The 219,964-nt window shown below is 44.4% G+C and overlaps 3 protein-coding genes across 9 annotated transcripts; 1 reads left to right on the top strand and 2 right to left on the bottom strand.

Moving 5' to 3' along the window:
- Positions 1 to 4,357: 4,357 nt before the first annotated feature.
- DCUN1D3 (defective in cullin neddylation 1 domain containing 3) lies at positions 4,358 to 20,565 on the bottom strand. 4 transcript variants are annotated; one of them, XM_075566017.1, is made up of 4 exons: positions 20,341 to 20,561; positions 15,514 to 15,589; positions 11,876 to 12,403; positions 4,358 to 10,791 (listed from the first exon to the last, which is right to left on the bottom strand). In XM_075566017.1, the coding sequence occupies exons 3-4, from the start codon at positions 12,301 to 12,303 to the stop codon at positions 10,305 to 10,307; spliced, it is 915 nt and encodes a 304-aa protein (XP_075422132.1). In that variant the 5' UTR covers positions 12,304 to 12,403; positions 15,514 to 15,589; positions 20,341 to 20,561; the 3' UTR covers positions 4,358 to 10,304. The 4 variants fall into 4 exon arrangements, with proteins under 4 accessions (XP_075422132.1, XP_075422131.1, XP_075422130.1 ...); XM_075566016.1 differs by having other exon boundaries at positions 20,387 to 20,561; XM_075566015.1 differs by lacking the exon at positions 15,514 to 15,589 and having other exon boundaries at positions 20,387 to 20,565.
- On the top strand, positions 19,577 to 27,927 carry LYRM1 (LYR motif containing 1). 4 transcript variants are annotated; one of them, XM_075566021.1, is made up of 5 exons: positions 20,621 to 20,773; positions 22,846 to 22,924; positions 23,332 to 23,490; positions 25,885 to 25,977; positions 27,113 to 27,927. In XM_075566021.1, exons 3-5 carry the CDS (start codon positions 23,332 to 23,334, stop codon positions 27,227 to 27,229), a joined length of 369 nt encoding a protein of 122 aa, XP_075422136.1. In that variant the 5' UTR covers positions 20,621 to 20,773; positions 22,846 to 22,924; the 3' UTR covers positions 27,230 to 27,927. The 4 variants fall into 4 exon arrangements, with proteins under 4 accessions (XP_075422134.1, XP_075422135.1, XP_075422136.1 ...); XM_075566019.1 differs by lacking the exons at positions 20,621 to 20,773; positions 22,846 to 22,924 and adding an exon at positions 19,577 to 19,597; XM_075566020.1 differs by lacking the exon at positions 22,846 to 22,924 and having other exon boundaries at positions 20,616 to 20,773.
- Positions 27,928 to 30,923: 2,996 nt separating this feature from the next.
- Positions 30,924 to 210,957, bottom strand: DNAH3 (dynein axonemal heavy chain 3). The gene is made up of 61 exons (XM_075565993.1): positions 210,351 to 210,957; positions 186,102 to 186,203; positions 182,411 to 182,633; positions 178,864 to 178,933; positions 178,219 to 178,402; positions 175,300 to 175,489; positions 172,947 to 173,142; positions 171,401 to 171,526; positions 166,144 to 166,339; positions 164,795 to 164,974; positions 163,861 to 163,997; positions 158,253 to 158,358; positions 157,958 to 158,136; positions 136,961 to 137,145; positions 136,471 to 136,594; positions 134,729 to 134,882; positions 132,096 to 132,240; positions 129,831 to 130,042; positions 128,865 to 128,956; positions 126,381 to 126,495; positions 121,068 to 121,184; positions 120,289 to 120,468; positions 119,445 to 119,581; positions 118,442 to 118,643; positions 115,384 to 115,476; positions 114,158 to 114,268; positions 113,567 to 113,681; positions 109,406 to 109,604; positions 108,749 to 108,857; positions 107,994 to 108,107; positions 105,033 to 105,209; positions 102,136 to 102,227; positions 95,499 to 95,718; positions 92,508 to 92,642; positions 90,492 to 90,603; positions 86,421 to 86,662; positions 85,058 to 85,158; positions 84,370 to 84,475; positions 78,793 to 78,922; positions 77,291 to 77,536; positions 76,695 to 76,798; positions 75,028 to 75,322; positions 74,089 to 74,268; positions 72,556 to 72,679; positions 71,299 to 71,455; positions 68,585 to 68,728; positions 66,405 to 67,071; positions 66,156 to 66,321; positions 62,678 to 62,894; positions 60,593 to 60,775; positions 56,962 to 57,160; positions 52,090 to 54,231; positions 50,298 to 50,523; positions 49,027 to 49,271; positions 45,240 to 45,356; positions 41,157 to 41,311; positions 40,651 to 40,818; positions 39,077 to 39,219; positions 36,085 to 36,289; positions 34,387 to 34,524; positions 30,924 to 31,774 (listed from the first exon to the last, which is right to left on the bottom strand). The coding sequence occupies exons 1-61, from the start codon at positions 210,420 to 210,422 to the stop codon at positions 31,421 to 31,423; spliced, it is 12,255 nt and encodes a 4,084-aa protein (XP_075422108.1). The 5' UTR covers positions 210,423 to 210,957; the 3' UTR covers positions 30,924 to 31,420.
- Positions 210,958 to 219,964: the final 9,007 nt, after the last annotated feature.

Here is a 219,964-nt window from a genome sequence, read left to right as displayed (position 1 = left end):
CTCAAAGGCTGCATTGGTCCTACCAAATGTGATTACAATTATTACATTGACGTTATCTACAGTATTTATGTAGTGATTCATTCAATTCCTTTTACCAGGAACAATGTTAGGGTGGATTTCCCAACCGGTTTTTTATTTTGTCTGCAATGGTTTTTGTAATTCCACACTCCAATGAAAACTCAGATTAGAAAAGCACCAAAATATTTAATATACATTTGGCACAAGTTCTACATTAACGCAGTAATGATGAACCAATACTATGCTAGTTGGAAGCAAGATGGGGGGGAACCAAAATGCATTATAAAAGTAATTCAGTTTCAAACACTACCCCCCTTGTGTGAATGTCCAATAATGTTATCATTTCGCTGTATGTGAAAACAAATGGGAACATTGTTTTATTCCCCTAACAGGCCGGGTTCTCTATGAAAGGGTCGATGAAAAAGCATATAAGCGAAGGATGTAATTTAAATAAGTCACAGCAAGTGCAAACATTGTTATCTTACAAGTACAACCAATAGATGTGCGTACCCATTCATTTAAATCAGGGTGGCCAACTCCAGTCCAAGCTGCCCCCCCCAAACAGGTCAGGTTTTACAGGTGGCTCAGAGGCTAAGTCGAAGACTGCCTCAGGCACCAGTCCTGGAGCTGGGGTATTGTAAAAACCTGACCTATTGGTGATCCTTGAGGACTGGATTTGGCCGCCCCTAATTTGCACCCACTGTAGCAGGCTTAGAATAAAGTCCTCTTACAATAATTGTCTCTTACTGGGTGAAACAAAATAGAGCGGCTGTGATTTCGCATTAAGGGTTCCTTTACAGTAAAGGCGAAATCCCTAAAACTTTTTGGAATGTCGCTGGCCCATTTAGGTTCATACTTTACTTTGGATAGTGTTATTGTGTAACAAATAAAACCAACAATTCTCCTAGCCTCTGACTTTCCTTACACTTTCATAAAAGGCTAATTGCCATTTGTTTGTTAGTCAAAAGTATAAATTGTACAAATTAAAGTGTGGATCAAAAGGAGAAACCCAAGGGATCCCAAAGAGTTTAGTTACACTCGGCAGTGTGGAAACTGGCCACTTACAAATAGCAAGGCCTTGTCTGTTAAGGCTGGGAATCGGCGAGCTCGGGTGTTCACTTGAACGGCAGTTAACACTGGAGCTCGATTCCCATCTCCCCTTAAAGGGTTTGTGGGAAGCGGTCCAAAAACCAAAGTCTTCACTTCTGTTTTATACAAATCAAGAAGCTGGGTCTTGAAATATACTAGCTAACCTTGTGGTCTGTAAAATGCCAAACTGCAGCTCCCAAACACAAGAATGGGAACGGTGCTGCTTGTGAGAATTCCATTAAGCTCCGTTGATACATTGGCTGTAAAATGCACCAGTGACTGTTCCATGCAGCACATGTTGCAGTGCAGTTGCTAAGCCCTCTGTACACTGTTGTGCATGGTGTATTCCTTCTCAGAAGCAGCACAAGAGAAGAAAGTGGTTGTTAAAGGATGGCAACAATTCAAGTAAAACATTCAACAGCACAAAGTAATTGGAGAGGAGGGCTAGAATTAGGGAAGGAGTATTACTTAGATGAAATGACTGCAATCCAATGAGTTGCAATGTATTCGAATGGGACTGAATGTAAGTTTGACAGACACCCTTGGTCCAGTGCAACAATATAACAAGGTTGAACCTTAATGCATTTGAAAAAAAAAAAAAAATACAAGGTGGATTATCAGTTTCAAAACAAATTACTAGCTCAATTGCAACAGATTTAAGGCAAGTTTGTTTTGCAGGGCTGCCGAAGGTTCAAACCCTATTGCCGATTTGCTTAACATAATCCTCTTTGTTTAATCTGTGCCCATACATATAGTGCAACGGGTAACCGTTCTCCCTCATTTAAAATATTTGTGATGATTCATTAAGACAGCAACGGCTCACTCAAATCTTACCAACTGTATCACATTTAACATCAACTGGAAATGCAACAAGTTAGACAACCATACAGTTTTGCATCAAGATTTCAACATTAAAGGGGAACTCTCATTGCCATAAATAGCTTCGTTTAATTTCCTTTGTGTGCGGAAGATGCTCCATTGTGTTTTTGGCGGTGGGGGAAGAGAAACAGCATTTTCACAAAATATCAGTTCCCCACTTTGCCTTGTTGGGGTTTCAAGAAATGAGAATACAGAATAAGATGACTGCAGTTCACTCCATTGTACATTACTTGCAAGAAAAAGATCACCCACACCTCAAACTTCTTTCAAATGTGTGACTTACATTGTGGATTCTTATGTTCTTCAGTTTTGGTTTGATCGTTGTATTCAATGTTGGAGAATCAATATTTGACAAGGGGGGGGGGGGTGACCTATGTTTTTATGAGTTTCCCTTTAATTTTCCAGAAACAAGTGTTGTGCAACAAATGTTTCCAGTTATAGAATAAAAGCCAATGGGGTTTCAGCGGCGGGGCGACTTATGTCAGAGGTTTGTTTTAAGGGGGGGGGAACGGGACTTTAAATAGGTACATGGAATTAATTGAACGGCCCTTTAAGTCATTTGAAAAACAGTATGACACAGCAATTCAGTGACAAACAGCAGGGGCGTTTATCAAGGTTATCTTAACCCTTAGGATAAAATTATTTGTATGGGTTATTTGTAAGTTAGCATCATTATGGTGAGGTACATACTGTAAATTCAAATTGCAGTTTTCCTAGGGAGATTGTTTGTTTAGTTAATGTGCCATTGGCCACATCGGTTTAATATACTGAATACAGTATAAATTCTAATTTAAAAAAGGTTAAGTCCGAGGCTTGGTTACTTTAGGACACATCGTGCCAGTAGCTGAGAGATTATATTTTTTAGACTTGATGCTTTTACTACCCCGATTATCAATGCTCAAGGCAATGGAAATGTATAACTGCATTTTACAGACAAAATCTGGATAACAGACCATTTTGTTCAGGTGTTCATCAGATCATGAAGCATTTATATTGCCAACACTATAACCGATTTACAATGGAGCCCAGATTGACTCAATTGTGCTAAAATAAAGAACCATGTTCCATGCAGGTGAAGGGGCCATTTGGTGCACAAATACTTATTACTATTTAGTAAATTTAGGCCTAAACACTTTATGTACTAAGTGGCCTCAATTAATTATCACCACTTCCTTATTTTGGCTTTCCTGGGAGAATGCTGTCAAAATAAAATAATGTTAAGATGTTGCAAAATAATGCGAATTCAATGCACCATTACTTAGCTCAAGAACTAAAAAAAAGTTATTTTGTCCAGTGTTAACATTTGTAGACACTGATTTAATGGATAAGAATTCAGTTTGCTTTCTCAGCAGCTGCAGCCCGGGCATCAGGACTTTCTGCCCCCTAATGTAAGTAACAGCTATTTAAGAATGGATTTGTTTTTTGTGCATCGCTTTAGAAAGGAAACCTGCATTATGGAACCAAAATTATTCTGTACTTCCAAACGGGTGGTTTCCTGACGCAGAATGGCTCAAATCCACCAGGAGCTCCCAGTTTAGGAAATAGTCTTGGCGCTCACAAATGGGGTCCAGCCATTGAATGTTAGATCAATGTTGGGTAATAGGAACAATGACCAACTGTGAAGGTTCAACATGAGGTTCCCCGGATAAGGTTTCAATGAAAAGCCTGTTGTCATAGAAGTTAAGTTTTTGCCCTCACCCTCAATAATAGACATTGCTGCCTTAGGGCTCAATTATACCAAGTGCTGCAGCGCTATTCTGTGACGTCACCCATCTTGATTATACCGGGGAGGGAGAGTAGTATTAGAGGCGTGGCCGTGAGCGTTTCACCCTCATTGGCTGAACCGCTCACGTGACGCAGCCGTCATGTCAAGAAAACAATTTGGCAAATCTCTTCAGGAGACTGCCGCCCTGCAGCTCCGCGCGGCGCACTGGTATGTAAAGCATCAGCGGATTTCGGCAGTTTGTTTTCCAGCTGCGCCGGCGACATTGGTATAATCACGGCCTTAAAAGCTAAATGCAAATCTAAAACCAGTCGCAGCACAGAGGAATTTCCAAAAATTAGAAATGAAAAAAAAAAAAGTAGTGTTGCGTTTAGTTATTAGGGACAATCTATGCAAAGCAAAAACCACAGTAATTCCCATTACCTTGGAAAAGAAGTGTCAAGTTGAAGAAAGTTGGCCGTTAATACCGTCTCATGCTACATGTAACATGTACCATTTTTCTTCATTGTAATCTCAGGTAATACAAAAACAGTTTTGCTATGTACTTGGGCTTCACTCATCACCTCTACACAGATACTGTAATAAGTCTGCAATGTCAATTCAACAGTATCAGACATCACCATTAGAAGGAATTAAAAGCATCATTAATAGGTTTTAGCACATCACATTTAATAAACCGTCATATCGAAGGTTGAGGAGTTTGCTTTCAGTAGCTGTGCTTTGAAGGGTGAAAAAAACAAGAAAAAAACAAAAACAAAAACCTTTGGTACAAAATGGAAATATGTTGCATATGTTTTAACGACAAGTATATTTAGCATTCACATACTTTAACAAGTAGGTCCGCAGTGCAAAAGTTTAATTGGAGTGAATTTCTCATCCTGGTAATTCACATTTATTGAGGTGAGAATAGGGCATTTTATTTTCATTCCATGCTGTGCTGTTCTCCCCCCTGTGAGTGAAATGTGTGCAAGTACTGCACACATCCAACAGAACTATGGAATTATCTCCAAGGTATAGGATAGATAGATATATATAATAAAAAAAAAATACACTAAAATACAATTTAAAAAGGGAATTTCGATAGCCACATTGGTCTCTTTAATAGTTGCTAATCCATGTCCAAGCTGCCTATACATAAATAAATAAATAGAAGCATTTGCAGTGATATCCTGGTTGTCACAGCAAAATAGCCAACTCAACTGTATTGTGAATTTAAACCAATAGTCCTATGAAGGGGTTAGTCTATACCAGCCCAAATTCCCCTCTGACTTCTATGGGGAATTTCAGCCCCAAACTGCCCAATCGGCTGTAGAATAAGTCTCTACGTGTAAATCTACAACATTAAAGTGAAAGCCCTCACAATTCACAAAACACCTTCTGTGCCGTTTGAGAACGTGTAACGTTATGGCGGTGCCTTGTTTCAGGGTAATAGCTTTATGCCAGGGAATGTGCAATTTTACACTGCTTTCTTTACAAGTGTAGGCAGAGACATCAACGGCAGGCGCAGCAATAAGGGTGGGGGTTAAATAAGGTCGAGTTCGGAGGAAACCCTTCAAGTACTGTACATTTGTGGCCCTCAGCGACATTTCACTTTGGGGAAGATTCATAGATAAATTCTATATAGTCAGAAACGGCTGTTTGACTGAAAATCCCTTTTGAAAGTTTATGGGGATTTTCTGCTTTGACCGATCTAGAACAGGGCGGCCAACGACAGTCCTCAAGGGCCACCAAAACGCCCGATATTAGGGATATCCCAGCTTCAGCACAGCAGGCTCAGTCTTCGACTGAGCCACCTGTGCTGAAGCTGTGATATCCTTAACTTGACCTGTTGGTGGCCCTTGAGGACTGGAGTTGGCCACTCCTGATTTAGAATTTACCCCAAGTGATTAAAGATTGGAAAATACAGGCAAGGCCAAACCAACTGTTTCATAGTTATTGCACTCACGGGTAGGTCTGTGCGAACCAAACACGTCACTTCCTATGAATGATCCTTCGGACCTACCTGTTTGGGAAACTCCATGTACTGATCACAGACTATGAAGATCAGTAAAATACACACAGGTAGAACTCAAACTAATGAAATCTCTTACTAATCCTAAATACAGGAGGACAGCTTCGCGTGTCACACTGCTAATGCAAAAAGAAGTAAACTTCTACACAACCAAGCCAAGATGTATAGTAACTAGAGGGCTTGTGAAGCTCATGGTGTATTTTCTTTCAAATCCTTAGTAACAACTAATGCTGTATGCAGCCGCCCCCATTAATGCACTCCGTTGGACAAATTCCAGCAAAGTCAAATGTTACATCTACAAATACACATGAATAGCCATAATATAATGAATTATTGCCCAACACAGCAGTTAGTCTTAATTCTTCACTGAAATACTGAAAACGATTAAAATGCTTTTAAAAGTGTTATCCCTCTGCTAGAGATGTCAGCAATGCATTGCAACCTATTCAAGCAATAGATGGATTCCAGCTCACTAAACGATTTAGACTCCATATTCATTTTCTAAACGGGGTAATAAATACATTAATTAAAAAAAAAAAAAAAAAAAAAATGCTTCTATTAGATCTGTGTGGGTACATGAATAACAAAGTGCCGTGTATCCACCAGTTAAGTTTAAATACAAAGAAAACCAACGCATTCTTACAGGGTCAAATGTGCAAACAGGAAAAGTTATGCAAAGAGCTTTTGTCAGGTTAGGTAAAAATCTGCATTTCTTAAAATTGGGAATGATCAAAAATAAAAACACATTTCTTGGTTAAATGAGCAAAAAATAAAAAAAAAACAAACAAAAAAAACCCTCCGTGAACTGAAGAAACATTTTTTTAAATCAAATCTAAAAAGGTAAAAATGAAATGGACACATCGCAGGAGCCCTTTTTGTAATGCATTGATCTGTGCTGTTTGAGCATTTTGAAACACCAGGTTGATAGAATGAGACTAGATGACGACTTGATTTGTGTGACCAATGCTCTTGCCAAGTCTTGCAGTGTACAGTAGCACATAAAAACGCAGATGAAATACATTTCTAAATAGTTCAGTACTAGCACTGAATCTTTCCAAGCAGAGTTAGGAAAGGGACGCCATCTGAGCAGCATGGGCCAGCAACACATGCAAAATAATTGCACTGCCACCAATTCAATATCAGGACTTCCAGCCACCACTCGATCTCTCAGGCCTGTCCTGACCACCTTACTGCAAGCACTTAGGCACAGTGCCACAGAAGGGTGCTAAGCTTTAGCACGCCTCATTCATATGAATGCTTAGCACCCTTTGGTGGATCTGGGCCGTTGAGTATGTGAAGCAAGAGAGGACTAACCCAGGTCTGGTCACTGCAAATGTTCTGTTCTCAAATGGTTCGTCATTGAGCGGAGTCTGCTGCATATTTTCTATTATAGAACTATGGTTGGAACTAGGAAGCAATGGTGTTGGCAGTGGGCCAGAGGTTTGAGGGAAGGAAACATCTTAATTTAGCCTCCTGCCTTTTGTAAAAATTGAACGTATATTTAAAATAAAATAAGTGTTTTTATATTAAATTAAAATCTAGTATGTTCAATTCTATGGGTAAAATTCCCCATACCCAAATTTAAAAAAAATTGGCAAAACATGGCATTGACCAACTGGGCCATTAACTAGCTGAAAACAGTCACATGTTCTTGTGCATTGGTAAATATGTTTTAATGTTTCATCTTTATGAAGGGCTTTTCCGTGCTGAGCTATAAAAAGCAAAGACTGGTGGGGAGCCGGGTTGGTCCTTTCTTCCACATAGTAACACAGGGGGGAGAGGGAGGAGGGGGGTATGATACCTTTTATTGGACCAACAAGTAGTTAATGTTACAAGCTTTCCCACCTCTCAGGGTCCTTCATCAGGTGGGAGGTTGGAAAGCTTGCAACATTAACTACTTGTTGGTCCAATAAAAAAGGTAACATACCCCCTCCTCCCTCTCCCTCCTGTGTTAATCTATAAACACTAATTCCTGACCCCGATCACGCATGCCTGAGAGTTCAATATGTTGGCTAATTTTGAGAATGTATTTTTAACTTCTTTGCCGGCCCCTCTGGCAGCAAAGGGTTACATTTAAATTAAAAGGGGGTGTGGGGGTTATTTTGTTGCTTAAAAAGAAACAGGCCACCCATGCTTACTGCAGAATTGAGTCTCCTTTTCAGGCCAACCCTAAAATTACATTTATTAAGCACTACCACCACCATCTAATTTAGAAGGTCTTTAAACCATTTGTGTGCGCCGAAGGCTGTTAGTTTTATTAGCGAGTGCTCAACAGGACACTTTATAAAACAAATGAGAAAACTGAACGCAACTTTATCACTAGCTACAAGGAGAGATTCAAATAAAAACGGTGACAGAAAAACTAATTTGATTGGGAGAGGGTTTAAGCCAGGTCTGGCCAACTCTAGTCCTTAAGGGCCACCAACAGGCCAGGTTTTTGTGATATCCCTACTTCAGCACCGGTGGCTGAGTCAATGACTGAGCAACTTGTGCTGAAGCAGGGAAATCCTGAAAACCTGAACTCATGGTGGCCCTTGGGGACTGGAGTTGGCCACCCCTAGTTTAAGCATTCCTTCAAAATCTGGGTGTGTATTTTAGGTGATTTTAAATCATTTAATATTTTTACGGAATACAAGCAAAGACAGGATTAGAAGCAGTGTCCGATGCCACAGTTTTAATGCGAGAGTCACTTTCATGCGAGTGTTTCCCAAGCCTAAGAAGGGATCCTTCCGATCTTCACTAGCCCTGAGAAGTCATTATTTGAAGGCCAGTCTCCTGGCCAATGGAAACAAGGAAAAGACATCTAGAAAAACCTGCATGTAGCAAAATGGAGGTATTGACGCTTTCTTTGTATTTGTTGCCGACGTGGTTTAAATAAATTGTTAAGACTGGTCACTAGTCTGGCAGATACAACAAGAGGGCAGCTGTTATATGACCGGTACCACACAGCGAGCTAAAACAATTACATAAACCAAAAATGAGGGCGTATTCATGCACTCTTAACCTGTAATACCAAATTCATATTTTTCTTTCCTGCTGGTACTTTAAAATTCATGTTTGTCCAATAATGGCATCATAGTTTGTATTACAAAAACCATATATTATTTTTGGAATGCCAATCACCTATATTTAACCATTTCAGGGGGCAATGCGTTGCTGGCCTCTACAGCACTAAAACAGGTCACACAAGTTCATTTTGCCCCTTAAACAGCATTTCAAGCAACTGTTGGGTAAGACTCCAATATTCCTGGCAAATTTCCTATTGGGGCCACTTACCTTTCATGCCAGGGGGGCAGCATGTGCATGTGGCAGAGCCCCTGGCAGGAAAGGGGCTACATTATGTGATCTAAGCAGCATTTGGGGGTCTGGCAGAATATGGCAGCTTCTTAGGCCCCCATTTAATAGGCCGTCAATACATATCCCCCATGCAGCTTAATCTGTTCCCCAGCAGGAGAAGACGGCTTCACAACGTATAGAATGGGGGCCCTGGTATTACTGTGTAGTGCGACATATAAATATTACAAAAGGGGGCAGATGAGATGCTGTGCTCCATCGGAACTGATGCTTTAATACCTGCACGAAAAAATAATACTTAAAATTAAAATAAGGTGATGTTCAGGGTAATCTTTTTCCACCATCAATCCACAATGGCAGTTATGTTCATGGAATATATATATTTAATACAAAAGCTGTTGCTTTTTTTCCTTCTATTAGCCTTCTAACAGGAATTAATGCACATGTGTTTAATGCTCTGATATAGCTTCTGAGAAAATGAATCCCCTTCCCCACCCAAACCGTTACAACTCGTAAAATCCAACAATGTAAACAACACTACACACAGTACGGGACTGCCCTGATAAAACGTAGTATGCACAACGCGGCCCTGACTCATTAGGAACGGTTTATTTAACCCGTTCGGAACCAGGGGGGCCTGCAACGTTGCCTCCCCCCCCTGGCACCTAAGGGGTTAACCCAGGGGTAGCCAACTCCAGTTGTCAATGGCTACCATCAGATCAGGTTGTAATGATATCCCTGCTTCAGCACTGGTGGAGCAGTTATTCTGACTAAGCCACCTGTGCTGAAGCAGGGATATCTTTCAAATCTGACCTGTTGGTGGTCCCTTGAGGACTGGAGTTGGCCGCCCCTGGGTAAACCAAATTTGATAGTGTGCAGGACATGGCAAAGAGCACAAATTCTCCCCACTCCCTGCCAGAGGCCCACAATACATTGCAATGGGGTTAAATTAAATAAATGTTCCCACGGGTCATTTCCCCCTGCCCCTTCGTCAAGTTAACTTCTTTAGTGCCAGGCAGACCTGTAAAAACAAACAAAAACGATGAATAATCACCTGGCACCACAAGTGGAAATTCATATTAACAAAACAGAACAAAAATGTTAGCAATAACCAATGGTCAGAAAGTGCCTGAAACATGATACCAGCATTTAGAGCCCTTTCAAATACAAGGCAGAGAAAGGTGTAAAGTAGAAAAAAACTGGATTCTTCGTTAAATTTCCAGAAAAAAGGTCCAAAGTTTACATTTAATGAAGGTCAACAGGATGCTTCGTTTTTCTTCTGCTTACATGCTAAGTCTGCTCGTCTATACCCCGATCGTCTGTGCCCAAAGATGGAATACATTTGGTTTCTTCTTCTTCCTTTCTCCTTCGTTCCATTTCCCATTCCACAAAGGTATCGAAGAGACTCGGCCAGGCCTCGTCCTCGCTGTAGTTGCTGAGCTCTGGTCCAATCGCCTGAGTAAAGTTTAGGAACATGTTCCACGTGTCGCGGGAGATTCCCTTTATTCCTGAGGGGTTCTCGATTAGAAAGTCTAACCAATGGTCCAAAATGAAGGGTTTGTTTTGGGTGAACACCAACCTCCACAGGGCGATGGCGATATCCCGGTGAAGTGACCGCTGTCCTTCTTCGGAGTCCAGGCCAAACTGAAAGGTGAAGCGGTAGAGATCCTTAAATTTATCCTCCTGTTTGGCTTCGTTTAACAGGCATGGGAATCTGTCGCAAATTCCTTCGATGCTGTCAGCGCTTATTGATTTGCAGCCGTCGAAAAATTCCCTCCTGTTATAGGAGACAAATAAAAGGAGAAAATGAAAAAACGTACGGAAATGGGAGCGGTTAACACACATCTGAGCATAATACATCATCATTCACAATCTTGCTAGAACAAGGGTGGCCGACACCAGTTTTCAAGGGTCACCAAGTATTGGGGTTATCCCGGCTTCAGCACAGGCAGCTCAGTCAGATTGGCCACCCTTGTGCTAGAACAATCTTATTTCGGTAAACTTATTTCGGTTGCTTGGCAATACTTCTCCAAACTAAACTGTACAAGCTATGAGAAGCAGTGCGCTAAATCTGGAGCGACACTCCTTTCGAGGGACCGGTGACAGCCATAGAATGAATTACTGTAGGGATAATATACAATACATCATGAAGCATGTCACATGTAACCTGAGCAAAATTACATTTAAAGTAACAAATATTCACCATCAGTAATATGAAGATCCCCAAAAAAACGTATGGGACAATTGTTTTGGCGCCTTAGGCCCCGGGATTAGGTTCTCTGGTGTAGGCCCAATAAGAAAAATACCTAAATCTCTTTACTTTTTGTTACTTTTATACATAACATATATAAATGTTATGAATAGTATGGCAAGTCTAAGGCTTCGGATATAGCGGTCACGCACGCGATGGAGTGCATGGTATCGCGCGGGCCTGTCACCTGAGCGATCTGTGAACCGAGATCGTTCGTGACGGGGGAGGCGTGGCCTGACGTCACAAGGCTGGTTCGCCCTCATTGGCTGAACTGCTCACGTGACCCGACCATCGCGTGACAAAATCAAATTTTTCTGTCGGCTCAAATTTCTGCTGCGTGGTCACTATGGCCGGCCCTATATTGCTGCTGCTCTTTCTTTGTGCCGCTCGCCCTATGGACGCAGGCTATGGGCGATGGAGTCAATGGTAACATTACTACCTGTGCTCCAGGAACCAAAATGAAGTTGCGTTACAGAGCCAGCTGTGCCTGAAACACACCGTGCAAAGCATATGACCAGCACTAGAAGACAAAATATATTGCATGGGTTTATGGGCAATGCCATAATTTCCCCCCAATTCAAGCCTTATGGATGCCAATGAGTAAACCGACCTTGTGAACTTGCACATAGTGGCAGCCTGAAATTTCCACGCCAAAACTAGCACTCTAAATTCTGTTGGATCCACACAGAGATCATTACAAAACCGTTCCATGCCTTCTTCCAATATCGCTTCCTCTCGTTCATCCTTATATCGCCTAAATAATTCCTCAATTCGCTGCAAAGAGGACACCTCGGCCCCCATGCCAGGTTCCTTTTTCTTTGTGTCACCAGAAGGTGCCTGAGGCAGACTTGGTTCTACCACGGCGTCTGCTTTCTTTGTTCCGTTGACCACTATGTCCCCAGAGGCCTTTCCGCAGACGGACGTGTGTTCCTCTTTGTGGCTTGAGCTTCTCTTATGCTGTTTGCTAGATTCCCGGTCACCATTTTTGCTTCCTAGTGTGGATGAAGGATTCTTGCACTTTGTGACACACTGGCCCATGTTGAGTCTGCCCAACTTTAGAGCAGTCCCCCTTGGATCAGACACCGTTTCAACCGATGTTCGATAGACGTCAACATGCCATCCACGGAAGTGACCTAACCTAAATAAACAGAAGGATAGCGAATACAAGGTTAATAATTGTATCAGCCCTCACCAATCATTATTAGCCCTCAATACTTACACACAATGGGCATTACTATTATGGGGTAATTAATTCCGTCAAAGATGGGCTGCTGCAACAAGTTATTTCTATGGAAGACTACGGTTCTTAAAAGAAATGATATATGTATATATATTTTGTTTAAAAAGCAACTACAGGTTGCCAATAATTTCTTCACCAGGTGATCCTCCAACAAATCAGGGGAGCTCGTCTCGTAGTTATGAAATAAAGAAACACTACATAGTGTAATACTGTTGTGAATACATTTGTGCAAACAAAGCTCAAAAATGAAGCTCAAAAGGATCACCTGGTGCAAGACGAGTGGAACAGTCTTTATCAAGGGTTGCAGTTTGTTTCTAAGTTTCTTAATTTTTTCTTTAGATCACTTGATTGTTATTATCACACTGCTTTATTATTTACACATATGTGGTTGAATTGTATATTGTCACATTTAGGGTGTGTTTAGAGCGCTATTGTTAGTTTTTTTCACTTAATAATTTCTTCAGTCAGACCAGTTCAAAACTGTTAAACATAAAAATTAGAAGCAAATCAGCATAAAAAGGCATCTATAAAAATATTATACCAACAAAAAGGTACATTTTAAAGCAGAGTAACGGGAGTAGCTGGTTTAAGATTTGAAGAAATAGAGCACCATTGTATATTGGAACGTGTAACAGTGCCTTATACAGAACTTGCTGCTTTACTGACTTTTCAGTTTCTTGAAGTATACTATGTCCCCTAATAAAGGAAATTCCTAAAATTCTTAATGTTTCACAGGTTACAAAGAAGCCGATTCATGGACCGAATTTGGCATGGATCACATCTCCCAAGTTTTTCTTAAAGCAGAAGTATTTTAAATCTATATATTTTATTCCTCACGCTGCCTGCATTTTCAGCATCTCCCTGTACATGCCAAGCAAAGTCTTTTTTAGAATTATTTTTCCATACAACAATGTGTTTTCTTCAACCTCTACAGAGAAGATTAAACGTTATTTTAAGTGCAAACCTAAATATGCATTCATTAGAAGAAAAAAACCAGCAGTTAAATAAACAGCATTTGACAATTTTGCTAAAGGCCAAGCACAGGAAACCGTTTAACGAAAAATAGACTCAAGTGGCTTCAAGCAAACCTGTCTTCACAATTTTAGAAAGTATTCCAAACAGATCTGCTTTAATTAAAAATAAAATGTTTAGCTCATTTTGGGGGGCGGCAGAGGTTCCATTACCTGTCCCGGGAGACAAGTTTCTCCACCTGGCAAGAATAGTTGCCCGGTGGACACTATGGAGATGGTGCCGGGACTCTCTCCGTGACTTCGGGGGCCACAAAAAACTACAAATATGTTGGGAAACTGAGGGACCCCGGATCAGGTACAGTAAAAAAAAAAAAAAAAAAATGGGGACTTCTGCTTTCATTGTAACTTCTAATTTGCTCCGATATTTATGAAATTATTGGGTGGGGAAAGATCCATGAAGCTCTGATAACCGGCAGTGATCTCAATGGCAGATTGAGCTCAGGTAACCACCACCTCCTCCCATGGAGTCTTAACGTTTAACCTGGAGTGCCAAGAGTGTCTGCAATGCGTTTGGGTTCATGAGCATCACACAAGCTAGAGTACTGCAGATGAGCTGTAAGTGCAGAGACAAGGGCCAACATCCGATTATCCAGACTACTTCCAAGTACTAGAGCAGGAGTGGCCAACTCCAGTCCTTAAAGTCATGTTAAGGATATCACTGCTTCAGCACAGGTAGCTCAATCGGTGACTCAGCTCATGGCTGCACCGCCTGTGCTGAAGCAGGTATATCCTTAACCCTTATAGTTGGCCACCCCTGTACTAGACGGTTTTTGTGTTTGAGTCAGACACTAAAGCCCTGATTATACAATCATTACCATATGAATAGATGGTTCATCCCTAATGCCTGTCTCTCACCATCACAATAAGACAATGGATTTTTGCAAGCTTGAGGAAACGCTGTGTGTTTGTATTGAATCATATGCAGAAAAAAAAAAAAGTGAGTTTCCGAGGGAAAGGGTGGAAGCAATGCACCATTTAATAAAAACTGCATATAAATAATTGCACACAACTATATTATTGATCAAAGTGGGGACAGGTGGCACTCTGTTAAAGGATACAATAATGCAGGGGTGCTAAACTCCAGGACTCAAGACCCCACCAAGAGTTAATGATATCCCTGCTGCGGCACAGGTGGCTCAATCAGTCCCTGCTTCAGCACAGATTACTCAATAAGAGGTACAGTCTTAGACTGAGCCTCCTGTGCTGAAGCTGGGATATCCTGAATACCTGACCTGTTTGGGAGGGGGAGGGGGGGGAACACGTTAATTCCATGTACACAGATAACATGTACCGAGTCGTAAAAAGTACCTTAAATTCCTCACTAAATAGGGGAATCTGTGAACAAGGAATTGACATGCACCGTGTTTACATTTGGAATGCAATCCCGCTGCTGTTTCTTACATTGATATTATTGTATGTATTATTGCTAGAAACAAATTACATTCAGTTTATTATGTACCTAATCAGTAATTGGAACCTGCCAATGTATCCCTAGGAAAAAAAAAACAACACAAACCGTTCTAAACTTTGGTTCTCCCAAATATAGTTACATAGATGAGGTTGAAAAAAAGACATACATCCATCAAGTGCAACCTATGCTAAATTTAGACGACAGATACTTTATCCTGTATCCGTAATTACAGTATATTGATCCAGAGGAAAGCAAACAAAAACCTCAGTGAAATATCATCTAATACTGTCTCAGAGAGGGAAAAATAAATTCCTTCCTGACTCCAAGAATTAGCAATCATATTACTCCCTGGATCAACATCCTTCCCATGTATACTTATTTGGTATATCCCTGTATACCTTATAGGTATACAGGGATATAGAATCAAATATATACCTGTATATATTTTACAGAAAAGCAATCTGCCACATTAGACATTATCTATATCAAAATTATTTAACTAGGTGTTTAACTGATGCAACAGTCCTTTTCAGCCATTAAATATTAAAGTCTGTAGAACGACTTACAAGTGTACACGTCAAAAATCTAGCAATACTTCTAACATTGCTGAATCCCGATGGGGCAGGTATTTCTCGTCAAGAGCTGCAAAACAAGAACACTTTTAACAAAAGAATACAATATTTATCAAAAGAAATATACGAGTGTCGTGACTAGTTAAGCACCAACTACAAAGATATACAGGGTGGTAATTCATTAAGGTGCGATACCACACTATAATACCCATCTATGTAACTGGTTTAAAAGGAATCAGGGGACGTACAATAAAATCAACAAGGTCTACCCAGTAAGGCAGGGGTAGTCAACGCCAGTCCTCAAGGGCCACCAACAGGTCAGGCTTTAAGGATATCCCTGCTTCAGCACAGGTGGCTCAGTCATTCAGACTGAGCCACCTGTGCTGAAGCAGGGATATCCCCAATACTTGGCCGGATAGTGGCCCTTGATAGAGTTGGCCACCGTTGCTGTACAGGAGTATCGTGGCAGGAATGCAAACATGTTGCTCGACACCACAATGTATTAACTACCCCTCACATTCAAAGACGATTACACTCTTTCAAACAGTTGTCACCTCTTAGAACAAGTCAAGATGCCGTATTGTATTCAATTGCAATATAAATAAACACAAGTAGTTATTTTAACAAAGCCCTCGTGTCCTTGGCTGATCTGAGCACAGCCGAGTTGCAAGCAGATTACCCCAGGTCACCAAGAACATGTGAAAATAAATTGCTTATATATTAACCTTAAAGTCCCAGGCATCGTGTATTCATACATTTATTTGGGGCTGTCAAGGTAGGTGGCTACTGTAGCTCTTTCCCCTCAGCAGCGACAGTGGAAATAAGTTACCACTGCTACACAAGGCATACACAGCCTACTAATGATTTGAGACAAGATAATAGAGACCTTCTTAAAGTGGCAATCCAAGCCATTTTTTCTTTTTTTAAATACAGGGTTAAAGCAGGGGAGTTCTGGAGCTGAACCCCATTAATTTAGCTCCTGGGACCCCCTGCATCTGAAGGTACTTACCTCGGAAAGGGGGCGACGGTAGCCATGCAAGGGTTCACTAAATTGCTGCCTTTCAAAGCTCCTTGGCTGTGGTCCAATAGGAAGCCGTGACGTCATCCAGTGCGGCTTCCCTATTGGCCCATGTGACCGGAGGGTTTAAACTGCAGGAGATACCCACCTCTGAAGGGGATGGGGGGTGTTGGTATCTCTGGAAGCAGGGGGTCCCGGAGCTGAAATTAAAGGGATTCAGCTCCTGAGAGACCCCCTGCTTTAAACCTGCATTAAAAAATGAAAAATATATATGGCTTGGATTGCCCCTTTAAAACTAGAGAAGCATACATACAATTCATTATTAGTGACAACTCTGCAATCACTGAAGAGATCAGTGACATTAAGTGATCCGTGACTTAGCAGTTATTAGGGTAGAGTTATAATGCGTATTTTAAAGACATGTTGCTACAGTTATTAGGGAAGAACTGGTAGGAAGATAAATAGTACTTCTGATGCTCCAAAATGAAACTGCAGCAAAATAGAATTTGTTTTCGATTTTTTTATATAAAAAGACAGTTTAAATACCAATTTTGGGGGCATAAACCAGTCCTAGTTATGGACACCCCATACTGAATGTGTGTTACATAAGGAAAGTACAACCACTAATTCTAACCTTTGGAAAAAGCACTTTACCAACAAGAAAGTGTCTCCGAACAATACGATCTCGACACCCACATTCAACCCAGAAAGGCACCGATTTGAAAGGACATGCAGTGTTCCTCAGGGGAGGACTTCTGTCCGGTTTGATGGATGTCACGGTAAGAATCAGTTACGTCTTGTAACAATCCCTAGCGAGGCGCATTGAACTGTAAAGCTTGTTATGGAAAATAGGAACGCTAAACTCTTAATAAGCGACAACTTCAGGAGTAACAATTGGTAAAGTTTACACACTTCTGTGATGCACGGCCATTGTCAGTTCCAGTGTTTGTGTGGCCTTTCATTTTACCTCCAAAAGGAACGAAGAAGAGAGCTATGAAAGTATTAATATAGGCGAGTACTTTAAGGAAAATTAAGTTAAAGTGATTTATCCAAGACCACAGTTCCTGATGATCGAATCAAAACCACAGGCCTCTGCATTCATGACTAACACCTTTCCCACTCCACCACATCTCCTTCCTATACACCGGGGACGATACCACGTGCTTAATCGTGTCAATGGAGTCACTGTGTGAAAATCAATGGAAGAGGGGTTTATTGTACCTTTTCATTTAGGAAATTAAAGTATTCGGTGTCAACCATTAGTAGTTACGAAGACATGCTGATTTCAAAGCATTTTAAAATCTTACTAGAGAGCAAAAACCTCAAACCCCTACTGCTTGCATCACTTTGGAAACCACAAACACTCATCTAGAAAACATTCGTTCACATCTTCGAGCCATAAAAAAAAAACACATGCACATTTCTAAAAAACAGCCTAGCAAAGCACGGAGATTTCAGAAATAAAAAGGGCAACTTTGTATAACTCCACTTCCCACATGAATGTGTTGTTTTCATAGTGGTAACATTCTTTATCTCATCAATCATTCACTTAACATTGTAAAAACTGAGGCTCCTTTCTGTTCAATTCACTGAGCTCAGTTGTACAAATAGAGATGGGAAATAACCATAGGAACCAACTGGTTGAGACCGACTTATGCCCAGAACTTTCTATTAAATTGCTGAACTCTTCACCGCCAGAAGGATCCTGCAACCAAACTTATAGCAATGGCGCTGAACATTCTAGCACTTAAGGGGTTAAAATGGAAACGTAATACAGCAAACCCAGAGTTATATTAACTGTAAACAAAATCCACAGGGGTGTAAACATTCCACGTCTATAGATTAAAATGTACAGCATATTTCAATAATCTAGCCACGCTGGTCTTCATGGAAACGGCCAGATCACAGTAGAAAGGAACAGTGATACGCTTAAACAATTCAGGTAATTTTATGTTGCTGGTGATAAAGTCTTTTGACGCAGGATAGACTCACTATACCAGTGAATGGATGTTATAAAGTTGATATGTATTGCCCTGTACAGTATTTCAACATCGTTTTTCAATTTCCGTAACTACAGTATGCCTCAAACTGGCAAAAGTTTTGTTCAGTCAGCAGCTGCAACATGCATTCGAGGTTCAATAAATTAGCCCCAACTGAAGAAACAGAGGGGGTTAATTAAATAAACAGTGATAATCGGGGGGGGGGGGGGGGGAGACTATCACACTGGAACAAAGGACACCACCTTAAAACATAATAGGGACATGCGTCTTCTTTTTAATCCTGATACTGTTACAGTGGGTCCTGCCAAGTGTGCTCATTTACACATTTTCAAACAAAGCATTTATAGTGAACAAACTGTTCTATTTTGCGTGCTCTTTTCCCTCATAATTGTATAGAGCTCCCTTCAATTGTACAGCTTTTGTTGTGTGTTTTAAAGGAAAAACATGTCTGGCATGAGGATCCATAAGAAATAAGAGCATCCGACAATCAAACTAACAGTACTGCCAGATATAAAACTAAAGCATGTCAGTATCCAAAGTTAAACTCCTAAAATGTCTAATCCAAACTATGACTGATTAAGGATGTAAGATTTGCATCTAACATAGACAGACAACTGTGTGAAAACGCACTCCCTTTGTAGCATTGGTTTGCAGACTTGTCTAAGGGAGATATTATACCCATGATGAGTCTGTGTGTTAAAAGGTAATAACAGAACTGTTAGGCTTGGAAACAAACTTTCCCCTAGCAACCAGCATGAACTGAGCTGCAATTAAGAAAAGGTGTATAACAAAAAGTGACTGGTCTGATCATCAAACAATGGAGTGAGCTGGTCACCTGATTATAGGCTACAACAAGAATGAACTCTTGGCAGAGTCAGATAATACTACCCAGCAGCCTGCAGTTGTGAATTCATCCAGGACAAAAGAGGTAATCGTTTAATCGCCTTTATTGAGATATCTGAAAGGCATTAGCGAGTCTGTCAGCATGTCTGGTTGGTCACAAACACCAACGATAATCAAACCCTTTGGGACTCTCAGATCATGGACCTCAAGTCTGCAGGTATATATTCACATAGATATCATTTAAAGCAGTGCTGGAGATTACCATATTTAGAGCAGAGAAGAAAAAAATGGCACTCATTATGTCCCCATAAGCAGATTGTAGAGTTATTCAGCCATCAGAGCTAATACTCACAACATAACGATCACAGATATGTTATGACCCCATAAGATCAGCCTATTGGGGCAGCTAAAATGCATCCAGAGTTGGAGCATAGTGGTGATTGTAATTAATGTAAGCCCTTTATAACCTAGTGGGGTCAGATTGGATAAACAGGATCATCCCATCACAAGCCTACATTAAGATTCAAAAGCAATCTCTCCATCACCTGTATATATGTTGGGATCAGGCCACCAGCAGTATATACAGTACGAGGTTCCCACAGCTACCAACTAATCTAGAAATGGCATTTGAGCCTCCTAAAGCGATCGTGTCCCCAGTACATGTCTTAATATTAAAGGATGAGCCTCTAAAGTGTCCCTGAAGAGGACTGCGAAATAGGGGCACAGCAGGACCACCCTTTAAATATTGTAGGGGTCCTGTAATGTAGGCAGCGCTGCAGGAGTTAGGATGAGCGGTGACATGTAACCCTTCACCCAGGATCCCCATCAACCCCAGGATCCCCCATCAACCCCAGGATCCCCCATCAACCCCAGGATCCCCACCAGGCACTCACCCCCAGGATCCCCCAACCCCTCACCCCAGGATCCCCCTCCGCCTCAGATACATAAAGGGGCTCCTACCGGCGGAGGTTGGGGGGGGTGTTGTCTCCGGGATGCCTCCACTCACCATGTCTGCCGTCCCCCCCGCATCACTTCCTGCTCTCGCACATTGTGTCAGAAGAACGGGGGGGGTGGGTGGTCCCAGTCAGCTGTCTGCGTGCGACGTCCGCACCTCTCCTCCTCCTCCCACCCCCGGCCGTTGTGACGACTCCGGAGCGACCCGCGCGTTTCTGCCGACGTCAGCGCGCGAGGAGGGGAGGGAGGTATGTGTGTGACATCACATTTGTCCCCTCCCATCCTTGGCCTCCGGTCACAGTGACGTCACTGCGCGCGGGCCGGCAGGGTCTGCGCATGCGCAACATGTAAAGGGGCGTGGTCGCTGTTTACCCACGTGGTGCAGTCAGTTGGAAGGGGACGCCTGATGCTGCTTCTGTGTTGACCAACAAGAGAGGGGGTAAGGTCACTGCCCAACAAGAGAGAGAGGGGTGGGGGTGTAAGATCACTGCCCAACAAGGGTCCAACAGCCCTCCTCTCTTGCTCAGGGTGAGCAATACTGGTTTACAAACGTTGCTGTGATTTTAACCCCTTGAGTGCCAAGGCGTAGTAGCTATGTCGCAGGGCACTCAAAGGGTTAACTTCAGTATTAGGTGGGTGATACCCTTATTTTTAATTTGGTCTAACATTTGATATGTTAGGACAAGATTGTGATATCAGTGTCGTGGTGTAGCCTATCAAACCATACAGTATTTCACAAGTGTAATATTAAATTGATGTTGATTTAATGTCACACAGCCCCTGTAAGCTCAGAACCCAAACCCAGCACCCCATACACACACACACACACACACACACACACACACACACACACACACACACACACACACACACACACACATATATCTGTGTCAAAAAGGAGTGCTGATGGCATTGTGATCTCATAATACAAGACAAAAAGCCCCACATGCTGCATCCTATATGACAAATGATATAGTAAATTACTTATCTGTTGGTTTCGTGTGCACATTTTGTTTGTGTTCTGAGCTTACAGGGGCTGTTTGACATGAAACCAACAGCAATTGAATATTAAACTTTTGAAATACTGTCTTTTATTCAACTACACCACAACACTGACATAGAAATCACAATCTAAAAATGTTCTTGTGCAAATGACATTTGCCCCTGTGGGTAACGGCTGTCCTTGTCAACGATAACATGCACTTTTTTTTTTTTTTTGTGGCCTCTAAAATTCAGGGGTGAAGTCTTGCTAATTGGGGTCTGTACTGACTAAACATTCTGTAAACCTAGACAGGTGGTATCCGTGTACTCGGGGGACAAAATGTAATAACATTTACGGGTAAATTAAATATACAGGCAGTCCTCGGTTATCCGACACAATGCGTTACTCAAAATGGCGTTGTAAAGCGAAACGTTGTAAAGTGAAACACGTTTTCCCATAGGAACACTGTTTAAATGAAAGGTTCCGTTCCTGAAGGCATTTTTAACACTAAAATACACCAAATATTTTATGCAGGCAATAAGATATGCAGCACACACATAAATTATATAGTGTATATACTGTATTATATATATAATATAACATAATAAATAATATATTATATAGTATAATATTATATAGTATAATATTATATATATATATATATATATATATATATATATATATATATATATATACGCTCTTACGACGCTTTGCAACGTTGTTTATGTGAATGTGTATATACACACATACACAACGTTGCAAAGCGTTGTAAGAGCGTTGCATAAGCCATTTTGGCGTTGTAAAAATGAACATAGGTACGCATTGCATAGCGTTGGATAAGCCATTCGTTGTAAAGCGTAGTGTTGTAAAACGAGGACTGCCTGTACTCTGAGGCTGCTGTACCATCAATGGGCATTTTCGTCCTAAACTGTCCCAAACCGCCGCTTCGGAATATATTGAATTTGACACCCCCCCCAGTATTCATTTTAATAAAAGGAATTCATTGGTTATCTGGGACAATAACAAGAAATATTTCCAAAAAAGGTGTTCGAGAGATGATCACCAAAAAAGATTCCCAGTTAAGTTGCACTCAGCCTATTGTTTATTTTTCCTTATAATTAAACAGTAGGTGTCTTAAGGTTACTTATATTTCAAAAAACCCCAAGGAGATAAGTACATAGGGAAATACTAACATTTAAAATCATTTTATTAAACTCATCTATCAAAAATAAACCCAAATAAACTATACTATATTAAAATAAGTAACCTTAAGACACCTACTGTTTAATTATAAGGAAAAATAAACAATAGGCTGAGTGCAACTTAACTGGGAATCTTTTTTGGTGATCATCTCTCGAACACCTTTTTTGGAAATATATCGGTTTCTTCCCATTGCACCGCCACTACAACTATTTAATGATGGATATTAAGGTTGAGCAGGAATGACCCCCCTTCCTACTTACAATAACAAGAAAGTAAGTCTTTTTTTAATTTATTTTTTATTATTATTATATATTTTTTTCCTTCAGATTTATGACATCAGATCTTGGTGAATTTAGAAAATGTTTTACCAGGAAGTAATACATTGAGTTACCTCTCATTTTCAAGGTATGCAATGGGTACCAATGGAAAGCTCCATTTGATTTGAACACAAGCATATCGTTTTCATAGATGCATAGTGTGTCACGGGAATCGTGGATAGACAAATGTAAAGCTACGTTTTGAAAACGTGCTTGGCCACGCCGGTGGCGTGCAGTCTACAGCAGGGGTAGCCAACTCCAGTCCTCAAGGGCCACCAACAGGTCATGTTGTCACTGCTTCAGCGCAGATGGCTCAGTCTTCGATTGAGCCCCCTGTGCTGGAGCAGGGATATCCTGAAAACCTGAACTTGCGGTGGCCCTTGAGGACTGGAGGTGGCCATCCCTGGTCTACAGTAAATTGCTAATATACTTGATTTTTTTTCCATATTAAAAACCCCCCAACATTCTTCTTTTTTTTTTTTTTTTTTCTTTCAGATGACATCAGCCACACGTCAGGAAGTTTTGAGCCTTTACCGCAAAATATTCAGGATAGCCAGAAAATGGCAGTCTGCGTCGGGACGTGCAGAAGAAGCCACCTTAGAAAAACAGTACATTGTTGAAGAAGCCAGAACATTATTCCAAAAAAATAAAAACGTAGGTTTGGCCCTTTACAAGGAATTAATGACAAGTATTCTTAACACTGTTCAGTTTTTAAATCAAATTGCAGATAAGCGTGTATTAAGGACAGGCCTCCCTTTTTCATTTTTTTATTTACTGCAGCAGTCCACGCGGACCGCCTTTTTTTTTGTTTTTACTCTGAGGTCTCCGTCCCTTTCTCAAGTAGTTTTTATTTTTTAAATGTGATACTTCGCTCAGAAGCGTTCAAAATATTAGCGTCCGGGAGGTTAAAATGAAGCTCTCCTCGGAGACGTCACGTGAGCTCACCCTCATTGGTTGAACCGCCCACGTGACCCGGCCGTCGCACTTCATCGGTCGCACGCTCTACGGCCTGCCTCATAGAGGTACGGCCATTTGCTGGCGTCGCACGGAGTATGGACGCGACCTTATGTATATTACAAAAACAAGCAGTTACCTGCAAGTGAGCACGCAGAAGTAATGAGGGCCCAGCTTGTGAGAGCTTCCACTCCAGAGGCTTCTGCAGGAGATTATTTCTGCATTAAAACAGCTGCAGAATCTATAGAGCAGGGGACTCAAAGTCAGTCCTCAAGGGCCACCAGCAGGCCAGCTTTTATGGATATCCCTGCTTCAGCACAGGTGGCTCAATTGATTGAGCTACCCTAGAGCAGGGTTGCGCAAACTTTTTGTCCTGAGCCCCCCTGCCTGCTCGTCCCCACTGCTCACGCCCCCCCCCCTCACCTTGTATCCAGCGTCAAATGACGATGCGGGGTCATGTGATGTCACGTGACCCGCGGCTTCAATGCCATGGCGACGCGTCACACAAGCCATCTAAATTAAGGTAAGGGAAGTTGCAGAGGCCTCACGCAATCCAGAGAACTTACAAAGAGTTCCTACAAATTGCACTCAAAGTACATATGGTAAATATAAGAAGGTGATTCAATAATCATGGAATCGCAATATTCCTTAAATGAGGAGTATTGATATACCTCACATATACCACTAACCGCGAATTGAACATATGAAAATGCGAAATCTCCCCCTTTATAAATTGAGAAAATAATAACGTTTTATTATAAAGATATCGACGCGAGGGACAATCTATTTACAGTGATGGTTACAAATCCCAATTGGTGTGGCCGCTGGCTACTACCAACCAGTAAGGCTTCGTCCCCGGTATTGGCGCGGCGCACGCCTGCAGCTCTATTCCCCGGTCTGTGCAGAGCTGCAGGGGGGAAGATGGGAGGTGCGTAGGTATAGATGCTGTACTGAATCTAAAATAAAATCTCAAACACCAAATCCAGAAGAGAGCAGGTTTGTGCTGTGTCAGGAGAAACAGAAGCCAGGCAGATTAGTGCTGCTTCTCTGTGCTCCCCAAACGCCTGATATGTGCCGTGTTCTACACCAAGTAACTTGTGAAGAACGCCCGCAAAAACACAGATTTCAACTCGGGGGGGGGGGGGGGGGGAGAGCGTATGCTACAAACCATGTTCATTGGTGCGAAAATGGCTGGTACTCGTAAGGATAAACATTTGGAAACGTATTGATACAGTTAACACTTTGGGGAACGTTTATCAATAATCCATTGAAATTGCATTAGTAATCAAAGATAACTGTATCTTGTGCAGGGTGTAGCCTACCATTACCCCAGGGGTGCTCAACTCCAGTCCCCAAGAGCCCCCAAAAGGTCAGGTTTTAAGGAAATCCCTGCTTCAGCACAGGTGGCTCAGTCCTAAAAAGCTGACCTGTTGGGGGTTATTGGGGACTGGAGTTGAGAACCCTGGCATTACCCTACCGCAGGGCTCTTCAACTCGCATGCCCGCAGGCTAAATGCGGCCTGCAAAAGGCTTTGCCGTGGCCTTTGGACGCTCTCCTCCTGCTCATTTCAGACTAGTTGCTTAAGCGGCAAAGTGCAGTTTTTATCACTGGAACTGAAAGTTACAGTAATATAAATATTGGATATTATGCTTGCAAAATGTTGAAATATAATCATTTTCAAGTCTTTTAAATGTATCTAAAGCGTATGTAATTTTACCACCCTGCATAAGTCCCCATTCACTTCAGTTGGCTAATAACAATATTAGACACCCACAGTGATTTATAGCTGGGGTGATCAACGCTAGTCCTCACGACTCCCCCCCGCCAGGTCAGCTTCAGCACAGATGGCTTAATCAGAGACTCGGTTGAAGACAGCCTCTGAGCCACCTGTGCTGAAACAGGGACTGCTTGAACCACCTCTGCTGAAGCTGGGCTATCCAAATGTCTTGGGGACTGGAGTTGAGCACCCGGGATATAAACTACAAACGCATTTCTGGATACGGACATATAGATTTGCACACTTTTAAAGCAGTCATGCGTTCAAACCTTTCTGTGTATGTGGTTCTTTTGCTACCTAATGATCTCTTTTGATAGGTAACGGACTTGCAAACCATTGCTCAGTGTATAGAGGAATGCAGGGCGAGAATTGGAATTGCATTACATTATGGGATCCCATACCCGAGACCTGTAAGTATTTGTGACATCTAAGAGAGTGCCTCAAAACGATGATAGATTGTATTTGCTGTTGAGTTCTGAAGCTTCAGGTTTATTTAGCGGTAGTAGATAAACACACCAAACACTCAAGTTCATCTCTCTCATTTTTCCCAAACATGTGCCAGTTTCCAAAACATCCAATGGCGCATAAATTGCATGTAACTGGTGATAGTGTTACCGTTCTGTGTTTTTACCAGCACTTTTCCATAAGATGTTATCCTGTTCCATTGTAGATTCTAGCCATGTCTCATGAAGTTAAGAGGCAGAAACCACAAATCCTTTTGAACGCCTAAGCTTGAGCCTGGTTGCTAGCTCTGAGCATAAAGCAGCATTACCTTTTTTTACATAGGTTTGAAGCAGGGGGTCTCTGGAGCTGAACCGCGTTTATTTCAGCTGCTGGGACCCCCTGCTTCCTCAGATACTTACATCCGTAGGGGGTGCTGGTATCTCTGCTCAGTTTAAATGTCTTGCGTCATGTGGGCCAATAGGAAGCTGCAAGGGATGACATCAGTGCTTCCTATTGGCCCGCAGGAGTCCAATAGGAAGTCGCCATTATCTTAACCCCAACTAGCCCAGCCACAGCTGCTACTGGCACCCCCTTCCTGAGGTAAATATCTAGGGAAGCAGGGGGTCCCCTGAGCTGAAATTAACGCGGTTCAGATCCGGTGACCCCCTTTTTCTAACCTATTTTAAAAAGTGTCACAAGGAGTGCTGCTTTAAACTAGAGTTATGCAAAATGGGGTAGTTTGTAAATGAATGAGATTGCCTGTTTAAAACGTCACAATTTGCTTTTAATTTGCTTTATACACCCTGATCACTTCTTTGTCAATTTGTGTGTTCCTCTATTACAGAGAAATATTGATTTTAAACCATTTTCTGCCTCCACTTTTAAATGATTGTCTGAGGACGTGGCACCTGGCCTTTTTTCTAAGCATATGACCGCAGTAGTTACTGCGTATTATATGATTTGGGATTGGGCATGTCACAGTTCTATTTTCAAGTCTACATTTTGAAAGCCGGTTTTCTTTTACCTTCGTGCAACTCCAATGGATTCTGCAAAGTGTGAGTGTGGTTAAAAGAGAATAACGGGTTATTGTTTTATTCTCAGATCCATCTACCCCCTATGGGGCTTGCCACATCGCACAGCAAAACGATGCGGACCCAGGAAAAGCTGAGGAAACAAGCCAAGCCTGTCTACTTAAAATCCTACGACGAAATCTCATAGTATCATTATTTCAGTAACATCAGTGCCTACTGTCTCATTATATATTTCTAATAGATTCAGTGGTCTGCTACATTTAGCCTTAATTAAACCAATTCTATATGGGCTCGAACTAGCCCTGTTGGAAATCCCTGATGGCCCTTCAAGGTTCACACTGGCCAAGATTTCAGAATGATCGGGTAGACTTGGGAGACTGGCTGGATCTACCATATCAGTCTGAGTGCGGCTAGAGTTGGTTTGCTCTGCATAGCTATATGCATGCATGAGTCTGTACATCTGAGTACAGCTAAATATATATGCGTGAGGATATATGAGCAAGCCTTAGTATAGCTTGGTTTGTCCTTTTTATAGCCTTCTAGTGGGTCCATGGTTCCCCAGTCGTATACTGATTATACTTCGGAAAGTTGTTTAACAAAGTAACACAGGTAGACAAAGTAACACAGGTAGACAAAGTAACACAGGTAGACAAAGTAACACAGGTAGACATTATCTAGTTATCCTGGTGTCCTAGCTAAACAACATCCTAAATCACACACTGTGTTATTCTAGTCTGTCATTTTCCACCTAATCCTTTTTTAAACCAACTCATCACTTTTATGCATGGTGATATTACTATATAACTGTAAAAAGATAAAGATTGGTTATATATATATGTATCTACTGTTGTATATGTTAATTACAATTATTGTTGATTAACTGAATATGTGCTCCTCCTGCTTTGTGATCAGGGGCCCCTGACAATTAGGACCGTTTGGTTGTTTACAAACTATAAAAGATTGGCATGTAAGGAGTGATGTCTTCATGTCATACGGCAGGGGGGCTCAACTCCAGTCACCAAGCCCCCACAACAGGTCAGGTTTTCAGCCTCAGCACAGGTGGCTCAATCAGTCCCTGCTTCAGCACAGGTGGCTCAATCAGTCTCTGTAGTGTGTGTATATGTATACATACATACAGTGGGTTTGTGTTTTTGAGTTTGCTAAGCCCATGTGTGTCTGTTATATGCAATACCATTTTTGTTACTGTTTTCATACCTACAAACAATGAATGTTGGGGAAGGAAGTTTCGGGCCTGGGGAGTGTGGACGGATTGAAAGCTGATCAACTTAATCAAGTGGGGATTCATTGAACAGAATGCAAACAAGTAACAATGATTAGGTCTGGCTGTCCGGGGGTACAGTCTTTAGGGTGTTTGAGGGTTGCTGAGACATCCCATGGTTTGGACTATTATCCTTCTCTATTGAAGGAAGACAAGGGCCCTCTCAAGTTCCCTTCTACTCACAATACTCCCTCTGTGTCCTGTTGTAGTGGTCTGCACTCTTGGCTGGTGACCTAGCTGACTGATAGGGGCGCAACCCTGGATGCTCCAGCTTGTTATCGTTCCTTATTTGTTATAGGACACTCTGTTATTTTATCATCTAAAACCATTCCCCCTCACTTCCCTCCCCCCCCCCCCCCCCCCCCCCCCAGTGAGGATTTTCTCAAAGCTCCAGGGTGAGACTATTCCCTAGAGCTATCTGAATGGTTGGTTACACATGAAAGGATTGTAAGTGTACAGAAACATGCCCAATTATAAACTCTTAGATCTCAGCTGTGTTGCAAATGTAATTTTTTCACCAAGCATTGCTGCTTTTAATCCTTCAGTGCTGAAAGGGGTTACATTTTAATGACCATTAGATAATTAGAAATATATATATTTCTAATTATATATCAGAGATGGTACTTCTGGATTCCAAATGATATCAAAAGACCAAGATGCAAAACGTAAATGGTAGGATGAAATCAGAAAATGTGTTGGAGCATTGGGGAGGCCTTCGTCCAGCAGGGGATCGACAAGGGCTAAAGATTATATATATATATATATATATAATTGAATTTTGTGAGGTTGGCGCTAGATGTGGTGAATCTGATTGGTCCTCAGCCTCTGGCCAATCAGATTGGTGGCTATACGACGTCACCCAACTGCCACTCTCTTCTCCTCACCCGCAGCTCACCTTCCCCCTCAGCCTCACCCAACTGATACACACACCTCTTCACCCGGTTCCCCCCCCCCATCACTCCCCCAGGGAATCCACCAGACTCACCGCCTCCAGCCACCTCTCCCCCACCACACCGTTTCTCAGCAGCGCCTCACCTCCCCACCCGACACAGCTCCACGCGGGGGAGGGGGAACCACCGCTGACGACGACACCCGCCTCTGCCCCACCACCCCCCACCCTCTCTCAGCAGCGCCTCACCTCCCCACCCACTGCCGACACAGATGCGGGGGGGGGGGGGAGGGGGAAGGACAACACCACTGCAGCTACCTCTGAGCCCACCACCCCCCCCCCCTCTCGGCAGCGCCTCACCTGTCCACTCGCCGCCGACACTAGCGTGCCACCGCCAGTCAGCAGGGGGAGGGGAGGAGTCAGGAAACGGGGGGTGGGGAGGGAGTCAGGAGAGAAGGGGGGGGGAAGCTCACACAAATACATACTGACTGACACACTGACTGACTGACACACACTGACTGACACTCACTGACTGACACTCACTGACTGACACTCACTGACTGACACACACTTCCCCCCTCAGTCAGCTCAGCTGCCAAACACACGGGGGGCACGGAGCTGTGAACGGGGGGGGGGGAACAAAGCATTGAATGGGGGGGGGGGAATCAGAGCTGTGAACAGTGGGGGGAGGGGGGCGCAGCTCTGAACAGCTGTGAAGAGGGTGGGAAGGGAGTTGAGAGGGAGGATGGGGGAGCCAGAACATTACATCACGGGCAACGCCGGGTATATCAGCTAGTGCTGATAGCACACACACACACACACTTACTTCTGGGCAGAATTAAAATTGCTCCAGCTTTTCTTAAAACGGCAGTTTATATTCAACCATGAACATTAAAACTAGTTAACCTTCAGATTTGTAATAACTGGTATAAACTGATCTGGGAATAGGCTGCTTTGTGTGAAACATTTTAATGCATTTGCAGTCTTGTTATTCCTATGTGATGCAGTTGTTTGTATAAGTTCTAGAACAAGGGTGATCAATTCCAGTTCTCAAGGCCACCAACAAATCAGATTTTACTGATATCCCTGCTTCAGGACATGAGGCTCAGTCAATGACTGAGCCACCTGTGCTGAAGCAGGGAAATCCTGACCTGTTGGTGGCCCTTGAGGATTGGAGTTGGCCACCCCTGTTCTAGAATAACATTTACTTGGGCATGTTATCCTCTTATCTGACACATTCCCAGTGGAAGCAAAAAGTGAGATGCTTGGGGTGGAAATTAATGGCTATTCACTTCAGTTTACGGTCTTCTGACAGTATTTACTGTATGACCCGAATTCAATAGACTGAAAAGTCTCCCCCACCTCCATGCTGTTTAGTACAGTTCAGCGACTTTCAAATAATGTGGACTACAATCTTCTCTAGCAGGAGGAAGGTGACTTCACAGATTCCTGAATTAGGGTTTATGAGTTCAGGGCATTTAATGATTAACAAAGAATGTTATTATAGCTCCCAGAATAATTACCGGGTCTTTGGACTCACTCCTGTTTCCCAGTATTTGATTCCCAGAAAAAGGTAGAAGTACAGTACTATTAACTAAACATTGTAGAGACCTTAAATGGTCTGTTCAAAGTAAGAAACAATAACACACAAATCCATAGCAAACCAAGCTTCATTGGTTCTTAACTGAGCTAGCTGTTTTGTGTAAGGAATAAACCCAGGGCCATATCAATATATATATATATTAGGCCATCTTTCTTTAATTTATCTCACTTAAGGGTAGTTCCGATTTTGTTTTACATCAGTGTTTCATAAAATAATTTTCTTGCCAGCTTTATACTCAGAAATGTATCTTGTATTTCTCGTAGCCTGTTTACATTCACATACAAAGAAAATTGCCTCTCTAGTTATATGAGTTGCAGGGTTTGGCGACTAATAACTTTTAGAGGTTCAGACAGTTGGGAGTTCTTAGCACACAGAGGTTTCACTGCAACCATTCATTTATCCAATGTATTATTTATTTGTATTTCTCCTTCTGAACAGAGGCATAGAAAGGTAAGGCCCATATTAAAAAAAAGATTGTTTGTATTAGTCCTGAAAAGGTCAAATGAGATGTGCATTGTAAATTAACAATTGATTAGATATTTTAAAGCATTGCAGGACCACACAATAAATACAGTGAGTGATATTTCATATGTAAGCATCCATCCATCTAATCATCCAGCTGGCACAATGCTGCGACCCCACGATTTACCCAGTGTTTCTGAGGCTTGTCCGATGGAAGTTCTATGGGCAGCACATAGTTGGTGGAATGTCCTGTTGTGGAGAGAGTTCCTCTTCTGGCGCTAGTTTTATAAACAGGGCAGAAGTACAAGTTCTCGTGAAGAAATGTGGAACTTTCCCCAGGTTTTAGCCAAATGATAGGGATAGAATCATAGAGTATTTTGGGAAGCGATTCCTCGATTAGCATGGTTTGTCTGTCCCACCGTGCTCCTTCCAAGAAGAGTCCTTTAATGTATGCACCATCTACTGGTGTCTCATCCATGTTGGTTTCCTGCCGGGTCACCTGGAATCAGAGGGTGTGTGTTAGTTCAGCTACAAATTTGAATTCAAAAGCATCCAGTCAAGCCGTACATGCAACTAGAGCCGGGGGCGAAAATGTAAAAAATCCGTTTCGCGGAATTTCCAGAGCTTTCCATTCAAAATCCGTTCCGCGGTGTAAAATCCGTTGACGGATTGCTCCAATTTCAATCCGTGCGGATGAATCCAAAAACGCCATTGGATACAATCCGCTGATGGATTTTAACAATCCAATCCGTGGATTCGCAATCCGCGCACGAATGTCTGAATCCGCGGATTGTATTGTTAAAATCCACCAACGGAATCCGTGGATTGGATTATCAGTGATAAAAATTGAAAATGCGTAAAAGACGAATCGACCTTGTTGAGACTGATTCGTGGAAATTCGCAGACCAAAGGAACTGGTAGATCCGCGGCGGAATAGTCCAACCGAAATAATACAACATGTAATAAAGCTGCGATCCCACTTATTTCTGCCAAACGTTTCCAAAGCATTCCATGTATGTAACAGTATTTAGCTGATAGCATCTGATCACCGTAACTAGTGATGCATGAAGGTGTTTCTCAGTCTCATTGTATTCAGCAGCGGATTTGAAGATCCGCCGCCCTTTGGAACTTTCATGTGGCGGCCAACTCCTTGCTGCCACCCTCCTCCCGAATCACAGCGTCAAATGATGCTACAGACGTCACATCATGACATAATTTGATGTCACGTTGCAACGAGACGCTATGTGACGTCACGCTGGTGAAGTCCAGAGTGTCATTTTCGCTGTGATTCGGAAGGAGAGCGGCCGCCACATGTAAGTGCCTTCCCATAAGGCCCGAGGGCGTGGCATCTGTATATGTGGGCGGACATTTTTGCCGCCCGGGCCTAATGGGACATCCGCCCCTGATTTGTATATTCTTGGCTGAAGGAGTGGTAAAGTGAGGAAAGACACTGACACCGAAAATACTGAGTTTGAATCGGGAATTTGTGATCTTGTGCAAGTCACTTGCATATGAGATTTAATACAGATAAATGTAAGGTTATGCATTTGGGATGCAAGAATAAAAAGGCAAATTACAAATAAAATGGGGATAAATTGGGGGAATCCTTGATGGAGAAGGATTTAGAAGTGCTTGTAGACAGCAGACTTAGCAATAGTGCCCAATGTCATGCAGTAGCTGCAAAGGCAAACAAGATCTTATCGTGCATGAAATGGGCAATGGATGGAAGGGAAGTAAACATAATTATGCCACTTTATAAAGCATTAGTAAGACCACGCCTTGAATATGGAGTACAATTTTGGGTGCCACTCCTTAGAAAATACTTTATGGGACTAGAAAGAGAGCAGAGAAGAGCAACCAAATTAATAAAGGGGATGGACAATCTAATTTATGAGGAGAGGCTAACTAAATTAGATTTATTTACATTAGAAAAGAGGTGTCTAATGGGATATGATAACTATATACAAATATATTTGGGGACAGTACAAGGAGTTTTCAAATGAACTATTCATTCCAAGGGCAGTACAAAGCGGGGGCATCCCTTTAGGTTGGAGGAAAGGAGATTTCACCAGCAACAAAGGAAAGGGTTCTTTACAGTAAGGGCAGTTAAAATTTGGAATTCATTACTCATGGAGACTGTGATGGCAGATACAATGGATTTGTTCAAAAACAGGTTGGACATCTTTTTAGAAGGGAAAGGTATACAGGGATATACCAAATAAGTATACATGGGAAGAATGTTGATCCAGGGAGTACTCTGATTGCCAATTCTTGGAGTCAGGAAGGAATTTATTTTTCCCCTTATGAGATATCATTGGATGATATAACACTGGGATTTTGTGTTTGCCTTCCTCTGGATCAATAAGTAAGTACGGATATAGGATAAAGTATCTGTTGTCTAAATTTAGCATAGTTTGAACTTGATGGACGTATGTCTTTTTTCAACCTTATCTACTATGTAACTTTATCTCCCTGTGCCTGCAAAAATTCTATGTACAGCAGTGGGTACACTGTCAGCAACATACAAGAAAATACATTATTATTTGTATTCAATACAGTTTTGCAGTGGTTCGAAAATGCCCAACAAATTGATCAATGTACATGGATTATATTCACCGAAGAATGAGACAATTTGATGACATATATTGACATTGATAGGTTTGGATGTAAACAGAAAGAGACGCACGAGAAGAGTAGCCTGTACATATTGTGGACGTGCTAGTGGAATGAAAACGGTGAAACAATATACAGGCATACCCCGGTTTAAGGACACTCACTTTAAGTACACTCTCGAGTAAGGACATATTTTCAGTAGCCCCATACCCCTGTGTCCATACACTCGATTAGCGAGTACGGACACTTATTCTGCCCTACAGACCGCCGTAGTAGTGACGCGCTGATTCCCCCCCGCCTATTTGGCAAACAGCAGCTCGCGCATGCGCCTGTCAGCACATCCTGAACAGCAATACCAGCTCCCTACCTGTACCGAAGCATCGATAAGTGGAAAAAAGGTAGTGCTTCACTTTAAGTACATTTTCGCTTTACATACATGCTCTGGACCCATTGCGTACGTTAATGCGGGGTATGCCTGTACAGTAATATAGCGCTTACCTCAAACTCAAATCCAATATGATCGATCGGGATGGTATATTTTCTAGCATAGTTTTGAGAGACACCGGTCAGGAAGGACTGAGTAAAATAGAATCCGGAAATCCAAAACACTGTGGGTGGTCCATAGTCTATCCAGTCCTGCAGGAAATGGAAAGAATGTGTCTAATTATAGAGAACTATAGTCCACTCACTCTCATATGTGTCAGATAGGTTGGAGTCCCTCAATCCCAGCTTCTTTTCTACAGGAGAGCCTGGAAAACCTTATTATTGATGATATAGTCACTGTCAAGAAGACGAGACCAATGTATTCAACGCGAATGCTAATCCAATAGCCCATAAATAAATTCTCATCAATAATTCATTGCATTTTTCTTTACAACACTTAGGGAGAGATTCACTAAGGTGTGTTGCGGGGTAACAGCTGGTCCGGCGTTAACTTCCATTGGCTTAGAACAGGAGTGGCCAACTCCAGTCCTCAAGGGCCACCAACAGGTCTTCAGGATATCCCTCCTTCGGCACAGGTGGCTCAATGACTGCCACTGACTGAGCCACCTGTGCTGAAACAGGGATATCCTGAAAACCTGACTTGTTGGTGGCTATTGAGGACAGGCGTTGGCCACCCCTGGCTTAGAGCATTACCCCGCAATGACCCTTGGTGAATCTCCCTCTTAGATTTTCATTAAAAAGTTGCTTCATTGCACCACAAGGAGGCGATACCAGCTTATACAGTTGTTTTGTTTTGTTAACCAGACCTAGTACTGCAGCCCTAACATAGATTTACACCTCTTACTCCCTTCCCTGCAAGAAATACCTTGGGCAGGGAAGGGGTTAACTCATCGTCTCTTTGATAAAGTCAATCTAGTTTTAACAAATATTGCTTGTAACTGTAATTTAACTGCAAAGTGAGTTGCCCCATTCTGGATGCACAGTAAATATTTTCTGGGTGAATTATCCAATATATGTGAGTATATAAGTAACTTGTTACCTGCCTCAGTTCACAGTGACCTGTCACTGACAATAGCTGCCGTTACCAGCTACCTTAAATGCTGAAATATATTGCAGTGCGGTTTTGGGATCAGAATTACTTTACTCTTTCCAAATCTGTCTCAGCGTCTCTCCTGCTGAAATCCCTCTATTGGCTTCCTATCAAATCCCGCATCTCACACTCAATTCTCATCCTCCATTTTAAGGCTTTACACTCTTCTCACTATACATCTGCCCGACTCTCGCGTTCTGCTCTAGGATGTCTTCTCTCTACCTCTTTTGTGTCTAAAGCCCTCTCCCGCCTTAAACCTTTCTCACTGATTACCCCACACCTCTGGAATGCCCTTCCCCTCAATACCCGACTAGCACCCTCTCTATCCACATTTAAGACCCACCTCAAAACCCACCTGCTTAAGGAGGCATATGGGTAGCTCCATGGCGGATACTATACACCTCATACATCGACCTTGGCCCCTTGCAGACGCACTTACCAGAACACCCACCTACTGTCTCTGTACGTTCTTCCTACTTACCAATTAGATTGTAAGCTCTTCGGGCTGGGGTGCCTTTTCCTAAATGTTACTTTAATGTCTGAAGTGCTTCTGCCCATTATGTGTTGTTTGTATTTGTTATTTATATGATTGTCGCGCTATTACTGCGGTGAAGTGCTATGTACATTAATGGCGCTATATAAATAAAGGTATACACACATACCTGTAGGAACTGCAGCCGGGAGAGCAGGTCAGACACATAGCTGCCCATGGGTTTTAGGGATGGGTAAGATTTAGATGCCCACATCGATGGCACTTTTCCCACCAGCATACTGTTAAACACGTTTTCCAGTTCTGTTGACATCAAAACTTGGCCTTTGATCGCCTTCCCTAAGTTTATCAGACTGCTGCGCACAACATCTGTAAGCCTGTAATTAGAGAATCGGAGCTATTTGGCTGGTAGCAGAACACACCCCAACCAGAAATATGTCAATCCAATTCTGTTATAGGTGATCTCTGTAAGGAGTCCCTGTGATATCTACCTTCTGCTGCATGTGATAGGGAAACCAAACAAACAGAGTATATGTCTTTACCCTCTTCATTTATTGTAAAATCAGCAAAGAGATGTATGTGAATGCAACATTATAAAGGGTTATTTTGCGTTAGTTTAGAGTCGGGGAAGCCAAATCCAGTCCTCAAGAGCTATCAACAGGTGACGTTTTCAGGCTATCCCTGCTTCAGCACAGGTGGCTCTGTCAAAGACTGAGCTACTGATGGAGCCACCTGTGCTGAAGCAGGGATAGCCTGAAAATCTGATCTGTTGGTACAGTAGATCATGGGGACTGGAGTTGCCAGCCCTGGTTTAGAGTGATAGCCATAAGAGCTGTTGATAGTGTTTTTGGTGCAGTACAAGAGTATTTTACACGTAGCAAAATAAAACATTTGTATTAATTAATCATAATACATTTGTCTAACGATCTCTATCTAATGATAAAGAACCAACTGTAGGTACTGTATTATTACTACAAACTATGTATGTTGCGTTATCAGTATATATGTTGATGAGTTTATAAATAGGAAGAATCCGTCTGAAGAGAAGGTAAGAAAAAGCACAGCTCCGTAGAACAAATGCAGGGTCCGAAAAATAATTGCTGGTTAAAAACAGATTTATTGATGGACAAAAAAGGAAAGCATTGCAGCCACGATGAACCAGCTACTTTAACGCGTTTCACGAACTTAAGCGTTTTGTCAAATACTCTTTGGCAAAGCGCCTTAGTGCGTGAACCGCGTTAGAGTAGCTGGTTCGTCGTGGCTGCAATGCTTTCCCTGGAGAAACGTGCCCACGGAGCTGTGACAGGAGGGGTGCCGTGAATAATAGCAGTTCCCTGAATTTTCAGGCATTATGATTTCAGGATACTGTTGCAACATTATAGACACCACCACCATATATATCTGTACATACAATCTATGAAGGCGAGCCATCTTCGGGAGGATTCACAAATGTGTTTCCAGGGGGTGTTTTTCTATCTGGGTCCCAGCTTGTGGGTACCCTAATACCCCCCCCCCCTTATCTCATTACTTGAACATTCGTCACTCTGTGTTATGCTTGGTGGTTCAACATACAGTTCCATTACATATACCAAGAGGAGGACTTGGATGCTTGGATTATTTTTTAAATATTTCCAACTAGCTTATATACCCGGCGTTGCCGGGATTGAATGGTCCCGCTCCCCCTCTCTGTCCACTCACCCCCTATCTCTGCTCCCCATTGCCCTCTCTCTGTGGGCGGGTGAGTTAGTGAGCGGGCGAGTGAGTGACTGGGTGGGTGAGTTAGTGGGTGGGTGAGTGAGTTATTGACTGGGTGGGTGAGTTATTGACTGGGTGGGTGGGTGAGTTAGTGACTGGGTGGGTGGGTGAGTTAGTGACTGGGTGGGTGGTGAGTTAGTGACTGGGTGGGTGAGTTAGTGACTGGGTGGGTGAGTTAGTGACTGGGTGGGTGGGTGAGTTAGTGGGTGGGTGGGTGGTTGAGTGAGTTACGGGGGGGGGAGGGTGGGAGGCACGGGGGGGGGGGTGCGGCCACTGCTCTGCTCCCCCCGCCGGCATGTTAAGGGCGCGGCGAGGGTGAAGTGCGCGCCGAGGTGTTTTTCAGGCGGTAAGGAGGCGGGAGAGGGTGGTGCGGCTGTGGCGCCCCTGAGGTCTGTGAGGTGAAGGGAACAGTGGCGGCGCCCAGTGGCAGGGAGGCAGCCACCGTGATCGGGCAGAAGGGGGACAAAACACCCACCCGCAGCGCAACTCCCTGGCAGAGAGAGACACACACACACACCTTACCTCTACTTCCGGGCGCCGCCATCTTAGGCACTTGGCGCCGCGAGGGAGGAAGGGGGTCCTTCCGGGCGCCGCCATCTTGGGCGCTCGGTGCTGCGAGGCAGCTGCAGCCTGCCTGTTCCCCCGCCGGGGAGGTGATGTGAGTGGAGCGCCGGAGAGTGAGGGATGTGAGTGGAGCGCCGGGGAGGGAGGGATGTGAGTGGAGCGCCGGGGAGGGGTGGAGGGAGGTGAGTTGAGAGGGAGGGAGGTGAGTTGGGAGGGAGGTGAGTTGGGAGGGAGGGAGGTGAGTTGGAGCTCCGGGGAGGGGAGGAGGTGAGTTTTAGCGCCGGGGAGGGGGTGAGTTGGAGTGCCGGGGAAGAGGTGAGTTGGAGTTGGAGCGCCGGGGAGTGAGGGAGGTGAGTTGGAGCGCCGGGGAGTGAGGGAGGTGAGTTGGAGCACCGGGGAGTGAGGGAGGTGAGTGGAGCGCCGGGGGGTGAGGGAGGTGAGTTGGAGTGCCGGGGAGTGAGGTAAGTGAGTTGGAGCGCCGGGGAGGGAGGTGAGTTGGATTGCCGGGGAGCGAGGTGAGTGTGATGGGGTGGGGGGACGACAGAGTGTGTGTGTGTGTGTGTGTGTGTTGCCGAGGGGGAAGACAGTGGCAGTTGGGTGATGTCAGACCCACAATCTGATTGGCCAGAGGCTGAGGACCAATCAGATTCACCGCAGATAGCACTAACCTTTCGATTTTATATATTAAGATAGATCAGCACTCCACTTGTGATACATCTTCTGTACATATGAATTTGATTATTTGTTTGCAGATATAGTCCACTAACTCTCCGGTTCATACTTTGTAGCACTGATGATGAACGGGGCTGTTATATCTTACAAATGTACTTTAGAAATAGTCCTACCTGTTAAATCGGATTAATTCTTGTCTGAGCACAGTATTCATTGATTCTTCATAGATCACGGGATATTTCTCCATTACCTTCTCCAAGTTAAAATCATTTGGTAACCTGCTCAGTACATCTCTTGCCAAATCCTTAACAATTTTCTGTGTGCAAAAAAGGTAACATTTCTTTTGTGGGTGTAGTCCCCTTTTATAAGCTTAATAATGCTATGTATTTGTGTTTACTAATTGCGGTAACAATGTATCCTCCTAATCGCATACGTTTATAGTACATTTGTATTTTTAGCGCAATATTACTATAATATAATGTTTGGAGACAGAAAAACTGCAGTTTTATTTTATTTTTGTATTAATAATAATAAAAATAATAACTTTATTTCATATAGCGCTTTTCTCCCAATGGGACTCGCGCGTCACAATTACAGTATAGCGCATGGGACGCAGCACATAGGAATGTTACAGGCACAGTCCTTGCCCAGAGGAGCTTACAATCTATGTTGTGGTGCCTGAGGCACAGGGCGTAAAGTGACTTGCCCAAAGTCACAAGGAGCAGACCCCGGTAATTGACCCAGACTCTGTCATTGTTCTCAGAGTCACAGTCTTTAGTCAGCCACTCCTTCAGCACAGTATTAGAATTTTTGGGACTTTGAGGTGGTTAGGCTTGCTAAGCGGCTTCTCCAAAAACCCTGGACACAATGGTGAAAGGTGTGAAACGCGCGAGAAACACACCTCCGCTACATGCCGCTTCCTCCACTCCGTGGCCCCACCCCCAGGCTCCCGACACCTCCTCCTGATTGGTTGCTGCTGGGTAATGCAGCAAATCAGGATGGTGGAAGCTGCCCAGCCCCCTAGCAGCAGCCCTGGTCGGGGATATCCCGCTGCCCCCCAAGCCAGTCAGGTCACTATGTCCAGCGAGGTAATACCGGTATACACATACACGCCCAGAGAAGTAATACCGGTATACACATACACGCCCAGAGAAGTAATACCGGTATACACATACATGTCCAGTATTACCTCTAATTCTTTACTGGACAGTGTCCAAATACAGGACAGTCTGGTTCAATACTGGACACCTGAGCTGTGAATGGTGTAGGGGTAATTTTTTTTTTTACAAGTGTATATATACTAGTTCTTTTAGACTGACTCTTTATTTAGACATGGGTGCTTGTCCTCACCAGACAGGGGCCCAGCTGTACTATTCACCCCATCACTATGTGCTGTGCACAAATAAACCAAAATCTACTTTGAGAAACCTTTGTGTCAGACGCACTTTCTTTCAGAACTTTATTATGGAACCACGTTTACCGTAAAATATCTTCAATGCATGTAAGAAAATACCAGTAACGATGAAACTAAAGGAAAATACATATTATGCTCCACAAACCCATCATTATTACTATTAGAAATACAGTATGAAGAATTGGGGCATCTTACTTCCCTGTGGTCAAAGCACTATTGGAATACATTGTTGGTGGGGGTGGGGGGGGAGTGTTTCACATTATTTTGGAATGTAACGAACCTGGAGTCATTTCATTATAATTAAAGGAAATGTTTAATAATACTTGTTTTTACCTGGGGGGACTTGCCACTTCCAGCGGTTTGCCTGGGCAATGTCAACAGAACGCCATTGAAGAGCTGATTGGTTTCTTGGTTATCTTTAGTGATGTCTGCGTTCTCGTGAAGCCCGAACACTTCAGGGTGAGTTATAAGTGGCAAACTTCTTATATAATCAACGCCGGCCTGAAAGGAAATTTTTTTTAGTGATTAAAAGATGATTGGAAGCAGGAATCTAGATATAGACATCTCACAGAGTATGATATGCAAAACACGACATGTTCACTTTTAAATACCAAGACCATGATACTTAGGTAAATTAGGGACGGCTAACTCCAGTCCACAAGAGAAACCAACAGGTCAGGATATCCCTGCTTCAGCACAGGTGGCTCAGTCTGTGCTTCAGCATAGGTGACTCAATCGGTTTGCTTCAGCACAGGTGCCTCAATCAGTGGCTAAGTCTTTGACTAAAGTGCCGTGGCCCCTCCCAGCATTCGAAGGGTTAAGTGTAATACTTTGCCTACCTGGTATGTGCCATATGGAGGAACAATGTAGGTGTTCCCTGAGGACAGTCTGTAGTTTCGCTGCTGTATGTCCTTACTATAGAATGTAGAAAGCAGTGACAAAAGGAGGCGTCTGTCTTTGTCATCTGTCACTCTCCCACCGTAGTTACATTCACCTGTGCGGAATAAGACAGAATTACCATTTGTACTGATCCCTCTACACCCCTCTGCTGTGCACCACTGATTTAAAGCAACACTGAGGGCAGTGTCTTAGATGTAAAATAAAAAAACAGATAACAATCTGGGTTAAACTCATGGAGTCTTTGTAAATTATTATCGCTGACCTAAGGTACAGAGCAGAGCTCTCAAAAAGCTTGTCTTAAAATATCAATTGTTAGTCCAAGTAAGAATGGTATCACTTAATACTGATGTACTCGTTTAGTCTGCACCATCACTACTAGGACTGCCAGGTGTCCAGTGTTGAACCGGACTGTCCTGTATTTGGACACTGTCCAGTAAAATCTTAAGAGGTAATACTGAACATGTATGTGTATACCGGTATTACCTCTTTGGGCGTGCATGTGTATACCGGTATTACCTCTCTGGATATGTATGTGTATACCGGTATTACCTCTCTGGGCGTGTATGTGTATACCGGTATTACCTCTCTGGGCTTGTTTGTGTATACCGGTATTACCTCTCTGGACGTGTATGTGTATACCTGTATTACCTCTCTGGGCGTGTATGTGTATACCGGTATTACCTCTCTGGGCGTGTATGTGTATACCGGTATTACCTCTCTGGGCGTGTATGTGTATACCGGTATTACCTCTCTGGGCGTGTATGTGTATACCGGTATTACCTATCTGGGCGTGTATGTGTATACCGGTAATACCTCTCTGGGCGTGTATGTGTATACCGGTATTACCTCTCTGGGCGTGTATGTGTATACCGGTATTACCTCTCTGGGCGTGTATGTGTATACCGGTATTACCTCTCTGGGCGTGTATGTGTATACCGGTATTACCTCTCTGGGCGTGTATGTGTATACCGGTATTACCTATCTGGGCGTGTATGTGTATACCGGTAATACCTCTCTGGGCGTGTATGTGTATACCGGTAATACCTCTCTGGGCGTGTATGTGTATACCGGTAATACCTCTCTGAACATAGTGACCTGACTGTCTTGGGGGGCCGCAGGATTTCCCCCAGCAGGGAGAGATCAGGGCTGTTGCTAGGGGGCTGGGCAGCTTCCTCCATCCTGATTGGCTACTGCTTGATAATGATGCCAATCAGGAGGTGGCGTCAGGAGCCTGGGGCAAAGGAGAGGAGGAAACAGCATGGAGTGGAGAGAGTCAAGAAGTGTGTGTGTGTATTCTGCGTGTCACACCTTTCACCATTGTGTCCAGTTTTTTTTTGGAGAAGCCACCTGGCAATCCTAAACACTACTGGACTAACATGGCTATTTCTACTTAATAATAGTAAATAAATAAAAACAGGAATCAAATTTTGCCTCCAGCTACATCTTCCATTTTTCTGCCCTTGGAAAAACGAGTCGAAGACGAGAGCCCCTACTTACAGATTACACTAGATGGCAGCAACGCCAACTACATTTTTACCAAGTGTAAGTAACGATGTGATATCTGTAAACTGCACCGCGATATTGCACAAATGAAGTTAAATCTGTTTATTTATTCAATCAGAGCACCCTATTAAAGACTTGTTCAAATATTGACTATCTTATCCCTGTGCTGTATCTCCTTGATGGAATAACAGATCACAGAGAAAATAACGAGAGGAAGAAGCCGCCAGAACTCGGAGGTAGAAATCCTAATTCATTTGATATTGTTCAGGTATCGATAGACACGTTTTGGAATAAGCTCCTTTCTACAGTAGGATGTAGTCAAAATACAGATTGTCGCGGACAGGGTTAGGGAAACACAGGTTTGAAATCAAAATACAAAATTCAAAGGGCATATATTTATTTTATATGGATGTGAATCGTATTGTAAAATGTCAGGATTGTGGAGCCTTTGTAAAATAACCCCCTTTTTTTTTTAAATGGCATATTTTTATACATTTATGCATCTCATTGGAGAGAGGTGGATTCACAGAAAAAAAATATTTTTGGGGGGAAGAAATACTTTTTTTCTTAACGGGATATATTCATAGATGATCAATTATTTTGAGAAATATCAGTTTTATGGAGAACATTTTGAGAAGAAAATCATTTTTTTTAAAGGGTTTATTTATACATATGTCTAAATCATTTTGCAAAATGCTGGCATATCAGGGCAAAATTTAAAAAAAAAGTCTTTTGTTTTTCGAAAAGAACAGAAATGTATATATTGGTAAAAGGTATTGCATGGCGGGGAGAAGGAGCGGCTCAGTGGGTACAGACACTGACTGGCGCTGAGTTTGAAGCAGGGGAACCTTATTCAATTACCGGTGCCATTTCCTTGTTACCTTGGGCAAGTCACTTTATCTCCCTGTGCCCCAGGCACCCCAAAAAAAAAACCATAGATTGTAAGCTCCACGGGGCAGGGACCTGTGCCTGCAAAATGTTTCTGGAAAGCGCTACGTAAAAGTAGCAGCGCTATACAAGAACATGCTATTATTATGGCTAGTCTATTTGCAAATGTTAGGAAGTAGCAGTATTTCCTTTTTATTTAAATTACACAATAATGCTGCCATTTTTTATAGCGTTCTAAATTTTGTGACACTAATTCAATTGGCTGAATATATTATCTACTGCGGCGGTTTTTTTTACCTTTTTTTGCTTAAGGAACCCCAAGTGAAATTCTAAAGAACCCCAACCCTCTCTAATAGCGCGTCTGAGATCAGATGCATTGTAAGGAACCCCAACCCCCTCTAATAACGTGTCTGAGATGAGATGCATTGTAAGGAACCCCAACCCTCTCTAATAGCGCGTCTGAGATCAGATGCATTGTAAGGAACCCCAACCCTCTCCAATAGTGTGTCTGAGATGAGATGCATTGTAAGGAACCCCAACCCTCTCTAATAGCGCGTCTGAGATCAGGTGCATTGTAAATTCTTCTGTATTAGATACAATTTTTAAATGACCAGAAAATGGCAGGGAACACTTTAGGGATGCCCGGGGAACCCAAGGGCTTCTATTTGGTTAAAAACCACTGCCCTACTGTGACTAAGTGTGTGTACAGAATAAGAGTATATGAGCTATATCTTGGGTTGAAGGAGCATTCAGTGAGTAAAGACCTTGACTCTGAGAACAAGGACACAGTGTTTGAAGCACTTTGTGACCTTGGACATGGGACCCATGCCTGCAAAAATACAATGTACAGCAGCAATGTGTATGTACACTGACAGCACAATACAAGAAAGAGACATTATTATCATATCACGTGCAATGCATTAATGATGTGGCCCACAGTTTAATAGGTTTGCTCCCTGATTCTGAAGCACCGTTTATCGGTAGTTCAGGACGCCGGTTTACTGGTAGTATGAGAAATGACAGCAAAGAATAGCAAGCAGTGGGGTGCACAGGCTTTATGTATCAAATGACAAATGTCGCAATCTGCGTTACATTAAACCTGCGACAGACAGCGCCTACGTATTCATCTTGCTTGCGCCGTTTCAGAGGACATCTGCGCCTGCCGGCGACAAGATGAGGGATTGATGGAGCGAGTGGGAGGAGTTAGGGCGGGGTACATTTGCATATTGGCGTCGGTCTGTGTGTTAAAGAAGGTGCGGCTTGCGTTACTTTTCTTGATGGTTTTCTGCGGTGGTTTTTTCCGTCACCTTTAAGGTGGCATGCGTCTTTTTTTAGCGCAGAATATTAGCACAGCGTGCGCCAAACTCGACAACAGCCGAAATACACTTAATAAATACATCGTGTTTAAGACAGAGAATTTTTTTTTTTAAATTTTATAAGCAAAGGCGTCGGCGCACACGCACCTCCTGACACCAGGCAAAGGTGGAGCAATTCTGGGGGGAAATAACTGCAGCAGATGTATCAAAGATAAATATTATAGTACGTATAAACTGCTTACACATCTTCATTGTGTTGGAAAGGCAGCCAGAGATAACACGGCAACATTATCAGTCAAGGGTTGTTTCTTTTACCTGTTAAATACGTCAGGGCTTCAAATGGCACCTCCTCATACTCATTCAAAAACATCTGGATCTGCCTCATACTGATTCTCAGGTCCGATTCATTGAATTCATATGGAATATTCCAACCTGTGCAATGCGAAACAGAAGCACTCTGCTTAGATTCCCTGCTGTGAAACGTGCAAAGAGCACATGGCGACTACTCAAAGTCATTTACAAGTCCAACTAACTAGATATTGCGATGTCGGAATGTATTACTTAAAAGATTGCAATGGTGGAAATTGTTAAATATAAAAAATGGTGGGGCTGGGGGGGGGGGGGGGAGGGGGAATTAGCCAAGAAGGAGAAAGAGGCCTGTTAAGTACATCATTGGGGCATTAGATTAGCACTTAATTTATGTTCCTCTGTGTGTTTCTTACCACAAGTTTAGGTAGAACCACAAATAACAACACTTCTGTTAAAGGAGCATATACTCCTCAAACAAATGTCCCGTCCCCGCCCCCCCCCTCTAGGTTGGAAGCAGGGGGTCTCCGGAGCTGAAGTTAATTTCAGCTGCGGGGACCCCCTGCTTCCCGAGATACTTACCTCTGTAGGGGGCGCCGGTGTCTCTCTGCAGTTTAACGGTCCCGGTCATGTGGGCTAATGGGAAGCTGCAAGGGATGATGTCATGGCTTCCTATTGGCCCGCGGGACGTTTAAAACCGCCATTTCGATAGGTCCACCAAGCCCAACCAGCACCCCCTTCCGAGGTAAGTATCTCAGGAAGCAGGGGGTCGCCGCAGCTGAAATGAACACGGTCCCACTCCGGGTACCCCCTGCTTCAAACACACATATATATATTTTTTTTTTAAATGTCACCATGTTCTGTGCTTTAAGTATGTGCAGTTCCATTACTGTAAGTTTGTTTTTAATTTGGTTTACGTGTGTGGTTTGGGAGTACATTGTGAGGCCGTTTTGGACCCTGTATATCTGTTACTGGATGATTGCTATTGTTGTACCGGGTCCTAAATTTTCTGTAAACCGGGTAACGCTTACCCGGGCAAAATGAATACTTTTACCTGGCCGGGTACCCGGTTACCCGGTTACCCGGACAGCACTTACCTGCAGGGTGAGGAAGACCAAGGCGACATCTGGGAGCAGCAGCATTGGAGGAGCCGGGGAGGAGCCAGCTGTCCAATAGGAACGCTCCTGCTCCGGTCACATTGTTCCCCGGCTCACACTGGTATCAGCTGTGTGCTGTGTTCCTGCTGCTCCCGCCGGCTGAACACAGACTTCTGTTGCTGCCAACGCCACCAGGACCTCTGCTGCTGCTCCCAGGTGTCGCCCCGGTCTTCCTCACCTTCCGTTGCCAGATGCAGGTAAGTGATGAAGTATTTTCAGCAACTCTGGACATTACCTGGCGCTGGTTCCAACCCGGTGCTGGGCCCAACCCCCTGCTGCAAGATCTGGGTAATGTCCGGGTAGCTGAAAAAGCGCCGGGTAAGCCGGGTACCGGGTAATTACCAGGTGCTCGGTACATCACTAATGATTACAAATAAGGTCAAGATTAATTGGTTAAATATTATATTATGAAGAATTGATGTGTAGATGTTGTACTTATAACCGCATCTAATTTTCAGACTCTGATAAGGGCTGCCAGGTGTCCAGTATTGAACCGGATTGTCCTGTATTTGGCACTCTCTCCAGTACAAAATGAGAGGTAATACTGGACATGTATGTGTATACCAGTATTACCTCTCTGGGTGTGTATGTGTATACCAATATTACCTCTCTGGGCGTGTATGTGTATACCGGTATTACCTCTCTGGGCGTGTATGTGTATACCGGTATTACCTCTCTGGGCGTGTATGTGTATACCGGTGTTACCTCTCTAGGCGTGTATGTGTATACCGGTATTACCTCTCTGGGCGTGTATGTGTATACCGGCATTACCTCTCTGGGTGTGTATGTGTATACCGGTATTACCTCTCTGGGCGTGTATGTGTATACCAGTATTACCTCTCTGGACGTGTATGTGTATACCGGTATTACCTCTCTGGACGTGTATGTGTATACCGGTATTACCTCTCTGGGCGTGTATGTGTATACCGGTATTACCTCTCTGGGCGTGTATGTGTCCGGTATTACCTCTCTGGGCGTGTATGTGTATACCGGTATTACCTCTCTGGGCGTGTATGTGTATACCGTATTACCTCTCTGGGTGTGTATGTGTATACCGGTATTACCTCTCTGGACGTGTACGTGTATACCGTATTACCTCTCTGGGTGTGTATGTGTATACCGGTATTACCTCTCTGGGCGTGTATGTGTATACCGGTATTACCTCTCTGGGCGTGTATGTGTATACCAGTATTACCTCTCTGGACGTGTATGTGTATACCGGTATTACCTCTCTGGGCGTGTATTTGTATACCGGTATTACCTCTCTGGACGTGTATGTGTATACCGTATTACCTCTCTGGGTGTGTATGTGTATACCGTATTACCTCTCTGGGTGTGTATGTGTATACGGGCATTACCTCTCTGGACGTGTATGTGTATACCAGTATTACCTCTCTGGACGTGTATGTGTATACCGGTATTACCTCTCTGGGCGTGTATGTGTATACCGGTATTACCTCTCTGGGCGTGTATGTGTATACCGGTATTACCTCTCTGGACGTGTATGTGTATACCGGTATTACCTCTCTGAGCGTGTATGTGTATACCGGTATTACCTCTCTGAGCGTGTATGTGTATACAGGTATTACCTCTCTGGGTGTGTATGTGTATACAGGTATTACCTCTCTGGGTGTGTATGTGTATACGGGCATTACCTCTCTGGACGTGTATGTGTATACCAGTATTACCTCTCTGGACATGTATGTGTATACCGGTATTACCTCTCTGGGCGTGTATGTGTATACTGGTATTACCTCTCTGGGCGTGTGTGTGTATACCGGTATTACCTCTCTGGGCGTGTATGTGTATACCGTATTACCTCTCTGGACATGTATGTGTATACCGGTATTACCTCTCTGGGCGTGTATGTGTATACTGGTATTACCTCTCTGGGCGTGTGTGTGTATACCGGTATTACCTCTCTGGGTGTGTATGTGTATACAGGTATTACCTCTCTGGGTGTGTATGTGTATAGCGGTATTACCTCTCTGGGTGTGTATGTGTATACCGGTATTATATCTCTGGGCGTGTATGTGTATACCGGTATTACCTCTCTGGGCGTGTATGTGTATACCGTATTACCTCTCTGGACATGTATGTGTATACCGGTATTACCTCTCTGGGCGTGTATGTGTATACCGGTATTACCTCTCTGGACATGTATGTGTATACCAGTATTACCTCTCTGGACATAGTGACTTGACCGGCTTGGGGAGCCGCGGGATTTCCCCGAGCAGGGAGAGAGCAGGGCTGCTGCTAGGGAGCTGGGCAGCTTCCTCCATCCTGATTGGCGGCTGCCGGGCAATATAGCCAATCAGGAGGAGATGTGAGGAGCCTGGGGGTGGGGCCAAGGAGAGGAGGAAACAGCATGGAGTGGAGGTGGGAGGGGTGTGTGTGTGTGTTTTTTTTTTTTTTTAAAGCCACCTGGCAACTCTAACTCTGCTATGTAACACTATAAAAGAATAACAAATACATTAGGGATATTTATCCCAAATGCTGCAAAATGAATGCAAAATAGGACCACAAACAGCATCAGATTATCGAGGATAAAACCCACGTCTGGAAATAATCTTTGCTAATTCTGGTGCTGTTGGAAATCCCACCAGAATAACTAACTGTGGAAATGAAACGCATCTCACCTAATGGGCCAAAGTTCCTTCGTTCTTGAACAAGCGCGTGGAAAAAACAGAGGCCAAATAATAGTTTCTGCCACATTTCGGGTTTCTGGCAGCTGTTAAAGAAAGCAGAGTCCGATATAGGGTCGTTCAGGTAGGACCGGAGCAGGTTTGCTCGGAGTCCCTTGGGAGGTTCATTGGTCATTTTGACACTGTTCTGAAGAATACTGACAGGAAACTTGTCTGAAGGATAGCTGGTCAGCCACAACCTAAGTAAACGAGACATCATATATTAATGTACTGTGTTATACTGTATATGGTTGGCTTATTACAGGGGTGCTCAACTCCAGTCCTCAAGCCCCTCCCCTCCCCCCAACAGGTCAGGTTTTCAGCATATGCCATCTTCAGCACAGGTGGCTCAATCAATCCCTGCTTCAGCACAGGTGGCTCAATCAGAGGCTCAGTCAAGCAGTGGCAGATTTAGCTTTTTGATTCCTGTAGGCTGGGGGGTGGCCATCCTTCACAGTGTACGACGTCATGATGCGCGTTGTCATGGCAACAGACGTCACGGTGGCATGGGACGCCGCGTTGTTATGGCAACGTGGCGTCATGTGACACAACGCTACAGGAGGGGGCCTGCTATGGTAAAGGGGAGACACACACAAATTGCCGCCCCAAAAAAATTGCTCTAGGCTACAGCCGTCTCAGCCAGGGTTGCCACCGCTATGGGATTGACCTGGAGATTACGGGTTTGGGATAGTTATTCCCGGGCTATGGGTTTTGATGTAAAATCTACCGGGCGAAGGGCGGCAGGCGAGTTGCACCATTGGTGGGAGCAAACTTGAAACAGGACGGCAGAGGAGGACGGCCTGGGAGGAGCGCACCCCCGCGGTCCGACCCGGAATTCTTCACTGACTTCTAGGGGCGGCATGTCCCCCATGCATGCTCCCGTCAAAATGGCTCCGCAAAGGCACATGGCGTCACGTTGCCATGACAATGTGATATCACATGATGTCACGGCGCCATGCCGCGTCACGTTGCCATGACAACAGGACGCCCTGTGGCGTCGTGTTGCCATAACGTGGTGTCCCATGGCGCCATGACGTCCCATTGTCATGGCAACGTGACGCCATTTGACCTCGCGGAGCCATTTTGACGGGAGCAGGCAGGGGGAAGTTGATGCCGCTTCCGGAGAAGGTAAGAAAGTTAAAGTCTCCGTGTTCAGCATAAGGAGTCAGCCCCTCAGCCCTATTGGAAATCCGCCCCTGAGCTCAAGCCATAATCACACACTGTACCTGAACTTCTCATTGGTATTCTCAGGTGCCAGCTCTTCTTCGCATATCTTCTCTAGAGACGGCATCCAGCTGGTTGCCAAGTGACAGTTCTGCAAGACGACCCAAGTTCCATCTTTAATAGCCTGAGTAATCATTTTTGCGGCTATTGGTCCCTGGCCCTGTCCAAGCGAGATGGTCTGGATGTTTTCTCCTCCCATGCCAAGGTCATCGGCAAACTTTAACAAGCCTGGGGTGGGAAAGAATAGATTGAATGCCAGGTCGAAACATGAATTATTGCAGACTTCAAGCCGACCCAAGTACTGCGTGTATGCCTAGAATTAAGTGAGTTGTTTAATATAGTTGATTGTGCCGTGTTGCTTCTCTGAAACACATGGGAACTTGAATTCTTGTTGAGTTATTTTACCCAACCAAACTGTGTAATATTGGTTAGAAAAGAGTGGCATTTTCTAGTCCAATGTTCTATTTATCATATACAATGACTAACTACAATTATTTGTGTCTATATAGTTCTACAACTTTAATTTGGAGAGGAGTGGCTCAGTGAGTAAAGACATTGACTCTGGCACTGAGTTTGGAGCAGGGGACCCTGGTTCAATTCCCTGTGTCAGCTCAAGCCACTTTATCTCCCTGTGCCTCAGGCACCAAAAACATAGTTTGTAAGCTCTATGGGGCAGGGACCTGTGCCTGCAAAATGTCTCTGTAAAGCGCTATGTAAAACTAGCAGCGCTATACAAGAACATGTTATTATTATTATTACTACTAGGTATAATGAAATCACGTCCTTCTATTAATTTTCAGTTCACCTGCCTCCCTGTTCCCAGAACTCATGCATACTACATATTACACTGAGGATGTTCTGTCAGTAGTAATCACATCTGCATGGCTATTTCATCATTAAGTGCAATTTTGAAACATTTAGTAATCTACAGCAGAATCTTGAATATCTAGTAGAATATCATCTATTCAAGAGCAAGGGAGTTTTCTACAGAAATATCATGCTCAATGAGCTGATCTGTACTGAATGTATTTTCAGTGGAAAGTTCTACTCATTATTTTGGTCCTGGAGAAGAATAGATGTGTACTGTTGTAATACCTTTTAATGGACCAACAAGATATTTCTTCATAGATTTAAATATAATGTACATGAAGATGAGAACTTTGATGGTTGGAAAGCTCTGTACTGTACATTGCAATTTCTTCTATTAAGAACTCTCGTGATCTTTCATTAAAAGGTATCACAACATGCCACAAATCTTCCTATACATGGTGCATACATTGAATACCAGAGTACTTTTCTGTATACTTCTGCAGAAAGCAGTGAACAATAATACAGCGACTGTCAGAAAATGAACAGCGTCCATTATTAATAATCCCGGTAAATATTATTGCGCATCAATGTCCTCAATAATAGTCAGGAGATTGCATGATAATATACAAAATCAGGAAGGGTAACAAGGGAAAATATATAAAAAAATTATATATATATATATATATATATCTCTACCGTAGCACTTTTGTGGTTAGTGACTTGGAACTGCTTATTTGTTTTATGTGTTAAATATTGAACATGTATTATTAGTTGTAATGTATATTTGTTGACGAAATAGACTTCTAGAGGTTGAAGTACTGCACAACTCACCAGTATATATATACATATACACACACACCTATATGTAGAGAGTAGGTGGGCAGGTAAGGGGGGGGGGCAGAGAAGTGCGTCTGGCATTTTCACCTGACTATAACCTAGATTTTAGAATATATATTGCCACAGCATTTGATGAATGAGTGTTACCTGCCATTGGGTCGGCACCAGGTGATAATACAAAAATTAATGGTGCACAACAGTTTGAATCATTGTAACTTCCAGCAAGGTCAAAAGTTGGCGGTTCAATATATGCTCTGCCCATATTTTCTGCAATGAATTCCTGAATTGCTGGGACCATTTTATCAGGCCTCAGACATCTGAGTATAACCATACGGTCCATTCCCGTTAGGGCTTGCCATTCATCTGGAAATGTCTCGCCTTCGGGTTTCACCGAGTCGTAAATCCGTTTCCATTGTGAAATATTGTCTTTCACGTGAGCCATAAAACTGTGAAGGGGTTTTAGGTTAGACGCACGAACAATCTCAGCCCAGGATTTATCCGACAACCACTCGGAGGCAGGGTTGGGATGTGGGTTGTGTAGCGCTATGCCGCCTGTCAAGAGGAAACGCCAAACCTCGTCATTGATTTTCTCTTCCCCTTTCATAATACCTACTGCCAGGAGAAGTGAAAACAGGAGCTTGTCTTTCTCAAACAGGGAACGGCAGACGTTGTTATAAATACTTTTGGTAAAATGTCCAATGATGTTTACAATTCTCGCATGAAGGTCTTCACTCTTTGTACTGTTTGCCAGTGATTGAACATACAGGTTAATGAACCATGTTAATGAATACTGGTACATAGGTTCAATGTTTGCCAGGTCAGAAATGCAGAAGAAGGCAATCGATGAATGCACTGCAACGGGTTTGTAGCCCATTCTTGTCGCATCGATTTGCTTCTCGGTGGCAGAGGCAATTTGTTGCTTTTCAGAAATTTCTTCCGAGAGCAGCTTTGATGAAGACAAAACTTTAATGGCGGTTTCGTCTTCTAAAATGTTTCCTTGCGAGGAGGAGAGAACTTCGAGGATTTTGTCTTCGATTTCTTTCAACTGTTTCTTGTTGGCTGCACTTTCAATGATAAGCTGGTTCTTTTTTTCCTCCAGCTCTGGCTTTTCCTTTGCCGCTACAATGCCAAGAAGTTGGTCTTGTAGACCCAAGGGTGTAATCATGAAGTTCAGGAGACACACCTTCACAGCCACTTCTGGAAGATAGTGGGGGTTTCTTAAACGAGTGGTCATATAAAGTCTAAATTCTTTTGAGTACTCCACAATGTTTTCACCTAGCCGGATATACTCTACACCTTGTTGCTTAAATGTCTGTTTTAACAACAGAGGCTCTAAAACAGCATCTATTTCTTCACCAAGATTTTCAAGTAAGACTGGTTTTCCAAACTGTATAGCATTTTCTAGGGTCCTTGTATAAGTTGCATCAGAGAGCTTGATAACAGAAAGTTGGTTTGCTTTCTCCATGTTCTTTATCCACTTGTTGGATTGCCCTTGAGGATCGATCATCAAAGCCCATCTTCTTGAATTGGACACAATAATACCATTGTCTATTGAGAAAGAGTCAACAGGCAAACCAGCAATCTGCCAAGCACGAATTTTAACTGGGTCTCCCAAAGTAGTACTTAAGCTGAAGTCGTTTGAACAAGGTATTTTCTTCTCTTTGCACAAAATTTGCCATTGGCTTTGACATTCTTGACGATAGTCTACTGTGAATGCTCCCAAATAAGCCACTGTGCCTGAAGCCAGTAGCACATCCCCAGTAAGATTGGTGTACTTTATCCCTAACAATCGTGCAGCTTCTGTCCATCTGTCCTTCTCTCCTCCCAGGCCACTAATCAGTTTCTCAGCACGGACCAACTTCTGAGAACAGATTTCAATGTTGTTTTCTAGTTCTCCTTTCCTGACATTCATAGCACTGAATTCATCGTTCAACGCTTGAAGATGATCCTCTACCGCCTTAAGTTCTGCTCGCTTGGTATTTAGCTGCTGCATTTGTATAAAAAGTTTGCCTTCAGCTTCTTTAAGACGTTCTCGTTTGGGGGCAACCACTTTAGCCACGCGATCATACTCCTCCATGGCTCTTACCCACTTGCATAGACCTTCACAAGCTGAAGAGACATTCTTGATCACAGAAGGCTGAAAATCGGCGTTGTCAATAAACTTCTCTCGGATTTTCTTCATAATTGCAGCCGGGATGTTATCCTTATCGAACACCTTTAAGCTCTCAAGAAACTTCAAGTCACTTAGGACCTTTTTCGATGGCCCCCAAAAGTCTTCCATCATTTTACCTGATAGGATTGAAAAACACATGCACGGGTCAGCAGTATTCTACAAAACAACAGTGTTTAGAAATTATAGGTAACGACATAAATACAAAAATCTATAACCCTCCACCCAGCCACCCCTTCCTTGACTCTGTGGCGTTAATTTCTGAACTCCGATACCCGCTAGCGAACATTGAGGCCATTCAACTGGATATTTAGTAAATAGACAGTAGCACTCAAAACAAAAATAGAAACATTACAATCTGTTGAACGCTGTAATAAGTTCCCTGAAGCAAAATCGGAAACATCCCTAATGTAAATGTTTGCATTTTTGGTTTGCTCTCAAAATTGTGAAAGATATATATTTTGTTTCTTTTCAAAAGGGACACCAAAAAAGGAACATGTCTCCTAATGTCAACTGCAACTCCCTCCCAGCCAGAGAGCCAAACAGGAAATGGGGAGGGGGTACTTTTTGGTGCAAGGTTTGCTCAAATAAAATAAACCTCAACCCTTAAACATGTTCCTGCCATTGGTTCATATTAATCCTGGTAGGAAGTGCACATTTTTTTTAACAACCAGTAATGGCTTACATTCAATCAATTAGTTTGTTTAAAAAAATAAAAAAACGTAGCAGCTTCAATAGATAGCAGATGGTAAAAGAGCATTAATAGAAAAGCGAGGAGAGAGAAATGAAATCTAAGAAAGGAAATACACTAGTGAATTTATAAATGTAGCATGTAGTTAAAAATCCCGCGTGTGAGCACATTCACCCGTCTCAGACAGGTCTGCACCCCTGCCTTTCCCCATTATCTCTTAGCATACAGCGCTTCCACTGCTGCCAGGTTGCAGTTAGGGTTGCCAGGGATCCAGTATTGAATCAGACTGTCCTGTGTTTGTCCAGTAGAAAATGAGAGGTAATACTGGACATGTATGTGTATACCGGTATTACCTCTCTGGGCGTGTGTGTGTATACCGGTATTACCTCTCTGGGCGTGTATGTGTATACCGGTATTACCTCTCTGGGCGTGTATGTGTATACCGGTATTACCTCTCTGGGCGTGTATGTGTTTACCGGTATCACCTCACTGGGCGTGTGTGTGTATACCGGTATTACCTCTCTGGGCGTGTATGTGTTTACCGGTATCACTTCTCTGGGCGTGTTTGTATACCGGTATTACCTCTCTGGGCGTGTGTGTGCATACCGGTATTACCTCTCTGGGCGTGTATGTGTATACCGGTATTACCTCTCTGGGCGTGTATGTGTTTACCGGTATCACCTCACTGGGCGTGTGTGTGTATACCGGTATTACCTCTCTGGGCGTGTATGTGTTTACCGGTATCACTTCTCTGGGCGTGTTTGTATACCGGTATTACCTCTCTGGGCGTGTGTGTGCATACCGGTATTACCTCTCTGGGCGTGTATGTGTATACCGGTATTACCTCTCTGGGCGTGTATGTGTATACAGGTATTACCTCTCTGGGCATGTATGTGTATACCGGTAATATCTCTCTGGGAGTGTATGTGTACACCGGTATTACCTCTCTGGGCGTGCATGTGTATACCGGTATTACCTCTCTGGGCGTGTATGTGTATACCGGTATTACCTCTCAGGGAGTGTATGTGTACACCGGTATTATTTCTCTGGGCGTGTATGTGTTTACCGGTATCACCTCTCTGGGCGTGTATGTGTATACTGGTATTACCTCTCTGGGCGTGTATGTGTATACCGGTATTACCTCTCTGGGAGTGTATGTGTATACCGGTATTATTTCTCTGGGCGTGTATGTGTTTACCGGTATCACCTCTCTGGGCGTGTATGTGTATACTGGTATTACCTCTCTGGACATGTATGTGTATACCGGTATTACCTCTCTGGACATGTATGTGCAGTGTTCGACAAACCTATACATTTGCTCGCCCCGGGCGAGTGGATTTAACCCCCGGGCGAGTAAATATTGGCCCAAGCATCACACGTTTGGTACTAGGAGGCGAGTAGATTTTTTTGTGTGGCGAGTAGATTTTTTGGTGATTTGTCAACCACTGTGTATGTGTATACCGGTATTACCTCTCTGGGCGTGTATGTGTATACCGGTATCACCTCTCTGGGCGTGTATGTGTATACCGGTATTACCTCTCTGGGCGTGTATGTGTATACCGGTATTACCTCTCTGGACATGTATGTGTATACCGGTATTACCTCTCTGGACATGTATGTGTATACCGGTATTCCCTCCCTGCGTGTGTATGTGTATACCGGTATTACCTCTCTGGACATGTATGTGTATACCGGTATTACCTCTCTGGACATGTATGTGTATACCGGTATTCCCTCTCTGCGTGTGTATGTGTATACCGGTATTACCTCTCTGGACATGTAAGTGTATACCGGTATTCCCTCTCTGCGTGTGTATGTGTATACCGATATTACCTCTCTGGGCGTGTATGTGTATGCCGGTATTACCTCTCTGGACATAGTAACCTGACCGGCTTGGGAGGCCGGGGGATTTCCCTGAGCAGGGAGAAAGCAGGGCTGCTGCTGGGGGCTCGGATGCTTCCTCCATCCGGATTGACTGCATTACCCAGCAGCAGCCACTCAGGAAGAGATGCCAGGAGAGGAGGAAACGCATGGAGTGGAGAGAGATGAAACGGCATGGAGCGGAGAGAGGTGTGTGTGTGTCTTGAGCGCATTGCACCTCTCACCATTGTGTCGAGTAATGTCATTTACAACATCGTCCTTGAATTTTTCTGCTTACCTGATCCACTTGGGTCAGGCTTCCTATCGGGCTTTATGCCTTTCATCACACAGATGCTCTCCATCACAAGTTTTACAGGGGCTGGTGGATTCTGCATGGATTTCACGAGTGAGATATCTGATGAATTTAGGGTGTCAAGAGCCGATAATGCAGATTCTAAAGCTGGCATGGCTTCAGCAAGATCTCCTTCACATTCGTCCTGTAATAACATGTAATTACACTTAAATCACTTGGACTGTGAAAAGAAATGATCGTTCTTTATAAAAACGGGCAAGTATTTAAAAAAGTCTTACCACATTTTATTTTTACTTCTATAGATTTTACAGTTAAAAACGCTGAATAAAAGATCTACAGTAGCTGAAGCTACATACATCCCTGGGTACCAGGATATCTCCAAAAACGACATGTAATTTAACCCTTGGAGAAGCTTCAGAATTAGTGCAACATGTTCCAAAGAGGGTGTTTGTATGAAACTCCGGACAGCTGAGCAGGATTTCCAATACAGTAAAAAAACGCTCCACATTCACCAACATTTATCCTACTGTTGATCCCATATTAAGCATGTTTTGCAGATAAGGCAAAGGCAACTTTTCTTGACAAAGGAGAATGCCCTGAAATGTTTGATGAACCGTATCTACAAGCTTTTCATATTATTGGTGTAGCAACATGCACCCAAGATATCACATGAAAAAGGCAACCTCATCGTTATCAAGGGCCATATGTATGTCAGCTGAGCCACAAGACATTTTCCAGTGCCTCACAGCATAGCAGCACTTAGTAAATATGGGCCCAAAAGTCTTAAAAAAACTGCTCTCTGCTTGATTGGAACCTGTTGTAATCTACACTGCCTTTTGGAAAATTAAAAAAAGATATTTGTTCCATGTAACTTCTTTTGACTTATTTTGCAGCTGTTTGCCTTTCTGCCAATAGTATTGCGGTCATGCGGGTGAAATCGCATGGTATCTCCACCCACTTCTCATGCGCAGCTGATACAAAGCAATGGCCGCTTCGTCTTCCGCTGGTGCGTTGTGTATGTATCGCTGTAACACACCGGGGACAGTAATAAAGGTTGGCTTCATCTCTGTACGGCCGCTGGTGTTAGCCTGCGCCCATCACACTAACTTCAATTCTCATAATCCAAGCGTAGCATTTAGCTATACTAAATCAATCTATCTGAGGGCACGGTCTTCTGATAAGTTTGTCAATTAACATCGTTATCATAGCAGCACGGCAAAATAAGGCAACAGAAAAAATATATAAGAAAGACAAAACCGACAAAAAGGAGATACGTAAATCGGTTTCTACAGTACAGTATGTAATTTAGATCAACTTTAGCAGAGAAGTAAGGTCTATTAAGAATTGTTCATTGTAACTGTAGCCAATTATTATCCCTTGTCTCTGGTGACAGTGACTTCTAAAAAACCCAGGGTAATGTTCTCTTACAATAAATCACAAAACAATGTATCACAGTTTGATGTATAAAAAGTATGTTGTTCCTTTAACTTCTTGCCTTCTGCAATGACATTCTGTTCATTTTGTTCCCAATATGGTTGGCTGGGGACTGACATTGAGGCTTATTAAAAGATCACTACCTAACCGCTGCAAAAAGACAGCTCTAGGCTATAAGGATGAGACCAAAAACCTTAATTTGCTGCCCAGAGCGGTTTTGGGCTATAACCACACAGTGATCTTATAATATGTCAGAATGAGTGTCACATCAATAAACTGACGCCATTCACAAGGTGCCATTCTTTGTTAAAGTACAATGCGTGATTTCTTCAAACTAGGGAACGACATGTTTCATTAAACCTAAACTGGAAAAACACTCTAAAACAGAAAACTTTATTCCTAACCCAGTTTTTACGTCATTAAAGGCCACTGGAAACATATGGGTTGGAATTATCACATTTATCCTATCTCATAGGCATTAGATTACTTACCTGATTCACCATATGGTTGGAAAATACTAATTTAGCTGTTTATAAAAAGAAATTCACTTTGATGAACAACTGCTGTTCTTCGAACAATGTACTCTTATTTTCTAAAATGGTCAAAGAATTATGAAGCGCTGTTTAGACTCAATAAGTGGAGACGTTTATATTTTGATAAGTGAAAGTGAATACTACTTACACTTATACACAATATAAATAATGAGTTGGGTAATGATTGTACAAGAAAAGGTTTTCTCTGTTTGGACAATTTAAACAGAAAAAGCACTCTTCAGTTAAACGGTGATGATTAAAAACGAAATCGCTTACTTAATAAATCAGAAAAGGTCTTGATTAACAAGTTCTGTACATCGGCTGTACTTGGTTTGTAAGCCGGTGATAACTAAGGATTTGCAAATATTCTTCTTCACGACCATTTTCCGTCATTTCGCAAATGATAAATAGAATGGAAAACATCTCAGGAAATAACAGTCAAAGTCTTGAGATCTCGGCGCTTCTGCAAAAGTTTCTCGAAACCATAACCCAATTCTCACAAAATACACCAGGAATCCACTTCATTGCCAAAAATCAGAAGCCAGGAATTTGCCAAAAGAAAATGACTATTTCTGACCTATGTTGAAAAACCAACCCCAAAAATTTGCCCCAAAAGATCACATATCTGTATTGCCAAGAGGATGAAGCGAGTGGACCAGTTGGAAGAATGTCTGCCTGTGTCTATACCAGTGTTTCCCAACCGGGGGTTCCGTGAGAGGATCAAAAAGGGCCACGGGATTTTCCCGGTCTCCCAAATCAGGGAGAAGAGCAGGGCTGTTGTTAGGGGGCTGGGCAGTTTACTCCACCCTGATTGGCTGCATTACCCAGCAGCAGCCAATCAGGAGGTGGTGTCAGAAACCTGGGGTTTTAGCCAAGCAGAGGAGGATCAGCATGGGCAGGAGAGAGGTGAGGCTGTGTGACTCTGTCCTGTGTGTGACTCTGTACGTCTCTGCCCCCTATGTCTCATGTGACTCTGTCTCTTCTGTGACTGACTGTCCAGTTGTAGGTGTGCCTCAGGAACTCAGCGCTGTGATTAGTGGTTGCCCAGAGAGAAAACCCCCGGTGTATACAGATCAAATGTAATAAGGATCAACGTCAAAAGGGATCAGCCTTTCGGTTGCTACCTCGGTCCTTCACTAAGATGACTTTTGAACTGTACAGAGAGTTTGCATGTAGTGCACAGATGGCTGTCTCTGCTTAAGCACAGATGGCTCAATCAGTCTGTGTTTCAGGACAGGTGGCTCACTCTGTGCTTCAACACAGGTGGCTCAGTCTCTGCTTCAGCACAGGTGGCTCAGTCTGTGTTTCAGGACAGGTGGCTCACTCTGTGCTTCAACACAGGTGGCTCAGTCTCTGCTCCAGCACAGGTAGCTCAGTCTCTGCTTCAGCACAGGTGGCTCAGTCTTTGCTTCAGCACAGGTGGCTCAGTCTCTGCTTCAGCACAGGTGGCTCAGTCTCTGCTTCAGCACAGGTGGCTCAATCAGTGGCTTAGTCTTTGACTGAGCCACTGATTGAGTCACCTGTGCTGAAGCAGGGATATCCGAAAACCTGAGCTGTTGGTAGCTCTCGAGGACTGGAGTTGGCCACCCCTCTTCTAGATCAAGCATGTGCCTATAAGTAGAATTTGGGCTATTCATCCGTTCGTTTACCTTAATTGCTTTTGAAGCGGCGGCTGCTTCATCCGCCACTTTTTCATCCGCAGAAACCAGTTCTCTTTTAGCGTCCACATCAACGGTTTCTTTTTCTATTTTAATCATCATCTTCTCTGTTTCGGCGGAAGTTTGAATCAATTCAGGCTGAAGGGCAGTCAGCTCTTTCTGCATAACGGAGACCTGGTACAAATTGCATGAGAAGCAGCAATCATTAGTTCCAGTGCTGCGCGAGAGTCCAAAGCAGGGACTACAATGAGAATCATGCACTCTCATTAAGGCATTGTAAAGAACAAAACAAGAACGAAAAATGCAACAAAGGAACAGTCAGAGGAGTCAAACTAGTTTAGTTTAACATATACATCTAAAATCTTACCAGAACTCCCTCCTACTGTCTCTGTACGTTCTTCCTACTTACCAATTAGACTGTAAGCTCCTCGGGGCAGGGACTCCTCTTCCTTAATGTTAAGTTTATGTCTAAAGTACTTATTCCCATGATCTGTTATTTATATTATCTGTTATTTATTTGCTTACCACATGTATTACTGCTGTGAAGCGCTATGTACATTAATGGCGCTATATAAATAAAGACATACAATACAATACAAGTATGCAAACTCTGTGCTGTGCCCCCCCCCCCCCTGCCTGCCAGCCCCCGTATACAATACAATACAATTAATGGATAAAACAAAAGCTGTTCCTGTGCAGTAATCAGGGATGCCACCAGCTTTCGGCCACGCATCTCCGGGCTACGGGTTTACCAGGTAAGTCTCTGGGTGGCGGCATCCTCCCGGCATCTCCCCCTGCAAATCAAGTAAAAAACATGGCTGCCCGACTAAAATGGCAACCGCGTTGCCACGTCAACGGGACGCTACGTGACATCACGAAGTCACACGACGCAACGTTGCAATGACAACGTGACGTCACGTGATGCCTCGGTGCTATAAGGCATTCCATTGTCGTGGCAACACGGCGCCATTGACGTCGCGCAGCCATGTTTTCACTTGATTTGCAGGGGGCGATGCCCGGGAGACGCCGCTGCCGAAGGTAAGAGAAATAAACATATAAGGAAAAGATAAATGTAAAAAAAATGTATCTACGGGTTAGCGTTCAATAGAAGGTGGCAACCCTGGTAGTAATGTGCAGGAAAGTATTACTCACACAGGCGCCATAGACAATATCGGCAGTGAATACATCTAAAGAACGTTTTGAAAGTGTTCCAAGAAAGATCGGGCATTATTTACTAAGTTGTGCTATACCATTAGACATTTTCCGATGCTGGAAAACACCTTAATTGGGTCGGAAAGGAATCTTCTGGTAACCTATGGAAGAGCGCAGCACTTAGTCAACATGGGCCGTTATCTTAATATTATATATGGAGCATCCAATAGAAATGTATGAATGTGCTACTGCTGAATAGTTAGGATAGATGTAGCTACAGATTAATGTGAGAAACAAGACAAGATAACATGGACCATTCCTGTTCATATGATTCTTGCAGTCATTATACCAAGTATTGATCTCATTATGTTGTGTATGTCCACAATTTTAGGATTGGGATGACAAAACATGTGCCAGTAACTGTGGTTCTATTTGACTATGGAAGTGGTTTGCTCTGCTCCACAAAATCTTCTTCCAACGACGGAGAGAGTTTAAAAGAGCAGTTCCACACACCGCTATGTTTAGCTGGGGGGAACCCCCACGGATCCCGAGACACACACAGTACCGCTGGAGTGACCAGGTTTAAATCTCCCTAAAGGGGAAACAGAATGGCTGCCACATTTCGGGCCAATAGGAAGCTGCCACATCACTGGTTGTGGCTTTCTACTGGAGGGCTATTTAAATCCCCTGTAAAAACCAGGAAGTAATACTGGTAACTTCACCAACTTCAACAGGGGATTCCCCGGAGCTCAAAATAGTGGGGTTCAGCTCTAAAGTATCCCCCTGGTTCCAATCATGTAAAAAAAAAATGGAGGGTAGTTAGGGTGGATTGCTTTTAAAAAAAGGGTGAGCATATCTTTCAAAATAGATTTCCTGCTCTATTAGGGTTGGTCATTGAAAGATTGTATTTAATTACAGACTTACTTGTGATGATGCAAAGTCAAGTTTCTGCAAACCAACAAGGTAGCGATTTCTCATGGTGTCCACTTCATGTCTTTTGCTATTCAACAGGGTTTTGAAAGTGAGGATCAACTCCAAGTAAGACGTTGGGGTCACATAGTTGTGCCTTAGCAAGGTGCTGTAATAGCTGTCTGAAAGCTGTTTGACGTTTTCTTGAAAATACTTGCACATGGAGACAACTCTAGAACAGAAATTAGACATTTGCTTGAACGATGTTTTTTTTTCATTCTTCAGCAGTGAAAGGATATAAAAGCTATTTATTAAGTGTCTGTTTTAGTCTAACTAAACCAAATAGCTTTTACCAACTGTAATGCTCATTATTAATTATATTTCATATATAATCAGCTATTAGTTCATCTATGGAACAATTATTCTGCTTTGATATACATTTTTATCATGTAGTTTGAGGTGAGAAACTGCAAGATGTCTAGAACAGCTAGTCCTGACGGCAGGCAGGAAACATCGCTGCAAGGAAGTTGTGACCACATGAGAAAAAACTTGGCACCTTTGACATTATTTATTATGCTAAATACAGTAAGCAAAGATTTTTCAGTTTTCAGAAAACAAGCAACCTATGACGTGTACAGACAGGCTGAGAGATAGGTCAGGCTGAGGGAAGTGAAGTTAATAACAGACCAGAGAGACAATACTGAGACTGATTGGTATGTATCTATTATTGCAAGAATATAACTAATTACAGGTAGTCCTCGCTATCCAACGTTTCACTTTACAACGAATAGCATATCCAACGCTTTACAATGCAACCCTAAGGACGCCTCAATGTGTTATCCAACGCCTGAATGCGTTATCCAACGCTCACCGCCACTGATTAACATGGGACTCACTTTACAACGGTTTCACTATCCAACGCTACTCCCAGAACGGATTCCGTTGGATAACCGAGGACTGCCTGTACTTTACTCTGCTTTATGTTATGGATTTTTATGATCATTATTGTTATATTACAATAAATATCATATATTGATTTATATTATACTACTCTCGAATCCCTTTCTATTGTACCCACTATATTCTTATACAGAATGTGGGCCCGTTCTACATATGCAACATCATAATAAGGTGACCTCTTACTCAGAGTATAGAATAACCTCTTTATGAGACATCATTATGGGAAGAAAGGTATGAACTATTACACAACCAGCAATAGACAAAGTTAGAAAATGGAATAAAAAGTAGACAGAAACGTGTAGAGAAAAGGAAGCAAGATACAGTAGTAATGAGATATGCACACTCTCCACTCATTTGGCCTCCTATTTACCCAACTGCTCTTTCAGTGTTTCCTACTCTTGTGTCCCTCTCTCTGTTGGGGTCCCACAATGCTCTGTCCTTGGCCCTGTGCTATTCTCGTTCTACAGCTCTTCACGTGGTGAACGAACGCAATATGTTGGCTTTCAGTATCATCTCTATGCCGATGACATCCAAATGTACCTCTTCTCCACTGACTTCTTTACCTCTCTTGTCCCGTGTCACCAACTGTCTCTCCGCAATCTTCTCCTGGATGTCCTATTTTTACCTGACATGCTTAACATGTCCAAAACGGAACTAATACTCTTTCTCCCTCCACTTCTACACTTCAAGCTGCAGACCAGGCAATATCCTACGTGTTTTTTTTTTTTTAATAAATCAGTTCCGTATTATGAGAAAATACTTAGATTTTGAATGTATTATAATGTAACAAGCCTTTTTTTTGTTTCTATAGCAACCATTTACAAAGTCACATATACCGAGTCAATACTCCTCTGCAGCAATTTAGTGAACCCCTGAGCCGAATCTTCGCCGATCGATCACAGGAGAACGGATCGATCGGCAATTTAGCTAATTACAATCCACACAATAAGTATTGATGCACATATTAAAGGGGGGAAATGGCAGCTTGAATTGCTACTTTAGACTCTCCCTCCCTGTCAATAACACCCCAAGTACACAGCCTAAGGATCATCTTTGACTGCTCTCTCCTTCATCCCTCAGATCCAATCCCTCACTAAGTCCTGCCATATTCACCGCCGAAATTTTGCTAGGATACACCATTTTCTCACTCACGATGCAACTAAAACCCTAATTCATTCATCATGTCCTGCCTTGACTACTGGAACTTTCTCTTAGTTGGCATTCACCTTATCCGCTTCTCCCAACTCCAATCCATCCAAAACGCTGCTGCCAAACTCCTCTACCTCACTCACCGTTCCACTTCTGCTGCTGCACTACGCAAAGCCCTACACTGGCTTCCGATGTCCTCTAGAACCAAATTTAAAATCCTAGCTCTGGCTCACAGAGCTATCAGCAACACTGCCTCCCTTACATCTCAGCTCTCAGCCCCAAATATATCCCTAAACGATCCCTACATTCTGCTCATGACAACCATCTTTCCATCTACCTTATCACCTCCTCTCACTCCCATCTACATTACTTCTTCCGTGCTGCTCCCTCTCTCTAATCTCTAATGCCCTACCACGCACCATCAGGCTCTCCCTCAGATTTCAGACATTTAAAAACTCCCTGAAAACACCTTTGCAAGGAAGCCTATCTGGCATACGCCTAACATCTTCCCCCTCTGCCCCCGCTCTCTCTATCGGGACCAGCTGTGCGTCTGGACCAAACTCCAAACCAACACCCACTAACATCCACACCGTAAAACATTAATGGGACCAGCTGTGCAGCTGGACCATACTCCACCCTGAGGCATACCCAGTTCCACAATGAGCAGCCACTTTACCTTTTGTTTCAACATTGCCCCTTATGCCTTCTAGAGTGTAAGCTCTCAGGACGAGCAGGGCCCTCGTTAACCTCATTACCTTCTGTATCTGTTTGCGCTTGTTTGTCCTTATTTGCTATGTAATTCTGTTTATGTAATATACAGAACTCTGCACCCACATGGTACCGCGCTGTGGAATATGTTGGCACTTTACAAATAACCGATGGTAACAATACAATTATAAAGTCTAATGGAACAACTGTACCATGGTTTTTTCGGGCCAGAAAGAAGCTGCAACATCACCGGTTGTGGCTTCGTACTGGATGGCCATTTAAATCCCCTTTAAAAACCACGACGTAACACCAGCAACTTCCCCAGAAAATATCTGGGGAACCATCTCGGGAGAGATGGATCAACACTGATATACTGTATAGGTGGATACACAAAAAAATGAGAGAGAAATAGAGAAGAGTGGGAGGGAGAGAGATGGAACTACTACAGAAAATTATAGCAATGAACTTTACTATTGCAGTAGAAGTTAGTATTTATATATAATGTATTAAGTTAACATTTGAAAGCTCATTTTTCTCATTGTAGTTAGCCTTTGAACATTCTTTTTACGTTGCAATGAATAATTTGCGCACTAAAACTCAATATCCAAAAGATTTAATTGAGCTGACGTGTGCAGTACAGCGGTCATGGAAATAAGCTTGTTATGAAGAAACTTACTCCTTTCTAACTTCATCGTTGAGTTCCACATCTTCTAAGAACTTATGTGCAACCATTTCCAGAGCATCAGTTGGCCAGGTTTGGAACCAATCAATGGTGCAGCAATTAATAAGCGATGGAAACATTCGCAGGCGATTACGGAATGCATCCCCAATAGGACTCATCCCTAGTAGAAAACAAATAAACTGTAATAATCCTATTGTTATGCTTTAAAGTATGTGCCAAAAACACAGTGTGCAGTTTTCTTACCCAATACTATATGCAAGTTGGATTTCACTCTTTCTATAAAGAAGTTATACATGGCCATGGGAGTGGCTTCAACTTTTTTGCCTTCTGTCCTGGCTGTTGACTGCATCTTCTCAACAATCTCTGCCTTCTCATCCGCTGGGAAGATATTGGGAACGTCTCCTGTGTTTAAAAGCATGTTGATGTCTTCCACGAAGGCCTCATCTTTGATTTGGTTATCGTTGAAAAGGAAGACGGTGTTTTTGCCGACGACCCCAGCTTGCAACATGACTTTCTTCACATCGTCTCGCCATTCGGTTACGGTGTAGTTCTTTGTAATCTCAATTTGAAAAAACTCAAACATGTTCATGAAGGTGGCAAGCGTGGTAGCGCTCTGTCGTCCGCTTCCCCCGATGCCAACCAACAACAGGTGCCCGTTGTCCTGTTTTAACACTCGGCAGATCCTCGAGATGTGTTCAATGGCAAATTTGAACATGACCAAAGACATTGGTGCCTTGCTGACATTATTGTATTCATCGAGGTAGTGTTCCATGATGGATGTCAGGTGCTTTAAATCTGTGATTTCATCGTAGACTTTAATGTCACTGTCAGGTTTGCAATAGTCTCCGAAGAAGAGGCTCCGAATATTATCATCAACCACCTTTCCCGTATGTGCTAGGTGGCTAAGAACCTGTTGAAGAAGATATTTTATTTATGTATTTATAAAATGTTTTACCAGGAAGTAATACATTGAGAGTTACCTCTCGTTTTCAAGTATGTCCTGGGCATAGAGCATGGCCGTCTTAACAGCATTATAGGCCCCCGGGCAAAGCAGTGCACTGGGCCCTGCCAACTCTCCGCTACAAGTCGGTATTTTTCTCCTACCGAGTTAGCGGGAGATTTGAATGTTGAGGTGGGTGATCGGAAAATTAGTGTTAAATTCTGGTCTGTGCATAGATTAGCATGGGGGCCCCTATGCTCGTGGGGCCCCTATGATCGTGGGGCCCCCGGGCAACTGCCAGCGTGCCCATGCGTTAAGACGGCACTAGCATAGTCATATGTCATAGATATGTCACTTACAAGACTCTGAGATAAGTACAATTAATATGAACATTGATAAAAACCATCATCATCATGCAGCACAAATGTAAGGGGGGGGAGGTGAATTTAGCAAATTGCAAACATTTTATCATTCAATTATTTGCTCATAACGTGCATTGCAAAGAAGTTGTGTCAAAGCATACCAAAAAAATAACTTATAACATTATCCCAATAAGTGCCAATATGACAGACTTTCCTGTATTGCAAGGTTCCGTTATATAAAGCATGTCGTTTTAACGCTTTCTATAAATTTTTAATGTTTTTATTTTCAGGTGATGACTTTCTGACACGTAATTCAAAGTCACAATACCCATATCTGTCCTAAAAAATAAAGAATATATTTGTTGTAGGGTGTTATACATTTGAATGGATAAATTACTGAATTCACCCTGAATTACATTACAGTATATATTAGAATTTTATCTAGGAAGATCTTTCTTCAGTATCCGTCAGTGAAGACATTTAGTAAAACCCAGTGAAGAGAATCCAGGTTTTAGTAATAAAAACGCAACTATTTTCAAGTGGAACAATGTCAAGGGAAGACTGCTGAATGGAAGTAACATTTTGACAGATCCCCCTCATGTAGCCCGTGAACATGATTTGTGAAGATTAGGATAGTCGCTGCCATATAATTAAATCAAAGCCCATGACAATTATTCCAAATTATACACCAAGATTATGCTGAAAAACATGTTCAGTTAACTTCTTAGGATAAGTTAAAAAAAAATGAATCTTATACCCTTCTTTATTAAAATAGGAGGACACAGAACTTGCAGCAGATGTTTTTATGCTACACGTTATCAAGATTTAGATCTAAAACAATCCTTTCCTTTTATATTTAAGCTGTATAATTGTGGAGGTGCTTAGAAATGTGTGGGCTTTTAAAATGGCTGAAAGTTTCCGCCCCCAAAATTGGGAAAATAAAATATTGTACATTTTAACATCACTCGGTTTTTCGTCTTCATGGAAAGAAAATGTTTGACAACAAAAAGAGGAAATGTAAGCTATACACCCATGTTCTTACCTAAAACTGCAGCTATTTGCTTCCTACAATCAGGAGGATATATTTCTGTTACTGTATGTGAAATAATTACATATCATACCTTGTCAACACTCTGCTTGAAGCAATAGGATGTTGTCTCCTTTACCATGTTGAAAAAAACTTGTCGGTCGTCGGGGTCAATTAAGCGGTCATAGAAAACCCGGTACACTTCATGGATCCAAAGTCTTATTAATTTGTCGTTGTCCTAGGATATGTAGCAATAATTAGAACCTATGTCAAAATGAACTCCGTAAACTCAAGGGCATGCTTATCTAAACCACATTTATTTTGCCGTCACGTCTGTAACATCTCCAATAGGCATTAAGCTCATTAATGATATCTCCTCTTGTGTCTTTCGCATGGGTTTTTATTAAAACCGGTAGTCTGCTTTCCAATAGTTTAAACCAGGAGTGGCCAACTCCAGTGTTCAAGGGCCACCAGCAGTCCAGGTTTTAAGGATATCCCTGCTTCAGCACAGGTGGCTCAATCAGTGGCTCAGTTCAAGACTGAGTTGCCCACCCCTGATCTAGATCCGCTAAGCACCGATATATTAGGGCTCATGATGTGACAGGAAAGGATGTTACGTTTCCTGAGGTTAACATGTATCCTCCCAACTGGCCTTTCTACATCTCATTAGCATGGATCCAACGTCACGTTACTGTAGCGTAACGTTGTGTCAACTTCCAATAATGCAACGTTAAGTAGGGCCTAGCATCACTCCGATCCAGACCTTGAAGTAGGTCTTTAACTCAAGTTGAGTAAGAGGAGGGCAGGGAAATAACGCGATGTAAGTTAAATAACACCCAACTGTGGTGTTACAACAATCCAGACCCTGCCAAAGCTCTATTTCAGGGTGTTGATGCAAGTAACGCCAACTTTAGGTCTGACCTAACTGACATAGCGTTAAGTCTTCACATTAACCTTACCTGACTTTAGTGCATTTGCAATGTTAGGATAAAGCCGTGTTTGTATGTCATTATGTTAACCCTTTACTCTTTATTGGAGAAAACATGGTCCCACTTTATCTTATTGTCCTATGAAAATACTGTACATCGTTAGTCTTAATGTGGCGTTAATTTGGATTAGTAACGCTGTGGATCTGCGCCAAAGGGGTTTATACAATCAAACTACAGAAGTAGTAAGTATTACAAGAGTTGAGCTTGATTTTTTTTCTTCACATTTTATGTTTTGTTTGTTGGATTTAAATGAACTTCTTGAACCCCTGTGTAGATCTGCAATAAAAACTATTATAAAATGATTGACGTCAGTGACCTTCCGGTCAACGACTGGGCCACTTGGGCCGAAGCAGAAATATTCTTAAAGCTGCAGACCAAGCAATATCCTACATGTGTTTTTTTTATTTAATAAATCAGTTATATACTATGAGAAAATACTTGTAGTTTTTTTTAAACAACTCTGAATGACATTTTTAATGTATTATAATGTAACCAGAATTTTTTGTTTCTATAGCAACTATTTACATAGTCACATCCTCCTTGCTCTTCAGAAACAGGCTCTATCACACCCCTTTGAGCCCTGCCCTCTCTAGCAGTGCACCAATTGTATCTAGTGACTGCCTGGTCACATGATCTTCCACATAGAACTTTGCATCTTTGGTCCCCTTCTGCTGCACTGACCATTTTGTCAACCCCCGAGCCAAATCCTCGCCGATCGATCGGCAACTTAGCTAATTACTTATCGTTTTGTGGATTGTATTGATGCAAACATTAAAGGGGGGAAAAAATGTGGAAAAAAGAAACAGCAGCTTGGACTGCTGCTTTAAAACCTGATTTGTTGGTTGCTATTGAGGACTGCAGTTAGCTGCCCCCGGTTTAACACAATGCAAATATCCAATAATGCTTACTATTGTTTGCTTACTGCCTGAGTATTATACTCCAAGTACCATAATTATGAAGCAGAATCAAATCTGTGGACTGGCCAATTAGGATCTGTAGTCCTTAACCTTCCCTGATGATAGCAGAGCAAACCACATATCACTTTTCTTTTTCAGTTCAATGATTTAATTCTTCAATTGTCAGTTAATGAGTCCCTAGTGCAGGGTTGCGCAAACGGGGGGGGAGATTTATTTGGGGAGGCGCGCCTGTTACAGAGGTCCCGCGCTCTTTAGCGCGAGGCCTCTGTAACTCATTTACCTGAATTTGAGCTGGCTTCGGGCCACGCGTCACATGACCCTGCAGCGTCATTTGACGTGGCATTAAAGGTATGGGGGGAGCGTGACACAGGGGGGCGCAACACGTTTTGTGCAAGCCGTGTGCTTTGTATATTCCCTGGTTCTGAATCTTAGCAATTTCTAATGTCAAAATTTGAGCCTAAATATTCAATGCACGTATCTTACATTATTAAAAGCATATTAAAAGAAGATAGAGAAACAGTTAAATTGCTGAGTGCTTTCACTTTATTAAAACTCCAGTGTAGGCTGCTTAAAGCCGCAATCTCAGCTGCTCCATTTTTAACATTTTTATCTTACCTGAAGCTCATACGTGGTCCCCCACCTTCCGGAGATACTTGTCAATTTTTTGTGCCGGATTTGGCACAACCCCCCTGCCCCCCTATAAATACGGTGGCGGATTACAAATATGGCCACCACAGTCACCAACAGAGAGCGTTTTCTATTGGCTGCTGTAGAGATCCCTGCCCCAGCTGCCATATTGTTTGCCCCATGGAGCCCCGGGGTCGCCGCTCCGCAACCAGGCGGTCCCTGGATATCGGGGGACCACCGTTCAGCTCTGCGGGAATGACCGGTTCACCTTTTACCTGCAAATGGGTGTGTGGACACAGCAACACTCCTCGAACCACACGGGAAAAGTCTCGCAGGTTAAAAACATAATGGGATTTCGATGGAGTTGGAAGAAAGTTTTCAACAGCTGTTTTGTAAATGGCCATGGTGGCTTGTATCATTATCTTGCCTGATCTGTAGGTACAGAATATGAACACATATTGGTTGGTTATGTACCAGCGCACAGAGAGATGTTCTGAGGCACACAGCATTTCTATTTTATTTCTGCTTCGCGTTGCTTGAAATGTAAGACGTTTGTTGATGGGGTTCATTTGCCAGGGAGTGTGCACCCAAACCTGACGGAGTATTATGAAGTTAAACACGGGGCAAAATCGACAGACGGACACAGAATATGACACATTCCATTACAATAAGTGGCTTCCTTATCTTCTTCTTAATTCTATTAACACATGGGGAAAAATAGGTACCTCTCCCCGCATCAATTTAACGCCAAAATAGGTTTAATGGAGCAATCCAAGGTGGCGGATTTTTTAAATGATTTAATATATATATATAATTGAAGCAGGGGGCCTCTGTAGCTGAAACCCGTTAATTTCAGTTCCCGGGGAGCCCCTGCTTCCGGAGACACTTACCTGTGAATTAGATGCCGGTAGCCAATCTCCTCGGCTACCAGGGTTCACAATAAGTCCGCTCTTCAAAGATTTCCCGCCCCGCGGACCAATAGGAAGCTATGACATTATTGGTGCGGCTTCCTATTGGCCCATGTGACGCGGGAGCTTCAAACTTGAAAGCCCTGCTTGCTGAGCCGGAGAAACTACCAGCACCTACTTCGGAGGTATCTCCAGAGGTAGGAGGTCCCCGGAGATTAAATGAACGGGGTTCAGCTCAAGAGATATGTGTGTGTGCGCGTGCGCGTGTATAAAAAAAAAATCTGTCTTGGATTGGTCCTTTAATATGCAGTAATACATAACAAAGAAAATGCAAGAAAACAGGGAAAGGATTTTGGAGAGACATTTGAACTAGTTCTATTGCTACATCATGGCGGGTGGCCGGGTGTTAGGGGCATGTTCAGATAGTGAGTAATGCTGGCCAGGCCTTGAGGTCACATTGCATTTTCAGCACAATAAATACAACAGCTGAAGGTAGAAAAAAAAATACATAGGCGTATATAAAAGCTATCTTCACTATCATTTTCACTGATGAAGAATTCCAATTGTGGTCTCCTTAAAGGTATCACAAGCTGCAGCAAACCATCAAGTAACATAACCAGGTACCTCATAAATGCAATGTCAAATCCTTTGCTGAAGTGCCAGTCAGAAATGGAGCCAAATATTTTGGTTAATGTTTCATCATCAAAAGCATTTATGGAAACAATATTCAAGTGGCGTGTGAAACGGCCTGGAGAAAAAACACCACGTGTTTATACGCGAAAATAAGTTGTGTACTTCAGACGCCCCAGTTATTACATCTCAGCGCAATGTAATACAACCACACACAGGCAGCTACTGACCTAGACATTAACCTGATCTATACGGGCTCTGCAACCTTTGGGTCCCTGTGAGTTATCACCACTCATAAGGAAAGCCAGGAGGAACTGGTTTATCTATCAATATCACATAATAAGAAGATAAATGTGCTGTCGGAGGGAGTGATTTACTGTATCAGTGTTACCTTAAAGTGCTCGGTGTGCAAAAGGATGAAGATTCCTGCTGCATTAAAGCAACAGTACTAGAAAATGAAATGGGAAAACCCAATCTGCAGCTTTTCTTAATCTTGTAGCCTGGTGCTGACAACCTTGTATCTAGTACAGGGGTGGCCAACTCCAGACCTCCGGGGCCACCAACAGGTCAGGTTTTGAGGATATCCCTGCTTCAGCACAGGTGGCTCAGTCAGTGACAACCACCTGTGCTGAAGCAGGGATATACTTAAAACCTGAGCTGTTGGTGGCCCTTGAGGACTGGAGTTAGCCACCCCTGCTCTAGTGCTATCTTCTAAACGTTTCCAACAAAAGAAAGGTTATGTTGTGTTGCTATGGGTAATAAAGGCCCATATTCAGTACGCTATGAAGCCATCTTGCCCTTGCTTGGGAAGATTTCCTTTCCGTACTGTATAGGTGTCAATGTGACTAACATTACTTAATCATTTCCTATGTTTCAGTCTCCTGAGGACATTCATCAGAAGTGAATACATTTTGGCAATGCTAATTCACTTTGTGAGTACCCGCTATGCCTATAACCTAATACTCTGATGATATGCCACATTAGTTTGCATCATTACATTATCCCTCTGTTTTTATTACATGATAGCAGCACACCTGATATCAAGAGGTCAGGTATAATTATGTGTGATGGAGGGAATGTTAGATTTAACACCACTTAAAGACTCCTTACAACGTTTATCTCCACCCTACCCATCACTTTAAGATATACGTTTCCTTAGAACTCTAATGTTTGTCCACTTATGTCAATGCATAGGGTCTGTTGTAAAAAAATACTGTATGAAAGACTGTGTAAATATCCTTTAAGCCAATGGTTCCAAATTCCAATCCTCAAGAACCCCCAACAGGTCAGGTTTTCAAGTCATTCTTTTGACTGAACCACCTATGCTGAAGCAGGGATATCCTTAAAACCTGCACCTGTTTGGGAGTTCCTGAGGACTGGAGTTGGAAACCACGGCTTTAAGCAACTTAATTCAGAATCACAAGTTAATTGCAATCTTGTCCAGTACACATAATACTAATGTTAATAGGAGTACATAATGTACACACATAAACAAACACGCATACCTGTATTATTTAAGCTTCTTACCTGTAATGTCATTCCTCCCTCCACCAGGTGGGCCCATAGCTGATACAAACAGGACATCTACAATATCCAGTCGTGATGTATCCTTCCTGCTGTACCAATGTCCATGGTCTATCCACTGTCTCAGGAGCTCAATGGGTGGCTGGGCTCCATACACCTCCTTGGCTGGCATATTTAGATCATCTAGAGACACAATTAAAGAGCGGGGCTGTAGTAGCGTAACCCTTGTACTTACAGGAGTTGGTAACTAAAGCCTGAAAAAACTTCACAAGTAATTCCGTCTCTTGGTTCAGCCACCAGTCAGTCTTTCTTGGTACTTGCAAATGGTACATGACCGCTGTAGCAAACCACAACTAAAGAACTAGTTTCAAAATCACAGTGAGCAATGGGCTGACCATTAGACGATTCAGTTCAACTTACTTTAAAAATGAACTTACTGTCTACTTAAATGACACGTGCATAAAATTCCTAAACACATGGGAACCATGGATCTACTACATGAGCGTATCGGGCCTAAACAGGGAATCGTCCCTCCTACATTCTCCCTCGAGGCACCCTATCTGGTATTGGACATCTGGACATTTCGAATAAATGTAAGCCCAATGTCACTTACTGATAAACGTGGCATTTAATTATGATAATGATGATGTTTTATGGTCGGGAGGTTACGTCACAATTAGTAAATATCGATACGAAAGGGAAATTAAAACCAATACCTGTCACATGTACTGTACACGATATTGTAACGACAGCTGTCTACACGAATGCACCCACCCCCCTCCTTTTTCCTTTCTGTACCCCCTCCCAAAAAAATGTTTAATAAAAATTAAGTATAAAGAAAAAAAAATAACACAAAACACAAATATTTTTTAAAAAAATGACAAAAATGATATTTGGACATACATTTTAAAAAGACTACATCATTATTGGAAGTTCCCTTACCCACAAAAACCACAGCTTTCTTTCCCACTGGAGATCCAAACAGACCTTTTCTTCTCCGGTCTAGCTTAGAAAATATGATATCTTGGGTCTGGTTAGCCGAAGTTCTTGCTGAAAAGTTCATACTGTTGGCAACATACTTGTCTTTCGGGAGGTTTATTAGAAAGCTGTTAGTAATTGCAGATTTTCCAGTTCCAGTAGGTCCAACGAACAGCAAAGGAACTGAATGATCCAAATATGTTTTCAAAAAGAAGGTCTGTCTGGCAGTTTCCATGGTTGGAATAATAAGATCAGAGACCTATTGTAAAAAAATAATGCATGGGAACCATTAGAACCAAATGGTTAGTAATGGTTTGGCATGAAAACCCCTCTTGCCGTTATTAGAGGGAGGGGTCCACAAAGCATTGCTGGCTACTACACCTGTTACGGTCAAACCACTTGTCAATGTTATACGGGAAAAGCCTCCTCCATGAACATGTGTAGAGATCACCAACAGGTCTGCTATGATGATTCGGTATGGTGCCCATTCCTGCCTTCTAATTCACATTCATTGCATTGGTTTGCTTTTCTTTTGAATATTTAATTGGTGCCACACACAACAAAAAAACACTACACACTGGTACAATAGAAATCCCCATACTTCCTCCCCCTGCCTCTACTACAAAATCCAACACATGGGACTAAGACAAGAGCATCTCAGATGGTAGTTTAATTTACAAAGCTCCAAAGAGGTACTGTACTGTATATCCAAGCTCGATAGACCTGAATGGCCGTTAACACAGATCAAACTCCAATATCCCTTATCGGAGCTTCCTGAATCCCTCCATACTGAGCAAGTTAAGGAACCTAACCAATGCCTTTCATCCACTATACCAAGGGCTTCAACTCTTCTCCTCCTTTCGGACTGTAAGGTTCTTAGAGAACGACGTGCCCTACCTATGGTATAAGCGTATGTAAATGTTATATTTATGTAATGCTTCCTGTATGTATTCTCTAAACACTCACTATTTTACTGAGCAGCATTTCATAAATATATGATAATAATGACAATACTAATAATAAATTATAAAATCAAAAAGGCTATGTGACAAGGCCTTAACCCCTGTCTAAACGGGGCTCCAAATAGGAAGCCTGTATCTGGCTGATGAGTCCAGCGGACAGCTGGTTAGTTGCAGCTACAGACAATTAGCCAGTCTCATCTGGCTCATCAGACAGGTAGAAAAGCCTCCTGCTTACACTGGAGGGGATCTCTCTCGCACTAAGGCGGTGTGTGCTGTCAGAGAGAGATCCCAGGAAACCAGATCCTCTATTCCAGGACACAGCAGACCCTGGAACCTGTCGGAGGAATCACACCTGGAACACCAACCCAGACCCTGGACTAAGGGAAAGAGCCCCTGATACCAGGTACCTCTTTGGACTTTGGGGTCAGAGGCTGGTAAGAGGCCTATCCCCCCAGCCCTGCAGATAGGGACTGGGAAGTGCGAGTCAGCCCTTACACAGGGATAGGCTGTTTGTTTGTGTGCTGCCTTAAAGCTGTAATATTTGAAGTTACGGGCTAAATAAAAGCCAAGGTTTATATTTCCCCAATATATATCTCTACACTCGTCTCCTACAGGGACACACACGTTTCTCTTAGCGATAGCATTTTGAAAGGTACATTGAATCTTTACCTTAGCAGTAGGGGAAATAGTCAACTCCTCTTTAGTAATGTAATCGGTCCACACATTCCACTGTCCGCTGCCGTGTTTATGGAAATAAAAGTCATAGACACTCCCTATGAATCGTAAAATAGAATGAATACAATATATTCCCTAATCAACGCAATTCCTACCTCTTTCGACGACATGCAATATATCAATGTTTTCCTTTTGATTACCTACACAGATACCGTTGTTTGTAGCCGTGTTTTCTAGTAGCCCTTCATAGCGTATGAGCAACAGTATCCATCTACTTCACAAATAATAACCACACAATAAAAAATACAAAAATGATGATATAATAAATAAATGAGGTCCAAAAAAAATAATGTTTCAAAAAAAGAAAGGACGTCTCATCCAGAACAACTCAACTTCCAAATAAAGTTGATTAAAAAAAAACTCTGCACACTCGGAGCCAATAAATATAGAAAACTATTCAAATACAAGAAAAAAATGCATAAACATAATAAATAAGACACCTACTGGCCGTCGGTAATAAACTTACCCTGGGTAAGGGCGCTATGTAAATAATAAATAAATACACACGTGACAGATAACTGCAGATATACCTTTTTCTGGGAACACATTGTTCTTTGTAAGTTTTACGCTTTTGGGTCGGGGGTGCTGGTCATCCATACCCATCAGGAGGTTACGGTAGAAATCATCAAACTTTTTTCTGCTGTCTGAATTTATGGTTCCGCCAATCGTCCAAACCAAGGCAAAAAGGAAAAGGCCCTGTAGCCACAATGTAATCTGCTGGCTGGACATGGATTCTTCACCTTCACCTTCACCTTCACCAGAACTCATTATTTCATCTAAAGTAAAAGCAGAGTCACGGCTGTATGAGAAGAAACACGCAGAATCTGGCACAGTTTGTTATTACACCTGTTGAGGGCCCTATTGGCCTCCTGAAAATGGCACCTGGCCCAGCATGTTCTGCTTCTCCAAGGAGTGATCTCAAAGTTACAGCCGCAATGAAAGCTAAAGAGGAGAACTTCCATTTCTGTTCAGGGTAGTGGCAGATAAGGGATCAGGGGTCATGTGATCACTATAAAAACAGGTCACATGATCCTGGCTTCAAAACGTCTCTTGACACATTGTTGCCACTAGATATTTTGGCGATGGAACGGTGGGGGACAGCAGACCCCCAGCACTGATGTATCTCTGGTGTGCAAAATAAGAAGTATTTATAAAACAAATGAAATGTGATTACATTTTGTAGGTATGATCAAATTATCACCGCAGCTCCAGAAATAGTTAAAAAAAAAACGCTGTTTAGTTGCCTTTTATTTACCAGGTTTTTTTTTTACATTGCAGTTTTGTTTATTGACATATCAGATACAGATATCTTTTTCCGAAAAGATACGGGGGTTGTTTGCGCGTGCCATCCGTTCAGGGTAGTCAACGAACCACTGCGTAGCGGGCATCGAGATGAGAAATGTGGCACCATGCAAAAAAGCGAAGATATGTGCGTATCGTATTTTGAGAAGTAAACTAATAAACTTACCAAGCAGCAAAAAAAAAAAAAAGAAAATGGCGATGCATAGCGCACAATATTGAAGGGCTGCAATCCAGCTCTACATGATTATTGTGCGCTGTGCACCGCCATTTTCTTGTTTTTTCCCGCTTAATTTCCCCACAACACGGCCGAAGCACGCCAATGGTACTTCCAGGGACAGTGGTCGTGTGAGTACCTAGATACACCCACTTCTTGGGGTGCAGCTCGTGTATTACGCAGATACAGAGCATTGGTTGGTGTGCTCTAGTATTGGCTTCTGGGGGAGCAGGGTCATCTGAGACCATTCTCTTGTGTGACCATCGGTCCCCAGTCCTTTCCCTTCCAGCACATGCCTCATCTTTGAGTGACTTCACATTCATTGGAGCCTTTGTTGTACCCTTCAAAATGTTATTATTGAGCACTTGATCCTCACAGAAAACAGTTAAACAAAAGAAATAAATATTCAAACCATATGAACAGTCAATATTGATACAGGCATTGCCATTACCACAGAGGTTTTCGAGGCACTGATTTTGGGTGTCCTTAAAGTTTTCCCTTCGGTAATAAACTTACCAAGCAAACAGGTGTAGAGTCTCATCATACTGTATGTCAGGTGAATAGGGGAAGTGTGCACCAAGAATTTGCATTGCAGGCGGGTAAAATCTAAGCAAGGCTGAATAAGCCAGTTAAACATATCATCAATCTGAAAGTAAAAAGAAACAAAGTACAGAAAGTTTGGAAATGTTATGATTTGGATGCTTTGTACATATCTGGAAGCAGCTGAATGCTGGAAAACAGATCAGAAGCTATGTACAGAAGAAGGATCTCCCACTGTAAGCCTAGAGTGTACATCAGCTTTCAAGATCTTTGCAAAGATGCTGTAACTGCACAAAATAAAATGTAAATTGTGTACGCCAGCTGAGCCAAGGCACTTTTTCACGGACTAAAAATATATATGTACAGAAAATATGATAAGCATATTGCAGAGTTATGAGGTTGAGTATCAAAATAACCTTCCTTGGTCTTAATGCAACCTAAAAGTCATTATATCGTTAAAAGGAGGGCCCATGGGGTCCCGCGGGTAGGGGTGGACACATGACCTCATGGTTGGATGAGGTCCGGCCACCTTCCGATTGGTTATCACAGATAAGAACCCTCATACCGACTTCTGGAGAGGATCCAGGCCTCTAGATCTAATGCTAAGTCATTGCTTCAGCTGATGATATGTAACCATTGTATTGTACTGCTGTCAAAAACCTCAATTCCCCCTCCTTTCCTCTCTGCACCCCCCTCCCCTCTCTGCACTGATGTATGTAGACTAAAATACCAATAATATTTGTGGGGTGGGGGGGGGAAGGGGGGTGAATCATAAAGGCAACATAGGTTACAGTTGACACTCTATCAATCTATAACAGTATCTATTATTAATATTATTACTATTAATAATAATAATAATTGTTTGTTTGTTCTTCTATAGCGCTTAGTTTTACGTAGCGCTTTACAGAGATATTTTGCAGGCACAGTCCCTGCACCGTGGAGCTTACAATCTATGTTTTTTGGAACTTGAAAATTAATAGAAGGACGTGATTTCATTATACCTAGTAGTAATAATAATAATAATAGCATGTTCTTGTATAGCGCTGCTAGTTTTACGTAGTGCTTTACAGAGACATTTTTGCAGGCACAGGTCGTTGCCCCGTAGAGCTTACAAACTTGGTTGTTGGTGCCTGAGGCACAGGGAGATAAAGTGACTTGCCCAAGGTCACAAGGAGCTGACACCGGGAATTGAACCAGGTTCCCCTGATTCACACTCAGTGTCAGTCGGTGTCTTTACTCACTGAGCCGCTCCTTCTCTCTTAATATCATTTATTTATGCGCCAACATATTCAGCAGCGCAGTAGGATGGGATCGGAAGACTCTAACAATAATATGTCAAACATTAACATACATTGTTAAAGAAGCTAAGGAGTGCCCTGCCCCAGTGAGCTTACACTCTACAAGGGAGGGAGAGTGGAAATATAAGGTGCAGGGGGAGAAGAAGGCGGTGTGTTTGAGAGCTTGTTATTGGAAATAGTTGGCGTTGGGAAAGAAGTGTGGAAGTGTGGAGATAGAGCTGTGAGAGCAAGGTAATGTGTGAAGGCAGAAAGCCTTCTATCAGTCAATAGCAAAAGTGAGGGCTGTACCTCGTGTGTGTCACGCACTGCACCGTGGCCACTGGGGACCTAGCCTAAGCAGCTCGCACATACTTATAGTGTACATGTTGCAAGAGGTGCAGTATCTATCTATGGCACTTTATCATATTCCCTATTCACTTTTCAATTAATGTCTATCAGACCTCGATCTATGTCTGCACAGAAACTGTTTCAATTAAGTCTCAATCACATCCATATTATTTCCAGGTCGCCATTACTGCTTCTAAAATTGCCACTTATGTAACATACGCAGGATCTCTCCATTACTCTATACAGCGACAAATGTTTACTCAGCATTTAGCGCACTTGCATTACGAACTGTTGGCTCCCTGTCATGAAACCTGTAATTACAGCTATTCCCCTCACTTTCCAGCATTCTTGGTTTAATCACATCACAAATCACAAACCATTTTAGCTGTCAACACAATCTAGAAACTATCTTACCAGCTCATGCACCTTAAATTGTCTCGTCGCACTTGGTATATTTTGTTATTATATTATTATGTTATCAACACAGCATATTATTATATCCCATATATATATATATTTATTTTAGTTGCTGTCTTAACTGTAGCTGCAGAGTGATCTGTTCTTTTTTTTTTTAGCTGTTATTTGTAGATTAAACCACCCAAGAGATCACATGAAAATCAGCGTAAAACATAAATAATAGACATAAAGGATTTTGGATATCAGCATGCGTAGCAGTCAATGTATACATCCTGAACTGTTTCAAAGGACTTCCCAAAGGCTAAGGCCCCAGTGTTTACTGCTGCACACGCGCCTGGCAGCACGTGCACTGGTGAAAGCCGCGATCTGCGGTCTGTAGGAGCGATGGGATGCACGGGGGGGCGGGGGGCGCAGCCATGATGGGGGACGCAGCCATGATGGGGCATATCTGCCCTTTCATTGGCTGCCGGCAAACCACGTGATCGCGTCGCGGCACGGAAAGACACAATTCTCGTCTTTCCTGCCAGCGGACGTGCCCTTGTGATATGCGAGTGCTCGCACACACATCTACTGGGGCCTGCCCCATAGAGGGCTGTACCACGCTGCAGCCCCTGGGGACCCAGCCTAAGCAGCTCGCACATACATACTTATAGTGTTATCTGCTGCAGGCGGTGCTGCGTTTACAGAGTATTTGGAGCATTAAAGGATAATTATAATTATATATATATACAGTGTTCGACAATTATATACATTTACACGCCCGGGGCGTGTGGATTTAACCTCCGGGCGAGTAAATATTGGCCCAAGCAGCACATGTGTGTTTTTTAAATTCCCCGCGCTAACGCTGCTGTTTTTCCCGCGCTCGCGCTGCTGTTTTTCCCGCGCTCGCGCTGTGTTTTTCCCCCGCTCGCGCTGCTGTTTTTGCCCCGCTCGCGCTGCTGTTTTTCCCCCGCTCGCGCTGCTGTTTTTCCCCCGCTCGCGCTGCTGTTTTTCCCCCGCTCGCGCTGCTGTTTTTCCCCCGCTCGCGCTGCTGTTTTTCCCGCGCTCGCTCTGGAGGAAAAAAAAAAAAAGCCGGAGGTGGGTTCATGTTGTTGGGGGAGATTACCCCGCCTCCGGCTCTCTGAGCAGCGCCTTTGCTCCTCCCCCACCTCTCAGCAACTTTCCCTCCTCAGCGCTTCCACTCCTCCCCCTTCCGGCAGCCAGCCCCTTCCACGCCTGTCTGCCTCTGGCCCCTGCAGGGCCATCTGTCGCCCCCCCCTCCCTCCCACCGGGCCATCCGCCCCCCTTCGCATCGGGCCATCCGCCCCCCCTCTCATCGGGCCATCCACCACCCCCCCCCCTCACACCAATCTCTCCCGGCCTCCGTGACCCCTCCCTCACCCCAATTTCTCCCGGCCTCCGTGACCCCCCCATCTCCCCAAACTCTCCTGGCCTCCGTGACCCCCCCTCACCACAATCTCTCCCGGCCTCCGTGACCCCCCCTCACCATAATCTCCCCCCGACACCCCAAATCTCCCCACTCACTCCCGATCTCGCGTGGCAGCTCCGCCAGCCACTGAGCTGAGGCTGTCTGACACCCGGTGACCCGCAGCGACAGCCGCCGAGGGCGACACCCAGCCTGCCCCCCGCCTCTTATCCCTCTCTCCGTGGGATATGGCGCTCTCCGGGGGAGACCACAGCGATCCCAATGTGTGAAGAGGGGGGTGGGGGGAGTGTGTGTGTGTGTAGGGGGGAGAGAGAGAGTGTGTGTATGTTTGTGTAGGGGGGAGAGAGAGAGAGAGAGAGTGCATGGGAGAGTGTGTGTGTGTGTGTGTGTGTGTGTGTAGGGGGGGGGAGAGAGTGTGTGTGTATGGGAGAGTGTGTGTGTGTGTAGGATACCAGAAGTGTCACATACCCCCCCACCCCATCACCCCCTCACCCCTCACCCCGTCAAACCCCCACCCCGTCACCCCCCCACCCCGTCACCCCACCCAATCAAGCCCTCTATCTCTCTCGCCCCCTCTCTCTCGCCCCCCCTCTCTCTCGACCCCCCTCTCTCTCGACCCCTCCCTCTCTCTACCCCTCTCTCTCTCTCTCTCGACCCCTCTAGCTCTCTCTCGCCCCCTCTCTCTCGCCACCCCTCTCTCTCTCGCCCTCTCTCTCTCTCTCTCTCACTCCCCCTCCCTCTCTCACCCCCCCTCTCTCTCTCTCTCACCCCCCCTCTCTCTCTCTCTCACCCCACCTCTCTCTCTCACCCCCCTCTATCTCTCTCTCTCTCTCACCCCCCCTCTCTCTCTCTCACCCCCTCTCTCTCACCCCCCCTCTCTCTCTCTCACCCCCTCTCTCTCTCTCACCCCCTCTCTCTCTCTCACCCCCTCTCTCTCTCTCACCCCCTCTCTCTCTCTCTCTCACACCCTCTCTCTCTCTTACCCCCTCTCTCTCTCTCACCCCCCCCCTCTCTCTCTCTCACCCCCTCTCTCTCTCTCACCCCCTCTCTCTCTCTCACCCCTCTCTCTCTCTCACCCCTCTCTCTCTCTCACCCCCTCTCTCTCTCTCCCTCTCTCTCCCTCTCTCTCTCTCACCCCCTCTCTCTCTCACCCCCTCTCTCTCTCTCACCCTCTCTCTGTGTCTGTCTCACACTCTGGAACTGGATATCTTACTTACCCTATATATCTCAACTGCCCTATACTACACTGAAATAACCTATACTGCTTTCTTCCAGATCTGACTCAAGCTTCACACGGAAGACATCGGAACCCCCCCTAACCCAGAAGACAGGCAGGGAACACCTCCCCTCCAATGTATAACATTGCGGGAATGAGGGTACCTGGACATTGAGGGACTGCGGATCAGGTAAGATCCGGCATTTACACACACACGACTAATTGTAGTAAATTGTAATACAATAAATACATTAATGTCAAAAATGAATGTTGTTCTTAAATGTGTTTTATTTTAAAGCGGGGTTGGGGGCGGGACTAGGGGCGGGGTTAGGGGCGAGTAGATTTTTTGGTTGGGCTAGTAGATTTTTGGGTGATTTGTCGAACACTGTATATACAGGCATACCCCGCATTAACATACGCAATGGGACCGGAGCATGTATGTAAAGCGAAAATGTACTTAAAGTGAAGCACTACCTTTTCCCACTTATCGATGCATGTACTGTACTGCAAATCGATATATATGTGCATAACTGATGTAAATAACGCATTTGTAACAGGCTCTATAGTCTCCCTGCTTGCGCACAGCTTCGGTACAGGTAGGAAGCCGATATTGCTGCTCAGGATGTGATGACAGACGCATGCGTGAGCTGCCGTTTGCCTATTGGGCGATATGTACTTACTCGCGAGTGTACTTAAAGTGAGTGTACTTAAAGCGGGGTATGCCTGTATATATATTTACATTGAACCTCAAAGTGTAAGTGAGCATTATTACAAACTGTAATGATAATTATTTGACAACAATAATATTCAAACAGCTCAAAGGTTTTTAGTAAAAAATAAATGAATCTTGATTGATTTTCTGCTCTTACCAGTTCCCGGTGTTCACTTGTCAGATTTCCAGGTAGAATATTCATATAAGAATCTTTCAAAGGTTTCCAGCCAAGCTGATGGGCTTCCATATAAATCATGCCACACCTGGTTGAAAATAAACAAACAACACCCTCAAGAGCAAAGTAACTGCCAGGACCCAGGAATAGGGACTGCTTCATTCTAAGCAGCTCTTTAGCACTCAGCTGTGCTGACTTCAACACATGATCTCCATGGCCTAAAAGAAAGCACCTCTCTCAGAACTTGCTTTGCTTGCTGGAGTGAGTTTGGTTACTCGCTTGCACATTACCTGTATTCTTTGACTTCCTGATCTCAACTTGCCCCTGACTACCCGCTGACTGCTTTTGCCCTGACCCGTCTGACCATTCTCCTTGTTTACTACCTGCCCCGGTTCATCCAATGATTCCCCTGCTTGCTTCTCGCCTTTACCCCGGCTTGTCTGACTACCTCTTTTGCCTTCTTGTTCCCGGAAACTCTCCGCTGCACGTTGCACCGCAGATCCGGACTCCTGACTCCAGCTATCAGTGATTACCCCAGGTGATTCTACGCTACTGACTCTCTCCGTGGAAATCCCCACTGAGCCCGATAGTAACACACACTGTGAAAGGTACAATGTTGCTACATCAACCGCAGTATATAAAGTGAAATACAATCTTCACATACAATTACCTGCTCACAGTTGCTGGTGATGCCTGTTCCAAGTCTGCGGGCTCAAAAATTAAACTCATTTTTGGATTCATCTGGATTATTTCCCCACTCATCAAGCATAGCTAGAAAGAAACATCACGCCGCGATGTTAATCAAACCAAAGGGAAGCATCAATCTATCAGAGAGACAGCCATCCCCGTAATCTAATTTACTGTCTTGTAGTGATACCGGTAATCTTGTTTACACTAGAAAATATCAATATCAAATATTATGTAATCTACTGTACTATCAAGATTAATGCTATATAATGTCTACAGTATCTTTGCGCTGTTGTGGTTACTGGCATTCCTATTACATTTCTTTTTTTTTGATTAATGGTACAATATGTATGAAAACTTAGGATAAAAGAAAAGTGGTTTCTACCATTGACCTTAATGTCTGGAATTCAATCAATCAATATCAATCATTCAATAACAATATCAATCATGAAGATTAAGAACTACAGATTAGAGCTGGACGAATCTCCCCAAATCTGTACCCGGATTTTCTCGCATTTACCCCTCCAAAATCCGTTTAGCGGTGTCAAATCCGCAAACGAATTTGGTGGATTTGAATCTGCGCGGATTCATCAAAAACTGCCATTGGATACAACCCGTGGGCGGATTTGTAGGATCCAGTCTGCGTATTCCACAACCCGTGGGCGGATTTGTAGGATCCAATCTGCGTATTCCACAACCCGTGGGCGGATTTGTAGGATCCAATCTGCGTATTCCACAACCCGTGGGCGGATTTGTAGGATCCAATCTGCGTATTCCGCAACCCGTGGGCGGGTTTGTAGGATCCAATCTGCGTATTCCGCAACCCGTGGGCGGATTTGTAGGATCCAATCTGCGGATTCCACAACCCGTGGGCGGATTTGTAGGATCCAATCTGCGTATTCCACAACCCGTGGGCGGATTTGTAAAATCCAATCTGCGTATTCCACAACCCGTGGGAGGATTTGTAGGATCCAATCTGCGTATTCCACAACCCGTGGGCGGATTTGTAGGATCCAATCTGCGTATTCCACAACCCGTGGGCGGATTTGTAGGATCCAATCTGCGTATTCCGCAACCCGTGGGCGGATTCTTAAGAACGGATTGCTGAATCCGTGGATTGGATCCTACAAATCCGTCCATGGGTTGCGGAATCCATGGAGTGTGTTGGTAATACGCAAAATGCGAATCGGCCTTTTTGAGATTGATGCGCTGAAATCTGGGGACCAAAGGAACCGGAACGATCCGCCAAACAAATCTGCCCATCTCTACTACAGATCACAAAATAATTCTCTTTATTTTGACAAACAAGTCACAACGTAAATTAAACAATGCATGGTGGCCATTACCTTCTTATTATCATCAAGGGCAGTGTTCATATTTTCTATCCAAACAGCATCCACCGGCCCATCAAATATAATCCACTTTCTGTCATCCGTAGTCGAAGACGCTTGTTCCCTGAAGGTGGTTGCCAGCACGCCATCTGTCCATTCATGACTTACTGGGTCAAAACACCCGTATAACTGCCCCATCGTTATAGCTTTTGGATTGATGATTCTAAACTCGACAGCATACTCTTCCATTGAGTTGGCTGAGCAAAGGAAACAAAGAACACGAGATCACTGACATTTATTCTTCTCATCTCGTCGTTCCTGCCAAATTTGAAATGATCCTGTAAAGCAAGAAACATGCTGAGAAAGTACTATTAAAATAAGGTTTTATGTCGGTTGGTTGAACACAAGTTAAACGTGAAGTTCACATAATGTGTATCGATATGTATTGACCAGGCAACAGTTTGTTTATCATTCACGGTTTGTATATATTTTTAACTTTAGGAATATTAACCCTACATAACATTAGGCAACAATTAACCAAATAACATAACCAAGATAAAATATACCAAATTCTAATAAATATCACACAAATTGCATTAAGTGTGTAAATAAATCATTTTAAAAAAAAAGCATTCCAGCACATCTGATTGTCTATATTATAATATTCACATGAGACCACTTATATAAAAGCATTTAAGACATTTAAAACTTTAGTTTTTTTTAAATGAGATCCAAATAGCCTAACTTCGATCCGAGCAACAAACAAATACAGAAAATATTGGGCTGAAGGAGTAGTTCATCGTCACAATTAGATTGTAAGCTCTACAGGGCAAGAGCTCATTGTGCCTGCAGAATGTGCAGCACTGCAATCACTGTCAGCGCTATATAAGAAACAAAACATTGTTTCAGAATGTATAATACATACAGTATTATTTGTATTAGGTGTCAATTTGAGTTTCAGTGAAACTTCAGTGATATCTATTTTAATGCCACCCAAATGTTAATTTACAAAAATAGAAAGGTATTGAAGAATTTGAAAATTAAGTTTGTGATTAGAATTCAATTATTTTTGTAATGTTTCTGTTCAACGTCAAATTTTAATGCTGTTAAAACTGCACAAGTGTCATTATTGTGTTGTGTGTGTATATATATATATATACACACACACACACACACACACACACACACACACACACACACACACACACACACACACACACACACACACACACACACACACACACATACACACACACACACACACCTCAAGACATGTAAGGGGTGTAAATTACATCCAAATTCTCAAAAGAGTTTTAAAACTGTACAGTCAGAAGTATCACAGGTTAGTTATAAAATACAAGATCTGATAGATTGTAATTCAAGCTATGTTGTTTATTTGTTGCAATGTCCTAGCAACAAACAACAAACAATACATTGGGAGAACCACTAGGAAACTCAAAGTACGTATGAAAGAACATGTAAGAAATATAGAAAAGGGCTTGCTACAACATAGCGTTTCGAAACATTTTAAGGAATTTCATTGCCAAGACCCTAGAGGTCTAAAATTCATAGGCATTGAAAAAATTAGACCCAGTTGCTGAGGAGGGAATCCAGTAATTACAATATCAAGACAGGAAACATACTGGATTTATACCCTAAAAACATTAGCACCACTGGGTCTAAATATAGACATAGATTTGGGATCCTTTCTTAGGGATTAACAAAATCTATGTTAGCCTATGAGTCATTCTGTTTTCTGTGCATTATTCGACTTTGAGTATGATGTTAATGTTGATATTTTTGTATTGTGGGAATGTTTTGTGAATTATTAGTCTAATATATAGGGATTTTGTAGTCTCAGAACCCTATTGATAAGTGATGATTTAATGGAATTTTGGGTGATACATATTCTGTGATGTTTTAACTAATATAAAAGTGGTTTAGATGTATGTCTGCATGTCCATTTCCTTTCTATACAATGTTATAATGTCATAATATATTCTAGAATGTAATGGATCATTTAAGAAAATGTTTATTACATCGGCCATATGAAATTATATGGACTCTAATATGGTCTATTTTTTATCCGAGTGTCATTATTATCCTTTTTTAAACACGCTTCTGGGTTAATAAAAACTGTATATATATATGTCTTTAGAATAAGAATTATAATTGAATTTTGTATGATATATTTAGAGGTGGCTGTATTATTTAAATTTAATCCCTAAAATGCCTGCGGTTAGAGTTTCCATTTCTCAAATGGTGACTATAAATTATGATATAAGAGATATATACCAATTATGGAATTGGATGTAATTATTAAAATACATACTGTGTGGTTCAGTATTATGACTTTAACTGGTTGGATTAATCCCTCTATGGGCTATGGGTTAAAATATGAATAATGCAATATTATTATTTATTCTCTCTATGATTGGGGCTTAGTATATTCAAACTCCAGCTAAGTATCTAAAATTTTGTCAATATTGTATATTATTAATTAACAAATGAGAGCTGTTATATGTAATTATTGGTTCTATATGAGGGACTATATGTGTAAATATTTATAACATATGGTTTACGATAACAAAGTATTGAATGGTGGCATAAGAACTCTAGATTAAAGTTAATATTGATAACACCATTTGATTTATAATGCTTTAAATAAGTAGGTCAATATAATGACCATTTTAAATGAGTATATAGACGCACTACTAAACATATTGCAATATCAATTAGGTAATTTAATATGCAAATTCTTGAATTCACTGGATAAACCAATCATGTCAGGAAGGAGGGTATTTAACCTGAGATGAGGGACAGAGAGGGAAATCAGCCCCTGACGAAGCCGAAAGGAGAAACGCGTAGGGCGTGGATATCTGTTATTGGAGTAACACTTGGTAGCTGCTGCTACATGTTTTATGTGGAGGACTAACTATTTTCGGCAAAATAATACAGCTACGATCGGAGGAACGGAACTCTCGCGAGATCGTGTGTCGTCATCATGTCATCACGTCCTGCGGATGTCCCGGATGAACATAGAGGACGGGAGATGCCGGTATTAGATGGGAGCTCTATCTGAAGCCTCGACTGTCTGCATCAGAAGATCGTTTGAGACCCCAAAGTACCGTGAGTACTGAGAGTACAATAGGTACAGTGAGAGACCCAAGCAAGGCTCACTTAAAACGGGGACCATATCCAGTCCTAGGAAACTGTGGGCACTATAAGTAGTGCAGGTGCAAAGTGTGACATCATTAGAGCTCACGGCTACTCGAACTGTGTATATACAATACCTCATACCTGGATAAAAACACAGGTGCATCGTTAAAGACTGTCAAAAACCAGCTGAATATTAGTAATCCCTATGAGTGTGAGATACTCTGAATTCTCAACCGTTTTATGAGAACTCACAAAGTGTGAGTTTCTTACTTACCGTTATTATTATATACATTTTTAATAAACTGTGTTACACTATTTGTATTTTTTTTACCTTCCTTTATATGCAACGCTACGTATGAGATAACACTGGGCTGTGGAGTACGTGCCATTGGATGTTCCAGAGTTTCCATACTGTTCCAGATCCCAGAGTGGATACAAGGCTCGAATCAATTCATTCACTGTGAGTGCATATCGTACCATTAAGGGGTTAAATTGTTAGAACATACTACCCTATGTTTCTTTTTCTTGTCTCCACTTGCGCCTAGGTCAATCTTTTGGAATATATATATATATATATATATATATATACATATATATATATATATATATATATATATATATATATATATATATACACACACACACACACACACACACACACACACACACACACACACACACACACACCTCAATTTTTCCCTAATGGACACATACGTAAGCAATTGGGCAGAATTTTGTAATATACAATGTGGAATTACATTATTTATTGTTTTTCACAGAGATGCTGAGAAAGTTGTTTACAAAAACAATTTTTTTTTTATCACGGGTTAGGTGTGGAGAGAGAAGAGAAATACATCCAATAGTGAGCCCAGTCTGTCACGTACTCACTCAAACAAAATGTGTCATTCAAATAATTGATCATTTTACCTGCATACAGATCAGAAAGTGCGCCTGCCAGGACTTTGTAAGCACAGGTTTTCCCACCCATTGGATCTCCCACAATCATGAAGCCGTGACGTACCAACATCATTTCATAAATCTACAGGTGTCAAAAGAATTCAAATGCGAAAATGAGGTTTATATTAACAATTTAAAGAGGCAGACTTTAAAACTCTTGTTTTAATATATGCGGCCTTTGATTACCTTTATTGAAAACAAATTACTTAAGATGCCAATTGATTCGTTCTCCCATGATCGATCCGCAAAGATCCTGTTTCCCAGGGTTCACTAAATGGCTGCCTTTCAGTTTCAAATCAATCTTTCAGTCAGTGTAACTCAGCAGCTACAATGTATTCTTATATTACTAAGGTAACATGATCTATTGTTACAGTTTGCAGCTCAAACTGCTGGGAATATTGGCCACAAAGTATCACAAATAGGAAAGTGTTGCAAAGATCTTGCACTGCTGGGGTGGTGTGCTAAAACCTGCTATAGATATGAAAGGATGATCATTATATTAAAACGCATAAAAATGGCATTAAGAGTTGAATAATAAAAATGTTAAAATGCAGTAAGTTTTTTTTCTAATACTACAGAACGGATTTATTGCACAAAACACGCATGTAGGATATTGCTTGGATTGCCTCTTTAACAATTTAAGCTAAGTAGAAATGTTTAGCAGAATGGGAACATCCATTTACTTCCCTATAAAAACATTAACTTACTTCCTGACGTCCAATAAGGACATTCACAAAGGGTTTGGATAGCAGCAGTTGAGACACAACTGTGCGCTGGGAAATGGAACAGAAGTCCAGACCGTGCATCGATTTTTCAAAGTGCGACATCGCAAAGCAAAGAACTAGCCCAATATTCCCCACCTCATCTCAGCCCAGATTAGGCTGGGAAACGGGGAAACACATGGAAACTGCTAGTTACGTTGAGGACGTAGGATCTTTTATATTCCATTTCCAAAAGTTATGGGAATGTTAAAACAAGGGGCAGTCTTTTTTTAAGATGGAATTTGAGTACATTTAAGGAAACGTATGTTTGATGAAAAATAGTTGTACTAAAAACAGGGCCCAATCTCCCGGCAGTGGTACTGGAGATGGATACAGTAAGACACAATCACTGTGAAGGTTTCATCTAAGGCAGTGTTTTTCAACAGGGGTTCCCCGGACATCTCTAAAGGGTTCCCTACAATATTTAGGTAATTAGAAACTTGTACCAAATACAGAAGAATTTACAATGCATCTGATCTCAGAGGCGCTATTAGAGAGGGTTGGGGTTCCTTACAATGCATCTGATCTCAGAGGCGCTATTAGAGAGGGTTGGGGTTCCTTACAATGCATCTGATCTCAGACACGCTATTAGAGAGTGTTGGGGTTCCTTACAATGTATCTGATCTCAGACGCGCTATTACAGAGGGTTGGGGTTCCTTACAACGCATTTGATTCCAGACGCGCTATTAGAGAGGGGTGGGGGTTCCTTACAATGCATCTGATCTCAGACGCGCTATTAGAGAGTGTTGGGGTTCCTTACAATGTATCTGATCTCAGACGCGCTATTAGAGAGGGTTGGGGTTCCTTACAATGTATCTGATCTCAGACGCGCTATTAGAGAGGGTTGGGGTTCTGCAGAATTTCACAATATAGATATAGCGTTCCTTAACCAAAAAAAATGTTGAAAACCACAATCTAAGGTATTAAAGTAACACAGGGAAATTGATTAAATAGGTCATGTGGTCTATATTCCTCCTCCATTTATTGCTTTGCTTCCCAGAGCTGCAGTGAGGACCATAACGGGGGTACCTGATATACGAGTACACAGTTTTAATTCCATGTACTATACGGCTTGTCTCAATGTTTTTGCAGAAGTGACAATGCTGCGCTGTTTGCGGAAAGAAGAGCCTGGACATTGTTTAAAGCAATTATATCACATCTCCTCCAGCAGTAACATCCTGTAGCGGCTCGTCCGAATAATGTTAATGCATTAATAACATGTCACCTGGATTATTTTCCCAATGAACCAAGGTACAGGCTGCAGCTTCATGATTGCAATATTCTCTTTCAGAGCCTGGACAAGCAGGTCATAATCTGGTGTAGGAAGAACCACCCCAGGAAAAAGGTCAGAAATAATGCCCTACGGATGAAAAACAGAACACAATTGTGCAGATTACCTATAACAATGAATAAACAAAGCATCAGAGTTTTCATAGATTTTTTTTCAATTGTCTCACTTTATACCAGATATACACACATTACTGTTCATGGGCTCTTCAGTTAGCTTTCCAATGGGACAAGATTCGGAAAAGAGTGACAAGAGTAATATAATGTCATTTTGGATACATTTAAAGTCTTACAATGATTACACTTCAAGAATTTGCATTATAACACCTGTTTCATATATATATATTTTATTCCCTTAGTTTACAAGTCAATTTTAGTGTAGAAATGTGTACTTAGCTGCAACCGGCACCTGAGTAACTACAATGAAAACAGCATACACAGGCTGTCCAAAGGTCACTCCAAAGCCCTTAGCAGGCCATCTTTGGCCACGGGCCACCAGTTGGAGAGCCATGGTTATGTGCATCAGGGCTCTGATTAGGTCACCTCCTTTTCTCTCTATATACTGTATATGAAGGTATTTTTGGTGCACGAAGCAAATGTAGATAATGTGTCTTGTCCAAGGTGAAAGATATCTCAAAGAGGACTACATCAACCATATTCATTTTCCTCTCTCTTTTAGCACCGGAAGGGGTCTTATGGCAGAGCACTGCTAAGTAAATATGGCCCTGAATGCTTTAAGGAAATCTATCTCAGTGTTTTATTGACATATGAGAGCTCTCAGTTCACAAACTCTCATCATTCATGATGCCATTAGAGCTACTCAAGGAAATAACAGTTTGGCATGTGTGAGATATGGATTTGCTTTACAGATACAGGATCTGTAATAGAACAATAACCTGGTTGGCAAAACTAAGAGATTACAGCACTGCAAGAGTCCGTAAGAAAAATCCAAAGATATATATTAGCTGATTTAGTATTTTCTATTAACTGGTAATAACTAATGCAGACATATACTGTCCACTAGTATTTTATTATATAACAGAAAGTCAAGACTCAAGTGTAAGGAACACACTGGTGTATTTTTATTCAAGTTTCGAAATAAAATATTTAAAAAGTACTTAGAGCTACTTGTCTGCTTTTAGAAAACGCGTGGAGTACTGCTTGGCGCCACTTGAAGTGTTGCAATAGCTACATTGTGTTGAGATGAATATCTTGAAGATTGAACTATACACATAGCCAGCCTTCTCTTACCCACCCCCATTAACCTTCCACTAGAAGGCTTTCTATGTGTGGAGAGTAGGCAAGGTGAATATGGAATGCCACCAAGAGGATCCCACCAAGTACAAGGGTATTGGGTTCACTTACTGGTAGAGAGAACCCATGGTCCCGAACCAGTGCTACAGAGAATTTTTTTGTCACATAAATCCAAGGTCAACAATGTTTTTGATATGTCGGTCTCAGTAAGGAGTACTGATGAGTTCAACATGGATCAAAATGTCGTTTTTGTTCCAAATGTTATTTTTAGTTCATTTATCACGACCCCAAATATAATGGGCCTATGTGGCTGCTCATGAATCCCAAGAACTAAATGTGTAATGAGGTAGTGACGGGGAGCGGGGGGGGGGGAGAAGGGAGAAGAAGACCCACACACTGGGAAACAGATATAATAGTCCCCCTGTAATAGTCCACTGCGCTACTGCTCCGTCACATACGATTTCTTCGTAATTGGTGCCTACACATAATACAGCAATCTCCTCTATATAGAGAGAGCAATGTCATAATTCAATATCCCTGACTGTCATGGAACTGGTTTTACTCTTTGACAAAGTGCCGTAGTGCGTGAAACACGAAAACGCGTTTTGTACCGTTTTGCTGCCATGCACATTTTGTCAGTGCAATAAATCTGTTTGTAACCAGCAGTGCTATTTAGTTCTTTTCTTTCCATCACGGAGCTGTGCGCCTTCCCCATCCCCTTCTTGTATTAGGCTTACTTACCCTACCGTTATAATTACTCAGTCACTTATCTCAGAGAGGCCAAGAAAGTGGCAATTTCACCTTAAAGCATATATCATTGAGAAAATAAACAGTTCCAACCTCAGGCTGGTTGTCATGGAAACAGAGTTAACATTTGGTTCATGCTATAGTAGCTGGTTTTCGGGTAATTATGGGGTTTGACACATGCTTGTTAACTATATGTTAAAAAGGTGTAAACAGCAAATATATTTCCATGATAGCAAATCACCTCTGTAACAGCCTCTGTGTATTTAACAGTTTCTGGAAAGTGATGAATTCATTAGAAATAGCCGGGTTAGTCCAGTTGTGGCAGCAATGCTGATTGACAAAGATGCCATACTGTAAGCTTCCTCTGCATCATCTGCCTCAGGTGGCTATCTTGTTTTTCCTTTTTTTTACATCTGTGTTACTCCTGGAATTTCTGTAAATTAGTATTGCTGACCCGAGGCAGAGAGGAGAACTTTCGAAAGCTCGTCTTATAATATCTGTTATTAGTCCACATAAAAAAAAAGGTATCACCTACTGTAATACTGAAGTACTCATTTACTCTGAAAAGTTATGCAAATAATAGGACATTTGCCACTTATTGCACCAACATATCCTACACATGGTCCCCAAATTTGCACCAGTTTCTCAGACATCATCCAGTGATTAATCTGCAGATATAATCTCCCCAGCATACACTGCTGCTATGGCCAATGTATAGCAGCAACCAAACTACAGCTCCCAGCATCCAGTGCTGCCACAGTACCAGAATGATGTCAGAGCGATGTCAGAGTGATGTCAGGGTCATGCCAACATTTGAAAATGAAAGTAATTGAGTTCTGCTGATTATGTGTGGTTCTCGTTCTGCATTAACTAACGGAACAAACTTCACCCAACACAACATTAACGTAATCTGTGTTTGTGTCGCTACCTGAAAGAGGGGTACGTCCTGCGCCAAGAATTTAGCCAGGTTCACATCCAGCAGGGCTCGTAAGAGTAACACGCTCTCGTTCTCCTCCGGGTATTTCAGTTTGAGGTTTCCTGCTGCGGTCAGCACGGATTTTACGGCGCGCATTCCATAGTCATAGTGGTGCTGGGAGGAGAGCTGCTCGGAGCACAGTCTGTAGGTTGCAACTATTTTTTGGGCCAAGCTTAAAAGCAAACAAAAAACATTTTCATCATTCCAAATTATTATTATTTTTAATCTAAAAATATAGATGTGAACAATTTTATTACACACTAGCTGAGAGGCCCGGCGTTGCCCGGGATGTTTGTGGTGTGGGTGTGGTATTTGGGTGGGGAGTGGTCCACGCGGCCCATGTGCGGTGGTAGTGCTGCTGTGGCTGTACTGATGGTGATTGTATTGGTGTGCTGATTTGGGAGGGTTTGGTGCTGATGTGGGGGTGCGGATGTGGGTGTGCCGATGGGGGAGGTGCAAATGTGGCGATGTGTGGGTGCTGATGGTGTTGATGGGGGCTGGGAATGGTGGGGAGCCGAGAATATATATATATATATTTGTTTTAATATGTAGCCTTTGATTACTTTTTATTGAAAATGAATGGTCTCAGCTGCTGATCAACTCTGTCTACCGTGATCAATCAGAAAAGATCCTGCTTCTCAGGGTTCACTAAATGGCTGCCTTTCAGTTTCAATAAATTCTTCAGTCAGTGTAACTCAGCAGCTACAATATATCCTTGTATTACTAAGGTAATATTATCTATTGTTACAGTTTGCAGCTCAAACTGCTGGGAATATTGGCAACAAATGATCACAAACAGGAAAGTGTTGCAAAGATCTTGCACTGCTGGGGAGGTGGGCTAAAACCTGCTATAGAAATCAAAGGATGCTCAGCATATTAAAACTAATTAAAATGGCATTAAGAATTGAATATTTTATTTAAATGCAGTAAGTAGTATCTAATACTACAGAACTTATTTATTTTACAAAACACACATGTATGATATTGCTTGGATTGCCTCTCTAGTGTCTACATATAATATTGAGAGTTGTTCAATAGTAATTCTCGCATTTCACCAAATAAAATGTTCTCGTCTGAAAATTATTAATTGGTTAATTAGTTGGGAAGGGGGGTGGGGGAGGTGGGAAGGGGGGTGGAGGTGGTGAGGAGGTGGTGGGAGGTTGTAAGGGGGGAGTGAAGGGAAGGTGAAGGGGGGGTGAAGGTGGGGGTGGAGGGGAGGTGAAGGGTGGGGGTGGAGGGGAGGTGAAGGGTGGGGGTGGAGGGGAGGTGAAGGGTGGGGGTGGAGGGGAGGTGAAGGGGGGGGTGGAGGGGAGGTGAAGGGGGGGGTGGAGGGGGGGGGGGTGGAGGAGTGGAGGGGAGGTGAAGGGGGGGGTGGAGGGGAGGTGAAGGGGGGGTGGAGGGGAGGTGAAGGGGGGGTGGAGGGGAGGTGGGGGGGGTGAAGGGGAGGTGGGGGGTGAAGGGGAGGTGGGGGGGGTGAAGGGGAGGTGGGGGGGGGTGAAGGGGAGGTGGGGGGGGTGAAGGGGAGGTGAAGGGGGGTGGAGGTGAAGGGGGGGTGGAGGGGAGGTGAAGGGGGGGTGGAGGGAGGTGGAAGGGAAGGGAAGTGGAGTGAGGGGAGGTGAGGGGAGGTGAAGGGGGGTGAGGGGAGGTGAAGGGGGGTGAGGGGAGGTGAAGGGGGGTGAGGGGAGGTGAAGGCCGCTCCCTCACCCGTCCGGCCGCTCACTCACCCGTCCGGCAGCTCCCTCACCCGTCCGGCCGCTCCCACGTGGATCTGAGGCGGGAGGCAGCTTGTTGTGGCCGCTCCCCCGCTGTGTCCCGGTCGCTCGCTCGCTCCGCTGACTGTAGCGGCGCCGGGGGGGGGGGGGGTGGAGGGGAGGTGATTTGAAGGGGGGTGAGGGGTGGGTGAAGGCCGCTCACTCACCCGTCCGGCCGCTCAGTCACCCGTCCGGCAGCTCCCTCACCCGTCCGGCCGCTCCCACGTGTATCTGAGGCGGGAGGCAGCTTGTTGTGGCCGCTCCCCCGCTGTGTCCCGGTCGCTCGCTCGCTCCGCTGACTGTAGCGGCGCCGGGGGGGGGGGGGGTGGAGGGTAGGTGATTTGAAGGGGGGTGAGGGGTGGGTGAAGGCCGCTCACTCACCCGTCCGGCCGCTCCCACGTGGAACTGAGGCGGGAGGCAGCTTGTTGTGGCCGCTCCCCCGCTGTGTCCCGGGCACTCGCTCCTCCGCTCACTGTAGCGGCGCGGGGGGGGGGGGGGGGGTGTTTGAAAGCGCGGGAGACGGGGAGAGGAGGACGTGCGCGCGGGTGTGGAGGCTGATTTCGGGGAGGAAGAGGCGGGTATGTGAGAGCCCCCCCCCCCGGGTTATACAATGCTGCTAATGTACACCCCCCCCCCTACTCTGTGTGTGTGTGTGTGTGTGTGTGTGTGTGTGTGTGTGTGTGTGTGTGTGTGTGTCCCTGTGTGTGTGTTTGTGTCCCTGTGTGTCCTTTGGGCCGTCACTCCGCCTCAGGCCAATGAGAGGTGTGCGGGGGCGGCCCAAGGGACCAATGAGATTTCCCCTAGGGACACCGGACATCCAGCAGGCAGGCAGGCATGCAGTGCTTTCACTAATATAGTATAAGATAGTGCTGAGTGGAAGGTGACTGAACTCTGAAGTGAGATGAACAAGGCTAGGTTACTAGTAACAGCTTCTAATGAACTGGTACAAGGTACTGTATATTAGCTCTCTGTGCCACAGGCACCAACAATTACATTGTAAGCTCACTGGAGATTGTGGTGTGTGTAAATTTTGCAGTGCGGTATACCCTGTTAGGCCAGGTCCCCGCTGGCTACTGCAGTGCCCGCTGTGGCGGACGCTGCAGGGACAAGAGACGCCCCACAATGGGGCCAGGCCCGCTGCGAGGGGGGGCGCCTCGCTAACAGAAACTCCTGCTCTCAAGAAAATTGAGACCAGGAGTCATGATGGAGCGCTAGACCACGGCCCCCGGCGGTTCAGCCAATTAGGGCGAACCTGCCGGGTGACGTCATGGCCGCGCCCCCGTCACTCCCCCTTTCCCCCCCGGCCCCTGTGGCTCACTGCAGACCGGGGAATTCGGCTGCACGCGCCACCTGCCTCGCAGGCGTGCGTGCATCGGGGCAACAGTCTTAGGCTATGTCCCCACTGCTGACGGCGGTGCACGCCTCTCACCAGTACCTCACCTTCTTTCTAGCAGGCCCCGGTGTCTCCTTGCTTGTTGTCCTTCTTCGCGCTGCGGCGCGTCAGCCATCAGCGGATACAACAAGATTGTGTTCCCGTGCGGCGACGCGTCACATGGTGCGCCGGGAGCCAATCAAGAGGGGAGATCGCTGGAGCCAAATCCCTTCCCGCATAATTGCAGACATTACTATTTAACTTCTTTCTGTACATTAAATGCCTACACTGATGTTCCCTTGTAAAAACAGGTCTGAGTTACGCTCTCTACACAGTTGAAGACTCCAAGATCTCCTCTGTGGGTGGTTTTACAGACTTTCTGACATTCCTTTTGGATAAGGGGGTGGGGTAATTACATGTCCTTCTTCTGTATCATGCATTCTATCAGATATTCCGGTGTGGTCATTTGTGATAATTTCAATGTACTTCCTGTTTTTTGCAAGTAATACTAAGTGATGGGCTTTCCCACAGGGAGGAGCCACTAGCTACAGAAAAAAAAACCCATGAGGAGGCGAATAATAAAGGTCGTGGTTATGATGAGTCAACACCCCCTCAGCTGCTGACCCAACTACAATGAGCATCAGTCATAATACACAGAGACTGAACCCTGTCAAGTCCCTTAAAGCGAACCTAACCCTCCCCCAATGTTTAGGCCACACCCCGCGCCTCCGATCGCTGGTAACAGACCACAGATCGCGGTTGTCAGCTGTGCGCACGCCACCAGAACGCCAGGCGCACGTGAAGCAGCCTCCAGAGGGACCTTAGCCTAAGGAATGTATAGGAGCAGTTACACATTCCTAGTTTCATTTATCAGAGTCATTTTCCACATTTGACAAATAATAAAATTATAGTGTACAGTGCTTGCAAACATCTCCTCCATTACTTGCCCATTTTTGTTTTACAATAAGTGTCACTATGTAGCAGTGATTTTTGCAATCTGAGCACTGGCCACCAGGGGTCTCGCACATTACAGAGGTTAGATCAATGGTTTGTAGACTCCAGGCCAGGACCCCAAAATCCCCAGTAGTGTTTCTAGTGTCAGGCTGCCACCTTTAGGGGGATCCATACTGAACAATGGTAGCCATAAAAGATCGTGTGTGCGGACTCAGTTGCAAGTCTTTAGCCTACGCTTATAGTGCAGGCGACGGCGCCGTGACCACGTGACGTCAGCCTTCGCTGTTGTAATAGCGATTCCTGCTGATAGTACAGGAGACAAGAGATGGCGACAGGGGGGGGGGGGGGGGGGGAGTGGCCGTGAGCGGTTCTCCCTCCTTGACTGAACCGCTCACGTGCCGCTGACGTCACTTGGCGATCGCCAAAAAAGTAAAAATCCTTTGACCACCGTGCCCACTATGGGAGCCCGTGACAAACGGCATATACTTGATACGGCGCTGCGTGACGCCGCAGTCGTCGTAGCCAGCACTATAAGCGCAGCCTAAAATTAATCGCTTCTTGCTACCAATATTTAATAAGTAAAGCCCTTGACAGTGGAGCTGTTTCCCGTGAGCTGGAGAAGAATAGAAAGTGTACAGAATAACGGTGTTGCTGTTATTGTGTTAGGCTGGGTAATCTAAGGCCCTCATTTAATATACTTTGAGCTGCTTCTGCATATCTGAGCGCAATTCAAATAAATGAAGCTCAAAAAGTTTTCAGACATGGAGATTCAGCTTCAAAACACATTGAGAGTAACCTAACCTTTATCATCTAATTACGCCTGACAAAGCAGATTAGTCTGTGAAACGCGTTGGGGTAGAGCATCGTGAGCGTTTGTTGCAGAATAGCCCCTTGGTAATTTGCCGGGGGGGGGGTTGAGAGGGACACTGTGAGCCGGGGAGACGCACTAGACACCAAACATGCGGGTTGCGCTTCACTGCGCATACCCGGAAGTAGCAGTCACATGGAGACACTACTCAATCCTAGCGCGCAGGGTAGAGTGTCTCGAGCACTGCGCTCTCCTTTGCAATCACCAACGGGGGGCAGCATGGACAACACTTTTTAAAGAACTCACTGGATAACGGATATTTAATATGCAAATTACTATTTATACTTGTTTTATATTATATATTACTTCAACCTTGGTGCGCTCTGTGCCTTTATTGCCTTCTTAGTAATGCATTATCCTACATTCAAATGGATGGAAGTTGCTGCATTGTTAACGGTGTGCTAGCAGCTTCTCACTCCTTTCAATGGGAGTGTTGGTTTGATATGTGATGGTTTGAGAGGGCCACAGCAGTTGACGTGAGTGATTGTTTACACATCATTAGATGAATATGCCCATTAATTACTGCAGTGAGCCTCCAGCAGCAGCAGTGAGGAAAGGCACAGGAAGAGACAGCAATCCCAGTGCTTCTCTGCATTATTTATCATCACAAAAGATCATCTTCTAAACTCCACTCTTCAAGGCCACCAACAGGCCAGGTTGTCAGGATCTCTCGGCTTCAGCACAGGTGGCTCAATCAGTGGCTCAGTCAACTGAGCCACTGATTGAGCCACCTGTGCTGCAGCTGGGACTATTTGAGCCACCTGATCTGAAGCAGGGTTATCCTGGAAACCTGACCTGTTGGTGGCCCTTGAGGACTGGAGTTGGCCTCCCATCCATCTTAAACAGACATTCTGTAAGTCTGCAGTACATTATTTTATGCAGACTTTTCTTAATTTCCTGCAAAAGTGGTCAGTATCCAACACATTTAAAGTTCTCTGCCACGTATGTTTTTTTTTTAGTTGGGACCAAACCTATAAACGTATATTTAAATTCCCAAGAACTTCAGAAAAAATATTAATCCAGATACACGTAAGTGCCATAGGAAGGATTTGCAGTATTATTCAATTTGTGTTTCATGAAATGTTTAAAAGTTAAAAAGCCTCATTTACGTAGAAAGCCTGTGTTACAAGGAGCCCTGCAGCACTAGCAAGATTCCGTTCACATCACAGTTTAAAACCAAATAGGAGAATATGTCAATTTTCTCCAGTTAATGGACTTCTTCAAACATGAATATATGTTCACACAAGCTCGCCCTTTAGAGAGATTAAATAAAAATGTGATATTATGCAATATTTGAAACCGTGAACGGAGTATACAATGCCAGAAAATGTAAGTAAATGTGACTTTTTTCATCACTCATCTCCCTCATTTCATGTTGGAATGTAAAGAATGGACATTCAATATCAATGGATTTAAAGGATGTCTTAGCAGACTGTGCGCAAAGAGGTTTAGCATTATTTTACAGTGTGCATATCTTGTAGTCTACTCATTCATCCTATAAATTGATACATCCATCAACAGATGTGAAATTGTTACGTGTTGACATCGTTTGAATAGTGGGTTGATTTTTACATATATGTTAAGATCTTCATCAATGGAATGACAAAGCATTGCGGGGGGTGTGGAACAATGCTAATGTCTTACCTTCTAGAGTCAAGAAATCCCATTGAATAAAGAGATATTTCCCCAATCAGGGCATAGTCTGGGACCATCATGGCAACTGTTCGGAATAAAGCCTGGAAAAGGGCAAAACAATGTTTTATGACCTCTCTTGGATGAAGATAGAGTTGCCGAGAAAATACGGCACGACGTTTCATCATTTAGGATAATACAAATAAATATCAATTACCCGACCAAGAGTAGTATGTGTAGCATCCCGAAGAGACTGGTAATAATGGCCACTTTGATATTCCAGGGAAGTCCCTGGAAACTTCACTTGTTAATTATGTAGAGCAGCGATAGGTGACGATAAACCAAAAGATAGTACCAGCACTCTCTGTCTCACAGCTACAGATATAAGCGAATACCAGTGTAGGGAATATGAATAATAGGTGACGATATTCCAAGTACTTCCCCCCCCCAATTTTTTTAACAGCATTTCCCAGGAGGTACAGTGGGTTCCTGAGCCCGTGGAGGGACGACATGCATCCCAAACTGTAGCTCAGCGTGGGGGTACACGTCAATTACCGCGAGAGCTTCCAAAGTCACGCCCCACAGTGCCTTCCGTCAAATGCTGCAAGGCATTGTGGGATGTGCCGTAGGAAGCTGCTACAGTGATTGACAGCTACACCGCCCCCGCTGCGTGCACACACTGAGGTGTAGTTTGGTACATTACCAAGTCTGCTGTCCATCCAGGAACTCTGGACACTATACTGCCTGCGATCAGCCAAATAGTTTTGTAAGCAATATTTTGTGAGTAGGTAATTAGGGGTTCGCTGAACAAATATTTTCTAGCAGGTTCACGATGTAAGAAAGTTCAGGAACCACTGATGTAGACTGACACTTAATTTGCTGTTCCCTGTGCCAAGAGTAGAAGGGATTAAATGTGTAGACAAGCATACACAGCTCCTGCAGTCTTTGCCTCATGGGAAGAACCAAGGCAAAGTCCACACATTACAAAATCGTCAAAACTTCAGATATGACATATTTCACCCCTGGAAACGATAGTGATTTCTGATATTTTCTGCTTAAATATTTGCTGAAACATGCTGTAATGCATTAAATCGATTAAAGACAGGCCAGATTGTTGGGGAGCACTTGTCCAGGATAATCTATCATTCTAGGTGACGTCTGACTACTACAAACATATATTTGGCTTAAAGATGCTTCTTTGTTTCTCTTAAAAAAATCTCTTGAAGGCTGTGGCTTATCATCCACCAATGTCCATCCAGGTTTTAAAATCGGGATGATCGATGTATTCGCCCAAACTGGCTGAAGCTGGCGCTAATATTAAAAAGGGAAGCGAAACATGGGCTTTATATACTCCTCCCTCTGCTCTGGAACCTTTCCATCCTCCTTCAAACATGCAACAGTCATACCATTACTCAAAAACAGCAAGCTTGACCCTACCTGTCTTTCTAACTATCGGCCTGTCTCCCTCCTGCCTTTTGCCTCTAAACTCCTTGAACGTCTTGTATTCGCTCGCTTGCTCCATTTTCTCAACACCTATTCTCTCCTAGACCCTCTACAATCTGGCTTCCGTAATGCTCACTCCACGGAAACAGCCCTCACTAAAATAACTGACGACCTCCATGCTGCCAAAGACAGAGGTCATTACACTCTGCTCATATTACTCGACCTCTCTGCAGCATTTGACACCGTGGACCACCCTCTACTCCTTCACATTCTCCATACTCTTGGCATTCACCTTAAACCTTTTTCATTGACTGCCCCTCACCTCTGGAATGCCCTTCCCCTCAGCACCCTCTCTATCCACCTTTAAGACCCACCTTAAGACACACTTGCTTAAAGAAGCATATGAATAGCACTGTGGCTATTCTGAACACATGGCACATAAAGCTTGGCCCCCTGCAGATGCACTTACCAGAACTCCCTCCTACTGTCTCTGTACGTTCTCCCTACCTACCAATTAGACTGTAAGCTCCTCGGAGCAGGGACTCCTCTTCCTTAATGTCTAAAGCACTTATTCCCATGATCTGTTATTTATATTATCTGTTATTTATTGGATTACCACATGTATTACTGCTGTGAAGCGCTATGTACATTAATGGCGCTATATAAATAAAGACATACAATACAATACAATACAATACAATAGAGACCTTGTCATCTATGTACCGTATCAAGGCAACTTTGGTACAGAACCAGGGTATTTTCATCCTGTTCCTTGTGTCAAAGCATTTTGCTCTGACTTTGCATCTGCCTTCCCCAGTTTGCACCTTGGGGAGAGTTAGTAGGAGGATTTTGGGGGGGAGTTACATGGTGCATAGATTATAATGAGATGTATCACATTCTGCGTCTCTGCCCCAGTTTGCACCTTGGGGAGAGTTAGTAGGAGGAGTTGGGGGCAGTTACATGGGGCACAGATTATGAGATGTATCACATTCTGCGTCTCTGCCCCAGCTTGCACCTTGGGGAGAGTCAGTAGGAGGAGTTGGGGAGGAGTTACATGGTGAACAGATTATGAGATGTATCACATTCTGCGTCTCTGCCCCAGCTTGCACCTTGGGGAGAGTCAGTAGGAGTTGAAGGGAGTTAACATGACGCACATATGAGATGCATCATACTCTGCGTCTCTGTCTGCCATTCTTTTCCCCTTTTATTTGCCCCCTCAAATCCTCCATATATAAAGTGCTGTAGGTCTAAAATTCTGCATCAGATGTAAGGAACTGTTCTCACATATGCCAAAAAACAGAGCAGTCCATCAAAACGCATTTTTTTTTACGTTGATACATCGACCCCCTCAGACTTATCTGGAGCCTGATGGAGACACAGGTTGTACAGTATGTGGCTCTATCAATGTACAGTACTTACTACTTGCTTGATATAGATTTTCCCATGCTCATTTAATACCCAAGTACCTTTAGATTGTCTGGGAGCTCGGCGCGTCCGGCATATCCCGGATTCATGGTAATGAACACAGAACAGGTTGGATTGAGGGTTAGCTCCGTGCCTTCAAAGATGAATGTTTTAAGTTTTCGGATGATTGCTTGTTGTATGCTCAGAATCTGCTGGGCCACTACGGATAACACTTCAACCTGGACACAAGAAAGTACTTTACGTCACGTCAACCATCTGGCTACAGCTGCTGCAGTAAACAGTAACAAGACATAAAGCTAGACAGAAACTGTATTAACATTTACATTGCATTTTATTCTGGAGAGTTGAAGTGCTATAAAATATTTAATACACAATACAGCAGGCATGTGTACTCCCTCGTCGTTACCGAACCTGCACAATGTAGAACAATTTAACCCTTTCCGTGCTAATATCCATGCAAAATAGGTATCCCCTGCAGCTGCAGCAGACTGGATAGAGAAGAAGCTGATTTGAATGGTAATGCAATGCTTTCTTTTTCTTTCTCATTACACAGACAAGGAATATATATTAGCTACTCTTTCTTATAGTACATAGATAATTCTTCAATGTCACCAATATAATTACACGAACTACACTTTAATTGCAGTACTATTCCTTGCAGATCAAAGGAAGCACACTCTAGTTGTGTTCATTCTTTATTGCAAACCTCATACTTAAATGCTCACGGTGCTGTAATTAAAGCACAAAATGTCATATAGTTAAATGTGTTCCCCTCCCTGCCACAGGTACTAATGTTATATATTGGACATTACTGTACTCGAATGCAAAGATAAACTGTTACTTTGTGTCAGAGAAAACAAGCAGTGAACTTAAATTTAAAAGCGCCAAGCGCCTTATTTTCTTTGCAGATGTTTACATTTTTAACATAGGATTGAAGCAGGGGGTCTCCAGAGCGGAACTCCATTCATTTCAGCTCCGGGGACCCCCTGCTTCTGGAGATACAGACCTCCCATAGGGGGTGCAGGTAGTAACTCTGCTCGGCCAGCAGTAATGGCCACTGTTCAAAGCTCCCGCACCCTGCGGACCAATAGGAAGCCGTGACATCATCTAGTGCAGCTTCCTATTGGCTCATGTGACATGGGGCCTTAAAAAGCAGAGAGATACAAGCACCCCCTAAGTATATCTGGAAGCAGGGGGTCCCCAGAGCTGAAGACCCCCTATTTAAATCCTATGTAAAAATAAATAAGAAAAAGATTGCTCGCTGAGATTGCTATATCTATGGAGTGGTTTTTTTCCCTGTTATCAAAATTTGGGGTGGAATTTGTTTCAAATGTCTGTCAACAAATAGATTTAATATATATATAAATAATATAATATTATAATATAATAATAAAAATAAAATAATATATAATATAACAGATCTCACTTGTGGAAAATAAATAAAAGAACGTCAACAATATTACATATAAAGTACTAAGACAGTTTGTTTAAGAGGCAGCAAGATTGCCATATATGAAGTTATTTAAATTAGAGGCAAAGTCCTCTATAACCTATTCAATAAAGGGGGAAGAGGTAGCAGGAGCAGCTCTGAACATTTTTTTTGTGAATGTCTCTTTGGCTGAAATGCGATATTCTCAAAATGTAGCGCTCGTTCAAAATCCGTGCCGCGGTGTAAAAACCGTCGGCGGACTGTTCCACTATCCATCCAAGCGGACTCATCCAAAACCGCCACTGGACACAATCCGCCGGTGGATTTTACCAACCCAATACGCGGATTGGATTCTTAAAAGCCACCTGCGGTTTGCAGAAACCGCGGATCGGATTTTCGGTGGTACAAAAAAAATTCTAAAAAGACGAATCGCTGTTTTTGAGATTGGTTCGCAGAAAATCCACGGAGCAAAGGAACCCGGCCGAAAATCCGACAAAAAAAGACATTAAACATGCTACTTTTTATCACTGGTTTATTGCTAGTTTGGATCACTCCTTTGAATCGCTGCTGTATTTGGGTATGCTAATTGCCGGGTTTTGTTCTGCCAAAAATCTAAATCATTTGTGTGATATTAAAGGTATGGCTACACCTAGGTTTTTTCTTTCTTGGTGGGCAGCAGGGGGGGGTCGCCAGCAGCTGAACCACGTTCATTTAAGCTCTGGGGATCCCCTGCGTCCCGAGACACTTAACTTCGGAGATAGTCCCAGTACCTTCCCCTGGTGGGTAAATACTATGGAAGTTTAAATCTCACTATGGCCAATAGGAAGCCGCAACGTCTCCTGCGAGAGATTTAAGAACCAGGAACTAGCGGAAGTGCCAACGGAGGTAAGTATCTCGGGAAGCAGAGGGCCCTGAAATCAACGCGGTTCCGCTACCGAAGACCCCCTGCTTCACATCAATTTAAAATAAAATGTTTGCTTGGAATGCTGCTATAAGAATAAATATTTTGTCGGGGGGGAAAAGCTCTGAATTTAGTTTTGAAGCTGCTTTTTCTGAGTTTATTGAATAAGATTCCTATTTAATGTGAGAAACAACCAGGGTAAGGGAAGGGTAAGGGGAAATGGATGGAGGGAACCCTCGCTACTGCCCGTGACAAAGGTGCTGCGACCAGGGGAAGGATGCAACAACAAACAAGGAGATAAAGAACCCCTATATTGGGAGCACTCAGCCGCTGAGTGCTCCCAATATAGGGGTTCTTTATCTCCTTGTTTGTTGTTAATATGTGAGAAGCAGGGAAACGCACCGCTGGCAATGCACTTGTGTCTGTTTAAGTGAATGGAAGGGAATGCATTGTTAAACGTATTACCGACGATTCTCACAATACTGCAGCTCCTGCAGCTTTGCAAATAACGCTCCCCCGAACATGCCCCATGTTTGCTGCACCACTCAATGTAATGAACACTGAAGGCCGAAATGACGGTATGCTTTCTGACATTATACAAAGATATTTATAGACATCATTGTTTACTGCAGTGGTTGATAGACAAGAAAGGGGGGGCGAGGGGGAAATTACCTCGATTCTGTTGAATTCATCAAAACAAGCCCAAGCTCCGGACTGCGCAAGACCTTTGAAAAACTTGCCCATGGCTTTATAGTCAAGCCCATCAGAGCAATTAAAGACAACGCACTGTACAAGAGAAGAGACCGTTCTATGTTACATTGTAACACTTTCATTGGGACTTGTAGCTGCAACCCCCATAGGTAAACTCTATCTTAGCGTGGTGAAACTGTCATCATAATACAATTACAGTTAGCAACACTTACTGACAAGGCGCCCAATATCTACTGTGAAGTCCAGCGGAAGATCAAATATCAACGTTTGCTGTAGTAGCATAATTAATTACATGACAGCAGATTGTCACATGCAGACATTATAAGTAAGGGGATCTGCTTTCAGATGAGTTTACAATCTGAAGGAAAGCATGGCACAGTGTGAGTGGAGACATGAAGACACTGAAACTCTTTGCGTCCATTAGAGAGGTTATGGGAGCGTTTTGCAGGTGCAGCAGTGTTAGGACCTACAGAAGGGGCCGTACCGTGACTAAAGAATTGAACTAAATGAGCCATCCTTATGAGAAGATAAACAGATAAGTATTGAACAATATAATTTGTCAAGTTGGGTGTAGCACTAAGCCTTTTTGTCTTTTGTTCTATTATATGAACAATACTACCTATCTATACTATCTAAGATCACCCATAATGTAGTTTAAATAACAATGCATTGAATGAGATAAGAGATGAAAAGCAGTACGGACATGTGTCATTTACCTGTTTGGCCAAAGCTTTTGCCAGATCCTTTGTTGTTTCTGTTTTACCAGTTCCTGCAGGTCCTTCTGGAGCTCCACCGAGATTTAGCTTCAGAGCTCCCATTAGGGTTCTAGGTAAAAGCCACAAATCTATTAAAGAACTAGGACTCCCATAATGACAGAACCTTAAGAAAGCCAAAGAAGTTAACTATATAATTCAACGAGTTCATTCATTAATCAACTCTTGGCCACCTTATTAAATACATATCAAAAATTCACATATAAGGCAGCGAGACCCCTTAAAGGCATATACAGAGTAAATGGTTAAATTGGAGGCAACATAGGAGGGCATACTAGTTGTGGAAGTCAAACCCGAGTAGGCAATCTGCTCCAAGTTTACATGACAACCAGGTACAGAAGATGGACAAAGCAGAAGCATCAGGCCAGCAGCTTATAGTCAACTAGGCCAATCTGTCATGAAGGTCTGATAAGTGGTATCATAATCAGATCCCACGTTAACTGCCGTTCAGGTCAACAGCACTTAACGCCATAATTGGGGTGTGATACAGTGACAGTATTTCTGAAGAAATGTGCTTTTACTGGGAGTGAGTGTCCCACCAAATGGCCAAGCGCCATTGTTTAAATATTACGATTCCATTGTCAAATAAAAGCACAATACCTGTAGCACCGATCCGTCAACGGTGTTATAACTAGACGGGGAGAGTTTCCGAGGTACTCATAGCCGTACTTGACTTCTGTGGTTATCATTCTCACCCTGACATCCTGGTCTTCCCAGTAATATCTCAGCTGAGAGATCCACTGGAAATCATTCAGATTGGAGACTTTGTCCTGGGCTAGTTTTGCAACAACATCACGTGCTGTGTTAAACGAGAATCCAACATCACTTTATCCATCATCAATTGGCGCCATTTGATTTATGATACAGAGGTTTAGAGTAAACCAATTCACACAACGAATAACCACAAATCCCCCCGAAATGAATAGACAAATTGTAAAACAACTCCAATATATATTACAAAGTGGGATCGCACCTTTAAAATGAAAATGGTGGTAGGTGTTACTATACCAATATATTTTCTTATATGGCACTAGTTGTGTATGCAGCGCTAGTCCCTGCCCCAAAGAGCTGGCCATCTAATTTTGGTGCCACAAGTACAGAGAGATGATTTGCCCAATGTCACTGGGAGAGCTGACAATGGGGTTCAAACCGGGATCTTCAACTTATAAGGCAGTGTTGTTATCACCAAGCGTCAGTCCGTAAGTGTGCTGTTTCACCAAGTAATAGGCCTGGTAGGCTGAAAATCGCTCATATCACTCCATTTTTTATTCCAAGTACAATAATAAAAGTTGTTGATTGCGGAAGTTCTTCAACAAACCTAACTCCATGCTACAACGCATTGCGAAGAAGCGCTCCTGAGTTAATCAAAAGATAAATTATTTTGTTCACAAACAGACAGGTGGCCTTGGCTTCTCCCTATTAAGACTGCATGAAACAAACAACACTTGATCAAGCAAGAAACATGGAATTGTTGATTTGACATTAATGTATTTAAACTTTCACCCATAAGCAAAATTTGCCCAAGGCAAGTATTAAAATGGCATGCTGGGTTTTGTTTAGCCAGAAGCAAACTGGTATTGACAAGGCAACAGATTTCTGTTAGCACGCTATCCAAAGGTGCTCAGCTGTTGTTGTGCATAGAGTTGTGCATAGAAGTAGCAATGATCAAAATGTGACAGGACCACATCTAGAAAGAATCTCACATATATGCTCCGTATTTGTATTTAGCATTAACCATTTCTAAAAATGCGTTGCAGATGTTTCTCCCCTTATTGGTTTAGGCTTTCTCACAGTCAAGCCCATTAACCCTACTTTATTTTACCACTTTAGCTGCTTCAGTTCTATTATCTCTGTCAGGGGTGCCGAGGAGGGGAACCCGGGGGGTGAAGGGGGGATCCCGTGAAGGAGGGGTGCCCGGGCCAGCTGATGCTGGAAGTTTGGACCACTCGAAAGTCAGGTCGAACTTCCGTGTCTGGCCACCGAGGCCTCTGTGCGCTGTGGAGCCAGAGCTCTTCTCAGCTGCGGGACCCTCTCTATCCCCCCCCCCCCCCCTGCAGCCACCCAGAAGCCGGGCCAAATGTCCCCATCTGGCTGCAGGGCCCCAGTCCCACTCTGCCATGGGACAGTAGACCTCCCCCCACCCCAGGTAAAATTTTTAAAGAGCAGGAGGGAATAAAGAGAGAGAGAGAGATACATGGGGGGAGTGATTGAGTAAGAGAGGGGTGGTGAGTGAGAGGGGGGTGGAAGTGAAAGTGGGGAGTGAAAGAGAGGGGGAGGGACAGAGAAAGGAGAGAGAGAGGTAGGGAGAGAGAGGGGGCAGTGAGTGTCGGGAGAGAGAGAGAAAGAGAGAGGGGAGAGGGGGATGTGAAAGAGGGGGGGGGTGAGAGTGAGAAGTGGGAAAGAAATAGAGGGAGGGACAGTGAGAGAGTGAGGGGGTGTGAGAGAGAGAGAGTGAAGGGTGAAATAAATAGAGGGGGGAGGGAAATAGAGGAGGGAGGGAGAGGGGGGTGATGTTAGAGAGAGAGAGAAGGGGAACTTGCAGGGCCGCTGACAGGGGGCCCAGGTGGAAACTCTAATTCTGGGTCCCGGTAAAGCTGTTGACGCCCCTGGTCTCTATTATGACATCTTAAGGGGCCGGTCAGATGATAAGTAGGAATGCATTATAGGGCGTATATTCTACACTGAGGGTAACCCTGGCAGCAGTAGAAAGCTGTTGGGTATAAGCCTCTAAAACTGTTTATGTTGCTTTGGGAATCAAAGTGGGTCTCTTGTAAAAAATAGTATGTCGCCTTGCATATTTGCATAGAGCACTCTATAAGCCAGCTTCCGTTTTTTTGTTAGAAGTTAGGCCTTTAACATTTATGGAATTTAATTGCGGGTGTATCTCAATTCCTAACATTTATATCATATAGTGGGAGAACCAGTGCAGGGGATGCTTGTCGCAAGTCCAGGTAAGCCTTTTAGCCTAAGCAAATTGGTGGCACAAAAAGTGGTATAACTTGGGAGGGGATAGGGACTAAAGGGGTTTGATGTACATGAAAAAACATCACATTGTTGCTTAACAACTGGTCCCTAAATGGACTGGCTAGTGTGTTTTCCTGTATCGACTAGTCTATGAAGATGAAAAGTCTTTGCAGATAGGATTGGAGCTTCTTCACCATGATCTCCCCTGGGACATCCAGTATGTGGAGATTCTGCCTCCTCTCCCTATTCTCAACATCGTCCAGGTTGTCTTTCAGGGTTCGTACCTCTTCCCCGAGCCCAATGACCTCCTCCCTCTGTGCTGGCCTGGAACTAAAGGACATCCTCAATCTTATTTTCTAGGTCCGATGATCTTGTGTACAGTGAAGAGATTTCACCCTTGCGCTTTGTTATTGTTCAGCTCCGTTTTGGAAGGAGTTTTGCATTTGAGTCTGTCACTCAATAAGTCTTTCAGATTTTTTATTTTTTTTGTCATTGTTGTGGTCTCTTCTCTCTCCGGGTCCAAGTCTGACAATGCGTGCGCAGGCCTGTGTCTCTCCACCACCATTTCCCTGATCACCTCCAGTTAAGGATCCTTGCTGGGAAAAGTGCAAAGTTCTTGGGCTTGTGCTTTTTCTTCTCTTTGGAGGCTTCCTTGGGGTTTCCCCACACAGTTTTGTCAAAGATGTTCCGTGTTTTGGATCAGTGGTGCTCAACACCAGTTTTCAAGACTGAGCCACCTGTGCTGAAGCTGGGATATTCTTAAAACGATCAGTTGCGGGGTCTTGAGGACTGGAGCTGAGCACCCCTGTTTTGGAGGGTTATTTAGACGTTATTCTATGTGGAGTCCACAGAGCTGACCTACAGTAGTAAGCCTCCATGTATTTCTATGTTACATGCGTGCGCCCTCTTTATTTAATTTCTAATGGTAAACAACCCACACAGTGCCTTTCCCTGATGTTTTTAAACACTTCAAACAAGCATTAAAATCTAGATGCCCGGCAGTTGTTAATAAAGATTTAATATAGTTTAATGATCAAATAACATTTGAAAGCATGGATCTAGCTGGTGTTGAGAACTCAAAGTATAACAACCTGAATGAATCATCCCATGCTGTTCTTATAAATATTTATCTTATTCTATAATCCTAAAACGATATTTTCAGCCAAATACAAGATCATCAAGCTTCCAAAAAACGCCCCGTTCTTGTTTCTCAACAAAGTGGCATCTACTTTCTAGTCTGAATTGTGAGAAAAAAGGTGTTATTATAGGAGATAATTTAATCCGGCATTCACATTTACTCAGTGACTCCTTCTACACGTTTTAATTATAGGTACACTTTGATAAATGTCACATAGGATTTTTCTGCGCTCTCTAAGTCTGCAATCAATTGGGTGCTTAAGCTGCAGCATAAAGAGGTTGAGCATCAGTACAAGGGCATATTATAGATCGCGTGCAATAGTGTCTTCGTGGATGCCATGATCTCAGAAATAGATCTGAAGAAAGAGGACAGCCTGATTATTTCATTTTGTTGACGTTGTGTCAGTAACATATTTTTTTTGTGGTTTTTATTTTCAAGTGGTGTGCAAAAGTAAAAGTGTAACCCATCACTTGGAGACCTCATGCTAATCAAGCTCTTTCAAGACGAAACTGAGGGAGTTATTCATGAAACAGTGATAGTGCCGATCGGGACGCTATTACGCAGGACCCTCATATTGAGCTTCTGTACGATTGTGCCCCAATTGGCCCTTTTGCAGTTTAACGAATAACCCCCCTGGCAAGTCCTATGAGAGCACTTACCATGGACATCAATGACTGTAAGTGCTCCTAGGGTAGCTCGTGTCCCACCAGACAATTTCCCTCGAACCAGTTCAACTATCTCACTGATTTGCTTGTTACTTTTCTCCAGGAAACACTGTAAATAAATATTTAAAAAAGACGAATTGGTAATTGAAGAGACTGTACAGCTAAAAAGTACAAATTTGTAATGCTTTGCTTCCAATACTCCCATGCAATGTCCTATGGCAGGGGTGGCCAACTCCAGTCCTCAAGGGCCACCAACAGGTTGAGTCTTCAGGATAGCCCTGCTTCAGCCCAGATGGCTCCATCAGTCCCAGCTTCAGCACAGGTGGCTCAATCAGAGGCTCAGATTGAGCCACCTGTGCTGAAGCCGGGATATCCTGAAAACCTGGCCTGGTGGTGGGGTTTGAGGACTGGAGGTGGCCACCGCTGACCTATAGGTTTGCTGCAGGTGAGAAGTGAGACGCAATGTAACCTGTAAACTTGCTCATTGGCATATGGGAAACATTATACATTTAGTGCATTTAACTACTTTAACCCCTTTACAGCCAGGGGACTGTAGGGGGAGAGAGAAAAAGACCTGTGGCTTACCGGTAACGTTCCTTCATTAATAGCCTCTGACACTTCTTTGGTCCAGTAAATAGTGGAAACACAAATAGCCACTTGTCCTGGCCACTGCAGGACCCACTGCTTTCGAGGAACCTTTAACAACAAGCATACAGTAGTTGCTAAACACATTCAATATTTTCTTTTAAACTAATGGGGTAAATCAATATGTTGTAATATAACTCTCTTCCAAAAATAGAACATTCTATAGCAAGGGGGCGCAAACTGGGGGACGCGGGCGGTTGCAGAGGCCCCGCGCTCTTCCCCCAAGGCATTTAAATTAAATGCCGGGGTATCGCGTGGGGCCTCTGCAATGTCCCTTACCTTGTCTTCCGTGACACATCGCTATGGCAATGCGGCATCAAATGACCCCGCGGCATCATTTGGGGTCACGTGACCCCGCGGTATCATTTGGGGTCACGTGACCCCGCGGCATCATTTGACACCGAAGATAAGGTAAGGAGGGGGCGCGAGCAGGAGGGGAGAGCAGGCCGAGGGGCGCAGCGGGGAAAGTTTGCGCTCCCCTGTTCTATAGCAGACACAGTCTGATTGTATACACCTGAATATTACGGTTAATGCTCGAGTTGCATGAAAAGGTATACTGCAGCTGATTTCCATTACAGATTAGGTCTGCCATGTTGATATTGTATGCCCTTTAATCTACTATAAATCAACAGGATAATCCTTAACTGCATTATACCGTTTATACTTCTTTGGCTCTTAGCAGAAATTAGAGGGCAAGTGGCCACTTAGACAACTTCATAGACAAGTCCCAACCATGAAACTGTCCTCCTCAGAGAAACGCATTGCGAATTCCTATCACCTAGGAGGTTAGGAGGTCAGTTTGAAATAAATATTCTCCTTCTTTGAAACCTTAACCTAGATATGAAGAATGGAAATTCCAGGCCGGGCGATACCTCTTCCATGCTTGTGGTTTTTAATATAGGCTCAGAACAATACACATGTTTATATACCAGTAGAATTTATGCAAAATCAAATCCGTTCCAGGAGAAACCGGAGCCGGGCACATTAGTAATGAGTATTACTGAAGATCAGCGTTCGTGTGTCAAAGGAAAGCGCCCAGGTGACTTTGCCAAAGACATGCATGTATGCATGTATGTATGTCTTTGTTTATATAGCGCCATCTGTACTTGGATGGATCTGTGTTGTGTTTTCCAATAAGGTGGACACGGCAGTGACTATATCCTTACCTCAACATATCCTTTCATGCCATCATGAATAACTTCTCTCAAACTAGATAACATGCTTTCCTCCACTTGCAAAAGCCATTTCTCAACCATGCCCTTAAATCAGAGAAGCACATGTGTTATGGTTTGTAAGGCAACCAGAGGCATATTACATACATCAGGGATTGTGGGCACGTGTTATGTGATCTTCCATGTTACTGTACATGTTCTAAAGTAATCTACAGTATCCAGGCAACGGTTTAATGCAATGCAATTTACTCAAAATTTTCAGGGCCCAATTCAATAAACGCAGAAGAGTATGTTTTGGACGTTTTTGTTTATATATAAATAAATTAAGAAAAAGAGGCACAGCCCTCTTCTACTTATTCAATAAAGCGTCTGTGACGAAGCAAACCCAGATAAGTGATACAGCTGGAAAAAAATACAACGCTGTTTAACAAAGAGTACAAATTGTTTTAAAAAATCTGAGAAGCTGTTTAAAGTAGTAAAAAAAAATTGTTGAAAAGACTTGAGAAGCTGCCTAAATGTATGTATGTATGTAGGTCTTTATTTATATAGCACCATTAATGTACATAGCGCTTCACAGCAGTAATACACGTGACAATCATATAAATTGCAAATAATATAAATAACACATAAGGGAAAGAAGCACTTCAGACATAAAAGTAACATTTAGGAAAAGGAGTCCCTGTCCCGAAGAGCTTACAATCTAATTTGTAGGTAGGAAGAGCGTAAAGCGACAGTAGGAGGGTGTTCTGGTAAGTGCGTCTGCAAGGGGCCAAGATTAATGTATGAGGTGTAAATTATCAGCCAGGGAGCTACCCATATGCCTGGTTAAACAGGTGTGTTTTAAGGTAGGTCTTAAAGGTGGATAGACAGGGTGCTAGTCGGGTACTGAGGGGAAGGGCATTCCTGGGGTGTGGGGCAGTCAGTGAGAAAGGTTTAAGGCGGAAGAGGGCTTTGGATACAAAAGGGGTAGAGAGAAGACATCCTTGAGCAGAACGCAAGAGTCGGGATGGTGCATAGCGAGGATAAGGCAAAACACCAGTAAATCAGGGAAATCTACAGTGAAAGTATCTCTAAAAAGGTCTTTCCAAAAAACGGAGTTTTAGTGTTGTGTGCTCATTTGCATGTCATTTCCCAGAATCCCTGGCTGCAGTGGAAGCACTGTATGCTAAGAGATAATGGGTAAAGGCAGGGCTGCAGACCTGTCTGAGGGGGGAGAGAGGGAGAGAGGTAGAGAAGGAGAGAGAGGGAGAGAAAATATCTAAATAGGCAAATATCGCTGGTTTAATCCCAGGTGTGATTACTTGTTTGAATGTCTGGTTTTATTACTGGTTTCATCGGTTTGTTTCTTTTAATCATTCCTTTGAATCTCTGCTCTATTTTTGTATGCTAATTAACTATTTTTTTAACCGAAAACCATGCATAACGAATCATTATTGAATTAGGCGAAAAGTGCAATGAACATTTTAAGAGAAGAGAGAAGAGGAGGTTTTAGGGGTGCTGAACCGACTTCAGTTTAATGAACAGGGTCCTAAATATGATGTAAATTGACTGGAATGCGCAGCAGTGACTTTACATACATATATATATATACAGTGGTTGACAAATCACCAAAAAATCAACTCGCCAGACAAAAAAAATCTACTCGCCACCTAGTACCAAACGTGTGCTGCTTGGGCCAATATTTACTCGCCCGGGGGTTAAATCCACTCGCCCGGGGCGAGCAAATGTATAGGTTTGTCGAACACTGTAAATATATATATATATATTCAGGAAGAAAGTCCACAGGCGGCTCTTGACAAATACACGTTCTTTAACCCTGCATCTCTCCATTGTACTTATATGTTACAAACAACAGTATTTATGGGGGGGGGGAGGGTCGACTTTGCAGCTGATACGTGCTAGCTCCCGGGAACTCTTGGTTATATACTTACCGGGTTTAGGTGCCAGCGTTTTCTCACCTTTAGGGCAGGGGTCTGACACTCAGTCTTTAAGGGCCACTAACAGGCCGGCTAGGCACAAGCAAAAGAGGAGTAACGGGAGCGAGGGCACAATCAGTGGCGGATTTTCCATTAGGCTCGGGCCCAAGGCGGCAACATTTGGGGGCGGCATAGATCGGCGCTTGCTGCCCGCGCATGCGCATGAGCGGCTGTCAAGTGCCGATCGCGCGTGTGCGGCCAGCAACGTGACGGCGCGTGGCATCACGTTGCCATGGCAACAGGACGGCGGGGTGTCAAATGATGCTGGAGACGGAGGGCGGCACCAAGTAAGTGTCTAAGGGCGGCATATTTTTAAATCCGCCACTGGACATAATAATACAACACGTACTGGGAATAAGCGCTTCCGACATAAAAGTAACATTAAGAAAAAGAGTCCCTGCCCCGAAGAGCTTACAATCTAAATGAGGTAAGTAAGAACAATAATGATGTGCCTATATTTTAGTGTATACTATCTAAGTATTTTTACTTAGAAAATTGGGTCCACCAAAAAAAATTGCATCTGCAGTTCAATTTTACTCTTTGACATTAAAGTAAAGAACTTAGATTTATTTCCGTGCAACGATTTTGATATTTTGAAAAGCCTTTTGTATTATTTGTGCTACGGGCTTTGATACCAAAGAATAACGTTGAATTGCAGTTGATTATATGTTGGTGGGCAAGATTCTCTTGTGATATTCTTTAGATAAACACGTTGGATTTCAACATCATGTCACCCAGGCATGTGGATTCCACGTCTGCGTAAAACCTTGTTTCGTAGCCCACCCTACACTGTTGTTTTGCAAGCATTTTTCAACATTGCCATTTACTAGGACCCAATAACCAGAATGAGAAATGCTGACGTGTTACTAAAAAGACAAACTGCATGACTTCAACGTTAATTATGTTGCTTGATTTTACAATGTTATTGCATGAAGAAATGAGTGCAGTAAGTCTTGCATGCCCAATATCTGGGGACTGGGTTATTTTTCACAGTGAGATGAAAGGGAAACAGGCATTGCAAGTACAGTAAATATGGTAAATAAAATGTGTGCGTGGGGAAAAATAATAATCATTACTTTTGCCTTCGCTGGGAAGATTTTCTGTGTTAAAGGCACCGTTTCATTCTCTGAACTGATCATGCCAGTGATTTCCATGCCTTCTGTAAATTCCAGTTTGGCTATCCCCTCGAAACACTTCTTCAGGTGCGGCTGCACACGTAGCGGGTCCTTGGTCTCGGATAATATTTCCAGAAGCTCATCGTTTGACAGGAAAAAAAACCTTTGAAAGGAAAAATGTGTTTCCATGAATGCAGGGGGTGCTCAACTCCAGACCTCAAGCCCCCCCTCCCCCCCAACAGGTCAGGATATCCCTGCTTCAGCACAAGTGGCTCAGTCAGAGGCTCAGTCTTCCTCTGAGCCACCTGTGCGGAAGCTTGGACTGATTGATCCAGCTGTGCTGAAGCAGGGGCTGGTTCATCCACCTGTGCTGAAGCATGGATATTTGACCTGTTTACTGGAGTTGAACTTTAATTAATGCATATTCATCAAATCTGATTTCAGAATAAAGATTAATTAATTTATATGTATACTAAACTACATATTTGGAATGCCGTTCGTCCCTTTTTACAGCGTTGGTCTTGATTATATAAGTCTGCGAGTTCAATTCCTGCCTGCTACACTTGTACTACTTGCGATCTTGTCTGAGCTTTGAATAATCATTGATTTCCCTGCTGCTTCCTAGGACATACTAAGAAACAAGATCTATGTCTCAAGGTGTTTTAAGTAGTAAAATAGCACACTAAAAAACAAACAAACACATGTTCAAATTAAAGTAAATGAAATTGATTACAAATCATCAACAAATAAGAGAATAATTAAAAGAAAGCACATGGTTTGGAAAAGGAAAGTATGTTCAAGAACGAGGTTATTAAGTGATTATATATTTTTTTTTAATTTGCTCATGTGCAACTCACGTTAAACCGATTTCCTGCCAGCCTCTGGCATCAAAGCGGTTAACGTGAATTAGAATAACAGACTTGAATTTCCTGAATGTAACGATGTAATTGTGGATCAATCTTACCTTGGAAAGAATAATCTTTTCTTCTCCAAATAGGAATTCAGACCCTTCTGAATGGCTTCCAAGAGAATATTGGATTCCTCAAGTCTTTCTAACATGTTTTCCTGCTTGGTTGCATTAAGTACCTTGTTATTGTTCACCTGTTAAAATGAATATTCAATGGTAATTACATATTTTATTATAATGCAGGAGTCGCGCTGGTCTTTAGAGTCGACGTCCCACTGATATTACAAAGATGCTTAGACAAAGAAGAAGGGACGTTCATTCAGTAGTTCACAACCTGTAGCAATCAGCCTTTGAGGTGGCTCAATCAGTACCAGCTTCAGCAGAGGTGGCTCAATCAGTCCCTGCTTCAGCACAGGTGGCTCAATCTTCCAATCTTCTTTCTATCCTGAAAACCTGACCTGTTGGGGGGGTTTTGAGGACTGGCATTGAGAGCCCCGGTGTTGTCACACCGAAAATGTCACGGTTTATCCTTTGCCAACACATACCTCTCATGCTAATCTCTTCTCTCTTTCTGTGACTTCTCATTACTATTGTGCTTAGTTTGCTTCTTCTTCTTTTAAAACATTTGCACTTCCGTGCATGAGATTGATGTATCCTTCCTATAATGAAGTAAGAAACCTGCCGTTTTATTTAACCACCAACATTACAGTAAAAATCGGTGCTGAAGCTAGGACTGATTGAGCCACCTGTGCTGAAGCAGGGATGTCCTGAAAACCTGACCTGTTGGTGGCCCTTGAGAACAGGAGTTGCCCACCCCTGCGTTAGTGTACTATAACACCGACGTCAGATTTATGGAAACCCTTGAAGATTAAAAGATCTCCCAAAGAAACCGATTACTTACTGCCTCTGACATAATGGCCTTCCAGCAGCTGTCCACAATGCCAAATTTCCTGCCCTCCTCCGGCATTTGTGCAATAATATCTTCCGAGCTGAATATGGGCTCCAGGTAAAGCCAGGTTGCCTGGCATTTTAACCAGGCATCTAGGATATCCTGCATGAGAACCAGCTTCTGCTCCCATTCCTATTAGCACAGCAGAGAAAACCCCATTTCTACTCAAATACCTTTACTATTTTATTAGGAACAGCATCCCCACATCAATGAAAACCCATACGTCATTTAAACGCTGAATATTCCCAAAATCAACACAACAGGATACTAATATACCATCAGAAATGTTTGTAAGACATTGGAGGGTCTGTTAATGAAGTCATGCATGGGGTGAGTGTAAAAATATGTGATCGCTTGGGGTCGGCATCATGTATAAGAAACCTGTTTAGCAAGTATAATGTATTTGAAACAATGTTATGTGTGCCAAATGATTTTCTCCACTAACTCATCCAATTGCTCCATATTCCACTATCTATGTCCCCTGATGAAACTTGTGCGGCACAATCGATGCACAGAATATTAATACAAACTGGTTTGGCATTTTCTTAGTGCACAAACGGTAAGTCTTGGACCTTGATGCACAAACACTATAATTCTATATATGTATTCTAGCGAGCTAGCTCAACGTATAGATGAATGCATTGAAAGATTGTCTGTGCAACGTCTGATTAAAAACAATTAAATTGCATGTTGTAAAAAATGGGATCATTACTAATGCAATTTCCTCTCACCCTGGCTTCAGCTTCGATCGGCTTAATGAACGGAGAGCCGCACATCGTTTGGGTTTTAATAATATGATCATCCAGCATTAACTGAATATCGTCAACAGCCGACAAGATGCTCGTATCCTGCAAACAAAACACAAATACATTGTATTCTGTACAATAAATGTACGTTATAATGCACGGAAAGGGTTTGTGTTGCCATTGCTTGGTTCTCATCTCCAAATACTAACCAGGCACGTTTGCACATTCATTAAACTACTGCCTCTCATATATTTCCAATGAACAATACCCCTAAATCTCTGCGTTCAGGGCTTGTAGTATGTAAACAAAATTACAGCTACATAGCTGCTGATATTATACCTACTGCCTTTTGGTTTCTATATGGTATTTTGATCATATGTTATCAATAAACATGGAATCTTCACATATTTCTTTGGCATATACTGTAATTATATACTATAGATGGATTGTCAAAAGCTTTCCCGGGGCTCAGCCAGGACTAGAGTTTCCACCGGGGTCCCATCGTGTTGCGGCCTTGCAAGGCCCCCCCCCTCACTCTTTCTCTTACACCACCCACCTCCCACACACCTCCTTGCTCTCACCCCCTCTATTTTTATCCCTTCTCACCCCCCCCTGTATTTCTTTCCCCGCTCTCATCCTCTCCCACCCCCCATGCATTTTTCTTCTCCCCCCCAGTCTCTCACGCTTCCTCTCCCTCTCTTGCTCACTCACTCCACCCTCTCTTGCAACCACTCTCACCATCCCTTCCTTGCTCACTCACTCCCCCATCTCACGCAATCCCCCCCCCCTCACTCACTCCCCCCTCCTCCCCCTCTTGCACTGTTCCCCCTCTCCCTTAGAGTCCTCAACCGCTCACCCTCCCTCTCTTACCCACCCTCCTCTCTCACTCAATTTCCCCCTTCTCACTCAATTGCACTCCCTCTCAAATCCCACTCCCTTCTAGCACGCAATCACTCTTCTCACACTCAATCCAGCCCCCCCCCTCCCCTCCTCACACTCAATTCCCCCCATCCCACACAAACACACAATTCCCACCACCACCACCACCTATTAATAATTGGGATTAGCCGAGTCCCACATGCACTGAGGGTAGCTGGGTACCATTACTATTTGATTAGCAAATTTGAAAGAAAAAACACATCTATTTTATAAGGAGCCTTATAGGGAGAAGGTGTGTCTCAGTCAGTGAAGACAATGACTGTAGAAACAATGGCACTGAGTTTGAATCAGCGTAACCTGGTTCAATTCCTGGTGTCCCCTCCTTGTGACCTTGGGCAAATCACTTTATCTCCCTGTGCCTCAGGCACCAAAAACATATATTGTAAGCTCACCTGGGCAGGGACTGTGTCTGTAATAATCCTACGTGCTGCGTACCTTATGCTATACTGTAATTGTGACGCGCTTTGTTTTATTATATGATCAGTTTTTAGGATATAAGTACACCACACACAGCTGAAGCCCTTCAGGACTGGAAGCCCAGGCAACAAAGTTGTGTGAGAAAGAGCTCCCTGCGATAGTGCCATTTGTGCTTGCACCAATATTTGTATAATATTGGTTGTAGATCATAAACATGAAAGCGCTTGCCTATCCTGCAGGAGTGGGCAACTCCAGTCCTCAAGGGCCACCACCAGCAGTTTTTCAGGATTTCCCAGCTTCAGCACTCACTAATTGAGCCACCTGTGCTGAAGCTGGGATAGCCTGAAAACCTGCTGGTGGTGGCCCTTGAGGACTGGAGTTGCCCACCCCTTGCCCATGCCTTCCTGCCTCTCACCTGCCTCTCCTACAATGTATCCTAAACGCTGCTGCCAGAATCACTCTACTCTTTCCTAAATCTGTCTCAGCATCTCCCCTCCTGAAATCCCTCTCCTGGCTTCCTATCAAATCCCGCATCTCACACTCAATTTTCCTCCTCACTTTTAAAGCTTTACACTCCTCTGCCCCTCCTTACATCTCAGCCCTAATGTCTCGCTATACACCACCCCGACTCTTGCGTTCCGCTCAAGGATGTCTTCTCTCTACCCCTGTTGTATCTAAAGCCCTCTCCTGCCTTAAAACTTTCTCACTGACTGCCCCGCACCTCTTGAATGCCCTTCCCCTCAATATCCGAGTAGTCTCTATCCACCTTTAAGACCCACCTTAAAACACACCTGCTTAACGAAGCACATGGGTAGCTCTGTGGCTGATACTTTACACCTCATACATAAACCTTGGCCCCCTGCAGACGCACTTTTATGTCTGAAGCGCTTCTTCCCGTCATGTGTTATTTGTATTATTTGTTATTTATATGCTTGCCACTTGTATTACTGCTGTGAAGCGCTTTGTACATTAATGGCGCTATGTATAAATTAATGTAATTAATGGATGGACAAAGGCACACAGATTTCAATCATAAAGAATTTATTGTGCCATAGATGTTCCATGGCACAATAAATTCTTTATGATTGAAATCCGTGTGCCTTTGTCCATTAATTACATTGGATATACTGGATGAAATGCAGGTCTTCCCTGGGAGCACCCGTAAATATTGTTATTTTTCTTTGGTGTGCAGCAAACATCCTTAGTTTTTGCTATATAAATAAAGACACACAAACATATATACATACAGTACACACCCCTGCTATACTGTGTCCGGATGTAACATCATTTCTATTCTCTCGGTTCTCTGTTTTTACTATTTACTTTCCTTCCTACTAAACAAAGGCAGGCGACATTTGCTTTCACTGATCCCCCAAATCATAGCACAGGGATCAAGGGCATTATGCATTAGCAGAAGTCTATTGAACAGAAAATAGCAGTGCGGTACTTGAAATCATTTGAGCGTAATCCTGTTAAACAAGATCTCAGTACCAATTATTAAAAAGGTTTATGCTGTAAGATCTGGAATGGAGAAGCTCTTAAAACACAGAATCAAACTGCAGGACTGCAAACAAAAGAACAAAAGGTGTTAAGTGTTCTCCTAGCTGCAAAATGGGGGTAGTGAGTGGTATATCAGTTATCAAAGAAAAACACCCCACTGAAATCAATTAAAAGTTTTTCCTTGAGAAAGGTGATAGTGTTTCTCCTACTTTTGCAGACGGGAAACTTTGACACACAACCGCCTGAGGTGGTCTATTTAACAAGGCAACAGTGTTACCATTCTGGGGCAAGAAACTGCACCAGATTTACAGGTATAAAAGAAGAAAAAAAAATGTCACGGGAATAAATATGATTCTTTTCTTTAATTCATCTTGTGCAATTAGTTGTCAAAAATTGCATTTGTTGTGCACTAATGCAACTTGTATTGCCATTCTATGTAACAGACTGCGGCTTCGAGCATTTCATCCTTTAGGGACAGATTACCCATCCCGTGTGAAAATGAAAACACTGCCCCATTGCCCAAGCAGTACTATGCCATAAGATTAGGGTGCCAGATGGCTTCTCCAAAAATATTGGACACAATGGTGAAAGGTGCAACACACTCAAGATACACACACACACACACACACACACACACACACATACACACTCACACACCTCTAATCTCTTTGCTCCATGCTGTTTCCTCCTCTCCTTGGCCCCACCCCCAGGCTTCTGATACCTCCTCCTGATTGGCTGCATTACTCGGTCAGGTCACTATGTCCAGAGAGGTAATACCAATATACACATACATGTCCAGAGAGGTAATACCAGTATACACAAACACGCCCAGAGAGGTAATACAGGTATACACATACACACCCAGAGAGGTAATACCGGTATACACATACACACCCAGAGAGGTAATACCGGTATACACATACACGCCCAGAGAGGTAATACCGGTATACACATACACGCCCAGAGAGGTAATACCGGTATACACATACACGCCCAGAGAGGTAATACTCTATACACATACACGCCCAGAGAGGTAATACCGGTATACACATACATGTACAGTATTACCTCTCATTTTTTACTGAGACAGATTGTCCAAATACAGGACACTCCGGTTCAATACTGAACACCTGGCAACCCTACATAAGATGCCTTCTAGCCTATTTGCTAAAGTGCTGGAAGTTTCCGCTTAATAAACAATTGCTCTATGTCTTAATTCGGTATATCTGTACAATGCTGGCTAACTGAAATATATGCAGCTCTGATACAATGTGCCAGTTTCATTTTGGTGTTCTGTGCTCTAGGACGGTGTCAACCCCCAACTAACTGTAACTGTGCTCACTGATACTGCACGTGTTGGGTCCCACCTGTAAGGAAATGAAGATTAGGATAGTTGGTAGTAAGCAGTCACACGTACATTTGACAAAAGGCCAAGGACATGGTTTGCTAAAAACGCATATGCTTCTTTCTTTTATAGTAACGCTAAGTTTTTATTGCGATGCCAAGTGATTGTTCATATCTGTTCCTTTTCAGTGCTGGAGGATGGTGTTATTATCCTATTACATGGGGACTAAGAATTACGCTGAATCTTTTAACAAATGTAAGAAACTTGTCCATCGCTTATGAGTCCAACATATAAGGCAAATTCAATATCTTCCATATATCGAAATGTTTCACTCTGAGAATAGGCCGCGATTATAGTGCAAGCGTCACTAACATAAATGTGTGTTCCTCAATGAGATTACCCATAGTGCGCGCAAGTGTGCAGAGCAACCGCGCGCGCGAATTTGGAAAATACAATTCAAATAGTTTTTTTCTGCGTGACGGCCATATCACGGCCGCGTCACGTGATCTGTTCAGCCAATGAGGGCGAACCAGCCGTGTGACGCGTCCGCCATGCCTCCCGATCGCCTCACAATAGCCTCCAGCTATGTGCATGTTTCGTGTGACATCACGCGGTCGGGCGCATGAGCTATAATCGCGGCCCAAAGTGCTAAAAGCTATACAGCTATATAGATACTGTACTAACGATTGCGATTTCACAAATCGCTGCTACGGCAGTATCTAAACTTACTCCCCAGGTTTCTATTTTCTTTCCCTCTGGCCAACCAAAACTACTCTCTACCCAACAATTGGAAGGCTAAGTGGGGGCGTAGCAATTTCCCCCCCAGACTTTCACCCTGCAGGCTGCTTTATTATCAGCTGAGCCTTGCCAGTAAATATCAGCATTCCCCAGCTTCCTTCACTGCTGAGAAAGTAGCATCCACAACTCACCCCTCCATCACTTTTTCATATTCTCCCCCATGGTATTGGCTTCTTACCCTCTGCCCGACACGTTCTAAGTTAGGCTAGCAAAGCCAACGTTCCTAACTCAATAAACCCTTACCAATTGGCTACCCTTGTACACACATGCGTATGTGGTATTAGCAGCAGCATACTTACTGTATCTCGATATCCGACAAAGGTGAAGTACATATTGGACCATTCGGATTTCATCTTCTCCATGGCCTTCTCTAGGGAGTACTCTTTACTCGCTGCTACTCCAATCAGCTCAAGTCTACATTAAACAAGTCCAATAAACAGGATTACAGAATTTGGCTATTTGTTGATGTAGATCAAATGTCCCTGGCTAAAATAATTACAGTAGGCGCCTCTTACAATTACTGTACCTCTTCTTATATACACCTATCTCCTTCTAAACTATTTGTATTGTGTATATAAGTAATGCAGACATGATCAGGGAGAAGGAGTGGATCAGTGAGTAAACAATGACACTGAGTTTGAATCAGAGGAACCTTGTTCAACTCCTGGTGTCACCTCCTTGCGACTTTATCTCCCTGTGCCTCGGGTACTAAACACAAAGGTCCTTATTCTATAAGGTGTGATAAGTGCAGATGATGTGATATCGCATGAAAAGACCAGTGTCTTATCACACCTTACAGAATAAGGGACATAGATTGTAAGCTCATCTGGGCAGGGACTGTCTCTGAAACATTCCTGTGTACTGTGCGCTATAATGTAATTGTGAAGCACTTTGAGTTCCATTGGGACAAAAACGCACTAAATAATAATAACAACTTTATTTCATAGTCATTACACATGCCAGTTAATTATGGGTAGCAGGCATTTGGGACCATGATTGCCAATTCCACAGATTCCATAAACTTCGAAGGACAATTCCTCCTGAACTGTGTGGTCTCTACCATAGGGCCAATGCTGTTCTGAATTAAAAAAAGCTTGATTAAAACTATAGCAAAATGATGCCCCATCATGTACTCGCATTATACGGATATGTAGTTTTTTTTTTATTTGTTTCAGTATGTACACGATATCCATTGTTCATGTTAGTTGCATGGGTAATGATATCTTTCACTGGACAAACATAATATTAAATAAAAATAACTTTATTTATATAGATTCACCCAATGGGACTCAAAGCACTTGACAGTTACAAAAGGGAGCCTATTACAGATGCATAGTAAATAATGTATGTCTCAGAAAAAAATAAGCACCACAATGTTCTCTCTTGATACAGTGAACTATTCTTATGGCAAATTGAGCCACTTTTGTGAAATTAACTTGCATAGAAAATTCTTCAGCGAAAAATCATTAAGATAAGAGGTCACTTCATCAAATCAGAAAATCACTGCAGAAAATGCTGCTGATCACAGAGAGAAGGGAAGACACTTTGTGTGTTTCTTTCCAAGTTAAGTAAAAAGAAAGACTGAAAAGTGAATGGTTAGACTTGGAAACATTACAGCACGTATTTTTTTATTTTCTTCCTGGGAAATTGTTATATGTTAAGTTCGAAAGTATAGAGAGCACTATAATAATCAGCTCTACGAAGAAATATACCAGAGAGGTGCAGAGGGAACAAAGAAGGACTCTAATTCCCATAATAATATAACCAAAATGCACAAATGGTTCCCTACGCTCAGAGAAAGTATCGAAACAAAATGCGTGTAGTAACTAAAGAGTATTTTACTCATATATTACATGAGACAAGGGAACACAGTCAATCAAATTGTATATTCAAGGGCAGTAACACAACCACACCGGCTAAAAATGTCAGTGCAAAACAGAATAGCATATATAGACGAGCCAACAATAAATATTAAAACCAAAACTGCTCAAAAAAGGGTCAATCAAATGATGCGTATCTGGAGGTGGTGGAAACAATGACGTGGTGAATGTTATGAACCAGGGGATTAGAAAAAAACGGAGGTAGGAGAAGAGTGCAAAAAATCGCAACAGAAGGGGAAATTAAATAAACAGGAAAATAAAATAAGGGGGGGGCAACGTTTCGGGGCAGGAATCCCTTCCTCAGGATAAATGGTACGTCCCTATGCACTCCTCACACATGTTATTGTGCTCCCAGTAATGAAAAGAGGCCACCAGTATCGCTGTGGTCTCTCAATGTTTTTTGAGCTGTGTTGGTTTTTATATTTATTGTTGGCTCGTCTATATATGCTATTGTGTTTTGCACTGACATTTTTAGCCGGTGTGGCTGTGTTGCTGCCCTTGAATATACAGTTTGAGTGACTATGGTACCTTGTCTCGTGTAATATATGAGTAAAATACTGTACTCTTTAGTTTCTACACTAATTTTGTTTCGATACTTTCTCTGACTGCTGGGAACCATTTGTGTATTTTGGTTATATATAAGATATTTGTCAATTCCGATTCTTATATTTGACTATCCATGAAGATTTCATAATTTCAGATCCAGTGGAGATTTTGAATCAGTAAAAAAAAAAAAAATACATATATCCCTGGGGCAGACTTCTGTTGTTCCATCTCTTCACTCCTCCCTAACCCATTTAGTCCCTCTCCCCATCCCGCCCCCATCAACACATGACAAACTTGATGCAAAATAGTTTGGTACATTGAGTCATAAGAGTATTTAGAATGAAACAGGTTTCTTACTGATCAATAAACTTAGACAATCCAAACTCAAACATGTTTATAAGAGAAGTATCTTCTTCGGGAGTAACATCAAAGCCAATTATTTCGCTGATCTAAAGAAAAAAAGATAGAAAAAAAGTGTTATTGTGTTTTATGGGGGCTCTGTATCAAGCTTACAATGTACTGCAGGGGTTGTCAACTCTAATCTTCAAGCCCCTCCCCCCCCACCCCAACCGGTCAGGTTTTCAGGATATCCCAGCTTCAGTCCTTGACTGAGCCTCTAATTGAGCCACCTGTGCTGAAGCAGGGACTGATTGAGCCACCTGTGCTGAAGCATGGATATCCTGAAAACCTGACCTGTTGGGGGGTGGTGGGGGGGATTGAGAACTAGAGTTGAGCACCCCTGATCTACTGTATGATAATACTGTTAACTCAAAAACTACTCAGGTCCCCTGACGCATACAACAAAAGCAGGAAACTTGTTTATCAAGTTTCATACATTTGATGTGTCCCTAAGTCAAACAGGCATATCCAAGTCCAGGCTGGGTGAACAAAGCATGAAGAAAAACAATGACGAGAGATACAAGAAAGTGACATATCCCATTACTATACAGGTGTCAGCAAAATTTGGGGGCAGCATACATCGGTACATATGCAATCAGCACTTGTCGGGCCACTCGTGCACATGCCCGCTGGGCGATCGCGCATGCACGGCTGGCAACATGACATCACACGGCGCCACGTTGCCATGGCAACGGGACGGCGCAGGTAAGTGCCTGAGGACGGCATATTTTTAAATCCGCCGCTGGCTGCACCAGAAACAAAGTGAGTTATGGGTGAGTAAAAAAAAGTCACAAAAACCATCAACCGTACAGTGTACAGCAAATACTTTCTCTGCACTGGACAATGGAGGGGGGTTGTCCCTTTTTTCCTCCCCATAACTTATTTTGTGTCTGAGTTGATACCACAATAGACCGGCTGAATCACCTCTTCCCAATGGCGGCTCTTTATTCCACGGTTGCAGATGACGGAAATGATGGGGAGATGAACTTTGAACTTCTCGATTTTGAACTTCACGCTGTCCGCTACCCGTTTGGGTCCCGGCAAATCCACAAAACTCTTGGACAGTTTGTACATCGTTCTCCACATGTTTCCCACTTCTTCCGCGATCTCTTCTGCGTTTAGCTCCTGGAACGGACCTGTTTCAGGGAGAGCAGAGTAACACGGGAGGTATAAGGACAAATTTCCCCTTTCAGAATGATGTGTACTCGTGGTTGTTAGAGACTGGTTCTTTCTAACTAATCCTTCCTGAAAATCATGCAACGATGTCTGTTCAGAACTTCAAAAATACTTTGCTTTCATGGGGTTTTCAAGGGATCTAATTTTTAAATATATTAAATGCAAAAAAATAAGATAAAACTTTGAAAAATCAGCATAGCTCTGTAATTAATCTTTTGTACCAGAGAAACATATAGCACATGTCAATACAATGCTCTACAACAGGTTTAGTGTATGCAGCTATTCTACTTAACACTCATGAAATTAGCCCAGTTGTTATTTTTGTGTTTGATTGAAAATTGTAAAAAAATATATATATATTTTTTTTATTTAAATGCTCCAATACCAACTGAGATCTGAGTTGTATGAAGTGGTTATATGTTTGGCCAAAATTCAATGGCTTTAAAGAACTATTTGTGTAGTGCATGTATGTATGTATGTATGTCTTTATTAATATAGCGCCATTAATGTACATAGTGCCATTAATGTACATAGCACAAGCTTATAAATAACAAATAATACAAATAACACGTAATGGGAAGAAGTGCTTAAGACATAAAAGTAACATTTAGGAAAAGGAGTCCTTGCCCCGAAGAGCTTACAATCTAATTGGTTGATAGGAAGAACGTACAGAGACAGTAGGAGGGCGTTCTGGTAAGTGCGTCTGCAAGGGGCCAAGGTTTATGTATGGAGGTGTTAATTATCAGCCATGGAGCTCCTCACATGCTTCATTAAGCAGGTGTGTTTAAAGGTGGGTCTTAAAGGTGGATAGAGAGGGTGCTAGTCTGGTATTGAGGGGAAGGGCATTCCAGAGGCGTGGGGCAGTCAGTGAGAAGGGTTTAAGGCGTAAGGCAGCAGTAGAAAACAGATCACTCCTTCTCATTCTATTTCAGTTCAATTAAAATCCATTCATACATGATTCTATTTTGTCTTTTGTTTTTGGTTAACTGCTCATTTCTATAAGCTGCTTCCATTTACCAAATTAAATGGAAGAGAATAAGTGTCTCAGTGAGTAAAGACACTGACACAATAAACAACGACACTGAGTGTGAATCAGGGCAACCTGGTTCCATTCCTGGTGTCACCTCCTTGAGACTTTGGGCAAGTCACTTTATCACCAAACACATTGTAAGCTCACCTGGTCAGGGACTGTGTCTGTAACATTCCTACGTGCTGCGTACCCCGCGCTATACTGTAATTGGGAAGCACTTTGTCCCATTGGGAGAAAAGCACCATATTAAATAAAGTTATTATTATCATTATTACTACTTGTACTGGACTTCACATGAAATGAATGGTCAGTGTGAGCGCGTGATGTTCAGCGGGTCAGAGAGCAGAGTACATGCAAGACAACATTTCAGGTGACTCCACAGAGCGGGGAAAAATGAATATCTGGGAGAGAATGTAGGAAAAAAGCAAGACTTATATTGCAGGACTGCCATAATACTAGGAGGTAAACATTATCAAGTTACTTATTTATTGGATTTTACTCCATTAACTACTTTCAAGTAGTAGATAAATAACGTGAATTGATAAAGGAGTATTTTATGAAAGTTTGGTAGCTAGTATTGATAGCCATTGATGATCAATAATGTCTATCATACTTTACAAAATAGATCCCAAAGAGTTTTTCAACGAGGTTTAGAATGTTTTAAATACAAAAAAAGCTGTCAATTACAAAACACCTGTTAAGTCAAAACTTATTGGGTCATTGTCTTCTAATTAGGGACTGACGACTCTTCTTAATTACCCTTAATTAATCATAATTTGAAACTAGTATTAACTCATAAAACCACAATGTGTGACTAATGTTAAGACTGACAAAGGATATTAATATTTCTATCACTAGGGAGAGGTACTAAAAATATCTTGCACCCCATTAAGTCTGTGATCTAGGAAGCTGCTTAACCCACCTACTGTACACTGGATATAATACATCAAAGTGCTGTGGGCATTATACACGATTATACTCACCATTCATCCAGTCCTCGGATTTATCATGGAAATTATAAGCAGTTACCCAGAGTTGATCAAAAGGAAGCTTATTTGTCATTGTAGCTTGCAGAGAAGGAAATTGACTTTTCTCCCATTCAAGTAACTCCTCTTCTTTATTGATAGCCTTTACAGAATGGCAAACAATCAGCTTATTATGAAGACCAGCTTGATGCTGTTCTAAAACAATATAGGCGCTGTTATCCCTGGATACAGCTACTTGGTTTGAAATGTAGCTTGCCATATATTAGTATAGAGGGGCATGGCCCCACTCTCAAAACTGTATTTATACATGACGGAAATACAAGAAAAGCAGCCACATGCTTTCACTGCGACTGATTTACTCTATCCGAACAGGTTAGCGCAGGGGTTCTCCACGCCTGTCCTCAAGATCCACCAACAGGTCAGGTTTTCTGGACATCCCTGCTTTAGCACAGGTGGCTCAATCCGTCCCTTCTTCGGTATAGGTGGCTCAATCTGTGCTGAAACAAGGATATCCTGAAAACCTGACCTGTTGGGGGGTGGGGGGAAGGGGTCTTGAGCACTGGAAATGAGAACCCATGGGATAGTTACATAGTTACACAGTTACATTGTAGGTGAGGGTAAAAAAAGACATATGTCCATCAAGCTCAACCTATTCTAAATGTAGACGACAGATACTTTATCCTATATCTGTACTTACAGTATTTATACAATGTAAACCATATAGTGGATCCTGTGATGCTGAATGTAACCCTCTATGGCTAAAGAATGTGTCTCTGGAATATCAAAATCAACCCTAATGTAACCAACATCTGTACTGCAGGAAAATACCCTATAGAGCAAATGGTAATGGTCTAACACCAATGCTGGACAAAACGGCCACACACAAAAGTCCTGTAGAATAAAGAATGACTGCCGATGACCACCAGACAGCATTTGACACCACAAACCACAAAGGATTCGTAATGTTATTTTCACTTGCTATTGTAGCCATTCTATGGCTTACATTCTATGGTTTACATTGTATCTCTAGGTGCTACATTTCTTTGATTTTGAGTCTCCAGATATCCCTTGCAGTTATCTCTTTGTTAAAGAATGTTTATTACAAGTTTATGTACTTAACATATCCCAACATTTATCCTAGATTTAGATGAGAAGTTTTTAGACGGAGGTACATAAGGAACGTACCATAGACTCAAAAGTTCTGTGGGAACGGGCATGAAGAAGGGGCGATTTAGGCCCCGAAACGTTGCCCCCCTTGTTTATATTACCTCATCTTTTACGTTTCTTTTACGTAGTCTTTTGTTTTTTCCTTGTGTGTTCTCCATTCCTCTTTTTGTTTCTCCTCCTCCCCCTCTCCCTCCATATTTTTGACACTGTTTAGTTCTGTTTTGTGCGGTGTACTCTCCATGGCCCTATTGTGGGCATTTGTGTATTGCGCGAATTCTCAATATATTCTTTACATTTCAATTGACAGTTGTCTGATTTTTGTTTTGAGATTGTGCTGAGAACCTTTTGTATATATTTGTAACGTTTTTGGGGGGTTTTGAGGTTCCTCCCTGTTCTCGTGCACCACAACATCAGTATAATATTTCTCCCAAGTATCCCTATCCTCCGGAGTGCTACCTAACACACATACGTTTTTCATTCTCAAGTCTTGTTTATTCTGCCTAAATTGTTGATACAACTTTGATCTTGCTGCTTTACCATTCCTAATATAAATTAAATTCCACTGATAAATAAGCAAACAAAATGAAATAAACAATATATTCTACAAATATGTAATTCAAAGTTGTAGTAACTGTGTTGGTCCTGTGGGTATCACAACCTGCATCAAATCTATTTTTACAATCTCCAATTAATAATTTTCAGACGAGAACATTTTATTTGGTGAAATGCGAGAATTACTATTGAACAACTCTCAATATTATATGTAGACACTAGAGAGGCAATCCAAGCAATATCATACATGTGTGTTTTGTAAAATAAATAAGTTCTGTAGTATTAGATACTACTTACTGCATTTAAATAAAATATTCAATTCTTAATGCCATTTTAATTAGTTTTAATATGCTGAGCATCCTTTGATTTCTATAGCAGGTTTTAGCCCACCTCCCCAGCAGTGCAAGATCTTTGCAACACTTTCCTGTTTGTGATCATTTGTTGCCAATATTCCCAGCAGTTTGAGCTGCAAACTGTAACAATAGATAATATTACCTTAGTAATACAAGGATATATTGTAGCTGCTGAGTTACACTGACTGAAGAATTTATTGAAACTGAAAGGCAGCCATTTAGTGAACCCTGAGAAGCAGGATCTTTTCTGATTGATCACGGTAGACAGAGTCGATCAGCAGCTGAGACCATTCATTTTCAATAAAAAGTAATCAAAGGCTACATATTAAAACAAATATATATATATCCGCTTGGATGACCTCTTTAATGTATATGAGATTAGAAATAATTTAACAGTCCCCTTTTAACCCCACGTTTTTCAAACTCTAAGTAATCAATATCTAAGAGCAGTTTACAAATGGCCCCTTTACCAAAATGATTCATCTATTATGTATGCTACAATTGACTTGTACTTCTGCATTTCTCTCCACATTATTCTACTAAATACTGTTCACAAACCTCAAATTCGGCCACAGCCGCAGTTAAACTCCCATCCAGCTCATTAAGTTTGTCAACATTGTTCTTCATCTCTTCCATGGTCATAACCTCCCGTTTTTTAAATGCTTCGATTTCTTTAGTGTAGTACTGAAGAATGTTCTCGAATTCCGAACGCCTGCAATGAAAGGGAGTACTGCATTATTATATCACTACATCTCACTTGTTCGAGGCATAATACCTCACAGTACTTCACTTTGTTTCATATTTGTTTTCCAGTGTTTCCTCCCCTCGTGTACCATACTGTAAGTCAAAGAGTTCTGAACTCCAGTCCTCAAGACCCTAACCAACAAGTCAGGTTTTCAGGATATCCATGCTTCAGCACAGGTCGCTCAATCAGTGACTCTGTCACCTGTGCTGAAGCCCGGGATACCTGCAAAACCTGACCTGTTTTGGGGGGGTCTTGATGACTGAATTTGAGAACCCCTGCAGTAACTAAATTGATTTTATTTTGATAGCAGAAACATTTTTATCAGTTAAATAACAGCCCACTCATCAATGCCATGTACCCAATTAGTACATTAATGAATCCAAGTGGTTGTATCTACAGTAGCACTCAGGGATAATAGTAACATTTAGAATGCCTCATGTCTTTCTGTTATCTCTCAGTATCTGGCCTGAGGGGGAGGAGGGCAGATCACTGAAGAGGCAGAGAGCTTCATGTAGCATATTATTGCTAGTCTGAATATTTTTTTAACAATGTTGCTCTACTGTACTTTCCCTGCTTTTAATGCTCCCTTAGACTGGGATGCTATAGCAACCCATCTTTGTTTACACTGTTGGATCTCAAGGTACCATCAAGCCATGGATTGCTGTGCCATTATGGTGATTAATATCCCAAAACACTATCAAATAAACACCAGGCTGACAAATGTGTAACTCGGAGTCAGGCTAAGGATGGAAAATGAATGCATCATGGATAGTAGGCATGTGCATAATTAAAATAAAATATACACTTGCATTAAATAATGATTTATTGCAATATTATTTATAACATAAAAGTATTTTTGTGCTTTTTAGTTTTACACCACAGAAAAGCAGCATCTGATCTACCAAATAAACTTCTCTTGGGATTCACTGTCATATCTGGAGGTGCCTCCTCCATGGTGTAAAAACTGGCAGAAGGATTTAAGAGAACCCTGCAAAGCTATTATGAAATATTATACATCAAGATCCATCTGACACTAAATGATACAGTTCCGCTCTCACTCCTGCAGGCATCCCCCTATTCCAATGTAAGAGGTGCCTAACAGAGAGACATTCTGAAGGAAACAGGAATAAAGAGAAAGTGATGGATGTTATATAAAAGTCACAGAAGCAGAAAACTGGAGATAAAAAGTAGCTCAAGAATTCGGAGAGGAAGATGAGACGTGGACCGCATTGTTAGTAGCACCTGCTTCATAGATGGTGAGAATAACCCTACATGATTTACAGTAGTTAGGTGCTATTCAAATTATTATTTATATACCACAATGTCGAAAAGACAAAAACTTTTTTTGACAATATAAACACTGAGTGGGCAACTCTATAGTGTGCAAAGCGGTCGTTCTCATCCGAATATCCCTGTTAAAGTCTATGGGGTTTCCAGCTGAAAACTGCCCCAACGGCTGCTTCGGACAATATAGAATTACCCCCTAAAACAGCAAGAAGGTAAAACAATCCCACGTTAGCTACCAGAACAGCATATCATAATGAAATGAGCACACCTTTTCCTCAGCTCGTCCTCAGCCTGATCTCTGAGATTCATTAATCGGTCTGTGTTGACCTCAAAGACGGTCTCGATCTGTTCCGGCCAGTGGAAAACGGTACTATTCAGCTTCAGATCATCATCTACAAAGAAAGAATATCAAAAATATATATACATACGGTACCCAGCGACAAAGGAAAATGCAACGGTTGAAATCTAGGCTCGGGTTCTTGTCAAACATTATACATATGTATTATTGTTTTGTTCCTGATTTTATTATTCATGGATTATGTATGACTTGTATTGTTTTACGAAATGGAAAAGTGATATTGCAGACCATAATAAAATGAACAACAATAATAATAATTAAAAAACGATAATTCCTTGCAATATATGAAAGAAGATACAAGCAACATAAGTTTAGATGATGGGCTCGTTGAATAAAATAGTTGATGACACATAATGACACCATTTATGCATGCTGGATTTTCCACGGAGGTGTCACTTACATTGAAGGATGGCATAATCCAGCAGGAATGACATCCTACTCGCTGCTTCTGAAAGCTCGTCCTTTAGTTTATAAACAGTGACATCCCTTGCTGTTCTCAGGAAATTTGTTAGGCCAACGAGGTCCGTAGTGGTAGCAGGCACCTCATTTACCTTATCCGCAATGCTGCTGTATTTCAAACAAATGCTGTAAAAAAAAAAAAAAAACACAATTAGAATCAGGAGAGAGTATAAGAGGAAATTGCCTTACAGATCCAAAATGTCATTCGGGGAATGCGAGAGGCTTTTTATGCATTACATATATTTACTAGCTAAAGTACACGGTGTTGCTCGGGGAGTTCTAAGAAACCAAAGAATACTGAGATTTATAAAAGGATAATTTAATTTTTTTGTTTCTTTATGCCAAATCCCTTTGTTAAAACAACTCACTCCATCCGTAATAGTTTCATTGCCTTTGAGGTCCTGAAGTGTTCGAGCGAGAGCCTCTAACGCTGCGTGTGTGCGGGACATTGTACTCTCGTCCCAAACACAGAGAGCCTCTAACGCTGCGTGTGTGCGGGTCATTGTACTCTCGTCCCAAACACAGAGAGCCTCTAACGCTGCGTGTGTGCGGGACATTGTACTCTCGTCCCAAACACAGAGAGCCTCTAACGCTGCATGTGTGCGGGACATTGTACTCTCGTCCCAAACACCGAGAGCCTCTAACGCTGCGTGTGTGCGGGACATTGTACTCTCGTCCCAAACACCGAGAGCCTCTAACGCTGCGTGTGTGCGGGACATTGTACTCTCGTCCCAAACACTGAGAGCCTCTAACGCTGCGTGTGTGCGGGACATTGTGCTCTCGTCCCAAACACTGAGAGCCTCTAACGCTGCGTGTGTGCGGGACATTGTACTCTCGTCCCAAACACAGAGAGCCTCTAACGCTGCGTGTGTGCGGGACATTGTACTCTCGTCCCAAACACTGAGAGCCTCTAACGCTGCGTGTGTGCGGGACATTGTACTCTCGTCCCAAACACAGAGAGCCTCTAACGCTGTGTGTGCGCGGGACATTGTACTATCGTCCCAAACACAGAGAGCCTCTAACGCTGTGTGTGTGCGGGACATTGTACTCTCGTCCCAAACACAGAGAGCCTCTAACGCTGCGTGTGTGCGGGACATTGTACTCTCGTCCCAAACACAGAGAGCCTCTAACGCTGCGTGTGTGCGGGACATTGTACTCTCATCCCAAACACAGAGAGCCTCTAACGCTGTGTGTGCGCGGGACATTGTACTCTCGTCCCAAACACAGAGAGCCTCTAATGCTTCGTGTGTGCGGGACATTGTACTCTCGTCCCAAACACCGAGAGCTTCTAATGCTGCGTGTGTGCGGGACATTGTACTCTCGTCCCAAACACAGAGAGCCTCTAATGCTGCGTGTGCGCGGGACATTGTACTCTCGTCCCAAACACAGAGAGCCTCTAACGCTGCGTGTGTGTGTGACATTGTACTCTCGTCCCAAACACAGAGAGCCTCTAATGCTGCGTGTGTGCGGGACATTGTACTCTCGTCCCAAACACCGAGATCCTCTAACGCTGCGTGTGTGCGGGACATTGTACTCTCGTCCCAAACACCGAGAGCCTCTAATGCTGCGTGTGTGCGGGACATTGTACTCTCGTCCCAAATACCGAGATCCTCTAACGCTGCGTGTGTGCGGGACATTGTACTCTCGTCCCAAACACAGAGAGCCTCTAACGCTGCGTGTGTGCGGGACATTGTACTCTCGTCCCAAACACAGAGAGCCTCTAACGCTGCGTGTGTGCGGGACATTGTACTCTCGTCCCAAACACCGAGAGCCTCTAACGCTGCGTGTGTGCGGGACATTGTACTCTCGTCCCAAACACTGAGTGCCTCTAACGCTGCGTGTGTGCGGGACATTGTACGCTCGTCCCAAACACAGAGGGCCTCTAACGCTGCGTGTGTGCGGGACATTGTACTCTCATCCCAAACACAGAGAGCCTCTAACGCTGCGTGTGTGGGGGACATTGTACTCTCGTCCCAAACACAGAGAGCCTCTAATGCTGCGTGTGTGTGCGGGACATTGTACTCCCGTCCCAAACACCGAGAGCCTCTAACGCTGCGTGTGTGCGGGACATTGTACGCTCGTCCCAAACACCGAGAGCCTCTAACGCTGCGTGTGTGCGGGACATTGTACTCTCGTCCCAAACACCGAGAGCCTCTAACGCTGCTCGTGTGCGGGACATTGTACTCTCGTCCCAAACACTGAGAGCCTCTAACGCTGCGTGTGTGCGGGACATTGTACTCTCGTCCCAAACACAGAGAGCCTCTAACGCTGCGTGTGTGCGGGACATTGTACTCGTCCCAAACACCGAGAGCCTCTAACGCTGCGTGTGTGCGGGACATTGTACTCTCGTCCCAAACACCGAGAGCCTCTAACACTGCGTGTGTGCGGGACATTGTACTCATCCCAAACACAGAGAGCCTCTAACGCTGCGTGTGTGCGGGACATTGTACTCTCGTCCCAAACACAGAGAGCCTCTAACGCTGCGTGTGTGCGGGACATTGTACTCTCGTCCCAAACACAGAGAGCCTCTAACGCTGCGTGTGTGCGGGACATTGTACGCTCGTCCCAAACACCGAGAGCCTCTAACGCTGCGTGTGTGCGGGACATTGTACTCTCGTCCCAAACACCGAGAGCCTCTAACGCTGCGTGTGTGCGGGACATTGTACTCGTCCCAAACACCGAGAGCCTCTAACGCTGCGTGTGTGCGGGACATTGTACTCTCGTCCCAAACACAGAAAGCCTCTAACACTGCGTGTGTGCGGGACATTGTACTCGTCCCAAACACAGAGAGCCTCTAACGCTGCGTGTGTGCGGGACATTGTACTCTCGTCCCAAACACAGAGAGCCTCTAACGCTGCGTGTGTGCGGGACATTGTACTCTCGTCCCAAACACAGAGAGCCTCTAACGCTGCGTGTGTGCGGGACATTGTACGCTCGTCCCAAACACCGAGAGCCTCTAACGCTGCGTGTGTGAGGGACATTGTACTCTCGTCCCAAACACTGAGAGCCTCTAACGCTGCTCGTGTGCGGGACATTGTACTCTCGTCCCAAACACTGAGAGCCTCTAACGCTGCGTGTGTGCGGGACATTGTACTCTCGTCCCAAACACAGAGAGCCTCTAACGCTGCGTGTGTGCGGGACATTGTACTCGTCCCAAACACCGAGAGCCTCTAACGCTGCGTGTGTGCGGGACATTGTACTCTCGTCCCAAACACAGAGAGCCTCTAACACTGCGTGTGTGCGGGACATTGTACTCATCCCAAACACAGAGAGCCTCTAACGCTGCGTGTGTGCGGGACATTGTACTCGTCCCAAACACCGAGAGCCTCTAACGCTGCGTGTGTGCGGGACATTGTACTCGTCCCAAACACCGAGAGCCTCTAACGCTGCGTGTGCGGGACATTGTACGCTCGTCCCAAACACCGAGAGCCTCTAACGCTGCGTGTGTGCGGGACATTGTACTCTCGTCCCAAACACAGAGAGCCTCTAACGCTGCGTGTGTGCGGGACATTGTACTCTCGTCCCAAACACCGAGAGCCTCTAACGCTGCGTGTGTGCGGGACATTGTACTCTCGTCCCAAACACCGAGAGCCTCTAACGCTGCGTGTGTGCGGGACATTGTACTCATCCCAAACACAGAGAGCCTCTAACGCTGCGTGTGTGCGGGACATTGTACTCTCGTCCCAAACACAGAGAGCCTCTAACGCTGCGTGTGTGCGGGACATTGTACTCTTGTCCCAAACACAGAGAGCCTCTAATGCTGCGTGTGTGCGGGACATTGTACTCTCGTCCCAAACACAGAGAGCCTCTAACGCTGCGTGTGTGCGGGACATTGCACTCTCGTCCCAAACATAGAGAGCCTGTAACGCTGCGTGTGTGCGGGACATTGTACTCTCGTCCCAAACACCGAGAGCCTCTAACGCTGCGTGTGTGCGGGACATTGTACTCGTCCCAAACACCGAGAGCCTCTAACGCTGCGTGTGTGCGGGACATTGTACTCTCGTCCCAAACACCGAGAGCCTCTAACGCTGCGTGTGTGCGGGACATTGTACTCTCGTCCCAAACACGGAGAGCCTCTAACGCTGCGTGTGTGCGGGACATTGTACTCTCGTCCCAAACACCGAGAGCCTCTAACGCTGCGTGTGTGTGGGACATTGTACTCTCGTCCCAAACACCGAGAGCCTCTAACGCTGCGTGTGTGCGGACATTGTACTCTCGTCCCACACACAGAGAGCCTCTAACGCTGCGTGTGTGCGGGACATTGCACTCTCGTCCCAAACACAGAGAGCCTGTAACGCTGCGTGTGTGCGGGACATTGTACTCTCGTCCCAAACACAGAGAGCCTCTAACGCTGCGTGTGTGCGGGACATTGTACTCGTCCCAAACACCGAGAGCCTCTAACGCTGCGTGTGTGCGGGACATTGTACTCTCGTCCCAAACACCGAGAGCCTCTAACGCTGCGTGTGTGCGGGACATTGTACTCTCGTCCCAAACACGGAGAGCCTCTAACACTGCGTGTGTGCGGGACATTGTACTCTCGTCCCAAACACCGAGAGCCTCTAACGCTGCGTGTGTGCGGGACATTGTACTCTCGTCCCAAACACAGAGAGCCTCTAACGCTGTGTGTGTGCAGGACATTGTACTCTTGTCCCAAACACAGAGAGCCTCTAACGCTGCGTGTGTGCGGGACATTGCACTCTAGTCCCAAACACAGAGAGCCTCTAACGCTGCATGTGTGCGGGACATTGTACTCTCGTCCCAAACACAGAGAGCCTCTAACGCTGTGCGTGTGCGGGACATTGTACTCTTGTCCCAAACACAGAGAGCCTGTAACGCTGCGTGTGTGCGGGACATTGTACTCGTCCCAAACACCGAGAGCCTCTAACGCTGCATGTGTGCGGGACATTGTACTCTCGTCCCAAACACAGAGAGCCTCTAACGCTGTGCGTGTGCGGGACATTGTACTCTTGTCCCAAACACAGAGAGCCTGTAACGCTGCGTGTGTGCGGGACATTGTACTCGTCCCAAACACCGAGAGCCTCTAACGCTGCGTGTGTGCGGGACATTGTACTCTCGTCCCAAACACAGAGAGCCTCTAACGCTGTGCGTGTGCGGGACATTGTACTCTTGTCCCAAACACAGAGAGCCTGTAACGCTGCGTGTGTGCGGGACATTGTACTCGTCCCAAACACCGAGAGCCTCTAACACTGCGTGTGTGCGGGACATTGTACTCTTGTCCCAAACACTGAGAGCCTCTAACGCTGCGTGTGTGCGGGACATTGTACTCTCGTCCCAAACACAGAGAGCCTCTAACGCTGTGCGTGTGCGGGACATTGTACTCTCGTTCCAAACACAGAGAGCCTCTAACGCTGTGTGTGTGCGGGACATTGTACTCTCGTCCCAAACACAGAGAGCCTCTAATGCTGCGTGTGTGCGGGACATTGTACTCTCGTCCCAAACACAGAGAGCCTCTAACGCTGCGTGTGTGCGGGACATTGTACTCTCGTCCCAAACACAGAGAGCCTCTAACGCTGCGTGTGTGCGGGACATTGTACTCTCGCCCCAAACACCGAGAGCCTCTAACGCTGCGTGTGTGCGGGACATTGTACTCTCGTCCCAAACACCGAGAGCCTCTAATGCTGCGTGTGTGCGGGACATTGTACTCTCGTCCCAAACACAGAGAGCCTCTAACACTGCATGTGTGCGGGACATTGTACTCTCGTCCCAAACACCGAGAGCCTCTAATGCTGCGTGTGTGCGGGACATTGCACTCTCGTCCCAAACACAGAGAGCCTCTAACGTTGCGTGTGTGCGGACATTGTACTCTCGTCCCAAACACTGAGAGCCTCTAACGCTGCGTGTGTGTGGGACTTTGTACTCTCGTCCCAAACACAGAGAGCCTCTAACGCTGTGTGTGCGCGGGACATTGTACTCTCGTCCCAAACACCGAGAGCCTCTAACGCTGAGTGTGTGCGGGACATTGTACTCTTGTCCCAAACACCGAGAGCCTCTAACGCTGCGTGTGCGGGACATTGTACTCGTCCCAAACACCGAGAGCCTCTAACGCTGCGTGTGTGCGGGACATTGTACTCTCGTCCCAAACACCGAGAGCCTCTAACGCTGCGTGTGTGCGGGACATTGTACTCTCGTCCCAAACACTGAGAGCCTCTAACGCTGCGTGTGTGCGGGACATTGTACTCTCGTCCCAAACACAGGGAGCCTCTAATGCTGCGTGTGTGCGGGACATTGTACTCTCGTCCCAAACACAGAGAGCCTCTAACGCTGCGTGTGTGCGGGACATTGTACTCTCGTCCCAAACACTGAGAGCCTCTAACGCTGCGTGTGTGCGGGACATTGTACTCTCGTCCCAAACACAGGGAGCATCTAATGCTGCGTGTGTGCGGGACATTGTACTCTCGTCCCAAACACCGAGAGCCTCTAACGCTGCGTGTGTGTGTGACATTGTACTCTCGTCCCAAACACAGAGAGCCTCTAATGCTGCGTGTGTGCGGGACATTGTACTCTCGTCCCAAACACCGAGATCCTCTAACGCTGCGTGTGTGCGGGACATTGTACTCTCGTCCCAAACACAGAGAGCCTCTAACGCTGTGTGTGTGCGGGACATTGTACTCTCGTCCCAAACACCGAGAGCCTCTAACGCTGCATGTGTGCGGGACATTGTACTCTCGTCCCAAACACAGAGAGCCTCTAACGCTGTGTGTGTGCGGGACATTGTACTCGTCCCAAACACCGAGAGCCTCTAACGCTGCGTGTGTGCGGGACATTGTACTCTCGTCCCAAACACCGAGAGCCTCTAATGCTGCGTGTGTGCGGGACATTGTACTCTCGTCCCAAACACCGAGATCCTCTAACGCTGCGTGTGTGCGGGACATTGTACTCTCGTCCCAAACACAGAGAGCCTCTAACGCTGCGTGTGTGCGGGACATTGTACTCTCGTCCCAAACACAGAGAGCCTCTAACGCTGCGTGTGTGCGGGACATTGTACTCTCGTCCCAAACACCGAGAGCCTCTAACGCTGCGTGTGTGCGGGACATTGTACTCTCGTCCCAAACACCGAGATCCTCTAACGCTGCGTGTGTGCGGGACATTGTACTCGTCCCAAACACCGAGAGCCTCTAACGCTGCGTGTGTGCGGGACATTGTACTCTCGTCCCAAACACCGAGAGCCTCTAATGCTGCGTGTGTGCGGGACATTGTACTCTCGTCCCAAACACCGAGATCCTCTAACGCTGCGTGTGTGCGGGACATTGTACTCTCGTCCCAAACACAGAGAGCCTCTAACGCTGCGTGTGTGCGGGACATTGTACTCTCGTCCCAAACACAGAGAGCCTCTAACGCTGCGTGTGTGCGGGACATTGTACTATCGTCCCAAACACAGAGAGCCTCTAACGCTGCGTGTGTGCGGGACATTGTACTATCGTCCCAAACACAGAGAGCCTCTAACGCTGCGTGTGTGCGGGACATTTTCCTCTCGTCCCAAACACTGAGAGCCTCTAACGCTGCGTGTGTGCGGGACATTGTACTCTCGTCCCAAACACAGAGAGCCTCTAACGCTGCGTGTGTGCGGGACATTGTACTCTCGTCCCAAACACAGAGAGCCTCTAACGCTGCGTGTGTGCGGGACATTGTACGCTCGTCCCAAACACAGAGAGCCTCTAACGCTGCGTGTGTGCGGGACATTGTACTCTCGTCCCAAACACAGAGAGCCTCTAACGCTGCGTGTGTGCGGGACATTGTACTCTCGTCCCAAACACAGAGAGCCTCTAACGCTGCGTGTGTGCGGGACATTGTACTCTCGTCCCAAACACAGAGAGCCTCTAACGCTGCGTGTGTGCGGGACATTGTACTCTCGTCCCAAACACAGAGAGCCTCTAACGCTGCGTGTGTGTGGGACATTGTACTCGTCCCAAACACAGAGAGCCTCTAACGCTGTGTGTGCGCGGGACATTGTACGCTCGTCCCAAACACAGAGAGCCTCTAACGCTGCGTGTGTGCGGGACATTGTACTCTCGTCCCAAACACAGAGAGCCTCTAACGCTGTGTGTGTGCGGGACATTGTACTCTCGTCCCAAACACTGAGATCCTCTAACGCTGCGTGTGTGCGGGACATTGTACTCTCGTCCCAAACACTGAGAGCCTCTAACGCTGCGTGTGTGCGGGACATTGTACGCTCGTCCCAAACACAGAGAGCCTCTAACGCTGCGTGTGTGCGGGACATTGTACTCTCGTCCCAAACACAGAGAGCCTCTAACGCTGCGTGTGTGCGGGACATTGTACTCTCGTCCCACACACAGAGAGCCTCTAACGCTGCGCGTGTGCGGGACATTGTACTCTTGTCCCAAACACCGAGAGCCTCTAACGCTGCGTGTGTGCGGGACATTGTACTCTCGTCCCAAACACAGAGAGCCTCTAACGCTGCGTGTGTGCGGGAGATTGTACTCGTCCCAAACACCGTGAGCCTCTAACGCTGTGTGTGTGCGGGACATTGTACTCTCGTCCCAAACACAGAGAGCCTCTAACGCTGCGTGTGTGCGGGACATTGTACTCTCATCCCAAACACAGAGAGCCTCTAAAGCTGCGTGTGTGCGGGACATTGTACTCTCGTCCCAAACACCGAGAGCCTCTAACGCTGCATGTGTGCGGGACATTGTACTCTCGTCCCAAACACAGAGAGCCTCTAACGCTGCGTGTGTGCGGGACATTGTACTCTCGTCCCAAACACAGAGAGCCTCTAACGCTGCGTGTGTGCGGGACATTGTACTCTCGTCCCAAACACAGAGAGCCTCTAACGCTGCGTGTGTGCGGGACATTGTACTCTCGTCCCAAACATAGAGAGCCTCTAACGCTGCGTGTGTGCGGGACATTGTACTCTCGTCCCAAACACAGAGAGCCTCTAACGCTGCGTGTGTGCGGGACATTGTACTCTCGTCCCAAACACCGAGAGCCTCTAACGCTGCGTGTGTGCGGGACATTGTACTCTCGTCCCAAACACAGAGAGCCTCTAACGCTGCGTGTGTGCGGGACATTGTACTCTCGTCCCAAACACAGAGAGCCTCTAACGCTGCGTGTGTGCGGGACATTGTACTCTCGTCCCACACACAGAGCCTCTAACGCTGCGCGTGTGCGGGACATTGTACTCTCGTCCCAAACACCGAGAGCCTCTAACGCTGCGTGTGTGTGTGACATTGTACTCTTGTCCCAAACACAGAGAGCCTCTAACGCTGCGTGTGTGTGTGACATTGTACGCTCGTCCCAAACACGAGAGCCTCTAACGCTGCGTGTGTGCGGGACATTGTACGCTCGTCCCAAACACCGAGAGCCTCTAACGCTGCGTGTGTGCGGGACATTGTACTCTCGTCCCAAACACCGAGAGCCTCTAACGCTGCGTGTGTGCGGGACATTGTACTCTCGTCCCAAACACTGAGAGCCTCTAACGCTGCTCGTGTGCGGGACATTGTACTCTTGTCCCAAACACAGAGAGCCTCTAACGCTGCGTGTGTGCGGGACATTGTACTCGTCCCAAACACCGAGAGCCTCTAACGCTGCGTGTGTGCGGGACATTGTACTCTCGTCCCAAACACAGAGAGCCTATAACACTGCGTGTGTGCGGGACATTGTACTCATCCCAAACACAGAGAGCCTCTAACGCTGCGTGTGTGCGGGACATTGTACTCTCGTCCCAAACACAGAGAGCCTCTAACGCTGCGTGTGTGCGCGACATTGTACTCTTGTCCCAAACACAGAGAGCCTCTAACGCTGCGTGTGTGCGGGACATTGCACTCTCGTCCCAAACACAGAGAGCCTCTAACGCTGCATGTGTGCGGGACATTGTACTCTCGTCCCAAACACAGAGAGCCTCTAACGCTGTGCGTGTGCGGGACATTGTACTCTTGTCCCAAACACAGAGAGCCTGTAACGCTGCGTGTGTGCGGGACATTGTACTCGTCCCAAACACCGAGAGCCTCTAACGCTGCGTGTGTGCGGGACATTGTACTCTCGTCCCAAACACAGAGAGCCTCTAATGCTGTGCGTGTGCGGGACATTGTACTCTCGTCCCAAACACAGAGAGCCTCTAACGCTGTGCGTGTGCGGGACATTGTACTCTCGTCCCAAACACAAAGAGCCTCTAACGCTGTGTGTGTGCGGGACATTGTACTCTCGTCCCAAACACCGAGATCCTCTAACGCTGCGTGTGTGCGGGACATTGTACTCTCGTCCCAAACACAGAGAGCCTCTAACGCTGTGTGTGTGCGGGACATTGTACTCTCGTCCCAAACACCGAGAGCCTCTAACGCTGCGTGTGTGCGGGACATTGTACTCTCGTCCCAAACACAGAGAGCCTCTAACGCTGTGTGTGTGCGGGACATTGTACTCGTCCCAAACACCGAGAGCCTCTAACGCTGCGTGTGTGCGGGACATTGTACTCTCGTCCCAAACACCGAGAGCCTCTAATGCTGCGTGTGTGCGGGACATTGTACTCTCATCCCAAACACAGAGAGCCTCTAACGCTGCGTGTGTGGGGGACATTGTACTCTCGTCCCAAACACCGAGATCCTCTAACGCTGCGTGTGTGCGGGACATTGTACTCTCGTCCCAAACACAGAGAGCCTCTAACGCTGCGTGTGTGCGGGACATTGTACTCTCGTCCCAAACACCGAGAGCCTCTAACGCTGCGTGTGTGCGGGACATTGTACTCTCGTCCCAAACACTGAGTGCCTCTAACGCTGCGTGTGTGCGGGACATTGTACGCTCGTCCCAAACACAGAGAGCCTCTAACGCTGTGTGTGTGCGGGACATTGTACTCTCGTCCAAAACACCGAGAGCCTCTAACGCTGCGTGTGTGCGGGACATTGTACTCTCGTCCCAAACACAGAGAGCCTCTAACGCTGCGTGTGTGCGGGACATTGTACTCTTGTCCCAAACACAGAGAGCCTCTAACGCTGCGTGTGTGCGGGTCATTGTACTCTCGTCCCACACACAGAGAGCCTCTAACACTGCGCGTGTGCGGGACATTGTACTCTCGTCCCAAACACAGAGAGCCTCTAACGCTGCGTGTGTGCGGGACATTGTACTCTTGTCCCAAACACAGAGAGCCTCTAACGCTGCGTGTGTGCGGGTCATTGTACTCTCGTCCCACACACAGAGAGCCTCTAACGCTGCGTGTGTGCGGGACATTGTACTCTTGTCCCAAACACAGAGAGCCTCTAACGCTGCGTGTGTGCGGGACATTGTACTCTCGTCCCAAACACAGAGAGCCTCTAACGCTGCGTGTGTGCGGGACATTGTACACTCGTCCCAAACACCGAGAGCCTCTAACGCTGCGTGTGTGCGGGACATTGTACTCTCGTCCCAAACACTGAGAGCCTCTAACGCTGCATGTGTGCGGGACATTGTACTCTCGTCCCAAACACAGAGAGCCTCTAACGCTGTGCGTGTGCGGGACATTGTACTCGTCCCAAACACCGAGAGCCTGTAACGCTGCGTGTGTGCGGGACATTGTACTCGTCCCAAACACCGAGAGCCTCTAACGCTGCGTGTGTGCGGGACATTGTACTCATCCCAAACACAGAGAGCCTCTAACGCTGCGTGTGTGCGGGACATTGTACTCTCGTCCCAAACACAGAGAGCCTCTAACGCTGCGTGTGTGCGGGACATTGTACTCTTGTCCCAAACACAGAGAGCCTCTAACGCTGCGTGTGTGCGGGACATTGTACTCTCGTCCGAAACACCGAGAGCCTCTAACGCTGCGTGTGTGCGGGACATTGCACTCTCGTCCCAAACACAGAGAGCCTCTAACGCTGCATGTGTGCGGGACTTTGTACTCTCGTCCCAAACACAGAGAGCCTCTAACGCTGTGCGTGTGCGGGACATTGTACTCTTGTCCCAAACACAGAGAGCCTGTAACGCTGCGTGTGTGCGGGACATTGTACTCGTCCCAAACACCGAGAGCCTCTAACGCTGCGTGTGTGCGGGACATTGTACTCTCGTCCCAAACACAGAGAGCCTCTAACGCTGTGCTTGTGCGGGACATTGTACTCTTGTCCCAAACACAGAGAGCCTGTAACGCTGCGTGTGTGCGGGACATTGTATTCGTCCCAAACACCGAGAGCCTCTAACACTGCGTGTGTGCGGGACATTGTACTCTCGTCCCAAACACAGAGAGCCTCTAACGCTGTGCGTGTGCGGGACATTGTACTCTCGTCCCAAACACAGAGAGCCTCTAACGCTGTGTGTGTGCGGGACATTGTACTCTCGTCCCAAACACAGAGAGCCTCTAACGCTGCGTGTGTGCGGGACATTGTACTCTCGTCCCAAACACAGAGAGCCTCTAACGCTGCGTGTGTGCGGGACATTGTACTCTCGTCCCAAACACAGAGAGCCTCTAACGCTGCGTATGTGCGGGACATTGTACTCTCGTCCCAAACACAGAGAGCCTCTAACGCTGCGTGTGTGTGCGGGACATTGTACTCTCACCCCAAACACCGAGAGCCTCTAACGCTGCGTGTGTGCGGGACATTGTACTCTCGTCCCAAACACCGAGAGCCTCTAATGCTGCGTGTGTGCGGGACATTGTACTCTCGTCCCAAACACAGAGAGCCTCTAACGCTGCATGTGTGCGGGACATTGTACTCTCGTCCCATACACCGAGAGCCTCTAATGCTGCGTGTGTGCGGGACATTGCACTCTCGTCCCAAACACCGAGAGCCTCTAACGCTGCGTGTGCGGGACATTGTACTCGTCCCAAACACCGAGAGCCTCTAACGCTGCGTGTGTGCGGGACATTGTACTCTCGTCCCAAACACCGAGAGCCTCTAACGCTGCGTGTGTGCGGGACATTGCACTCTCGTCCCAAACACCGAGACCCTCTAACGCTGCGTGTGTGCGGGACATTGTACTCTCGTCCCAAACACAGAGAGCCTCTAACGCTGCGTGTGTGCGGGACATTGTACTCTCGTCCCAAACACAGAGAGCCTCTAACGCTGCATGTGTGCGGGACATTGTACTCTCGTCCCAAACACAGGGAGCCTCTAATGCTGCGTGTGTGCGGGACATTGTACTCTCGTCCCAAACACAGAGAGCCTCTAACGCTGCGTGTGTGCGGGACATTGTACTCTCGTCCCAAACACAGAGACCCTCTAACGCTGCGTGTGTGCGGGACATTGTACTCTCGTCCCAAACACAGAGAGCCTCTAACGCTGCGTGTGTGCGGGACATTGTACTCTCGTCCCAAACACAGGGAGCCTCTAATGCTGCGTGTGTGCGGGACATTGTACTCTCGTCCCAAACACCGAGAGCCTCTAACGCTGCGTGTGTGCGGGACATTGTACTCTCGTCCCAAACACAGAGACCCTCTAACGCTGCGTGTGTGCGGGACATTGTACTCTCGTCCCAAACACCGAGAGCCTCTAACGCTGCGTGTGTGCGGGACATTGTACTCTCGTCCCAAACACAGAGAGCCTCTAATGCTGCGTGTGTGCGGGACATTGTACTCTCGTCCCAAACACCGAGAGCCTCTAACGCTGCGTGTGTGCGGGACATTGTACTCTCGTCCCAAACACAGAGACCCTCTAACGCTGCGTGTGTGCGGGACATTGTACTCTCGTCCCAAACACAGAGAGCCTCTAACGCTGCGTGTGTGCGGGACATTGTACTCTCGTCCCAAACACAGAGAGCCTCTAACGCTGCGTGTGTGCGGGACATTGTACTCTCGTCCCAAACACCGAGAGCCTCTAACGCTGCGTGTGCGCGGGACATTGTACTCTCGTCCCAAACACCGAGAGCCTCTAACGCTGCGTGTGTGCGGCACATTGTACTCGTCCCACACACAGAGAGCCTCTAACGCTGCGTGTGTGCGGGACATTGTACTCTCGTCCCAAACACCGAGAGCCTCTAATGCTGCGTGTGTGCGGGACATTGTACTCTCGTCCCAAACACCGAGAGCCTCTAACGCTGCGTGTGTGCCGGACATTGTACTCTCGTCCCAAACACCGAGAGCCTCTAACGCTGCGTGTGTGCGGGACATTGTACTCTCGTCCCAAACACCGAGAGCCTCTAACGCTGCGTGTGTGCGGGACATTGTACTCTCGTCCCAAACACAGAGAGCCTCTAACGCTGTGTGTGTGCGGGACATTGTACTCTCGTCTCAAACACCGAGAGCCTCTAACGCTGCGTGTGTGCGGGACATTGTACTCTCGTCTCAAACACCGAGAGCCTCTAACGCTGCGTGTGTGCGGGACATTGTACTCTCGTCCCAAACACCGAGAGCCTCTAACGCTGCGTGTGTGCGGGACATTGTACTCTCGTCTCAAACACCGAGAGCCTCTAACGCTGCGTGTGTGCGGGACATTGTTTTCTCGCCCCAAACACCGAGAGCCTCTAACGCTGCGTGTGTGCGGGACATTGTACTCTCGCCCCAAACACCGAGAGCCTCTAACGCTGTGTGTGTGCGGGACATTGTACTCTCGTCCCAAACACAGAGAGCCTCTAACGCTGTGTGTGTGCGGGACATTGTACTCTCGTCCCAAACACAGAGAGCCTCTAACGCTGTGTGTGTGCGGGACATTGTACTCTCGTCCCAAACACAGAGAGCCTCTAACGCTGCGTGTGTGCGGGACATTGTACTCTCGTCCCAAACACAGAGAGCCTCTAACGCTGCGTATGTGCGGGACATTGTACTCTCGTCCCAAACACAGAGAGCCTCTAACGCTGCGTGTGTGCGGGACATTGTACTCTCGCCCCAAACACCGAGAGCCTCTAACGCTGCGTGTGTGCGGGACATTGTACTCTCGTCCCAAACACCGAGAGCCTCTAATGCTGCGTGTGTGCGGGACATTGTACTCTCGTCCCAAACACAGAGAGCCTCTAACGCTGCATGTGTGCGGGACATTGTACTCTCGTCCCATACACCGAGAGCCTCTAATGCTGCGTGTGTGCGGGACATTGCACTCTCGTCCCAAACACCGAGAGCCTCTAACGCTGAGTGTGTGCGGGACATTGTACTCTTGTCCCAAACACCGAGAGCCTCTAACGCTGCGTGTGCGGGACATTGTACTCGTCCCAAACACCGAGAGCCTCTAACGCTGCGTGTGTGCGGGACATTGTACTCTCGTCCCAAACACCGAGAGCCTCTAACGCTGCGTGTGTGCGGGACATTGTACTCTCGTCCCAAACACTGAGAGCCTCTAACGCTGCGTGTGTGCGGGACATTGTACTCTCGTCCCAAACACCGAGAGCCTCTAACGCTGCATGTGTGCGGGACATTGCACTCTCGTCCCAAACACCGAGACCCTCTAACGCTGCGTGTGTGCGGGACATTGTACTCTCGTCCCAAACACAGAGAGCCTCTAACGCTGCGTGTGTGCGGGACATTGTACTCTCGTCCCAAACACAGAGAGCCTCTAACGCTGCGTGTGTGCGGGACATTGTACTCTCGTCCCAAACACTGAGAGCCTCTAACGCTGCATGTGTGCGGGACATTGTACTCTCGTCCCAAACACAGAGAGCCTCTAACGCTGCGTGTGTGCGGGACATTGTACTCTCGTCCCAAACACAGAGACCCTCTAACGCTGCGTGTGTGCGGGACATTGTACTCTCGTCCCAAACACAGAGAGCCTCTAACGCTGCGTGTGTGCGGGACATTGTACTCTCGTCCCAAACACAGGGAGCCTCTAATGCTGCGTGTGTGCGGGACATTGTACTCTCGTCCCAAACACCGAGAGCCTCTAACGCTGCGTGTGTGCGGGACATTGTACTCTCGTCCCAAACAGAGAGACCCTCTAACGCTGCGTGTGTGCGGGACATTGTACTCTCGTCCCAAACACCGAGAGCCTCTAACGCTGCGTGTGTGCGGGACATTGTACTCTCGTCCCAAACACAGAGAGCCTCTAATGCTGCGTGTGTGCGGGACATTGTACTCTCGTCCCAAACACCGAGAGCCTCTAACGCTGCGTGTGCGCGGGACATTGTACTCTCGTCCCAAACACCGAGAGCCTCTAACGCTGCGTGTGTGCGGCACATTGTACTCGTCCCACACACAGAGAGCCTCTAACGCTGCGTGTGTGCGGGACATTGTACTCTCGTCCCAAACACCGAGAGCCTCTAATGCTGCGTGTGTGCGGGACATTGTACTCTCGTCCCAAACACCGAGAGCCTCTAACGCTGCGTGTGTGCGGGACATTGTACTCTCGTCCCAAACACCGAGAGCCTCTAACGCTGCGTGTGTGCGGGACATTGTACTCTCGTCCCAAACACCGAGAGCCTCTAACGCTGCGTGTGTGCGGGACATTGTACTCTCGTCCCAAACACAGAGAGCCTCTAACGCTGTGTGTGTGCGGGACATTGTACTCTCGTCTCAAACACCGAGAGCCTCTAACGCTGCGTGTGTGCGGGACATTGTACTCTCGTCTCAAACACCGAGAGCCTCTAACGCTGCGTGTGTGCGGGACATTGTACTCTCGTCCCAAACACCGAGAGCCTCTAACGCTGCGTGTGTGCGGGACATTGTACTCTCGTCTCAAACACCGAGAGCCTCTAACGCTGCGTGTGTGCGGGACATTGTTTTCTCGCCCCAAACACCGAGAGCCTCTAACGCTGCGTGTGTGCGGGACATTGTACTCTCGCCCCAAACACCGAGAGCCTCTAACGCTGTGTGTGTGCGGGACATTGTACTCTCGTCCCAAACACCGAGAGCCTCTAACGCTGCGTGTGTGCGGGACATTGTACTCTCGTCCCAAACACATAGAGCCTCTAACGCTGCATGTGCGGGACATTGTACTCTCGTCCAAAACACAGATATCCTCTAACGCTGCGTGTGTGCGGGACATTGAACTCTCGTCCCAAACACAGAGAGCCTCTAACGCTGCGTGTGTGCGGGACATTGTACTCTCGTCCCAAACACCGAGAGCCTCTAACGCTGCGTGTGTGCGGGACATTGTACTCTCGTCCCAAACACAGAGAGCCTCTAACGCTGCGTGTGTGCGGGACATTGTACTCTCGTCCCAAACACCGAGAGCCTCTAACGCTGCGTGTGTGCGGGACATTGTACTCTCGTCCCAAACACAGAGAGCCTCTAACGCTGCGTGTGTGCGGGACATTGTACTCTCGTTCCAAACACAGAGAGCCTCTAACGCTGTGTGTGTGCGGGACATTGTACTCTCGTCTCAAACACCGAGAGCCTCTAACGCTGCGTGTGTGCGGGACATTGTACTCTCGTCTCAAACACCGAGAGCCTCTAACGCTGCGTGTGTGCGGGACATTGTACTCTCGTCCCAAACACCGAGAGCCTCTAACGCTGCGTGTGTGCGGGACATTGTACTCTCGTCTCAAACACCGAGAGCCTCTAACGCTGCGTGTGTGCGGGACATTGTTTTCTCGCCCCAAACACCGAGAGCCTCTAACGCTGCGTGTGTGCGGGACATTGTACTCTCGCCCCAAACACCGAGAGCCTCTAACGCTGTGTGTGTGCGGGACATTGTACTCTCGTCCCAAACACCGAGAGCCTCTAACGCTGCGTGTGTGCGGGACATTGTACTCTCGTCCCAAACACATAGAGCCTCTAACGCTGCGTGTGCGGGACATTGTACTCTCGTCCAAAACACAGATATCCTCTAACGCTGCGTGTGTGCGGGACATTGTACTCTCGTCCCAAACACCGAGAGCCTCTAACGCTGCGTGTGTACGGGACATTGTACTCTCGTCCCAAACACCGAGAGCCTCTAACGCAGCGTGTGTGTGTGACATTGTACTCTCGTCCCAAACACCGAGACCCTCTAACGCTGCGTGTGTGCGGGACATTGTACTCTCGTCCCAAACACAGAGAGCCTCTAACGCTGCGTGTGTGCGGGACATTGTACTCTCGTCCCAAACACTGAGAGCCTCTAACGCTGCGTGTGTGCAGGACATTGTACTCGTCCCAAACACCGAGAGCCTCTAACGCTGCGTGTGTGCGGGACATTGTACTCTCGTCCCAAACACCGAGAGCCTCTAACGCTGCGTGTGTGCGGGTCATTGTACTCTCGTCCCAAACACAGAGAGCCTCTAACGCTGCGTGTGTGCGGGACATTGTACTCTCGTCCCAAACACAGACCTCGCTCTCTTGAAGAACTTCGCCTGCTCCTGTATTTTTGCTAATGTTGCATGTTGGATTTTCAGGGTGACCAAGATTAAGTGGTAGTAGTGTTGTGTGCTGGAATTATGTCATTGCTGATGCCATATGTGATGTAATTTGTGAATTGTATCCAAGCATAGGAAAAAACCTGCTCCTTGATCTCAGGAACCGTCATGAACAATTTGGTTATGATATCTTAAGAGGTGTCCAAATGCAAAGCGAACAGGCAAAGAGCTTTCCAAAATATATAGTAGACCAGTGGTGCGCAAACTGGAGGGCGCGACCCCCAGGGGAGGCGCGAGACTGCCTGCGGGGTGGCGTGGGGGTTTACAGAGGCCCCGCACGCTTCCCGAAAGCACTTAAGCACTCACCTTCACTTAAGCACCCGAAAGCACTCACCCGCTGGCTTCCTTCCTGCGTCGCCATGGCAATGCGGCATCATGTGACGTCACGTTGCTATGGCAATGTGACGTCATGACGCTGGAGCGGAGGTAAGTGGGGGTGAGAGGGTGTGCGAGAGTGAGGAGACCGTCGGCAGGGGGGCGCAGGGAAAAAAGTTTGAGCCCCCCAGTAGGAGACTATACTTCTAAATTGACAGCATTAGAAACTCGTGCCCTCAGTTTAATGCTAAAAATGGTTTATTTAAATAAGGAGTGACCATCAAATTGTATGTAATTAAAATATAATGAAATGTGTTAAACTGCCGTGTTAGATCTAATCAGACTGATGCATTAAACAGATAAATTAACACAGTACAAGGCAAAATGATACTTCATATAAAAGGAGTTCAAATATCTCTTGTATAATTATGATTTTGCCAAACCATGCAAACTAACGAGGGATGTTTCAATATGGAAATCTACCAGACAGTGAAAAATGTATGTTAGCTGAAAGACAGCAGTGTAGTACATAAGTACAAATTATTATCAGTATAGGGTGACCATATTTTTCCCGGGACAAACTCCGCGCATGCGTGGCCGACGGTCGTCCATCACAAATGCGCGAACGACGAGCACCCAATGCACCTGCGTGATGGGCGCTCGTCAGCCACGCATGCATGATGGGTGCTCGTTGTTTGCGCATGCGCGATGGGCGCTCGCATGTGGGGCCAGGAGATTTTCTAAAAACCGGGACATTTACCCAAATTTCGGGATACAGGGACAAACATAAAAAAAATGGACGTCTGGTCACCCTATATAAGTAGTGTGTATATATAGAATGCTTCCAGAGGCAAAGCTGTATGCTGCTGGAGAGGGGGAGGGGGGGGGGAGGAGGGAAGGGGGAAGGAGTTAATGCTTTTCCTCCCCTCAAAATGATTATTGCACTTATAATAATAATTGTTTGTTCTTGTATAGTGCTGCTAGTTTTACATAGTGCTTTACAGACACAGTCCCTGCCCTGTGGAGCTTACAATTTATGTTTTTGGTGCCTGAGGCACAGAGAGATAAAGTGACCTTCCCAAGTTCAAAAGGAGCCGAGACTGGGAAGTGAACTATGGTTCCCCTGCTTCACACTCAGTGCCAGACAGTGACTTTACTCACTGAGCCGCTCCTCCCTCCTTCTCTCTCTCACTTGGCCACTTCTGGAGTGAAGTAATTTACGCTGAGCATCATGAACTGGCCCAATCTAACCACGAAGCCTTCTTCTAGTGCAATATTACCTGAAGGGTACTTAACTGTGCAGTGACTCCTGAAAATGACAGTGGACACACTTTATAAAGGAGTAAATGTGCTCTCTAGCTGGAGGATATTTATATTATTACCCAGGGAATGCTTGCTAAGTATCTGCCAACAAGGTCATCATTCATTTAGGCCTCTTTAGACAAAACCACCAGCATTCAAAGACCACTTACATCCAATTTGTCTTTTTCAAATTGTGCTTTTACATTTCTGGAGAAATATAATGAAAATCCTAACTGGGGCCCGAGGAAAATGGAAAGACAGTGGCAGAGAGAAGGAGTTATTTGGTGAAGTGACATCCCAGCAACAATTCCCCCAGAAGCCTATAATAGTTTAACTCATATAATGTTAGTATCTTGCTCCTTGCCTCTTAATAAAAAAAAGGTTTTATAGTGTAGGAAAAAAAATGATCTTCTTAATCGCTCTAAAGTCTCGGGCTACCGTGGTTACCTTTAGACTGCAATGGGCTCCGGGGAGAGCTCCATTTTAACATCCAGGACACTAATATCCCAGTAAAAATAAATAAATTCATCAAATGGTGTAGACTGCTGCTTTAAGGCCTTAAAAAAAGGCTGTATAGCTGCTTGGCCATGCTAGGGATTGGATCCATTGTCCAGCAATGGGAAGCAGTTTCACAGCACATTAAACGGGCATAGTTTCAGATCCACAAGACTCTGTTAACATGACGATAGCCTGACTCATCATTATGTTAATAGCAATGCTACACCCACAAAGGAGAATAACATAGCGTTAAGTCAGGTTTTCTCCCGTAAAAAGCATGGCTTTAATGACCGTCCCGTTAGGGATATTTACATGCAAATTATATGCAAATTATATGCAAATCAGGCGTAATAGGAGTAAAGGTGACCTAAGGCCTTAGAGTTATAAATGTGAGGATTTACAAACGTCAACATTCATTTATAAAATGTGTTACCAGGAAGTAACACAGTGGGAGTTACCTCTCGTTTTCAAGTATGTCCTGAGCACAGAGTTGTGATTGCAAATACTGTACATGGTTACATTTATATAAACGGGGTTATACAAAAACACTGTTAGAATTAAATCTTTGGCCCTTTTAATTTCCTGGCCCCTCCTTGCCTTATTAAGCTTCTCCTTCTACTTCACAGTTTACCTCTTATTAAGCTCCCTGTTTTCATCCACTTCAAACTGAACCAGTCGATCTTTCAGTTTTTGGGCTCTGCCACAAAGATCTTCATTCAGTCGCAATGCGTCCAGGCAGAACATGGCAAGTGGGACAGTCACATGCATGGACGCTATGTCCTGCTTCAGCTTTAACAGGTTATTGATTGTCTAGGGAACAGAAATCAACAGCACTTTCATGGAACAGTGACCTAGTGGTTAGGTTACCCGTAAAAAAAAACAAATATTATAAAATAAATGTCTGAAGATTGAGGAATGCTCATTACCGTAGTAAATGCCTGGAGAGAATGTTCCTCCTTCAGAAACGTGCTAACTTCTTGCTGGGCTTTCTTGTTTAAAAGATCGCTGTATTTTTTGTAGACATTTAAATATCTAGGATGGAAGGACAGAAAATATTCAATGTAGGAAATAAACTGTTAAGTATTACAAACATTTTTTGTTCCATTTCAAATCGCTTTAGTCAATCCGTATGTACAAGTAATTACAGGGAGACCTGACAACTCACGACAATTGAAAGCATGCAAGCCAGGCCAAGTAAGTGTCAATATATATGTTGATTTCATGCAGAAAGCTATTTTCATAGACTGATACATAAACAATTGTGTCCAATTTATGGGGTGATTCATCAAGTGCCATTAGAGGTTAACCCGAACAGGAATGAATGGAGCAATACATGCCATTTTTATTTCTTAACACAGGTTTGAAGCAGGGGTTCTCCAGAGCTGAACCCCATTAATACCCCAGAGATACTTGCCTCCATAGTAGGTGCTGGTATCCGCTAAGGCTGAGCTAGCTGGATTTTAAAGTTTAAAGCTCCCACGTCACGCGGGCCAATAAAGAAGACGAACCTGATGACGTCACGGCTTCCTATTGGCCCGCAGGGTGCGGGAGCTTCGAAACTCCGCCCGTTATGTGATCCCTGCTAGCCAAGCAGAGCGGCTACCGGCACCCCCTGTGGATGTAAGTATCTCCGGAAGCAGAGGGTCCCCAGAGCTGAACCACATTCATTTCAACTCTAACTAATATTTTCTAGCGGGGTGCACAAGGTAAGAAATTCAAGGTTCCAAGCCTTTTTTTTAACATTATGCGCCCGCTAAAAAATATTAGTTCTGTGAACCGCTAATGAATACATCTTATTACCTACTCAGACTATCGCTAACAAAACGATGTGACCGAGATCCCAGGCACTATCAGTTTCCTGAGCTTGAGGGGAACATACGCTTAATAAGGCCCCAAACTGCACCTCAGTGTGTGTAGGAAGCGTGGGGGGGTGTAGCTGTCACTCACTGCGGGAGCTTCCAAAGTCACGCCCCACAATGTCTTGCTGAATTGTGTATGCGACTTTGGAAGCTCCAGCTATAGTTGACAACTATACCACCCACACTAAGGAGTAGTTTGGGGTCTTACTAAGTGCGCAGACAACACACGGGCTCAGATACCCTGCCTGGGATCCACCATTACAAGATTTTATTTGCCGAACCCCTTGGAGACATCTCACGAACCCCTAGGTGTTCCTGAAACCTTTGTTGGAAATCACAGATCTTGGGGTTCGAGTAGTGTTTCTCAACCTTTTTTTTCTACAGGTTACCCTACTGACATGGTGCAATCTCTGGGGTTCCCTATCATTTTATTGTCACATATATGTTCCAGTAAAGCTGGGTAGAAACTGAAAATGTAATTCCAATATAATGTTACACCATATATTACATTGTTATCATAATTACTGTTTGATAATGTAATTATACGTGTAAATGTCATTATCAAATTCAGTTTTTCAACTATTTTAAATGAAATGCTAATTTTTTTTCAGCGATACATTTCCTTTGTACTAGTGCAGCAGCAAATCATTGCAGCAGCAAATCATTGAAGCATTTGGGCTTATACACTAAAGTAACATTGTAATAAGTTTTCCACAAGGCACCGTTAAGGTTATTTAGTCAGTGGCCCCTTGGTTGAGAAACACTGGGTTTGAGGTTAGTGTAACAACGCCAGGATACTGCTACATTTAAGATTTCATGACTTTATAACCAAACTATTCTATGACGAATATGTGCTACAAGTTACATAGTTACATAGTAGATAAGGTGGAAAAAATACATTTGTCCATCAAGTTCAACCTACAGAATGTCAAATGTAGACAACAGATACTTATCCTATATTTGTATTTACAGTATTTTGATCCAGAGGAAGTGAAACTTCTTTCTGTTGTGTCACTGAAATTGTAATTATACTCTCAAAAGTCTTTCATTCAATCAAAAACATCAAAACCAAAAAACAATTTCAGTGACAAAACACAAGTTCCATTTAGCACACACGTGCTCGACACACACACCCTTTTTTTGGTTGTTGGATGGGTCGCCAATGGGTTAATAGTTCAGCCTGACATGACTATGAAATAATCCTGATTGCTCTTTATGGTGTGTGTATGTGTATATATGTGTATGTGTATATATATACACACATATACACATATACATCTTATACTATATTAGTGAAAGCACTGTATGCCTGCCTGCCTGCATGCATGCATGCCAGCCTGCCTGCCTGCCTGGATGTCCGGTGTCCCTAGGGGAAATCTCATTGGTCCCTTGGGCCGCCCCCGCACACCTCTCATTGGCCTGAGGCGGAGTGACGGCCAAAGGACACACACACAGGGACACACACACAGGGACACACAGGGACACACACACAGGGACACACACACACAGGGACACACACACACAGGGACACATACACACACACAGGGACACACACACACAGGGACACACAGGGACACACACTCTCCCCCGTCAGTTGGACCGCAGCTCACCTTCCACACCCCCCCCCCCCCTCCTCTCCCGGTGCCCCTCCTCTCCCGGTGCCCCTCCTCTCCCGGTGCCCCTCACTCTCTCCCCCCTCCCCACCTCACCCAAATCCCCACGCTCCGCAACATCCCCAGCCGCACCATCACCCTCACCGTGCGCCGCGGAGGAAGCGCGGCCCTGCTGCTCAGCAGCAAACTCCAGGCTCCTTCCCCCTCGCGGCGCGGCCCGGGCCTCCTGCTCTCCCCATCACGTGCGCCGCTACCGGAGAGGGGAAGCGCGGTGCGGGACTCCCCATCACGTGTGACGCTACCGGAGAGGGGAAGCGCGGCGCGGGACTCCCCATCACGTGTGACGCTACCGGAGAGGGGAAGCGCGGCGCGGGACTCCCCATCACGTGCGCCGCTACCGGAGAGGGGAAGCGCGGGCCGGGCCTCCTGCTCTCCCCATCACGTGCGCCGCTACCGGAGAGGGGAAGCGCGGGCCGGGCCTCCTGCTCTCCCCATCACGTGCGCCGCTACCGGAGAGGGGAAGCGCGGGCCGGGCCTCCTGCTCTCCCCATCACGTGCGCCGCTACCGGAGAGGGGAAACGCGGCGCGGGACTCCTGCCACTCTTGCCCCCCCAGCTTCCCGAACTCACCTCCTGCCCCAGCCAGATGCCACGGGGTCAAGGTAAGTCACACACCGTCTCCCACCCACGCACTGTCACCCAGTCACCCACACACCCACCCAGTCACTTTCACCCACCCAGCCACTCAGTCACCCACCCACTCAGTCACCCACTCAGTCACCCACTCACTTAGTCACCCACCCACTCACTCAGTCACCCACCCACTCACTCAGTCACCCACCCACTCACTCAGTCACCCACCCACTCACTCACTCAGTCACCACCCACACACCCACCCAGTCACCCACTCAGTCACCCACCCAGTCACCCACTCAGTCACCCACCCACACACCCACCCAGTCACCCACCCACACACCCACCCAGTCACTTTCACCCAGTCACCCACTTTCACCCAGTCACCCACCCACTCAGTCACCCACCCACTCAGTCACCCAGTCACCCACCCATTCAGTCACCCAGTCACCCATTCAGTCAGTCACCCAGTCACCCACCCATTCAGTAAGTCAGTCACCCACTCACCCACCCACTCACTCACTCAGTCACCGACCCACTCAGTCACCCAGTCACCCACCCATTCAGTCACCCATTCAGTCAGTCACCCAGTCACCCACCCATTCAGTCAGTCAGTCACCCACTCACCCACCCAGTCAGTTACCCACTCACCCACCCAGTCAGTCACCCACTCACCCACCCAGTCAGTCACCCAGTCAGTCACCCACTCACCCACCAAGTCAGTCACCCACTCACCCACCCAGTCAGTCACTCACTCACCCACCCAGTCAGTCACCCACTCACCCACCCAGTCAGTCACCCACTCACCCACCCAGTCACTCACCCACCCAGTCAGTCACTCACCCACCCAGTCAGTCTCCCACTCACCCACCCACCGACCCAACTCACCCACCCAACCACCGACCCAAAGTCACCCACCGACCCAAAGTCACCCACCCACCGACCCAAAGTCAAACCGACCCAAAGTCACCCACCCACCGACCCAAAGTCACATACCCACCGACCCAAAGTCACACACCCACCGACCCAAAGTCAAACCGACCCAAAGTCACCCACCCACCGACCCAAAGTCACCCACCCATGACCCAAAGTCAAACCGACCCAAAGTCACCCACCCACTCAGTCACCCACCCACCCACTCAGTCAAGTGTCACACACCCACCCAGTCACCCACACACTCAGTCAACTCAGTCACCCACCTAGCTGTCAAGGGGGGGGGGGAAGCCTAACCCTGTCGTACGCCCCCCCAAAATTACATCCCGGGCAACGCCGGGTCTCTCAGCTAGTATATATATAAAGAAACACATTTCAGCTTGCACTCAATGTACTAAAAAAACATCAACAGGTGCCAGTCTCTAATAATAATAATAGAACAACATTACCAGTCTCACGTCCGGTAAAGGAAGACTGCACTCAGATCAGTATAGGCATAAAAAAGTCTGTACTAGGCATCAATTCAAAATGAACAGACTTTTTTGCCTATACTGATCTGAGTGCAGTCTTCCTTTACCGGACGTGAGAATGGTAATGTTGATATATATATATATATATATATACAGTGTTCGACAAACCTATACATTTGCTCGCCCCGGGCGAGTGGATTTAACCCCCGGGCGAGTAAATATTGGCCCAAGCAGCACACGTTTGGTACTAGGTGGCGAGTAGATTTTTTTGTGTGGCGAGTAGATTTTTTGGTGATTTGTCAACCACTGTATATATACATACAGTATATATATATATATTTAAATTTAATGTGTGTGTATGTATATATATATATATATATATATATTGTATATGTATGTATAGTGTGTTTGTGTGTATATATATATATATATATATATATATATATATATATATATATATATATATATATATATATATATATATATGTGTATAGTGTGTGTGTATTTATGTATGTATAATGTGAGTCTTCCCTTCTGATTGCCTGTGGATGCACCCGAACAACAACTCCCAGCAGACAGCCAACAAACAACAATGACGTCACTTCCGGTTATGCGCAGTCACGCACTTCCGTTTATATTTTCAGGTTTTTTTCCCCTATGAGATTTTGGTGGACGGCACTGCAACGAAAGAAGTTTCACTTCGAAAACCCCAGTGACACGTCATCCAATGATGTCTCACAAAGGGGAAAGCACATTCCACCCTGACTCCAAATAATCACATTTCTCCCTGGATCAACATCGGTAATCGGTAATACATTCCTTCGTGTGCCACGGGGTTTGTCTTTGGCTAATAAACCTAATGTAACAAATGATGACGATGACAAGAGATTGGAAGTTTAATAAGCCTTCTCTTCTGTTCTTGGTGTTCTGCGGATTACTGCAAACTGTTCATGTCATGTTTCTTTGGCACTACTTTTGAATTTGAACTTTAATGGTTTAAAAAAGTTTTAGAAAAGGCGAAGCTTACTTCTGCGGACCAATAGTGTTCTTGTTGAAAATCTCCAACGCTTTGTTGACATATTCGGAAACCAAAGATTCTCCTTGTTTGACCGAGCTGAGAGTAAGATTTTCCATCTGAAGATCAGGAAAAAGTTCAACTTCCACCTGCAAATAAAGTTCAGATCCGCTGTGTAAATGACAACGGAAATCTCCAGAGGTTTGTATAAATTCATATATATGAACTTAGAACTCGCTCTCCTACAATAAATCAGTCATTTTGTAATGCAGGTTTATTCACCTACATCTATAGTTAGTGACCTGTTTATTGTTACTGGGGAATAGTTTGTTAATCAAACTGGGGGAAGAAACAAATGATTTTATTTCACTTTATTCACATAGATTGGTCTCCAGCAAATGAGTTTACTTTATTCCTTAGATTGTAATGTCTTTAGACCTTTCAACCTATTTTTCTATGATCTATTATTAATTAAATATTTGTGTATGTTATTTAGTTACATTACGAATCATATATTGTGATATTGTTTATTATATTGCTATGTTGTTTTCTCTCACCCGTTGTACCGCACTACAGAATATGTTGGCTTTAAACATAATATTAATTATTCACCAGTATCTTATATCAGTTACAACCACACGTGATGTCTCAATGCCCCTTTTTAAACCCGTGTTTCAACCAAAAGCTCCATCTCCCTCTTACCTTAGAGCAGGGGGTTCTCCACTTCAGTCCTCAAGGTCCCCCTACAGGTCAGGTTTTTATGATATCCCTGCTTCAGCACAGGTGGCTCAATCAGTGGCTCAGTCAAAGACAGATCCTTTGATTGAGCCACCTGTGCTGAAGCAGGGATCTCCTGAAAACCTGACCTGTTGTGGGGTCTTGAGGACTGGAGTTGAGCCCCCCTGCCTTCGAGCGACCTTTAAATTAGACCTTCTTTGCAACTTACTTTCGGAACTCCTTCCGCACTCTTAATAATTTCTTGGAAACAGCGCTGTATTAAACGCCAACATTCTTCCAAAATGGGTTCAAATACCAATTTGGGTTCTTCCACTTTAAGCTTGATTATAAGAATTTGAGGGGTGAAGAATTTCATTTCTTCATACGTATCTCCAAAATCATTCCCAGCCTAAAAAAAAAATGAGAAAGTGTGGAATGTGCAGTATGCACAGATTTTGGACAATAATTAAATGATTGACTTTATTTTCACATTGATTCTAAAACTCCCATATAGGAAAAGGTGGCTACAACTAAAACACTGACATTTCAGTATAAAGACATTTTTATAGCACAATTAACCTGTCCAAGAACAGATTCAGGGTTAAACCGGGAAACTCTTCAGTGGAACGGCGAGACAAATAATTTCAATATGATAAACCATTCCGAAACACTTCCTGTGCTAGTTCTAAAACGAGACGTGTTGTCATCTATGTTTTCGTAGGATTAACCCACTGGGTCAGGGGCTGGCCAACTCCAGTCCTCAAAGGCTACGAACAGGTCAGGTTTTCAGGATATCCCTGCTTCAGCACAAGTGGCTCAATCATATCCTGAAAACCTGACCTATTGGTGGCTGTTGTGGACTGAAATTGCTGCCCCCACCCCCATTGTTCTAGGTTCCTTATTACACATAAAGAAAGATAATGGTGGCATTCAATGTAACCCCCACCCCCAAATCCCCCCCCCCCCCCAAAAAAAACCAATCACGACATCATTGTAATAATTGTGTATAGGACAGGTTTCTACCAGACATATTCATTTTCACCTGAAAATTGGTCAAAACGTGTCTAAAAATAATTCAAGAAAATCTAACATCTGTAGACCTTTCTCCTAAACAAAAACAGGATAAAACAAACATTTGCACATGAATTAAAAACATGCCTTACCATATAGCTGTCTCTTTCCTAGATTTAAAAAGTGCATACCCCTAAATTGCATTACATTTTCTGTAATAACACACTTTCTTTCTGCAATTAATGCGCAATTAGTGCAAATGATGAGGCCACAGTAAATTACCTTTTGATATTTGTAAAAAAAACAGGGGGAACATTGTAGAATCGCAAATAAAAGGCATAATTTCTATGGATGTACAGTAGCCGGTATAAACAAATGAAAAAAAAAATCACAAACAGAAATAAGGATATTTGAATAAAACAATATTTGTTTCTAACTAGCACTTTCAAGCATTGCTATCTGCGCGCTTTACTCCTCGTGAAAAAGCTTCTTTTTCTTTGTCTGCTTGTACTCAATGCTGCATTTTTGAAGAGGTACTTTTTACCATTACCCTTGCGGTCTAATTACCTGGTGCATAGCGAAAAAAGTGAGCAGATCTTGAAGGGAATTGTTCACCATCCCACGCAGCTGCAGAGACATGAGAGCGGCGACGCACGCAAAAAACTCTTCGGCTGGCTGGGTGGCATCATCGTTATTTTGAGGAACAAAGTGAAACCATCGCTCCTTCTGAGATATGAAGAGTGAAGCGCAGGTTGGGATCCACCTGAAATTGGGAGAAATAAAATAAAAACGAGAGATGGGCTACAGCAGGCGATTTTACAGCGTGCTGAGTGTAACGTAACGGAATTTGTCATCCCACATGCTCCATCATATGTATTTTTTCATCCTCATTATATTTGCTACCACATGGCTCTGGCACTGATGCTAAGGAACCATGAGACGTGTAGTCAATTTTGCCAGAACGGCTATATTATTAGTTTTTATAGAGCAGTCCAAGCTGCCATTTTAATCCCCCTCCCCTTAATTTATGCATCAATACAATCCACACAATGACAAGTAATTTGCCAAGTTGTCGATCGATCCGTTCTCCTGTGATCGATCAGTGAACATTCAGCTCCGGGGTTCACTAAATGGCTGCAGATGAGAATCTGTGACTTTGTAAAGTGTTGCTATAGAAACAAAAAAGGCTTGTTACATTATAATACATTAAACCTGTCATTCAGAGTTGTTTTTCAAAAAAAAAAATGCTACAAGTATTTTCTCATAGTACAGAACTGATTTTTTTTTTTTAAAACACACCTGTAGGATATTACTTTGTCTGCAGCTTTAAGATTAAGGCGCAGATCGACAGACCTCCCGTTAACTCAGAGCTAGTAGTGTCTCGATATCAAAATCACTAATAAAAGAACATTTTACTGAGCCAGTGCTGGCTGGGAGTTTTGCCGGGACTCGGTGCAGTGGGGTTTTGCCGGAGGACTCTCACATTCTCGTTAGAGCGGCATCTCCTCCTGCTACATCGAGTTGTCATGGCGACGCGGCATCATGGGACGTCCCGGCGACGTGTCGTCCATGTGAAATCGTGTTGTCATGGCGACGCGTCGTCCCATGATTGCAGCAGGAGATGCCGGCTCTGGAGAAAAGGTAAGAGGCATTTACAAAGGCCGCCCCCCCTCCCAAACCCCGCGCTGTCTCCCGGCAATCCGTTTCAATGTTGTGGGGAAGAGAGCGGAGCCTTGGTAAGCGTGGGGCAGATGCAGTGGCACCGCTGGCACAGCTGGCACCGCCGTCAACCTGGCCACGTTATGAACGCGAATCCACAAAGTTAATTATATGAAGGAAAAAAACCCATCATGATAAATTAGCCCTGCCTCATGTTAGTGTTACCCCGGCCTCTTTTCAGCCCCAGAGACCCCCCATGTAGCGCTCCGAGGCTCTGCGGCACACCCGGCTAGCGGGGGCCGCCATGACAGGTTGCGCGAGCGTGCGCGTTGGTCGCGCAGGCGCAGTAAGGGTAGCGCACGCGGTACCAATGCTAAAGAGGTCCTGAGTGGACTACAATTCCCAGCAGCCTCTGGGGATTGCCCTTTCACCCACATCACATGCAGCCAGCCAGCAAATAGGGTTTTGCAGCTTCTCCTGTGGAGGAAGGCTACAATGTTGCGGGGACCACGTTTGGCAGTTGGAGCTGGGAGCAGGAAGGGGGAGGAAGGGTGCAGGGAGCAAGTGGCTCTTGCCCAGGTAAGGATCCCCAAGTCCCAGGCAGGCCCCAATCCCTGTTAGGGTAGTGGGTAGTACTGAGGGACAGCCCCTAGGTTAGGGACGCTGCCCTTAGGTGTGTGAGGGTGCAGGCTTGTCAGTGTCACAGGTGGTAGTGCTGTGAGCGCTGACAAGTAGGCACAGAGTATGCAGCGTGTGCTGTGTGTTTGCTGCAGGTTGCCTGTGTGTATGCAGTGTGTTTGCTGCAGGCGTTAGGCTGAGTTAGCCAGAGGGGACCCGGGTGGGCACGGGATAGGTAGTGTGGGTGCAGGGGGTCAGTGACCCACCTGCATAGGATAGGCTACCCCGTAGGCCCTAGGAGTTTCCCCTAAAGCCATTCCAGGTTGCTGTGCTGTAGGGACGGCCTATAGTGCAGCGAGTGTCACGGTAGTTCCCAGAGTTAGATAGGGACTCCATTGAAGCTGTGTACCCGTGCTGGAAGTTGGGCGCTGCCCTTCGTTGCGGTTGCAGAGGCCATCTTGTTGGGGCCTTACCGGACGGTGGATCCTGGATGTCGGGCCGGGACTCGACGGATCCTTTGTGAAGCAGTTGCTGATCCGAGTACTGGAGTGCTCGGCAGGTACTATATCATCAAGTGCACCAACACCGGTCATCAGGCGCTGATCCCGCCTTAGGCTAAACCTTTATAGGAACACTGTGCGAGTGGTTACAGAACTGAGCCTTAACCAATATACTATATATGGACACGGTGTGAGGGGACGGACACGTTGCCCTGAAGAGGGGGCAGCCGCTAAAGTTATAATGTTAGAGTATAAGTATATGTATGTGTTATTGCTACGTTGCATTCTCATTAGTAAAACCCAGTTACAATCATAGAGTGTGGTATGTTTCTTGCCCAGGGGAATCTCACATCACGGGGATCCTGGGTAAGTGGAGGCGCTGCGCTAACGAAATGTGTAAGTATTACCCCAGGCTCCCAGCTAGCGGATGCTCAGATCTCCTGGAGCCGCAGGTCTTGTACAGCGACCAGTAGTTCTTTTGGGAGGGTTCAGAAAAAGGGCTACATTAGCATCAAATTATAAGCTTAACATGAAGTCTCTCTTACCTAAAGGTGGCGCGCCTGAGAAACATGCAATATATAGATGTAGCCAACTGTCACTGGGGCAGTGGCCACCTGCATTCACAAGACCGCGGTGGTCTCGGCACCGGAAGATTAACGCGGCGGGGTGTCCCTTTCGGAAGCATGGACTCCCACAGCGTGACTGCGGCAGACACTGTCTCAGGCACAGCGGACTTTCCGGCCGCAGTACCGGAGACAGTACGTCAGGCTACATCTGTATATTTAATATAGATATGCAAAGTATATTTAAAAGGGGCACATTAGCATATATCCCCGGTATCTCAGGTGTGCTTCTGTTTCTGCACACGCCTCTCCACCATTGGCCCAAGCGGCCGTTATAGTTAATACAAGGCCCATTACAGCTGAAAACAGCATTTAACACTGCATTAGTGACAGTGGGAGATTTGCGATTAGGCCCGACAGGCCCAGGCCTAGGACGGCATACATCGGTGCGTGCCGCCCCCTCGCGCATGAGCAGCATTGCCATGGCAACATGACGGCGCAGCGTAACATTATGCTGAAGGAGGAGGAGCAGCACTAGTTAAGTGCCGAAGGGTGGCGTACAGGCATACCCCGGTTTAAGGACACTCACTTTATGTACACTCGTGAGTAAGGACATATTTTCAATAGCCCCATACCCCTGTGTCCGTACGCTCGCTTCACGAGTACGGACACTTATTCTGCCCTACAGACCGCCGTAGTAGTGACACGCTGATTCCCCTCGCCCAATACGCAAACGGCAGCTCGCGCCTGCGCCTGTCAGCACTTCCTGAACAGCAATACCAGCTCCCTACCTGTACTGAAGCATCGATAAGAGGAAAAAAGGTAGTGATTCACTTTATGTACATTTCCGCTTTACATACATGCTCTGGACCCATTGCATACGTTAATGCGGGGTACTGAATGCCTATATTTGTTAATCCGCCACTGATTAGTGAGCTTTAAAGATACCTGTTAGCGCTTAATGAAGCATCAATTAAGGTTAACTCCTTGTTAAGTCAGTAAGAGACTTCTGCAGGTCTGGCCTTGGTCGTCCAACAGAAGCATTTGGAATTAGGGTTTATCTTCTAACCATAGCAATGCTAGTAGACACAGCAGAAACACGTGCTGGGTACCTGGATGAGTGCTTCTACTTTATGTTGCAGTATCTCTGTGATGTCTGGCTTAAGAGTGTCTGTGCTCTTTGCAGTGAGAAGGCCAGGAGAGGATTGCTATGTTTAACAGGGAAGCAACCCTGTCTCAATGAGGCTGCAATACAAAGGCTCAGTAGTCTGAGAAGCCAACAGGGAGCTGGTTAATTGCAGCTAGACAATTTACCAACCTCCACCTGGTAATCAGACAGGTTTAAAAACTCCTGCTGAAACTGCACCCAGAAAGTCTAGAGTATACAGGAGGACTGTGTGCTGACAGCAAGACACGAGGGGACCAGACCTCTATTCCTGGACAGAGGACGCAAGACTCTGCCAGATGCTGGACCCTCAAGCAGACAACTATCCAGGCTCCTGAGACTGACATGAAATGCCACCTGCATTGAGGTACCCTTTGAGACTTTGGGGTGATAGACTGGTAAGGGACTTTTCCTCCCAGTCTTGTAGAGAGGAACTGGAAAGTGAGTTAGCCCCTACACAGGGATAGGTGTTTGTTTATTTTTTGTATGCTTTGCCTTGTTAAAGGGACAGGCTGAATAAAGCCATATTTTAATTTCCCCAAACCTATCTCCTTGTGTGTACGCCTGCACCTCCCTCTTACCCAATGTAATGCTTTACAAGGACCTTTGGCAATAGGGTAAAAGGATACTAAATTATGGATAACCAAAGTAGTTCATTAGGGTTGTAGGTAACTATAGAGGTTTACAAGTGTCGTAAGAGATATACTGACAATGATAATAATACTCTATAAACCTATCCCAGATGTTCCCCGTAAAACAAATAAGCGAATTGACCACCTGCTTACCACAGCACTCCGATGGAAGCAGATCACACCGCCACCAGTCTGGGTTTTTACAGACAAAGTGAGATCCGTACTAGAGTTGTAGAATCTGACAGCAATTTGAAATAACTATGGCTAATTTTTGTAAAATGTGGCTTCCATAGATAGCGGTCTTTCCGGAAGACTATCCTTAAATAAAGCAATTAGTGGATTAGGGATTCGTTGAGAACTGGTTCATCTGGAGCGGGGTTAAAGAATTATAACAATATGGTCTTTACGTTTCTGATACAGGTCATGTTGTGGCGGTCCGAAGCTACAGTATATAAAAATTGTTTCCGGTTCCGATACTCTCTGTATGTTTTTTAGAATGTGTCTGTTGAATACTTTTCTTGTCACTTCCCCCCGTCTTCCTTTTAAATTCTATATCCTTTCCCCACACTTTATTTTGCACACACACACACACGCACACACACACACACACACACACAAAACGTGTTTGTAAAAAAAACCAAAAAGATATAGTGTATCTACAATAACTGCTCACCACCCTGAACGTACTTATTTCGCAGTGTGTTACGAGCCTCCAAGCAATGTTTCTGAACCAGTTCTTCGAATTCCGCCGGAAGCAGTGGCAGGCTGCCAGAGAGAACCTCCTTTGTTCTCACAAACCTTAAATCATCAAACCTAAAGGTTCAAAAGATAGGCCCAAGTAGCAGGTGAAAAAGATAAAAAAAATTACTAAAAGCACATACATTGAAGTAACTCTTAAAAATATACAGCATCCTGGTTTGTTTGTTTTCTCCAGTCGTCACTAGGAATGCTAAAATAAGCACTTATTGCTCAAAATTCCTCCAGTCGACTTCTATGGTGAAAATGGCAGCTAATCTTGTACTCTTCTTGTAACAATTACATTAATTATTTCAAAGTATCATCCACAAGAGGCAACGTTTGCAGGTAAAATATAATTTTCTGGCAAATATGTTCACACAGTAACCCTTTTTGCTGCCGTAGGGGTCTGCAACATATTGCACATTGTCACCGCTGGCAGCAAAACGGTTAATTACCGTACTTAAAAGCAGCGCGGCATAACTGATAACATTTGCCTATTTCCTGGTACAGCATATAAACATGGGAGTGGAACACAATAAGTGTAGATCTTTGACCAGAAATAATTGCTTAATTAAACTGTTCCCTCAGCAGTACCCTGTGCACGTAGTGTGAGGGAAAAGAGAGGTGCATGGAAGTGGCTCATCAAATTCCAGGGGTGGGCAACTCCAGTCAAGGGCCACCAACAGGTCAGGTTTTCAGGATATTCCTGCTTCAGCACAGGTGGTGCAGTCTTTGACTGAGCCAATGATTGAGCTACCTGCGCTGAAGCAGGGATATCCTGAAAACCTGACCTGTTGGTAGCACTTCAGGACTGGAGTTGCCCACCCCTATCTAAGACAGTACGCAAGCAGTTAAATAAACGTTGATATCAGGTACTATATCTGTTGAAAACATGCCATTCCGCTTTAGCATCTAAATCTCCTACAATCTAACTTTCATACAATTCTATCTACTTATTTATTATACAGAACTGTGCCTCTGATTTTACTGGCCTGTTTCCAAGAGAGAAAGCGCTGCAATGCTGTAACCCATCACACCATGCTCTTTAGCTCTGGTCTGAGTTGCAACATGAACTCTTGCACATTAACATCTAAACCCACCGGAGTCTTACTGTGTTAGGGAAATATCCCATCTAGACAGACCTGTGTAACTGCAATGTGTCTCAAAGCGTACATCATGCAGCCACCTGAAAGTGTAATCCTAAAGGGACTTTCATTACGAATGAATCCCACTTGTGAAGAGGTAAGAAGGACCAAAGCAATTCAGCGTAGTGTGGGCTAAGTCACTAGGGTAAGTAACTTTATCTCCCTGTGCGCAGTCATCAGAAATTAGATCGTAAGCTCTTTGGGACAGAGACTGCAGCATTTTATGTACAGCTCTGGACTCGCTGTCAGCGCTACATAAGAATAAAACATTATTACTATTGCTTAGAAGTTGCCGCTCAGTCTGTTTCTTGGTATTGTCTTCATGTTCAGCATGTTATGGGGATTCTTACTGTTTAAACCAGAGTTGTTGCAAGGACAGCATCATGGGATTCACTGGGAAGAGGTGTCCTTCGTTCCAGCTCTGGACCGCTTTGTAGGAGTCGTGCCATGGGACTGGGGCACGAATGACTCGATGAGGAAAACACTGAGGGATGTTCACAATGAACAGTCTGTCTCTCTCTTCTGGGTCCTTCAGGATATAATCAACTGCAAAATCAAAGCAGCCATCACTAGGGGATCATTTTAAATTATAATCACGGAAGGCTCTAAAGTATTAAAAATAGAGGGGGCTATTTGTCAAGCCCAGCAAAATCCGGTAATGGCCACCAAACAGAATTATTTATTGATGAGTTGAAGACTTGAAAACATGGAGGTAACCAAGTTGATAAATGGGCACCTAATTCGGTCAATTTAGTTAGTGGAATTTTCTCTTAATTGCCTTTAAATAGGTCAGGCACTTAATTAACTTGAATGACTTTCTGAATTTTAAACCGGCCTTGAGTTTTCAATAAGTTAATTTATCGCATATGTTTAAATGTTCTTAATGAGCCGTTACATGGTTGCGTTGCGAAGATTTGAAGACTCCGCACTCTCAAAAGAAATTGCATATCTAACCGTTAATCAGCTCATCTAGCAATTGATTCAAATCGATCAGAATTTGATTTGTCAGTCTTGATTTGTCAAGGGGATAGTCCAGAGGAAAGAAAACGGTAGCGGAGTATTGATTGGATGCCAGGCAGGCGTGATTTTTAGGAGTAGGGTCCAGAATTCTCTATGCTCATCGCCAGACCCTTTACTCCCTTTCACATACAATTATTCCTACCTTAAAACCAGCACAACATGCTGGCTGATTTGGTCTAAATAAACTGGGATATTCCATGAAACGGATTTGGACTGGTTCGCCCATTTGTGGGGGAGGGAGGATTAATCACCTGTACTGGGGCATCCCCCAGAGTTGATCCGTGGTCCCCTGAAATCCGTAAAACCCTCTTCCCCCGCCCCCCATTACCGTGTGCTCAGGGGGCAGAGAAATTATCTTCTTTGTCAAAGTCGATCCAGGGCAACATTGACATTACAGCTTTCTATTGGTGACCTGGTGGCAGTGGAACAGCTCCTTGGGGCCTCTCTCTATACGTAAGCTTTTTCGTTTTTTTAGGGGGGGGGGAGTTGCTATTTTAACTCACCTGTTGCTCAAGCATTATCTGGCCCTATAAATTGCCTTAATAGCACCGTAAAAATCTTCCTCTCTTTGTACATTCCCTAAAGAGTACTTTCTTAATAAACGTCTATCTGGGCCCCTTCTTTTACCAAGGCATCTGTTACCCAATGGTGTAAATGGCTCACAAACATCATTTTCTTGTACTATGTGTTTCAACTTTTCACCTGTTTTCTAAACTGTAAGATCAGGGCTGTTTACTTCCTGTAATAGTGAGTCATGCCTTACTACCAGATTTATGTTAGTTGCTAGTCATTGTATTCCAGCCCCCATTGTGTGTGTCTGTGATATAAAATACAGGCATTACTTGTGTCACATTATATGGGTTCACATAAGAGGGGATATGATAACTATATACAAATATCTTCAGTGTCAATACAAGGAGCTTTCAAAAGAACTATTCATCCCAAGGGCAGTACAAAGGACTTGGGGCCATCCCTTAAGGTTCGAGGAAAGGAGTTTTCACTGGGAACAAAGGAAAGGGTTCTTTACAGTAAGGGCAGTAACAGTGTGGGATTCATTACCCATGGAGACTGTGATGGCAGATACAATAGAGATCTTCAAAAAAAGGTTGGACATCTTTTTAGAAAGGAAAGGTGTACATGAATATACCAAATAAGTAAACCCGCGAAGGATGTTAATCTATGGAGAACTGTGATTGCTATTATTGGAGTCAGGAAGGAATTTATTTTTCCCCTTATGAGATCATTGGATAATGTGTCACTGGGGTTTTGTGTTTGCCTTCCTCTGGATCAATATAGTGTAAGTACAAATATAGGATAAAGTATCTGTCGTCTAAATTTAGCCTAGGTTCACTTGATGATCATATGCCCTTTCTCAACCTCATCTTGCTATGTAGCTATGTACCAGCAACGAGACCATTTCAGCCAAGATGAACAACATGGCTGTTAAAAAAATATAATAATAAAACTTTACATGGCTTCTATAATCATTGGATTTTATGTGGAATTTCGTCCAAAGGCGTACCAAATCAGCTGATACTGTATAGAATAAGCACCTAAGGCTGGCACTATACAAAAGAGGTAAAAAGTGTAAAAAAAAACCACCTTTCTGAATCGCTAGCCTTCTATCCCTTTTATTTAATAACTGTAAAATAACAATACTTGAAAAACGAGACGAGTTCTTACCAATGCTTTTCCTGAGGCTTGTGCAATAATCATATTCAATCTCTTCCTTTATTTCCAAGAGCAATTTCTGCAGTACCGGGTTGCTCAAAAGTTGGCTGGGAACATTTGATAATATTCTGTCCGTTTGTGCTTTCTCTTGAGGCGCTAGCATTTCTCTCCGAATCCCATGGTTTATGTAATAAAAATACCTCTGAAATATTCCCCAAAAAAGTTATTTTACATGTAACACGATGATAACAGTCACTCAAAATGTTATTATTTAACAGGGCAATTTTTTTTTTTAAACCACTGCGAGCTGGTATCTTCGAGGTCTGAAGAAGTGTAAATGAAATGTGTGACTAATGTTGGCCTGGAGCATACAAGTTTTCCCCAAGTTTTATCTGAGGTCTCCAAGTCAAAGTTGTGGCTTCAGTGAGTTTTATAGCTGCCGGAGGATAGGGTTTAATTAGCCGATGTATGGTGGTAACACTCTCGGGCCCAGGTTCACTAAGTTATGTTAAATAAGGGCAATACTTCACTAACAGCAAAGAACGCCCATACATGTGCTCAACTCCAGTTCTCAAGAGCTACCAACAGGCCAGGTTTTAAGGATGTCCCAGCTTCAGCACAGGTGGCTCAATCAGAGGCTTAGTCGAAGACGAACCCACCTGTGCTAAAGCAGGGATATCCTAAAAACCTGACCTGTTGTTAGCTCTTGAGGACTGGATTTGCCCGCTCCTGCCGTACACCCTATGATACCGCTGAAGCACCGATATTAGACTTTTTGTTCCCTATTGCACTGATGTACAGTATATACCAGGGGTCGTGAAACCGCGGCTCGCGAGCCACTTGCGGCTCTTTGGGCACGTCCGTGCGGCTCTCCCCTCAGTATTTGAAATTGAGGGGCAGGCGCGATGCGGGAGCAAAATGGCGGCGATTCCCCTGAGGTCCCGGGCGCGCGCATGCGCATGCGCATGCGCAGGTCCCCAAACGTGGGACGGAGGGGGAAGTACAAGCCCTCCCTGCGGCGGCCCCTACCCCCCACCCCCCGCTCCCAACGTGGGACGGAGGGGGAAGTACCAGCTCTTCTTGCTGCGGCCCCTCCCCCCCCTCGCTCCCAACGTGGGACTGAGGGGGAAGTACCAGCTCTTCTTGCTGCGGCCCCTCCCCCCCCACTCCCAACGTGGGACTGGGGGAAGTACCAGCTCTTCTTGCTGCGGCCCCTTCCCCCCCGCTCCCAACGTGGGACTGAGGGGGAAGTACCAGCTCTTCTTGCTGCGGCCCCTCCCCCCCCACTCCCAACGTGGGACGGAGAGGGAAGTACCAGGTAATCCTGCGGCCTGCTTCCCCCTGCGGCCAGCTTCCCGCGCTCCCCCCGAGCCCACCTCCCAGTCACTGTCACCCTCCCACCCAGTCACTGTCAGTCACTGTCACCCTCCCACCCAGTCACTGTCACCCTCCCACCCAGTCACTGTCACCCTCCCACCCAGTCACTGTCACCCTCCCACCCAGTCACTGTATCCCACCCACCCACTGTCTCCCACCCAGTCACTGTCTCCCATCCACCCACTGTTATTCAACTGTCACCCACCCACCCACTGTCATTCATTCACCCATCCACCCACCCACCGTCATTCATTCACCCAACCAACTGTCATTCCCACCCACTGTCATTCATTCACCCACCCACCCACCATCATTCACCCACCCATTGTCATTCACCCACCCACCGTCATTCGCCCACCCACCCACCCACCGTCAAACAACCATCATTCACCCACCCACCCACCGTCATTCACCCAACTGTCATTCTACTGTCATTCACCCACCCACTCAGCCACCCACACACTCAGCCACCCAGGCAGGCAGTCATATGTCTTTTGTTGAAAATATAAAAATAAACAGGTTGCATTGTAATGTTTTTTTCTGTATCACAATAAGAAAACAGTTAAGTAAACGTTGCGCGCTAAAAGATATTTTTTCGTGGTAGGTGCGCTATGGGTTCAGGGGGGGGGCTGCTCCTTTCATTTGTCCCGGGCCCCATGGTTTCTGTTGGCAGCCCTGGGGGGGGGGGGGGGGCAGCCTGATGTGATGAGGGGGAATAATGATGGGGGGACAGCCTGATGTGATGACGGTTAATCAACCGTATTTGTAAAAATATATTTATGGCTCTTTGAAAAATTCTAGATCGCCGTGCTACTCATATTTGGCTCTTTTGGACTAAGAGTTTGATGACCCGTGGTATATACCGGTTGTCGATCCAGACATGTCACCTTGTATTTTGCTTGGCTAATGACAGCAGCATTAATTAGTTTAAAGAGATTCTGAAAAATAACAGAATTGACCAGATCAGATTACAATGACCCGACATTAACAAAAATAGTAAAACTCCTTCAGCCCATAAAGGACAACCAATGCAAGAAAATATTCCCACCCAATTCATCCGCACTTTTATAAATAAAAAAAAAAGCACCTTTTTCATTGATGGACTTTAAGTATAGTATATTTAAGGGATTATTGCGAATGGAATACACAGAAGTATCTACATTGGGGGTGTGTGTTGTCACCTGTGCTAGTGTTCACAGATAGTTGGAAAATACCCAATATCATTATAACAGTCCGTTTTTTGCAGACTGTGATACTTTTAATAGACAACCATGACATTTCCTCATAGATATCATAATACACAAGGCTTCACAATCCCATCATGCACTGAAACAGCATTGGTTCTTTATAGGTGCAAACAGATCTATGAATAGCACGTATGTTCGTCCATTTAAAGATATAAGTGTATACTTATTGCACCATCCGAATATGGGAGCAATCATCAAAGGTGAAGATGTACCATACAAAGTAATAATGCTGCTAAACTACTTCTAGTGATTCATTTTTTTATTGTGGTTGGTAAAGTGTATATACAGCAGTTCAGATTTTATTTACCTCGATATCTTTTTGCGACGTTTTTTTCTCCCGTTTTTTTATTTGTAGCTCGCGCTGAAGCATGACCTGCCATTGTTCTTCTGGAGTCATGGGTCTGCTCTCTGGGTAGGCCAAGGTACTTGCTCGTGAAACTCTCTCATCCACATGTGATGGCTCTAAGGAAGTGGGCCTGGGGGTAGTTACCCTGAAAACAAATACGATTTAGGTGCCTACAAAACATAAGTCCCGCTGGTCAAGTTTTAAATTAAATAATGTTTTTAACAATACTTTTATAAATGTGCAAAGCACACTACTGTTTTTGTGAGCAGCGTCCTACTTCACATCATGATTTTCAACAACACTTCTTTTTTGTAATGATATAGAACTGGTTGGCATACATGAGATCCCTTTAAATTAAGGTGGGAATTCAACTATAGATATCATATCTAATGCAATTGTGATGTTTTATAGGTATTTGTAAAGGGAACTAGATATGTCATTTTTATACACTAAAACTACATGCTCCAAATGATAAAACATTTATATTCCAATCCTTTCCCATTTTTCTGTTGCTGAGAAGTAAAAATGATATATGCGCCTATGGGTGTAATGGCTCTTTAGAGTACTTTTGTACAGAATTGACATCTCTCTGACAAGTTGCATTACCTATCAGCATTATATTTGCTCCTTGGAGACAGTTTTGGCTTCTTCTGGACAGATGAAGAGTCTTTTGAAGCTGAATCCATTAGTTAAGGAAAGCGACTGACAGCTTGTTACCACTGTACAAAGAAGAAATGTGCACGAACAACCCTAGAAGATGTGTTATACTTTGCAGCAGCTAACTCCTGTATAAGAAAAGTTTTAGAGCACCAAGCATTAAACACAGGGGGGGAAGTGGGGGCATCCACCAAATCGCAGTAACCATGATCATGCCAGCTATTGTAATGAATGTCTGTAGCCACTTAAACTGTGCAAAGAGGACAAAGTGACAATACATTTTTAATCTAAATAGAACCACTGACTTTCCCTGTCTTTTGCTGGCAGACTCACAGAGGTCTCCCAGGACACAGTCCAAAACCTTTCACACAACTTTTAGTTCCTCGAGCAAAAGTCCATAGGTGCATAGAGGGGAGAAAATAAATATATAGTGTAATATTGTTAAATATTAATATAATTAAAAAGAAGATAAGGACATCCACTCACATGTTAGTGTCTTGTTAGTACAGATCTCAACCGCATAAAAGTGGGTCTTCTCCTTTGCAAATGCCCCGTGGCATCTTTACTGCTGATATCAGACTCCACTCCTGTCTCAGATCTCAGCAGCATCCAAAAGTGAAAAAAGATATATACAGGCATACCCCACATTAACGTACGCAATGGGACCGGAGCATGTATGTAAAGCGAAACTGTACTTGAAGTGACGAACTACCTTTTCCCACTTATCGATGCATGTACTGTACTGCAATCGTTATATATGTGCATAACTGATGTAAATAACGCATGTGTAACAGGCTCTATAGTCTCGCCGCTTGCTCACAGCTTCGGTACATGTAGGGATCCGGTATTGCTGTTCAGGACGTGCTGACAGGCGCATGCTTGAGCTGCCGTTTGCCTATTGGGCGATATGTACTTACTCGCGAGTGTACTTAAAGTGAGTGTCCTTAAACCGGGGTATGCCTGTATAGTGCAACACAATTTATTTGACAGAATAAAGTGATACAAAGAATCACACTCACAATTTCAGCATGGTATACTCGTATCTATGCATAATGTGTTACAAGGTGTCGCCAAGGTAAAGTGCTGGTACAGAGGAGCTAAGCCGGCGTCCTCACGGTGTCCCGGCTGTTCCCTTCCTCCTTCTGTCTGACATTACAGTACCAGAAGTTGCATTCATGCATTCCAAAACTGGATACTGGCAGAACGATGCTCCTTCATCCGAGGTTGCACCTTACGCATTTCGCAGGAATAAATATTCTGCTTCAAGAACCCCCCTCTGTTCTGCTTCATGAAGCAGAACATTGATTCTGTGAAACGCGTAGGGTGGATCCTTTGCTGAAGGAGGATCGGTCTGTCAGCATCCAGTTTTGGAACGCACCAACACAGCTTCCGGTGACGTCAAATGGAAGGAAAAGGTTGGGACCCTTGAGGACGCCGGCTTAAATCGTTTCTACTAGCGCTTTACCTAAGCGACACCTCGTAAACCCATTATGCATAGATGCGAGTATACTATGCTGAAATTGTGAGTGCGATTCTTTGGATCACTTTATTTTGTCAAATAAATTGTTACACTATATTCACTTTTGGATGCTGCTGAGATCTGAGACAGGAGTGGAGTCTAACATCAGTAGTAAAGATGCCATGGAGAATTTGCCAAGGAGAAGATCCACTTTTAACCCTGTAAAGTATGTATTTGTATCTTTATTTATATACAGAAGCACCATTAATGTGCATAGCGCTTCACAGCAGTACTACACGTGACATAGTCACATAGATAACAAATAATACAAATAACACATAATGGGAAGAAGCGCTTCAGACATACAAATAACATTTAGGAAAAGGAGTTCCTGCCCTGAAGAGCTTACGATCTAATTTTTGAGAGCTGCACTAACAAGAAACTAATATGTGAGTGGATGTCCTTAACGTCTTTTTAATTACACAAATATTTATCAATATTACACTATACATTTCTTCTTTTCTCCCCTTTATGCGCCTACAGACTTTTGCTCGAGGAACTAAAGAAATCCAAACAAACTACCATAGAGGAATTTTGGTGGAAAATCATGCAGTACCTATGGTAGCCACATGAGCCCATATTAGTAACAATGTCACTTAATCGGTTTGCAATGCATTGCACAGCTCTGCTTCTTCACCTAGTCCAAAAAACCTACACATTTCTTTACTTTCCCCTCCCATCTACTTCAACCGTGATTGTAACAACCTTGGAATTGCAGATAGAAGGGATTTTCTTCCTCCAGGTAAGTATTTTAAGACCCACCTTAAGACACATTTGCTTAAAGAAGCATATGAACAGCACTGTGGATAATCCTGGACACATGATTCATAAAGCTTGGCCCCCTGCAGACGCACTTACTAGAATTCCCTCCTACTGTCTCTATACGTTCCCCTACCTACCAATTAGATTGTAAGTTCCTCGGAGCAGGGACTCCTCTTCCTTAATGTTACTTTTATGTCCGAAGCACTTATTCCCATGACCTGTTATTTATATTATTTGTTATTTATATGATTACAACATGTATTACTACTGTGATGCGCTATCTATATATATATGGCGCTATATAAATAAAGACATACAATACAAGTATGAACCCGTAACTAACCCCTATAATAGGCACTTTACATTGTATATTTGATTATATTAGGCTGCTGTGCCTTTTATTGCATACATTTTTGCTAAGTGTAACCTTTAAGTATGATCTTTGGCTTTCAATTGTGGAAATAACACATTCAGGATAGCATATTATACATTTATATTGTTTTTGACATTCATTTTACCTTGATAAATGACTGCGATATTGTTTAATAAAATGTAGAGTTCCAAACAAAGTTGGTGGATTAAACCTGCTCTCTGTGTTATGAAAAAGCTGGGAGCGTAAATCTCAGGAGCTCAAATGTTGTAAACAATATTACCCAAGGTACGTAGGTTTTTATGGGAAAGATTTTTGCTCGCGGCAGAGTTTACGCTTCTTCCAATTATCCCTCTAGCGGTAGATCAGCGAGAAATGTATTTGAAGCGGGAGATACCTATAAAAGTTTAATGCACTTTTCTGCCGGATTAATGTAATTTACCTCGGCAGAGAACATCACATTATGAAAGGTTTTAACTCTCGCTGGCAGAAGGACCTGCAATGCATGCAGTGACGCGGGGGTTTGGCATGCACTTATGGATGCACGCAAAAACAGAGCCATATCTACCATCTACTGGGAGCAGTGACACGGAGTGGTAACCTGGTTCAATTACCGGTGTCAGCGCCTTGTGACCTTGGGCAAATCACTTTATTTCCCTGTGCCTTAGGCACCAAAAACAGAATGCGAGCTCACCTGGGCGGGGACTGTGTCTGTAAAACCTCTATGTGCTATATTGTAACTGTGAAGCGCTTTGAGTCCTATTGGGAGAAAGGCGGTATATGAAATAAAGTTATTATTGCTGTATTTTATCCCTGCAATAAATACGTTAGCGGTAAAAGGATGCGGGGTGAAGCTCTGTGTCGGGGGGAAGTCTTCGCAGTACTTGCTCTGGCAGAGGGCATCTTCTGTGACAGTTCATTAAGTTTTAGGTCACGTGCTGCGAGCGAGTAGTTGTTTGCTATCGAGTTACTAGGACTGCGGTAAAAACGTTGTTCTTTGAAAGGAGCCGCCAGAGTCCATGATACACTTTGCATTAATGGGGGGTAGATGCTGTGCTTGAGGACTAGCTAAAAAGAAAGAAAACATGAACAATGTATTATTTGCATATTTTAGAACTTTCTTTGCCACTTTTGTTACTGATTAATAACCATATCTCACCCCGAGAGCATGGTATCTCCATCTTACCAATGGAAGCCCCTGCCTTGTAATGCAAAGGAGAAGATTGCACAATTTAACAGTGACCTATAGTCATTAAAACACAAAATGCGTCAAAGGGCGCTCCTACAAAATGGGCAGTGCTTTAATTAGCTCACTAAAAGCCAGTGGTCAACGGAAGCCTATTGTGAATTAGGATATACACATATGCAACTGTAGTGGGTGAATATAATACACTCTCCCTATAGTGAATCGCTTATATAAACAGCATACATATTCGTGATGGAAATAAAGCAAAAATAAGTATCAAATACACTGGTGATAAAAAATACTAGTGATATATAAAAAAAACGCTTGTGATAAAAAATTGTGTAATGCAGCTCAAAAACCCTACGACAAACGGTTCCAAGACTTCTTCCAAGGGCAAGCTTTCTGAAATGGGATGCAATTTTTAATCTCTGCTTGGACTAACCAATTGAAGTCCAAGCAGCTACCTTTGCTGAAGCAGGAATATCCCGAATACCTGGCCTGGTATATAATGTTATGATGGTAAATCGTCATATTCTTGTTACAGCGATGTTCTAAGAATTATGCGTGGGAAGTGACATGAGCAATATCAGCCAGCCGGCTGCTGCACAGAGCTCACCGTCAGGACGAGGGGTCCGACTTTGTTCACCTAAAATTTTATTTAATTAAAAAATATACTGTATTGGAAAATATTTGGTGACAGATGCACCCCTTCACTGCCAGAGAGACGCTGCAAATGCCTCTTTGGGGGTTGTTCAATAAACTGCCATAGTGCCAATGGGGGCGCTATCACGCAGAATCTGCCATTGACTTTGATAAGGGATCCCGTGCGGCAGTGCCCCGACCTGCACTATCGGAATCTAATAAATAACCACCACTTTAAGTAAGAATAATTATATCGGTTTCACCCATTCGGTTCTAGAGAGACTTGCAATTATGAAATACATATGTAAATATGCATTTTATACATCAGCGGTTCCCATCCCATTCCAACTGGTACCCAGCTGTCACCGTCCAGGTATACAAGAGGTAATCTCCTCTAAAATGGACCTGGAGTCAAATTCTTATTATAATGCACCTTGTTCCCCAAGCTTAAAGGAGCAACACGTAGCACTGTGCTATTTATTTTAGCAATTACAGGATTGATGCAGGGCGTCTGCGGTGCTGAACACTGTTAATTTCAGCTCCAGGAATCCCCTGCATCCAGAGATACTTACCTCCGTAGGGGGTGCCAGTATCTCTGTGGAGTGACACCTGCACCTGCATCACCACAGGTGGCCCAATCAGCTGATTGAGCCAGCTGTGCTGAAGCAGGGATATCCTAAAAACTTGACCTGATGGTGGCCCTTGAGGACTGGATTTGGCCACCCCATGCATAATTTATCCAACCCTCTCTGTTCCTCCTGACTATATGTGATGCTATTCTGAATCGGCTCTCTGTTTCACTCTGCCCGCATCTCTAACTTTGTAGCTTATATTTCTTCCTGAAGAGTTTTCTCATGTGCAGTGTCTATCTCCGATCATCTCTGACAGCAGCACTATTAAGCCCCTCAATGTCAGATACGCCTGCAATGCATTAATACTACAAATACATTTGAGCTTCTCTCCTAAGTATTGTTGTGCCAGCAAACAGTAGCCTTCCATCTTGGTTTACTAGGTAAATAACTGTCCCTTCAAACTCAATGAATAATTTAGTGTGGCACTTTTTGCTGCATTCGGAGCAGAGCTAGATTTGTGATCGAGTGCAAGTTTACAGCACACAAAGTCATTGGACCTGACTTCAACTTTTACTGGTGAAACTTGTTTGTTATATTCATGTGTGCAAAATATTTGTGGTGCATTTCAGGGTCTACTCACAGTAAATAAAAATACCACTTGTGGTGCATTTGCATGCCTCAGACAGGTCTGTAATCCTGCCTTTCCCCATTATCACTTAGCAAACAGTGCTTCAACTGCAGCCAGGGATTCTGGGTAATGACATGCAAATGAGCACACCTTGTCACCTTTTGCTTGAAATCCATTTTAACATGGAACCCTATATGCTTATGCCTGCCGCATTACACAGCTTTTCAGCACAGCATGGGTTACGGACGTGCACAGCCAGTGACCCTACTCACAGACAGCTGTTTCAACCTTTATTTGCTAATAGCCATTCAAGTGAATAAAGTATATGCCAAGAACATTGCTATTGAGTTCTACTGGGTGCTGTTTCTAACGCATTATGCTCCTGTAAAGTACAGTAGCTAGAACTTAGTAATGGGCAGTTAGCAGCTTAAACGCAATGTCATTAAGTTATAACAAAGTCAGTCTGTGCCATAGAAACCAGTTATCCACTTAAGCAAAGTTTGAAGAGCAAAGACTAGCTGCGGCAATGACAATAAAAATGAATATTTTATATAAGTCAGCATTAAATATGTAGTACTGGCAGTGCATTGCTACCAGTATTTGTTATATTAGAAGGCAAACGTGTTCTTTGGACAAAGTGAATAATGACAAGTGAATAACTAATTAAAGCTCAGGGGTTATGCAACAAAACCCAAACAGTGTATCACATCAGCATCAGCACCTTTAAAGTCCCACAATGGTCAGCAGAACATTTGGACTGATTCGTCCATCTCTAAGCGTAAGGTCTTTAGGACAAGAATCTGTGACCTTGTTTCACAATGGTACAACTTCTAGAAATATTATCAAAAGCACGGAAGAAAAAAAAGCTGATAGCTATGTTGCTACAATTCAGGGGTGAGCAAGGGCCGCAAACAGGTCAGGTATTCAGGATATCCCTGCTTCAGCACAGGTGGGTCAATCAATGGCTCATTCAAAGACTGACCCACTGATTGACCCACCTGTGCTGAAGCAGGAACATTCTGAAAGCCTGGCCTGTTGGTGGCTCTTGAGGACTGGAGTTGCCCACTCCTGTGCTATGTGGTACTTGGATTACAACCAGACTACTGTTGCATGGTCCATGTAAAAGTAGTTTCAAGTTAAGTCCATTTGGGTCTGTGGGTTGAGGCTGAAAGCGGACAAACCACTATTTCAACCCATGGCACGGTTTAAAGGCATGACTAATGTTAATAGTATCCATCACTGATAGTGAACACATAAGACTTGCTTGAAGAGCTTACCATCTAATTTTTGGTGACCAAAGTGCAGAGAGATAAAGTGACACCACAAGCTAAGAATGATTTGAATAAATGCCCACTTCAGATAGTTTATTTATCTTAATGCTACTCCCATTCCCAATATGCTTTTAATAAGCTGCTAATAGTTTGTTTGCTATCAGGAATAATCATCCGTGAGAATTGATACTGGAATATATTAGACAACAGTTTTTTTTTGTATCTTCCATAACGTACCTGATACAATTCTGATGGCTCTTTTGCAGATTCTGTAGGCAAAGGGGGTAAACTGGGTAATCCTTTGGAATGGCTCATATTGTGTATTGAGTCCTCCTTGGACTAAAGGAGAGAAAAAGATTAAGCAGAAGAGAACCTGATCGTTTCATTGTTACAATGCAATGGCAATGGCAAAAGGCACTTTCAATAGAAGTATCCAAATCCGTATAGGTTACTGTGCCCATGAAAAGGTAAAATCAGGCAAAGCAAAACATACATTTTCCCAAAAAAACATTACCATATTACACAACAGGTCGGTTTGGCACTACAGTAAGTATGAATGCATCTTGTATGACTCAGAAATTGTTTGGCATTTTACAAAAGCTTTTAAAACCATTAGTGAAAACAGTCATGTTATAAAAAAAAATGTCACCCTCCACTTTCATAAACAAACATGCTGCACTGTAAAGTGATACACTGCAGCAATGGGACGTTTTATAGCCCAAGCTACAGTACTTCCAATCCATTTGAAGTATGTAATTATGTGTCCCAACACACACACTGGTTAGCCAAGTTGATTCTTAGTGTTTCTTATACTCACAATAGCTGTATTTTAATACCATGGTAGTATTTCCTCTATAAGTATTTAGAGCAGTTGATAGGACATTGTGGAAGGATATTGAAAGTCAATAGCTATAATTAGTATATGGTTTTATCAAGATTCAGACATTTGGAAGTGTGCATTTCGAAACATGCTTGCTTTATATTGACACTAATTCAATTTATTGCAGTGGTGCCAATGGCGTGAAATGCAACGCTTTCCTTTCTCTGTCATATGGCTCTTTAAACAATTACTGAAGATAGATACATTGTGTCTATTGTCTGGCCGTTCAATAACAAGTAATACGTAACTACAACAAAGTCTTGTTTAATCAGCATACCTAGCACACTGGACACACAGCACACGAACCCTGTGAAAAATCAGCTAAAGGGCCATAATAAATCATAATGAAAAGAGCAGTTCCCTTGGCTTGTTTTTGATTTGGGCTTGAGAAGCAGGCGGACCCCAGGGCAGAAACACACTAATTTTTATCCCTTGGGACCCCTTCCTTCCAACCCAGAAAAGGGGGAGCAGGGCATGGACTGCTGCATTAAAGCGGCAAGTCAAGCCTTTTTTTTTTTTTTTACATTGGATTGAAGCAGGGGGTCTCCGGAACTGAACCCCATTAATTTCAGCTCCGAGAACCCCCTACTTCCAGAGATACGCACCTCTGTAAGGGGTGCCGGTAGCAGCTCCGCTCGGCTAGCAGGGTTGATATCTTGGTAGAGTTTAAAAGTTGATGCGCCCTGCGGGCCAATAGGAAGCCGTGACATCATCAGGTTCGGCTTCCTATTGGCCAGCGCAACACGGGAGCTTTAAACTTTAAAACCCAGCTAGCCCAGCCGAAGCGGCTACCGGCCACCGGCCCTTACTACAGAAGTATCTCTGGAAGCAGGGCATCCCGGGGAGCTGCAGATGGTAATAATTCCACTGTAGGTGAATGTTTAGTAGGTTGTTAGTAGAGATGTGCAAAATGTTTGCTAAAGTGTGCAAAATGTTTGCTAAAGTGTGCAAAATGTTTGCTAAAGTTTGAAAACCGTTGCAATTTGCCCTTATTTTCACTAAACATTTAGCGAAAATCTGCTAAGTTCTCAAAACAATGACCCAAATGAAGGTCCCGCGACCCTTTATGCACGGCCAATGTCGCAAAATTCTAACACAAGGCAACACAAATTGGCAAACGAGCAAGCAATTTAAACTTTAGGGGAAAAGTTTGTGAAAACGCAAAATTTCAGGAAAAAAACCGCAACATATTTTGAGAAGCCCCTCGGAAGTGATCCGCACACCTCTAGTTGCGAGGCAGAAATATGTTGCAGAAACGCACACAAGTAAACAACTATTTATGTAGTGGGTGAAACCTTTTTGTATGGGGACATTTTTATTCGTATTATTTCAACCTCATCCTCTACGGAACTATGTATCACTGCTGTTGACTCCTATGGAAACTTGTATGGTATGCTGTATTGTATTGTAACGCAATTTTATTGTGTTATCAGCAGGAGATGTGAAGTCTGCTACATTTGTGAATAAATGATTTGCAAAGCATCACCAACAATAATAATAATAATAATAAAAATATATGAACAACGTGTCTATCCTTAGCTCAGATTCTGCACAGGCCAAACACATGATTTTTTAAGTAAACATTATTAGTTTGAAGCTATTTGCGTTAGTGACGTTTCCAGCATAGATAATGACTACACTTAAGAGATAATATTTAGGAGGAGGAAGACGATCTGTTACCATGACAACTATATCCCAGCCTGGGGGTTTCATAATTGGCGATCAGCATGCATTGTGGTTTTAATTAGGTATTATTTAAAATGGCAGCTTGTCTGTTACCTTGAACATTCAATCCTTCCAACAACAAAAAAAAAAGCGAGAACACAACAAAGAAGCAAAATACAATAAAGTACATTTGAGTTTATTTCCGCCTTATTTAGTGAGCAATAGTATTATTATTATTATTATTATCAATAATCAAAATAATTTTTCCCTAAGTAGTTTACACTGTTTTTCTACTATACAATGTCTATTTATTATGTTTATTATTTTTCTTATAAAAAACAACTGAAATATATCAAGTACTACAGCATAAAAGACTGGACAAGGTATTACATAAAATAAATACGTGTGAAAGTGTTTTTGTGCATTGACACAAAGAAATACAAAATAATTCTATTCGCGTTTAATTCCCAATTTGCCTTGATGCGTATACCCAAATTACCGCCCTGTCTGAAGAGCATAGGCCCGGATTCACTAAACGCTGATACGCGGCACCTCCATGGGATGGATCCCAGGTTTCCTGCCATTGAATTGAATGGCAGTTAACCCTTTTACTGCCCTTGTGACATCCCCTGTACAGCATCAGGGCTGCCACGCCAGGAGCCTTTATAATGTACAAGGAACGTTGCACTATTTCTGCTGGTCTCAAACGCAATAGGAATAAAGTTGCCCCTTCCACTTCCATTCATGTCACTGGGAGCCGTTTGCCACTACGGTATCAGTACTTGTGAGCCTCCGTATATCAGTACTTGTGAGCCTCCGTATATCAGTACTTGTGAGCCTCCGTATATCAGTACGTGTGAGCCTCCGTATATCAGTACTTGTGAGCCTCCGTATATCAGTACTTGTGAGCCTCCGTATATCAGTACTTGTGAGCCTCCGTATATCAGTACTTGTGAGCCTCCGTATATCAGTACTTGTGAGCCTCCGTATATCAGTACTTGTGAGCCTCCGTATATCAGTACTTGTGAGCCTCCGTATATCAGTACTTGTGAGCCTCCGTATATCAGTACTTGTGAGCCTCCGTATATCAGTACTTGTGAGCCTCCGTATATCAGTACTTGTGAGCCTCCGTATATCAGTACTTGTGAGCCTCCGTATATCAGTACTTGTGAGCCTCCGTATATCAGTACTTGTGAGCCTCCATATATCAGGACTTGTGAGCCTCCGTATATCAGTACTTGTGAGCCTCCGTATATCAGTACTTGTGAGCCTCCGTATATCTGTACGTGTGAGCCTCCGTATATCAGTACTTGTGAGCCTCCATATATCAGTATTTGTGAGCCTCCGTATATCAGTACGTGTGAGCCTCCGTATATCAGTACTTGTGAGCCTCCGTATATCAGTACTTGTGAGCCTCCGTATATCAGTACATGTGAGCCTCCGTATATCAGTACTTGTGAGCCTCCGTATATCAGTACTTGTGAGCCTCCGTATATCAGTACGTGTGAGCCTCCGTATATCAGTACGTGTGAGCCTCCGTATATCAGTACTTGTGAGCCTCCGTATATCAGTACTTGTGAGCCTCCGTATATCAGTACTTGTGAGCCTCCGTATATCAGTACTTGTGAGCCTCCGTATATCAGTACTTGTGAGCCTCCGTATATCAGTACTTGTGAGCCTCCGTATATCTGTACGTGTGAGCCTCCGTATATCAGTACTTGTGAGCCTCCGTATATCAGTACTTGTGAGCCTCCGTATATCAGTACTTGTGAGCCTCCGTATATCAGTACTTGTGAGCCTCCGTATATCAGTACTTGTGAGCCTCCGTATATCAGTACTTGTGAGCCTCCGTATATCTGTACGTGTGAGCCTCCGTATATCAGTACTTGTGAGCCTCCGTATATCAGTACGTGTGAGCCTCCGTATATCAGTACGTGTGAGCCTCCGTATATCAGTACTTGTGAGCCTGCGTATATCAGTACTTGTGAGCCTGCGTATATCAGTACTTGTGAGCCTCCGTATATCAGTACTTGTGAGCCTCCGTATATCAGTACTTGTGAGCCTCCGTATATCAGTACTTGTGAGCCTCCGTATATCAGTACTTGTGAGCCTCCGTATATCAGTACTTGTGAGCCTCCGTATATCAGTACTTGTGAGCCTCCGTATATCAGTACTTGTGAGCCTCCGTATATCAGTACTTGTGAGCCTCCGTATATCAGTACTTGTGAGCCTCCGTATATCAGTACTTGTGAGCCTCCGTATATCAGTACTTGTGAGCCTCCGTATATCAGTACGTGTGAGCCTCCGTATATCTGTACGTGTGAGCCTCCGTATATCAGTACTTGTGAGCCTCCGTATATCTGTACTTGTGAGCCTCCGTATATCTGTACTTGTGAGCCTCCGTATATCTGTACTTGTGAGCCTCCGTATATCAGTACTTGTGAGCCTCCGTATATCAGTACTTGTGAGCCTCCGTATATCAGTACTTGTGAGCCTCCGTATATCAGTACTTGTGAGCCTCCGTATATCAGTACTTGTGAGCCTCCGTATATCAGTACTTGTGAGCCTCCGTATATCAGTACTTGTGAGCCTCCGTATATCAGTACTTGTGAGCCTCCGTATATCAGTACTTGTGAGCCTCCGTATATCAGTACGTGTGAGCCTCCGTATATCAGTACTTGTGAGCCTCCGTATATCAGTACTTGTGAGCCTCCGTATATCAGTACTTGTGAGCCTCCGTATATCAGTACTTGTGAGCCTCCGTATATCAGTACTTGTGAGCCTCCGTATATCAGTACTTGTGAGCCTCCGTATATCAGTACTTGTGAGCCTCCGTATATCAGTACTTGTGAGCCTCCGTATATCAGTACTTGTGAGCCTCCGTATATCAGTACTTGTGAGCCTCCGTATATCAGTACTTGTGAGCCTCCGTATATCAGTACTTGTGAGCCTCCGTATATCAGTACTTGTGAGCCTCCGTATATCAGTACTTGTGAGCCTCCGTATATCAGTACTTGTGAGCCTCCGTATATCAGTACTTGTGAGCCTCCGTATATCAGTACTTGTGAGCCTCCGTATATCAGTACTTGTGAGCCTCCATATATCAGTACTTGTGAGCCTCCATATATCAGTACTTGTGAGCCTCCATATATCAGGACTTGTGAGCCTCCGTATATCAGGACTTGTGAGCCTCCGTATATCAGTACTTGTGAGCCTCCGTATATCAGTACTTGTGAGCCTCCGTATATCTGTACGTGTGAGCCTCCATATATCAGTACTTGTGAGCCTCCATATATCAGTATTTGTGAGCCTCCGTATATCAGTACGTGTGAGCCTCCATATATCAGTACTTGTGAGCCTCCGTATATCAGTACTTGTGAGCCTCCGTATATCAGTACATGTGAGCCTCCGTATATCAGTACTTGTGAGCCTCCGTATATCAGTACTTGTGAGCCTCCGTATATCAGTACTTGTGAGCCTCCGTATATCAGTACGTGTGAGCCTCCGTATATCAGTACTTGTGAGCCTCCGTATATCAGTACTTGTGAGCCTCCGTATATCAGTACTTGTGAGCCTCCGTATATCAGTACTTGTGAGCCTCCGTATATCAGTACTTGTGAGCCTCCGTATATCAGTACTTGTGAGCCTCCGTATATCTGTACGTGTGAGCCTCCGTATATCAGTACTTGTGAGCCTCCGTATATCAGTACTTGTGAGCCTCCGTATATCAGTACTTGTGAGCCTCCGTATATCAGTACTTGTGAGCCTCCGTATATCAGTACTTGTGAGCCTCCGTATATCAGTACTTGTGAGCCTCCGTATATCTGTACGTGTGAGCCTCCATATATCAGTACTTGTGAGCCTCCGTATATCAGTACTTGTGAGCCTCCGTATATCAGTACGTGTGAGCCTCCGTATATCAGTACTTGTGAGCCTGCGTATATCAGTACTTGTGAGCCTGCGTATATCAGTACTTGTGAGCCTCCGTATATCAGTACATGTGAGCCTCCGTATATCAGTACTTGTGAGCCTCCGTATATCAGTACTTGTGAGCCTCCGTATATCAGTACTTGTGAGCCTCCGTATATCAGTACTTGTGAGCCTCCGTATATCAGTACTTGTGAGCCTCCGTATATCAGTACTTGTGAGCCTCCGTATATCAGTACTTGTGAGCCTCCGTATATCAGTACTTGTGAGCCTCCGTATATCAGTACTTGTGAGCCTCCGTATATCAGTACTTGTGAGCCTCCGTATATCAGTACTTGTGAGCCTCCGTATATCAGTACTTGTGAGCCTCCGTATATCAGTACTTGTGAGCCTCCGTATATCAGTACTTGTGAGCCTCCGTATATCAGTACTTGTGAGCCTCCGTATATCAGTACTTGTGAGCCTCCGTATATCAGTACTTGTGAGCCTCCGTATATCAGTACGTGTGAGCCTCCGTATATCTGTACGTGTGAGCCTCCGTATATCAGTACTTGTGAGCCTCCGTATATCTGTACTTGTGAGCCTCCGTATATCTGTACTTGTGAGCCTCCGTATATCTGTACTTGTGAGCCTCCGTATATCTGTACTTGTGAGCCTCCGTATATCAGTACTTGTGAGCCTCCGTATATCAGTACTTGTGAGCCTCCGTATATCAGTACTTGTGAGCCTCCGTATATCAGTACTTGTGAGCCTCCGTATATCAGTACTTGTGAGCCTCCGTATATCAGTACTTGTGAGCCTCCGTATATCAGTACGTGTGAGCCTCCGTATATCAGTACTTGTGAGCCTCCGTATATCAGTACTTGTGAGCCTCCGTATATCAGTACTTGTGAGCCTCCGTATATCAGTACTTGTGAGCCTCCGTATATCAGTACTTGTGAGCCTCCGTATATCAGTACTTGTGAGCCTCCGTATATCAGTACTTGTGAGCCTCCGTATATCAGTACTTGTGAGCCTCCGTATATCAGTACTTGTGAGCCTCCGTATATCAGTACTTGTGAGCCTCCGTATATCAGTACTTGTGAGCCTCCGTATATCAGTACTTGTGAGCCTCCGTATATCAGTACTTGTGAGCCTCCGTATATCTGTACGTGTGAGCCTCCGTATATCAGTACTTGTGAGCCTCCGTATATCAGTACTTGTGAGCCTCCGTATATCTGTACGTGTGAGCCTCCATATATCAGTACGTGTGAGCCTCCATATATCAGTACGTGTGAGCCTCCGTATATCAGTACTTGTGAGCCTCCGTATATCAGTACGTGTGAGCCTCCGTATATCAGTACGTGTGAGCCTCCGTATATCAGTACTTGTGAGCCTCCATATATCAGTACTTGTGAGCCTCCATATATCAGTACGTGTGAGCCTCCATATATCAGTACTTGTGAGCCTCCGTATATCAGTACTTGTGAGCCTCCATATATCAGTACTTGTGAGCCTCCGTATATCAGTACGTGTGAGCCTCCGTATATCTGTACTTGTGAGCCTCCGTATATCAGTACTTGTGAGCCTCCATATATCAGTACTTGTGAGCCTCCGTATATCAGTACGTGTGAGCCTCCGTATATCTGTACTTGTGAGCCTCCGTATATCAGTACTTGTGAGCCTCCGTATATCAGTACGTGTGAGCCTCCGTATATCAGTACGTGTGAGCCTCCATATATCAGTACTTGTGAGCCTCCATATATCAGTACTTGTGAGCCTCCGTATATCTGTACGTGTGAGCCTCCATATATCAGTACGTGTGAGCCTCCATATATCAGTACGTGTGAGCCTCCGTATATCAGTACGTGTGAGCCTCCGTATATCAGTACGTGTGAGCCTCCGTATATCAGTACGTGTGAGCCTCCATATATCTGTACGTGTGAGCCTCCGTATATCAGTACTTGTGAGCCTCCATATATCAGTACGTGTGAGCCTCCATATATCAGTACGTGTGAGCCTCCATATATCAGTACTTGTGAGCCTCCGTATATCAGTACGTGTGAGCCTCCATATATCAGTACGTGTGAGCCTCCGTATATCAGTACTTGTGAGCCTCCGTATATCAGTACTTGTGAGCCTCCATATATCAGTACGTGTGAGCCTCCATATATCAGTACTTGTGAGCCTCCGTATATCAGTACTTGTGAGCCTCCATATATCAGTACTTGTGAGCCTCCGTATATCAGTACGTGTGAGCCTCCGTATATCTGTACTTGTGAGCCTCCGTATATCAGTACTTGTGAGCCTCCGTATATCAGTACGTGTGAGCCTCCATATATCAGTACGTGTGAGCCTCCATATATCAGTACTTGTGAGCCTCCATATATCAGTACTTGTGAGCCTCCGTATATCTGTACGTGTGAGCCTCCGTATATCTGTACGTGTGAGCCTCCGTATATCAGTACGTGTGAGCCTCCATATATCAGTACGTGTGAGCCTCCATATATCAGTACTTGTGAGCCTCCGTATATCTGTACGTGTGAGCCTCCGTATATCAGTACTTGTGAGCCTCCGTATATCAGTACTTGTGAGCCTCCGTATATCTGTACGTGTGAGCCTCCATATATCAGTACGTGTGAGCCTCCATATATCAGTACGTGTGAGCCTCCGTATATCAGTACTTGTGAGCCTCCGTATATCAGTACGTGTGAGCCTCCGTATATCAGTACGTGTGAGCCTCCGTATATCAGTACTTGTGAGCCTCCATATATCAGTACTTGTGAGCCTCCATATATCAGTACGTGTGAGCCTCCATATATCAGTACTTGTGAGCCTCCGTATATCAGTACTTGTGAGCCTCCATATATCAGTACTTGTGAGCCTCCGTATATCAGTACGTGTGAGCCTCCGTATATCTGTACTTGTGAGCCTCCGTATATCAGTACTTGTGAGCCTCCGTATATCAGTACGTGTGAGCCTCCGTATATCAGTACGTGTGAGCCTCCATATATCAGTACTTGTGAGCCTCCATATATCAGTACTTGTGAGCCTCCGTATATCTGTACGTGTGAGCCTCCATATATCAGTACGTGTGAGCCTCCATATATCAGTACGTGTGAGCCTCCGTATATCAGTACGTGTGAGCCTCCGTATATCAGTACGTGTGAGCCTCCGTATATCAGTACGTGTGAGCCTCCATATATCTGTACGTGTGAGCCTCCGTATATCAGTACTTGTGAGCCTCCATATATCAGTACGTGTGAGCCTCCATATATCAGTACGTGTGAGCCTCCATATATCAGTACTTGTGAGCCTCCGTATATCAGTACGTGTGAGCCTCCATATATCAGTACGTGTGAGCCTCCGTATATCAGTACTTGTGAGCCTCCGTATATCAGTACTTGTGAGCCTCCATATATCAGTACGTGTGAGCCTCCATATATCAGTACTTGTGAGCCTCCGTATATCAGTACTTGTGAGCCTCCATATATCAGTACTTGTGAGCCTCCGTATATCAGTACGTGTGAGCCTCCGTATATCTGTACTTGTGAGCCTCCGTATATCAGTACTTGTGAGCCTCCGTATATCAGTACGTGTGAGCCTCCATATATCAGTACGTGTGAGCCTCCATATATCAGTACTTGTGAGCCTCCATATATCAGTACTTGTGAGCCTCCGTATATCTGTACGTGTGAGCCTCCGTATATCTGTACGTGTGAGCCTCCGTATATCAGTACGTGTGAGCCTCCATATATCAGTACGTGTGAGCCTCCATATATCAGTACTTGTGAGCCTCCGTATATCAGTACGTGTGAGCCTCCATATATCAGTACTTGTGAGCCTCCATATATCAGTACTTGTGAGCCTCCATATATCAGTACTTGTGAGCCTCCGTATATCAGTACGTGTGAGCCTCCGTATATCAGTACTTGTGAGCCTCCGTATATCAGTACGTGTGAGCCTCCATATATCAGTACGTGTGAGCCTCCATATATCTGTACGTGTGAGCCTCCGTATATCAGTACGTGTGAGCCTCCGTATATCAGTACGTGTGAGCCTCCGTATATCAGTACTTGTGAGCCTCCATATATCAGTACTTGTGAGCCTCCGTATATCTGTACGTGTGAGCCTCCATATATCAGTACGTGTGAGCCTCCATATATCAGTACGTGTGAGCCTCCATATATCAGTACTTGTGAGCCTCCGTATATCAGTACGTGTGAGCCTCCATATATCAGTACTTGTGAGCCTCCATATATCAGTACTTGTGAGCCTCCATATATCAGTACTTGTGAGCCTCCGTATATCAGTACGTGTGAGCCTCCGTATATCTGTACTTGTGAGCCTCCGTATATCAGTACTTGTGAGCCTCCGTATATCAGTACGTGTGAGCCTCCATATATCAGTACGTGTGAGCCTCCATATATCTGTACGTGTGAGCCTCCATATATCAGTACGTGTGAGCCTCCGTATATCAGTACGTGTGAGCCTCCGTATATCAGTACGTGTGAGCCTCCGTATATCAGTACGTGTGAGCCTCCGTATATCAGTACGTGTGAGCCTCCGTATATCTGTACGTGTGAGCCTCCATATATCAGTACGTGTGAGCCTCCGTATATCAGTACGTGTGAGCCTCCGTATATCAGTACGTGTGAGCCTCCGTATATCAGTACTTGTGAGCCTCCGTATATCAGTACTTGTGAGCCTCCGTATATCAGTACTTGTGAGCCTCCGTATATCAGTACTTGTGAGCCTCCGTATATCAGTACTTGTGAGCCTCCGTATATCAGTACTTGTGAGCCTCCGTATATCAGTACTTGTGAGCCTCCGTATATCAGTACTTGTGAGCCTCCGTATATCAGTACTTGTGAGCCTCCGTATATCAGTACTTGTGAGCCTCCGTATATCAGTACTTGTGTGCCTCCGTATATCAGTACTTGTGAGCCTCCATATATCAGTACTTGTGTGCCTCCATATATCAGTACTTGTGTGCCTCCATATATCAGTACTTGTGAGCCTCCATATATCAGTACTTGTGTGCCTCCGTATATCAGTACTTGTGAGCCTCCGTATATCAGTACTTGTGAGCTTCCGTATATCAGTACTTGTGAGCCTCCGTATATCTGTACGTGTGAGCCTCCGTATATCTGTACTTGTGAGCCTCCGTATATCTGTACGTGTGAGCCTCCGTATATCAGTACTTGTGTGCCTCCGTATATCAGTACTTGTGAGCCTCCATATATCAGTACTTGTGAGCCTCCATATATCAGTACGTGTGAGCCTCCGTATATCAGTACTTGTGAGCCTCCATATATCAGTACTTGTGAGCCTCCGTATATCAGTACTTGTGAGCCTCCGTATATCAGTACTTGTGAGCCTCCGTATATCAGTACTTGTGAGCCTCCGTATATCAGTACTTGTGAGCCTCCGTATATCAGTACTTGTGAGCCTCCGTATATCTGTACGTGTGAGCCTCCGTATATCAGTACTTGTGAGCCTCCGTATATCAGTACTTGTGAGCCTCCGTATATCAGTACTTGTGAGCCTCCGTATATCAGTACTTGTGAGCCTCCGTATATCAGTACTTGTGAGCCTCCGTATATCTGTACGTGTGAGCCTCCGTATATCTGTACGTGTGAGCCTCCATATATCAGTACTTGTGAGCCTCCGTATATCAGTACGTGTGAGCCTCCGTATATCAGTACTTGTGAGCCTCCATATATCTGTACGTGTGAGCCTCCATATATCAGTACTTGTGAGCCTCCATATATCAGTACTTGTGAGCCTCCATATATCAGTACTTGTGAGCCTCCGTATATCTGTACTTGTGAGCCTCCATATATCAGTACTTGTGAGCCTCCATATATCAGTACTTGTGAGCCTCCATATATCAGTACGTGTGAGCCTCCGTATATCAGTACGTGTGAGCCTCCGTATATCAGTACTTGTGAGCCTCCGTATATCAGTACTTGTGAGCCTCCGTATATCAGTACGTGTGAGCCTCCGTATATCAGTACTTGTGAGCCTCCATATATCAGTACGTGTGAGCCTCCGTATATCAGTACTTGTGAGCCTCCGTATATCAGTACTTGTGAGCCTCCGTATATCAGTACTTGTGAGCCTCCGTATATCAGTACGTGTGAGCCTCCGTATATCAGTACTTGTGAGCCTCCGTATATCAGTACGTGTGAGCCTCCGTATATCAGTACTTGTGAGCCTCCGTATATCAGTACTTGTGAGCCTCCGTATATCAGTACTTGTGAGCCTCCGTATATCAGTACGTGTGAGCCTCCGTATATCAGTACTTGTGAGCCTCCGTATATCAGTACGTGTGAGCCTCCGTATATCAGTACTTGTGAGCCTCCGTATATCAGTACTTGTGAGCCTCCGTATATCAGTACGTGTGAGCCTCCGTATATCAGTACGTGTGAGCCTCCGTATATCAGTACGTGTGAGCCTCCGTATATCAGTACGTGTGAGCCTCCGTATATCAGTACGTGTGAGCCTCCGTATATCAGTACTTGTGAGCCTCCGTATATCAGTACTTGTGAGCCTCCGTATATCAGTACGTGTGAGCCTCCGTATATCAGTACGTGTGAGCCTCCGTATATCAGTACGTGTGAGCCTCCGTATATCAGTACGTGTGAGCCTCCATATATCAGTACGTGTGAGCCTCCGTATATCAGTACGTGTGAGCCTCCGTATATCAGTACTTGTGAGCCTCCATATATCAGTACTTGTGAGCCTCTGTATATCAGTACTTGTGAGCCTCCGTATATCAGTACGTGTGAGCCTCCGTATATCAGTACGTGTGAGTCTCTGTAAGGAGAATAAGATTTATCCTGGCTCTGATGGCCTAGGCACATAAGGCACGTAATGAGTTAATGTTTGTCTCTTAGTAAAAATGCCTATTATTGCTGTAATCATGCTTACATAGTCTGAAAATCTCCAGTATACTGTATTGTGAGCTTCACACAGTTCACTTCCCCTTTCCTCTCTGCTCCTGCTTCAGCACAGTTAAATCCTCTTTCAATCACCTCGGAAGATACTGCCTCTTTCTAAGTCAGATTGTGGCCCTCAAAGAGGTAAATGTTTAGTGAGTGCATTGCTTCCCCCCCCCCCGGCCCCCCTCTGAGATAATGGTATATAAAGTGATAACCAGCGGTGCATAACTATTCATCTCTCTTTTTCCATTTTCCATTTAATTTCTAAAGTTTGAATTTAACGAGCTCCAGGGGATGTTCCTACACAATTAGTGCCGTAAAATCTATTTTAAATCACCAAGCGTACAAAAGTTCTGACATTTTATTTCAGTGGAAATGTAAGAATTAAACATGATCCGTGGAGACCTGCAGTGGGTCTAAGGCCTGTATTATAGTAAGCGCGTGCGCGCTCGCACATCAATGACAAATACCTATCTCCCTATGACAGTGTATCTAGTGCAGATGCGCGCGCACACGGCAGAGAGTTGGCGCGGCAGCTTTGTGGAAAGACAAAGACATTTGTCTTTACGAGCCGCTGCCGAGCCACATGACACTGTGAGCCAATCACAGTGAGGCAGGAAAAAAAACTACCCTTGTGACATCATGGCCACACCTCCTAGTCGCGCTTCATCGTTTGGCCTATATACAACAAACACTTGCGCAACATCACGCATGCGCGTAACGTCACGCATGCGCGCAAGCGCTTACTATTATTCCAGATTGACAATACCTAAACTGCGTTTTTGATGCAGAATCTGCCTAACATGATGATATGTGGTCAGTTGATTGACTAGTCGCTATAATCTGTAACACAGGGGTGGCCAACTCCAGTCCTGAAAGGTCACCAACAGGCTAGGTATTAGGGATATCGCTGCTTAATCAGTGGCTCAATCAATGACAGAGCCACATGTGCAGAAGCAGGGATATCCTTAAAACCTGATGTATTGGTGGCCCTTGAGGACTGGAGTTAGCCACCCATGCTGTAACAGGATAATGGTTTAATTTGGATGGTTTACGTATTACCTTAGCCCTGCTGCTAATAAACCATGGGCCAGATTCACAAAGGTCCCTTAAGAGCTCTATCACTCTCTCGCTCTCTCTCTCTCTGTCCTCTCCAACCCATATTTTAGGGTTTGGATGGGAGTAGCCAGGGCCGGCTTGATGGCGGTTCCATCGATGCCACATAACCGAGCCACGCGATTAAAGAGGCTCTGCGCTATTCCCCACAACAATTAAACCGATTGCCGGGGGAAGAGCGCGGGGGCCTCTGAAACGGTCTCTTACCTTATCTGGCAGTATCTCCTCCTACAGCGTCCCATTATCATGGCGCAGTAAATTTTTCTACGTTTTTGTAGATTTGATGGACTGAATAAAATACCACTATTTCAACTGAATTGGAGTGCTCATGGACAACCATCCTTCCGCTAATTATCTTTGTGGATGTGTTAATCCAGGGGTGCGCAAACTGGGGGGTGCGTGACACTTACAGAGGCCCCTCGCTCTTCCCCACAACATTTAAATAAAATGCCGGGGGGAGCATGCAAGGCCTCTGTATGCCTCTTACCTGTTCTCCGGCGGCTTCTGGCGACGCATCGCCATGATGCCGCAGGGTTAAATGGCAACGCGACATGACGTCAAATGACGCTGCCGATGCCGGAAAAAAGAATAGAGGGGGGGGGAGGGCGAGAGCAAGGGGGGAGAGCAGGCAGGGGGGCGCAAACTTCACCCCTGTGTTAACCTCCGGGGAAATAACATCTATTACTGATTTCGATAACGAGCCCTCAATTAAACAGACCTATATGGATCTAGCCCCTTGTTATTCAAGTTTCAGACATTCACACGGATATATTAGCAAGAGAAACTCCCCTTTACTGGGTGGACTTTTTGGGAGAAAGAAACAAGGAACACAGAAATCGAACGATGCACCCCATTCAAATAATGTGTGTCATTACCATAGCTGCTCTTGAAATGATCACTGATGCAAACAAGACAAATTACCTTGCGACAGTGTCACTAACACAGACCTTTTTCAAATGCTCTCATAGCCTTTTTAAAATATCACTTTCCTTTACCCACTTAAGGCAAATTTAAATGCAGAACGCTTGGTATACAACATTCCTGTTATCTTAAACGTGGAGCACAAGACAGACAATCCCAATCTCATTTTTATTTCCCCCAGTTGCCGTGAGCCAATAAACTGCTACACTTTGGGGAGTGATACTAAGAATTTGTCTTGAAAATTACTTTTTTTTTCTTCTTTCCTGTGAACAGATGACACCAAATGAACATGGCCTGTGAAGGGTAAGAAGGGGAGTGTTACAGGGAAGAGACGAAAACGTATCAACGAAAGCTATACTGCGTCATTGATAAGATGCGGAAACATCATTCCGTTTCTCCGACAGCTAGTGCTGAAGCAGTGGACCAGTAAGCACACACATTTTTAGATTTCAGTATCATCAGCAAGATGTCTTTGAAACTGTCCAACATATTTCAGCCTGATGGAAATTGAAATTTGAAAAGCTGCAGTTTAGTGTTTGGATATTTTGTTGGTAAACACTTTTATCAATGCGATGACTTTTGCAGCAGCATAAACAAAGCGGACATCATTTCTTGCCCGGGATTCAGTGAATTGCGCATAGCCGGCACATATGCGGTGATGTTTGTGTGTACCAAGCCCATGTCAAGATAGAAAATGAATTAACCATTCCCATCCAAAGAAAGACACTTTGCTTGTAACTGCGGGGTAGATTTGTTATATTCAAAGCCACCATTTAGGTAGTTTCAGTTTGAAAATTCCCACTAATGTCAATAAGGTTACTTGGTTGAAAACAGCCAGGGACCCCGTCGGAGTATGTAGAATTGACCCCTATACTGTATGTATTCCAGTAATTTTCCATGTTGGTAACAGAATGTATGGAAAGTGACTGTTGTAGATGCTTAACCACTGAGATTCATCTCCTGTAAACAGAATGTGAGTGTTTTACTGTATATTACAATAAGGAAGGATTATTATCTGTATCTAATCCAACCTCCACAGCTTGTGGAAAGGGTCATATACATACAACGCAGGCAGAGGGGTCTCTTCTAGTAGCTCCAAAGTCTGACAAACCACTTCTAAAGTGCCCTTTAGAAGCGTGTTGGCACGCTTTGCTAGTCTGTAAGCCCTTCTCGCATTTTCAATCCGCGTCTAAAAGGCTTTTTTAGAAGCGGCTTCACTCCGGTTCTGCCAATCCGCTCGGTGTGTCAAAAAAGCCTCAAACTCTTATTTTTTCAATAAAACTGCGATTTTGGTGGGTCTGGTATGCAAACCGCTTCTAAGAACCAGGGGGTCTCAAGAAACTTTTCACAAGAAAATCTTAATATTCTGAACTTTTACTAATTCATTTAAAAAAAACAAAACACTTTTTTGCCGGCGCTACCGGGGTCCAGCGGACGCTCTCGGTGTCTTGCTCAGCGTGCGCATTCACAAATGACGTCGTGGCGGGACATTATCAAGATGGCCGCAGAGAAATACTGGAGGAGAAATGGGAAGCAGCGAGATGCCCTGCGGCGAAATGTGAAGCGACGACGTGTCCCAGCGGTGAGTTTCGGTGGCGACATGGTGGCAGCAGAAGCACCAGCGGCGGTTTTGGATGCGGTCAAACATCGCATTCCGGAGAATAGGCCCCTATACAGGGCCGGCTGGGATATTTGCTCGGCGCAGGGTCATGTGCTCTTACCTTCTCCGGCGGCATCTCCTCCTGCAGGGTCTCGTCATCATGGTGCGGCAATGTCAAATGGTGTCGCGTTGCCATGACAACATGTCACACTGCATGCCACCGCGATGTCACATTGTCATGGCAACGCAACGCCTTTTGACATTGTGGCACCATGATGACGGGACCCTGCAGGAGGAGATGCCCCTGGAGAAGGTAAGACAGTTACAGAGGCCCCATGCTCTCCCTCGGCAATGTTTCACTGTTGTGTGGAAGAGCGCGGGTCCTCTCTAACCGCGGGGCTTTGTGCACCGATGGCACCACCATCATGCCGGCCCTGACCTATGTATCCAATGTTGAAAAAAGATATTTTGCAGCTAGGAAGATGCTGATAGAAACATATACAGGCGAGCCCCGCATTAACGTACACAATCGGTCCAGAGCACGTATGTGAAGCGAAAATGTACTTAAAGTGCAGCACTACCTTTTTTCTACTTATCGATGCTTCGGTACAGGTAGGGAGCTGGTATTGCTGTTCAGGACGTGCTGACAGGCGCATGCGCGAGCTGGCGTTTGCCTATTGGGCGAGGGGAATCAGCGCGTCACTACTACGGCGGTCTGTAGGGCAGAATAGGTGCCCGTACTCGCGAGTACCAATGGGTCTGTCGTGCGCATCAGTGTAGTTAACCAGGTCTGGATGCTTCAGACACTGGAGCTGTACGAGGGAGTTATGCCGGGCCACAGAAGTAACCGGTGCAGGGAGAGGGGTATGTTACTTCACCTGCTGTCCTCCGGTTTGGGGCCCACTCTCCTCGTTAGCTCCTGCGTGCCGCCGTCGAAAGGTATCAGGAAACTGGAAAGGAAACGGCGCTACTGCGCATGTCCGAAAAAACGCTCCCAGGATAATCTTCAAAAAACTTTATTGAACACACACGGGGCTACACCAGCATCTCCCCCTCTACGCGTTTCACCCTTTCACAGAGGGCTTCGTCTCGGAGTGAGGAGAGGTGGTGACAGCCTCTTAAATAGCCTAAAAGCCCGCGAAAGCGGATTAAAAGATTTTAACCACTTCAGTCCTATACAGTTTTTTACACGAGTCTCGTTACAAATAAATCTTCATATATGCATAGTTCCCTTAAGACATCTCTAGGTATATTACATACCAACCCAGGGGATATTCAGATAATAAACATGCATAAAGATAAGACTGTTTGACTGCATACTGAAGGTGTATAAATGCACTTAAAATGCTAGAAACAACACTGCAAGGAAAAGACAAAACAAGTAATTATATACATTCCTCCTACATTGAACCAAACTGATGTAAATCCATTACTTTAAACATATAAGGATTTCATAATCTCATAAGCCATAGTTATTCAACCCTATGCTATTTGGTCACGGAGTGCTGGGAATGGTTTGTAAGCAAGCAAGGAATGGGGGGGATGGGGGGGAGGGGGAAAGGGGAGAGGGGGGGAGGGAAAGGGATATGTGGAGGGGGGGGGGGGAGGGGAAAGCGGGGTGTGGGGAGGGAAGGGTGTAGGGAAAGGAAGGGGGGGGAGGGGGGGGCGGGAAACCAGACAGACATAGAAGACAAAGCGAAGGATAACAGTAGATTCACAGTTCACATGATTTCATAATTAAATACATGTACATACATGTCTATGGGCATGCAAATCTCAGGTCAAAGTTCATTAAGTAATTCTAAAGGAAACATCGCAGATCCCAATCCACATTAAGTCCGTTGGGTTGTAGTGTATTTAATGTATGTATCCGGTGTGCCTCTCGTTGATGTAAGAGCTTCTTCCTATCCCCTCCCCGTGGGGGGATGGCTATGTGTTCAATTGCACAGCAATGGAAATTATCTACTGTACCCAACGGACAGTTATTAAAGTGAATTGGTACCGGATGTGTCATGTCTTTGTTTTTTATTAACCTAAGATGTTCTAGAATGCGGACTTTGAGGGCTCTACTCGTTAGGCCCACATATTGCTTTTTACATCCGCATTGTAACAGGTAAACCACAAAGTTAGTTTGACATGACATGAACGATTTAATTTGATATTTGTGTCTATCCTCTTTGTTGGAGAAATGTGTAGTTTTAATCATTCTGGGGCAAATTTTGCAATGTCCACATTTGTAAGATCCAATCAGTCTTGGAAAAAAGGAACGTTTGGTTTTGCTATCATTAGTTGTTTTCAACATAGTGCCAAAGAGATACCTGTCATGAACACAGAAGCGCCATTCTTTATCACTAACTTTAGCGAACAAGCGAACTCTATCAAAGCCATTGTACGCAAACATTGGGCCACACTGTCCCTAGATCCATTATTGAGTAAAATGGTATGTGTAGGACCAAAGATAGTGTTTCGTAGAGCCCCTACATTAGGGAACATGCTGGCACCCAGTATGTTGAAAACAACTAATGATAGCAAAACCAAACGTTCCTTTTTTCCAAGACTGATTGGATCTTACAAATGTGGACATTGCAAAATTTGCCCCAGAATGATTAAAACTACACATTTCTCCAACAAAGAGGATAGGAAGAAGCTCTTACATCAACGAGAGGCACACTGGATACATACATTAAATACACTACAACCCAACGGACTTAATGTGGATTGGGATCTGCGATGTTTCCTTTAGAATTACTTAATGAACTTTGACCTGAGATTTGCATGCCCATAGACATGTATGTACATGTATTTAATTATGAAATCATGTGAACTGTGAATCTACTGTTATCCTTCGCTTTGTCTTCTATGTCTGTCTGGTTTCCCGCCCCCCCCCCCCCCTCCCCCCCCCTTCCTTTCCCTACACCCTTCCCTCCCCACACCCCGCTTTCCCCTCCCCCCCCCCCCTCCACATATCCCTTTCCCTCCCCCCCCCTCCCCTTTCCCCCTCCCCCCCATCCCCCCCATTCCTTGCTTGCTTACAAACCATTCCCAGCACTCCGTGACCAAATAGCATAGGGTTGAATAACTATGGCTTATGAGATTATGAAATCCTTATATGTTTAAAGTAATGGATTTACATCAGTTTGGTTCAATGTAGGAGGAATGTATATAATGACTTGTTTTGTCTTTTCCTTGCAGTGTTGTTTCTAGCATTTTAAGTGCATTTATACACCTTCAGTATGCAGTCAAACAGTCTTATCTTTATGCATGTTTATTATCTGAATATCCCCTGGGTTGGTATGTAATATACCTAGAGATGTCTTAAGGGAACTATGCATATATGAAGATTTATTTGTAACGAGACTCGTGTAAAAAACTGTATAGGACTGAAGTGGTTAAAATCTTTTAATCCGCTTTCGCGGGCTTTTAGGCTATTTAAGAGGCTGTCACCACCTCTCCTCACTCCGAGACGAAGCCCTCTGTGAAAGGGTGAAACGCGTAGAGGGGGAGATGCTGGTGTAGCCCCGTGTGTGTTCAATAAAGTTTTTTGAAGATTATCCTGGGAGCGTTTTTTCGGACATGCGCAGTAGCGCCGTTTCCTTTCCAGTTGCCCGTACTCGCGAAGCGAGCGTACGGACACAGGGGTATGGGGCTATTGAAAATATGTCCTTACTCGCGAGTGTACTTAAAGTGAGTGTCCTTAAACCGGGGTATGCCTGTAATGTACAAATTGATGGCCCACACAGTCTGCCCACTCTCCTATCTGCTGCCAAACCTCAGTCCCAATTGGTTTCTTTCATATGGAGGAAAGCCTTATGCCTAAGTATTTTTGCATTCCCTTATTGTGTAAGCCGCTACCACCTGTGAATAAATACTTCCTCACATTCCCCCTGAGCCTCCCACACTCCTGTTTCAGAGCACGACCTCATGTTCTAGCTCTTCCTTTTCTCTGAAATAATTATAACATTTAGTTATATTGGGTCTTTCAGTGTCCATGTTTGTCACCTCAGCATGCGTCAGTGAGCAGCTTTATTTCACCGAGGGGATGGAGAAGTAATAGGAGAGGTGGTGGATATGGTATAATAATAAGGATGTATCAAATTAGATTGTCATTTCTACAGGACGGGGACTTTTGAACGAATATATATGTACAGCATACACCACACAATGTTATTATTTACTTAATTGTACTGTTTCTCTGTGTCAATTCAATCTGTCAAGAAGCCGGAGGTGACAATAAAGAATCTGCCTAAGATATTTGCATCACATAAAAGGAACACAATACCTTGCACATGGACACTACAGACAGGAGGAGGGGTGATGGGGCCGGGGGGGGGGGGGGGGGGGGGCGAGATCGAGGACAGCGCTGTGCAGCAAATGAAAGGATTGTAATGGTCATTATCATTGGTGGCCGTTAATATATAAAGAAAAAATATTAATAGTGTAGCACCCTTGCTAAATTTACCCCAGTGAGTTGTGGTCCCTAAGGCAGTGTAGGGGTTAATTTCCCCTAGGCCTTAGTATGTTACACAGTTGTGTATTATATGTTGTAAGTTAAAGGTTAGTGTCTTGCACTGCTTTAGTTCTGGAGGATGCCAGAAGGTCACCTGGTATGGTGTGACCTTATTGTAATATTTGGCCTATCCTTTCATCTGCCCAGTAACAGGGTGGGGTAGTATATCCAACCAAGGTTATATAAGTTAAGCTGGCCAATATTTTATTCAGACAGCAAGGAACCCCAAGAACATCAGGAGTTTCCAGGAGGTACAAGAGGAGGGGGTCTACAGGCAAACCTAGGGTAATGTCACCTACGCCACCCGTGTGAGCATGCAACTTGCTTATGGGATAAGGGTTAATACTCACGCTCGCAAGTGGTCCCACTTTTCACCTCCACAAAGGTCACTCAAATGGACAATATCTCCTCTATAGGACAAGGGTTAATACACAACTCGCAAGCTGCCCCACTCTTCGCCTTCGCAAAGGTCCCTAAAATGAGTTAACATCTCCCTTAAATTTGTCCCAATATACCACCTGTCACGAACAGCACACAAGTGGGCACGTGACTTAGATATGCAACCAGGGTTAATACACACGACTACTCTAGTCAAATCACCTTTTGCCTGTGCAAGGTACCCCCGATGAGTTAATATTAACCCCTTACTCAATTGCAATCATATCTATACACTGGCACCACCCAGAAAATGCAGATAAGATGTAAAATTAATATTTGCTAGGGCTCCAAGTCCCTGTTTATTATAGGAAAAACTTTGCACTTTAACACACAAAAAATCCGTTGCAGCCAAATGTGTCCAAAAACGTAAATACTCTCTCCAAAGCGTGCACCAGTTCATTCAGAGCCCAAAGCATTACTTATTAAATGTTTTAATATATATCAAAATACAGTACTTAGGTTACAGAAAAAAAGTATTACAAGAAACATACAATTACAATAATTGCAGAACAGTTTCTCAAAATAAAAAGGATAATCATAGACAGAAAATCCTATACATTACCAAATGCCATAGATTTCCCCCAGAAAGGCCACTGGTTCAGGAACAGGAGGTAGCACGTGTTTAGTCCAAATACACCTGTGTTGGAATCTGATTTTTCATAAAACCTTGCTCTATTATGTAGTATTTTTTCCCATTCAAACATCATAAACCCAGCACCTGTCGTAAATCGGCGGGAGATTGACAGTTTTATGAGAGAGGGAAAAAAACTCTTCTACCAAATGACTTTAAGCGTTGAAATACCTTGAGCCAGGGTCCTGTTTATGTTAGTGTTGTGTGGGGAGAACCATGATTTACTTAAATCTCTAGAGACTTTAACAGTCCTACAACCAGGCCTGGCCAAGGGGCAAGAAGGCCATAAAACATTTCTTTGTATTTTTTAAATCAAACTGTACCCACATTAACCCCCGAAGCACCAGATTGATCAAAATACCCAATATCTCATGATACTATCATGACAGGTAACATCACTTTATTGTTTTCTATGTTAGGGCAAGTTTTCCCAGCTTAGGGCCCTATAGACTCCGCACTGAGGAAACTCTACCACAGTAAGGAAAAGATTCCTATCACAGGGCTTACAAGAGGACCTCGGTCTATAAACCTCATGGTGGAGGTCACCGGTGTGGAGGGGGTCTATTGTCATCTGAAAACCAGTCCTGTTGCTCTGAGTTATTTGTTTCAATAAACAGTAATAAGTTCCTTGCGCCCTATTCTTTTTGTTCAATCTCCTCGCAAAGAGCCAGCACGGATCCACCAGCATCCCTGAGAAGAACAAGGTAACTGCACAGCACCCATACACCTTTAGGCCGTGATAATACACAAAAACACGCTCGGCGATGCGTGTAGCGGCGCCAAAACAAGGTAGCTTACATCCAATGAAGAAAGCAAACTTATCAACAGTGGCGCTCTAAAAATATCATGTATAACACAACTTGCTATAAACAGAATCTTACTATAAGCAAAAACAAAATTGAGGAGGTGATACTAATACAAGCACATGATGGATGCCGCTGTAACCCAGTGTGGGATTGTTCTCTCAATCCCGTGAAGAGTGAAGAGGTGTAGGTCATCGGGAAGCGCAAACCATGTAAAACAGAAAAAATACTCTGATGGAATAATAGAAAAACAGAAAAAATATACATCTAAACATTTATCACATTTATTGCACCACCAGAGTATTTTTTCTGTTTTACATGGTTTGCGCTTCCCGATGACCTACACCACTTCAGCTTACATCCAATGCATGTGATTAAAACGCAAGAGACGGTCGCAGCGCGCCATACTGCAAAGCGTACGGCTGGGGAAGAGACTGAGAAATGTGTGTTTTCCTTGCAACAGCCGTGTCACTTGAACGGTTCAGCCAATGAGGGCAAACCGCTCCCAGCCACGCCTCCGCCACGCCTCCTCTCCTCTCCCCCAGTATAATCAAGATGCTGCTCGGCGGCAGCGCTGGGTGATGTCACAGAATAGCGCCGCCGCCCTGCAGCACTTGCTATAATCAATGCCGAAATCTTGTTTAAAGGGACAGTAAGATACACAATTGGGACTATATATGTTTTATATTTTTATGTACACCCTATTCTTCATGCTGGGAGGTGGGGGGAGGAATAGGGGTGTTACAATAGTATAAGGAATAATACAACATGAAATAAAATCAATAAAATAAGAAACAGAATATCTGTGAATATATCCGCAGCAGAGGGGATCCTGGTTCTCCAATGTAACCATAATCAAACCTATTTTAGCTGTTTCAAAGAGAACCTTCACCAGGTCTCAATAAACTGAAGTATAAATATAAAATTAGATGTTCTTGAGCTGGGAAAGTGTGGATTCTCCTACAGTACCTTAAAAACAAACTTTTCTATTAAGAAATATGTAGAGAATCTCCATTTAAGGACAATCTAAGTTAGTGGAGGGAACATGGAGACATGGAATAAATGGCATTACCTTCAGGAGCCTTGGAGTCAGGGAAGACCTCATTGTGATTCTGCCCAGGTCAAAGTATTTCTGGTCTTCCATCTGCAGATAATTATTCCCCAAATAAACCCATACCCAGTTCTTACCGCCCTAAACCCCCCTGCAATGTTTTACTGCCCTGGGTGTTATATCTGCACCACCTGCTATTAGGAAACTTCACGATTGATTTTGCAAAGTCTCAGGGAAACTTTGGTAACTAAGTAACACGCTGGGACACCGTGGTGTGTGTGTCAGTGCCTGTGCCTCCTCCCTGCAGTGAGACCTGTCAGTGCCTGTGCCTCCTCCCTGCAGTGAGACCTGTCAGTGCCTGTGCCTCCTCCCTGCAGTGAGACCTGTCCTATTGTAATCCCAGCCACTGTCCTGTGTACACTAATACATCAGTGCGGCCTGTATGAAGAGGGGAGGGACACGTGCACCCCCCTATCCCTGATTATATGGCTTATTTCCTACCCTGAAACCCCCCAATGCTGGGAGGGAGGGGGGACAGGAAACAAACGTTGCAGCTGGGGCTGTGCTGTATCACTGGTCAGAGTCGTGACTATGGAGATGGCGTCCCATGTTGCTAGGAGACGGAAGGTTGTAACTTTCCTCTCCAGGAATGGCATTACTTTGCCTGCTGAGGGAGAGGGGGGAGCCCTGCATTACTTTGCCCGCGGGGAGGGGGGAGGGGCGGGTCATGCATTACTATGCTGAGTTGGGGGGTGTGTGACATGCATTACTTTGTCTGTCGGGGGGGGGGGCGGGTCATGCATTACTATGCTGAGTTGGGGGGTGTGTGACATGCATTACTTTGTCTGTCGGGGGTGGGGGGGCGTCCTGCATTACTTTGCGGGGGGGCATGCATTACTTTGCGTGCGGGGGGCATGCATTACTATGCCTGCTGGAGGAGAGGGGGGTGTTCTGCATTACTTTGTGGGGAAGGGGGGGGACATGTTTTACTTTGCCTGCTGGGGGAGGGGGGATAGGGGGGCATGCATTACTTTGCCTGCTGGGGGGGCATACAATACTTTGCCGGGGGGGGGGGGGGGGGTCATGCATTACTTTGCCTGCTGGGGGAGGGGGGATAGGGGGGCATGCATTACTTTGCCTGCTGGGGGTCTCATGGTGAACAAGGACAGCTGAGGTCTGGTCATACGCTGCTCCATCTCTGCATCTGATCAGCTTTGTAGGCCCAGCTTGTCAATGACTGATCCCCCAAAGTATTCATTCTGTGAGCTCTATGTATCAAAGGCAAAATGTTGGTGTAAAGTCGTTATGTTGTTGCAACGCACGCTGAAAAATACCTGCGCCAGGCAGCGTCTAGGCATTAATCTTAGTTGCGCCAACCATGAACGCAGATGAGGGATTGATGGAGCTTGCAGGATGCGTTAGGGCGGGGTTACATTTGCATACTGGCGCAGGCCTATATGTTAAAAAATGTGCGGCTTGCGTTACTTGTCTTGAAGGTTTCCTGCGTTGGTTTTTCTCCGTCATCTTAAATGTGCCTCTTTTTTTTTTTTAGCGTGCTTCAAATTCTAAAACAGTAGAAATACACTTAATAAATATGGGAGTGTGAAAAATAAAAGATAAGACTCAGCACTCACGCACCTCTCGATACGTACAGCTCTGGGAGTGTGAAAAGATAAAAAGATAAGAGTCAGCGGCACTTACTGCAACATACAAAAAAAAGTCCCGGGAAATGACCCAGGCCCGGAATGCGCTGGTGGCGCTTCTCACGTGGTACTCGCACCGGGAGGGCTTGTCACGCGTCTCCGGTAGGCTCAAGCTTCAGCGGCCGGTGCTCTTACAGCAATAAATCTTCCAAGAACAAGAAAAGCACTGGAGAATTTCAAAGATTAAAATATTCAGGTATTATTAATCCATAATAAAAAATAAAGCCTGTGCCTTCAAAAAGCGCCTTAGGTGTCAATTGTCTTGTGGATTTGAGCCTACGCATTCTGCGATTTCCCTGCTTGTACATTTATTAGTTCTGCGAGTTGCTGGGTCTTATTAAACCCTGCCCCTCTCCAGTGGATTACAAAGAATTTGTTTGGATCTTAGTCTAGATGCAGTTCTGTAGGATTTAAGTGGTTATATCAGACACCCCTGTGTGAATCGGATTATAAGACTTTATTCAATTAGTCTTGCTCAGATCCAGCGTTCTTGTTACATAATATTTTATTTAATACAAAGCAGTACAATAACTCATTAATTGTTGCACAGATCATGTTGTCAGGGGTGTGCAAACTGGGGGACGCAACTTTTTTTGGGGGGGGCGCGGCGGTTACAGAGGGCTCGCGCTCTTCAGCCCGAGGCCTCTGTAACTCACCTGAATTCAGCCGGCGCTTCGCCATGACAACGAGCCGTAAAATGACGCCGTAGGGTCATGTGACGTGACATCACATGACCCCGCCACGTCATTTGATGCCGGATTAAAAGTTAGGGGAGGTGCGACACTGGGGAAGGGCAGACAGGGGGGCGCAGCACAGAAGGTTTGCGCACCCCTGGTCTACATCATAGAATGTCCATGCAAACTCCAACACATCGGAAAAAACAGAAACATAAAAGAAATGTGGAAAAAGGCTATCTGCTCCCTTCACTATCTGGGTTGCCAGGCGGCTTCTCCAAAAATACTGGACACAATGGTGAAAGGTGCAACACGCTCATGACACACACGAGCAAACATCTATCCACTCCATCCTGTTTCCTCCTCTCCTTGGCCCCACCCCCAGTCTCCTGACACCTCCTCCTGATCTGCAATACCCAGCAGCGAATGAGGATGGAGGAAGCTGCCCAGCCTCCTAGCAGCAGCCCTGCTCTCTCCCTGCTCAAGGAAATCCTGCGCCTCCCCCCCCCCCACCCCCCAAGCCGGTCAGGTCACTATGTCCAGAGAGGTAATACCGCTATACACATACATGTCCAGAGAGGTAATACCGCTATACACATACATGTCCAGAGAGGTAATACCGCTATACACATACATGTCCAGTATTACATCTCATTTTGTACTGGACAGAGTGCCGAAATACAGGACAGTCTGGTTCAATACTTGACACCTGGCAACCCAAGTCACTACCCAAACATTTTGAAGAAGTTCACAATAGAAATCCTTCCGCTATGCTATTGGAGGGCATAGAAGTTATTTCTATGAACCTTCGGGGTGGGGACAAATTCGTTAAACTCTGTAGCCGAGAAACATTCTGGATACATAAATGAAATACCCTAGTACCCCATGGCCTCAATGTAGACATAGATCTGTCGGCCTTTATCAATTAACATCACAACTTATGAATTCTTTGCCAGGATCTGTGTTCCCACGGTAAACCACCCTTGTGCCTGCCTAATATATACACTTCCCTGTCCCTATACACTCAATGCTTCAGATTCAATTGATGCATGTGTCACACCACTCTATCAACAATTCATTCGGCAATACAATCCATTGATTTATATGTTTTGGCTCTCTGGTTCCATGTTTCATCATTTATTAAATCTATACACATTTTTATATATTTTTTTATTTTATATACCCCTCCATTTTTATATATTTTTTTATTTTATATACCCCCTCCATTTTTATACTTTTTTTTAAATACATTTTTTATACATCGTATATACTTTTTACCCAGCACTGGCTCCTTTGATCATAATTTTTATCTATTTTTAAACCCATTTTTTTTAAATTCATTTTTCATTTCCCTTTTTATTTATTCATTCCAATTTTCCATTTTTTATGTCCATTTATAATGCATTATTTATTTATACATTTTTATACGTGTATACACGTAGCACTTATGCGTGTATATATATATATATATATTCTCATATCCAAAGATGTCTCAGCAATTACAATAAAATGAAGGGCCAATTTGCTCCCTCCTGCCCCCCCCCTTAAATACTCCAATAAGTGCCCCACCATGCTATGCTCCTGACGAAGCAGGAACCATCTTGCGAAACGCGTAGAGCTAACTAGAGTAAAGTGGAAGCTGTAAGTGCCGGGAAACACCGATAGGAGGCAGGGGCAGCTATTCGGCTATCAGCTGTTTGACTTCACGCGGACACGAGGACGCCGGTGGAACCGACATCACCCAGGCAACGGACCGAGTGGAGCAGGATGCTGTACCTGGGTCGACTAGACTGGCACCGGATGCCGCCGGTCCTGCTGGGGGAACCCCAACTCTACTACGTGCTGATTTTAATCTTCCATCTGGCAATTGCATCATTTGTTACCTTGCTTCTCATTCAAAGATTTTACACTCTTGAGGTTTGTGTGCTATTCTACTCCCCTGCTCTACAAAAAAATAAAGCCTGTGCCTTAAAGAAGCGCCTTCGGTGTCAATTTTCTTGCGGATTTGAGCCTACGCATTCTGCGATCTCCCTGCTTGTACATTTATTCGTTCTGCGAGTTGCTGGGTCTTATTAAACCCTGCCCCTCTCCAGTGGATTACAAAGAATTTGTTTGATCTTAGCCTAGATGCAGTTCTGTAGGACTTAAGTGGTTATATCAGACACCCCTGTGTGAATCTGATTTGAGCCTGAATTCAATTATTCTTGCTCAGATCCAATTATTCTATGTTGCATAATACTTTATTTAATAGAAAGAAATGCAGCACTTTCAAGTACCAGAGACGGAGGTTGATGTGCACAGATCATCTAGACAAGATCAAAAGATGAATATGAAATATACTGATATGATCCTGATTCCTTTGTGGCAAGTCACAAAAACAATGGTTTGAAACTGAAATAAAAAGGCTATACATACGGTATAGTAAGGCACATACGCTGTGTGTGGCTCTCTATAATGGCTGCCAGTGCAACCCCCAGCTTTCATGGGACCCAAGACTAGAGTTCCCACTGGGCTCCTGTGACGGTGAGGGGGTAACCAGGCTCACTAATAAAGGTTAAGCCAACGGTTCCACTGCCCCCCAAGCCCCATGTTGGTGGATTTGTGAGCCCCCCCACCTCTTTCTCTTACACTCTCTCCCCTCTCACCCCCTTCTCAAACTCCCCCAATACTGTATATTTCTCCCCCCCTCTGTCTCTCACTCCCCCTCTCACTCTTCCCCCCTCCCTCTTTTACACCCCCCTCATTCTTCCCCCCTCTAACACCCATCCCCACTGCATTAAACCCCCTCTTCCCCTCCCTCTCTTACACCTCTACCCCTCCTTTTCTTGCTCACTCACTCACCCCATTACAGCTCTTATCTCGCTCACTCGCTCTCCCCCCTCTATCACGCAATGCCCCCTTCACTCACTCAATCCCACTACCTCAATCCCTCTCCCTCTCAAACCCCACTCCCCATCATACTCAATCCCCATACTCACACTCCAGTCTCCCTCCATCCCTCCTCACACTCAATACCCCCTATCCCACACTCAATAATCCCCCATCCCACACTCAATACCCCACCTTCCCACACTGAACACACTCATTTTTCCTGGGGGGGGGAGGGGCCTCTGGTGCAGGTGAAGGGCTTGGAGTGAAGGCCCAAGGAAGAACTGGGGCCCGGCCTCCAACAGAGGTCGGGCAAAACTTCTGCACACGGAAGGGCCCCCCGCAGCATCCGGGACCTGGATAGGTGTCCCAGCTCTCTCCCTGTCAGCGGCCCTGACGGCTGCTCACTTTTCTTAAACTCTTTCGGAAATATGGCATTTTCTGTAGTAGAAATATTAATGTATGTAGTGCTACCACTGCGCACACCTCACACAAACCCTTTGCGTGCCAGAGGGGTCATGCTACCCGAGTGATATGCCCACTCTGGCGCAGTGCGCTCACTTGACCGCTTTCAATAGCGGTCATGTGTAGGGTTAATAGGTGGCAATGGTGAAATGGTGCTACATGCTCGAGACACACACACCCTCTCACCACTCCATGCTGTTTTCTCTTCTCCTTGACCCCACCCCCAGGCGCCTGACATCTCCTAATTGGCTGCATTACCCAGCAGCAGCCAATCAGGATGGAGAAAGCTGCCCAGCCCCCTAGCCACAGCTCTGCTCTCTCCCTACTCTGGGAAATCCTGCGGTCCCCCAAGCCGGTTGGGTCATTATGTCCAGAGAGGTAATACCGGTATACACATACATGTCCAGTATTACCTCTAATTCTTTACTGGACAGTGTCCAGATACAGGACAGTCTGGTTCAATACTGGACACCTGGCAACCCTACAGATGATCACGGCGGCCATTTTCCAGGAAACAGAAGAGACTGAGCCCTCCTCTGCCGTTTCCTCACAGGGCAGATCATGCTCTGCTCTCCCTGGGAATGCAGGACGCAAAGTAACCAGGAAGTACTACCCTCCCTGTGCATGACGCAGTGACGTCTTGGGGCACCCAAAGAGTTAAAGGAGCATTCCAAGAAAATTACCCCACTTTTCCAGCATAGGTTGCAAGCACGGGGTCTCCGGTGCTGAACCCCGTTAATTTCGGCTCCAGGGGCCCCCTGCTTCCTGAGATACTTCCCTCCGTAGTTCCTTATTCATACATGCTGCATTTATTAAAACAAACAAGTCACATGACGCTGCAACGTTGATGGAGGAGGGCCGCTCTCTTGCAGAGGCCCTGCTCTCTCCCGGCAATCCTTTTAATTGCTGTGGGGAACATCGCGGGGCCCACGTATAATAATAGTAAATATATGAAATTCTTGGGGGGTGCAAATGCACCCATGGCACCGCCCATCTGGTTCCGCTACTGAAACCACTGAATCGATAAAATTCCTGGGTATTGAAAAATACTGCTCCGAAGTCCAACAGAAGTAGGAGTTAAATAATATTTATTTATAACAACATTTATATAGCGGGCACTGTACATTAGTTAGTAAAACAAACAAAGGTGTGGTTACATATAGATTACATTATAGAGTAATGGTTAAGATGTCTGTGGTGGGCCCGTGTGGGAACATTATGGTCAGGTTATGGGTTAGGTGCATTGAGAGCTTGCTTGGTTGGTGGGCCGGGTGGGAACATTATGGTTGGGTTATGGGTTAGATGCATTGAGAGCTTGCTTGGTTGGTGGGCCGGGTGGGAACATTATGGTTGGGTTATGGGTTAGATGCATTGAGAGCTTGCTTGATTGGTGGGCCCGTGTGGGAACATTATGGTCAGGTTATGGGTTAGGTGCATTGAGAGCTTGCTTGGTTGGTGGGCCGGGTGGGAACATTATGGTTGGGTTATGGGTTAGGTGCATTCAGAGCTTGCTTGGTTGGTGGGCCGGGTGGGAACATTATGGTTGGGTTATGGGTTAGATGCATTGAGAGCTTGCTTGATTGGTGGGCCGGAGTGGGAACATTATGGTCAGGCTATGGGTTAGGTGCATTCAGAGCTTGCTTGGTTGGTGGGCAGGGGTGGAAACATTAGTTAGTAAAACAAACAAAGGTGTGGTTACATATAGATTACATTATAGAGTAATGGTTAAGATGTCTGTGGTGGGCCCGGGTGGGAACATTATGGTCAGGTTATGGGTTAGGTGCATTGAGAGCTTGCTTGGTTTGTGGGCAGGGGTTGGGGTCAGGTCTCTGGATTTAGTGTTGTCGGTGCTATGGTGATGAGTCTGACAGTGGGGACAGTGGAGCCAATTGGATCAGTGAAGTGGGTGACTGTTTTTTTTTGGAAGCCTTTAGGAAGGGGAGATCATGGGCATTGGGGAGGGTGGGTGATGGAGGTTAAAGGGGGTTCATGGAATGCGATGGAGAAGAGATGAGGTTGGAGTTGGATTCTGACGATAGGAGACATTGAATGTGGTGTGGGAGCTTGTTCCAGTGGAGGGGGCGCCAGTAAGGCAAATGATCGGAATCAAGAGGAGTCACAGGAGGCTGGCGGGGGAGGGGGGAAAGGAAGGGTTGTGGCAGTCAGGGAGCGAAGAGGACAGGAAGGGATAATATAATTTTTATTATTATAATATAATATACACCAGGTTATTGTAAATGACAAGGAGTTGATATTTATGCTGTTCTACACAACTCTTATTGAACCAACATAAATAATTCTGTTTATTGCTGTACATTAACTTTGAACCCTCCGTAGATCATTTTAAAGATAATTTAGCAAGAGACATATGTCTAATTATAGCAGAAACCCCCTCCCCATTTTCCATATTGATTACTTATTTTTTAGCTCCTCACCCCCCTTGGTTACCATGATACTTACTATTTTACTCGACGTGTTGTTCTTCTTCAAAGATGGCCGTCGCAGTCATCCAATATGAAGTCGCCGTGTCATTCCACCGATATTACAGCTTCCTATTGGCCCTTTCGCCAACATAGGTCGAACTGGCTGCCATTTTGATTTCCCAAACAGGAGCTGAAACACCACCAACTCAAAAAGGTGTGTAGCTCAGGAACCAGCAGTCCCTGTAGCTAAAACTAGCGAGTATGAGGGGTTTCTGCTTTAAATGTAGAGCATTTGACACTTAACAAACACTGGCCTTAGCTAGGGTGACCATAATTGTCCCGGGAAGGACCAGGACAAATGTCACACATGCTCTAAAAACTTAGAAACCTCTGGCCAGGAAGGGGTTAAATATATGTAATACATTTGAAAATGACTGTTTCTTCTGTAAACCCAAAGCAACTTCACACCTAAAGAGAATTTTTATTTCAAGCTGTCATTTTTAATAATTCATTCAATATGTGCATCAACACAATCTACACACTGACAAGTGATTAGCTAAGTTGCTGATCGATCCGTTCTCCTGTAATCGATCGCTGAAATTCAGCTGGGAGTTCACTAAACGCATCTTGGGCAATCGTCTGCACTGCACTGACAGCCAAGGTTCTGTGAGGAAGATCATGTGAGCAGGCAGGCACTAGGTTCAATTAGTTCACTGCTAGAGAGGGCAGGGCTCAAAAAGGTGATGCTGTTTCAGAAGGGGAAGACTTTGTATATGGTTGCTATAGGAACAAAAATTCCTGTTACATTAGAATACAATAAAAATGTCAACATTTAAATTTTTTTTTAAATGCTACAAGTATTTTCTCATAGTACAGAACTGATTTATTTAAAAAAATACACATGTAGGTTATTGCTTGAACTGCAGCTTTAACTCACTTAAGTCACATAATTAATAGTTTCTTGTCCACTCACCATGTATAAAATAAAAAGAGCATTAAAAATCATATATTCCTTAATCTCTAGCGTCTAAGTAACCCTTAGATTGCACTGGACTCTGGGGAGAGCTTCATTTTAACCTCCCAGACACTTTATCTTTCCAACGCCTATATCCCCTGCACATCAGCTTTTAAAAAATTAAAACAGCGTTGGGAAAGATCTCTTAAAGTAAGTTACAAAAAAAACTTAAATGCAAATAAAAAATGTCGATCACACCAGTGATTCCCTAGAGGGGGTCCCGCAAGGTTCCTCCAAGGGGTTCGCCAAATAGAGTATGTAATGGTAAATCCCAGGTGGGTTCCTGGGTATGTGTAGGGACTATGCAATTAGTAGTCAATAAGATGTATCAATTAAGTGTTCGTGGAACAAATATTTTCGGGGGGGGGGGGGGGGGGCACAGGGTATAACAAAAAGGTTGGGAACTGAGGGTGGTGTAGACCAGGGGCACCAACAACAGGTCAGGTTTTCTGGATATCCCAGCTTCAGCACAGGTGGCCCAATCAGT

The sequence above is a fragment of the Ascaphus truei genome, chromosome 11, assembly GCF_040206685.1.
Source record: "Ascaphus truei isolate aAscTru1 chromosome 11, aAscTru1.hap1, whole genome shotgun sequence".
Lineage (NCBI taxonomy): Eukaryota > Metazoa > Chordata > Amphibia > Anura > Ascaphidae > Ascaphus > Ascaphus truei.
Note: the sequence above shows the minus strand (reverse complement) of the source record. Positions and strands in the feature narration are given on the sequence as shown.

What these genes read in the sequence shown, in the direction of transcription:
- LYRM1 (XM_075566019.1), top strand. Translation starts at nt 23,332, where the DNA reads ATGACATCAGCCACACGTCAGGAAGTTTTGAGCCTTTACCGCAAAATA. An exon ending in TATTCCAAAAAAATAAAAAC is followed by an intron (nt 23,491 to 25,884) that starts GTAGGTTTGGCC and finishes CTCTTTTGATAG; the next exon opens with GTAACGGACTTGCAAACCAT. An exon ending in GGATCCCATACCCGAGACCT is followed by an intron (nt 25,978 to 27,112) that starts GTAAGTATTTGT and finishes TTTTATTCTCAG; the next exon opens with ATCCATCTACCCCCTATGGG.
- DCUN1D3 (XM_075566015.1), bottom strand. Translation starts at nt 20,409, where the DNA reads ATGCGGGGGGGACGGCAGACATG. An exon ending in CGGGGGGGACGGCAGACATG is followed by an intron (nt 12,404 to 20,386) that starts GTGAGTGGAGGC and finishes CTGTTTATTTAG; the next exon opens with GTTAGGTCACTTCCGTGGAT. An exon ending in ACTATGTGCAAGTTCACAAG is followed by an intron (nt 10,792 to 11,875) that starts GTCGGTTTACTC and finishes CTCCTATAACAG; the next exon opens with GAGGGAATTTTTCGACGGCT.
- DNAH3 (XM_075565993.1), bottom strand. Translation starts at nt 210,422, where the DNA reads ATGGAAGACCAGAAATACTTTGACCTGGGCAGAATCACAATGAGGTCT. An exon ending in GGATTTCTTGACTCTAGAAG is followed by an intron (nt 95,719 to 102,135) that starts GTAAGACATTAG and finishes TTTGCTTTTAAG; the next exon opens with CTTGGCCCAAAAAATAGTTG. An exon ending in TCAAGCAGAGTGTTGACAAG is followed by an intron (nt 67,072 to 68,584) that starts GTATGATATGTA and finishes CTTCTTCAACAG; the next exon opens with GTTCTTAGCCACCTAGCACA.